This window comes from Ciconia boyciana, chromosome 1 (genome assembly GCF_034638445.1).
Source record: "Ciconia boyciana chromosome 1, ASM3463844v1, whole genome shotgun sequence".
NCBI lineage: Eukaryota > Metazoa > Chordata > Aves > Ciconiiformes > Ciconiidae > Ciconia > Ciconia boyciana.
Window position 1 is genome coordinate 203,139,412 of NC_132934.1, and position 288,358 is coordinate 203,427,769.

At 39.6% G+C, this 288,358-nt stretch overlaps 1 protein-coding gene and 1 long non-coding RNA gene across 4 annotated transcripts; one reads left to right on the forward strand and one right to left on the reverse strand.

Moving 5' to 3' along the window:
* Positions 1-4,303: 4,303 nt before the first annotated feature.
* On the reverse strand, positions 4,304-241,624 carry GRIA4 (glutamate ionotropic receptor AMPA type subunit 4). Of its 3 annotated transcripts, none has more exons than XM_072850628.1 (16): positions 241,432-241,624; positions 240,134-240,292; positions 165,264-165,503; positions 104,796-104,980; positions 84,741-84,794; positions 82,881-83,039; positions 80,918-81,085; positions 79,177-79,281; positions 69,828-69,938; positions 61,077-61,283; positions 53,857-54,227; positions 52,310-52,508; positions 46,359-46,606; positions 14,005-14,119; positions 11,672-11,806; positions 4,304-4,976 (listed from the first exon to the last, which is right to left on the reverse strand). In XM_072850628.1, the coding sequence occupies exons 1-16, from the start codon at positions 241,517-241,519 to the stop codon at positions 4,812-4,814; spliced, it is 2,709 nt and encodes a 902-aa protein (XP_072706729.1). In that variant the 5' UTR covers positions 241,520-241,624; the 3' UTR covers positions 4,304-4,811. The 3 variants fall into 3 exon arrangements, with proteins under 3 accessions (XP_072706729.1, XP_072706731.1, XP_072706730.1); XM_072850630.1 differs by lacking the exon at positions 14,005-14,119 and adding an exon at positions 21,290-21,404; XM_072850629.1 differs by lacking the exons at positions 4,304-4,976; positions 11,672-11,806; positions 14,005-14,119; ... (2 more) ...; positions 53,857-54,227; positions 61,077-61,283 and adding an exon at positions 68,107-68,507.
* LOC140646537 (uncharacterized) lies at positions 4,357-8,804 on the forward strand. The gene is made up of 5 exons (XR_012040482.1): positions 4,357-4,399; positions 4,865-4,971; positions 7,385-7,496; positions 7,582-7,640; positions 8,110-8,804. It is a non-coding gene; the product is annotated as an uncharacterized lncRNA (long non-coding RNA).
* Positions 241,625-288,358: the final 46,734 nt, after the last annotated feature.

Consider the following 288,358-nt stretch of genomic DNA (forward strand, 5'->3'; position numbering starts at 1 on the left):
ATATTTGCTCTTCATTCTGACATCCTATCAGGGCAGAAGGCAGTACAGAATTACTAAGGAACAGAGGTGAACAGGTACCACTCCCTTCCTTCACCACACACAATGATTACAACCAGTCGTATAAAGCTGTACTCCTTTCCCTGGGCTCTGTTCTCGGTTGCACTGAGGTAAATTCAAATCAGAACATGTACATTCAGCTCCCAGGATAGTCTTAGGTGAAATTCAGCAATAACAAGCAGTTGTGTAAGACTAATTTTGCATGTGAGGGCCTCAGACAACCCAGCAAGCCTGTACTGATTTTGAATTTAATAGGTGTTTAATAGAATACACCACCAGTGTGGGAGGGTTGAATGTGTAGAACAAAAACCAACTAATATAATAGTGAAGGTCAAAGCAGGCTTGTCCTACAGTATGATTCACACCAGCTCAGAGGACACTTATTTTTCAGACAAGTGTAAAATTGTTGTAAGCATTAATGTTAATAGTTGCACCTGATTACATCAAAACTTAAATTATTTTAGAGGCAGATAAATATGTATATCATTCAGTTCATCATTAAGATAACTAAATGCAGATGTCTATAGGAAAATTACATGTCTAAGGTCTTTTCATACTCCATGGAGATCTAGTTAATGGAGGCTTGAAAACAACTCAGCTGAACAGACTATAGGACACAATTCGGTTACTCTCCCACAGGTACCTCGTACATTTGAGATGCGTTAGGCCATCTGAGACATCTGCACGGGGCTCTTAGATCTGACCCAGGATCTACAGGAGACTCATGCTTTTCTGGACTTGTTGTAGAAGGCCAGGTGGGATATTCAAAGGCATCCCAAGTGACCCTAAATGCCTAGGCTTATGCAGAAGAAATGAGTCTTTAGTTGATCAGAATCACTCTTTTGATCACCATCAATTCATTTGCCCACATATGGCTATCCTGTGCTCTTTCTGATTATCTGTGGTGATTGAGATACCTTTGGGACTTGCAGATATGACTCAAGGTTGATGGGACACTTTCTGGACCGTTAGCTGGAGGCCAGGGAGCATGGCTTGGGGCATCCCATGTGAAGGAAAATGGGTCAGGTTCTGTTGTCTGTATTCTTTTTGAGGGCAAAAAGAAATGGAAAAATGTGGATGATATCCAAGTAAATGCCTCAATATTAATAGATTCCTTTAATTAATAGCCTCCTTTGCTTATTTTTTCTCCCTTTGAGCCAGTCATTGCCACGAAGCTGCTAGATGGAGGTGACCGAAGAAAGAGCAAGGGGGAGGATGGAGGAGAGCCGTGACTGCTGTGCTGGGAGGGCGGGATGCAGCCCAGCAGCTGCCAGGAGCTGCTCCGCTGCATCTCACAGCCTCAGACCCTCATACCCATAGGCATGGAGACCATGGCATTCCTGAACCTGACCTGAGGAAGGGATCTCCTCCTTTGGGTCATATTTCCTACACATGGGAGGAAGGTGAGTTCTGGCACTGATCCTCAAAAGGATGGGGGGAAGACACAAGAGAGGAGTGAGAAATGAGTGTTTCAACAGAAGGGAGAAAGGCAAAAGAAAAACCGTCTGAGGGGCAGCTAAGATATACATGTGAAGATGGTCATAGCAGTCATGGAACGGTTACCCCCTTGGAGTAAGACAACAGAGTAAGCTACTGTGAAGAGAGCAGCCGATACCCTAAGATTGCTTTCTCAACCACCTGAATTGTAGCCAACTGTCTCTACTGTAGCATTTCGCCATCTAGGTCTTTTTTTTTGGTTTTTTTTTTTTTTTTTTTTTTTTAATTTTATAGCTGTGATATTTTATGATAGGCAGCAGCAAAGCCACAGTCTCCTCTTCACCTCATCTGACCAAGTTTTCTCTGAGCAAAGCATTCCTTTGCCAAGGACAAGGCTTGGAAGTGGTGAGAGGATGCGGCGATTCCCCCCCGCCATGGCTGCTGGCCGCATGCCCTTGCTGGGTCATGCCACTCCATGGCCATGCTGCTCGGCAGCTTCATTGCTCATGCTGCTCGATTGTGAATCCTCTTGGTGGGGATTCTTGGTAGTTACTGACACGGGACAAGACATCTCAAAGGACTTGGGGGTCTCTTTGCCAAGCGGAAACCTGACTTAGGCAATTAAGAATGGTCTCCATGGAGTGACATTCCTAACTGCAGCGATGGGCTGCTTACTGAAGGCAAAAAATAAATGTAATGCATTAAAGAGACAGGGGAGCATGTAAGAGGAGTAACACTGGAAGACAGTAAAATATCCCAGGACAGCACTGGCACTGCTCACAGTCCTGAACGAGGAAAGGATGAAGACAAGCTCCTGGAAAAACAGACATACACAGTAGAACAAAATAGACAGCATCCTTCATACTCAGTCTCCCAATGTGTTCAGCCTCTAATATGTTACTTTATGAAAAATCAAGACAAACACTTTTTTTTTTTCGTTTTTAAAGAAAACAAACAACTGACCCAGAAGTTGCTTTTTAAATTCAGCTGTAAAAAGAAGTCTGAGAGGGAGCTCCCAGCTTTACTCAAACAGGAGAAAAACCAGACCACTCACCATCCGGCCACAGAAACACAAACATTTCACGGTAACTCATGAATGAGCTAAACATGGCAGTAAAACAAGGATATAAAGCAAGTTTAGTCACAGTGATTCATTGTACTGTTATGTGTCTTTTTCTCCAAGACCCCTGCACACTTTGTAGTCATTGTGACTTAGGGGTAAGCATCATCTTATTTTCACCTTTGCCTGCACTGTCAAGCTCTGTATAAGAACTGGTCGCCCTCAGTCTAGATTATAGTCAGTGGAAAGATACAGGCTCTTGCTGCTGTGATTCAGCAGTTTGATGTTTTAATGGCTACTTTAAGATGAAGTCATTCACTCTTATTTGTTACTTCCCTCCAGTAACTATAAAGGGTGTCTAGAGTATTTGAGGTAAGAAATTTGTATCTATATTGTCAATACCTCGACTGAAGCTAACACCTGCTTTGCTACTTCATAGATGTATCACATAGGATGGGTATCACCTCAGTAGTGCTTTTGTTTGGTTGTCCTTTGCTGCAGTTGTTGAGGGTTGGTCACTGCTTGGCAGCCTACCCTACCCTGCGCCCACACTCCTCTTCGTGAGGGCCTGGAGCCCTGGGGCTGAGGAGCACTAGCCACAGAGGCTTTGGTGAAATGTAAGCCGTCTGAAGATGACCCCTCATGGGCCTGGCAAAATCATGAGGGCATTAGAAGCTATGATTAATCCAAGTTCTATCTATCTGATTTGCGGTCTGGGCTCTGGCATGGAGCTGCTACACTGGTGGCAATACTCTGGATTTGGAGACCACTGCAGTGTCTAGTGTGGCCAAGGAAAACGACCATCGCAGAAGAGACTTGCTACAGCTTTGCACCTACAGACATGCCTGCTCCTGTCGACATCTGGCTTTTATTCAAACCTGCTAGCCTTTCCCTGGCATGCCACTGAAAGGCTGGCTGATGAAAGCGGAGCTTGCTGGGTACCAAGCATGCTGTATCTATCGCATCAGTCTGAAAGACTGTCATTTGTATTTTCCTGCTCCCTGGTATCTCATCCCTTGACCTACCCAAAGAACAAACCCTATCACTAAATGGTTCCCTAACCTCTCAGAAAGGGTTTTAGTGACTAGTACTAAAATAGCTAGTGAATAATCATGACAATACTTTGACAGCTTCGAGTCCCTCCTCTCTAAGGACTTAAAAGCACAAATGTGCAGGGACTCAGACTGTCTCCAATAAGGTTCTGCATCCTGCGGTAACAAACGAACCACCTTATTCTATTTTCCAGGTGACATCCCTAATGATCAGAAAACAACTCAAGATCTGTCAATATTATAAGAACGTTTGTTGTTTTATTCTTTTTGGTGGGTACAAAAACCACAGTTTCTTACACAGAACAAGATTATAAATAATATCTGTAACATGAGTGACCCGTAGTCTCTTTTGATTCTACACTGCAGACTGATGACGTACTCTAAACATTTTATCATTTTGTTTCTTGTATTAGACAGATGCAAATCTGTGGAACACGGAATGATGGAACAGAATGAAGGTAACAGGAAACAAGAGGATGACCAACAACTTTTATAAAAAAAAAGTCTCTGAATTTTATTACAGTGATGGCATTTTATATCAATTATTGCAATGACTTGTTCCCTATAGATGGTTAGAAAAAAGAATTGTGTTGTCCTCTACCGAATTTACATCAGTTAAAAAGCAAGCATGTTTCAATATTCCTCTTTTTTTCAAAGAAAATGTAAATAATTTCTTTATTTTTTCACAGGATTTACATATTTATTATTTTCTTATCACAGTTTAGTGATTAATTTCTACAGCTGAACAGCTGAGTATTCTTCCATTGTATATATTGATGTTCTGGAGACACAGGTTAGCATGTTCATTGACTTCTATAGCTATTTCTCTCTCTTTGTCAAGACAAAGACCAAAATGTTGTCCTTTCTGAGCATGTTCTTCACAGTTTAATGCGCTAAATTGGCAAGTCTTATTAGTTTTAAATCCACTCAAGTGAAATTTGTTGCTGTTAATACACCCTTCCCAGCCCCCTCCCCCCAACAAAACTAAATTATGACTTTTCCTGATATAAAATCTGAGTTTGGGTTTCCGAGCTGAGCTCATGCACACATTGTTGCTGATGATGTCTGGCGCATTTGGACGTACTTCCCTTTCTCAGCCAAATTATTAGTTCATCAATGACAGTCCCATGTCGTTACAGTCTGTGCTGTGTTCCCATCAGTCACCAACACAGTTTGATTAAGGCACTCAATTATTTTTTTGGTTTTTATGGTAGGTCCGATGCAATTACAGCCAATCCTGAACTTTGTCTAATTGCAGTTCCAGTATGCACGGCCTTCGGGCAGTCGGGAGTCAATACACGTCCGTTTTCTCCCACACTCCCTGTGATGGATAATCTGGCTTTGTTTCTTATGGCTTCAGAAAAGGTAAGCTAGGTTTGAAAAAAAAGGAGAAAAGAGGAAAGTGTTACAATGTTTCTGTCCTTCAACAAACAAGGACACAGCAAACACCAAAATACTAAATTTTAGACATCTGCATTTTTTCATGTTAACATTAAATATAATAATAGTAATCATCATAAATATAATACATAGCATTTAAGTCTACTAGGGGAAAAAAGACTAGCAATTCTGAGGGTAAATTTCATTACAATAAATCATTATTGATTTAAATATAAAATCCAAATTTGATCAAGAAATTAACAGAAGAGGCAATAACTTCATCTAAACTGCTTCAAACTATATTTATGTACAGTGAAATGAGAATCAAGACCTTTTATGAACCTGAAAGCATTAGCATCTGTGAATAAAGTCATGCACAGGTGTTTATAGGCTTAGACTTTCAACTAGGAATGTCAAGATAAAATATAATTACTGAAAAATGTTTATAAATTGCAATAGCTATATCAGCTGTCTTTGTGGTAATTCCATGGATGAAATCTAAAGAAACTATTACTTCTTTTCACAATGCACATATTTAGTATCAGTAAATCTGAGAGCTGTCCTCAAATCTCTTTTCATATCTATATTGTCCTACAATTACAGAAGGTGGGAACTTTCAAAGGAAATGTAGTTTATTGAGAGAAAATACAATTTTCTGTAGTTTTCTACATTAGGTCTAAATTTTCCACAAGAAGGTTTAAATTTTTGTTACCTTGAAATCTTTACTTTCAGGCAAATCAGAACAAAGTATCTTGTTTAGGGACTGACTCAAGCAAAAAATTTGGACTTGTTAAAAAACCGCCCTGTAGTTATGCCACCTAACTTTAGTCATCCAAAAATCAGTAACCTAATCTAAAAGAGCTCTCTCATGTGATGACAGAAAAAGCCAAGATGACTAATTTTAGACTAAATGATTTCCAGATGACTAAAATTAGGGGAGGTGTCTAAGGTCAACCAATGCAGCAAGGAGACCCGAACAACAGGCATCCAAACTATGCTACATTGAAACAGATTTCAAAGATACCATGTTAAGATATTAATTAGTGGGGAAATCTGATTTCTAGTCAGCAGAAGCTATAGTCTATGCAACTAACTCATGTAATTGGTGTGCAGGGATGCAATCTGAAATACCAATTGGAAAAAGAGACACAGGAAGGTGCATTCACATAGGAGCAAAGGGATGACAAACATCATAAGATCATCTTATTTGCCTTATTACTGATCTCTGCATTTAGAACTTTGTCCCTCTGAGCCCGGTTTCTCCTTCCCAGGTAGCAGTGAAATCCTGAGCTGGTGTTTGATATGCTGAAGTTAATTTTATATATGAGTGTGTGTGTATAGGGATGAGGGAGATTCCTTAACTCCCAAATGTTTCCACTGCTTCTGGGTGCACTTCTATGAAAATGCACCCGTCTAATATTGCATTGCTATCAGCAGTTCCTTCAAAAAAGGGTTCTCAAAAGTACAGCTGCTGTTGTGGCAGTTGGAGCTTGGATATAAAACCAACATTCCAAATAAATTACCCTAAAAACCTCAGCCCTCACAAGCAGCTGAATTCAGGAAACGGCCTCAGCTTACAGAGAGCGTTACGCCATTCCCCGTATGCCGAAAAACCTTGGCTTTGATAATAATCAATTGCAATATCCCAAGTCACCCTTTGAAAAGTTTCCCTGCTGCCACAGTACTCTGTGACAGGGACTGTTATCAGACATATCTTGACCTAATTCAACAGCTAGATATAAAAAGAGAGAGAGTGGTAATGAGGGAGTGGGGACCTGGGCCCATACAGTACCAAAAACCTCAACTACTCCCCAGCAGCAAATAAAAATCTATGCATTTGCAAAGCACAGACACAATGCAATGTGGTGTAGCTCCACATAGCGCATGTCCAGAGTCCCATTGCAAATGGATGTCGAGGACTGGTAACTGTCTGCAGAAATACACAGAACGTGTTTTGGTCAATGGCAAGAAAAAACAAAGGTGCTTTAGTTTTGGGGAGGGATGAGAGTCCAAACCAGATCAGAATGCAGACTTGGGTGGAAAAGGGACAGCTTACTCCAGATATGCTAAATTTCTCAGAAAGTCATCATTATGTACCAGCATCTCTCCATCACTTTGATCAGCTATCTGTTCATGGCCATTCGGGGTTTGCCACTGGGAAATCTGAGAGAGAACTCAGATTTATGTGGGATATACGAGTTATGTGTAACTGTGGTTTTGTAGCTCAGTCTATATAGCTTTCTGGCCATTGACAACACACTCAGGACAGAAAGACAGTAAAAAGGGATCCACAGGAAAAAAAAAAAAATAAAATGAGAATAACAAACAATTTGTCAGCAGCCTTCCACAGAATAACAGAAAAAGCTGCAGTAAAACAACTCCTCTCTTCTCACAGCAGAGATTAACAACAACTCAGCAACACACCACAGAAACAACCCAGACAGTTAACAAAGCCAGGAGGAGCAGGTCAAATTTTTACTCGGGAAGGTGCCATAAAGCCAAGTAACCAGGTAAGCTTCTGTGTTATATTTTAAACTACGCTACAGGTAATAAGCCAGGCTAGTAGTCTGCTTAACTGTGCTGTTACAATTTCAGATTTATGGCCTGGCTGCAGAAAGTTTCAGGAGAGGCTGGGATGAGAGGGAAAAGTCCTGGTATGTACTGTGAATATTACCCAAATTGTGAATGTCTCTGTGCAGTAAGTGTATGCAGTTAATAGCAATAATGTATTTTCAAATTTGTCATTAGTTTTGATTAAATTAGTTGTGGAATTAATCACGTGAAAACACTGACTGCCCTGTTCTTATTGGGAAATGGGAATTTAGGAAACTGATATCCTCAGTCTACATAATACAAATATCCTAGCCTGTGTGGGTTCTTCTGTTGTTCAGGCTCCTCTAGTACTTGGGTCACAGGAAGGGGTCTTTGGCACAAATATTTAAGATGAACTTTTAATGAATTTTTCTATCTTGAATATGAAATTGGAAGTATACAAGTCAAAATAAGTGCATTACACATTTACTGAGCCATCCTGTAGCACTTCATGTTTTTTGTAATTAATTTCATAATTTTTTCATTGCTTTTTGTAGTTTTGTAATTAATTTCATTAATTATAAACAACAGCATGGGATGGGAGAGCAAGAGAAGGCAGCTGAACTGGAAGCCGGTTCATGAGCTTCATGGCCCACTGAGAAGGCCACAGAGACACAGTGGTGGTGGCTGGCTGGACACTGGGACAATCCCTTCGAAAGCCTGTGGGTTTGGGGTGAGGAACTCAGCAGGGGTTTTCCCTGGAGCAGCTGGAGAGAAGGCTGCTAGGCTTCGCACTGTTCTCACGGCATCAGCTCAACTGGTGTACCAAGGGCTTACCACTGATAGACAAAAATAGAAAACTGCTGCCCAGGGGAAGAGGAAGGGATTGTTCCCTCCTTAAAGCAAACTTCCTTCCCTGCCTTTGGCAGATGCAATAGCCTGTCATCCCTTCTGAGTGTCTTTATCCCACATATATAGACTAGTCCTTTATCATACAGACTAGTCCTTTATCATATAGACTAGTCCACACATACAGACTAGTCCTACATTTTCATTTTCTGCTGCCTCACAGGCAGGTGAATTTCCCTGAGACAACTCACTTTTGACTGGATTAAACTAAAATAAAAAACATGGTAATGAATATTAATTGTCAAGCAGGTTATTTAATCTATTTTATATTAGTTTAAAACATGTACTATTAAAACTATTGGTGTTAGCTTAAGAAGTCAGTGTGTTTATTACTCATGCAGGTTAGAACTGCCAAGCACCTTTCCATATTAGCAAGTTCTAGTCCCAGTACGATCCCTTTACTCCTTGGATAAATAAACATATCAAAGGTTTTGAAATGCCTAAGACAGACATATGTCTGCAGAAATATGTGTAACCAGAGTCATGGGCTCTGTACTGCTGCCAGCTAACAGGGATTTATGACTAGCACGTGTACAAACAGATGACATAGTCACCCTGTATAGAGCTCGGCACACAGGTAACCCCTCGCTGCCTGCGTGGCTAGGGATGGCCAAGTATTGCCAGGAGAGGACGACTGGACCTTGGCAGTCTTCCACATATAAGCATAAGTTTGTAAGAAATTCACATGCTGAAATTTCTCAGGTAAATATTATGGCAAATAAGTAGAATGAAGTATTTCAGAAGTCTATAAATATTTGCTCAAAATCCTAGTTATTTCTATTTTTTGGTGAATTTTTAAATGTCTGAATCCTAAAATGTTTTTAAGAGATTATCAGAAGTTTTGACTGACCCAAACATGAGTTCTCAATAAAATAAAATGCAAGATGGGCATTTTTAATATATTTTTTCCTATAAAAATTCATCTCTGTGTTGCAACAAGTCCCACAAAAATCCGAACTTTAGAGAAAGGTACTTATAATCTTTCCTTAAAAAATAAAACTCAGTTAGCCCTAATTTTTATTTCAAGAAAACAGGAAGGCTAAAATAAATTTTACAAATATAATCATACTGTTTGTTGCACTGGAATCACAGAGCTGGGTGGGAACTCAGGGGATTGTCAAGTCATGCCATGTTTAGCATGCTAAGCCAGTTTGGGTCAGGTCAGTATTTGAATGAAAGCTTTGGTTTTTTGTTTGCTGTCTTTAAGACTATGTTTTGGATGCATTGCACCCTGTAAACTTAATAAGGGATGTTTTCTGGGACTCTTACTTTTATACCAGCCTGGGGACGCTCTCAGTTGTGGGCACATCACCGAAGAATTTAAAGGAAAAAGATCTCTTAATTTGCATTTTGCACAATTACTTGCACGAGATTATTTCTTTTTAAGACCCTTATTACTGACAGTAGGCGGTGAACTTGGGAGATTAATATTAGCATCTGGAAGTCCTGATTCCCAGTTCACAGTAATAAACATTGGCCTATACTCTTGGAGTCCCCCTGACACCTACTATGCCTCACATTTTCACTAGTGAACAAAGTGCACAGCTAAGACTGGGTTTTTTTTACATGGGGAAATTAGGCAGCTCTGTTACAATTAAAATATACCCAGGTCAGGACTTCTTGTACAACAGGGAACAAAAGAAAACTACACAGTGACAGTATGTTTGGGATAGTTTCCCAGCCAGCGTACACCAAGCCCCCTCCCTCCCCCGCCCGAGAACCCACCTATTCCTTGCAGCGCTCCAGCTATCATGCTCAAACACCATTCTCTGCTCACTCTGTGTTTGCTCTGTACTGTATGGTTCGGTATTGTACCGGCTGTGCCTTTAGACTGTAAGCTCCTCGGGACAGGGACCTGTTATGTGTTTGGCACACTTCACCTATTGTACAGCGCCGTGTACTCCAGCGCTATATAAATAATAAATAAAAAATAATAATTGTATCTCCAGTTGTTTCCTCCAAAAGTTTTTCTAGGTGGCAACATAAAAATTACATTCTTCATCTCCTTTCCCTAAATTTTTGTTTCTTACTTCCACTATAGGGATGGCTCAGTGATTTCAGGAAAATGTAGCTCAAGCTTTTTGTTAACAGAGGAGACATGTGGCTTGCTATTTGCAAGGGCAAGGGAGCTCTAGGTAGCATGGAAGGGCAGGGTCCTAGCTGCACCTTCACTTATAAAGCAGCCAGTATAGCTTGGGAGCTATGTAAAAGTTATATTTAGAAGCCCAATTTGCTGTTACGTGCCATTTCCAAAGGTCAGAGAGTTGATTTGACTAATGATTCGTTGGCAAGATACTCACTGCACAGATGAGAACAAGTACATTAGTAAACCATCCCTGCATGCCTACTCAGGGGAGCTACGCAGGATGCAGCTCAGCAACATCAGCAGTTCAGTCTCCGAAATCACTGTGTGAACATCTAAAATACACTAGACCTGAGCTAGGTAAGGGGGTACGTTACTGAAAGCTGAGGACGATAATCAAGGTCTATTCACTGGTTAGTGACTTTTTGTGGTTATTATAGTGGGCAAAGGTAGACCTGAAGCAGGATATTGTGAAAAAAATGCCACACAATTAGCATAAAACATGTATCAACGGGAAGGTGAAGGAATCGGGTAGGGAGGAGGGAGAAAAGGTAAAACATTTAGACTTCTTGTAACAGTGCCTTGTCTTCCGTTAGGTTAACTATGGTTCAGTGACATTGCCTATCCTAAATCTTGATTATAACGAACTCCCAGTTAGGGCCAACATTGAATAATAAAGGCTTACAGCAATTTGTCGCTAGTAGCGTGCAAACCTTTAGGAAAATAGACCGGCCAATCAAGTAATTATCACTGGCCCTCTGAATATGTATTTTATGATTTCAAATAGTTGTCATCTCCCAACTGATTCAACAACATTGAGTTGTTACAAATATATTTTTTATGTTAAAAATTCCTTGCAATGCAGATGTCTATTAGCAACATAGAATAGTATACTGTACATCTGCAGCCAAAAAAACTGAACCACTTTGCACTGAAGTTTTCCAAAATATAAAGCTCTGTTCAGAAGCAAGCACCACTAGACAGACATGTCACAACACTGCGTTACAAGATGCATCACCCACTCACTGTAGTAGGCCCTAAGTCCTACCCCTAAATTTTAATACTTTCGGTTCCATATACGTTGTAACCTTCTCTATAAGTTGCTAAATTCTGGGTATTCTGCGAGGAAGTTGGGTTAAAAGTCTGTGCACTCTTTGCCACCTTCATTCGTTTCGCCTCTGCCCTGGACTTGTAACAGAACTCTATCAAAGCCACCAGCATTGCCAAGCCCAAGCCTCCAACCAGAATGTAGAAGACTCCAGCAACGTTGCTGAGACTCAAGGCACTCGTCTTGTCCTGGGGAAACAGAAGCGACACAGTTAACCCCGGAAACCAGACTCCCGGCAGCACAAGCTACACGTTAAAACATTGGAAATAAATAACAATGCTTAGCTGAAATTAAATGACAGTTGTTTACATACTTCTCACAAAATTTGACCTATCTGGATCTATAAAATATATTTTAAGTGCCTAATTTTCCTGGTCGGCATAAAAAATATTGTAAGTATATTGCCAACATATCAGGATGTCATTGCTTGCTTACTGCAAAGCACTACTTCCGCTAAGCGGAGAATTAAACAATGACACGTCTAGCTCTCTTTAGGGGACATTTTAGTACTGATACAAAACTGCATTTACGTAAAGCTCTTTAAAAGCTTTGAAATCCAGAAATCCATTTACAGCAGACAAGACTCTGCTTGATCTTTACGAAAACAGTAATTATACTTGTGGTAGGCATTGCTGTTAATTTAAAAGATCCAGACTGAGTTTCTGATACTTAAATAACAGATGAAAATAACATGTGAGGCTTAAGTTTTTTCTTTGAACAAACACTTCCTTTGAAAGTGCACACTGTACCATACACATCATGATATATTTGCCTCTTACCGATTATTGTATTTTGGGTTTGTTTTATTATAGATACAGTTCTGGAACATGCCCATGGACTACTAAGGCTCAGTAATAGTACAATTTTAAATAGCAATTTCTGAAATCTTACACATTATTCATAATTTAGACAACAATGAGAACTTTAGCAAATTATTAAATATGCATCATTTTATAAATTATCACCTTCTTGGATGTACTGTAGTAAATAACTGTTCTACATTTCTCTATACTTCACTGCTTAGTTATGAATCATATTTTTTTATTTGCAATCCATGTGCATTTTTAGCACAGTTCTCAAGGAACTCTCAGGATTAACTTCCATATACTACATCGTGCGCCTTAAGATACTTATAAAGCTTTATTCTTACGCAGACTATATAATCTTTACCTAAAGTAAGGACAGTACTTAACTTCCGATTGCAATCTCTATGAATTTTAACTTATGAAGAATACAAAACATTTTGATCTTTAATTTAAAGAGGCACTATTTATTGTGTAATCAGTAGATTAGCACAGTAATGATTCCCATGGATGTATAGAGGTGTTTGGGGCTTATAGCCGGGTTCTGCTTTGTATGTCTCTTTTTAGCTGGCTAAGAGGGCTCTGAATATCTCGGAGCTGACTGTGTCACTCTGGTGGCAATTGCAAACAAGGAGGAGGCAGGACTGAGAAAGACTTGACCCAGTGTACGTGGTGGGTTGAGGCTTTCTCAGCTGTCATTTACAGGTACTCTGCCATTCTCTTAACTGCTTTTCACTCCTTTCTCCAAAGCACTTGCCAGAAAAAGCAAAATGTGTGGCAAGTTTGTTTCCCAGATTAATTTTACCCGCTATCCAGCAGGGTAACTCTCAGGGCACGCAGGCAGCAAGCAGTCACTGCCCGTCAAGCTTTCCTTTTAGCTCTGGACAGCACAGGCTGGCACGGAGACGAGCACTGTGAAGACATTTCAGACTCCCCAAATACAGGGCTGGCACTCACTGTGGTGCTTCCCAGCCATCAGAAAATACCCGGTGTTTACCCTAGTCCACCCCCCAACTGGGAATGGACTAGGGCAAACACCGGAAGCTGTAGAAAGCTATTAATTATTGAAGCCTTTTACTTCAAAGCCCGAGTTAAGTCTTCCTTGGCTCCTCAATGAGCTAGGGACCTTCCCAAAGTGAGCCAGGCACAGCCACCCTGGGCAGCGCTGAAAGGCAATCCTTCCCACTAGCGTTTCTCCTTTTCAGAAAACCGCTGAGGGAGGCCAGCTCCGAAAGGAGAAGGCGTGAAGGGACATTTCCTAAGTAGTCAATGGGGAAAGTCCATCCCCCCTAGGCAGGAAGGAAACAACTAATCCTACCTGCCTCCCGCAAAACCAAAAAACTGCCTTGTAACTCTTCAACAGATGCCCTGAATACGTAGGACGATGTTTGGTTATTTATATCACTGAAGACTTTAAAAAGCAATAGTGCTTCTTTAAATTAAAGTGTGACTCCCATCAAGATGGGGCAAAGCTGATTCGTTCTGTGTCTACAGCTGCTTATTTTATTTCTAAGTCATTTTGTTTATTACTTCCTTTACTGCTTTGTGAACACGATAGTAGGTCCCGAACTGCAGCGACTGACCTTACTTCCAGAGTCCTTGGGTCCACATTCACCTTTATCGTACCACCATTTGTTTTTCAGCTTGTCTAAGACGCCTGCCTCACTGAGTTTCAAAACGGCAAGGTTTACAGGAGTTCTTCACGTGGAAAATAACATAAATAACATTATATATGTTATTTTATGTTATTCAAGTAAAACTACATAGAATCGCATTGCAAAGTGACAGAGCAGAGGCCACAGTGGGTGCTATGTCATGTACTGTTGGCCCAGGTTTAGAGACAGACATACGACCGGGACCTGCTCCATCGCTTTAGGTAACAGGCACATACTGCTGGGGAAGATTTGTAAATAAATAGTATGCAATTACTGTGAACCCAAAACTATTGGCTTAGACATATTAACAACATACCCTTCAGAGACATATATAATACAACTGGATATATAACTTAAGAAATGTATTGATTTGCGTTCCTTGCTTTCAATCTTTTTTTAGTTTGTCTGCATACAAACTAATAATATGACTTGGCTATAGCTATTTCATTTACTGCCCTCAAAATTATCCTGGCAAGGGAAAGGAGATGCTTTGTGCAGTTTGCTGCCCATAACCACTTGGCACAGACCTGTAATCAGGAGGTCTGCATGCAGAGAACTTAGGGGGAGAGCTGCGATGCCCTTATCCTCAGCTAAGAACATGACAGTCAATCTTTCATTTTAATTTCCTGTTTCAACATTATTTTCAAATTCAAAGTTTTTCCTTAAATCTCATTTATTCACATAAGTCTTTCAAGGGTCCCAGGCTGATGATAAATTACTACTTGGAATATCTTCTCTTACTAGTGGTATTTGCTGTGGGTGATGTAACAGAATTTAATACTGAGATGAAACCTAGCCTGGTGCCTCAAAGTCATGAACCGCTATGGGTTTACATTGAAGTTACTTAAACTCAGTGAATAATCTCAGAGTATTATAGTAATGCCCCACTTCATGCAGTTGTACCAGTTTATTTTCTAAAAACCTTTGAAATGATTAATAGACTTATTTTATGTACTTTCCACTTTGAACCACTGACTGTCCAATTCTTAATGTGGTAGGCATATGGATATTTATTTATGTGCAGGTGTGCATGAAAATACAATATATATCAGAGAAGGAGGTAGATAAACAGAAATGGCATGTGATAGATAGCCTTCTGGTGATGTTATATGACATAGGACCTAATCCTGTGTGTGCCAGCAGATTCCTATGGGAAACTTAATCTCTCATAATACACCATAATCCATGCATTGCTAAAATGTTAACTCATGAATTCAAGGCTTAATAAATAAATAACCAGTGCAAGCATTAATTAGTATAGTGTAACTGAACCTACTAAAATAGTTACTATGAAAGAGAAAAGGAGCTTGTTACACTCTGTAACTGGTTTAACCGGAAATCCCCAAATGCTTATGTATTAATATATTTATTTGTGCATGTTTGTATATATATATTTAATACACAAATGACAGCTCCTTAACCTCGTATGCTAATCTTAGCTTTAGGGATCCTGTCTTTTCATACATTCTGATTACTCTTTGTATATATACATAAAGGGGGAGATTCACCTCACCTCACCTCAGTTTTTTCACCCGTAAGTTATGCCCCAAGCTTTGGCTGCCTGTCTAGGCCTCCCTGCAGTTAAGGGAAAAAGACTGGTACCTCCAAAAGGTGGGCTTAGACACTAGTTTTAACAAAGGATGAACCATGCTGTTGAGATGCCTGTCTCTTTTCATTTAGTATGGAGGAAGGCTTGGTGCCTCAGAGAAATGACAATTTTTGACAGCTACAGTTGGGTGTACTCTCAAGTGATTCTTTTAAGTAAAGGAAATGCTTCATCCACTTTCCAAATCCCACACATTTAATTCATATGGAATACTCTGCTTCTAGAACAGAAAATTCCTATTTCTTGATCTTTTCCAGTATTCAAACTTACAGTTTGTCTTCAGGCTTCCTGGCAGCAGGTTGTGCAGGTCGATAGTGGAATATGAGAGTCCCACAGCTGTGCAATGAGTGAGTAGCGGTTTGGGATGCTGGCAAGTTGCCTGTCAATATGATCCTCTGTTTGCTTCTAGTACAAGTGTGAAATAATTAATATTATTTGGATAGCTGTCATCTGTAACATGTCATGCATTGGCACCGAGCCACATTTCAGTGCTCCTAACTCCCAGCAGTGTAACAGGGCTGGTTATGACAAAGAGAAGGGACATCCAGGTATTGTTCTCACATGGAAAATCAGAAGCCCGTGGGGTTGTTGCAGATTAAACTGATTAAAGTGATAATTAGGACTTGATATGAACTATCAAGACCAGCAGCAAGCTGGTACAAGTCAGAAAACAGATGTCTCCCAGTCCTTTGCTTGTTTTTTCAGGACTAACAGTTTAGGTATATAAAGCCTGAATACAGGCAGGGATTTTTTCTTCTTTGCAGCTGTAGCTCCTTTAATGTCATCCTTTCTGCATTGTCTCTGCGAGGAAACTCTCAGGTTTTCCTTTGGGAAAAGCAATCAATTTCATGCTTAAAATTGCCATGCTATCCTCGATATATAACTGAACGCAATGGCAATGGCCAGCATAGATGAGGCAATTCCCACTTTTCACTGAAATACAGCCAGTGATGTGCCCGAGGCCAGGCCCTTGTTTCTCCTCTCCACTATTTTTGCTGAAGCACTTTCTGAATCAAGGTGCTGCACAAGCTTGGGGAAACTTGTCCTCTGCCCCTCACTTCCTCGCCTGCCCTAGCGAGGCTGTATGCATGAGACATGACGTGTCCTTTACATCTCACCTCAGACAGTCCTAGCTGTGACAAGGCAGAAGCACTCCAAGCTAAATTTATAATTAAATTTAAAAATATTTTAAATATAATTAAATTGAAATTTAAAAATATTTTACACTTTCAGAACAGGATTTTTGCCCCACTTCAAATCAGTCAGCTGTGATGGGAAATGTACATGGTCCAATACGAGAAGCCCAGACTGAGGGGCTGCAGAGTGGAAAAGGAAGATTTTTTGCTTACGTTTTTCAGAGTAGCAACATATATACCTGTTTGCAATCACAGTAAGTGATTGCAGGTGTAGTGAATTTTCATGTATTTTAGGCTTTGTTTTGTTTTGTTTTTTTAATTTTAGTAGCAGATTTTCAACAACTCCCATGGGAGATGAATGCCCAGACCACCTTGGCTTTCAGGGCAAGTTGCTTATCTAGGCGTCTTTCCTTTCTTTGAAAATATCCTCTCCAAATAAGCATCATTTTGACCGTGTCAGTCACAAACTCAAGAGACTACAACTTGTTACTACACTGCCTACACAATGGTGAATAGTCCCACTGATATTAAAGGGGGCAGAAACTAAAAATCAGTACGGTCTGCTGTACATGAGCACGAGCAATGTACCTAAGTCATATACAGAGGATAAATCCAGCATTTAGAATTAAATTTCCCATCAAGTTCAGTCATGTATACTTAATATTACAACAGAAAATGGCTATAGCTTTGGGGTTTTTTTCAAGTCATTTAGTGATTCCTGAATTACTAATGTTGGGCTAAATCTTCAACTAGAGTAAACTGGCAGAGTTTGTGAAAATCAGTGTAGTTTTTCCAATGTACAGCTGCCAAGAATCTTCCCTGTTATATATAAACAGGATCCATCTGCCTTGAATTCATGTAAGGATAATATATGAGAAATAATAACTAAAATTACCCTTTATATATGGAGAAGAATTTGTCCCATGTAGCCACAGTGCAAAACTGTTGTGTGACAGCACAGGAGACCCTGTTCTTCCCCCACGTGCTGAAGTCGGTGGTGGCGCAGCCCGACCTGGGTGCAGGGACACTGGTCTTCTACCTTTTCATCATGTTCTCAGCCCTTCTACCTCCTCTCTCAGCTTCTTACTCATTTCCTCCTATCCTGTCATCAATCACTTGCTGTTGGAAGGGTTGGTTTTTAAGAGCCTTGGGCTGGATCTTGTGCCAGCAACATCAGCGAAATCACAGTGCTTTAAAACAGCATTAATGAAGTTCTGAGTTAGTTGTGTTCAGGACAACGAATGGGCAATTATAGCAGTTAAATTATAATACTGAGTGATTCTGAAACCAACACAGAATTTTAGCAGACAGAGATTTTAAAAATGCAATCACGAGTATGCTTTAGGAGCATTTTCATTACCCACTTAGGCTGAGCCATTAATTAAGTGTAAGGTCAGTCTCAGCCGCTGAATGAAAAACAAGGCCGCTGTGTTCTCCTGAGGGCTGCCAGCAGAGACTCCATCAGCACAGCTTCCTTCCACTCACACTTTTATAAAAACAACGGAGCAGAGTGGCAGAAACTGTGTTTAAAAACCTTCCCATGCATCACATGAAATGATGATGGCATACAGTTAAGATCTGAGGTAATACTTTCAAAAGCACTCAAACGACTTGGGGACCTCAGTTTTATCTTCAAACATGACTTAATTACTGAGGTCACTAAACCACAGGTGGTTCATACAGGGCAGCTCTCTGAACTCTTTCTGAATTTTGGAATATTGTTCCTTAAAGGGAACAATAAATGGGGAGGCTAGAGATGACCTTTTAAGAGCACAGAATGGAGGTAGGAGAAATCTTGTTTTACAGAGCAACACAAACCTTTGGAGAACTGCTGAGCTCTCATGAGAGCTCTCTCGATTTCTATAGTCCTTTGTACTATCATGAAGGGTTATTCTGGGTCTGTCATATTCTGACTAGTGAATCTCAAACAGTAACAGCACAGTTATCAGTCAAGTCTCAGGTGCTGTATTATTTTCAGGAGAAGAGGATGTTCTTATTCTCGTTCATGGCAGTAGGAAGCCCTGTAATTTGGACTGGAGCTGCTAACAAAGCTCAGGGTTTGTTCTTTTTAAATTCATACAATGAAAAGAAGTATTAGCTAGAGATGCTTAAGAGCTTAGTTCAGGACTTGGTAGCTGTCAGGTTTACAACAGCGCATGGTGTCCTGGTTATTCCACTAATGATCATTTGCTAGCATATAAAATTAAAATATTTAGAGCTCCATTAATTCAGTAGAAAGGGTCTTATTGACTTCAATTGATCAGATCCTGCAAGACTGTTTCTGAACAAGGAAATGGATTTTGTAGATGATAAATGGCTAACTAACACTTTGGGGAGTCAGAGTAGCTGTAGTTTAAAAAACAAGACCAGATGCTGCTGCAATGCAGAATTTGAGAAGCATGGTAATAAGCCCACCATCTCCATGGTGTGCCGGGTCCTACTGAACGTGAGCAGGGCAGGTGCACGATAGACCTGGGGCTTCCCAGGAGCACTGGTACTGCCTACTCACTCAGCTGTGCCTGGGAAAAAGGGTGGCAAGAAATGGGCCTGAGGTCAGATGAATGCTCCTGGCAGGCTGTATGTAGTCCTAGGACCACAGGTTGAGCTCCATCATGTTCTCCATCCTTTGCTAATGCTGCCTTGCCCACCATATTTTCTATTGCATCCTGAACTGCTCATGTCACCTATTGTTCATTTCCATTGGCAATGTGTTCCTTCCTCCATCCTGCATTCACAGATCCTCCCTGTTTCTCTATGGAGTGCACTCCTTGCCTTTCTTTTCTGTTTTTTCCCCCCACTCCTTCTTCCGTCACTTGCCACCACACCAAACTTGCTCCTTCAGCATTTCCAGACATTTCCTGGTGAAGCCCTGCCACTTCCATGTCCCTCTACTATAAGCTGCTCCCCTTTTCCTGCTTCGTGACTCAAAGCACCAGTGGCTGGTAATCAGGGAAAGTAAGTTAAAAGCATCCTTAGTTTGCTACCTAGCTTTTATCTCACCTTTCAACCACAGCATGTTTGTGAGGAGTGTATTCTAAGAATGGAGGTATTTTAATGATGTGGCTCCCTGCCTGTGACATTTAAAAAGATTAAATAAACTCCCCTCCCCCAATAATGCAAAAGTTCAGGCTTGGGTGGAGCATATAACAGTAGCAATGTGGGAGATTTATGGTTCACTTGTCAACTTTCTTACACGAAGTTGGTGTCTGCTCCACTTGCAGGTACGTGCTATCAGGTCTAATACACCTAAGCACTTTGGAAGAGAAAATAGAGACCATTTTTGAAACTGCGACTGTTGGCGAGCAGAGCGGGGAGGGGGGGGAAATAGGTAGAGCGGCAGGATCGAAGGCAAAGTGAAGAAGATTAGGAGACCAGTTCTGGGTGAGTGCAGAACAGACAAGGGATGGTCCCTGAGGCCAGGACACAGCATGAAAGCAGAAGGACTAAAGAAGGAGAGAAAATAGTAAGAAAAAAAATATATGTAGGCAACTGTAAAGAAAGCTGCATAAACTGTGTATGACAAATCAGTCAAATTTAATCATCTATATCTTACTAGCTCTGTGCCTGCACAGTTACCTTTGCAGCATTCTCTTATATATTGTTCACACACAAGCACATAAATAAATATTATTACATGCTGCCTGGCACAGAAGGGATATTTTTAATATCTTCATCCTCCCCCACTTCACCGTCTTCCACTTCCACATCATTGCTTCTTTTCAGCACAAGGCAGTTTCCCAAAAGGAAGCTGTGAGGAGGCAAGGAAGTAGTGGCACTGGCCGTATGGAACATATGGAAATGCAGGAAGAATAAGAAGCTGCCATCACCTCAGCCTAAAATTCAGCCTAAAATTCCTGTCTGATAAAGTCTGATAAATTCTGCCTAGGGAACCACCATGGATTTCCGTTTGCTGGTAAGATATCAGGAAATGTCAGCATGAAGATATTTTAGCTGAAATTTTTCCTCCTATTTTGGACACTCGTGAAAATCGTAATTTGTACCAGTATTGTTTGTGTCAACAGTGCATCCCTGAGCCTGGACCATGCATTAGATTACTGCTAGGAGGCAGTCATACTGATTTTCACCCTTTTCCTCTACTATCACTGAAAAATATTTTGGGTAGTACCATATAGTAGAAAAAAAGTCTGAGCTGGTATTTGCTGCTGAAGGTTTCAAACTGCTTGTTCACAACAGCAAGCCTGGAAAAGGCTTATCATGATTTCAGAAGATGCAGGTTTCTGAAAATTGGTGATAGATCTCACAGCAGAGACTGTTTACGAGTTCCTCTTGGGGCGCCTAAACAAATGCGAATATTTTTGCTTTGACAGTAATTGCATACACCTAGATTTCAACTGCAGGTACCAGCAGTGCTGTGCTACTGGTGAAGCTGTTTCGTCGCAGGTAAAACCCCAGCAGATGCACCAATTACTTTACATACTGTTTACCCGCTTTTGGTGACATTGAGGCTAACCTTGGAGTCACCTCCCCCGCTGCCACATTCTCCTTTGTCGTACCACCATTTGTTTTTCAATTTGTCCAAGAGGCCTTGTTCATTCAGTTTTAAAACTGCGAGGTTAACAGCATTTCTTGAAACGATAAAACATATTTTGTAAGAAACTGCACAGCTGTTAAGATGTTAGAAGGAATGAGGACTTAAGCTGTTTATAAGCTTGATCCACACACTAAATAAACCTCTCATTTCCATATTTCAAAGTCCTTGGCAGCACAAATAATTGTGGTTACTTTCAAATGTGAAAAATGTGTTTCCAATGTAGAAATGATTTTCTGAATGGCTTGGATTTTAACAAGAAAATTCTATCAACCAACCAAAACTATTTTTGCAAAATGATGATAAAACTCTGCCTGGAATTATAAACGATTTACACAGATTTATTTGAATCTATATTTAGAATATGTTTAGTGTGGGCCCAGGATTTTTCAAGCAGATGGGAAAATGTATTCCCATATACTAAAGAGGCAAGATCCAGACGGCCTATGCTAGACGCTGCCAGTCACTGTGTCACATACAGTTTTGACATATAGCACTTCAGAGTCATCCCGCACAAGCTATGGGCTAAGGCTCCAGAAACAGGCAGTGTGAGGTGGAGCTGAAGAGGAGCGCTAACAGCTTGCACGCTGACTACGATGCTGTCTAGAGCCAGTCAATAGAAAACAATGCACAAAGAGGTGCTGGGAGACCTGCTCGTCTGAAGCTTCATCACCTGCTGTAGGCACACCCGTACATTTGGGATGCAGGCTCTAGAGTCCTGCTCCCTTCGCACAGTAGAGGCTTAGCTGAAATGCAAGACCTGGGGTCTAGCTTAGTGCCGTGACTCCAGGGACTGCCCTGCTATCCTGGGACAGCACCCTGTCTCCAGCCCAAAGGGCACCCGCGGTGTGGGGGAGCAAGGTGGAGGTGCAGGGCATCCTCTCTGGGGAAACCTGGGGACAGTGCAGCCAAGCAGAAGCTCAAGCGCTGGGAAGACCAAACCCAGCCCGTTTGCTGGGTGCTGAGATACCAGCAGGTAGTCGGGACGTCCTGAGGACTTTTCCCTGGAGGGTTTATACATGTTATGCTACCACTGGATGAAAGACGAATCCTGCATTACTAGCACCATGATGGCATAGGCACAACAGACTGAAACGGGCTCCATGAGACTCAGTGTCCTCTGTCTCATGTTTAATGCTTTTTTTTCAGATGAGAGAAGTACCTGAGAGAGACTTTGGATCTGTGCAGGCAGAGGTGGGTTGCTGACATGAAGGCTAAAGCAGAGAATTGCTGCTTCTGTATGAACTCAAGGCTGCTGGGACTGCACTGAAACTCAGGAAAGAAAGGGACACAGCTGGTCCTAGGACAGGGTTGCTTCTGCGTGTGCTCAGAGGTTTTCCTTTAGGTGCCCAGAGAGCATTAAGAATGGATGGCAGAGGATAGACAGTATAGATTACCATACAACCCCAAATGTAAGGCACCTGGATTTATGATAGGAACTACAGTCACTATATGACATTTTAAAATCAGTTGATAACTAATCTGCCAAGGCATTTATGAAGCCTTCATCACCTCCTGAGGAACCTTTGCACTTGTTTAAGTGTATAACTTCCTATCTTTATTACTAAGAGCCTCAAAAGTCACATATCCTAATGGTACACAACTACATCAATATTTATTCATAATTCATAATAATAAACTTTTCTCTTCCTCTTTTCATGTTCAGAGGTCCCTAGTGCATCCATGCCTATCAGACATGTACACTGTTTCTGGTGGGTGTCTGTCCAGGCTTGCTTGCAGATGTGCAGAGACATGTGGAGCAGTGGCATCATATCCTTGAAGCACCATTCATCTCCAAAGAGAGAGAAGTATCTGTGAGGTGCCAGTAGCTTAAATACTGCTCTTCAGGGACAATATGCGGTTGAGAAAGATGGAGGCTCTCTCTCTCTGAATTTGTTTAATGCTGTCAAGATCCGTCTGTCAGGCTGAGTGGGATTTGGCAAGAGCTATGTCTGTCAACGGCATCTTCCTCTCCTCAATTATGAGAAGATGCAACACCTTCAAAGCACTTACAGAAGGGCTGGGGAAGAGAGATCCTCTGGTGGCAGGGCTCCATCAGATCTTATGGCACCAGAAGCCACTGGGGCTTGTGATTCACCCTCTCTGGAGACAGCTGGTCTCTGATCCCTGGGAGTCCCTTCTAGTCTGAGAATGGAAATTTTTCTCTCACTCATTAGGAGAGATATGTTCCCGGCAAACAGGTACAGACAACGGTATTTCACAGCTTATGGAGCATTCCTTACAACATTGACCCTATTCGTAGGACAAATGCCAGCTTCAGGACATACCTTCACTGACTGGTAACAGCTTTCATATAGCTCCTGCTGGAACCAAGACAGGTCTTTGCTGGCTCATCATGAAGTTTGGAAACTGTTTGTGTGTAGACCTGACTTTATCTAGCTTCACTGCAGTTACATTTATATGAGATTTTCCATACAGATAAAGGAATTGCTTGTCTGTCCCTGAAAGTGAAAATGAGAACTGTAGGCTGTAGTGGGAGTGATAACAGACTGCTCTTTGTGGATAAAGCTTTAAGGGGAGTTTAGCAGCCAGGCTGACAAATGTGATTTTGCATAAGTACTCTAATTATGGTTCCCACTCCAGAGGGAGAGGAGAAATCACAGAATTGGAATGAAATTGTTCATTTGTCCCTTTTGTTCTTGGAGGCAATTGCTTTTGAACCAGTCATATTTACTACAGATTTTTCCTACTCAGCTTTTAGTTTACAAAGCCTGTGCTTTTGGCCTGTTTGCCCCATTCAGAAAGGTAACTGTGTGGCCAGCCTTGTCACGTTACAGCCAAATTTCCAGTACACTAAATGTAAATTTTACCTTTGTAAGGACATTAGGACTGAGCCATAGATGAAAGATGATCCTAGAAACACTATTTCTTCGACGCTCAGCAACATTACTTATTCTGAAAAGGGCTTAGACATATAGCTTCAGCCTGCTGTCTACAAAGTCAATGTCAAAACTCCTTCTCCCTTCAACAGGAACCAAACCAAGGTCTAATTTAATGCTGCTGTGTCTAGTTGTCATACTGGGTAGCAATAACATAAACAGCTGCTTTGACAGTGCTACAGATGCGGGCAGGAGTGATCACTCCCATGAAAAATGAAATGTATCTCAAAGAATATCACTAACTCTCAATTCAACGAGCCACTTAAGCACAATCTTATTTTAAAGCAGATGGGAAGCCCTATCAATCAGTCCATCTGTAAAAGCATCTTCATACTGTTTCCTCTAAGCTGTAGTCTCTCAAGTATGAACACTAAATCTCATTGAATTAGACAAAGTCCTTATGCTAAAATCCTTAGAAAGCTTTTTTTCAATCTTTATCTTATCTTGTGTGAAGATGTTACCTGATAACTTACAACTTTTTTTTCAAGCTTTTCAAGTTAATGTCTACTTAGACCTTTCATCTGGATATTCTAAGATGAATAAAAAACAACTAGGCGATTTCTTTTGACAACTAATATAAGTTTTCATGTTTAATTTCCGTGTTGAAGGGAAAGAGCTTTCTCACTTGCTAAATGTTTGAATTTATCTTTCAAAGCATTAAAGATTATCAAGGAAAATTTTCCCACAGTCATTTAGAGAAGCTGCAGCTGGTTGATAGTAATCCTAGGGTAATAAATAAATAAATGAAACCCATTCATGAGAGGGTTATTTAGCTGGGTTATTAGCCATATCCATAGACAGTTTCACAGCACAATAGAGAAATGGAAATTAAAAGGATGAAGAATTAAATGCGGATTTAAGCTGCAATCATTGCTCTGAAATTAAACTGTATTGTTTATAAATGTAACACATTATTGTCCTCTCATGTCTAGTAGGCCATGTAAAACCAGGTTAGTTTCACACTGCTTCCTTTGTTGCTTTGTTATCCAGGTCCACCTCAACATGTGGAAATAATTTCCTTCTGGTCAGCAAACACAGAGAACCTTTGCTCAACACTGCTGTATCTCCCACAGAAATGTTATAACTGAGATCCTGATAGGTGCAATGGTGACTACATTGAAAATTATATACCTGAGACCTCAGAGCCAGGCGAGATCACTCATACTCATCTTAGACAGTGCTTCATTCTGCCTCAGAGGAAGGCATTTTGAAACTTGAGTATCTGTGGCAGAAACTGTTCTTCCATCATTAAAAAATAGGACTGTATCCTCAATACCACACTTAGTCAAAAATCCCACTGAAGAACAATGTGTTCCTTAATAAAGGAACTGAAATCTTTGCAAGAGTAAGGGTTTAGTAGTAGAAAGCAGGCAACTGCTTTAATATTTGACTTTTAATCCTTCCTGTCACTGCACAATCCTGCCTTTTCTATTACTCAGAAGAAAACAGAGTCCTTGTATGCGATAGTCAAGCCAGTTCAGCCAAGACTGCAGCCCTTGTGTAACAGTGATACCTCACTTCACAATTACTCGAGTGCACAGACAGTGATTTCAATGTATGGATGACAGCTTTTTTTAAGCTGCCTATAGAATTACCGTATGAAAAACTTGGTAAGAATTAAATCATTCTCACTCATTTAAAATAACTTTCCATCTCCCCATAAATAAATAGTAATAAGCAGTTTAAAATGTTAATCAGTGTTGCTTCTTCTTTTTAAAGAGCCTACTTGTGCCACTGCGAATATGCCAGTTAGCAAAAGATAAAACCGCACAGACAGATGACAGTGCAACTACCCAGTCCTTTGCAAAACAACATCTATGACTCCAGACAGGGATAACGCATCTGCCACCCAAAAGAATGGCAGTAGGGTGCTAGCCCAAAGCCCAGGAAAGCTGGCAGAGAGGTCTGCTTTGACTTCCAGTGAGTTTGGGTCACAGCAATGGTTAACAGACAACCTATCTGTTGGACTTCAGTTGGTACGAAGCAGTGAGGCAGGCATTCAACAAACAACCTGAACGTTATGGCATACAACACCATGGTACCTAGCAAATTACATGTTGAACTGCAGGAGGGGCATTTCCATGGCTGACGGAGACACACAAAGGTCCCTGCACCATGAGGGAATGAGACAGAGGCTCAGGCTAGGAACCACAGCAGCCAACATCACAAGCACTGCTGGAAGTCTGAGACAGCCATAGTAGAACAGCACGGGAGGGGGCACCAAATTCTGCCTAATGCACCCCTTTAGGCACCTATTTCAGCACAGCAATACAGTATCTCTAAGAAACCAGAAACTAAAACATGAAATGCATCCTGCATGGTAAAATCAAGCCTGTTTTCAACAGCCTAATGCCCAAAGCATGAATACATGCAGTAGGTAGACAAGGCTCTCTCCAGCCTGATTAGACTTGAACAGGTATCCACAGTCTCAGCCACAGCTGCTTTTTGTCTAAGTCTTTCAGCTGCCCAAATCCCTGGATACACAGTGGTTCACAGGGTGGATGGAAACCACCACCCATCAGCGCCACTCAGCACCATCTGTGAATGCAGCTCAGAGGAGTCAGCCTTGGCCTGAGCACACGCGGCAAAGGAGACGCCCTCCATGAAGTCAGGTGCCAAAATACGTGGTTTTGAATACTAAATGGCCTAAAGGCACAGACAGGTCCTTAAGTACTCATTACAACAAAGGAAGGATCTCTGCTGGGAGCATTTAATAACAATCTTTTAGGCAACTGGTAGAGTTTTGCCAGGAAAACTTAAACGTCTTAGCTATTTAAACAGGTTTGACATTTTCCTGAATCCCTTTCCTGAACTTAGGCTCATAAATTCTGTGTAACTGGCAGGTTAGATAGATAGCAATCCTGGGCAGATTCTTGGTGAAATTCTGCCATTATCTTTACAGACAAAGGCACTGTTGTTTCACTGCTTAGCGTTGGGGATGTTGTTCACTTGAAATAATGAACAAGCAGGATGTGCAAAAATACCATGACTCACTAATGAGACTACATACACAGAGACAGCTTTGTTTAAACTGCAGTCGCATTGCACAGTGTATCATCTGGGAACTGCTGGTGCCACCACTGCAGTTACTGAGGCAAAAGCAGAGACCCTGACCCTCTAAAAGGCCTTTCACAAATCCTTCTCACAGGGCTTTGAAAGCCTCAGAAATTGCTCAGTCACTTAGAAGTCACATTGTGTGGAGGGATGCTACCTCTGTTTAACTTTAGGTTCTCTGAACGTACAGCAAACTTCAAACAAAGAGTACCTAAATATTACAGAATCAAAGCACCATGGGTGGGCCATACGTGAGGTATGGACCAACTGGCAAAATACAGGGATTTGCGTTTCATTCCAGTGAAATCCATGACTACTTAGTCATACAAGTTTGTTGTACACAAACTACTATATAAGTAGTGCCTGGAACGAAGTGGGGATCAGTAAACTACTGCACAATGAGAAGCGAAGCCATGGATGTGGTGGTGTACCCAGAGGAGGAGCGCACTGAAGGAACAAGCTTTTCCAAGATCACGATGTCACAGCCAGCGATGTGTCGGCAATTGATGACGTGTCTCAAGCAACTCAAAGCTCATTTTCTTCCTTGCACTTTGGACGCCTCTCCCTGCAGCTACCTGCTGATGCAGCCGTCTCCCAGACAAGCCCCTCGGCACTCCTGGTGCAGGCTGGAGGGTATCCTCCCTCAGGACAAGGCAGAGAGAGAGCCCGGTGAAGCTGAGTTCAGTGACCTTATTTCAGTGATGTGAACCGCAGTTATTCTCTCATGATCTAATCTGAATCCAGCCCAGGTGGCTTTGGAAGAGGAGGCCACAGCTGCCCGAGAGCCTGCCCTCGCCACGCAACCTAGTGCTCCCTGGATGCAGCTGAGGATCTGTCTCAGACATATTTAGTGAAACACAAGTGGGTGCATTTTTACAGCTTGTTCATATCATCCGTTCGAGTGATTTTAAATAGGAAAAACTGAAATGCAACCTTACCCAGCAAAAAATTAAACCCTGCCCAGCTTCTGAGCTGTTTATTTTAACCATGTTTTGAAAAGTGCTGATGGCAGATTGTAACATGACACAAATGCAGCACAGTTTAAGGGTGTTTGACAATTCATCATGAGAAATTAAGTGTAAAGCTGCATGGCACTGGCTGAATATGTTTAATAAATTAGGAATGAAACAAGCACTCCGTTAACGAGGAAGATGTAGCCAAAGCTTATATCATTCTGTACTCAGAAGGCTTGAAGGATCAATAATGCAAATATTAAAAAAAGACAGCTAGTGCAAGAGCATTTTTATGAGAAAAACAACCTAAATTTTAATGACAAAGGGCCAACTTTGAAATCATGTTTTTTTAAACACATTCAAAAATTTATAGGAATAATTTTTGTACTGGTATTTATGAAGGTTTGCATGCTGTAATGCTATTTGTATGAAAAAATTGTATTCAAATACTGAAGCACAGCACATATCAAGACACGTTCATGTGTAGCTGATTGATAGTTCAAACAAAATAGAGTCCTTGGGACTTGCTCTCATAGCTTGCCTAACATTTGTATTAAATAAAGAACTACCAGTATTCAAGTTGTGAGTCTTCACAACAATATTAGCTCTTCTGCAGTGGGTTTCTCAGGCTTCCCTGCTAAACTCTTCCACTGCTATATACATGCTTATCACAGAAAGGACATGACCGGCCATCTCAGTTGAGTGCCCAGGTCCAGCTGAGGATCCACCAGGACAGTGGATGCCTCTTGAATTCCACCTTGCAAAACCCATGTACCCCTGAGGAACTGACTGGTCTGCAGAAAGCCAAAAGTCTTGCAAAAAAGCTATGGGCAGGTTGTGTGCTGCATTAGAAGCTAGTACCATTTATAAATATTACTTAAAAATCCCCTGTCCAATTGCATTTAAAACACTTCTTCCAGAACAGTAGCTCAAAATATTCTAGAAACACTAAGAATAAAGTATCTTTACAAGAGTGTGTATGTATTGTTATTCTTTGTTTAGAGATGGGAAATTGGAAGTGGCACTCAAATACTTTTCAGTTGTGGCTAATTAAAATTAGTATAATGCTCTTCATTTAGCCATCCAAATAAGATGGTAATTTCCAGGGGCAATGAGTATTTACACCTTCTATGTATATCCTAAGTATGCAGCTTAGTTACTTGAACTGAGCTTTGTAAACAAATATGAGCCAAACTGACACCTTGAGGATCAGCAGGAGTTCCAATTAATGGGAGACCCACTGCTGCTAAAAATTGCCATAGTTACTTTGAATTCAAAGAAGTTCTGACAATTTACAGCAGCTAGAGGTCTGATGACTGTAGTTTAAAATATTTATAGAAATTGAAAGCTGTTTTGCAGCAAGATATTCCAATTACAGTATGCAAACACTTCTTGGCACAAGCAATTAAATATATATTTTGCTTGTGTAAAAACAACAGCAGTTGACCTGGGAAGGCAACTCTGCTTGTTTCTCTGCTTTATACAAAGCTTTGCTGTAAATAAAAAAAACATAAAATTGTCCCTAGAGTGACTGTTCATATTGGTTCAGTATACAGTCTTTAGTAGAAGCAGAAACACCAGTTTCTCTCAACTCTGAGCTATTTTAATTTTCGCTAATGACTACCTAATCCTGTTCTCATTGAGCAGTACCACTTTTCAAAGTACAGTTTTTCTTGCTGGTTGCAGCATAAGCAGGATTATGCACATAGGCTGCTGCAGTCCAACATCTGCAATCCAAAATACATGTTTTAAAGACTTGAGTGGGATTTTTCAAGTGTCTGAGCACCGGTGTAACACTGCTCCACACTGCAGGAATTGCTCTGAGGATAAGCTTAGCCCACTGCCAACTGCCTCGAAACTCTCTCTTACCTCAGAAACATTAGGAATCCTGAGCCCTTTACAGTTTTTATATAGTTGATATCACTGAAAGCACTTACAATAATATTTTAAAATTTGAAATTTGTAAAATGAGCATTTTTAAATACATGTCCCCAAAATACTTAATGCTTTCAGACGGGGTAACATTCACCTCTGATGTGGCTGGCAGAAAGCCTTTTGCACCTTAGGTGAAGCAGTTCTCAACTCACGGTTTTGTCACAGCAGGGTGTTTGGATGCTGTTTCACCTGCCTTTCCAGTAACTCCTAAATTTAGGGGCCCCCAGCTGAGAGAAAATGGTAGTATTGGCACAGACAGGCAGGGGTTTCATGGTGGGGCACAGGACATGGTTCAGTGCCAGGCAGAGGTTCCATCAGTGTTGGATTAGTGCTGCTGAAAGACAGGGAGTAATGGCTTGTAGTGGAGGCCACAGCAGTGAAGCTCTACCAGGTCTCATCCTGTCCGTCTCCTCGCCTACCTAGACTGCATTAGTGCAGGTCTCTCTAAGTGACATTATGTTATGTTACCCAGGCACATGTTGTTGAGACTCCTTATGCCACTCCTTCTGCAAGAAAAAGCCAAACACTGCAGTTTACTGTCTGCACAAATGACCTATTTGTGTTTCGAACGGATGACTTGATTTTAACAGGATTGAAAACATTATTCATCATTACTGATGTTGGCCAGTAGATTTAAACTTTCTTTTACATAATATCTTAGCCATATTTGTAAGGCATTTTAAGGTTATGCTTCTGAATGCCATGGAGTGACTATTTTCATCCAGAATGACGCTAGGGAAAACGTATCTCTTTTGGAGGGAATTCAGTGCTTATTGAATAGAAATAGGGTGTGGTCCCTTATAACTTAGAAAGTTGTTCCTTCTTTTTATCCATCTCAATCCATTTGATATGACTGATGGATTACTAGACAGCCTATTAAGATCACAGACTCTGGCCACCCTACACAGAGGAAGATTTTACTACATCAAAATCTTCCAGCACAAAGCAGGTGGCAGCTGTTTCAGCAGCTTCTAATTTTTCACTCCATTCAACATGTCACAGCAGTGGCAGAAATCTCGTGCCTTGGACTGAGCATTTCACTGCTTTCATCCACAGGAAGACCCAGCCCTAGGCTGAATCACCTATCTCCAGAAGAAATGTTACTGTGACCTCCAAAACCAGTCAGGACTCTCGCTGACAAATCATGGAAAGTAAAATATCCTGTTGGACTCACTGCAAAATTTAGGTTTTCTGGTTCCTAACCAGCCCCATGTCTCACTGTGCTATAGAAATGTATGTTCTACTCTGTGGGCAGCAGGGCAGCTGATATAATAAACCCAAGATCTTTCTTAATGCAGTATTGAACATACCTGGCATTTTTGGAGACTGGTTCAAATTTGGCAATGTTTGAAAAGATTGCACTATCAATCAGACGTCTCCAATTTTTCATTTATGCCAGGCTGAATCTCACCCTTTATGAACATAGAATGGTAAGATGGATAAAAGGAACTAAATTTGACATGGTCTTCTCCTGTTATTCTACTCCTTATGATATCTTGCTGCATTTTCTTCCTTGCAAGCAGGAAGACCTCATAACAGCAACTGATTAGTTTAAGATGTCAGTTTAAAATTAAGAAATGGCAAAAAACCAGCAGGAGTCACAATGGAGTAACTTCTACAAGTAAAAGTGCTCAGCTGGGCATCTGTGCTCACCTTTTTCACAAACTACCTCACTGTCAGCTTAAGATGCTCCATAAAGGGTGACAGAAGTCCTCTGTCCTAGCTAATGTTTCTGAGATGTCCTCAGAGAAGAGTCATACAAAATGAGTTGCATTTAACCACTCTCAGGATGACAGAGACATAGGTATCTGTGGCAAGTACCACAGTGAGAGTACAAATCTCCTGCCATCTTCTCAGCAGCTGCAACTGGAAAAAAAAAATGAACTTATTACTCTTCTCAGGAATTGGAGGAGTAGCCAGATTCAACTGAATTTCTGTATTTTTATTTTAGAAACCAAACCAACTATTTAGGTGCTGTTTCCAATGAGCACCAATCTTTTGCCTGTCTGGTTAGACTTTTCAGCGACCAAGTCCCAGTCTCACCTTAATGAGAACAAAGCATGAAATGGCTGCAAAGCCAAATACCATCAGCATACTATATGGTACTGAATGTCCTGTAATACAAGCAGTCTGCTCATCCATTAATTTTTTCCTAGTGATGAAAGCAACTCCACATGGGAAGACTATAGGGCAAAACTGCAGTTTGCTTCTGAGGGAATGCATTCACTGACATCAGTGTCCACAAAGGTATTAAAGTAACGTGGCCACTATGTCAAAAGCCATTTATAACACTGAGAAATCAGCATGGATGCTTGATTTTTACTGTTGCCAGAAACAGACCACTAAGTCCTAAGATCTGCACAGCTGATTGATACACTGTTAGCAGATCTAAACTTAAGACTGAGAAGAGGTATGAGAGATTTCTGAAACTATACATCCTTCTTTGTGACTCCATACTGTTGTTTTTCAGAAAGAAGTATTAGAAGGAAGGCAGTAAATGGAAAGATCCCTGCTAAGAGATGGTTTCTTAAGCTTTGGTCTAATTATAATGCAAGCACTTTGAAGTTCATTATTTTAATTAGAAGCAGAGACGGAGAGAAAAAACAAGGGGTCCATTCCCCAGGTGGGTTGCTCTAGCTGCAACTGCAATGCAAACAATAATACCGCATAACTTAAGCCTTAGTGAAATGCTGGCTTGTGATTTGCCTAATGTCAGATCAATACCATACAAATGAAGCAATTACAGTTGTGTCATATAAAGCCTTATTTGGTCAGCAGCCAAAATGGGGATTAGCTGGAAGAGTTCCTAGGACTTTCTGTCTGAATATTATCGCAGAAGTTAATGAGGAAGATCTGATAGGCTGAGACAAACATAAATGGTGCCAGCAACCAGACAAGATGGCCGGTCCAATAGCCAGTGTGCTGATAATTAAAATGCCCTGAAGCCAGCTGAACATCAGTCCAAGATCAGGTGAAATTATCAGACAAGGGCAATCCAATCCCCCGGGCAACCAGCTATATAATGTTGCCACCATTGGTAGGGCCATGTACACAGCAGCAAATGCAAATACACCAGCAGTCATACCGGTCAGACCAAGCACAGTTACTTCAATACAGTAATACTCATGCTTGTAATGTTTCAAACACAAGCAGCCAGGCTATAGAGAAAACAAGGTGTGGAAATTACTAATAGATCTCCGCAGTAGATATGGAGATCCAGATAATGTAATTGCTGTTGTCCTGAACACATGCCCACACGCCACTTTTAATAAAAAAAGCTGGAGGAAGTAGGGTCCACTGGTGATGGGGATTTCTGCTATTGCTTTCTAAAGGGAAGACAGAACAACATGTGGTCATAGGCCATAGACCGTTTAAGAAACTATTAGCTGAAGTTACATTTTCCCTATTGTTTTGTCTCCAAAACAGTTTCTTTGATCAAAGACACTGAGAAATCTACGGTGGGGTTCATTCTGAGGCACACCTCTATGGATTTGAAATAATTATACAAACATCTGAAGTACGAATGGACTTTAAATATTCACGGCACGATAAACACTATGCTATTAATCTTTACTATCCCTCTGAGGTTGATGGGCAATTGTCATTACCCTCAATTTGCAAAGGTGAAACTGAAGCCAGAAGGTGAACTAACCTCCTCCAAGACTCCCAGGAAATCAGGGCAGGATCATAATTAAGCTCATCAGTACATGACTTCCAGCCTTGCGATCAGTCAACCACACTTCATTGCTGCTCAGAAATCTTTGGGCCTTTTCAGACAAGTGTTCATGGACAATTTATGCTTCTGGCCTCCCAATGGAAATAACTTCCTAAAGACAGATTAAGCTTAAACTTCTGTGCCCATTCCCTCAACTCAGTCTTTAACCATGAGATACTCCTAAATTTTCTGCATACCCTGCCAAAAGTGAGAGGCAGCCAACCTGAGTGGTCTGACTCCTGTAACAAAAAACTCTTCCACCTTTTGACCCCGCTCTTAGGGGTTCCACAAAGGTCCATGCTGTCAGTCACTCAGCAGCCTATATAAGGCTGCTTGGGAAGTTAAGGGCTCCCTTTGCCCTGGCAAAGCAGAGATACAAAGCACTGCCACTTATTTCACTGAATTCAGATACTCTCACTCTCTTTTGCTTTTCCAGGATGAGAATGGGATTTAGATGAGAACAATCTGATTGACTTTTGATCCACTGAAATCATAACTAAAGCCTAGTGGTCAAGCGCAGCTTTTGTACAAGTTGGGGAGAAGACCTTCTACTACACGGAAAACTTAAACATCCCTCTCCGTAAGCTCCTACAACTTTCCAAATACTCCTGTACTTCCAGGAGACTGAATGTGATGGCTGAAGATGTCCTTTTCACATCCATAACTGTCAAAAAAGGATCATAGCATAGCGCAGTCTGGAAGGCACCTCAGGAGGTGTCTGGTGCAGCCTCCTGCTCACAGAAGGATCAGCTCTGAGGTCAGACCAAGCTGCTCAGGGCTTCATCCAGTCACGGTTTGAAAACCTCCAAGGATGGAGACTGCACAACCTCTCTGGGCAACCAGTGTCGCTGTCAGACTGTCCTCAGGCAGTCAGGGGAAAGTTCCTCCTTACATCCAGTCTGAACTTCTCCTGTTTCAGTTTATGCCCATTGTCTCTTACCTTCCCGTCCTGCACTGCTGTGAAGAGCCTGGCTCCATCTCCACGAAGACCTTCCCATAGGCACTGGGGGCTGCTGTTAGGTCCCCCCCAAAGCCATCTCTGCTCCAGGCTGGACAAGCCCAGCTCCCTCAGCCTCTCCTCAAAGGGCAAGTGCTCCAGATCCAGCTCCAGCTTGATCACCTTCTACTGAAACTGCTTCAATTTATTGATGCTTTTCTTGAATTAGGAGGCCAAAAAGGATGCGGTATTCTAGATGCGGTCTGAATGCCTGCAATTATTTTATTTGATGCCACAATATCTTCTCTTGTGGCTTACAAATTGGATGAACTAAAAGCACTCTAATTGGAACTGCCTTGGATAATTGCCCACTATCTAAAAGAGATGCCAAAAGTAGCAGCCTGCTTATTTAACTGTGATAGGAACAATTCCTAAATCCTCAAGAAACTGCGATGACTTTCTGTTCACTTTCAACTACACTTTCATAGCCTGAGTTTCCATTATTTAAACTGCACAACCAGAACTAATTGTCAAGTGTTCATGTGGATTTAAAGGAAAAAAAAATCATTAGCAGGTAAAGTTAGAATATAATTAAAATAGTAACACATACTGATTAAAACCTGAGGCAATGGATCTTAGAAAGCACAGAGCATCTGAACGTAGGCTGGTCCCACAGCTTTGCATACAGGACATAATCTTTTTAATTAAAACCAATAAAGAAATAAGCATCAGCCTATGTCCTGGCTCTTACTGTTTTGTGTTGCAACTAGTAAAAAGCTTTTGTGGAAACCTTCAAATTAAAAATTTTTGTTGAACATGTAAAAATCTGAAAAATTGCCTACTAATGTTTGCATTTAGGCAGCTGAAATTTGGGTGATTTGACCTATCTAGAAAAAGTCAAGATATTCTGTAGGAAATAACTCACAGATTTCCAACCAGGTTCAATGAGTTTTTCTGTCGACTCGGAATTTTAAGATCCAAAATAGATCTGAACCACACAAATGACACAGCATAAAATGCTATAGAAAGAATTTCCATACTGCTGTGTGAAAAATCAGGTGCCTACATCCATACCAAGGAAGCCAAAGGTCTCATTCTAAATCTAAAAGCCTCTCTTATGACAAACACAGTTGCAAACTTTGGCTGCACTAGATGGAACCACATAAGCAATAGATGGGAATGAGCCTAATGCGTAATTATGTACACAGAAAGCCTATTCTGGAGGTAACAGATGGGCTGCCAGATGTTGGGGCTGCTCTCACCTGCAGGCCTCGGTTGCCCCTGCTGCTAGTAACGGAAGGTGCAAGGGATCTGGATCTTCCTGCGCACAGATGCTATTCCTGCCCACGGGGGGGGGGGGAAGCTCTGTCTTCTCTGGAGGCAGATTATTCTTTTCATGTGTTCTTTTAGAGTAGAAAGAAATAACCAAAGTGTAACAATAAAATAGGTCTCTGTTCCAGGTTAGGCTTGGACCACTTTCATCCAGTTCACTTTTGGCTTTAAAAAAGTGCAGCAAATATTGTAGTTAAACTTTGACTACAGAAAACTGCCAGTCCTGCCAAATGCTGTTAAGAGAGTCTTACTCAGCAAAAGAGCACACAGCATTGTTCAGCATCATGTGATTTGCTAAAAGATATGGTTAAATAGGAGCTAAATCCTTCTTCAGCTTTGATTTAAGCTCTTACTCAGTGACTTAATTGGAATGGGAAGCAGAGGAAGGAAGGCAGAAAATGGGAGTAAGGCTTCTAGCTATAAAAATACAGAAAGACTTGAGCAAAGTGTATCTAGAGGTAGCTGAGAAAAAGAGCAGTAGCTTTGACCCTACTTCTTATCACACACACGGTAGACCAGTTCAGAGAAATAACTACTGATCAACCCCAAGTCACCGTTTTAGCACACAATGTTTTAAACTTGTGTTGTTCAGCGAGATGCCATATGGCCATTTTTATCTGGAACCTGAGCACCTTGGGAACATCTTGCTGATGAGGGGTAATAGCCGCATTTTAGAGATGTCATGCCAAGATACACAGTAGCTTAAAAGATATATTAAAACTGCCCAGGGAGCTGGAGCTGGGTGTCAGTCCCAGGCCCCCTGAATCGTATTTTGTGCTTTTTTTCATTGGCAACATTTTCACCTTTCATACTAGGACATTCATTCCCTCCATAATGCCTACTCTGTCGCACAGTGTGCTGGTCTAAGATACTGTTCTCAGCTCAAAGAAACTCCATGAGAAAGAACATAAACTTTTTTTCCTACTTTTCGTTTGGGATTTCTCACAAGAGCCAAGGCTGCATGAAGACTAAATGGCCATTTTGTGTCTCTCGGGAGTCCATCTAGTACTTACTGTCAACTGGAAGTGGGCAGTTTTGCAACTACCACACAGATTAATCACAAACTGTTTTTTCAGGTGCTATTTGTTCCCCAAATGTCAGTTCCACAGAGAGGTATTGTTACGAGCTGCTGAGATGCCTTTCAGTGGCCTATTCCCTTGCTTTAGTCTACCTACAATTTACCTGGACAATTATTATCTTAGTGGGATAGGCCTTTTACTTGGCGGGAACTGTACCATCAACTTCAAAAGGTAGCTGGATTGTGCCCTTAATGAATAGATATTCTGAAGCCTGGCAGTTTCCTGGGAATTGACACCTAAACAGTTGTAAAGAAAAGAAAAGAGAGAAATAATAACGAGCTGCATTGTTAAAATATAATGGGCTGCATCTTGCCCTCTGCTGAGCTGCTTTACAAGGAACTGGGGAAATGGCAGGGAAAAGGGCAGGAGAAATTTATTTCTGAAGTGCCAAGAAGCAGAGTTTGTTCCTCGGAGGATCTATAGATTGGAAACAATGATAAACCTTTTGTATCCCACTGGCATACTCTGGAGATTAATGCTTATCAAACCATGGCAAACTTCCAGAAAGCCAGTAAGACGTGTGGACAGCAATAGCATCAGTATTTTTGAGAGATTCTGGTCTTCACTGATCGTTTTAAGGAAGTTCATTGGTTATACTTAAAAATATGTCCCTTTTTACCTGACAGAGAAGTGAATAGCCTGACAAATTTCATTTGGACAGATTTGATATCGTGAAACTCCTACTCTGTTTGCATTCAAATATTTCTGAAGCAGAAAAACAAAAACAGAACTGTGATTTTTTTGGTGCTTTGATTTCTTTCTGACTGTAGAAAACGAGCCTGTTATAAAACTTGTCCTGGTGCTGACTACCACGGACTGGCCCAAACAATGCTTCTATATGACAGTACAGAAATTTCACCCTTAGTAATCACTAAATATCAGAAGGACTTGTATAAATATCTTGTATAAATATCTTGTATAAATATCTTGTAAAAAAGGAAAATAAAGAAAAAAAAGCGCCTCATCATGCTGTTAAGCCAATGCTAAAGCTGAAGAGACAGAATGGTAGTTTCACCTTTTATACTGATTATACTGCTAATTTAAAAATATCTATTGCCATGCCAATGTTTGGTTAAAAAATTACCTATCTAGGCAATAGTTTTATTGCTGTTTCCATGCTCTGTCCTTTCACTCCTGCTTAGAAGCAAGTCGTTTCACAACTGTCCTCACTAAAATCCTGGGACCTTCCTTGGAGTAAGGAGCAGGATGATATTAGCAGAGAGGTACCAGGATGTGACTGTGAGACCCAAATGGGAGCTGGGCTTCTTGGAAGAGCTTTGCCTTCCATCAGCGGCTTCTAATGTCATTTGTAGTGTAGGAAAACAAGCGGCAAGAGAACAAATTCCTGTGACTTTTGCTGTCTCCTCCAGACTATGGAGAACTTTGTTCAATTATGAATCCCCCCTGAAGTCCGAGGGTGAAAACTTCCTCCAAGTGGCAATGAAGAAATAGGCTCTGTGGAACAAGGTAGATCAGAAATGGTTCTTTGAAGTACTTGAAACATATACTGATGGGTTTTTTTTGCCAGGACACAGAAAATTCAGTGAGTGCAGGATCATGGACACTAATGAGTTGTTTTCTTCTAAAGATACAAATATCAGAAACTCTCTCAATAACAATGCTGTTCACTGCAATTTGGTGATTTAAGTCAGGATTAGTACAATTTCCTGCCTCTATATGTAAAAATTGCAAGAAATAGCAAAACTCCTCCAAGTAGAAGATTTTCCTTAAATACACTTGCTTGTACATCTTGCAATGGAGCTCATTAGCCATCATCAAATTTTCCTCCTTTTTTACTGCACTCTTTTCATATCGGGAAGACCCTTATCTTGATTAAAAATTAGAAAATTAATCCAATAGGCACCACTGGGGAACAGAGCAAGCTGGAATTCTGATGTCTGTTCTCAAGGCTTTATTTTTACTTTTAAAACAGATATTCTGTTTTTAGACAGAAATAATCCAGGTAACCAAAACTAAGTATGCCTCCCAGGCTCAGCTGAAAGAACAACTTGCTAACATTCATTGCCAAGCTCTCTCTTCACTGATCTTCTTTTGACCCGTGACTTTTACATTCCTTGCTAAGCAGTGGCCCACTCTCTGCCTTTTTACCTAGTAAATGTTATTTTTAGTTGACAGAAAACCCAATGAGCTCTGAAGGATCTGACCTGCTTGAGAAATATCGGGGCTATAAGCTCTGACACTGAATGGGTAATGGGGTGGTAATTCAAGCCTTGTTATGCCTAAAGTAAAGGGAAGAATATTATGCAAAGTCATACAGTATGATCTACACTATCAGTCAAACAGGATAATATTTACAATATGCATAAAATGTTATAGATAACACTCTAGTTTTCAAATCATTTTGTATCACAGAAAGAAATGACCTTGTAAAATCTTCTTAAGTGAAACTCCTGACTAAAATCCTGTTCTTGTAAACATCAACAGACCACCCCACAACTATGCAGGGATTTTTGTTTTTTTTTCACTGCCCCTTGCTTTAAAAGAATAGAGGTCAAACTCAGTAATTTCACATCACTCATTTTTATCCTCAAACCTCCATTATTCACCAGTTGTCTCTATATCTTCTCTACATCAAACATAAATACTACCAGTTTCTAGCTCCTTCAGTACTTTGCTGAAATGATTGCCTCTACGTGTAACACACTGATTATGGACAAGACCGGCCATTCTGGCAGGAAAAGAGAAATGTGAAAAAAAATCAAACCTGCTTCCTCTGCATCTCTCCTCACTGTGAAGGTCACTTGTCTTCAGAATGATCTGGGGAGGTCTTTAGATGCCAGTGTTGCCAGCTGGAGGACAGCTACTCAGCAGAGGGAATACCCTTTCTTCTCTCTGAATTGCCAGAACAATGCTCAAAAGCACGTAGGGCACAAACCTCACCATGCTGACCCAAGCGTACGTTACCTTTGCCTATTTCTATACCTTTCTAGAAACAGGAAAACACCATTGAGTAAACAATGCAGCCCAGATGCATAGAAGGACCACATTTCTAGAACAGCTACATCAACGATATCAGTTAAAAAATAAAGAAATCTGTGAAGTCCTTTGAAAACTGAACAATATAGGGTACACCGAAGAGTGGTTCAGGGAAACGCTTACTTTATGATACAACACAACTTGCACAAGGAAGCTTCACTCATGGGAAAATTCTATTTTTGTGAATATTCATGGATTTCTACAGTACAAAACCTTTGAAAAACACTAGTGAAAGAACTCCTCTACAGTAAATAAATTTTGACTCTGTAATTTGGGTGGTCAGCTCAAACATTCTTTCCTAGTTTTCCTCTTACTCAGAGGGAATCTGTGAATAGCATAGCCCTTTTTTGTACACACAAATCCAATTTTATAGAAATCATAAGAAATCAGAGAATGCAAGAAGTTTTGGTGGAAAAATTTTTATCTATCCTTATAGGTGACTACTGTGTAATAACTATGATTCTTTTCCCACAGAGCTTGGTGTTAATAGTCAATTCACTGATCTACAAAACCAGGGTAAAAAAGAGAACTGGGGTATATCTCAGCATAATGTATTAAGTTCACAATAAACAGCTTTGACAGTGAATGATGATCTGGGAATTCCTTCCACAATAAGATCCTTATACTTTGGTCTCCAAAAACATCAAAGACAGAACTTGATAAAAAGTTTAATGGTCCCATCAGAAGAAATTATACTATCAGATTTACCCTTATTTTCCTAAGCTTGTTTTAGGTCAATGAAAAACACATTTAAAAAAAAAAAAAAGGGAATATTTTGTATTAATGTGCATGAATTACCAAAATAAGTTTTTCTTCAACACTACATTTCTAACTAAGGAACCATACTGGATATATCCTTGAAAAGCAAAGGTAACATTGTCAACTGTAGTACCACATTGAAATGGCAATTTTACAGATTTACCTCGGGAAAACAAGGTCTAGCTGAAGTCACTGAGATCAAGATGGTAGTTTATAAAGCCCATGCACAGAAAGACTCCTTTCATAACAGATCTTTACCTTATTCACATAAACTCACAGGTTTTGTCAAGACGAAGTTCCCTCCACCACAGGTCCCTCACTTCTAGGGTAAATCTCTTTCAGGTATTGCACAATTATATAAAACAGAAGAATCCATAAGATGGTTGACAGGGCACCTTTGGGATGCCTTTTGCACTTCAAGCACTCTCCAGGGCACTCCTCCTTTGCAAGGGATGGAAACTAAAATCCATAGCTTCAACTCACGTACTTTGCACTTCACACAACTTGCTAGAATGATCAGAAAATTACATCCACATCACCTGCTTCACTGATGCACTTCCCACATTTCCCACCTCTTGTTAATACAAGCACAGTAAAGAATGGATAAAGAACTGGCCCTTAACTGGTGTAAAGAGTCAGTTCATGTCACCAGCTGTCACACTGCAAAGAACCAGCAGATATCACCATGTGGACCTTTTCTCCTTCCTTCCCAGACCATAAACAATTCCTCCTAAAGTCAAACTGGAGTTTCTTCTGTACTACATAAAAAGAATAGAGGCTTGAATAATGAAATATAGAATCCTAGATTCATATCTATAAACATTAGCCGTAATTGCAATAGTGAGAACTTAATATAGCTCTGGATTTCATCAGGTTGATGAACACCCATCACCAGTCTCTAGAATATATCAACACATCTATTCACAACAGTTTTTTATTATTTGGCTAGATTTAATCCTGCCACTTTCCTCTGTCTGGACTCAAAGTGTCTCACCAGACACTCATGAAGTGACCAGGTTTCACTCATCCACGCGGCATATTGTCAGCTGCAGGACAGGACAAGCAAATGTCCTCAGTTAAAACAGTCACAGAAACAATGACAACAACTCCTCATTTTTTAGCTCAACCTGTCATTCACCTTTGCATCAAACAGCTTCAAGGTACAAAAAGTAGAAAAAGCTTTTAGTGTACCTTTATGACAATATTGCCCCTACTTCCTTTTTCATTACCTCTTAAGAGTGGAGAGCTCTTTCATGTTCATCACTATTCAAACTTGTTTATGATGCCTACATATCTAAAACAGAAAAGCAGAGGTATGCAAGGCACAGGATTTGCATGGTACAAGATCTCCAGGTGTTGCCCTCTAGAAACACAGATTACTGCAATTGACAAGGCAGACGAGCCAGGGGTGATCCACAATGGCCAGAAGTCTGGCCACAAGAACGTCTTCTAACAACAACACATTTACAAAGGCAGGTCTTGCTAAGCAGACAAGCAGCACTCTCTTAACCACCTTTGAAAACACCACCTTTGAAGAAAAAACTCATTAAATCACACTGATAACTACACAGTAGTTTTGGAAGGATACCTACCGTGGTAGGAGGAGGAAACAGTAAGGACAGCTGGGTAGTGCCATGAGAGAAACTCATTCTTTGCTGTGATGAGAGCCTTTGCCCTCAATCCCACATTCCTTCTCAAATATGTCAGTCTTTTACAACATTATATAGAAATGAATATCACTGAAAAGGAAGGAAGGAAAGAGACACACATGATGTGTAATGTGGTACTGCCCGGTGGGCATAAAAGAAACACACATCAGGCATTTCCCATTCTCTTCCATTCAGTGATATGCATGAATCCTAATACTGCACCACCACTGAGAACAAATCCTTCCAAATAGCCAATAGGTACTGGTTGAACACTGCAGGAGTGTAGCATGGAACCCAATAAGGAAGAGTTTCAAATTAAAATCCACTACACCGCTCATGTGTAAGGTCATGAGCAACAGAGAGACCAGTCCCCGGATCACTCTGACAGGTGGATTTCATCCGCATGAGTGAAGTGATGGGTATGTGCTCTGTAATGAACATGAGTCCAGTGATGTGATGGTAGGGAACCATCGCTAGTCCTATGCTACAGGAAGAAGTCTGATTTAGATTACCCCACTTTCTGTCAGTGTTAGATGTGTGAAAATATATGGTCTGGCTGTCCATACACTCACATCAATTGTATGCAGCAGATTTTATGCAGTTACTACATTTTCAGTGAAAAAACTCCTGATTTATAATCATTTTAAGTAGGAGGAGGATTAAGACTAAAATATCTCTAGTGAAATAGGTGTTCAAAAAGTTTAGTGAATAATTTGCTATGAATAATTCATTTGAAAAAAATGATATTTTTCCCTAGTCCTGAACAGACCAAGAATAGAGTGTGAATGTTTAACATTTATATGCTACTTGTAATTATTTGTGAACTACATCAAGTCATTTGTGGTCTACACATAACTCAAAAAGGAAATTATGATTGTTAAATAAAATACAGAATTTACAACTCCCATAGCAAATTATGTCTTTTGACTAATTTATGTAATGAGCTTAGCTAGTCTGCCCTTCATGGATTTCAAACTGCATGTTCAATATCTGCAATTATCTGTGCAGGCAGCAGTTATGTAAGTAATCTGATCAGTAACAGAAACACTACCATGTGAGATGCAGTCAAAATAGCAAAACCAGCACATTCTACAATTTCAAACAATTCAGAAAATACCGAAGCATGCAGTTAAAATTTACAGCTGAGTCTTTTTCGTTCAAAAGCACAGGGGTAGGCAGCTTTTCCCCTCTTCAGTAAGCACCACTGTCTACAGACATAAATGGAAGAGGTGGTACAAATGTGAGGTGTTGCTTGTTCTTTATTTTTGTCCAGAACATTAAGTGTGTTGCTTAATGTTTTTAATAGGTAAGCAGCACTGATGTGTTGCCTGAGGTTTGTCACTAGGGCTGGAGAGGAATGGGGTGCAGCAGGAGAACAAGCAGCTTAGCACATGTGAAAGAAAGGCTCGGGAAAGGTATGGACATTGACAGCCAGTCGAGACAGCTTGAAAGAAGATTTGGTCTGATTTTCAGGTTGGGTAGGATTCCCTGTATTCCCTTTTTTGAAAAATGTTTGAAGGTAGGATGTGAAAAACTAAATGCTGTTGATCAAATCACCCTAATGATAGTTGCTGACCCCTAGTTAGACCAAACTGTGGCCTCACTGAAACATATGGGAGCTTGGTCTTTAGCTGGGATGGAACCAGAATTTCACACCTGATCCTTACAATCAAGGTTCCGCTCTTCCTCTCTGTTCCTATTAAATTGTCTTACTAGGCCCTCTTCCTTCTAAGTCTAACTGCTTTATGTCTTGGCCCCTTTACTCCTAGACATTTTTATCTAGCCAACTGAACAAACCTGAAATAAGCCCAAATTTGACACAAACCAACTTCCACTGGCTACTACTGCTCATTATAACAGGCTGTCTCTTGTTGTTGGTGTTGGATACTCTGCAGAAAAGAGTGAGAGAGACTAAAGAGCACCATAAAGCATGCTTAGAGCAAACAGCCCACTGCTAGGATATATATGACATCAGCTAAAGTGATTCCTAAAAAGTTTGCCCTAGGTTTGGCACAGTAAAGCATGACTGTCAGCAATGGGCATTTCCTTACTACGGGAAAGCAGCTCCACTAAACTGCAGTGCTGCCTACCACTTCTAGGTTGCCTGAAACACTGAGAAGGAGATAGCAAACTATTAGAAATATAAAATAAAAAATAAGTGCTTTGAAAATATACCCAGATAATAGATCAGCCTCTCCTATTATCTGCTGCCTTCTACCTTTAACAATGCCATGAGTTCTGGACATGTTTTTTCTTTACAATTAATATTTTTATTGTTGTCATTTTCCCTCTCTCACCTCCTTATGTTCTCTTACCACTTTATTCAGTGGTGAAGGTGACAGTTTTTAAATCTGAGAGGTACTGAGAGGACCAAAAATTCATATTCAATCACTGAAATAACTGGCCTGATTTTCCTCTGCACATACAAATCTTGTTTTGCTGCAGATGGAAATGATTCTGATGATACTCCTATTCCCATCCATGTAATACAGTTAAGGCTATTGAAGCTTGTGGTATTATGTCCCGGTTAAACTGGTGAGTTAAGAGTGAGTCTAGTTATCTGCATAGTGGTAATGATGTCTCCTCTGTGGTCATGGATGGAGACATCAGGTACCTCCTTAGTTCTTTCCTGCACAGAACTATGGCTCCATCTGCACTTGCAACTCCTCCCTTCAACCCACTTCGTCTTCTTGGTGAATCTATCTCATCAGAGCCTGTTGTAACCCTTTATCATGAGCACATGGGTGAAATTTGACAAGTGGGGTGCTGGTTGCTCGGCAGGCCGTTCCCTCTCCCCCACTCACATGCACCCTGTCACTGTAAGACAGGCCACACTCCCTCAAGCCACACTCCCTCAATCCACTAGTTGCTCTTCTGCTTTGAAAAAAATTGGCAAGTCTACCAGAGGAAAAAGGCAAGTTTTGTTTGCCTTAAACATTAAATAAAACACAATGGTAAATACTGCCAATTTTAACACAGAACTAGTACCTTCAGTTCTGTTTGCCTGACAATTTGAATGAAAAGCAAATGATGTTCTGCCTGTGAATCAAACACTCTCCTACTTGACTGAATGTGTCTGATACCATGATAAAGAAAATACTGGTGAGTTTGAAGGCAGTACTGAAATGCATAATGCTAGAAACACAAACTTATTTTTTTCTAAATAAGAAGGTGCTTTAATAAAAGTACTTTAATGAAGTTGCTTTAATGAAGGACTAATTGCCTCTAAGTGATGACACTTGAAAAAAGATGTTACAAGCAGCTTCTTATTCAGAAATAAGCAGCCAAGATCAATAAACAAAACGTAAAATGTAGGCATATTATTGATGCAGATACTGATGCAGATAATGTAGGCATAATACTGCTATAAAGGGCTGAATTTGGTGAAAAAAGCTGATGACATAGAACAGCTGATGTTAATTCTATAGAGGCTGACTTCAAGTAGCTAGTGTTCAACCAGTTTGGTTTTTATATGGCCTTGAAAGATATGCCAACTATAGCTGCTAAATCCATATTGCAATTAGAAATGATTACCTTTGTTGATCAAAAAAAAATGAAATGGAAGAAAAGAAAAATAACATACCATGTTCACACACAAAACAAAAAGAGCTATATCAGGGACATCAGGGAAGGTGGAATACTATAACAACACATTTTATATTGTTATACTATTCCACCCACCTTAATGGAGAACCCTTCGGTGTGGCTACGCCATAGCCTTTCGAATCCAGATTTCCTCCCACTTTCATGGTGTCACATGGCTTTCGTTGCTCAATGTATTCATTCATGGTGGACTCCAGCAGGAAGGCAAACTTGCCCTTGGATTTGCGGACACGAGCTACTCCCTCTGCAGTAGTCCTAGTGAACACTGATGGCTCTGCTGATTTCATGTAGGTCCACATCTTTTCATACACTGCTATTTTTGATCTCTGGAGAAAATTAAAAAGAAGTTAGAACAAAAGAATGTTGCAACATTTCAGAATGGCACTGTTCAAAATAAAATCAATCGTACTTAATTTTTCAAACAAATGCGGTTGGGAAAATCATACTTGGATAAGGATTTTCTTTGAATTCCATGATTATTTTAAAAGAAACAAGAAATAACAATATCAATACTATTGATTGAATACTAATCTGAACAATCATATATTAATTTTAGGCAAAGTTAGCCTCTAACAGTCACAATAAAATAACTGCAAAGCTAAGACCTGAATTTACTGTTAAATAAATGCAGTTCACACAGTCAAAGTGTTGTAAAGTGAGTTTTAGGAAATTATATATGAAATAGATAACCACAATAAAGCTGTATGGGAAAGAGAAACAACAAAATAATCTCCCCATAAATACTGAGTTGAATCTTGAAGCATTTTTCAGCTCTAACACTGACTTCTTACACCATCAAAACCACAACAGCTTAAGTAAGATTTCTGGTTTCAACATTCAGAGTCCAGAATTCATTCAATTCGCATTCAGAAAGGCTGCACAATGTTTCAAGACATGGTTCACAATAAAAGCAAATTTGACCAAATATGCTATTAAAGGAAACAAAATGCCCTTAGCTTTGTCTTAAAGAAGTATTAGGTATGTTTTTAGAACTGCAGTATCAGTGGATTTATTTTGAAGACTCTGATCCTGCAAGTAACTGAGTAAGAAATGTGCTTGCTCAAAGACTGTGCAAGAATTTGTGAATTAGAGTGCATTAGTTAGAAATTCCCTGTCTGGGAATGCATGGTGTAACCACAAGTAAAGACTTAAGCAAAAACAAAACTTAAAAAAAATAAAACCAGATAAAATTTTCATTGGAAGGAAGGAAGGAAATGCTGTCAGGCTGAGAAGCTTCCCATGGTCGTTAGATTCATTCAACAACTCCTTTGCTTCCTCCAGCAACAGGGATACATACATGCAAACCAGCAGTGCATTAGCTGAACACTATACAGTCTTTTTATTTAATAACAGATGGCACTTGTCTTCTCTTATGCATGCTGCAAAAAGGACTTTTTAACCCAATGCTCAAGTCAGCTTTCATTTGAGTCAACAGGAGTTTCTAGCTAAGCAAGATTTGGTCTATGAGCCCATTCCTACGCTGTGCTGAGCACTCCAGGAAAATACTCATTATTATAAAGGCCCAAAACAAATGGCCTTAGAATATTTAAACAAATATCCTATAATCTAGGTATTATTTAAATTGACAATAGCTTTAAAAAGCCTGCAACTGAGCCTTTGTATAGGTAAGAGTTATTTCCCTGAAGCACTTCTTTTTACCAATTACTGAATGATTGGTCTAACTTGAAAGTAAGTGGCATTTAACCAGAAATGTTCAATAAAAATTCCATATAACAGAACATGATAAATTATCCTTGCTTTTTTAGCTTGTCAGTATGCATCATTTTATCCTTCTGTCAAATATAATAAAATTTAAATTAACAACAGCTGTGCATGTCCATAATCACACTCTGTCTTGTCACCCTCTCTTTCCACTGTAGTCACAGCTACTTTTCATTTACATAATAGTGGCTGAGAGCAGAGCGTAAACTAAGCCACCCATGTATTCTTTTTGCTTTACACTGGTGTAATTTCATGGATTTAAATTTACAGAAAGAAAAAAAAATGGAACAGAGCAGTAGTGAATCACGCATCATTTCAAGAATATTTACTTGCCTTTGTCTGCCTTCACTTCATTTCATTTTTTACATCTTAACATCCGTATCATATTCTTTACAAAGTAAACATCTAACAGGTCACTTTCCTTCAAAACTAAAAGCACGCAGCACATAAAATAACTCTATTAGTAAGACGAAACAATGCCCTATATCAATTGAAAAAGGTTGCATTTAAATCTGGTTTTTTAGGATCTAGTTTCCTTTGCCCATCAAGAGACAAAAAATATGGCAAGTCTAACAAGGCATCTTGTTCTGTAAGAACATTTTATTCTCCCAAGCTTTCATTTGTTAACATTCAATTTCTACATGTCAACCCAGAGTGAAAATTGAAGAGTGAACCAACAGATATTCCTTATTATCATATGAGGAAACATTGCCGCTTTCTCCTGCAGTCAGCCAGGCTAGGATAATTTTCATTTAGGGCTTTTCTGAGTAGGATTGCTAAAACTAAGTTCTTTTCCTCTTGAGCAAGTTGCTCAGAAAATGCAACTCTCACTGTGTCCAAAACAGGAAATAGGTAAATAGCTAATAGTATCAAAGTCTTCTTTTGCTCTATGTTGGCTATAAAATGACTCTTCCCTTTTCTGTTTTCAATCTGGAATCAAAGCAGACTGAATAGCTGTTCAGAGTTTCTGACATTTTGATCAGAAATGATCAAATGATGGGAAAATGTCCTGAAGGCTCATATCTTCAGCCAGATAGTAATCACTGGCAGAAAAGTTACACATCACTTTAATCCCCAAACTGATGATGTTTGCTTCCAACCACAAAAAAGTTAGACTTGAGAAACAAGTCTTCCCTACTATTGTTTCAGGCTAGGTTTTAATTTATGTATTATGCAAACAGTGTTTGTGCAAATATTGTCTGTCAATGATATTTTATCTTTGTCCCTGTTTTGTGAAAAATATTTTTAGAAATAGCACATACAATATCATTAACAATCACTATACTGTTGCAGAGATTAGAAATAATTTGATAACAGGGCCTCAACTACAGCATTTTTTAAAAAGTGATCAACACAGTCTAAATCTTGATAAAGCTTCAAATTTTGCATATGCAACTATATTTAGTATCTTTAGCTACTTTTAATGTTTCCCTTTGTATTTTGAAATAAAGGAAAAAAATAATGAGAACATTGATTTTCCTTCTTTTTTCTTTTAACCCTTTAAAATTAAAGTGAAAGAATGGCTGTCATTATAGATGGAGAATCTTCTCTTTAAGGAGAGATCTTGCATGAAATATTCATTCAAACAAAAAATTATCTGTGTTTACAGGATGATTTAAAAGAATCATTAAATTTTTGTGACCAATACTGTTTTTATGTCAAAAGACCTGACCTCATTACTTCAAAACAATAGCTTGTAAAAGTGTTTTGAAACTCTTAAGAAAACAACTCCATTCCTTTGTTCTGTACTATTTCCTTGGGAAATAATTTTTGCATCATCACCTAAAAAAACCTGCAACCACTGGATACTCCTGAAAATGCAACAAGTTAATAAATCCAAAGTTAAAGAAACCTGCCTGGTCCTCAGCATCATTTTAACTATCATCACAGCTTCATTCTAGTTGAAAGAACTATTCATACATATATATTGTGGTTACCAGTTCAGCTTGTGATGGACTGAAACTGGAATTCCCAGAATTTAATACCTAACTTTCCACAAATTGAGCTAAAGAAGAATCTATGGGTTAAGCATAGATGAATATAAATAACGAGTACTGAGTGATCATACTCTTTTCAAGAAAATAGGAAATCTGGCCATCTCAGGATCAAAATATTTCAATTCTCAGATAAGCCTCCTATATCATAATGGCACCATTTTTATAGACATCTGATGTGAAATCAGGGCTTCTAGGGACCACAAGCTGAGTTTCTACCACTTGGGGTAAAAAATAAGGCTCCCAGAGAGCATCTGTAGTGTCATAGTTAGGTGTACACCAACAGCCTGGCTATAGAAGACAACAGGTGTAGTTAGAAACCTATCCCTGAACTGTATCTGTTAAAAAATGAGGTACCAAGCACCCTAGCCATTTCAGTGGGATCCCTCTAGAGTTGACGCAAAGAGGAAAACACTTTAAAGGGTGATATAGTTCAACATAACACACTTGTCCCATACAGGATGCAGAGGGGTGGATTTCTTTCTCCAGTGTTTACAGGAGAAATCCAGAAAATTAGGTTAGACTAAACTCCTTGGACAGCTTCATTATGTGAAGGCTCAACCACTGTGTGTTGGTTAAGTGTCATTTATATCTTATAAGGCATCACCTTTTTACAGCTAATAGAAAATATTTGCAAGTTCTTCTATGGGGATATCTCTTGCAATAAGAAGGTTATTTCACTACAGACCTTTTGGGGGACACTCAGCAGCTGCCCTTGAATTGATACTGCCTATAGTTCACAAAACCCATCCATAATTTTGTTAATGATTCACTGAGTTCAGTGTGGCCAAACTGAAAACAGTTAAGGTGCATGGGAGTACCTACCACAGAACAGACCCCTTTCAATTACACAACAAGAAGAAATTATCACTCCATCTTCCTTTCTTCTAAAAATACCTTAAACTGCACCTTTCAGATAAATAATTGTGCTGGTTTGGGCTGGGATAGAGTTAATTTTCTTCATAGAAGCTAGTATGGGGCTATGGTTTGGATTTGTACTGGAAACAGTGTTGATGATAACACAGGGATGTTTTAGTTACTGCTGAGCAGTGCTTACACAGAGTCAAGGCCTTTTCTGCTCCTCACCCCATCCCACCAGCGAGTAGCTGGGGGTGCACAAGAAGCTGGGAGGGGACACAGCTGGGACAGCTGACCCCAGCTGACCAAAGGGATATCCCATACCATATGGCGTCATGCTCAGCATATAAAGCTGGGGGAAGAAGGAGGAAGGGGGGTCTATTTGGAGTGATGGCGTTTGTCTTCCCAAGTCACCGTTACGCCTGATGGAGCCCTGCTTTCCTGGTGATGGCTGAACACCTGCCTGCCCATGGGAAGGAGTGAATGAATTCCTTGTTTTGCTTTGCTTGCATGTGCGGCTTTTGCTTTACCTATTAAACTGTCTTTATCTATCTCAACCAACGAGTTTTCTCACTTTTACTTTTCCAGTTCTCTCCCTCATCCCACAGGGGAGGGTAAGCAAGCGTCTGTGTGGGGCTTAGTTGCCGGCTGGGGTTAAACCACGACAACAATTCTGTGTAGTTTTCAAGGAAGGATTACTGGCTCACAGCATTTATTCAGAGCCATGTTCAAACACTAAACTCACACCCGTTCAGTCAGCTAGGCTTAACTTTCATCTGCTAGAAACATGAAATAAAGCAGGAGGGACTGTTTATTACATACTCCTTGTGATGTCCTGGCTCCCTGTTTTCCAGCTGGCAAACGATGAGGATTACATACCAACCACACTAACACAGGAAAGCAAATGAAAATGAAGTAATCAATACAGACAGCACAGACATATGAGTGGCTATTTAGGCTGTTTCCTAATACTCCAACCACATCAACCTGAGATATATTTTCTATTTATTATTAATCTGAAAGTCAGCAAATTAAAATATGCATTTCCTGCCCACCACCCAAGACCTAAAGCAAAATGCACGCAGCCAAATCCATATGTAGAAACAAAACCTGAAAGACTCCATGTTATCATCATAGGCTTTCAATGCTGCACATCATTTCAGTACTGTAGCTTCAGATGAATCAATAGTGCAATGCTGCTTTAATTATCACTGGCTTCAGTATCCCTCGGGGCACTTCTTTTGCCCACTGTGACAGGATCAATAAGTTTTCCACAAATTAAAATAACTGAAAACTCCAACAAATGGTGTTGTGGGGGTAAAAATGTAGCTAAAGTATTGCAGGAGTTACAAACTATGTTAGACATAATTGCAAAGTAACATTATTTCACCCCTTGCAAGCATCTTACAAGAGCAGTCAGTAGGGAGAGCTGCTCTAATGGACATGCCAACTTACTCTGAAGAACTCTTTGGTTGACCCTGAGTCCAGTGTCCCATAAGCAATTTCGGTTTGTTTGGCAAGGTCTTCTGCACTTTCTATGGGTGAGACCATTCGCTCAACAGTCAAGAAAGCAGCGAGGTTAGCAGTGTAGGATGAAATAATGATGAGCGTGAAGAACCACCAGACACCTCCAACAATGCGACCTGAGAGGGATCTAAACATGAATAAGATAATGCACATTTTCCTGTCTCTTAAACCATGAAGAGAGAGAGAGAGAAAGAGACAAGGCACCATTATTGCTGAACATGTATCGCTAAGTAACAGTCAATTGGAGGGAGATCATTTGCATTTTAAATACTAATAAATACTTTTTCTCTTGAATCTTAATGCCTACATTAAAGAGTCCACTGTATTAACAGGTATCACACACATACAGAAGTTTGAATCCTCTTGAACAGTAATCCCAGTGTTGTTATTATTTCAGAAAATGCCTAACATAGCAAAAATTTTGTCAAAAACACTGGATAGGTAATCTCTTTTTGGAGAAAAAAGTAAAGCACAGTAGCTGCAAATCAGTAGCTTTTTCTGCTTCTTCTTCTTAAAAAAAAAGACACAAAAGGCTTTGCACATGGATTATGTTGGCTCTAGGATTAAAATGTTCCTGTCACCCAAATTTATCAAACACTCTACAAGCTACTGCAATCATTTGAACTTTCACATTTTTCTTATTTAAGAAGCAAGCATTTTGTGATAACAGATATTTATGTTAAGTAAAAAAATATATTTTCCATTTTAATACCTGTAATTTGATGAGAAGGCTGTTGAGGAGTAATGTACATCCAGTCTTAATCAGTAGCAGTTTTACTGCTAACTTCAATAATAGCAGAGTTAGGCCAATGCTGAACACTTTCAAAATCTCACTGTTAATGGCTAAAATTAAGTATTCAGGTTTGAAAGAAAGGGTCATAATGTTTAATTAAGAAGTTTTAGTTACTGCACACTAACGTTCCAGAACATCTTAAAAGGTTGAGAAATTCAGGACTGGGATCATATATTACATCTGAGGCACCCATTCTGTAAGGCATAGCTTAGCCATACAGCGTGGCTTCTCAGAAACAGATGGTCAGATATTCTCCCTCTCATAGACAATGATATTCTGGAAGCAGTGCTGTAGAACTTGATAGGGAACAGAAACGGGACAGTCATTCATGCAAGGCAAATATTCAGTACAATAGTGTGCATTTCATAATTGTAATACAATGGAACTAATTTAGCAACAACATAGTTCCTCTGAAGTCAGCTCAGTGGAATTGCCCCTGTGTATACCTGCTGTTTCTGAGAGCTGTTTGTGGTTTATGCACATTGACATATGTAAAATAATAGTAATGACTGAAATTCAAAGCAGATTCTCTGTTGTCCTTATCATAGCTATTAAAAAAGAAAAAAATAAAAAGGCTTCCTAAAGAATGAACTTCAAAACACTGCCAGGAAAATAAACGAAGGAAGATTTTATGCTTCAGTGTTGAAGATAAAATGCAAATGTAAAAAGATTTGACACAAACCTTGGGGAAATATCACATCCTTGTTGCATAAAGGCACCCAGGGAAAACCAGAGGCTGTTGAATATGCCAAACTCATTGGGAGGCTGGTCACTGGGTCCTTCTTTCCCATCCTCTGGTTCTTCTGTGTGCCACTCATATGGGCTAAACCTGCTAACTAGGAACAGGACCACACTGACACCAATGTAGGCAAAGACTATGCACATCCAGATCTCATACGCCAAAGGGTCCAAGAAGGAAAACACTCCTGGTTTAGATTTCTGGGGCTTTTTGATCATAATGGATATCCCCAGACTCATAAAAGGCTTAGAAAAATCAATGACCTCTTCTCGTACCAAAGTGATGGTCAGAGGCGCAACAGCAATCTCTGCTTTCTATAAAGAAAAAAGAAATATAGATGTATAGATTAATTGGAGTTGGCTTATACAGTCAGCTAAGCAGCTAATTCCAAAGGTATGTCATTAACATCAGGACACTGTGGCTTAAATGTTCTTTATACCATCTTTCTGTTGCTTTCTATCACAGTCTATATTTACACAATATGCTTTTAGTAAAACATACATATTACAGGTTTTTATTTTACAGCATTACAGAAATACTTCATTTTCCTGCTAAGGAGAAGACTCTTAAATCTTATAGAGGTAGGCAGCAGTGTAGGTAGATAATTTTAGATATTAATTTAGATTTAAAATAAAGGATTTCAAGGAAGAATGAAAAATGAGAATGATGCTATTGTCACTGAATGTATAGAGATTTTTTTATAAGATCCCAGAAACAGTCATTTATTATCATACTTTCATAAGATACAATCATTCTTTGAGGGCAGCCAGTTTACAGACTCAAGGAAGTTCCAAACAGCATGAAGCAGCAAAGGTGATTAACTATTGCCGTGATGCCACAAAACTGCATGCAGTTGTCTTGGGGAAAGATAGCTCAATAGGAATGAATCAGACTTTAAACAGTGCAAAAAGGCAAGTATACAGAAAACAGCTGTGCAAAATCATGCAATAAAAGGATAAAAAGTGTGCTGAATCCATTCCCATTAGAGACAGGAATAATTTTTAATATGTTTCTCTAATATGTTTAATAATACGTTTAATAATGTGTTTAATAATATTTTTCTCTAATGTGCTTAATATGTTTTCTCTAATTTTAATATGTTTCTCTTTTCAGAATGAAGATGCCAGTCTTGAATGAATCGTTATTGATGATGATGGTGATTACGGCTGCTAACAATGATGTCTGCATGAACTATAAGGTATTGTAGCTGTGCTAATGGGTCATTTCTGTCATTAGGGACTCAACATTACATTAAGGTTTGCTCCTTGCCTTGCCTTGCGTTGCCTTGTTCGACTTGCCTTGTATGCCAAAGCCGTCATTACAGCAGTACTTAAGATGTGAATTTTAAGAGGAACTGGGATAAAAGATGCCCCGGTGGGAGGGGAACAGATGCAGAAGCTGCTGAAACCTTTCTCCTGTTCATCATCATGGTGCTGTATCTAGGTGGCTTCACAAAGCAGAGCCTGTGCTCTGTGAGCAGCCTGGGCTTCTATACAGCTTATGGGCTAAGGAGGGTAACCGAGCATATTTTGAGAACATTTGGTGTTGGCTGCAAATAAGGTAGACTCATAACCTGCCTCTGCAGTGGCATTACTCTGCTTCAGGCCTCAATACATGAGATAATCTGCCTGTATTTACCCCACCTCAGGCCCAGACATCTTCACAGGCACAATTAAGAGCTGTTCATAAGCCTCCACAATAGAACTGTTGTAGTTTTATTTTCTAAATACTTAGTTGGCCCAAATTCATCTTATGGGGCAGCATCTTCAGATATAGTCCATAGCCCATAGTTTAGCAAAGCATTTAAGCATATTTGCCTTTCAGGATGTTCTTAAGGACATTCATACTCAGTAAAATATACAGGATATATTTAAATCCCATCAATTTCAATGAGATTAAAACATACTGAAAATTAAGGATGTGCTTAAATAGTTTAATCCAAGTGTTACATAAATAGCTTGTGTGATAAAGAAAAAAAATTGAAATGTAGGCTTTTTTGTCATGTCACAACTTTGAAACAGATAAATGCATTTAAAATAATGGTTTTTTTATTTTATATACTGTTATACTGAGCCATATATATATTTTATGGAATTTAATTTGAAACTAATTTCATGTAGTTAAAATTTAAACCTATTTCTGTAGCTGTATAATTTAAAGAACTGACTCGTTTCAGTGTAATGGCCTCAAAATGCAAATTTTTATTAAAATTGCTATATATTAATCATCAGATTATATCTGTCATTCTGAAATAATCGTGATGCAAACACTTATCATTGTAATTTTATGTAAAGATATTATAGTTTAAGCAACACAAAATCATAATTTTGCAAGTGTATCTCTGGTGCTAATGTCTTGGGTAAACATTATGATAATAGTGCTAATTCTCTGAATTTTAACATAAATTTAGTAATACAAGGCATTTTTAAAAATTTGGTTTCTTGAAGTTTTGTGATTACATAAGTCCGACTGAAATAGATATTTTATGAAGATAGGTGCTATATGAAGAAAAATAACATCTAAAATGTATTTTGAAATATCCTGAAAATTGTAAAGTAAATTTGGCTTCTGTAGTCTAAGGATTGTAGGCTGGTTTGGGCTACTGGCATTGCTGCATAGTTTTGTATTTCATCTCACTCATGAATTCCTTTTTTCTAGAAGGATGGTTTCCTTCCCTAGAGTCAATGTCTCTTATACTCCTAAATTTCACCTACTGTGAACGCCTGAATTCGAGTCCTTGAAACGAATTAACTGAAAGACTCAGGGAAACTCTGATCTGTTACTGCTAATCTTCCCTGTATTTGTCACATAGCGGATCTTCCTTAATACGGAGTAAATGATAGACCTGGTCATTGGTCTTCAAAAGCGTTGGCTAACACTTCACTTTTGTGTCTGCAGACTGCTACTGGGATTAAAACAAGGATCCTTGAGGGTTGTTAGTTTTTACGATGTGAGGTGGAAAAGCGACAGCACCATTTTAGTGTGAATTGTGGAGATTTTAAAGACCTAATTAGCACACTGCATATTGTATGTGAAACACTGGATAAGATTAATCTTACCAAATTTAAATGTTCACAGAGTACATGCAGAACTTGAACTACATCAGAAATAGCTGCCTACACTACTTTAAGGAGTTAAAGAGGAGAAATAGGAACTTATCCCATTTCATTATGATAGTGATCTAATGTCACATGATTCATAATGTAGATAAACCCATTTCATGCCAATGAATGTAAAGGGACAGTACATAGATAGGTCACAATTAGATGCCAAATAATCGGAAAAAGTGCAGCCTCCCCAGTCTGATCATATTATTTATTATTTTTGTAAGACTACTGTGTGCCACATTAAGGCCTACATAAACTCTTCATTGTTGAAAGCTAAATAATGACAATAGCTGTGCATTATAATCATCAGCATTTGTGCTTTGCCCAGTTAATGTACACCATATAATTATGGATTTAAATGATTAACAATATAGTAATGGTGCAAACAATTCATGATTTTGTTGCCAGTGAAATCTGTTTTGACAAAGGCTAATGATACTTCACACTTGAAGCAACTGCATCTGTAACAGCATTTCAATCAAGGCTGCACCACTGCCAAGTACAGATGGATTTTGGATCCTTCCGATATTATACAATGGGACAAGATTAAGTCTGATGGTAAGAGACTTTTAATTTTCCAGAATATATTATTAAAACCTTGTGAATAAAATCTATGCTTGGTACAAATTGTATGAAAGCGGTAAAGCTATCTGAGAAAAATAATGCAGGAAGTTATTTCAATTTCAGAAGCTCATGGCTTCTCAGATTTTAAACAGAAATGAGTTGTGACTTTTTGTATTAAGCAGTGAAAGAACAGCATTCTGTGTCAGGAGAATGAATATTTACTTGGGGCTGACTGTTAGTGCATTTGGAAACACCTGTTACATGTGCTTAATGGTATTTCATCCCCAGACAGCCTTTCTTCTGTGAGGTTGACATAAGAGCCCCACATGGACTACTGCAGGCATTCGGATAGATCAGGGACAAATTACAAAGATTACCTGTTAGTTTTTAATAGAGTATTAAAAACAAAACAGGAAAATACCTCCCCCCCCGACCTTCTGTACAGTCATAGCAAAACTGTACAACACAGCAGTTCATACACTGTTTCCCTGGGACATGATGGAAAAATCAACTACAGAGTTTAGGTGACAACCAAGCTGCTCTGTGCAGTATCTGAAGGTGTTCAGCTACCGGAACGACCAACGGTGCATATGGGTCTCAAGGGAACATGGGATAAAATTGGCACATGTGTCCACTCTCAGTAACAGGGACAGAGCTAAGCGGCATTGGGGTATGGTGTAAAGAGCAGGCGAGGAGGGGAGCCTTTCGTGTGGCACAGAAAAAGATCAATCTCATTGGCCGACACAAAACTGTCTGCTAATCCTTTAATGTGGTTGGGAATTAGAAGCTGTAAAATGTTTCCCAAATAGATTGTTTCGTTAACTTGCTAATTCAGTTGCAAATTCTGTCCCAATCCTGGCTGCATTCAAAAAGCCTTGCTTGAAGCATAGCCAACTACTCAGAGTACTTGTGTTTATGATTTGGGGATCTACCAGAGAAGATGAACGTCCTCTTATAGCACAGCTTTGCAGGACTGATTTTTCTGCTCTCTCTATACGGAAAAGGCCAGGGAACATGATGTTCTGTAAATCATCTGGCAAGGACTCAAGGAAGTTGCAGGGAGGATGCTCTTCTTGGATTCCCTATGGAAATCTTAAGCAGCAAACTTTTATAGGTTAACCGGAAGAACGATTTCCTTTAAAGCTACACCTGTAAAAGTAAATTAAACATGCTTGGAGTAGCTCTTGGCCTTAAGACCAGCTGGCACAGGACAGTCTGTGTCGCTACCATGAAAATTATTTAACCCCTAAACCAGGATGGCTGCATTCAAGCTGCTTATAGGGAACGGTCTCTCCCCCATGCTAGTGTCCAGCTAGGCTCCGAAATTGTTTTGGAGAGTAATTATGGGCCAAAAATAGAGCAGGGACCATTGCTGCAATTTAACAGTTAGGCAAGCAAGTTTCAGTGCCCAGGGACATTCCCTGGTACCACTGATATCCTGGAATAGATACAGCCTGAGGGAGCCTTCGGACAGTACAGCAAATATACTGGGCAACAGCTGACTTCTGTTAGTTCTTTCAATAAAAAAAAGCTCCAAAAGCTTTGCTGTGGCTCATACCCAGAGCTCAATTCCAGAATCACAATCAGACTGCAGCCTTCCTAAATGGATAGTTGTGCAGGAGCTTTTAAACTTGGCCATCAAACCTTTGAAGAGCCTTCACCTCATTCTTTTCCATTACAAAAAATGAAGTGTTGACTATGTATTGTGGGATGTCCTCTTCATGCAGGTGATTTGCAACAGGTTCCTTATGCCTGTGAGTTTTGTTGCTTTCAGCTATGTTAACAGCAGCAGGTCACATTCCAGTACTGGCATGAACCTCTATGCGAGCTTCATAACAGCACTTTTATTTCAGTCTAGCACTAGGGCAGTTTGGGTTTGATGAGGTAAATTTTTCAAGATAAATAAAAGGAAAAAAAAAAACCCAAACTGAAAACTAAAGTGTAATTTCAAGTTTCTTCTATAATTTTCAACTAGATGATAGGCCACTGAAACTCTGCTATTAAAACTGTATCTGGGCAAGGGAATTTTCTCACAATTTTACATATTGTGAGACATTGGAAACATTTATAGACATTTCAAAAAACCTACTGGTGTAAAACAGTGCATAGCCATTGACATCCATGTGACGGCTATTGTGATTAAAAGCCAGACAAGGAGTCGCCTCCATTTTGATAAAGTAAGTCTGAAATAACTTTGACTTTTAAAATCCTGAGAGTTGAGCTGCTTCCAAGCCACTAAAGTAGATATACATCCTTGGTGATCATTCAGCTTTCCCACTCTTTAAAGACACAAGTGAGGTTGGATCCTCCAAGAATTTCCAAGAACATACAGGGTTTTGTGAGGCTGGTATAACCTTCCCATTCCCATGTGGAGGGGAAATCAACAAAACTCCGGGTCACCATTTCCCACACTCCTACAGCACACAGTCTATTTAATGTTGAGGAGTCCCTTGAACTGATGTTAGTGGAGAAGACTTTGACAAAATTTATCAGCTATACTTAGCTGACAGAAGGGAACAGAAATGGAGCTGTGAGAAAAGCCACTAGGCTTTTGCCACACATGGCCCTAACCACCACAGGAACTGTGGAAACTGCAACTGTGGATGGACCAACCCATATGCAGTAGGTTTTTATAGGGAGGTTGAGGCATGTTATGAGCTCATTGGCGGAAATGTTCTCACCTGAATAGTTTTAGGATTTTTTTTTATTCCATCACTGAAATGAAAAGTTTCTCTAAGAATTCTGATCTGTTCTCAGTGCAGATATTAGCAACTGCAGTCATCAGCAAGCGCAGCTCTGAGTTTTGCTACTTTTGGTAACACCAGATACTGCAAATATTTCTTTGGGCTTGTTGGAACTATTTTCATAAAGTATTACAACTTTATGTGTCAACAGAATTGTTAACTGTCATGCTATTCTGAAGAATCCTTCTCTAGATCACTGTATAACAAAATGCTCTTAGTTGCTGAACTTACCATGTTTGCTCTTAAATTTTATTATTGATGTCCATCTTAAAAGTCTGTCTTAATTCTGAATTGCCTAATTGTGTACTTGTCTGTAGTGGTTTATTATATATGCTTAATATATGATGGTGAATTCTCCATTCCTCAAACTAGACCAAGAGTCCTACCTTTTTTAAAAGATCTGTCCCAAATTCCATGAAAATGAATAAACGAGTGATACTCTTCCCAACTAAGTTTTACAGTGTATCAGGAATAGATGCTCTCTAACATTAATTCTAACATTAATGAATTTTTAAGATATGTGCAAACTATGGATGTTCTAATGTAAGAAGGTACTAGTTGAATAAGTAGTAGAATTTGCATGAAAGTATTAGATTTTCTCTTGAAAATATATGAAAGCACAGAGATATGAAACAGAATTCTGTTTCTTTTCTGTGTCCCCAAGGTTAAATAAAATGCACATATACTTCCTATTTTATGACTAATACTATGATAAATTAAATCCTGCTTCAAAAATTGGTATGCTTACCCCATAAACAAGTTCTCCCACCATCCCATTCCAGATTTTTGTCTCTGGATCCCTTGCTCCATATTTTCCATCAGGAACAATGGCAATTTTGTACTTGATACCAATATGTTTTGCAATTTCTGACGCCAGATCTACACAGTATCCTTCAAACTTGTCATTCCCTTCAAACGTATCATGGTTTTTCTTGAACATAACATATGGGGCTTCCTATAATGAAAGAAGTAGAACTGTAAAGGAGAAGTACACAGAATATACTCTGAAAAGTAACATGTCGTCTACTGACTGAACAACACACATTTTATCAAAAGTTCATGGATAGTATTAACACATTTAAATTAAAATGTATGAACAGAAATCTTTCTGGAAAGGTATACTATTTACACTGCAATTTGGCTTATGCATTTCACAAGATTATCAACCTTACAAATTATAAACACAAAAAACTTTTTAAAAAATAAATTTTACTTTGTTTTAAATGAAAGACCTTAGTGCAGCATATGCTAAATGTAAAGCGTGAATAGAGGTTGAACCTATACAATGCAAATGACTGTGGGATAACACAAGGTATAATTTATGCTTTTGACTTAAGTAAGTAAGCATATCCTCTAACATAGTGTGGTTATTGTCTATGTAATTTCAGATGCACAGCCTGAATGATTTGCTTTCTTGGGGTTTAGAATACATAGTTACTAAGAGGCTACATACATTTTAGTGAGAACATAGAAATACATTCCTGAGGAGACACATATCTTCCCCTTTGAATAAACAGTGCAGATTCTGCAAGATCTCTTAGGATGAATCTAAGCAATATGCATGGACAAGAATGGTATTAAGCTGACACTGACTTTACATGCTGCATGAAAAAGAAGTACCAAAATATTTTTGGTTGGTGAGTGCTATTGAAAACAAGTAAAACCCGTCTTGAAAAGTGGATCTTACATTCCCTGTGTAAACCATACTATCACAATAGTAAACATTATGTGACTGGGAAATCAAGGTCACATTGGGAAAACAAGGTCACATTTTTCTTTTTTGCTCTGTGTGGATTCAGACTTTAGCAATCATTACGTAAAACTATACTTTCTGGTAGCATTTTAAATTACTCACATAATTCATATTCATAGCCAGTTCCAGATAAAATACTTGTCAGTGTCACCCATTGTTTGAATTTATATCACAAAATACTGGCAACTTAATTTCTCTCTGGCCCTGGTGAATGTTGGTTTTTGGACACTAACCTTGGTAGTACTCTGCCCTATTTGCATCTTTCCTACATACATAATTAGTACAAAAATAAAATAAGGGTAAATGTGTAGTCTGAGAATGTCTGCTTCATTGAAACTACATCAACATCATCTGTAAGCAACAACAATTTTGTAACCTCTATTAGGTGTTTAACAATGGAGGATACGTGGCATTACATGCAACAGAGGGACTGAATAAACCAATTCCAAATTTTTTCAGTGTGTCAGGTAAATTTTTTCTTTTGGATACCAACATGTAGCTCCTATTAGCAGGGTGTGGATCCACCCAAGAGAAGAACTTGATAGGCAAGCCTGAACAGTATCTTTAATTTACTGTTATAAGGTGAAAAGGCAGAGAAATAGAAAAGAGAGAGATTATACGTGGGAGGCACTATTCCCTTTACTTATGTAAGTTTACTCCTGTGGTAACTCTGCCCAGGACCCACCTCCACATAAGGATGGCAGAACGGAGCTTTGTGTAATGTGAGTGGAGAAAGTTGTGTAGATCGTTTACTTCAATGTGAGAGAAAGGTCCCAGATTAAATTCAACACAGTTTAGGAATTAGGAAGTGCCAGTGTTTCCTTAAAGAGAGAGTCAGGTTCCTAAGTATTGCACAAATGCCTCACTCTCAGGTGTATTCCCAGAACACCTCTCCTCCCATCATCTCCTTCTTATGTTATTCTCTGCTATGGACATGCCCCCTTGGGCCACAATCCCTTAGCAGTATTTCAGTGATGGAGGCCATTGATGCATTGTGGCCGTTACTTTAGCTAAGGAATCACACAGCATAGAAAAGTGTCCACAATGATCACTTCCAAAGTCAAACTCTGTCTGACTACCTGGTTTCTTGACCTATATATAAGTATAAATGCCCAGAGAAAAATTTGAGGTTGACAACAGCAGATTGTTGCATTTCTTGAGCACATAGTTATGACCACTGCATGGCTCAGGATCGCCAAGGACTTCTAAAACTGTGGCAATCACAAAACAAGCTGTTATCATCCTGATGTGTGTGGCCTGGGCACTGAGAAGACCGCTAAGCTACAGCATTAACTACACACTGTAATCACTACAGTGATGCAGTGCAACGCCTTTGCCCATACACAGTTTGTATCTTCAGAGGAAAACTGCTGAGTATTACCAGCAGCCTGCACCATTTCTTGTATTCCTATCCCCAGTTAAATCAGCTTAATCTCAACCACCTGTCTTGCAGAGGGAGGAGAGAAGAGCAAGGAGACGGGGTCCTGCCCTCTCTTTGAAGTATATCTTGATTTTAGGAAGTATTTTGGGCACATGAATCAAATGTTCCTCCCTTATGTAGGCTTTTTGTTCCCATGGGAGGAAAAGCCAAAATCTGGGTCTTTCTACATATGTGATATCACAAAAATGGTTAAAAATAAACAAAGGCAAAAAATACTATGTCTCCTGACTGTGATTTAGCCAACTGCTAGCTAGAAATACAACCAAGTCTTGTCTGGTATCCTGCATTTGTGGACTCTCTTTACAAGCTTCAGTTACATTTGCTTCCTGCACCTCAAAAGCAATTTTGTTTTTCAAAGACCAGAGTTAGTGACTGCTAGCTCTTCTGATTCAGCCTTTCTTATAAATCCCAAGCCAAAGGCATACAATTAAAGTCACACCAGGAAATAATAATTCTGGAGAGGGACACAAAGCAGACAGGCACAGAGGAGGCCAGGTCAGCCTGCTCCTCCTCCCAAAACCCAGACACTGTGCTTCTGCCTGCACCTCATCACTGACAGGGCTGCTACAAAAAAGCCTTTCAACCGTCTCTGCACAGCAAAGCAAAGTGACAGATGCCTTATTTTTCCTGTTAAAGGCTAAACAAACTTTAGCCCTCCTCCCCATGAGTTCTGTGAGGGAACGCTGAGAAGGGAAGCAGTGGGGTCCAATACCGGCCTTGGTAGGTGCAAGCAGCGGCAATCCCATTCAGTGGAGGGACCAGCAAGTGAGGACTCGGAAGACCTGGGTTCTGGCGGGGATCTGTTGGGTGACTTGGAGGAACCACACTGGTTCTCTCCCCCTCCACTTCTCTTTCTACACAGTCTGATCTTACCAATTTAGAGCAAAATACAGCAAGGAACATCTCTTATAATGCAATTCTTTTATACAGTAAGGCAGCACCTCTTGCTGTGACTGCTTTAAAAGAAGCAGCAATTGAGTGAGATCTGCCAGTGTGAAACAATACAATTAAAAATAATGGGAACACTTACTACACTTTTGCTGACTATGTTGTCCTTTCCCTCCTACCTATTTTACACAGAATAAATAACAGTTTCTTTAATTGTTGTGACTACTTTACCTGCCAAATAATGAGAGATGTATTTTCGAGGTAGGATTTGATGGGGGCATGTGGGTGGGACTGAATGTGGCTTTCTTATAAAGACTGTTTGCAAAAAGAATCACATAGTATCACTAGTTTTAAATTCTGTCCATTTCAGACTTTGGGGGTGTTTCAAACTACTAAGGTGTGCAGATGTTATTATAATAACATCAGGGCACTGAACGGCAAGTTTTACTGGTTTGCCAACAAGCAACTTACACAGATGAACTTGCAAGGTCACACTGCAAAGTCATGAGTATCTGAATTGATCAATCGCATGTACTTAGCCATATCTTGATGCTCTTTTCTATCTGTGGCACTGAAAAAGATTATTTTTTCTGTATAATCTATTACAATAGCATTTTCTAAATTAGTAGTAATGTTAGTGTAACCATGCTAGTCTAAAGATATGAGAGATGCAAGATATCTATGGAGAGGTAATATCTTCTATTAGATCAGCTGAAATAGCTGAAAACAGTAGGCACGTTTTTTCACCGTTTCCAGTTATAGCATCTTGTCTAATAAAAATATTACTTCTCCCCACCACCTTTGTATTTACTACATTTTTGAACTACAAACTCTTAACCTACTGATGTAAAACACAGGTTTGACTTACTGCTGAATGAGGTTTAACACCACAATTATTTGCAAGATTTCAGCTGCTTAATAGTATTCTATGGGGTAGTGAATCAAGGAAAAGTCCACATTGAAATGATCAATTACTAGTACGGAACAGATATTTGAAATGGTGCAAGCTTTACTTATATAATTCACAATTTTATAACAATACTTAACATTTGTAAATACAAGTTGATGTCTGCAACAATTACCTTTATAGATGTAAACAAATTATTCCACCACATTGCCACAAATTCATGTGTACAGTAAAATGCTCACAACTGATGATTCATACTATAAGGGAAGCTGGAGAAAGTAACTAACCCAAATACCAAACGGATCTATGTTTGGCTTTCCTATTCTAAAGTTCATTTCAAAATCTTTAAACATTGTAAAAATAATTTGTAAAAGTGACAAATATTTGTGCAAGGAAATGTCTCATTTTTAGAACAGGAGTGGCACACATTATCACACTTTATTCTGAAAGAAACTTCTGTAGATGTCAATGGAAGGTTTTTTGGTTTTTGTGGTTTTGGTTTTTTTTTCTGAATAAAGTGTCCAGGATTCGGTTTGAAGTCTTTATTATCATCATGCAACAAACTTCTGTTTTTTCTCCAGTCTACTAAAGAATTTAATTAATAAAATTTTTAATGAAAAAATAGTTTTCTATTATGAGAAAGGAGGTTATAGTTAGAATTTTTGAGGTAAGACTCCATCAAGAGTATATCAGTCAAAACAATAAGGGTGGTTCTCAGTCACCTAATGAAGGTATCTGTCATCTGAGACTCCCTAAGGTAACCTGCTTGACCTCCAAGTGCTGTTCTGCAGGTCTTTTGTGCTGCCCCTTTACAGATAGGTCTGATATCCTCAGTGCTAGGAGTGCACCTATGGGCCACTGAATCAATTTCTAAATCTTTGTGGACTTCAATGAAAACTTACATACTTGGGGCACAACTCATCCCACATGCCTGAAACAACATACAGTAGCTGAGACATCCAAATGGAGTGGTCATATATGGCGTAAAACAGGCAAGTGTTATCCTGCCAGTGTAAGAAATGGGAGGTAGGCAGTATATCCTAGAGCATCTTAAATTTCACTGCGTACTTGCAAGTGGGCAACTGAATCAATACCCTTTGTAAAGTCATCGACATTTAGGTGACTCAGTCTTGAATTGGATCCTGCCCTTGAAGCTTAATCTGCCAACACCAAGACTATCTCATTAAAATACTGAGCTGGAAGCCACAATGCAGATGCAGCTCATTGTACATCGAGCTTTGGTTCTAAAGGATTTTTATGATTCTTTAGGTTTTGCAGTCTTAGATTAGGTACAGAGTTGGCTGTATCATTAAATGGATTAGAGAGTTTGGAGTAGTCTTCCCAGCCTTCTCTCCTATATTCTACCTCAACATCTTGTCACTGTATTTCTCAACTTGCTAAATTAGAGATGATCGTTCTTCCTAGCTGGATAAGTCACTCACCTTACCTTAGTATTAGAGAAGGGCTGCACATGGCATCCCTTCTCCAGTCATACAATGAGCCTACTGTGCACTTGGAGGTCCCAAGCCACCCCTGGAGGGAATGCTTCTGCAGACAGGTAGAAAATCTGTCCTTTCCAGAGGGCCAGATGTGCAGGAGGCTGTGCATCACATGAGGTGCAGGACACAGGGCTCTCCCAGGAACTATAAAAAGCAGGGCTGCATGGCAGCTGGGAAAGTGCATCAGCTGCCCTTGCTGCCATCTCTCTCTGGGCTGCTCCTTCACCACATGACTAATCGGAGATAGGTGAAGTACCTATGCGCTAAACCAAAACTGTAAAATAAATTCTACGTGCTCTCACTACATTACAAATGAACATAATATTTTGCCAGGTAGCAAACACTGTAGTAAGTTCTGTGATTGCAGAGCTAATTCGTTATAATGCACTTTCTATGCAATAGCCATGCAGCCACATTACAGCAAAGTAAGCTTAGACACATAAAAACTGAAGAAACAGCAGGCAAATCAACTTGTGCTATTTGGCTTCAGGCAAAAATTAAAGCGAGCCATGCAGAAAACTTGTAAACTTTTCTTATGCTGCCACGACACCTGACTTTGAAGACTGAAAAGCCTGACAGCACTGGTTGCAGAAGCTTTTCAGTTTAATATTGGGAAATATGCATGCAACCAAAATTATATGTGTCATCTACAATGGTTCAACTTCCCTTCAATGTGAAGAGGGCAATGAGGAGGTCAAAAAGTCTCTGTCTGGCATTTGCAACACGACTATAATACAGAGAAGAGCAAAATAACAGGATTCTGAAAGTTATTCTAGTTAAATATGTTTTCTTCGTGTGTGTGATCATATGCTTATGGATGCTAAATACATTGCCCTGGCAGGCCAATATTAAGAATCATGGTTCTAATCCACCTTCAGCATCATGTGTGCAGCTCCCAGTGGAGTCAATGGGAGATGGGCACAATAAGGCAGAATTCACCATATATTCTTATTCAAACCAAATTCTGATATATTTCTCTTGCACTGTGATTTTGAAACACTGAAAGGGGACACTTTTGGTCAAGAAGCAGTGCTGCTTTCAAATAATTGCATTTATCCCAAAATGACATGCTGCGTAAACACAGGGCATGCTTTGGAATATTAATTCAGCTTTTTGGTTTTGAAAATGATCCCACCAGTCCTTTCAATACAGGGACTGGAAAAGTTCTTTTGAAGATAACATTTATTATGCACATCAAAATGCTTCAATGCAAACAGGACAGGCAAGATAACACATTTTAAAAGCTTTCTTGATTTCCTTTTTTCCCTTTCTGGCAAACAGGAACCTTTTATATTACTTTTCATCATTATTCTTTACTTGCTTCTCCTAAGCTTGGAGCTATTTATGGAAATTACAGTATTCATGTATGGTAGCTTCAGTCAAAGATATCAGGATTGGTATGAGAGGAAAACTTCGACTGAAAGCTTGTTATTCACATCGTTCTCTTCTCAGCTTGGCAAAGTTGAAGGTTAACGTCATCTGTTCTAGACATTTCAGATTAGTCACAGAACTTTTCTTGGTGGTTCAGTGCCTGGTCATCCAGTCAGAGGAACAGTAATCCATATGGAAAAATTAGCTCAATGCTACTAGACTGGTGGTTAATACTTGAGCCTTAGTTAGGAATGTTCGCAGCATCTTGGGACTCTTTTCTTCCTTGATCAATTTCTTAAAATAGGATTCTTCATCAGAGGCTGAAAAGAGGAGGACTGTACTGAAGTATATTTTTTTTTCCATCACCAAGTCTTTTTTTTTTTTTTTAGGAAAAAGATACATATATTTTAAATGTCCCATGCAAAAAAATAAAATAAAATAAAAAGTTACACAATTTGGTTAGGAGTTACATTCTGAATTCTTGTATAGTAGTTTGGTTGTTTTGCAACCTGGAATGATAATCTTTAACAGGTGATTTGATAAGACATACTTAATGTATAAATGCTGATACACACTGCTGCAAATCTAGTAACTAACTGCATTTTTGCATAAGAAAATGTCTTGACACTTTCCTTTGGATTATTTTCAACTCTGTATTAAATTAGAAAAATTATTGCTTAACAACACATACAGAATATTCCTTCCCATTTGAGACACAGCTTATTGTAAAGGGTTAAAATATCTTGTCTAAATGAAGCAGGTGAAAAGGGCAGTGAACTGAGATGTAAAATCTTAAAAGCGGTCAGGTAAAGGTCACCCTTTGCTAGTTGGCTTTGACAAACATCAGCTTAAAAGGGCATGTCTGACTTCGGAGGGAAAATTGTTAAATATTTTGCTTAAAATACAGATTTGTAAGAAACAATGGTTTTGAAAAACTATGTATTAAAAATGTAAATGAATGAAGCAACCGCATTCTCCTTTGCAACCACTCTTTAAAAACACCAATAACACCGTAAAACCAAATCCTAAATCTATTTAGATTTTATTAAAATGGAAGTTTTATTGAAATGCTGAATAAACATATTAAGAAATATGTTCAAATGCATCTACTAAATTCATGTTTTCATTCACAATTGAAAATAGATAATCCAGTTCTGATTGGCTGACTGAACTATACTGCTTAGAATTTTAGCTCTTGCTAATGGCAATTTTGAATTTATAATGTATCAACAAAAAAGGACACTGGCATTACAGACACCTCATTTTATACCCTCTGTTCAGTTCTGTCATTTAGAGGTTTTGGGTTTTTCTTTTCTTCCAGTTTCTTGTGAGTCAAGATTTATCAATTAGAGATTGAAAGAATTCACTTATATTTCTGAGACTTTCTTTAGTAAAAAATGGAAAAGACTGAATAAAGGAAAAAAATTACCACAACTCAATTTTAAAAACGTGTTTTCAAGTGAATTATTATATTAAATGTGTACCAAAAAAACTCTGTACAGACATGACAGTCAAGATAATTAAGATATATGGCTCTCACCCTCCCACTAACCTAGGAACTGGCAGACTAAATTAGACCATAACTAGAAATGAGATTGTGTCACACACCAGTATAAGCATTAAAAAAAGAAACATCTTACCAAAATTGTAGTGACAACTACTGTTCTATTCTCAATAGCTGAAGTGTCATTTCCAAGTGTAGGTTCATGCTGAATCAAAACTAATTTATCCATGTCATTCCAGTAACCAACCTGAAAAACAAAATTTATATAATTTACAGTAGAAAAGTCTACATTCTGTATAATTATAAATATAAATTATTATAAGAACAACAGAGTGATCCAAAGATAATTTTGTACCAAAGGAATTGCTGTCATGCTCACAGACAGGTGCATGGTGGTATGTATCTAACACTTTGGGTATACCACCTTGCACCACTGCTGCACAGAGTCAGTCCTGGTATCACTGCCACTCAGCTGTTCCTGAATGATCTGAGAGGCACAAGTTAGATCCCATTTTCAACAGTTTGAAGCCTTCCTGGGGCATAAAGAAGATACAAGAATTTTTGTTCTCCACAAGAAAATTTTCATTCACTAATCTTCCAGATCTTCCAGTCTTAGATGGAGGAGTGAAAGACATCTGGATGACAGCTTTGCAATTCAATGGCTGATCTCAATTGCCTGCTCCATCATGGGCCTCTCGGGAGACTCCCAACCCAGGGACTTACACCAGGCTCGTTCCACTTAATTGCTGGCACTGACCTACATTAGAAGCCCTGTTATTAAGGCTTTCTTTACATTCAAAGGACAGACAGGCACCACCAGACAGTGACTCAGCTCATGCAGGATAAGCACCGCTCCTAGAAAAGTGCTTGCTTTCCCCACTGACTCTAAAGCATGGTAAGAGTGACTTCACTCTAGAAGTCGCTCTGGTAAGTGCCTACAAGGAGGTGGAACAAACCAGATTTTCATCTCCCTGGGTGCATTCAGGCTGCCACAACTCTTCCCAGAGCAGTGTTAAGGTGAAACAGCTGCCTTTGTTCATTGCTGGTGGTGAACTACTCTAGAAACAGGTTTGAATCACTATCACTTGTTCTTGTATTCCCATGGAGGCAAAAAAAAATTAAAAGTGGCATGCCTGCAATCAGAAGCCTGCCCTTAAATACAGACATCACCCTTTGCAGTGCACACCGCTGCAGCCTGCATTGGTAGCGATGCTGCTGGGCACAAGACATGAGTCAACATCCTTTCCTGTGAAGGCCCAGGGATGCAGTGCTTGCTGTAAGACCACATGGCATGAAGGCAGCCTGAGAAAAGGAGATTCCCCTTCAAACTTTGATTGATGCTTTTGGGAGCTGCTCAGTGAACACATAAAACTCTCCAAATGCCCCCCCCAAATCCCCACAGGCTATGTACTATGTTTTCGGATGGCCAAAAGAAGATACGAGACCTAAAATACTTCACTGTTTTTGTAAATCCTGGCCAGTCAGAATCTTATAGCACACTAATCTCCTCACTCCGTGTAGTGACACTGTTAGTATCTGTATCAGCAAGTGGTATTCTGGATTTAGAGTTCATCCCAATCATTTAATGTTGACCCGGGTGAAGTTAGGTATGAAAGGTCATTTGCAAGGCTTCCTGGGAATGCTGTGTGCATGATGTTCCCAGTACAAGGCAAATGTCTATGAAATATGAGCCAGCAGTGTGCCCAGGTGGCCAAGAAAGCCAATGGCATCCTGGCTTGTATCAAAAATAGCGTGGCCAGCAGGATGAGGGAAGTGATTGTACCCCTGTACTCGGCACTGGTGAGGCCGCACCTCGAATCCTGTGTTCAGTTTTGGGCCCCTCACTACAAGAGAGACCTTGAGGTGCTGGAGCGTGTCCAGAGAAGGGCAATGAAGCTGGTGAAGGGTCAAGAGCACAAGTCTGATGAGGAGTGGCTGAGGGATCTGGGGTTGTTAAGTCTGGAGAAGCAGAGGCTGAGGGGAGACCTTATTTCTCTCTACAACTACTCGAAAGAAGGTTGTACTGAGGTGGGTGTCAGTCTCTTCTCCCAAGGAACAAGTGTCAGGACAAGAGGAAACGGCCTCAAGTTGCGCCAGGGGAGGTTTAAATTGGATACTGGGAAACATTTCTTCACTGAAAGGGTTGTCAAGCATTGGAAGAGGCTGCCCAGGGAAGTGGTGGTATCACCATCCCTGGAGGTATTTGAAAGATATTTGGATGAGGTGCTTATGGACATGGTGTAGTGGTGGTCTTGGTAGTGGTAGGTTAACGGTTGGACTCAATGATCTTAAAGGTCTTTTCCAACCTAAATGATTCTATGGTTCTATGATTCTATGAAATCGCAAGTGGTTCATGACATTGGTCCCTTGTCTCACTCTTACTTGGAGATGTCTAATTCCACCTTCCCAGCCATCCTTTCAGCACGCCAGACATAGGTCCCTTAGCTGAAGCTGCTCTCACATCTAACCTGTGACTTACTAGCAAACACCCTCCCTTTTCCCCTTCTTGCCATTCTCTTTTCTGCAACTAGATCATGGTTGTCTATCGACCCTCTGACAAGGTTGCTCGGGAATGGCTCAGTGCCTGTTCCTCTAACGCAGTGCTGACAGCACTCAGCTCCATGTCAAACGGACAACATGAACACAAATATGTCAGTAGGAGAACACTGCTCTAATCCCGTCTAAAGGGGCTCCTCAGGTTACTGAGAACCTAATGAATTAAGAGACTGATCTTTTTTTCCCAGGAAAGGTGCAGACAGTGGCAGTGATTTTAAAAAGTTCCTATCAAAGAGATGCAATTCAGGCTGGCACAGCTCACTTTTCAGAAGCACCTTGGGACTGATCAGCAGCAACTCTCCCTTCCCTCCTTCCTCGATTAATTAGGAGTTCATGAGAGAAAGAGCTGGGAGAGGGGAACACATTGTCCATCTTACCAGGAGAGGAAAGGGAACTCTAGTGGAAAGCAGGCTCCAGACAGAGCTCCAGTGTAACTGTCAGTGCCAAAGGACAGTCTGTGCCTTGGATGAAAAGACTTCAGTATGATGGAAACTGACTAAATCATCAGATCAGTTATGCAGCCAATATTATTTCTAACATTATTGTAGAACGCAGACTAAAATTCACCATCACACAGGATTCTGCCACCATGATGTGGAGAAATATCTTCTTCAGATCAATGCAGTGATGTGATATGAGAGTATAGAAGTGCAGGGGAGTGCTTTTGGTTGCTGGTCTCATATGCATTAAAGAATTCTATATATTCTTAAAACAACCAACCCTCCTCTTGATTTTTACATTTACTATGTCACTAATTTCCTTTTTGAAAAAAATTTATGGAGAGGCAAGTCATTTTAGCAGTCCCTAGAGCAGTGTGCAGACACACTCACCACAGAGAATTACAAATACATGAAGTAATTCAATATGAGTGAGTGAGCATGAGTGAATATGAGTGAATTTTTTTTTCTATTAGTGAAGCAAACAAGCACAAACTCTTCCCATACACAACTTCTGGTATATTTAGTTGAAATGTTCCTTTCCTCTTTGCAATTGCTATTACAGCACAGGAGCCTTGATTTAGGTGTCTGCAGCAAACAGGAAGCTTCAGCATTGCTGATACAGTGGAGAGGGAGGTTTTATTCCTAGTAGGATGCACTGCTAACAAATACTCTTTTTCATCCAGACAACCACAGAGTCACAGATACAATTGATAACTGAAGATGTCGAGTTCCTGTCAAAAACTGTGACCAGCTATAGGCAGAATATGTACACCAAAACCTGGAAGTTTGGGAAGCTCATTATAATAGTGAATGATTGTTTTTCATTGTGCAATTCCTCACTGCTGGAAAGTTCAGAAGGAAAGCAGAAAATGAATGATGTACTGTGTTATAAAAGTAAGTACCATATGAAAATGCAGACAGAGATAAAGGAGGTTTTTAAGGAATGGCAGGCATTTTTTCAAGGAATTTTAGCTTGTGTGCACGGGTGTGAGCTTGCATGTGTGCATCTCAAACCTGCACTAAAGTAACTCTGGAACTGGATTACTGAATAAATACGTAAGATATATCATGACACTTGTATAAGTATATAGATTCACAGTCACTGTGAGAGCACTAAATAACAATATGTTTTCCTATAAATACCTCAAATCCCAAAGGAAAAAAACTCCTCAAAGGATAGGATTGAATTCAGCTACATCCAATTCTATTTGGATTGCAACTGGACTTTATAGCAGTTGCATCCACTTATACAGATGCTGAATTTGTCTTTCAGGAAACAATATTGCAAAAATATCTGCCTCAAAGTAAATTTGTCACAACAGTTTGGCATTTGAATGGTGTTATTTCTGAAGGCCTGTGTGCCTTGTAGCCATCACTGAAGTGCTCCTGCTGAAGCCACTAAGCTGAAGTCACTAACTGCAACAGAATACTCAAAATTTTTGATAATCAATTTTCATGTCAGTTGCCCAAGTTGGAATTTAGGAGCCAAATCTTAGACTCTCTTGTGCATGTACATGTATACATATATGCTTTGTTTACTTTTTTCCTCCTTTTTTTTTTTTTTTTTTTTAATATCTTGGTGACATGATGAATGGTGAATGACAGAATCACAGAATGATTGAGGTGGGAAGGGACCTCTGGAGGTCATTTGGTCCAACCCCTCTGCTCAACCGAGAGCCAGTTGCCCAGGACCGCGTCCAGATGGGTTTTGAGTATCTATCTCCAAGGAAGGAGACTCCACAACCTCCCTGGGCAACCTGAGCCAGTGCTTGGTCACCCTCAGTGTTTCCTGATATTCAGAGGGAACCTCCTGTGTGTCAGTTTGTGCCCATTGCCTCTGGTCCTGGGCACCACTGAAAAGAGCCTGGCTGAATCTTCTTTGCACCCTGCCTTCAGGTATTTGTACACATTGATAAGATCCCCCTTAAGCCTTTTCTTCTCCAGGCTAAACAGTCCCGGCTCTCTCAGCTTTTCCTCATAGAAGAGGCGCTCCAGTCCCTAATCATATTTCTGGCCCTTTGCTGGACTCTCCAGTATGTCCATCTCTCTCTTGTACTGAGGAGCCCAGAACTGGACACAGTTCTCCAGTTCTCCAGCCTCACCAGTGCTGAGTAAAGGAGAAGGATCACCTCCCTCAACCTGCTGCCGATACTTTGTCTAAAGCAGCCCAGGATACCATTTGCCTTCTTTGCTGCCAGGGCACATTGCTGGCTCATGTTCTACTTGGTGTCCACCAGGACCTCCAGTGCCTTTTCTGCCAAGCTGTTTTCCAGCTGGGTGGCCCTCAAGCATACATTGGTTCCTGGCATTGTTCCTTCCCAGGTGCAGGACTTTGCACTGCTCCTTGTTGAACTTCATGAGGTTCTTGTTGGCCAATTTCTCCAGCCTGTCAAGTTCCCTCTGGATTGCAGCACTACACCCTGGCGTATCAGACACTCCTCCCATCTTGGTGTCATAAGCAGACTTGCTGGTGGCACGCTCTGCCCCAGATCCAGATCATTAATGAAGATGTTCAATGGGACCGGACCCAGTTTTGACCTCTAGGATACACCGCTAGTTACTGGCCTCCAATTAGACTTCAGACCACTGACCACCACCCCCTGGGCCTGGCCCTTCAGCCAGGTTTCAATCCACCTCACTGTCTGCTTATCCAGCCCATACACCAACAGCTTCTCTAGGAGGATCTTACGAGACACAGGGTCAAAGGCCTTAGTGAAGTCCAGGTAGACAATTCCCACTGCTCTCCCCTCATCTACCAGGCCAGTCGTTTCATTGTAGAAGTTTATCAAGTTGCTCAAGCATGACTTCCCCTTGGTGAAGTCAGCCATGCTGACTACTCATGATACTTTTCTTGTCCTTAATGTGCCTGGAAATGGTTTCCAAGAATAGCTGCTCCATCACCTTTCCCATGGATCAAGGTTTAGTTCCCTAGGTTCTCCTTCTTGCCCTTCTTGAAGAGACGAGTGACATTTACTTTCCTCCAGTCATTGGACACTTCTCCCAGTTGCCGTGATCAACCAAAGATTATTGAGAGTGTCCTCACAATGACACCTGCCAGCTCCCTGAGCACTTGTGGGTGCATCCCATAAGGGCCCATGGACTTATGTACGTCCAGTTTGCTTAAGTATTCCCTGACCTGATCCTCTTCTACTAAGGGTACATCTTCCTTGCTCCAGCCTTTCTCCCTTGTCTCTGTTACCTGGGATTCCTGAAGGGCAGTTTTTCTAGTAAAGACTGAGGCAAAGAAGGCATTCAGTACCTCAGCCTTTTCCATGCCCGCTGTACTCAGGTTCCCTGTCTCATCGAGTAAAGGCCCCACATTTTCCCTAGTCGTCCTTTAGTCACCTTTGTACATACAGAAGCCCTTCTTGTTGCCTTGGACATCCCTGGCCAGATTAAATTCCATTTGGGCTTTAGCTTTTCTAACTTCGTCCCTGGATGCTCAGACAATGTTTCTGTATTCCTCCCAGGCTACCCATCCTTGCTTCCACCCTCTTGCTTCCTTTTTGTGTTTGAGTTTGGCTAGGAGCTCTTTGTTCATCCATGCAGGTCTCCTGGTATTTTTGCCTGACTTCTTATTCATTGCGATGGAACTCTCTTGAGCTTGGAGAAGATGATCCTTGATTATTAACCAGCCCTCTTAGGCCTCTTTTTCCTCCAGGGCCTTACCTCTTATCTTCCAAGCAGATCTTTAAGGAGGCCAAGCTCTGTTTTCCTCAAGTCCAGGGTGTGAGCTTGCTTTTCACCCTTCTCCCTGCCCTTAGGCTCCTGAACGCCACCATTTCATGATCACTGCAGCCAAGGCTGCCTTTGACCTTCACATTCCCAACAAGCCCCTCCTTGGTGGTGAGTATGAGGTCTAGCAGAGCACCTTTCCTCATTGGCTCCTCTATCACTTGGAGGAGTAAGTTGTTGCCAATGGACTCCAGGAACCTGCTCGGATTGCTTATGTCCTGCTGTGTTGTCCCACCAGCAGATATTGGGGTGCTTGAAGTTCGCCACAATGACCAGGGTCTGTGAATATGAGGCTGCTTCTCTGTGTCTATAGAGGGCCTCGTCTACTTATTCTTCCTGGTCAGGTAGCCTAGAGCAGACAGCCACTATAAAGTCACCTTGACCTGTCCTTTTTTAATCCTAACCCATAAGCTTTCAGCTGGCTCCTTATCCATCCTCAGGCAGAGCTCCATGCACTCCAGCTGCTCTCACACATAAAGGACAACTCCCCCTCTCATCTTCCCTGCCTGTCCTTCCTGAAGAACGTGTATCCCTCCGCTGCAACCCTCCAGTCACAGGACCCATCCCACCACTTCTCTGTGATCTTCCTGCTCACATCCTTTCTCCTCACTGGCACGTTTTGTTATTGTTCTGCAGACAAGAACCAAATAAGAAATGCTGCATAAAGGAAACTAATATGAGCATTGCCTATTGTTTCCTATTTTATTAACTATATGGAAGTCTGCCTCTGACTAGCTGTGCCGTTTTGTCATGCTCTGTTCACATCCTCAAAGCTGTGGGGAACAAAAATCACTTTTCTAAAGATTAGAAGCATGCATTACTCTGACTGGAAAGGCTAGTCCTGAAAAGATATTGCTGGGTGACTCATAAGTCATGTTATGTAGGACATGAAAAGAAGACATTAAAAGTGAAGGCCTCTTAGTTCAATTAAGTATAGCCATTTCTCACTTATTATATAGGATTTGTCAGGCTGGAGCACAGAATTGGTCCAATGATCACATATAAAATACTATGTAATACATGAGAAATAAATTATAGTGAGTAGCCAGATCTGTCAAAGCTGTTATGACTTGTAATATCAAAGACAGGTAATGGCTTAAGAGTGGCAGAGAGGCATGCCTGAAAGGTAAGAAAAGCACCTTGGGACTGTAGGACAGCAGAGACATAGCTTCTCTTTTTGCAGCCACCCTCCCCCTCAAATTACAGGCAAGAAGAGAGGGTGGGGACATTACTACAGTGGTGCCAGCCAGACACCTCTCCCAAAACAAGTGACAAATGTTGAAACAGGAACAACAGGCCACTTTTGATAGTTTGCTGCCAAGCAAATTCCCTAATGAGTTACTGAAGTTGTGACCTAATTAACCACATCTTTTCCACCTTGCCTTTCCTCCTGTACAATTGGGAATTGGGGGTGGAAAGGTCATATTTCACCACTTGCTTTCGATGCACCCCAGCCACCCGTACATCCTCCTGGCTCCTGACAGTGCACCGCACAGCCAGGAAGGGAGCCGGAGTGGCAGCAAGGTCAGACACATTGCCTAGCAGGAGACACTGAGCTTCCCAAGGAGCAGGAAGACAGACTAACATATCCCAATTTATTCTTCAGCCACCTGTCATACTTTCAAAAGGCAACTGCAACAATACTGCTCATACACAGGCACATGCCTTGCTTTGGTCTACAGCTCTATACTGCGATATACTGGCAGTTTGTTCACCCCAACGTGTAATTCTGCTCTGGGTCTGTAGTTTAAGACTCTGCCTCCTCATCACTGTGCCATGTAACTGTCTTTGGGGACACACAGTTCACCTGGGGTACTATTTACTGGGCTTGTCACCTCTGGCCTGACAGCAGAGGACTATTTAATTAAATTCTGATGGCCTTGGCCCTATTCAAGCAGCCATGATTCTCCCATTCATCATCAGCTTCTCACTTTTTCTTGTTCTGAAGACCTCACAGACAAAATAGGCTACAGTGTCTCCAAAGGAATTAAAATCCTTGAGCCTGAGTGTATTTTCTGATATTTATTTGTTTTATACTATGAAAAATGGACAAATTTCAGCACAGAAGAGAAAGTGTTAACAAAGTACCCAGGCTTATCTTTTCAAAGGGATCGGGCTGAGTGATAAGCTATATGCATTCATTCAGACACAGAGGATCTGCTTAGAAATATATTAATGTGCATTTGCCTAAGTTGCTTACAAGCAACCAATCAAGCACACAGGATCAGATACAGCAATTAGTTTCAGAACATATAAGTATTCAGGGCATTCTTTCTTCCTCCTCTCTCCTCTCCTTTCCCCCTTAAAAGCCCTATGTTACTTACAGCTTATGATTCATGTTTACACAGAACATACAAATGACCCTGCCTAAAAATGCCAGTAATTTGCAAGATAGAAATCTTTGGATAAGATACAAGAAATATCTACTATTCAGAGTTCTGACCATTTTCCATCACCCAGCAGCCTAGCAACATGCCATCCAGCTGATTTTCATTAGTATGCTTGACTGCCTGACATCCCGCTTCTCCAAGATGCGCACTTGTTTTTGTGTTCCCCAATTTGTTGCACTGAATAACAGTATCTAGTAGAAAATTCAGTTTAAATCTGCTTCCACCAGAAATATCATCCATGTATGCAATGTATTATCTTTTTTTAAACCACACGGAGTCCAGTTTAATGTAAGTTTGCATAATCATTTCATCATACATAACTCATTTGTATGATATCAGGATAGTAAACATTGTCAGCATGTACCTTCCGAGGGCCCGTGTTCTTCAGCTCAAAGACATCCATGGTGTAGTTGACTCTGCGACCATAGTGGTCAAACTGAACATTTCCTGTCAGTCCTTGTATTCGAACCTACAAATGGAAGAAAAAGCATCATGAAGATCTAGCCTTATATTCTTTATTCTAAATGTCACAAAGCAGTGGAAGTTATCCTGGCTATGTCCTTAGATTACCATAACAACACTATTCTAGAATAGACAGGCATTATAAAGCAAAAAAGTTGGCTACATTTCCTTTGTATTCCTTTTTCCTGTCAAACTATGCTCAAAATAGGCTTAGATATGCCAGTATCTAACTGCTAACAAAGACACACAATGGACCTTCTCTTCTTTCATGCTGTGCAGCTCAACACTTTCCAGCAGCAGGTCCTAAAGAGGAGTACATTTTTTACCATTCTTATCACGGCTGCAGAATATTTTGGATCACATGAAATAAACCTAAAAGATGTTCAGCCTGAGTTCATATATCTTTTTAGCTCACACTCTGGTGGATTAAATGTATAAATTGAGTATATATTGCTCATCAAGGTAAACTTGACAACAACCTTGGCCCCAGCAAAGCAATTTAATATCACAGAAGATGGGTGGCATGCATAGGGCCTGAAGAGAGTGTTTTCAAAGCCTCAGAGTGCAGAAGGACAGATGTAAAGCCATAAGATTGGCTGTGGCATTTTTCTACCACCTGTGTCTCAGCTGAAACCAGAACTCTTCTTTTTTTCTTTCAGCTCTTTACTGCCTCACCAAAGGATACCCAGACTGTGGTACTCATCCCAAAGAAGTCATGGCCATATTGCTGCTAGCTTTGATTGTATCAGGATCCAGCCATGCAAACCTTTTTGGCCAGATTTGAAGGCTCATGCTGTCCGTCCTAACACAGAGGCCTGACTTTGTGCTTCTCACAATTGTTACAGATCTGTGCATCTGCATGGAGTATGTGAAGCATACAAAATGCTTTAATTCTATCCCTAAGAATCAGGATGTGGATTTAAAACACTTACTCCTTCCCTCTGTCCATTTCTATCTCTGCCAATTTTCTCCAGGACTGAAACCTTGGCTTCCAGGCACAGAGCTGCCAGCTCTGTCAGCAGTCACTTCTCCTCAGCAGTTTCTCCTGAGTGGAGCCTGTTCATTTGCAATGACTTAAATTCTACTGCAGGATTTTTATTTTCTTACTGTCCCATTCAAAGGAAAGGCTAAATCATTTTGACGGAGATCTAGAACTTTCTAGGCATCCATATTCATCAGGAATTCAAAATCCTGACATCAGAGAACAATAGCTCTGGGTTATTTCTTTTTAAAGAAAAAAATACTACCTATGTGATTTCCCTGGGAGAAATCTACTTTTATTCAAGATGACAGAAACATATTTGGAAGGTTATATTATGTAGCTATACCTTTTTCCTTAAATGACAATACCTGTACACCCAGGTTATACGCAAAAGCAACAGATGAGCTCACCAGTTCAGCGGAGGAAGTCCCAACTATCCTAACAGAACTAAGAGTAGTTTCAAATAGTAGCAGTTCCCCTCTACCTTCATTCCAAGTTATAAACCAGAACAACCAGAACAGCCCCAGCTGTTTCCAAATGGCAACTGAAAAATAAATTTCTCCTCTCCCATTACTACCATTGTGTATAACATCTTCCAAATCATAGTGTACAACTAGTATCCAATATTCACAAAGATCACTAAAATAAAGCCTTGCCCTACCTGTTTTAATGTCCTCTCCATATCAATTCCTTGACCCCATGGGGCTGCAGGGTTAGCAAGACAATCACCAGCATTTCCTCTCCTTGAAATATCAATTTTCTGTCTTCTAAGATTACGGAAAGTTTCAGCCATCACAAGCACTCCATCGTATGTTAATGCAGACGTATACTAAATAGATGGACAAACATACCGCTTTAGAGTTGGCATGTCTTTACAAAAATCAGCTGTCTCAGATATTTCTAGTTTGATTCATTATGCAGTAGTTTCTATACCGTCATTTAGAAAAAAACTCTCCTCAAAATCAAAAGCAATTTTGTCTAAGGAACAAACGCAGGATTGAGAAGAGTACATTACAGTAGCTCCAGCTTTAAAACTATTTCTTAAGGGTAGAGAAATCTGCCTCTGAAGAATTATTAAAAGAAACAAATTAAACTGGAGATGTTCAAGTCTTAAATATTTTTCCAGTTGTCTTATATGTTAGAGAATAACCCCACCCACCCAACTTCTTCAAAAGAAAAGAAAGAAACAGTAACTCACTGAGAAAATATAACTGAAAAAATGCACAGCTAATGAGCAGACATCCAGGCTATTGGAATTGCTAAGAATGATCAATTCTTCCTATCGGAAAACCTGTGCTGGCTCTCTGAATGACATAGGGCACTGAATGGTCTGTGTTTCTACACTAACTACAGTAACTGCTTTAGGTTGAGAACATGCCAAATGAAATGTGTAGAGCAAGTCTTCAACAGATGTTAGCCTGGAGCCACACAAACAAAGGGGCATTTTCTCAGTATGGTCCTCTGATGGACATACTGCACCAAGAGAAGTTGTTCACGTGCCCAGGGCTGCTAATGATATGCCCTGTAACTTCCAAAATTTAAATTCACTTATTCAAGTCTAATTTACTTCCTTTCCTTTGTCTTGCATATTATAAACTCTTCGGGACACGGTTTATCTTTATAATCTCAAATTTTGGTTATCCATAGGTGAATTATGTGCAATTCCAGTTAATCATGCTGACTTCTCAGAAGGAGGCAGCACAATCCTGTTCATGCGGCAAGGAGTCCTATAAGCTAAATTGTTCCTGTCACCTGTACTTGGGGATGTCTGCACGCCATAGCCCACAGCATCCTTGGTTTTTTTTCCTCCAGAATATACATTTCTTGAATATTCACTGAATTATGTAGCTATGCTTTGTATTATCCATGTTGATGCTTTCTCTAGACTTTGCCAACCTACCACTTTCCCAGCCAAGGGAGGGCTGATTGCTTATCTCTGCACAGTGCCCAGCACAAAGGGGCCCAGTCTCAACTAGGTCTGATATGCTTTAGTACATATAATAACAGAACTATTTTGATGAAGTCATATTTATAGCTATGCTGTGATTTGCCTGCCAAGAAAATTACAGGTGAGAGAAATATTTTGTTATCCATCTGTGAGGGATTAGCATAGAGGAACACTGGGATGTAATTTCACTGTAAGATGGTGCTTGAAAGTGATTACTATAGCAGGTTTTGAGGTGGACAGAATTTCCAGAGGAAACTCCAAATGAAAATTTAAGGGTAGTAAATTTATAATTGTGATTATATCTCATACACAGAAGAATTCAGCTGTTGAGAAAGCTCTGCACTCTAAGTGAATCTAGATAATTAGACTAATTCATGTAAAAGCGGTTGAAATTAAATTGTCAGTTAAGTCTTTGACCTTTAATTCCTGTCAGTAAAGGGGTGAGGTTGGAGAATAAGTGACAAAGGACATTAAAGTACATCAGTGAAATGTGTTGCAGTTTGTGTTTCTATCATACAATAATAAGGCTAGGCATAATTAGTTGCCAGTAATAGTAAGATAAACTGCCTTCTCCTCTGCCTAAATATTAAGGTCTTCATTCATGTGTTCAACAATGTTAATCAGAAATTAGAACACTTGAGTGATTTCTTTGGTAGTGCTTCAGATCAGCCAGTACCTTTGGTGGGGTCTCGGATCCTGGGTATTCTCTCTGGTCCAGCTTCTTCCAGCGCTGCATCAGCTTAGTTACCATTGGGGTACTGAAATCTACTAGCTGAAATCCAGTCACATTAGCTCCTCCATGCATAAATCTCTCCAGAGAAATATCTTTGAATCCCTAGAAAATCAATTTAAGATTTTGTTTGTCCTCGTACACCAGTGTGGGTTCAATCTGTTCTAGGTCAGCAAGGCAGCATAAAGAATGTACAGCAGCAGGCTTCCATTAGAAGCCAAGACTTAAACCCAGAGAATAGTGTTGAACTTTTGTTCATAATTTCCATTTGTGTAATAAAGAATGAAACAAAATCAAGAAATAAATTCCCACATTATTGCTAGGATGATCTTGACAGCTAAGCAACACATTGCTGCGAAGGCAGACAGTTTTTGAAGAAATGCCTTTGGCAAATCAACTGAAAAGTGCCTGCAGAATATTAAAGCCTTAATCCAATTTCCAACAAAGCTGGCAGATTTGAATGAGCACTGTACTAGTGCTTTAACTGATATATCCCTGTTTCTTTGCTTGTTTGCAAACTGAACAACAGTACTGTGTAAATACATTTATTCCAGGATTCATTGTTTAGGCTGAAGGTGTCTGAGATAATGAGATAATATAATAGACATTAGAAGGCAGAGACAGCGCATGAGGATCTCACTGTTTGTGCAAGGAAAATATAACATCAGAATCACACTTCTGTGAAATATGATGGTGGTACCTCTCAGGTCTGCTATATATTTAAAGCCTAGTGTGACCCCCAACATTGAAAGAAAAAATAAAGATTTAGGAAAAAAAAAAAGTGGGGTATTGAGCCAGTACCCCAGCAGAAAAACCTGTTAAGGACAGAGATTTGATTCATGTCCTAAAGGATACTGACAGTAAATATAAAAGGTGATGCATCAGGAAGTCATATTACCCACATTACTGAACAGCCAGTAGATAGTAATGTGTGCCTCTGCTGAAGTAGATGAGTAGATGTCCCTGTCCCCACTGTATATCCCACTAGCAGTTCACTGCAACATCCGGTTCCTTGTTTACAGCAACTATTTTGCATAGGAAAAGTTACTTGGGGAACTATAAATGTGTAATGTTGAAAATTTAATTTGTAAGACCTAAGAGAATAGACATGTCTCATTTAAAATCCCTGAGGTCTTAAAAATAATCTGAAGTGATCTGAAGTTAAAGTACATCAAAGCACAATAAAATATTTCACATCAACTAAAATTCCTTGAGGGAGAGTAAAAATAAAACAATTTAAAGCATACATTAGACTCTGTGCTACATTCACTGTGCGCGGCCAGGCAGGTATGTCGGCTTAAAGAATGGGTTATTTTAATAATAAAATATTGCATTTACTCTTTCTTTGCCCTCTTCTGAACATTATCTGTGTGAAGGTGCAGTTTAGACTTAGAGTGAATATACTGAACTAGTAATTTGACTGGAAATAGCAGATCTTACAGCAAAATGAATGTTCCCTGGAGAATGTAGAAAAGTTACCTCGAGAATTGTTAAGTTAGTAATATTAAAAAGATGAGTCAAAAATCATAGTGTAGTTCAGTAAATTCTAATTCAGCCACAAGATACACTTAGCAGTCCTTTACGCTACATTGATTTTGATAAAATTTAAGAGGGTAACATTGTGCCCTTCTTGTCTGCATGGCTGTAACAACAAAACCAAGTTCTTTTATGAACCATAAAGAATGTATTATGCGCAACCACATATTAGTGACAAATGGCAAATGTTGTGTGAAGTGCTATAACTTCAAAGCAAAACTGAGTATTTCACTTACCGAGCAGGGATATAATTCTAGAAAAGTATCTTACCAGGTTGGCAACTATATAATGGTATCCTTTAACATGCTTTCCCACGCTCACAATCTGTGGGAGAGAAATAAGAAAGAAAAAAGAAAAAACAATGTCATATCGTTTTCTCTAGAAAGGTGTTTTCATAGCCAGATAGATATAAATTCTGAAATCTATAACATCAGCAATATGATGTGGAGAGTCTCTCCAATAAGGTAGCTATAACTTTCCAGGTGCTTAATCATGGGAAGGAGTTAAAATAAAAGTGAGTAAAGTAATGAACTGGTAATGTGAGTGTCTTCCCTATGATTGAAAATGTTACTGTAGTATATACCATTTTATCAAATAGAGCAATTACCTATGGGATACAAATTCAGAAGGAGAAGGTCGCACATTAGCTAGAAAGCCTACCTGCTGATGTACCTTTCCATTTTAAATACGTGCAGAAATTATGAATCGAACTGGGTTTTCACCTCTTGGGATCAAAGCTGTTTGCCCTTGAGGTGGTCAAATACTACGAGTATTATTCATCTCTTAGACTGAAGACTTTGGGACCCTAAAGACTTTGGGAATGGGCATGAGCAAGGACAGAGCAAGAACAGACAGCGAGGATGCCCTTGAGTGTTTAAGCCAAATATAACATCAAGTGATGCAAAAAGAGAACAACCATGATATGCAGCTGCTACAGTCCTGACATGGCAAAATCAACAACAGGGTTTAGACAAAAACTATGTCAATCCATGCCTTTTATCAGTATTATTGCCATTCCTATGATGGAATGCTTCTTATTTAATGTGCTGAAAATCAAAAATGAGGAGAGAATATTCTGTCAGTAGAAAATGGTGTTAATAGTTTCATTACAGATTAAAGCTGTTTTTACTAAAGAAACTAACAGTAATACCTGCAACATGCAGCTTGTGTTTAGTACCAGTAAAGAGTTCTTTTAACTCTTATTTTTTATAGTTTGCCACTCATTTAGAAAAAGTCTGCTTGCAGCCCAAATATGACTTTTTTTCTCCTCATGTACTCATCTCCACGAATCATTTTAGCTTCTTTCCAAATGAATAAATAAGATACAGGCAAAAGTTTTCCATGTGGTGCAGGTTACTCAATAAGTAATGGGAAACTTATATATATGTCTCCTTTCCTGCTTTCAAATCTTAGCTCTAGGCCCTGTCCTGAAGAGCTGGCAACTTCTTGCCTTCATGGATCGCACCTCATGTTCAAAAGAAAGAACAAACATTCACTAAGCCTTGCAGCCCCTTTTCCCAGTGCAGCAAAAAACAATTATTATCACATTTTGGAGATGAGAGACAAGTTGCTGAAGGACTAAATAATTTGGCCAAAGACACCCAAGATCCAGGATCTAAGTCTGGATTAAGACTTGGAAATGCTTGATTCCTGGCTCTGTTGTTCCAGTAAGCCAATTTGCTTCTACAGCAGAGTGGAAAGGAAAATCGAAGGGATGTGGCATAGGCATCTTGTCAGAACTGTTTCAATTTCATTATTTTAAAGTAATAAAGTGAATAAGCAATGTGCCTGTTATCCTTTTGTTCTTGTTTCCCAACCTCTATTTCATATTTATAGTCCGTAGCTAAAATGATAGTATTTAAAAAGCAAAACACAAGCTAAAAAAACCCCAAAAGACACTTCCCCCCCACCCCAAGCCATGACCAGACTGTCACCCTTCATATAAATGAATTGCTTATTTTGGACTCAATGAAACTCCCATTAAGATCAGTGATTAAATACCATTGCTACCATTTTACTGGGGGGCAGCAGAGGGAGAAATCACACCTTCCCTTATCACCAACTCAACACATGTGAGGAGGGTGCTGTCACGCCATTTTTTTGCACTGGATACAAAAGGTTCAAACCCCTGCTGGTTCAATGGCTTCAAAAAGGATGTGATCCCTGATACCAGTAATGCTTTTATATCTGTACTCCTTCAGCAATACATGGTAACGAAAATATGTTTGCCTCTCCATGACAGGGAAACTGATATACATTAAAAACTCACATTTTTAAATAACTACAGTACCATAGTTTGAATGTAAGTGGACTGACATGATTTAAGATGTACGTGATACGATAACCAGATCCTCAGCTTGGGCAAATCACTGCAGCTCCCTTCAAGCTCTTGCAAGCTGATGTAGCTTTGGCAATTAACACCCTTAGTGATCTGTTCCCTCGTTTGGTTTCGTAATACAAATTGTGACGATCATTGCAACATATCAGTCAAATAAAACAAGCACATGATTAAAGTGCAACTGCTGAGGTATGTTAGATACATGTCCATAGTTGTCACAGTCAAAATGAGTAAATACTGCAAACGATTAACCAGATTTGCTTCTGTGCTTGCTCCTAGCAAATGTATGTAGAAATGACTGCAGAATTCCGGGTTTTAATGTGAACAATACAGAATATTTTTGAAAAAAAATTTGAATTTTTCAGTGTATTCTCTCAAAACTTGTGTCTTAGGGTGAGTGATAAAGGTACGCATTTATGTATCAACTAGTTGTCTTAACTTCCTTTATCATCAGTGGAAAGAGCAGGCACTTTGAGGAAATGATTCATCTTATCCTAAAGCACATGTCTAAAATTAATTAGACAGCTTGTGGCCTGAAAGTGCATATTTTTCTGCACTGACTAGAAAAAGAGTTGATGATGATTAGCTCTGATGTAGACACCTACATTTTATATCCCTAATGTTAACTGAGACGAATTTCACCCTAAGAATGTTGATCATGCAGACAGAGAAGAGAAATGATGCTATATGGCTTGTATTTCCAACCAAGATTGGATAAAATTCTGATTTTGAATTGGAAAATGTTTATGGTTATTGATCACACACAGTTCGCAAACCAGGAATTGCTTATGATTTAGGAAAAAAGTGCCTGTTCAGTGAAACAGCTTTCTGTGAGCATCTCATACTTTCGAATATCCAAAATATACATACAGTTACCTTTCTGTCTCAAATAGTCAAAGCTGCAGATTATGATCTATAAAATAAGATATGAATTCTCACTACCTGAAGAACCACCTTTCTCTATACTGTACTTCTGCAGTGGAGATAAATTGAGGCAACGAACTTAAGACTTTCATAACAAGAGAAGGAGTTTCTGACAGCTACTCAGTCTGGAATACAAACTATCACCCTTTTTTTCTCTATTCTTTAAACTGGTTAGCAGTGACTAGAGCTTTAACAGAGATGAGACCTCAACCATTCCATACACATAACAGTAGATATTGCCCTGAACCACAAACTAAACAGATGAATGCTGGTGAGTGAGGGAATATTTTTCTTCTATGGCAGAGCAGAGAGGGGGGGTAAAATATCCAGCAAATCTATTCTGAAAGGGAAAAACAAGACTGAGATTTTGAAAGATGAGAGAGTGTTCCAGAAAGCCGTTGCTATAGAAGTTCATTACGTCTGGGGGCACCTTAAAAACCCAGGTACTTCCTCATGCACCCCTAAATTCAGACTGAAGGGTCAAGCTTAGTCACAATCCAGAGAGAGGGCAGAGTTGCATCACCTAACATCTACATTAGCAAGTAGCAAAGTCCATAGGATAGGATATGTACAGAAAAAGTGTTGGTGCTAAGAAGCTGGCATCCATAGCATGCACATTTCAGGGTTTTACTCTGGACTATCTCTAACCTGGTCACTAGACTGAACTCACACTGGGCGCCAGTGCACTTCAGGGGTCCTTCTGGGCACATCTTCTTGTTTAGCATCATCCAAAAGAAAATGAATCCATGTATTTTGAGTCCGCCCTTAATGAGAAATGCAGCACAGCAAATGGCTGCAATGAGGACATTCACTTCAAAAGAGCATGCTCCTGATACCATCTAAGATGCTCTGTGTGCCTGTGGGCCCCACTCTCTTAGACAGGCCCTGAGCATATGTGGGGCAGGTGGCAGATTCATGTATAGCAAGAGGTTGAGCAGTGAGAACTGTCTTCATTTCAAAAGGCAGGCCCTGAAGAGAGGGCAACGCTGCCACAGGCACCCATGGTGGCTCTGCCCAGGGAGCAAGAGGTCTGGCTTGGCTCTCACCCCGGACAGTTCCAAAACCTGAGACAGGGCTAGGCATCAAAGATGAGCTTTGCCAGACACATAAGCAGTGATACACCATGAAACTGGTGATATGGTAGGTCAGGGTCATAGTAGGTCAGGAAGGACCCTCTGTAACCGTCCTTTCCATTGCTTCGGGATGCTTTGATTCAAAACTGTCTTAGTGACAGCAACCTCAGTGAGTGGAATCATATCCATTCCTCCCCCTCACGTAGTACTTCTTCACTTACACCTTCTAAACATTTATTTTTCCTCTGTACTCCCACTCTTGACTTCTCCTTAAACACCACACACAGATATTGCACCTGGATTTTGTCACAGTCAGAGTTTAAGGTGACCTCAGCTTGCTCAGGGAGATTTTGGGAAGAAAGTGTTGGGAAGGGTGAACTGATTCGTGACTTCTTTGAAGAAGGACGAGAGCAGGGGAAAGCATGACGCTGCACTGGCTTATGTATATTGATTTGCATGTTGTAATTCAATGACCAAGGTGGCCAGCACCTAGAATTGGAGCTCTTTTATACTCTTATTTGTAAAACTGAAGAAATTATTAAATAATCAACACAGCCCTGGAGAAGAATGAATAAGAAAATACAACCTGCTTCCCAAATTACCATTAACAGGAAAGACAACAAGACCCATTCCATGTATTATCCCATAGTCACACTATTAGTGAATACTTCATTTCAGTAAATGCAACAGGATAGAATCAAAGGCCATTAGGCTATCAAGGTTGTTTCAGAATCTAATGCAACTTTTTTTTTTCCAAATATCATTGTGTATGTGAGTGTCTGCTGAAAGGTGAACTTTGAAAAAAAAAATCAGCCTTAGGCTCTGTTCACATTACCAAATGCATTTATGTATAACACACTAAACAGGACAGTACGTTGTGAGAATTTTTAGTTGCTGATCTACCATACTGCAATTGAGAAAACGCCTTATTCTGATTTCAGTGATTCCAGTGGCAATCAAAAGTAACTAGAATTATACCACTGACTTTAAAGTGTGGTAAAAGCAAGGCCAGTGAGATCTGAATTGAACTTAGGCTTTAGACAAAACTCTGAACTTTCTGACTTTATCATACAATACTGTTCTTTCCATTTAGCTGAACAATAGCCTGGCCTAGGAAATTCAGAAACTATTCCACTATCGAAAAGAAGAGCTACCAGTGTCTGCTTTGATTCTTTTCTTTTTTTTTCCCGGTAGCGGCAAGTTCACTGACTTTGATAAAACCATTTCCAGACTTACATCAGCATCTGAACAGAGAATCAGGCCCCAAGTCATCCTCTGTTCTCTACTACTATGAAATGGATATTGCATATAACTCATTTTAAAAGAACGCTTAACTTCTGTAGCATGAAATGTCCCTCATTATGATTTCCAGAAGATGGAGGTCAGTACAGCTGGAGTGAAAAGGACTTATTTTCAGTTAAATCTCTTCAAAGGGTGATAGCTGTGCATTACCAATGGGACTTTAACAAAGGTTTTCCTCTTTGCTATTGTGTCACAATCCGTTGCCTTAAGAAAAAGGACACCAGCAATAAAATGAAGTCTGTCTAACACAATATAAAAAGTGTGGAGACTTGTTAAAGATGGAAGATTGAGACCTGACCTGAAATATTGTGGCAGAAATGGTGATGATAGAAACCACAACTGAAATGGGATTTTATACGATATCTGAAGCAAGGATAAATCTTTTACAAAGCCATAAAAAAGCAATTGAGAAACAAGCTTAATTTTAACAGCTAGTACTCGCAAAAGGGCACTGTTGTTGGGGAAAGGGTGGACTGTTAACAGCCTACAGCCACCAGAGAAGATGTTAAGAAGGCAACAAACAAAGCAGAAGTGGCTCCTTACAAATCGGCATTTCTTTCTCTGTTGTGAAGGCAGGCACTGAGCCGGCACAGCATTGCACACACCTGCCCCACGCACGGCTGAGTAGAGGGGAAGGATGCTTTCCACGCAGCCCCCATGCCCACGACCAGCTGGCAGGGCAGAGCCCTGCGCGGCATGGGCAGCTGCCGGGGAAGAAAACCTGGGAAGGTGACTCAAAGGCCATTAACCAGTGCCCTGAGCATGGTTGGTTGCTTTCTTCTGCTGCTAAAGTTGATTGCATTCAAAGCCTACTCCTGTGAAAGGCTCACTCAGAGTTAAACGGGATATGCAGACTTGTAGGGAAAAAGGAGGCAAGGAAAGAGAAGAAGAGTGTAAGGTCACTTTACAAATCCCCCGAACCATTTGTATTCATCCTTTGTCTTCTACCACCTATTTGTTCTTTCAGTAACTGAAATAACCTATTTCTTGGGTCCAAACCTCACCAGTTGTGTGGTGCAGTGACAAAAGTGTTTTTATTAGTGTGCGGTGAGGGACTACTGTTGTGTGCAAAATCCCAGCTGCTTCACAGAAAATGAGCCTATGCAGAGAGTCCCTCCTGGCTCTGCGGGGTGAGGAAGACGCTGGTGGCAGTGCTGGCAGCTGGTTCCCTCAAGGAGAAGAGCTATCAGTGTTGCTTAGAAGCAACTCCATAGACCTCCAGGGGGAAAAAAGCACAGAGAGAAAGGAATGATGAGGAAAAGGCACTTTATGAATCTCCCACCCCCCTGGGACTAAGAAGAGATACACAGACAGCTGCTACTATGTCCCTGAAGTACTGTAGGTCCAACAATGGTGCTACTGGCCCAAACTACTGTGTGCCGTGCACATACCAAATTCTTTGGCTAATGATTTGCTCCTGTGGTTCTGTGTGAGCAGAACTAAACTTGCACTTTGTTCATGCAAATCAAAAAGATATAGAGGAAAACTGCAGACAATGGGAGATGAGGGAAGTCCATGCCATTTCTGACTCAAGGGATAAAGAAATTGTTGTTGCACAACCAAACTACATGTAAAAGCAACGCGATCTCTTGATAAATACTTATCTGTGTTGTACTAGTGGTCATTTGTGCCAATGCACTGCTGCGTTCATGAAAAACAGGAAAGCAGAGAAAGTGTGGAGGAATGATTGAGCTAATACTCTACTTCATGTGTCTGGTTAATTTCTGCCTTCCTGTAAGTATTACGTTGTAATTTATTAAAATATTATGTTTTAATTTATTATTATCATTATCTTAAATTAATTATGCCAGTGATCTAAATGTCATTTGCAAAAATGCCAGTTGCTAGATTCAGTTAGTAGACACACTGCAAAGTAAGATGAGAAAAAACATGTTTTTAAAAACAGCAAAATTTACAGCTTGATCAATTTCGAGAAATTCATCAGTCAAACATTACCTTTTCAGGTTTAGCACTCTGGTGGCAAAATATTAAGAGCAGACCTAGGAGTGGAATATGTCAGATTCTGTACTTTTCTCCACTTGCACATTCATTTACTTTCATTTTGACGGTAATAAAAATAATCAATATTGCTGTGACAGCCTGCTCCCTTTTACCCATCAGAAAGATTTGGTTTTCAGTGCTAACAGCTACATATCTCAAGGCTCTTTAAGGCTGGGGAAGCTGAGGATCAGCGATGTCAAACAACACATTGAAAAACTGAGTTAATTAGACAGCTATGAAGAGCGTCCAAGACACTGTGCAGCTATTTCCCTATCGTGGTTGTTTAATAAGTATTGTTAGCTATTATTAATTAGAGTTTATTGGCTTGTAATTTTTAGAAGATAAGATTAATGATACTAATACTTTGCCATGTGACAACTTTACATCCATGTTTAATTTTTAATATTACGAAATACAAGTACATTCTTTTTATTACTATGTATCAATTCAGCTGTGTACATCGAAGCATTAAATACGTGCCAGATGCTGCACAGCAGTTTTCACCTCTGTGTTTAAAGGCAAACAGAGCCCTGGATGAGCAGTGAGGCTTGCTCTTGCTGATACAGAGCCCTGACAGAGCTGAGAAAAGTAGCGTCTGTCTACTGGGAAACATCCCATTTAGTTCTTACGGGCAAGGGAGGGCAGGGAGCAGGAAAAAAAGACTGGAATCAGCCTGTCGGGTAGACCAGGAGCCAGACTGATGATCTCTGACAGCAAAACTGATTCACTATGCAAAATTCAGAAGAAAATGCTGCTTACAGCAGACACCTTGGAAGACGTCTAAACAGAGTGCTGAGGTTTGAACTTTGTCGGATGGAGATGGGTGGGAGAGGATGGAGCTGCTACAGATGGAAAAAGAAAGGAAATCCATTGCCATTCTTGCAGAAAGGAGAAGCATATTTTTGCTGAATAGAGTCCTGTGTATGTCCATGTGCATGTATTTATGTACATCTCTGTGTGTACAAATATAGAAACAAACACTGCAAATGTTACTGCATATGAAAAAGCCTGAGAAAACAGAAATTAGGAGTAGCAATATGCTCTTTCAGAAAGAAGTAAACATAAAGGTCCTAGGCAAATGCAATTACAGTTAGCTTGTGTTTTTCAGTTTGCTTTGCCGAGCTTTGCATGGTCATTATGGAAACACAGTTAAATTCAATTCCTAGTAAAAATCTGCCCAAGAGGACTGCCTAAAATTAGGAAGAAGTAGCAGAGTATTTAGTAGCAGAGAATGAGGAACCAAAATGCTGGAGAAGCATGTTGCCTGGCTTAGTGAAGGATTCTTTTAGATGTGGTCACTTGAAGTAGCACAGAGGTTGGTCTGATCACCCTGGTATGCCTTCTAGCTGTTTCTGATGCAAGCACATTATGGGTTGGCAAGAATCAATACAAGATGATACACAGTTCACCCACTCATAAGGTATTTTTATCTCAAGAGCTGCCTATAGGTGTGCAAACAGAGTAATGAGAAACAAATGAGCTCATCTGTGTAGATCTGCGCCTTATTTTTTGGCCTCTCAGCCTGACTCAACAAACACAGCAGGACAGGCTGGGTACACACTGGATAGGAACAAGCTTTGCAGGAAAGCTCCTGGGAGTTCTGGTAGACATGTTTACCATGAGCCAGTCATGCACCGTCATGGCAAAGAAAGCCAACAGTCTCTTGGGCTGCATTGCCAGCAGGTCGAGGGAGGTGATTCCTCCCCTCTGCTCAGCTCTTGTGAGGCACATCTGGAGTGCTGTGTCCAGTGCTGGGCTGCCCCAGCACTGGAGAGACATGGACATACTGGAGTGGGTCCAGAGAAGAGCCAGAAAGGTGATTGAGGGCTTGAAGCACCTGTCTTATGAGGAGAAGCTGAGAGAGCTGGGGCTGTTCAGCCTGGGGAAGAAAAAGCTTAGGGAAATCTTAGTAATACGTGTAAATACTCGATGGGATGGCATAGGGAAGAGGCTATCTGACTCTTCCTGGAGGTGCACAACAATGGGACAAAAGGCAAAGGACACAGGTTGCAATGCAAGAAATTCCAGCTAGATATGAGGAATTTGTTTTTACCATGAGGTAGTCAAGTACTGAAACAGGGCATAAAGGGGTTGTGGGATCTCCATCCTTGGAAGTGTTCAAACTTTGACTGGATGAGTAACCTGATGTAAGCTTGCCCCCTTGATCAGTGGGAGCATCCAGATGACCTTCAGAGGTCACTTCCAACCCCAATTATTCTTTTATTCTGTTTGTAGAATAGAGCTGTTCATGTCAGTACTTCACAGTATGAATTTCCAAACTGGGTCCAAAATCCACCTAAAACCAAATCTCAGAGCTCTAAGACTCCAGTCTTTTTTCTGGTACCTTATTTGCTCTGCAGTGTTTAAGTGCTGACAATGAGAATTCTGTCAGAAAAAGAAATGGGGGACCTTAACTGTTAACTTCCAACTTCAGCATTTCATGCTTTTGAAAGCTTCCTTACATAATTTTAAGTGTCCTTTCGATATAGATTAACAGCAAAAAAACCCCCAACAACGAAAGGCCAAAAGAAAAGGGCTAAAGTATTTACAGTTAGCAAAACTATCCATCACGATCTAAATGATTCTCATATTACACTTTTCAGCTTAATTGTAAAATCTATTTGGAGCATTGACTTCATCATATATCTGAACACATTTCTGAGCACTAAACAAACTATAAGTAATAGCTGTGAGATCAGCTATGACTGAGCAAACAACAGTCTGCTTCTCTAGTAATAAGTGTTATTAGTGTCTGAAGAAGTAAAAAGAACAAATGTGATGGTTGAACAAGTAACTTATGTTTTCACTGAAATCTTCAAAATTATTTTCTGTGTTATTCTTCAAATCTGACCACAACTTCATCATTTTATTACACTTCACTCTTGCTTGAAAGTTAGCAAATGAAGAAATAACAAATCTATGACATGTATTTACTGAAGGTAAATTATTCCAACTAACTAAATGCAAGTAAAACTTAGAAGAGAGTGATACGACATTTTCTCAAACGTGTGTGTTTTCCCATATATTTTTAGTCCTCTTTCCTAAGGAAATCATATTTGTGCTACTGAGCTGTCTGTGGGTCTGTCTGTCAATTTTCCAGTAAAATATTTTTTAACACATTCAGCAATTTCAGCTATATTGAAAGGAAGACAATGCCTCTAAGACATCGCCTAAGACATATAGGACACATAAGACATCTAAGACATTAAGTCTGCACAGTCCTTATTAATACTGGCCACTGGGTGAAGAGCAGAGACCCTTATGTTTTTGCCACCAAAGGGGTAAGAAGCACCCAGACACTAGGCCTGTCTGACAGCTACTAGTCAGCACATGGGTGCTACCTGGTCAGTCAACTTGCACATATTTCTTGATTAGCCATAGTAAATGCTATTTCTTGCTTGCTCAGTACATTTTTGGGAAGGAGATTTTTATGGTGCTGGTGGTAGTGGTGGTCTAAGAGAAAAACAAAGCCCACAAAAACCAAGAGGGTATCAGTCCTGACTTCTTACTGTTTTAGTAATTCTAAACACTGCTTTGTTCTATATGTAATCTAGCTTCTGGATTGCTTCAGATTGTACTGATACAAATTAAGCAATGAATAAATACTAATGAGAATAAAATAATATGAGAAGAAAAATAACAATTAAAAATAATAATTTTGTTAAACTAGGAAGCCTGACTTGGGGTTTCATAAGTTCAGCTTATATAGGTATCTGGTATTAACTTTGTTTGGGCTTTCTCAGTAATAAATAAAAACACATTTCTTTTGTAGCCATATTTACTTTGAAACATGAGTTCTGTATTTCAAATAGAAATTCAGTAAATACATAATAAGATTAAAGTAATGATTTTCTAATTTTGGTAGATACACCCTTTATCCTTAGGCAGACTTGACTTCTGATTTTCGGTGAATAAGCCAGAAACGCAAATAGATATACTATTTTAGAATGCAGGAAGAAAAATGAAATTAAAAGAAGGAGTAAGAAAAGAAGGAAAATTCCTAGTGAAAAGTGAGAGAAACATATGGGCCTGATTCTTGCTGTGCCATATGCAGTAAATGACTACTTTGTCCTGGACCGTTCAGATGCTGTACTGCTTGCTGCCAGTATTGGTGGATTAGTTGGTAGGAAATGGAAATCACAACATTACAATGTGTTTCAAGTATTCATTGCATCTTAAGCAGAAAGTTCTTTGTATTAAATTCAGGGGAGCACTTTAGAAACACAACCTGGAAAGAAGAAACACAAGCAGAGAATCTTCCATCTCTCTCACCAAATTTCATCCTTTGATTCAAACAGAATATTTTTGTGCTTTTAAAAGACCACCTGCTGAAAGTGTCGTGGTTCACAGAAAAAAGGGTTGTTGATAAACAAGGACATAACGGTCCTTGACAGAAAAATATGAATCACTAGAAATGCATTCTGCTATATAAGCTATATCTGTTATATAAAACTGTGGAGATGTCATTTTAGCTTTCTGTGTCTTTGTTTTAGCTTCTTTTTCCTATCTTGTCCTGGTAAGCTGGAAAGGTAATGGTAAAAACAATCTCTAATTTCATGCATGTAGGAAAATGGGGCTTTGTCTCTGTTTCTAGTCACTTATGCAATTCAAATAAAGACTATCACAGTCTATATTTTAATTAAAAACACATGGCATATTTTTATTATGCCTGTGTATGAACAGATGAAACAAAGGGGCAGGTAAGTAAACGGAGCAGACACTTCATCAGATTTAGTGAGATCACTCATGAGGTTCTAGAAAACATTCTGTTAAGCATAAAGAGTCCTCCATAACTTTTAAGAGTAGATGCGCTTTCTCCAAAATGGAAACACACTTTCTGGAAGTTCTGGGGAAAGCTGACATGAAATAGATCTTCATAGAATCATAGAATCATGGAATGGTTTGAGTTGGAAGACACCTTGGAACAGATCATCTAGTTCTACCCCCTGTCACAGGCAGGGATACCTTCCATCTTCATTTTACCACTTTTGCTGCTCCTGTGCACCACTGAAACATACTGTTTCGGGGTTATTTCTGGGGGTGGGCAGCAGTGGTCATGCCAAGCATTGCATCCCCTTGTGTCAAAGACTGCGGAGCTACCCAAAGCACCAGCACTGCCAAGGCTGTCCTGAGAGGCCACAATGAAGGAGCAGTCTACGCTAAGAGCCACCCCCCCCCCCCCCCCGCCATACACCAGGTCTATATTGGTAAATTAAAAAGGGTCAGGACCTGCTTGCCCTCCCTAAAGGCAAATCATGAGCACCACTTAAAGTGGGCAAGTAAAGAAAACACTTATGGCAAAAGTCTTGAGGTTTGTGGTCTGTCTTTCAGAGCCTGGGATTGCAGGATGATAAGGTCTGCCAGAGGAGTGTAAAGGAGGAGTTTCACTCACAGGTAAAAAAAAGGTTTTCCTGGTTATGGCTGTTGTAAGATAATAAGGAGGTAGGGTGTTCTTTCACAATCCTGAGAATAAAGTCTAAAAAAGAGATAAAATTACCTTGGTATGCTTAAATTACAGCAGATTATTGAGAGTAGGTGGAGATCTACTGACACAGATAGGCTGAAGACACTGTCTGTCTTACTGATTAATCAAAGTAACAGTTCTGTGACCCTGCAGAAACTGATGTCTTGCTCCAGTGTTGTGCTTAAACAGGGCTTTGAATCATAGAATCATACAATCATTTAGGTTGGAAAAGACCTTTAAGATCATCAAGTCCAACTGTTAACCTACCACTGACAAGTCCACCACTAAACCATGTCCCTAAGCACCACATCTCCACGTCTTTTAAATACCTCCAGGGATGGTGACTCAACCACTTCCCTGGGCAGCCTCTTCCAATGCTTGATAACCCTTTCGGTGAAGATATTTTTCCTAATATCCAGTCTAAACCTCTCCTAGTGCAACTCAAGGCCATTTCCTCTTGTTCTATCACTTGTTACTTGGGAGAAGAGACCGACACCCACCTCACTACAACTTCCCTTCAGGTAGTTGTAGAGAGCGATAAGGTCTCCCCTCAGCCTCCTTTTCTGCAGGCTAAACAACCCCAGTTCCCTCAGCTGCTCCTCATAAGTAAGACTTGTTCTCCAGACCCTTCACCAGCTTCGTTGCCCTTCTTTGGACATGCTCCAGCACCTCAAGGTCTCTCTTGTAGTGAGGGGCCCAAAACTGAACACAGTATTCAAGGTGCGGCTTCACCAGTGCCGAGTACAGGGGGACGATCACTTCCCTAGTCCTGCTGGCCACACTATTTCTCATACAAGCCAGGATGCTATTGGCCTTCTTGGCCACCTGGGCACACTGCTGGCTCATATTCAGCTTTCTATTGTCCAACACCCCCAGGTCCTTCTCTGCTGGGCAGCTTTCCAGCCACTCTTCCCCAAGCCTGTAGCGTTGCATGGGGTTGCTGTGGCCCAAGTGCAGGACCCAGCACTTGGCCTTGTTGAACCTCAGACAATTGGCCTTGGCCCATCGATCCAGCCTGTCCATGTCCCTCTGCAGAGCCTTCCTCCCCTCAAGCAGATCAACACTCCTGCCCAACTTGGTGTCATCTGCAAACTTACTGAGGGCGCACTCGATCCCCTCGTCCAGATCATTGATAAAGATATTAAACAGAACTGGCCCCAATACTGAGCCCTGGGGAACGCCACTTGTGACCGGCCGCCAACTGGATTTAACTCCATTCACCACAACTCTTTGGGCTTGGCCATCCAGCCAGTTTTTAACCCGGTGAAGTGTACGTCTGTCCAAGCCATGAGCAGCCAGTTTCTTGAGAAGAATGATGTGGGAAACCATGTCAAAGGCTTTACTAAAGTCTAGGTAGACAACATCCACAGCCTTTCGCTCATTCACTAGGCGGGTCACCTTGTTGTAGAAAGAGATCAGGTTAGTCAAGCAGGACCCTGCCTTTCATAAACCTGACTGGGCCTGATCACCTGGTTGTCCTGTACATGCTGTGTGATGGCACTCAGGATGATCTGCTCCATCAGCTTCCCCGGCACTGAGGTCAGGCTGCCAGGCCTGTAGTTCCACAGATCCTCCTTCCGGCCCTTCTTGTAGATGGGCGTCACATTTGCTGACCTCCAGTCAACTGGGACCTCCCCAGTCAGCCAGGATTGCTGACAGATGATGGAAAGTGGCTTGGTGAGCACGTCCGCCAGCTCCCTCAGTACCCTTGGGTGGATTCCATCTGGCCCCATACACTTGTGTGTGTGTCTAAGTGGTGTAGCAGGTCGCTAACCATTTCCCCTTGGATTCTGGGGGCTTCCTTCTTGCTCACTGTCCCCGTCTTCCAGCTCAGGGGGCTGAGTACCCAGAAAACAACTGGTCTTACTGTTAAAGACTGAGACAAAGAAGGCATTAAGTACCTCAGCCTTTCCCTCATCCTTTATCACTATGTTTCCCCCTGCATCCAATAAACAATGGAGATTCTCCTTAGCCCTCCGTTTGTTGCTAATGTTTTTACAGAAACATTTTTAATTGTCTTTCACGGCAGCAGCCAGATTGTTGTGCTTTGGCCCTTCTCATTTTCTCCCTGCATAACTCATGACATCCTTGTAGTCCTCCTGAGTTGCTTGCCCCTTCTTCCAAAGGTCATAAACTCTCCTTTTTCCCTGAGTTCCAGCCAAAGCTCTCTGTTCAGCCAGGCCGGTCTTCTTCCCCGCTGGCTCGTCTTTCAGCACATGGGGACGGCCTGCTTCTGTGCTTTTAAGGTTTGCTTCTTGAAGGATGCCCAGCCTTCTTGAACTCCTTTGCCCTTCAGGACTGCTTCCCAAGGGACTCTGTCGACCAGGCTCCTAAACAGGCCAAAGTTTGCCCTCCAGAAGTCCAAGGTGGCAGTTCTGTTGACTCCCCTCCTTACTTCTCCAAGAATCAAAAATTCTGTCATTTTGTGATCATTCTGCCCAAGATGGCCTCCAACCATCACATGGCTCACAAGTCCTTCTCTGTTCGTGAACAAGAGGTCCAGCGGGGCACCTTCCCTAGTTGGCTCACTGACCAGCTGTGTCTGGAAGTTATCTGCCACACACTCCAGGAACCTCCTAGACTGTTTCCTCTCTGCTGTATTGTATTTCCAGCAGACATCTGGTAAGTTGAAGTTCCCCATGAGAACAAGGGCTAGCAATTGTGAGACTTCTCCCAGCTGCTTCTAGAATAGTTCGTCTGCCTCTTCATCCTGGTTGCGTGGTCTATACCAGACTCCCACCATGATAGCTGCCTTGTTGGCCTTTCCCCTGATTCTTACCCATAAACACTCAACCCTATCATCACCATCATCAATCTCTAGACAATCAAAACACTCCCTAACATACAGGGCTACCCCACCACCTCTCCTTCCTTGCCTATCCCTTCTGAAGCGTTTATAGCCATCCATTGCAGCACTCCAGTTGTGCGAGTCATCCCACCATGTTTCTGTGATGGCAACTATATCACAGTTTCCCCGCTGCACAATGGCTTCCAACTCCTCCTGTTTGTTGCCCGTGCTGCGTGCATTGCTGTAGATGCACTTCAGTTGGGCTGACACCTTTTTGGGGGGAGAAACCCTAATTCCTATGTGACCATTCTTAGGTGCTTCCATGGTGTTCATAACACATCAATAACCCCTGTGTCTTTGCTGTCTCATGGCTTTCCATCCCCTACCTGCACTGAGACGGCAGAGTGAAGGACTTTGCTAGCACACCATCTCTCAAACATTGGCATGCTGCCCCCAGGCTTATCTCTAGCAAGCCTGGTTTTATCCCCTTTACCCTTCAAATCTAGTTTGAACCATGCCACTAATACAGAAACCAAGCAAAACATTTCCAATCACCCCCAAATATCTCCAGTTGCTACTGGAGACCATAAGGTCTTGTGTGGGTGAGCACGACCAAAGAAGAGGAGCATAGCTTTATTAGGAAAACCATCACATTCTTGTAAATCTTGGCATAGCCTTGAGAGGTGAGATCTGAAAACCTTTCTGAGGCTAAGACAGTAGCAGGCAATCCAAGCAAATCAGACAGAAACACTTGTGTGCAGGCTGAATGCATCTCCTGAATTTAATGGTGGCCCTACTCTCCCTTTCTAGAATGGAAATCTGAAAATGAAATTCCATCTCTCTATACTTCACCCTTAAAAGGTGTACAGGCTTGGCCCTTGCCCAAAACATCAACCTCACCACAGCAATATAAAAACCTGAAAGGAAGATTATATGATGAAAAATGCACATACTGGATTGTGCACAGGGAAGTCTGGATTTGAGATATGTCATTGGGTTCCAGGAGAGAAATTTTCCCTGAAGGCAAGCCTCAGGTACGGAGTGTGGAGGCAGCTTCTAAGCACACCAAGGCACATGGAGAGGGGAAAATAAATGAGAAAAACTAGTGAACTAAGAAATATACAGGAGACAAAAGGAAATAGAAAATGGTAAATTAAAGTTGCACAAGAAGTGAGGAAACAGCAAGGTGCTGATTTTCGCAACTGGGCAGCTGGGAGAGGACAGTGAGCAGAAGACACCAGGTCAGATAAGTGGGCACCAGGTATGGGCAGAGGAGCAGCGCATGACCTCACTTTTTGAACATAGCTAGCGAAAAAGTTTCCAGTCTTCACTGCTTGAGGTCCACAGTCATGAGAAGTGTGAATGTGTACATATATGGGCAGCCACCTGAGAAGAAACCCACAAGCCAACAAGCCAGTTTCTCTCCCTTCATTAGCACAGATTTAAGGGCAAAGCACTCTGAGTTACCGTCTCATTACTGAGATTTAATTACTTTTCCTAAATGTTCTGCAGAACATTTACTTGTACATTGCAAAGTATTACAGTATAGTCACAACTTAGGCTCTCAATTACAGGAGAACTAGGCAGGAAAGAAGTTGAGTTAATTAGAGTCACTGAAGCTTAATCAATTCCTCTGTGTATGCAGGGAAGAGCACGCCAACTTTTAGTCCATTTGTGAAGCTACCTTACCTGTCTGCTACAGGTTATTAAAGCCATCATGCAAAGGGAAAAAGTCAACAGCTGATATTTTAAAATGGCTGTTATTTTGCATTTTCTACATTGGGCTAGACTCTTTTTGCTTCAGTCCCACTTTTGGCAGACTAAATGTTTTTGTGTCCAAGGCTGTTTCTGACTGTGCATCCTTAAGCAGCACTTGATCTCTGAAGGCAAAGTGCTTTCATTTTGGAACTTCAAACCAGCACCCCAGGCCTACTTGCAGGTCAGCCTGTCTAGGAAGACCAGGACCTTCACAATGGAGAGTAAAGCTGCAGCTCTTCTGCATACTTTGTCTAGCCTGGCTATAATGACATTCCTGTTTGTACAGTGACCTTCCTTTGGAAGGATGGAGAGGATCTCCAGGCATGTTGGGGAAGAAGAGAATTCACATGATCTGGAAAAATTACAAAAACATTCTGAAATATATGAATTCAATTTAATTAGGTCAAGTGGAAATATATATATTTATATATATGGGCAGTCACTACTGAGAAAAGAAAAAACCCACATGCCCAAATAACAATTCATCTCCCTTCATTAGCATAGGTTTAAGGGCAAAGGCTTTACATGTAGGTGTGAATAAACAACAGTACAAGTACAGAAGAGCTCATTTCCTGGTAAAAATTAATCCCACCCAAAATTAGACAGTAGCCATTTGAATTACTTCCTAAAAGTGCTTGTATAACTGGCTAAGATACAAGTATGTTGCAAGTTAGATGTTAACTCCTGTTACCTGCCACTCTCCTGGTGCAGTTAATGGAAAGAGGACTCAATTAGCTTTCGAGCTTGCCCTGCAGAGGTGTCAGCCAGACTCACCATGTCTGATTCAGTCTGTTGAGGCCAGGCACTGCATTTTTATGACTTAACATACCTGCATTAAGTACCTATTTTAGGCATGCAAAATCCAAACTTGTATGAAGTCAGAGGAGGTCAAAACCTAATCACATTAAAATCAGTATTGAATTCAATTCTGCATGATCTGAACAAAGAGCACAAGTTGTGTTCCTAAAAAGAACCTGACTATGTCAATCTAGAAGGAAAATGAGTTGCAGCTCCTGGAAGCAAATAAAACGTACACGTGAGATCAGTAGATCAGAGATCCAAATGCATACGGGATGACTACATTTTGCTTTGAAACTGAGTGGATACTCAGTAGATACACCTACGCAGGATGGTGGGTGTACTTCAAGACTTATGGTAATATAGCATACTTTTTCTAAGTAAGTCACATTTGCATGCCATGTAAAAGAAATCAGGTACATACACATGCACACATATACCGAGCTGAGAGAGAGAGATTATTTTTCTAAATGTATTTTAAAAGATCCTCAAATGGGTGTTCTGTTTTACTACAACATAGGCTGGACTGGGGGAGGATTTCATTATAAGCTATAGAAAGCCTGTGTTAAAACATAATGGCATTCAGAATCAAAAAAATGGCCAAATGAATATCTATAGCAATATGGCATCATCTGTTCTTCTCTTGGCAACAGTCATAGGAAAAAGTCCTTGTTAAATCAGCCATACTATTAATTCTCAGTTTCCCTCTTTATCTCCTGCCAGTGAAAGCAAAATTGACGCATGTATATTTCTACAAGTACTATTTTACGCATTTCTGTGTCACAAACGACATTTCATATTTCTGTGACTTCAGTAATAGATGCATCATGAACGTTTTTGCAAGAAAATCCTCAAAATTCTCTAAGGCAATAGCAAAGAGAAGCAGCGTGGCGGCAGAGGACCTACCACCAGCAGATGGCATTCATTCCCTGCAATTCCTGCAGCCGCAGCAGCAGCAGCAGGTATTGAACGGTGCGCTTGCACCACATCAGCATAATATGTGGGATCATGCAAGAAGCAGGTAGTTAACCCTAAGTTATTTTCCCGTCATTTGACAAAATCCTCCTTTCAAAGCATTATTTTATTTTTTCCATCATTTAGGAAAGAGCTCATACATAAGCACTATACAGCAATAGATTTGCCACATCAGAGCAGCAGGATTTTATATTCACTTTATACATTTGTATGGGTACTACTCAGTGCAAGCCAGTCTGTCTGGCCCAGTATTTTCTTTATGTAATAGCAGCTTTCGATGAATAACTGATGGAAGAAACTGACCTTCCTTCCCCGTTCAATAGCACCTTTATTCTACTCTTCTTCATGTTCATAAATACTCTGCCAAGGTAATAAAATTATCAGTTTAAATATGTGTAATAATAATTTTAAAGCATTTATGGCTAGAAATACATATGGTGAATAGAAAGTTAATACTGGACTCAAATAACCTTTTTTTTCCTCAAACAAAACTGAGCTTTACTGCCATGAAGGTACAGACTTAGGGCATCTTGGTAATCAAGCTACACCATGTTGTTCCACCAGCCCTAAGACCCTGATGCAAGGTGTATCAGGCATGGAGATGCTGGGATGCAGGAGCAAATGTGCAGCTGCTCTGACTGCTGGCACCCTTGGCCCACAGACCTGCTGAGTGGGAAAGGGGGAGCTCACTGCGCTGACGTGCTGGCTGTTATGACAAGAATTTTATAGGAAAAGAAAACAGAGCAGGCAAGTGGACATACAAGTATAGGCCCATGAAGAAAAACAAAAAGAAAGAGCAAGCAATCTCTTTTCCATCGAGAAAATAAACAAAATGCAATGCACAATGGTATCTCATCTGGAGTTTCAGTAAAGTGCTTACAGTCACATTAAAAGCAGGTATTACCTGTTCTAAGAGATTCTGAAGCCTCTCTATTTCACAGTCTATTACAAATTTCTTTTCTTGCCTTCGATCCAGGTCTTCTAAAAGCCGCCTGTAGCTGGCATCATTAAAATTCTCCACGCAGATGGCACTGACTTGCCAGCTATTTTGTCCCGCTTTTTCCATAATAGCTTGAAGTATTGAATAACCTGAAAGAAAAGGATACAATACACTAGTAATACAATCATTGCATTTTTTTAACAGGCATTGTCCTTAATCACTATTATGTTGCTTAATATTTGCTCCTGCAGGGAAGGGAATAAGAAACTGTTTGTATCCCTACCTATGCTGCTAGCCATGATCAGCACACAGTATGCAATTAACGAAAATCACAATTGCTGTGATCAGAATCCTTGGAATGATTCTCAGCGTTATGGTTAATCTTCATATGATTTATACACACAAACTCTTCCAGTCAAGTATTCAGCTTCTCAGACTGGTTTTGTACAGGTTTCTATATCCGGGCATTTCATGACACAGCAAAGAAAAAATCTGAGCCTACTCATTCACCAGAAGTATTTGTATACTACAGAAGCAGTATGTTAGACATTCAAATGCCTTTTTTTTTTTTTTTTTTTGTCAGCATTTACAGAATCACAGAATTGTATAGGTTGGAAAAGACCTTTAAGATCATCAAGTCCAACCATAAACCTAACACTACCAAGACCACCACTATACCATGTCCCTAAGCACCTCATCCAAACGTCTTTTAAATACCTCCAGGGACGGTGACTCAACCACTTCCCTGGGCAGCCTCTTCCAATGCTTAATCCCAGCAGGTTTAATTTAATCCAATGCTTAATCTAAGCAGGTTTAATTTAATTAAATGCAGAATTTAATCCAAGCAGGTTTTAATGCTTCTTAATGAGAATTCATTTTTTCATTTATTTATACATATATATATATGCCAGTACAGATGTGTGAAAAGAAATTAAATTGACCTATTTCAGAGATGTTATATAGCTTTAATCAATGTATGCAAAGTGATTAGAGGTCAATGAATGAAGGGCACCACAGAAGCATTAGTTATTACTACTGGCAGGATTATTGCTCTTCATCATTATTGGTATTGATACCCTCTTTGTCATCTTTGAGACCATTCACAGAAGGGAAAGGCAGCATCCTCTCTGAGGTCTCCACCTGAATGCACAGGGCAGGCTCCCTGCCCATGGTCTCAGTGTGCCCTGGCCCACCAGCACTTCGCCTTCTTCCCTCTCCTAATTTTTTCTCAGTGGGGATGTGCAGTACAGAGGCAGGAGAGGAGCCTGTGACGTATCTTAGGACAGCTTGCAAGTCTAGCCTTGACTTGTCCAACCAATTCCTGAAGTAGGAAGTGTGTATTATTCCCTCTTTTATCTAGAGTAAATGGTGAATTTGTTTAAAGCAATGAAGATTGTGTACCTCAGATCCAGAGTTAATGTTTAAGAAAGACAAAAAGGACAGATACGTTTGTCAATAACATACTTATACAAATGATACACTTCAGAGAAAGTCCCCTGTCTAGAATCACAACACAAAATATCGTGGCTTTTTACTTGTTATCTGGCTGAATTTTCCCCACTAGCTTTAAATGAAAGATTTCACCTCTTGGAAACTATCCTTAGAGATGTGGCTACACAGTGGTGGCTCCTTTCTCTTTTCAACAAGAAGGTCCCATGCCTGAGTGCAGTGACCTCCAGCTGTCATTTTAATGCACTTGAAGATGCCACTGCATGAGAGATTCCCCATAAAAACCACTCAGACATTCCTACAGATTGCAAGAGGAATCTTTGTAAGCTACATTTCAGAAAGAGTACTTTTGAGTGTGCTATTGCTAACTAATTATCAGAAGACCTACAAAACCACCAAAACCTGAGTTTGCCTCTAGTAAAATAAAAGTAGACAATAGTTTTATCAGAATATGAAGATTTTAGCACACATGAGAAACTAATTCTCTTGCAAATCTAGGAGCAGCTATTTTTCTACTGGCTCCTATGACATTTGCAGTCCTTGAAACATTAACTTAAAATCTGTTTCTTCTCATCATTATGACACTATGTACCCACACTCTGAAATGAACATTTATTAGCTTTTTTCACTCAAATTCAGATGACATATTTAAGATAAAAATACAAACATTTATAATGAATACATAAAATGCATAATATATTTTATCGTATGAGACATTTATTTTATGAAACAGTGTTTTATCTTAGGAAATGAATCCAAATACTTGATGTATTGAGTATTAAAACATTTCTATACTCAGTATATATTTTTAACCCAATGACTGTTAATTTTTTTCAAAGAACCATACAGCTTTCCTGTTAATTGCTGCATAATTATTCTGCTTTTCCTGTTGCTATATTCAATCTCCTTTTTGCCTGTAATTATCTCTGCAAATCATGACAAGATTCTTTCCCAAACATTGTATTTCTTGCTTCATTTCCTATTCATTTCCATATATAGACATACATTAAAACTACTCCAGTGTTACTGGGGTTCCTGTTTCATTTACACTGTAACTTTGATTTGATCTTTGCTACAAAGGCAGTCAACATTTACTTAATTCAGCTTCCTGACACAAATTAACATTTTCTTTGATTCAGAATGAATGGTGTTTGAAACAGCAATTGACATCCCCTCATTCCTTTCCTATTTCGCTTGGACAACTTTACTAAGATGTGTTTTGATCAAACTGGGAATTTATCCCAGCATAAAGCATGACAAATATCAGACAAACACATAAAAAAGCTTTTCTTCTACCTTGGATCAAGGTTTGACTTGTCACATTTCATTAGCAACTGCCTTCATTTAGGCATTTGAAGCTTCTGTAGCTTCTTGTCAGTAGCTGGCACTCAGACGTGGGTTTTCATGTTAGCATGTCCTTCACATACAGCATAATACAGCTAAATGGTAGTAACTGAATATGGTGCAACATCTCCATCAGAAGAGTTCAGAATCCCTGTGCAAGTAATCAGTGGCACAGTCATCTATTCAGTGTGCAGGAACAATTTTTAATATAACAGACTGACAAGGGTGGAGTTTATGCATAATGAATAAAAGGCATTCACAGGCTCAGTTGGCATAAAAATTAGACACGCTGAGGAGAATGCTTATTTGTCCAAAATAATTGGCTACAGCTAACAGGGAAAAAAAATAATAGTTGTATGTAGTGCTGCAAACATTTTATAAGGCAAAAAACCTGAAAATAACCTGGGGTAATTCTCAGAAACTGAGTGCAGCATCTCTATTTAGACAAAATTCTTAAGCTTCAGAAAGGTGTTTGCGCAAGTAAAGACATGAATCTTACAGCTGTCATCTAAAAGGTATTTATTTTCTAGTTATCTGCTGTTTATCCTCAGTTATGCTACAGACAGATGAATGATTCATTTTCTGGAATACACTCCATCCCATGTATTGTGGAACATTATTTGTTGCATGAAAGCAAACTAAAAAAAAACCCAGGCTAACTCTTATCAGCTGAGCTACACAATCAATGTTTTTCAAAAAACCAAAACTGTTTAGGACTATGACAATAAATAAAAGTAAGGTAAGTTCTCACAAGTGTATATAGCAACCTTTCCTCACCAACTAATTCAACCTTCCCGGAGTTTGTTTTTTGTTTTTGTTTTTGTTTTTCATTTTTTTTTTTTAAATTAGCAAATTTATGAACAAGATAAATCACCAATACAACCGCCTGGAAACACAGATGAAGTCCTTCCCAAACACAAGGACGCTATATGCAAGAATGGCTTCTTTTTCCTCTTTATGGGACTATGATTCTGGGGAATTTTCCTCAAATGACCTGGGATGAGAAGTCTGCCAACTTTTTTTTGTAGGTCACTGCTCAATGTAGATACTATTGACAACTGCTTGTATCAAAAATAGTGTGGCCAGCAGGACAAGGGAAGTGATCGTGCCCCTGTACTCGGCACTGGTGAGGCCGCACCTCGAATCCTGTGTTCAGTTTTGGGCCCCTCGCTACAAGAGAGACCTTGAGGTGCTGGAGCGTGTCCAGAGAAGGGCAGCGAAGCTGGTGAAGGGTCTAGAGCAGAAGTCTTATGAGGAGCAGCTGAGGGAACTGGGGTTGTTTAGCCTGGAGAAAAGGAGGCTCAGGGGAGACCTTATCGCTCTCTACAACTACCTGACAGGAGGCTGTAGCGGGGTGGGTGTGTCGGTCTCTTCTCCTAAGTGACTAGCAATAGGACGAGAGGAAATGGCCTCAGGTTGCATCAGGAGAGGTTTAGACTGGGTATTAGGAAGTTTTACTTCACTGAAAGGGTTATCAAGCATTGGAACAGGCTGCCCAGGGAAGTGGTTGAGTCGCCATCCCTGGAGGTATTTAAAAGACGTTTGGATGAGGTGCTTATGGACATGGCGTAGTGGTGGTCTTGGTAGTGTTAGGTTTACGGTTGGACTCAATGATCTTAAAGGTCTTTTCCAACCTGTGCGATTCTGTGATTCTGTGATTCTCCGTGATTCTGCTTAAGGACCAGTAATACCAATTCCACCTCAATATACTGGAACCAAACCAGACATAAGGAAAGTCTGCAAAGATTTTATTTTCTTGATCCCTTCTCTCCTTGCTTTTCTGTTCTCTAGTCAGGTGGGATTGTGATGATCTAACATACTGCTATTTTTTTTCCAAAATTATACCACACAGTCATCATGTTGGGAAAAAAAAACAAAACACAAACATGAAAATGAAGAGTTACTCTATTCTTTTCCTGTAAAATCAGAGCTGGAGATGCCTACTGCAGAAAATCTATGTATTGGGGTTGATACTACAGCTAAGTACCTTACAAACAAAATCTCAGATTTTTTTAATCCCTGCTTCCCTCATTCCACACTCCATAGACATTTTTCCATTGCAAAATGCATCAGCCACTGAAAAACAATGCCAGATGTGCACCTGGTCTTATGTCTATTTCGAGAGAGACTACTACTTCTTCAGAGAGACTCAGATATCTTCTGGAGGCCAAAGGGTGTAAAACACTTGAGCAATTTTGGTATTTAAGAATACATTGTAAGTGCAGGAGCTTGGGAGTCCAGGATTGCTCCTAGTCACTGCAACATTGCTGTAACTGGAGCCTACAGACAACCACACTCCACCCAAGTAGCTGAAATCATGACTGATCTTTTTGATTTTAAAAGTTCAGTGGGCTTTCAGGGTTTTTTTTTATTTGTCTTCTGCTGTACCAGCTAGGCTTTCCCCTATCCAATTTCATTTCAGCAGTCAATGACTTAATTTCATTTTTTTCCATTTAAATGAAAGGTAAAATCTGGTATCTAAATCTCTTCAGTGTGTTCAGAATAAACTAAAGAGATCAGAGCAGCATTTTCTTGACTTATTTTTCGCTGGAATGCACATGGTTGGCTCGTTTCATTTTCTTTCTTTCCTTTTTTTTTCTTGCTTGTTTGCTTGCTTTCACCAGAAATATTTCAGTGATCGATTACAGTGTTATAATTAAATTTCAATAACTTTCATCTTCCAGCAGTCTTTCCATTCTGGGAAACCGTTTCCCCCGCCCCTCTAAGTGCATGCAATCATTCCTGATGGTCTTGCCAGGAGACAGATAGCAAAGTGGCTGCTCACTCCAAACAGTAACACCCCCAGTAATAATTCTTATTTTGGAACTATTGTGCAGGAAATAACTTATTATTAATTTTCTACGATGAAGAGGATGCAATGTTTACATATTTTTACTGTATTTTACTCTGGCTAGCAGACTGACAATACTGAATGACACAAATTAACAGGTTAATATACTTGGAAACAGCATATGCAATATATTTCTGTTACAGCCCCAGGAGTAGAAAACATCTCTGACGAACATGGATCTTTTCCAAAGATGGGCATCATATACTGCACGTCACTGAAATGCAAATTCATTTTCTTCTCTTTCTGTCCAATTAACTTTCAAACACGAATTGATCCCATTCCCAAGATTAGCTATGATCCCAACAGCCACAGACACTGAAATGCTGGAGCTATTTTATGAAAGCTACTTCCAGCTATTGGAATTTGTATTAGGATCAGTAGAAGAAATAAATTCCCTATAAATCCAACACACAGCAGAAGTGAAGAATAAACGATCAAATCATTTGGTATGGATAAGCCAATATATTTGACATTTGGGATTGGATTCATGTCACTTAACTCTAGCTGTCTGTAAACTAGTTGTCTAAGTTAATCATCCAAGCTTTCAAAGGAGAGACATATAACCCATAAAAAAACATTTTTTTTGTCTTAGATATCTATCTCAGAGGTGCTTTTCTCATTCCCCAATGAATACTGAAGGAGTCTAGACATGAGGCTTAGTGAAAATACCTACCATTTATCTAGCCAAATCTTGTCGAGATGAATCCAGACACTACAGTGACGAAAGCCATACAAGAAGTTTACAGTGTGAGTGATGCATGAATGTACATTCAACTAATAACTACAAACACTCAAACTCAAGAGTATTTTAGTTTTCCTCATTATGATTAATACCTTTTTATTAACATATGGTTTTGTTTTAAATTTTTTGGTCAGTATACAGCTTCCAGAACTTGAACACAACCAGTAAGATTTATAAGCTCTATCTTATAACCTTTGACATATGATAACTCATTCACATGCCCGATTTTCTCCGCATTTGGAGTTGGAGCCAGAACATTCAATAAAAAGTATATACAAACTGGTCAATTTAGATGACAGAGTGAAAGCTAGAACTACAGGTGTGTTCTGAGTCCTTCTTGGGTCTAATTCACAGGAATGACACATAGACTGGAAAATAAGACAGGGAGCTCAAGAAATAATCCCATCTATTCCTCTCTATCCCTCCATCCCCCAAGACAGATAAATTATATTCAAATATCTTTCTTTGTCCTTAAAAATCTCTAAAGAGATTCTGTAACTTCCTAGGTAATATATTCATTACTTAATTATCCTTATCATTACATGTTTCCTAAAGTCTAACCTAAGTTTCCCCTGGCACAATTTAAAGCCACTCATTCTTGTCCTATCTCTAGTAGACCTGGAGAAGAGTTTGTTCCCTTCTTCTTTAAAGCAATCCTTTACATAACTGAAGACTGCTGTTTCATTTCTTTTCTGTCTGCACTTCTCTTGCTGAAACATCAGTCTTTCAGGTTTTCCTTGTGGCACATGTTTTAGTCTAGATTCTGACAATTTTCCTTGCTTTCCTCTGGATATATTGCAATTGATCCGTCTTTCCTGAAGTGCATTGGTGAAAATGTGTTTTAAAAATGTATTCCAAAGTACACACAGTCCTTTCAATTTTTTATCGTCCACAAGTTTAACAAATATATTCTCTATTTCTTCATTCAAGTCATTAACAAAGATACTGGGAAAAACTGCAGCTAGAATGGATCACTACTTAATACCTCCTTATTTGATAGTGAACCTCATATACTTCTTTCTGAGTTCAAGTGTGTGACCAGTGTTCTACATATCTCGTAGAAATTTCATCAAGACAAAAGTTCTTTAGCTCATTTAGCAAGATTTCATGCAAACTGTGTAAGAAATCCTACTAGAATGAGACTCCTATTTTTTTCCCAATGTCTACAAGACCCATTACTTTATAATAGAAGGAAATTTGCTCTATCTCACATGATTAGTTCCTAAATCCATGTTTGGGTTTACTTAACTTTCAAAATTCTATGTACTTTCAAATATATCTATTATGATGTAGGTTGTGAATTAAGTCACCTATACTATCAATGACCAGGATAATTTTCATAGAGTCACAGAATAGTTTGGGTTGGAAGGGACCTTTAAAGGTCATCTAGTCCAACCCCCCTGCAATGAGCAGGGACATCTTCAACTAGATCACGTTGCTCAGAGCCCCATCCAACCTGACCTTGAATGTTTCCAGGGATGGGGCATCTACCACCTCTCTGGGCAACCTGTTCCAGCGTTCCACCTCCCTCATTATAAAAAATTTCCTCCTTATATCTAGTCTAAATCTACCCTCCTTTAGTTTAAAACCATTACCCCTCGTCCTATCGCAACAGGCCCTGCTAAGAAGTCTAGAGGTTTGGCTTATTCCACAATGGGAATTCAGGATCAAAGATTCAGGCTATATCAGGTCTCATTTATGCTACACCTACTCTGCAGCAAGATTTTTCCCCTTTGCATTTCAGAGTCTGCAACCTTCATATGAAATACACTGTAAAGGTGTCTCATCAAAATGCCAAGTGATAAAGATGAGGGGAAACTTGAGAGGGACTGAAAAGCCCTGGTTTTGATGGCAGTCTGATAGTTTTGCTCATGCTTTCACAGTTCTCAGATACCATTAGCCTTCCCACTTCACTAAATGCCTTCAAACTAACGTCAAAGTCCAGTAACCTTTCTTATGACAAGCATGCACAGAAATGAATACATCCAAGCATACTTACAGATATATGCCAAAAGTTCATTTATGTACCTTGTTAGCATTTTATATTTTCTTTGTTTTCATTTGTCTATTATTTAGCTATGCCAAAGGGTTCAGCTAGAACTGGCTCAGGTGAGAAGCATGTGGCTCCTCTGAAGTTTACAAGCAGCACTGAAGCCACATTATTAGCATATGTTAGCAAATTCTTACTACAGAACTTTTAATGTTAAATCCAAAACTGTATGTAATTACACTCTTATCAGAACCTTACAAACTATTGCCTTAAAAAAAGAGCAATTAAGCCACTGAGTGGAAAAAAAAAAAGAGAGAAAAAAAAGCAGGTGCTAGGATTACTCTCTGTCAGACCAGCATTTTAAAGTAACTGTAGAGGCTATGTAGTCTCTCTGAATATCCAGTTATCTGATATGTCATCTTAAGTCTATCATTAGGGCTAATGTGTATCAGTATTTTAAAAAAAGGAGAGAAAACAGGAAAACGAACTTATTTTGGAAGAAAATACAGTATTTTCAAATATTTAACTTATTACCAATTTTCTTTGTTCTTCTATTATTACTATTAATTTGACAAATATCCAGCTTAGTTGTAAATATTCCTTGCTTTTATACATTATAACTTAAACTTTTCTTTTTTAGTGCAATGCCTTAAAGCCAAAATTCTTCATTTCACTAAAACCTAGTCTGTAACTTTGATACTAATATATTATCTTTCTTACACAATATCTTAATTGATGCAAAGCTATTTTCCAGAAGTTGCTAGCTTCCCAACAACTTACCTCTCTAGTCTCAATTTAATAGGATTTTGTTTGCCCTGTGATGGTATACAATTGTACATAGACCTTTGTGTAAACAACATCCAAAAGAACCATGTCAAACAGTATTAAGACTGCAAGCTAAAGCACTCAAGAGCTTCTATATCTTAAAATCAGCAGTACCCTAATGTGTTCTAATTAATGTATTATGGTGCTGTCTTTAATTATATTGTCACATACCATTTTTCCCCACAAGGCATCTGCCTCAGTCCACGCATAAGATACCTGTGCCCTAGGATAGAACTTACTGCGGGTACTAAATGAGGATCTTGATGTAAGAACTTCTGCCTCCTTTCAGAGGGATTTGTTAGAAAACTAGTCTTTTACCATAAAATATCTGACAATCTCTGCCTATACGCATTAGTGCAGTGTCGTTTCTAATATATACTTGAGAAAAATGCAAGAACAGTTTTCAGACTGAAACAACAGGCATTCACACTAAGGATTCATTTTAAGAGAGTAGCAACCTTAATTCTAACTCTATGCACATGTGGCCATGTCCATATTTATTGGTGGCTACACAGCAGACAATTTATAGGATCTTACTCCTTCTATAAGTTCTACTTGTAGACCCCAGGCACATCACTTCTGATTTTAAATTTGTGTTAAGATCTTTTTGAAATCTATATTCTCAAGTATTTAACTTTTTCAGAAAAATGTAACATGTCCTGGGAAGAGAGGCTTTAAAATTTGGATGCTATAATATGGTTACCGTTTGATTGAAAAAAGTCTGAAATAAGTCTTATTATTTTTTTTAAACTGACACACAGACCACAAATTTATTAAAAGTTGATTGCCTCCCCCGCAACAAACAACTAACAATTTCGAGATGAGCTTAAAGATCTATGATTTTCTTCCAGTTCCTAAAACTAACTCATTGCTCTTCTGATGTAGACCAGAATTAAGCTGTGGTTCTTTCTTTCTGGGCTGGAGCAACAAGTTGGGAAACATCCGAAGATTTCATATAGTGGCTTTTATTGAAATGTAATGACATTGAATAATCTTGCACCTCCCAGGCACTTCAGCTGAGGGACTGCAAGTATCACTCTCAACTAAATCCTGAAAATGGCTTAGAATTTGAGTTTCTTAAAAAGAAAAAAATCCTACAAGAAAAAAATAGGTGAGAAAACATTTTAATAAGTTCTTCTAAATGCTCCAAGGTATTACAAGCATACATATATATGTACATACAGGTAAATACATATGTATGTATGTATATATGTAAATACTTTATATGAATCTGTGCAAAACAGCATGCAAAGAAGTGACAGAATTTTTAAAGAAGGCAAATGAACAAATGGAGATTGTTTCAGCTCCTTCTCCCTCTTCTCACCCCTCCTCTGAAAAGAACTGATGGGGCAAAAGACACTTAATAACCTTGCCTCATTTGAGTGTCTTCACAAACATTGCTGTCACAGTCATAGATATGCAGAACTGATCTTTTCCAGTGATGCTCTAAGTCAGCTAATGTAACATCTAGACACTTGTATAGAGAAACAGGGAAGAGGAAGGCTAGAATGATACGATCTTCGTACAGGGCACTGGACTACTCCTACATGACTAAATCTCTTTTTGGTGTCCACATCAAAAAAATTAATGCTAAAATATTTGACAGAGTTCAAAGAAGCAAATCAGAATGATTTGAGGCCAATATATAAAACATGCCTTGGAGTAAGAGACTTAGAGGAGAATTTATCTCAACTGAAATTTCCATGGTCAAGTCTGAGCTAGTTACTTCAGTCTCCTTCTGCAGGCAGTGGAGGGAAACAGGCACCCTCTGAAGGCAATTCATAAAACCTCTTATCATCTATCTCATGTATTTTCAGGGGAGAAGAAATTCCCCCATGTTTAAAATGAAAAATCCCAATATTATTATTTCTCAGGTTCAATGCCATGAACACTATTAACATAATATTGTGCATATGTAAAAAAGCAGGACTGAAAGCAGCTTGCAATATTAGCAAAGTATCTGTTTGCTACTCACATGCGTTTTAATTTAAGTTCTCCTATTTTGTATCTGGATTTTACATATGAAGATACAACTTTTCCTTTAAGTAGAATTAAAAGTTAGGTTACTTTTATGCTTCTCTTGTGGAGGATGGGTAGCTACACATAGGTTTCCTTTGATTATTCTGGTGAAGGGATTTGCATACAATTACAGAGACAATTTCAGTTCCTAGCAGGAACAAACACAGGATGAAGTAAGTACTCACCATGTGATTAGACTAATTTATTACATCCCACTGAGGCAAGCTATATTCCAAGAAGTAATCATAAACTCATGTTCAAAGCTCTGGTAGAATGAATATATTTAACAATTCAAATTAAATTTCAGCTGTAGGAACTGACATTTAGTGGGAAACATGGAACTGGGCACAGTATAATGAAAAGATAACAGGTAAAAGAATACAGACATTAAAAGCTGTGATTGGCCTGTCTGAAAACAGGCCGGGACAGAAAATTGTGATAAAATCCTGGCAAGTTTCTCATATTAAACACATGTTGATCTGGACTTTGGTTAGTTTTAACTGACCTTCACATTAGTGTCTGAAAATGAACACAGTGACCAGTCAATAACTGCTCCATAAAAGTTAAGTGTCTGTGACGTTTCATTACACAATGGCACTTGTGTCGACCATTTTGAAAGCAAATGGTCTTAAGAACTTTGTTCATTTTAGAGCTGAGTATTTTTCTTCCCCTGAACAGCTGTTTATTCACAGAAAAGTGCACTCTGGTGACATCCCTAGTCTTAATGAACATGAGTGAGTTTTTCTGCATAGGACTGGCCAGAAGGAAAAATGACAAAGGTTTCAAAAGAGTGGAAACAGCATCTAATAAAAATTGACATTTCTTAAATATTTCCATTTAGGGCATCTCCATGAATAGAAACAAAAGGCACGATTTGGTATCTGCATAACTGTTACCCAGGACAGCAGTGGTAGCAAGATACCCTCTCCCCCCCTTCAGAAAGCACGGGACTCTGCATGTGTCACTGGATGCCCCTGAGTCCACTGTGTCATGATCATTAGGACTGAGTGTCCTGGGTGGCTTAGCCTTCATCTCTCCATCTGGAGCAGCTCCACAGCATAAAAGCAATGCTAAAATATTCACTAAGGCAGAGAAATACAGAGAAAATTACTTTGCGGCGTAGTACAAAGAATATTTATCAGAGGGGTGGGAAACTTTTATTGCAATCTTTGCTTCGGTGGCTAAGTAGTTTATAAAAGAATATCCAAAGAAGCTGCCGAAGATGTGGGAATTGACTGCAAAAACTTAAGGAGGTGAAAAATAAAAATACAACAGAGGGACTTTCTGTATCTGAGAGGAATGAGAAGTGAGAATCCAGTAACTGCTCAATAGATATAAAATACTTTATAAGTCCTAGAACATATGGTTGGCATTTTAGACTGTAACTTAAGTTAAAAATAAAATAGTAAATAGGGTCTGATTTCAGTTGTGCTAGTGTAAAACCAGAAAAATCCCACTTTCACCATTTTTTTTGAGGTTCCCACTACTGTACTTGGAAATTAAAATCTACTTCTGCAAAAGCTATAGGAGATCATAATCCATCTAAGTATACAATATTGTTTAATTTATCTTGATTTTTGTTACAAACGGCTGCTTGGAACAATTCTCTCTATGCTTATTGCTCAAAAACTACTGTGAAAATACTGCTGCCCACTAATACTTTTTTGTATGTTTTGGCTTCTGCTTCCACTGCCCTTTTCAATGTGACTGACGAGATATTATTTCATAACAGAGCATCTTAAACACTATAAATTACCTCAACTGCCTTTTTTCCTCGAGAGATACAATGTAGATTTGAATTTTCCAGTCTGCTTAATGCAGCGATGTCCAGCCTTTTCAGCTTGAGGGCTGAAACAATATTCCAAAAAGGTCAGTGGGCCACAGTTAATACCTGAGGGCATTTTCTCTGCAAGCTGAGTGGAAAGGAGCAGACACCACACCCAGCTCCTTTGCTGGGGATCCTTAAGCGTCTCCGGGAGACCAGGCTACAACTGTAAAATTGCACATAATTCTTTAAGCACATCGTGTTTTGCTTATGTTATTGAAGTTATGCCAGCTGGCACCCTGAAGGAACGCTCACACGGCAGCTTTGGGCTGTGACCTCGGGCTGGGATGTATGCAGTACAATCTCCCAAGGTACGAGAGACAGGGTGACTTCATTCCTCTTCCTAAAGTTACCTGCTAAATCAGGTTCAAAATCATTGAGCCAGATCTCAGGCTAATTAATTACAAATAAACAAAGATCACCATTACAGAAACAGGACATTTGCCTATGTTTCTTATGAGATGGTTTTATGAGAGACAATTTGCACAGATATAAGAAGCAGCAGGAGTTTCCCTGCTGAGTTGTTAACACTGGAGATGATACGAGGACAACAATCTCAATATTTACATGCTGCAGGACGTTTACACCAAACAACCTTGTGAGAAGTTGTATGTAGACCTTGCTGCAGTTGGAAGGAGGGTGTGAATTTGCAAAGCGCTCGTGTGGTGTTTCACCCCACAGAGACCTCTGTCCCCGAGGCCAGGCTGCCTCTGTGGGCTGGAGCTACTCTGAAGCACCATGTTCTAAGTGTCTCCAGGGGTTGTTCATGACAGACACAAAGAAGAGATTTTTCCTTAATATAGCAAAGCAGACATAAAACATCTATTCATGGAAGAATACAAGATACCAGTTTTACTTACATTTAGCATTCTACTGATGATGACATGTCGACTTGTGTATCACTGAATGAATACTTAAAAAAACCTTAATGGCTTAATTTAGGAATGTATTTGTGCAAGAAAAAGAGTTTTAGTTACTTGATAGATATTTCTTTAAGGTTTTATCTCTGTCTGTAAATGTTAATATTCACTATTTAGCTTTCATCTCCATGGTAGTTTAAATGAACAAGTTCTTTTTCAGCAAAAGAGTCTGGTGTTAATTAATTTTCATGATTAAAAAGGTTATTCTGATCCTGAGACAACTATCATGAAATATGAGATAGGACTGTACAATACACCCTGTGATAGATAATGTGGATAAAATTTTAGGCACCCTGCTAGGAATAATTGTTTGTATTTACATAAATAATGTGCTCCAAGGCCTCATTGTCCTAGGTACTGTACAAAGTATGTATGCAGAAAAAGTCTCAAAAAAGAAGACTTTGAAAACCAAATAGACTTGGAGGTAGGGCAAGTTGTTTATTCCTACTTTTGTTTTTAATCAGGTCAACAAGACATTTCAAAAGCATTTTTCATACCTATCAGTCTGAAAATAAAACAACTTGCTTTCACATGGATATTCAGTAATTCATTTAAAAATATGATGATCAAAAATATCCAATAGAGTAAAAATTAGACATATATTTGGATATGTATATATTTTTGTATTTTTATTTATATTAATATTTGTTTATTTTAAAATATACTTAGGAGTAAATGATTTAGCTCATTTACTTGGCATTTTCCTTTCTGTCATTCTTTTGCAACATCACAGATGAGTCAGTACATGGTCCATATTCTAAGCTGCATTTTCACAGAATAAGAACTAGAGAAATACTATAAATACTGGTTTTTTTAGGGTTACTTAGACAAGATAGGACAAATTCTATTGCATAACTCATAAAATATTTGTATTGACTTTAGTTGGAACTACTCACGGGAGAAGAAATTGGTCGAATATTTGAAATCTGATGTAATTAAAATTTGAGAACATTTAATTCCAAAACCTGTTTAATACTTTCACTGGGTTTTAAGTGTACAACAGCTAATTCTGTGCCAGGTGAAAATGTAATTGACAAAAAGAAGTTAAAGCTAACAAAGAACCAGACAGGAAAATGAGACCCCACTATGTAGGCAAAAACTTTACACCTGGACGGCAGGCAGGCAGGGGACCCTTCTTCATAGGACTAGTACTATACACTAAAACTGCAGTCCTGTCACAAAGCATATTAAATGTTATACGTGAATTTGGGTAATAAACATCACAAATCAAAGTCTGGACTGGAACTGATGTTTTGTCCTCATGTTAAATCTTGTCTTGATACACTTTTTTCCTAAATAGATTTTTTAACTTTTTAGACTGAATGTTCATCTCTTCTGTGCAACTTTCTCTTGTCTGTCTTTCATATACACTCAGTTTCACAACTTCAGGATGGTCATAACATGTGTGGCACAGTTTTGGCACATCAAAAATATGGTTTAAAAAGCTACTGCATATGTTTTATGATCATTTCCAAAAGATATGAAGCAACAGATTTTGATTTTTACATGACATGCCTTATTTGCAAACTGAACACTTAAAACATGACCAAACATGTCTACCATAGATTAAGCATAGGACTTCCTCCTTAGAATTCATGACATTTTTGACAGTTCGTTGTCAGCATACCAGTATGTCAATATTAGCTATTTCCTGGCAGAGGAGAACTATGTGGGTGAAATGTATGACATATTCAATAGACTGCAATAGCAAAAGCCCTTTTCCACCCTGGAACGATCTCAGTCACTTAATATCCAAGATAGTCAATATTTGGGTAGGAAAGAAACTTTTAAAAAACCCTACCACACTGACAAAAACTACGAAACATTTACCAGGGAGATGTTAGAATTTATTAAGGATAACTTGCAGCAAACTGACATTTCAACATTCAGTTTGAGTAGCAACTTTCTTTGTTGGTACAGCAACTTGCTCCAGGCACACTCCAGGCTTGCATGTCTACTGAAACCCACAAGGAATTGAACTTGTGGTCTCATGCCACTCAAAACCGGTACCAGAAAAGGTCTTTATGCTGCAAGACAGTAATACTCAAATCTGAAAGCTACACTGTTCTTTAAATAACTCTTCATATCTTATTGCACATTCTTACCTAAAAGCCACACTTCTCCATTACACTGTGTCTTTGGCACTCCAAAGTTTTTCTGTCCTGCAGATTTATTACAACTAAAATTTTACAGAGCCAGCTACAGATATCCTGCCCTGATGCATTTTAAGATGTATAACTAAAATGTGGTAAAACACCTGACATTCCTATGTTAAGAAGGTCTGTCCCAATGCCTATGTCGCCCTTGGGAACTTCCATCTACATTCTGGAAAGGCTCCTGAGAATCTGCTTTTGTATGGTAACCCTAATAATAGCAGACATGTCCAAATGCTAGTTCCCATAAATGTCACAGGCCAAATTCCACAACAATATAACATGCAGTACAAGCTACATGGATGGGATAAACTTATAAAGTATGACTTATAAAGAATGAACTTACAAGGTACTGTCAGTCACCTGGGATACCCGAATACACTTAAAAATTAAATTTTATACTAGATTGGCACTCTGTGGGTTTGCAAAATGTCTGGATTTGCCAACAAAGTGAAAAAGAAAATTTAGTAGGAAATAAGGCATTTGAAAGAGCAGGCAATAAAGTGAGCACATCCTATAAATAAGCATCATGGGATCTTCTTTTCCTGATATCGCTCCTTTTCAGGATTTGCGAGCTATCTTCATGTTGGACTCTCCCTGAATACCAAATCCATGCAGCATTAGAGTACTTCATTGTATTTACAGGGATTTATAGGCATGTCAGTGAAATTACAGGAATCCAGATCCATACACTTATCATTACATCTGATTATCTGTTTTATGTTGCTATATTTTTAATTTAAATGCTTCTTGTCAACAAAACCGAAGATTTAAGGCACAAATGTAATGTATCCACATCAAAAGGTAAAAATCCTGTGGAAAGTGCCCAATAAATTGGGAAATAACCTTGCTTTCTATTTCTGGGTTAAAGAAAAGGTTTAAAGACACTCAAAATCACACTCAGTAATTTCTTCCTCATTTTTCAGAAAACAGAGTGCCAAGCTACTCCAAGTGTCTAGCCACTCTAAGGCTCCAAGGCTGAGATTAAGAATTAGCTATAGACTGAAGTAATCATGGTCAAAGATACTGATGATAATCATATAAAAACTGCGACTGTTCCTCATTATGTGGCACAAGTATATTACCTTGAGTTAAAACCTCCTCCAATTATCTAGGGAGTTATTATTGTTGTTCTTGCCCACACTTAAATATGCTGAATTATGAAAAGGGAATTAAACCTTTTTATGCTATTTAGTCCCACCTCATCTCTAACAATTCAATAGAGAATTTCATCTGGTGCTTTTGCTTGCAATCTGATAAACACAGAGGGCTTGTTTCTGGCATCAGTAAGCAGCCGGACCCAATCCTGTGACTCAAACCTTCCTGGATGCCTGCTGCATCCTCTATGTAATTTCCCTGCAAGGAGGCCTTTGTGCCACACTCACCGTCCCACTAGGATATGTGGATCCTGTGCACACTATGGATGAAGAAATAGGAACCTAAAAGCAGATTTATTTTTTTTTGTATGCATAGTCCCAATGAAACCCAAAGTACTCACAGTAATCTACCGGGGGAATTCAGCCAATTATATGGCAATCCAGGTAAAATACACAGTCAGCAAGGTAGAAAATGCTTTTCAAAGGGGCTTTTGCCAATTAACAGTTTATTTTTTTATTCAAGAGGCTGGTGCATTTTGCTGGTCAAAACCTCAGGTTTTTTTAATCTGATGAGTAAAACATAACACCCCAGAGTAACAGCAAGAGAAGAAAAGGTCTTCCTGAAAATATTGGTTAGGTATTGGGGATGGGACGAAATCCAAAGGGAAATGAATTCGTTTCCTAAAAGCCCTGTCAAAGACTGGTATATCTAATAAAGGAGTGGAGTTACTTGATCCCAGCAGGCAGAAGAACTCCCCTCCAGACAGTGAGATATAATAAGAAACAGAGGAGCAAACTGTATGAAAGGGTCAGGCAACTCATTTTCAGAAACTTACTTTCTCTTGACAAATACATAAAATCCTGACAGTTCTTGGTTTTTATTTTCTCAGCAGCCTGATCTTTCTTTTACCTTAGTGGTCTTTCTAGAAAGACAATATTACTGACCCTCAGTTTACAAAATTAAATCCTGGATGTTCATGGAGAATTTGAACAGGATCACTTTGTATTTACCTTGGACTCTTCTTGGACTATTCAGATAATGTTGGTTTTTCCTTAATGGTATTGACATTTGCAAAAGTAAGACAATACAAAGCCTAGGACTGGGAAAAAAGTTTGGTAATTGTAGAACAGCAAAAGTTCCTATTTTGTACTATCAATACTATGAAGTTTATTGATTGGTTATTGATAATTGATGATTTATACTCTATAGTCTTTTCAAAGCATTCTATAGTATTTATCGTTACTATAGGTTTGAAGCTAAAAAGCGGGTTTGATCCCCCCAAAATTACCATTATTAATTTACAAATTATCAAACATCTCTGTTCCCTACCTATATACTGCTGGATACGATATCTTCCCCAAAAGGGTATAAATGCCATTTTAAAAAGTTGATACAGAAACACTATACTAGGAAGCACACGGTATTAGAACAACACATTTCCTTTTTCAAACACTAAAAGTAAAATTCATTCCCTGACAAAACACTTGCACAAAATCTAACCATAAGACAAGAATCATCTATGTCCCTTTTAAAAGTACTTCAGTCTTTTCTCCATAAAGCTCACTCGGTGGCTGTTCCACAACCTTCTTCTGCTTGTGCTTAATAATCTTCTGATTTCCAATATAAATTCACTAACTTTTTTTTTCCATTTCTATGCTTTGCGTTTGAGTCAACACTATCCTTTATCTAAGAAGTTTCACTTCCTCCATTACTTTTACTCTCCTAATATATTTATGAAAAACAATCACTTTTCATTTACAGAAGAGCCTTTTTACTCTCCTCTCATGACACAGGCTGTGCATAGTGATGATCATCCTAGCAGATCTTCTCAGAATCCCTCTTTCTTGAAGAGAAGCCACAAGAATTGCCATGGTTAGACTTGTACACCCCTATGTAGCTTTAAGTTTTTCATATAAGCCATGCTCCAAATCAAAAAAGCTTTATTTATCATAATTAGCATTATTTACATGAACACCAACAATCTTCTTTTTAAAGCATGAACTATTTATTTGTTGTAAGTTTACGAGGAAATACAAAACCGTTAAAAAGTGTTAGAAAATGCATAAGCTATTTAACATAACTGAGCATGAAATCTCATGAGATAATTGTATCCTACAGCACCTTGAATAAAGAGTGGTAGCCAAGTAAATTCAGCTCTCCAGAGGTACGATTATCTCATGAGGACTACATTCCCCTGAGACTTGTCTCAGTGCTGTTTGAAAAATCTCTACTTTGTAAAAAACCCTGGATACTTAAGAAGAAGAAAGATGAAATATGGAGCTCAGAAAGCAGAACAGTAGTTTCCAATGAATCAATGAACATCATAAGCTATGCACAGTAATCTGCCACTCTTTAAAATGTTTAGTAATAATGACAAATGGATAAAAAAAATCCATTTAGACAGCATTTTTGGTGGGGGTAGGGAAAGGCATGACTCATGCATGAGAAATACTTCTGCATGCCTGTCAGGTCTTCAATACTGCTTTTTAAGAAACCATTACGATACCTACTGTAAAGGTGAGGAAATCCCATTTTTCCCCCCCTTATTAACGTATACAGACTTGAATATTTCTGCCCCTTATCCACACCGTAGAACTCCATCTTATTTAGGGACTGAAACTTTAGGGCAGAGAAATTAAAGGTAAGATTTCATACAGGCTCAAAATAAACCTACTATTGACAAATAGTTTACTCCTCCATTCATGTTTTGAGAACAAACAACAAAAGCCATGGAAAGGAGAGTTAAATGTAAAAACAATTATTTAAAAGAGACTTAAAAAGGAAAATGTGCACATTTGTAAATTAAGAGGTTAATTAAAACACAGGAAAATATTTTAATGGGAAATATTTTAATACAAACTACTCCAGTCTTTCTTAGACAGTTCTCTGGGGAAGAAGAGGAATGAAAACAGTAATGCTTGTAATATACAATCTCATTATCAGTACTTAATGTGTCCCTTTCTCTGTCTCCCAAATTCTAAATGCTTAAAAATGTAAACATTACATGGACTTCTGTAAGGCCTTTGATACAGTCCCCCACAACACCCTTATCTCTAAACTGGATGTTATGATATCGACCTGTTAGACGGATAAGGAATTGGCGGGATAGCTGCATCCGAAGATTTACAGTCAATAGCTCAATGCCCAAATGGAAACCAGTAATGAGCGGTGTCCCTCAAAGGTCATACTGGGATCAATGCTATTTAATATCTTCACTGATGACATAGGCAGTGGGATCAAGTGCATCCGCAGCAAGTTTGCAGATGACACCAAGCTGAGTGGTGCAGTTGATTTGCTAGAGGAACAGGATGCCATCCAGAAGGACCTTGACAGGCTTGAGAAGTGAGCCCATGTAAACCTCATGAAGTTCAACAAGGCCAAGTGCAAGGTCCTGCACCTGGGTCAGGGCAATCCCAGTATCAATACAGACTGAGGGATCAATGGATTGAGAGCAGCCCTGCGGAGAAGGACTTGGGGGTACTGGCGGAGGAAAAATTAGACATGAGCTGGCAGTGCATATTTGCAGCCCAGAAAGCCAATCGTATCCCAGGCTGCATAAAAAGAAGTGTGGTCAGTAGGTCAAGGTTGGTGATTCTCCCCCTCTACTCTCTGCTCTCCTGAGACCTCACCTGGAGTACTGTGTCCAGCTCTGGGGTCCCCAGTACAAGAAAGACACGGACCTGTTAGAGTAGGTCCAGAGGAGGGCCACAAAAATGGTCAGAGGGCTGGAACAGAGTCAGAGGCTGAGAAAGTTGGGGTTGTTAAGCCTGGACAAGAGAAGACTCCGGGGAGACCTTATTGCAGCCTTTCAATATATAAAGGGGGTTTATTAGAAAGATAGAGAAAGACTTTTTACCAGGGCCTGTAGTGGCAGGACAAAGGGCAATGGTTTTAAACTGAAAGAGGCTAGATTTAGATTGGATACAAGGAAGAAATTCTTTACGATGAGGGTGATGAGACACTGGAACAGGTTGCCTAAGACAAGTTGTGGATGCCCCATCACTGGAAGTGTTCAAGGCCAGGTTGGATGGGGCTTTGAGCAAGCTGATCTAGTGAAAGATGTCCCTGCCCATGGCAGGGGACTAGGTGATCTTTAAAGGTCCTTTCCAACCCAAACCATTCTATGACTCTATGATTCTATGAAAATATAAATGTTTAAATTATAGGCAACAAGACCTATAAGAAAAACAATGGGAATTACGCGTTTAAGTGCTTTTGCAGACCTGGTCTTTCATGCTGACCAAAATCAGCCATACATTTTTCATAGTAGCCATACATTTTTCCCAGCTGTTTTTGTGGAAAGACCCTCTGAGGGAATTACATAAAAAATGTCTTCAACCTCCATCTCCTAGGGCATCTCAGACTCCATTCATCAACATTCAGAAGTACTGATGAAGTTAAAGCTAGGTATTTGCTTATGAATAGAGCGCACATGGGACCTTGGCCTTTAGCTCATCTCTGGTACTGTTATGAAGAATTTTGTGCATCCTTGTTACAGTCACAGAATCATAGAATAATTTTCACTGGAAGGGACCTCTGGAGGCCATCTGATTTCACTTCCTGCTCAAAGCCAACTGGCATTACAGCATGTTGCTCAAGTCATGTCCATTTGAACTCTGACCATCTGAATTTTGATGGAGATTCTAGAAATTCTCCAGGCAACCAATTTTACTGCTTCATCACTTTCACCGTGAAGAATTTTTCCTAATATTGAACCATAAATTCCATTGCTACAACTTTTGAACACTGCCTCCTCTCCTTTTGCTGAGCACTATGAGGAGTCTGGCTCCTTCTACACCTTCCCATCAGGCAGTTGAAGACTGCAGTAATCCAGATCCAGATCCCCCTGGAGCCTTCTCTTCTTAAGGCTGAACAAACCCAGTGCATTGCTGACTCATGTTCAACTCATCAGGACCTCAGGTCCTTTTCTGCAAAGCTGCTTTCTATCTGTGTACTGGTTTTGGCTGGGATAGAGTTAATTTTCTTCATAGAAGCTTGTATGGGTCTATGTTTTGGATTTGTGATGAAAACAGTGTTGATAACACAGGGATGTTTCAGTTACTGCTGAGCAGTTCTTACACAGAGTCAAGGCCTCTTCTGCTCCTCACCCCACCCCACCAGCGAGGAGGCTGGGGGTGCACAAGAAGTTGGGAGGGGACACAGCTGGGACAGCTGACCCCAACTGACCAAAGGGCTATTCCATACCATATGATGTCATGCTCAGTATATAAAGCTGGGTGAAGAAGGAAGAAGGGGGGGACAGTCAGAGTGATGGTGTTTGTCTTCCCAAGTCACCGTTACGCATGATGAAGCCCTGCTTTCCTGGAGATGGGCTGAACATCTGCTTGCCCATGGGAAGGAGTGAATGAATTCCTTGTTTTGCTTTGCTTGCATGAGTGACTTTTGCTTTCCCTATTAAACTGTCTTTATCTCAACCCATGAGTTTTCTCACTTTTACTCTTCCGATTCTCTTCCCCATCCCACCAGGGGCGAGTGAGTGAGCAGCTGTGTGGTGCTTTGTTGCTGTCTGAGGTTAAACCATGACAGTATCCCATCAGCCTCCAGGGCTTACTGTTGAGGTTATTCTGTCCCAGGTGCTATGCCTGCATTTGTGTTTGTTGAACTATATTTCTGTCCAGCATATCAGTCATTTCCCCCAGTTTGGTATCATCTGCAAACCTGCCGGGGCATACACTTTGTCACAGTGTTCAAGTCATTAATAGAGTTGATAGAGATTATTAATTCCCTTATTGACCCCTGAGGCACACCACCAATACTTGGCTCCAAACTGGGTTTTGTACAGCTAATCACAACACTTTCAGCCTGATGATGCAGCCAATATCACACTCACCTTATCACTCACACACCCAAACTGTATCTCAGCTGTCAATAGCATAGGAGATAATGTCAAAAGCCTCACTAAAGTCAAACTAAGCAACATCTACTGTTTTTTCCCTTGTCCACGTAGTCAGTATTTTGACTGTAGAAAGCCATCAAATTAGTTAGGCAGTCCTACCCTGGTAAATCTATGCTGGCTATTCCAAATCACCTCCTTGTCTTTCATATATGTAGAAATGGATTTGCTGCATAATCCTCTCATAGACTGAGCTGAAGCTGACCAGCCTGTACTTCCCAAAATCCTCTTTCTTCCCCTGCTTGAAGATGGGCATAAAGTTTTCCTTTTCGCAGTCATCATGAACCTCCTCTTGAACAACAAGATCTTTCAAAGACCATAAAAACCAGCCTTAAATGATGTCAGCTGGTTCCCTCAGCACCCTCAGATCCCATCTGGTCCCATGGGTCTGTATAAATCCAATTGGCTTAAAAGGTCTCTGACTCAGTCCTTCTTCACTCCAATTCTGCCGCTAAGCTCAGTGATTTGAAGGCCTGAGGGGAGATCTTGCCAGTAAAAATCAAGATAAAAAGGCATTGAGATTTTTGCACTTTTGAGCAGTGGACTCAGAGGGTTTTACTCCTCCTTTTGCTGACAATATGCTTTTAGAAGCCCTTCACACCCCTAGTTGGTTTTCATTCCACTCCATAGTTGCATGCTTGATCCATGTTTCTATAATCCTCCAGGCAGCCTGTCCCTGCTTCCATTTTCAGTGGACCTCCTTTTTGCATTTGAGGTCAGTCAGGAGTTCCCCATTCAACCATGCTGACTTTTTGCCATGCTTGCTTGACTAGCTGCACATCAGAATGGACCATCTTGGTGCTTTGAGGAAACTGTCCTGGAAGATAACTGGCTTCCTGGACCCCTTCCTCTCCAGGGTAGAAGTCTGTTGGATCATGCCAAGAAGATCTCTAAATGAGCTCCAATCTGCTCTCCTTAAGACCAGAGCCATAAGTCTGCTATTTGTTTTGCTTACTTCTCTAACTTCAGAATCACATGGTTGCTGCTGACAAGGCTGCCATCGCCCTGCACATCTCCAGCCTTGCTCTTCTTTGCTTGTAAATGCAGGTCCAACAGGTCTACCCTAGTTATCTCCTTCATCGCCTGTTTCAAGAAATCATCTGGATGCTCTACAGAAATCTCCTGCATTGCTTGCATTCTGCCCTATTGCCTTTTGTCCAGTTATCAGGGCACCTGATGTCCCGTATGAGTACCAGAGCCTGCAGTTTTGAGGCTTCCTCCACCTTTCTAAAGTTTTCCTCTGCTTCCACTTCTTGACCAGCCAGCATGTAGCAGACGTACCACCACACCACCCCTGCTCATCTGTCCTCTGCTCCTGACCCCCATGCTCTGGGCCAGCTTGCCCCATAGGCAACTTCTTGCACACTGAAGCTGTCCCTCTGCACAGAGCGCAGCTCCTGCTCCTCACTTTCCCAGCCCACCCCTCCTGAAGAGCCTGTGTCCTTCTCCTCCATCCCCTGCAGCACTCCCATCCTGTGAGTATGCATCCCACTCCTCTCTGTAATCCCACACAAGGTCCCGGTTTGGTGGCTCTGCAGGGACATCTAATCCCACTTGTTTGTTCCCTATGTTGCCTGCATTCATGCATGGACACTTGGGATGGGGCTACAGTCACAAAGTTTTCACCAGGTGAGAGCATGAGAGCCTCTCCCATCACTTTGTTCTCCAGGCGCTTCCTCATGGTCTCCCATTTCCCACTGGGTCAAGTCCTCTGATATCATCCTAAATAAACAGATATCCAGACAACTTTGATTTTTAGGCCTAAATGCAACAGTTTAGACTAGGAATCAAAGTTTTTTGTTATTGGAACATGAATGTGCCTGAAATTATTACCATTGCTCTTTACAATCTTTCTCCTCCTTCCTTTACTTAAAATAAGCTGAGATGATTTAGCTTACATTTTAGAAGTCAATTCTCACACTAAAGCAAGGCCTCATAAGCAAATTTTAGACTTCTAACAATAGTATTATGAAAGAAATGCTGACAAAATATTGACTATTGTAGTACAAACAACAAATAATAATGGTATTATGAAGTACCATAGCTAGGGAAACCATATTTGTGTTAGTTCCCATTCATGGTTCACTTTAGATCGTTATCAAAAATATATTATTTTGCAACACTTCTTTGAGTATCCTCTATAATCCCTGTATATGGGATAAAGCAGAAAATCTGAATACTTGTCTGATTTGATTGGATTTTTTCCCCATATAAAAAGACTAATAATAGGGTAAGATTCAAAACGTCAAAAAATACATTATTTATATTCCATTTTCTCTTTTTATTTCCCCATTAATTTTTCTCTTTTCATTTCAAGGCATTAAAAGTGGTATAAAATGATCAGCAGTCAATGCAGTATGTCTCTAGTCTTGTATTAGCTCATATAGTGGGTCTGATAAATTGGCTATGATTTCAGGACTTTATATAGCTCTCATTATCTTTTTCTGCAACAAAGGAGGTTTAGAAAAGCAACATCCATCCTCTTGCATATTATACTCTAAATGTAATATAAACCAGTTATATTAGCACTTACCTATATAATTAGTGGAACAAAGCTCTTAATAGAACAATTTAATACAGACCCTTCATAAATTAAGCCAGTGTTATGCCCTTTTTACTCTCAAGGAATTGCTAAATTCTAAAAACAACTTACATACCTCCTATAAAAATAAACTGGCAATGTGGCTACAGTGTAAAAAAAAAGTAATAGTGCTTCCTTTCAGAGTATAGCCTTTGTTTTCTAAGCTTATAAATATGCATATGCAGGCACATACTCTAACACACACATTAGTTATCATCCTCTCGTCCCAATCAGAGCTTGAATTTGTACCAGTCCTAGTTCCATTTGCCTTTCCAACTACTACTCAACTCTCCTTTCTTCCTAAGCTCTCTGAAACGATTGCTTATAACCCCTTTAAGGGGTTCTTCTCTGTCAGGTCCCCCTCAGATCTTCTCATCTGCTTTCCCACCTACCTGTCTGTAACAGCTAAAGTTTCTAGTCAGACCTTTAAAACTGTATTCTGTCTCTACTTTCCTAGAGAATTTGCCATCTTTATTGATACGTATAACCTATACACTTGCTCTTCCAGTCTGTCTCTTTTACAGACTGAAACTTGTCCTCTGCCTTTCTACAGTTTACTCATGAGCTCAGGATCAACATGAATAATTTTCTTTCTTTAACTGCCTATTTACTTTCTTAAATACTGTAATAACATAAACACCACATCTTATTTATAAGGCAGGCTCTTAACCTACACATCAGAACCCTCTTAATATGTTATCACATTGAACATGCTAATGTACAATCTTATCTTTGAAGTTTAAATTCCTTAATGTTTAGCATATTGTATCCAACTTGCACTGTAAACTCACCATAGCTTCCATCCTTTTTATCAGCTATTTCAACATTATTTTATTAATTTCTGACAGACGTAATTTTTCCTCACTCATATCCATCCATACTGTTACTCAATGAATGTCTCAGCCCACTGTTCCGGTGATAATGTCCCTTTACTCTGCTCTTCTTTCGTCATCGCATCAAATTTAAATATTTCTACCCCCTTTCAAGGCCCTTTCTGACCTACCTCCACCATACTACCACTTATTTTAGAGATGCTGATGATCAGTGATGCTGATCTCATGCCCACTTACTAGATATTCCAGCATTCAAGTCTGCTTTCTCCTTTGTGGTTCTGCAGGCTGAGCAGAGGCTCCCTGTGAGCATTTGCTTAGTCACCTCATTATCCTCCCTCAAATACTGCTTTTCCATAACACCTGCAAGAAGGCTTGACAAAGATTAGACTGCTACGATGCTAAGAATACTTTCCATGCCTCCCTATATGACTGAATTCTCCCATCTTTTGCTGTCTTTTTGCTGTCCTGCTTAATACATAGATGCAATTGCTTTAGGTAATGAAGGTCTCTTCCTTTCGTACTTCTATGTGTAAGTAATTTTCTCTTACTACAGTTCTCAAGTGCTACGATGATACCAACAAATAATACTCAAATGAACATACCTCTTCCATTTTGGTGGTACAGTTTGCCCTTGTGTAGTTCTGCTGTTAATTCTGTTCTAAAATTGTCATGCTATTAAGCCGTTAAGGTTATTGAGGAAGACCCATTTTTGGAATGTTTCTTGAACAGTCAGGAAACCCACAAGCAATATGCCAAAAATGGTAATTTGGTCCTTGAAATAGTGGTTCAAGAAGCACAAAAAGCAAAGCTCCTGATCAAAGCATAACATGAAGTGCAGGCATATCCCACATTGTCTTGACTCATTTCTAATTATGTTTAATGAATCACTTTTCAACTAGCTATGCGAACCAAGAATTCTATATCTGAAAAGCTGGAAGCTTAAAACGAAAGGTTTTGAATAATACTAGCTGAAATGATCACCTGGATATTTTGTCAGTAGCTCTTCCATCCTACTGGAGGCAAAAAATAATCATGACTATGTCACACTCCCACATGAATTCCTTTCAGCAATTCTGCCATTTGTAAGTGAATTCCATTTTGGGGATTGAATGCTTTTCTACAAAGCAGAAAAATCAGAGCACTGTACAATGGTCCTCTGTCATTTTGTATTGGGCCTTGTTGTTGCCACCTTCTCAAAATTTTGCCAGGACACCCTTGGACATCTCTGCAGTCACATGAAGCTAAAAGAGATCGAGCTCTATGCTAGAGTACAGTGAGAATCAGAAGGAAGGGTTGGAAAAAGAAAGGAAGTGAGAAATAAACCGATTGCTGTGCATTTGCTAATGCACAGCGCTAGTGAAAGGGTTTACCATGTAAGAATGACATTTTAGTATTATCAGTAGTTGTACTTTTTGTAAGTGCAAGCCCGAAAGCCGAATACTGACTGCAAGGAAAACCAAAGTAGGATGCCCCTGTATTCTCCTCTCTCTATAGTTTTGTATGTAATTTATGAAATATATTTCCAAAGTAGAGAGTTTGGAAGAGTAGAAGTAGACAGTTATTGAGCAAGTTGCCTTTTCCATGCTTTGGAAAATTATACTTGACAGATGTTGAAGTGGAATCGTCACCAGTTTGTGTTTTTGACCTTTTACATGTAGCTACCTTATTTTTTGTTTTTTTTAAATAAAAATGTGAACGCATATAGCATATTGAATAGCTCAAAAAGCAAAAAAGAGGTGTCAGTTTATGAGATAAACTGGCTGCTGTCTGCTCCACTGGCTGCTGCCTGCTCCACAGATGTGACTGATTTTATTCTCTCCATAAACAAAAAGCCCTTGGTCATGTGATTAGACAAATCACAAAAAAGAGGAAATGAGAAAAAAAATTATATTTTCTATTAATTATCACTTCTTTTATAACCTTCAGATTCCTTTTTCTTAGCATTCAAGTACCTTCTAGTATTACTGTATCTCAGCATCGGAAAAATGTACTTTATTGTGCCTGTTTTTGCAACAGAGACCAGATATTATCCCTATTCTACAGACTAAGAACTTGGCCAGCCCTTACTCACGTCACGTAATATGAATCTTCTGAATATGCAGCTAGATGCCAAGGCCTGGTCCATGATAGGCACCTAGAGATGATGTGTTTCAGTGATCCAAGGACAGGTAGAATGTAGTATCATTCTGTTTTTTTGAAACAGTAGAAAATTATTAATAAATAGAATTAATGAGTAGAAAATAATAAATAAACTGCTGTGTCATTACTGAGCCCTACTGGACAGATTATGTTACTCTGATTCTGTGAAGACTATGAAGGCTTCCAAAGACTGCTCACAAATATATCTCTCTCTATGGGATAGTGATAATTTGACCACTGCTAAAAAATACTGAACCAAAGTTTTGTATAAACCGCACTAATAACATAATTGTTTTTTATGTTTATACTTTGTTTCTTTTTTTCCAAACCCATGCAAACCTTCTTGCTTTCTGATATTTTTTCATTTTCTTCATTAAGATCTTCATTATTTTTGTTGGTTTTAATAATTTAATAAAGTTTATCCCATTCTGATTCTGCAGCACCATTGTTTGAATTTCCACAGTATGTGGGAGTCACTGTGATACACCAGACTGACATACTTCAGTATGCACTTTAGTTAGCCTATTTCCAAAAAGGAGTCAGGAGGATACTATTACTTCTCAATCTCCCTCACTTTCGGTTTTTAACTCTGCCCTGGCAGAATTACTCTAAATCAGATCTAGAACAAATATATCCATTTTAAAATTGTATCCTGGCTGCTGTTGACAATGTATTATTGAATAAATGTAGTTGTTCTTCTTTTCCCTCTAGTGCTTTCATCTTGAGTTCACAGAATTGTCAGTCTTTACATACAACAGCTGCACACAAGCAGTGGCAATGGGAGACTTCAGTGGCTACAAGTGCTTCTGCTTCTCATTACTCTATCACATCATAATGTGCATTTTTGCAAAGTCACAATACAAATACATCCAAACCAGATTTGACTCAGTTACAGTGCAAGACCTGAAAGAAGCATCAATTCCGGGATAGACTTCTGACACAATTACATAGTACCTTTCAGGAATGTATGCTGCTATCTATCTAATTATCTTCCCTCCTTTCCTTTCTTTGCTCTGATTCTGCCTTGCCCCACAAATAAGGACCCACAACACCTTTCCATATACAACACATTGGAAATATTTACAGTGTGAACTTATAAAACCTGGAAAATCTGAATTAACAACTCTTGCAGTAATCATAAATCATGCGTAAGGTGGCTATGAAATAAAAATTAAGTACAGTAAAGCATTACTGAGAAATACTAAGTGCTGCATATACCCAGCAAAAAGAAATCACAATCTGTGTGGGAACAGTAACTTCAAATTTTCTGACATTTGTACATTTATAATCCTCTGATGTTGGATGTTTTGCATTAATATATTTATGGTTTGGAGGAGCTATACTAAGATCAAAAATGTTCATCCTTCATAATAATTCCATCAGGAACAAAGACAATAAAAGGTACTTCTGTTGGAGTTTATAAAAACATTAAATTCAGTTATGAAGCCTTATGCTGTATAAGAGATGCTCAACTTTTCAAAGAAAAGAAGTAAAGAGCTGTCTCTGTTGGAGGAAAGATAAAATGATACAAGCAACCTGTCAGGAAAAATTATGCTGATTCATATTGTAAACATTATTACAATGTATGCCCACCAGAAAATGTAGAAGTATGACATTTAATGCATCAAATTTAGCTTTGTCATTGCCTTATCTATGGGGCAGAGAGCTTTGCACACATCTCCCAGGAGAGAAAAATATCCAGTTAGAACCTTTTCAAAAATACCCCTCATTTATAACTTGAAAACCAAATTTCAGTTGAAGAAAGTATTATTTCAGAATTTTCTTTTCAGCATTTCACTAAACCCTACATACACAGAGTGCACTGCAGTTGTATAAAAACAGCCATTGTGCCACCTTATCTAATCACAGTTACATGAACAGAAGCTTTGAAATTTATTTAGATCACATAGTCAGCATGAGCCCTGAATAAGGAAAATGTGTAATTGCATAGCTCAGGGGCAGATTTGGGTGTGCACTGTGACCCAGAAAGTCACATTTCAGTCTCCTGCTTCCTCCTTGCAGTGGGAGCAGACGGAGCCAGGCATGCACCAGGTGTACTTACATGCCCTCCTGACAGCCCAGCTGCTGTGAGGAGAGTGTTGGGGGTCAGAGCCACGGTGGCCTTTTATTTCTGTCTCCTCTAGCCTTCCTCCATTAGGTCACATAGGTGCAGCAGACTGGGGAAATAGCGCCTGAAAGGTGGCTGCTCCTTTTTTCCCGTGGCTAGCAGACCAACAACACAATCAGCTTTACGTTATGCCCCCATCTTCAGAGGCACTGAAGCAAAAAATTCAGCCCTTGGCATTGTGTATTTGCATATCTAAGAAGAAGGGGGATATTTCCATGCAATTAGATTATCCCTACTCCTTGTGTGACCAATTCTTCATGTGCTACCCACTGAAGTCAGGAACAATTTAAATCGTGACACTCATTGGTTTTCAATAATTGTTTCTGCATCGAGTATCCCAGAAAAGGATGGGCTGAGGTGGAGGGGAGACGATAATCTACAGAATACGTAATGGAGCAATGTCACAGCTTGTTTTTCCCCCTGCTAAGAGGGCATATAACCAGCAGAGTCTAACCTACAATGAGCATTTTCTGTCTCTGTAGTTAGTTTTACCTTAAGGCATAGGAAAGAAATCTTATTATAATATTATACTAGTGACACCATAACTAAGATTGAAAAAGGCTATTACTGGCGTAAATGACTCCAAATAAGGTTCCTTACTCTTTTCGAATTGCTACTCAAAATGCAGTATCAGAAGGATATTAACTCTTTGAGGAATAATTGCTTTGCCTACCTGAGGCTAAATATATTGGACCAAAGCCTTACCTGGTTCACAAAGTTCAACTTAAATTGAGAGAACTACATCCTTCACAGTCCTCACACAAGACAGAAGATACAACAGAAGGGAAGGATAAGGGGGATGTTATTGCTCTCTTCAACTACATAATGGGAGGGTATAAAGAAGATGGATCCAGATTCTTCTGGTGGTGCACAGTAAAAGGAAGAGGCCCAATATACGCAAGTTCCAAAACCAGAATTTCCAATACTCACAATGAAGGTGGCCAATGGAAGAGATTTCCCAGAGAAGTTCTGGGATCCCCATCCTTGGAGATACTCAAAATATGACTAGATCGGGGTTTGAGCAACCTGCTTAAGGCTGAAGCTGGCCCACATTTCAGTGAGGTTTTGGTCAGATGACATCCAGAGGTCCCTTTCAACACAAATTCTTCTGTGATTCTGTGATTTTAGCAGGGCTATTGGTATGTTTTGCTATTGACTCAGATGTGTGTTTCAGCCTTGCCCTGCCCTTGGTTGAAACCTACTCCCCAGACTTACCCCTCAGATAATGCCAGCTAAGCCTCTGACTCCAGACTACAACATCCCTATGGGGTTTGGGTAAGCTGTCTCACAAAAGCCATTTAAGCATGGACAGACATTTACTTATTACTGATAGAATCACAGAATTATAGAATCGTTTAGGTTGAAAAAGACCTTTAAGATCATCAAGCCCAACAGTTAACCTAGCACTGCTAAGTCCACCACTAAACCATATCACTAAGCATCACGTCTACACATCTTTTAAAAACCTCCAGGGATGGTGAATCCACCACTTCACTGGGCAGTCTCCCAATCCTTGACAACCCTTTTGGTGAAGAATTTTTTCCTAGTATCCAATCTAAACGTCCCCTAGCGCAACTCGAGGCCATTTCCTCTTGTCCTATCACTTGTTACTCGGAAGAAGAGACCGACCCCCACCTCGCTACAACTTCCCTTCAGGTAGTTGTAGAGAACGATAAGGTCTCCCCTCAGCCTCCGCTTCTCCAGGCTAAACAACCCCATTTCCCTCATCAGACTTGTTCTCCAGACCCTTCACCAGCTTCGTTGCCCTTCTTTGGACACGCTCCAGCACCTCAAGGTCTCTCTTGTAGTGAGGGGCCCAAAACTGAACACAGTATTCAAGGTGCGGCCTCACCAGTGCCAAGTACAGGGGCACAATCACTTCCCTAGTCCTGCTGGACACACTATTTTTGATACAAGCCAGGATGCTATTGGCCTTCTTGGCCACCTGGGCACACTGCTGGCTCATATTCAGGTGGCTGTCAACCAATACCCTCAGGTCCTTTTCCGCTGGGCAGCTTTCCAGCCACTCTTCCCCAAGCCTGTAGCATTGCATGGGGTTGTTGTGACCCAAGTGCAGGACCTTGCACTTGGCCTTGTTGAACCTCATACAACTGGCCTCAGCCCATTGATCCAGCCTGTCCAGAGCTGTCTGTAGAGCCTTCCTACCCTCAAGCAGATCAACACTCCCACTCAACTTGGTGTCATCTGCAAACTTATTGAGGGTGCACTCGATCCCCTCATCCAGATCATTGATAAAGATATTGTTGAGATAATATCCTGTATATGCAGACTAAAATCCGTCTTCAGCAAAAGTTTTCTATCATCAAACAGAAATCTGTTGGAGAAAATTTCTGCTGCACTTACTTCTGAGTGTGTTTTTAATTCTGCACTAAATTTGTGTTCTGTGCCTCGTAAGCCATGCATTTCTTCAATATGCATGACTGACAAGAGATGCTTAACTAAAAGTACTTTTGGTTACTTGCAAAAATCAGAAAATCTACACCCCATGTATGGCAGAATGCCCAAGCAGATGAACAGAGTCAACCCATCTGGCCTTATAACCCCTGAGTTCTCAGTGAGTCAGACTGACAGGAATGGTAGGAGGTGCTGCATTTCTTCACCATTTATGTGCTATCAGTCAGAAACATGCTGCTTTATAATACAATGCTAATCCAAAGAAAAGGGAAGAGGGAACTAGAGAGAGAAATAATGTAATGTCAGACATTCTGTCCATGTCTAATACAGTTTCTCCCTCTCTTTTCATCTGTGGTCCTGTTTTTAAAACTACATCAAGTCTGACGAAGTAAAGCAGCTCATATAAATAAAGACAGAATACGTAAACTTAATCCAAGATGAACAAACAATCCAAGACTCGGCAGAGGTGTTGATCAAAACTACAGGAGCTCTGGTATTTTCTCAATGAAGAAGATAGAAGTTTCTCTTGTGTACTAACTGAAGGCTTAAAAGGAATTTACCTCTATTAGCAACTAAACAGGGCTTTTTGTTCATTCTTTTTTTTTTTTTTTTTTTTAGTTTAGCAGGCAGATTTATCCTTTAAAGGGGATATCCCAGTTTCTCATTTTAAAACTACAACTGGGGCAGACATCTCTCAAGTTAAAAATCAGCCAAAAGGAGAATTATACTTCCTTTAACTTAGATACAGGTTCTTTGATTAACTCTCACAATGTAATTTGTACATGAGCATGTTCTCAAACAAATGTCTGTTTCTAGCAGAGGACGTAAAAAGCAAGCAGGAACATATCCTAGCATCAGCTTTCTAGTTAATATTCTTCCACTCACTAAAAATAAATAGCAAATTTTTGCAGGCTCTTGATGTGAACTACTGCTTTGGCTGTTCTGATTATTTATAATTGCATTATTCATTACTAGGTTGTTGCTACAAAACAGTTTGTTGTGATATTGAAAGTCTGCAAATACATACATATTACATGAAATTTGTGTGTGGGTTGTTCTAGTGTTATTGTAAAGACCCATCATCTCCTAACAAAAGCACGTGCCAGAGTGTCCTAAATCATAGCCTGGATTTTCTTGTGAAATCACTTGTTTTCCTAATGCACTGGTTGTCAGCATCTCTCCAGAGAAGGCAGCATCCACCATCTCATTTGTCACTCTATTTCACTGTTTCTCCATCCTCTGTGTAGTTCTGTCGGCACTGGTCCCATGGTCTCCTGCTCTGTGCAAGCCAACCCACTCACTCCCAACACAATGGCGACAAACTTGGAAGGCAACCCAGCAGAAGTGTCCTTCTGCTGAGAATGGCTCAACACCTTTTTCAGCCAGCAATGAACTTGATCCATGAAACAAATACCCATATCCAAAAATAGGTGTAGGTAACTTGAAGTATCCAGTTTATACACTAATGAAAATGATTGTTCCATTACTAAGGAAAGACCAAAGGCTTTTCATTGACCTAACAGTGTAGGCCTCTGGACTTGCCTGGACTTGTCTTGGCCTGAGCTGATTTTAGCTTGTTTTAGCAAACATTTAGCAGTCAGCTGACTATTGCCTAAATACATATTAGCTTCAGCTCAGCTGTGTGCAGCTGCATGGTACAGCACCTATTCCTAATTAATAGGTAGTGATAACATAGTTGTTCTGCATAGGGTGAACAGTCCATGAGTTAGAATAAAAGTGTAATGTAGACAAGTACAGGTAGAGGTGAGGGGCAGAGGCCTGGCACTGTAATCACAAATCACAGTGGTCAGTGGCTGGCCACTCAGTCAGGTGAAATAGTCTTCAAGGATAACAAATGGAACAGAAAAACTGGATAAGGTGGAATTGAGTACTGTGTCCAGCTCTGGAGCCCTCAGCACAGGAAAGACATGGATCTGTTGGAGCAGGTCCAGAGGGGGGCCACAAAAATGGTCAGAGGGATGGAACATCTCTCCTATGAGGAAAGGCTGAGAGAGTTGGGGTTGTTCAGCCTGGAGAACAGAAGGCTCCAGGGAGACCTTATTGTGGTCTTTCAGTACTTAAAGGAGGCTTATAAGAAAGATGGGGACAAACTTTTTAGCAGGGACTGTTGTGATAGGACAAGGGGTAATGGTTTTAAACTAAAGATATAAAGAAGAAATGACTTACGATGAGGGTGGTGAAACACTGGAACAGGTTGCCCATAGTCATAGATGCCCCATCCCCGGAAACATTCAAGGTCAGGTTGGATGGGGCTCTGAGCCACCTGATCTAGTTGAAGATGTCCCTGCTCATTGCAGGGGGGTTGGACTAGATGACCTTTAAAGGTCCCTTCTGACCCAAACTATTCTATGATTCTATGCTTCTATGAATTGGGAACCAATGAAGAAAGACCAAGTAAGGAGACTGCATTAGAAAATATAAAAAGGCCTCAAGAGGACCATGGAGGAAGAAACTCTCATCAACATGATACTCGTCCTAGCAAACCCCTCACATTTCTGATGGTCCATCTCCCCTTGCCCCTACCTGATGCAGAAGGAAGATGAGTACTGCAAGTCCTAGCATTAGAATGACTCTAGTACGACTAGTCATAACTTGTATTTTGATTAGAATGTTAGGACTTAAATTACACTAACATTAAAGTCTTGTCTCCACATATCAGCTATGTTTGCTTTTTGCTGTTACAAGATTTTTAGTGTAACTACTTAATGGAAATTATGTATCAAAATCCAAGATGGCACCATCTCTTCCAGACATATTTTAAGGGAAAAAATACACCTGTCTTGGCAGGGTTGTCAAAAGGAAAAACTTAGATGACTAATTCCAAAGGGAAATTTGTGAACTTTGAACAGATGCCTCCCTACCATCTAATTATGTAAAGCTAAGTATTCAGGGGTTGCAAAACATTGTTCCCATTTGTATTTCCTAGCATCCAGCTTTGATGATTCCTGTCTCAGGATGCCCACTCACGGGAATCTCCTATTTCCGCACGTATTGGTTATGTAGGTACCTAAAGCTGGGGCTTGGACACACACTGGTGCAATGCCAGATATCTCTGTGAAATAGCCTGAAGTCAAACATCTACAGCAAAGCCTTCCCTGTCCTCTATTAGACAGGGCCATATTAGAAATGTTTCCGGAGTTTGAAAGTGGAAAAAAGCAATACCATAAACGAGATTCTAACAAAAATGGTATTAAAACCTCAGAATAAGTCAGATCAGTATCTCAAGATTAAAAGGAGGAAAAAAACCCCTTCACTTTTCTTATTAAATATTACTCATAAAGTGTATCATCTGTGCTTGAATATACCAGTATTAGAAGTCCAAGACTGCTGCATAAGCAATTTTGCTCTGTAAAGTTAACAGTGCTCATAACAAATTTGGAAGCTTTGCATGCTGGTCATATCAAATGAAATCAAGAAGGTAAACACTGAACTTTGTTAAATTCGCTAACATTTTGAGGTTTAAACACTGCTACCTATAGTAGATCAGATTTTGCCTGCTTCTTTCATTTTAGTTTACTAAGGCCTCCACTGATGTCCAAAAAATATATTTCCATTATCCTAATTGGGTATAGATTCCTAAATCTTTTTGCCAGTCAAGATTATTGAATTTAACTGGCTAGTTGATGATGTGCTATATTATCAGACTTTGAAAAATATTTATGAAGTGAATAAAGTAATGGGTCGCCACCAGGCAAAGAAGTGCAAGCTCTTGGCTTGCAGCCTGTGTCAGATCACTTAGTCAACTTTCCTCATAGTCAGGTAGTTACTGTGGAATAATGAATCTGCTATAAATCCACACACTAGTTAATCCTGCAGTAATTTATTTCTCTAGCCATGTCTGTAGGAAACATTTTGTTTCCTGAGGTTGTAATCTCTTTCTGATAGACAAGTTTTTTTGTTCATTTGCTATGATGTCTTTATTGTATACACCATTATTCCTAAAGCTATCAGCAACTTACTATTATTGTGAATAACCTACTGGCAACAGACAAGTCAGAAAAATTTTTTTTTTTTTCCAGGGGAACTCCTTTTTATCTGCCCAACTGTCTTAAAATATGTTGTAAACAATCAATATGCTTTGAACACTACATATTTTATAGCTTCTTATGTTATTAAAAAAAAAACCACACCCAGATCAGGACATGTTTAGATTGTCTAAATATTGTAAAGCATAACATAGTTTTCAGTGCCCACTCTGAAAAACATGACTGGATTCTTCTTTGCATAAAGGCTACATTAAGCTCCACATAAATTAAGGTCCCTAGGTAACAAATGTGTAGTCAAATTTGCATTAAAAATAGAAGGATACCAAAACACAAGTACATTTTCAAAACTGTGGCTGATAACTTTACATTCCACCAGATGTGCACTGGGAATATGTGTGAACACAGCAGATAAAGGGTTAATACATGTTTTGAAGACTTCTAAAATGAAAATTATTTACTTCTCATCTTAGTAGAAGATGAGAAAATGTCCAGTCTACCATGTGCGAATCTATCACATGGCAATAGTTCTAGAAATCCTTAAAAAATTTTAATTCAAATACCTTTAAGTAGGTTTCTTCCAAATCAGACAATCTGGCTCAAAGCAGTTTGGTAATTAGCTAATTGCCAGTTTATCACAAATATTAGCCATTTAGATAAATGCTTAGAATATAGCACAAATACTCTTTGCTAGGCAATGCAGAATCGGAAGACCTGATAAAGACATCAGAGATCTATGAAAAATTTTGTTTTAAAACTTCACTAAAAGTGATTTTAGATTTTTAGGTTCATTTCCCTCTTTATATATATCTATGTCTTGTTATATTTGACATATGGCATTTTTGACCTACCAGAAAGCAGAGGAATTTGTCTGCCTGTTTTGTTTTTTCATTAGACACTTCAACTATTTGCTACAGTATTCACAGAATTTTTATTGCTGCAGTTCAGAAAATAAGATCCTATTTCTTCGTGGGTTTGATGGGTGGTGGCTATCCTAAGACTGATAATGGAGGAAACCCCAACAATGTTTTCTACTATATGGGTACTATTTTTTTTTCCTACATATTTGAATAAGTTTTTCACTCTATGGTAAAAGAGCTTGCAGTAACTTAGGCTGTCACAGCACCAGATATACAAGTCTCTTTCACCGTTACTGCTTAGGCAACATAATAACATACAATACAGAAATGCCCGCATCTTTCTTTCTACCATTCCATCATTTATATTTATAATTTTATTGCTCCCAAACCCAATAATTTTAGCTGTTCAAAAACTAGCTTAACATTTAGCTTGAAGCATTTGATTTTTCCAATATGGCACACAAACATTAGCCAGCTGTACTAGCTCAATGGCATCACCTGAAGGTGAGTTTTACAAGCTAACGGGAGGAAACACAGGAGCTACTCCCTGCAAGGAAACTTTATGTGATTCAACTCGAGAATCAGAATGAAATGTTGCTTCCCCTCAAAAACTAGATTTTCACTTTATGTTGTCATTAATTTTAAAAACAATTTATTAGCTTTATGGTAGTTTTTCATTCAGGAGTTAAAGACTGATTACTTCTAAGTGTTTGTTTTGCTGAAATCTCTTCTTTTTTATAGCTTATCTTAAAGCTCTAAGGCCTACTGTCACCTGGGATAAATTACCACAGTCCTACCGCACTGAATACAATCGGATAAATTATCCAAGAGAAATTTTGGCCAGAGAATTTCGAAAGACAGGCTTTGTATAATTTTATTTGAGAGTCATTTCCATGATTTTTACTTTACAGCATATAATTTTTGACACGGAACAAAACAAAGTCCAATCCATCCAGTATCCTACCTCTTACCATATGCAACATCAGCTGCTTCACAAAAAGGCCAAAAAGTAGTTGCTATGTATTACACTCTCTGTCAGTTTTATCGTACTTGCTAGCATTCATATACTGGCTTAAAATCAGACATGAGTTGTTGTCTTCCTTGTAATAGTTCTTCTTTGGCTTTACTAGTATAACTCAAGATATTGTTACACACAGCAATCTCCAATTGATAATTGAAGTATGCTATATTTTTGCCTTCAGCAATATCCTGTAAGTGTCATTTTCATGGTATAATTTCAAAACTGTATACAAAATTCTTCATGAGTTTTGAAATGGCCACCTCTCCATGGCCATTTTAGTCCATAATATCTATAGATCTACTATATCTTTGTTCCTATGCACTCACATGGAGAAAGAGAACACCTGGCCTCTTGTAACAATAGCTTTATTTATTCTCTTTCTTAGATAGCTTCTGTATTTCCTCTGAATCATTTCAAAGGCATTGAATAAAATCTAAAGCTGTCTATCCCTGGGGATTCCCTTGGTAGCTTCCTTTCCTTCCAGTGAAACCTTGATAGTCCCATAGTTATAATGTTTTACATTTGCTAACATCTGGATTCACCACACTAGGCATTTTCTGAGCCTAGGACGCTGCTCCCTGCTTCTTTGGATACTTTAAAATAGTGTTCTAAGTAATTTTCTTTAGGATTTTTAGATTCTCAAATTCCCCATCTTGTTAGTAGCGCTTTTTTAATCTTCTGACCAAAGAAAAGTAATAGTTTGACATCCTTATTTCGCTTTCCTTTCACTAAATTTATTGAAGTCCTGTTGGCTATTAAAATTCTATCCTTGAGTGAAACTTCTGCCTTCTGCATTTTAAGCTGTTAGAATTAAGTGTCAGTTTGTACTCTGAATTATCTGATCCTTTAGAAGACAAATATAGTGGCATCTTTTTTGCTAAGGATCAAAACCAAATGTTAGATAATTTGCAGAGGACAAGGAACAGCAAGGAAAAGATAAATTAAATGGATTATTAAATGTTACTAGCACCAGATAGTAACTTGCAAGGTTCACTCTGAATCAAATACAACCACTGTACTAACCTGTATGAACATAAAGCTGAAGGGAGTTAACAGCAGTTTGAAAGAAACATCAGAAATTAAAGTCTAGATTAATCTGTTTAACCCAAAGTCACCCATCATTTACTAACTAAAAAATGAAATATGTTACTAGTCATTGAAAGATGCAATAGTTCAACCTGACATACAACCAAGTATCTTAATCTGAATGAGTCTGAATTTACTCAAATATTACTAGCTGCAAATAAAGAATATTTCAGGAAGTCTGGCATACATTTCTCCAATTTGTCTTCTATCAGGCAGACTTTGTCAGCAGTTTTAGAGACATATACTTTCCTTTATAAAAAGGCAAATTACTGTGTTCCAGTCATTAAACTGAAAATATCTGTGTAAAAGATCTTCACATCCAGTACAATTTCTTTGTACTTTTCCAGTTGTTTCTCTGCATAAGAGCAGTGGCAAACAATGGCTCTACCTGCATTCAGCATTGAAAAAAAAATCAATTGCTTATAGGCCACTACTGTTTCTTCTTTGTTCAAGCTGTGTCATAGTCCATAAAGAAATAATCCATCACTGCTATATATTCGCTCCACAGCTCTGACAATAAATTCCTCATTTTGTTCTCATCTTACCCCAGGTAGCTCCACTGACTTTGCTGGAGTTACTCCTGATTTTCATCACTGTCAGTGAAAGCAGAATCAGGCTGAAGGAAGAGCCACTGCCGTGTGCACTCTATGAAGTATATCTATGAATCACAAACTGTTTTAAAAGCTTTGTTCCCCTTATTTTATTAATTGAAAAACAATTCAGCTAGGATTTAATTTTCAGCCTCAAATGGTCCTTCTAATTCAGAAGGACAAGACATGCACATACATTAGTCATGCATTAAAAAATTTTCATATTTGTAGTGCTGATATTAACTCATTGCATACTGTATCTTATGTTGATTGATATGAGCTGCTCTAATTTTCCTGTCATATAAACCAGAGGCAGACGAAGCCTAATCCTATGACAGAAAGATTATGCTACATAAAATATAAACAGGGATAAGAAAATTCACCATAAATATTTATGTGTTTGTACTTGCAGTTTTCTATTTTTATAAATCCATCAGGTCTCACCAGAGATCTTTAATATATTATTTTCATTTCAAATACCCTATTCGAAAATTCGAGTATACATATGATTGAAAGTAAAGCCAAGCTAAATTAGTATATTGTCATTTATAATATAATAATCCATGTAGAAAAAGGAGAGGTAATAAGAAGATATCCAATTTGGTTTAGATGGGACTAAGATTTTAGTGTTTTAAGAGATAACATTGACCAACACCATATGAAGGTCAATATCCACTTGTCAAATGTACTGTAAACCTCAATGGGCTGAAGAATGAGGAATCAATATATAAGGCCTTGTATCTTCATGATCATTTATGAAAACTAAATGCAAAACTGGTGTGAAGTGTTTTAATTCAGACCAATAATATTTCACCTTCCATTTGCACTTGTTCTAATAGATAAAATTACTGCTCGTCTATGGAGACTAAAACATACAGAAAGTATCATATGAAAAAGAGGTGTGTGCTCAGCTTGAGTTAGCCAAGTCAAACTAAGCTGCGGTGAAATCCTAAGCGGTATTTCTGTTTGTGGATACAGGGCAAAATAAAGTCTAAAGCACACGCACGCATGTGCACACACATGTATGCACATACTTTTTTAATGGTAAGTTGAAGAGTCCCTGGGCTGTATTCTAAGTCTGTGAAACCAGCCTTCCCTCAATGGGGAGTCCCTAGCTTGAGGTTAGCAAAAGCTGCAAGCTCCTGGCACAGTGGTCATGTCAGAAGGGAGCCTTGGGAGCCAGCCTTCAGAGGATAAATGCATAAATGCCCCTTTTGTTGCTTTTGATGACAGCAGGGAATCTAGTCCTCTTATGGAGTTATTTACAACCATTTTTAAAAGCTAAAGGATGGAGAAAGTTTATTGCTATGGCCAGTACATATTTATTACTATAGATTTTTAAAATATATATATCTTCTCTGTCAAAGACTCCCCATAAGCTCTCATATAAAGAACACAGGAAATGACAATGCTGAGTTGAAATCCTTACTTTATTACCTAGAAAGTAAGCTATTCTGCTTTGCAATATGCACTGTACCAATATTGCTCATAACCCATAAGAGCTCTATATGCCCAAGACAGTAATGTCCTCTCCTTGTGCTTAGATTATAGGATGCTGGAGAAAAAGGTGTTTGCTCAGGGCCCAGAAATACCATCGCCGACACTTTATGGAGAAAACATCTTGCCAAGTTTTGCCACGGGTGACCCTCTGAGTACCTCCTGCTGGGAGTGCAGCAAGCAAATTCACTAGTTATGCCAGTTTAGCATGGGCATTTGCTTCTCCTGCCCAGGTTATGGAAATTGTGACAGCTATGTAAAGGAGGTACCAAGATTCTGGAAAACATATCTCCCATTTACAGGAACATTATTATCTAAAAGATAAGAAGTCGAAGAGAACAAGGGAGCAGGGGATGATCCCGATGAATCAAAATGTTGAGCAATTGTGGATTTCATAAGATCTTTTTCAGGATTTTGTTTTTTGGGGTTGGTTTGGTTTTGGTTTTTTTTTTTGGTAGGACCTTGTTAACCAAAGTTTGGCTAAGCAAACAAACTTTCAAAATCATTGCTTGAAACTAAAAAAAATTACAAGACTAATACAAAAAAAGGATTTAAAGATAATAATATATACTTGGATTTTTGTTTTGTCCCCTAGTTTCTGAGCCACTGCATTGTTTGGGGTCACAAACTCTTTTCTACAACCAAGGGGGACAGAAATTTCATTTTTTGTGTTTTCTTTTTGGACAGAAAGGAGTGCTGAGAGCTTCACAAAACCACCTGACTCTTCAAGCAAGAGACTCAAGAAAAAAAACACTCAATACTGTTAGCTTTGCAATAAATGTGGCATTGCAGCATGGGGTGAGATGAAGCAGAATGAAGTCAAGAAAAAACAGTTTGACTACAGTAAGCTAAAATGAGAACTGACTACTTCAGAGCTCAGAATAGCCTCTGAGGAGGCCCATCTTGCTATGCCATGTAACTAGTTGTGGCAAAAAAAGATTAGAGGTTTTTTTTCTTGTTTACAGCAATGCTGTTTATCAAATTGTAATGTAACAGATTTAGTGGTTGGGCATGATTATATTCCAAACTGTAAGTTCTGTATGGATCAGACTATATTTTGCATTGTTTTTAGCACCAGAATCTGAAAGAAGCAAGAAAAAGTAACCTGGAAAAAATACCAGACAGCATTAAATAGCTTTAAGGCTTCAGGTCCCATTAAAAGGCTTCAGGTCCTATTCTTCATACTGGAGAGTCTGATCTCAGGGAGCCATGTGTAAATCCATCTAATAGGATTTTTTGTTAAGTAGGTCAAATTTTATAACTCCAGTCTCTGACAGAGATTGGATTTTTCTTTACAAGCCAGATAACTTTTAGGCCTTCAGAAACTGCCTCTTTACTACAAACGGAGAAGAGAACCAAAAGGAATTCAGTGGCTTGTACCAGGTAGCTCTTTCAGACACATTAATTTGTCATATTAAGGTATTAACAGTGAAACAGACAGAAGATGGTCCTGGAAAAATATAAGAAGATTCTTTTGATGGTTGTATCAAGCCAGGTGACCCTTTTTGGCCAGGACAAAGAAGGCATGCAGTACTTCATCTAAAAGGATGTCTTCTTTCTCTCACACCTCCCATCAGGGCTTTACACAGCACTTGAGGTGAGCTCATTACCACCGAACACTCCGTTATCACAGCCGCTGTGGAATAAGCCCTTATTAATAAAAGCAGTGGGTATATGATGTGGTAAAAGAGAATGTGATGTGGTATGTATATGCAACTCACATGCTCAGGGCAGGACAAGACCAATGCATGGCCACTGAGAGGCGGATGGCAAAGTATTAGAGCATGTTTACCTTTCTATAAAGAGGTTTGCCTTTTACCACACTAACAATACAAGCTGTCTCAGAATCTCCACACTGGTATTTAGGGATGCCCTTGCAGGCAGTTAGTGTTGTCCTTCTTTCCAAACAGTAGACAGAAGATGTAGGCTGCAGAATTAGAAACAAAGAGCTGCAGAACTGCTGCCTTAAAGGCTTCACGCCCAGGGGAAAACCAAATGCACTGCAGAGAGCTGGAGATAAGCAAGGATGCCATCTGAATATGAAGTAAAGTTTATGATTGACATGTGTGGTAGAAGAGAGACAGGAGAGAAGGGAGGGGAGAAGCTCAGAGTGTACCAGGTTATGCTTGTGGCTGCGCAGATGATCCCCAGAGCACTGGGAAGGAAAGCATGACACCCAGCCAAAGCAAGGCACCAGTAGCTGCAACAGGAATGAAAGGTGCTAGGAGCAGAAATGGGCACCACAGCTGACTGGAGCAAGATCCAGTCCTTTGCCCCTGCTCTGCACACCATCATGCAGCTTGCAGAGGTCTCTGGAGACTAAAGGAGAAGTTTTCCTATTGAAACAAAAGCGGTTTTTTTTAAACCTAAGAGGAATGCTTGGCAGCACTTCTTGAAGGTACAGCACTAACTGAGCACAGCCATCCCAAAGGCTCTTCCACTGTTCACTTTTGACAGTTCATCTTGATGCTTTAAGATCTTTGATTGTGCTTGCAAATGGAGCAAAAATGATGAAACAAAATGAAAGAAAGAGAATCAAGTTAAGCCCACATACAGTGGGAAGCTGCTGCTGAAGTTATAGTAGGCATGTATATTGCAGGCATTATCAGCTATCATTCAGGTTTAGTAGTTTCTTCCTATTGGTTTAACCTCCACTCAAACCCTTCAATTGTTTTAACTCTTCTGCTTTTCAGACTAAAAATCAAAAGCTCCACTCTAAACGTATAGATGTCCTCAGAGGAGGCAATGTCAGCAATGTCCCCACGTGCCGCCCCGCACACGCAGACGCAGGGCTTAGCCCAGCCTGGGGCTCCTCTCCAAGGGTGGTGGGGGCCTGGGGCTGGGCTGCCTCACGCGACACGGTGGAGGGGCTGCGAGGACGTGAACCGCGCTGCCCTTTCCCGGCTGCCTTCACAGGCACGAGGGGAAGGCTGTGGCCACTAGCCAGCTTTGGCTGGAGTCCATCACTTTGCACCAGCTGAGCAGCACGACATGGACTGTAAAATCTGGCCTAAAGGTTTTTAAATGTTTAGAGCCACAAAGACAAAAGGGTAGCCTGAATAAATGGTGTGGCCCGCCCTGACACACTTCTCAGCTGTGGGTGTATAAGAGATCCTTTTTATTATCCCGGACAGGAGCTGAAAAATGACATAATACTGGAGGAACAGGACACAGGGGCATTGGGGTTACTTTAGAGATGATTCAGATCTTGTTATTAATTCTCTCTACTTGGCAGAATGTTTAAAAACTGGCAAGGGAGCATTAGCATTGCTGGCAGAGCATCACTACAGCTGCACAGGTGGAGAGAAATCAGCAAGTAGCTCTTTCCAGCCCGGTGAGGAGGGATAAGGAGGAGAGAGTACCAGCCCCACATCCCAATGACAAAACTACGCAACAGAACTCAAAAGCAGATCGGTTAAAAAACAAACAAGCGTTCTGTCCTAGCAGGTTGGCACAGGGTAACCGAAGCATGTCATATGTTGATATTTGGCCTCTCTACATAAGCAGATGTCTTTTTCACAGGTCAGGCAGAGAGGGTGAACAACTGATTCAATGGCTAGAAAAATGCTGAGAGACAGAGAAAAAAACTGGAGATGGTCCAATGTGTAGTACGTATTTCATAAGTGTATGTGTAAGAAAGAGAGATAATCCTCTCCACATTTCTTTTAGCAGGTGTTTATCCTTTTTGGCATTGACAGCAATATTTTGTAGCTACACAGCAGACATGCAGAATAAAATTCCTTTCCACACTTGCAAAAAATAATTACCCCTTATGTGACTTACAGCTGCTCTAGTCATTCATCAATGCTGTTGTCCTCTTTCTCCAAACCAACACTATGAAAATATTGCTTCTTCTGGAATTTACTGAGAAAACTACATAATCTCCAAGTTGACTCTTTAAGAGAGTGACCAGGGTGCTACACTGGCTTCCTTTAAAAGCACTAATTGCTAAGGAAGATGCTTTCCTATGAACATAAACAGAAAAGCCTCAGAGGAAATACTATGTGGTGTTTTGATCCTAAGGTGATAGACACCGTTAAAAAAGCCTGAAAAAAGACAAGAATCAGTGGGCAAGTAAAATTAAAACACTCCATTCACTCCCCAACAAATTTTACTCCTGCAAAAGAAGATTTTGTTTCCTTTCTGATAAGCAGAGAGAAGCGCGAGGATGTCTGCAAGGACAAGGTCACAGCCGCGGTAAGCCAACATTTCCTCACTGTAGCTGAGGTGAACCTGTCCCTAAAATAACTGAAATAGCTCAGGTAACTCAGTATCCACCTTTGAGCTAAGCACTTCTTTCTGTAATAGCTTGAATGTAGCTCTACAAAAATGCCAACCGCTGAAAAAAAGGGTAAGTATCTGAGCTCTTACTCTGGTCAAAGCTGAAATTAGACCTGCCCTGGTAATAAGACTTCTCACAAGGACACGTGGATTCATAAATCCTGAATGAGGACAGACTATGGGATCTGTCCTGTGGATCAGAAAAACTATAAAATGTTAGATGCTTAAACACAGTGGCCCGATTCCCTGCCAGCGCAGAACACAGTCAGTAGTTTATGCTCAGCTGCTCTGTCTGAGGATCTGAGCCTGAATTTCCTTATACATGAAAATGTTCCTCACTCCCCTGCTGAATCCACTTACATTAACTGCACTTTCTCTTATCCTGGTTTTCACATTTGCTAGCATTATTTTACCTTCAAAAGAAACTAAAATATTGATTAAAATATTGTAACTTTTTTGGCCAGCTTGGATTTGATGCGAACTGTGGATTTAATAAAACTACATCACTTCATGCTAAAATAAATAACAAAATTGCAGAGTCTGTGAATATGATACATTGTATTTCACATATTTTGGAAGATTAGGCCAGTAATCTGGAAAGTGAAATGAACACTTCATACCAGCAATATTTTCCAGTGATCTCTAACCTCATTAGGCATTCTCAGTACATCCAGAAGACTAGGGTAAATAAAATACACTGTTTTCTGATGAGCTTTGATGAGCAGATGTTCGGGGGTTTTGTTGATTCATGTCTGGGATGTTTTTAAAACTTTTCTGCTTGTGTTCCATTTCCTGTTGAGGGAATTCAGAACGACCCAGATGAAAAGCGACAACTGTGACTGTGTCTGCCTGGATGCCGCCCAGGCCAGCAGCCGTGCGGTGGCCACCACAACGTGCCTGACTTGCGGGAGGAGAAATTATGTAATTTGGCGTTTAGGCTGTTTGTGAATTCAGCTCTTGGTGCAGACAAAATACTGCACTTCTCTGCATTTCCTATTATCGCTCTTGTCTGGTAGCCTGGAAGTGCATTTGAGGATACAAGATAATGCACTTGGTGAACCTCTCTTTTTGCTGTTTGGTGATACGTGCATGTGAAGTCCATACACATTATTAGCAGCAATAAAGACAATAAAAAAGTAAATCAAAACTGGAATTCTTTTCCTTTCTAAACGGATTTAGAATAAAAATAAACCAATATCTGTTTTTTTTCTTTTTTATGTCTTTCCTTTCATTCAAACTGGAGTGTTGATGCATTAAAATATGTTGGTAATTATTTGTTCACCCTGGAAATAAAACTGCACTTTTTCCTCTGTGGCAGCCACAGACATAAACTAATTTTAAGTCATATTACATGTCTGTGATTTTTTTCAAGCTAAAAACCTTATTCTGTGACAATTGTGAATGGCAGAGATAAAAATAGAAGGCAACAGGATACTCCCAGGTTCTCAAATAATGTGCAAGGGCTGAAAATGAATCAGGCTTACTGGAATGTACTGATACAACAGGAAAGTGTGGGAAAAGGAGTAGAAGAAGGTGTAGAAAAAAAGACAATGCTAACTGATTAACGAGGAAAAGGAATGCAGAATCAAGCAAATAAATCTGGGCAAATATGTGAAAGCAGGAATGTAGAAGTAGATCCTGAGGTGATTCATGAGATAATGCAGTTGGAGATAATTAAACCTCCCTGCAGCAGTGGAAATGTGAGCAACAAAATAGATAAGCTGAGTTTTGAGAGGCCCTATCAAACAGTTTCTGAAGCAACAGAAGATAAAGTTGTTGCAGTTCTGTATACAGCCCATGATGCAGACATGGAGTTAGGAACCCATAACTGGATATTCTCATACAGAGGAGTAACAAAGTTCCTCTTCTCACAAGGGGAAAAGAACAGTTTTAAAATGAGAAGGGTGCATCAAATGGGGCTGTTTTGGAGGTACTACACACAATAATAGAAGTCCTGTGCAGAAAGGCACAGTGTGAACATCACCCTCGGCTTCCCACAGAACCCGGACAGGGATTTTCTTTCTGCCTCAACACCAAGAGCATGTAGTTGTATTAGGAAATACCTGGCAGAATGCTCTGCTTATTTAAGGAGAAATTTGATGTGAAATCAATCTACGCGACTTAAAAGATATATACAATGACATACTGATCTTTTAAAACTTTTTTTAAAGAAACACTTCAGAGGAAGGATATTCTTTTCTCAGTAAAACAATTATTTGATAGAACTAGCTGGGAAACTTTTCCCCAAACTCTATTTCTTTGAAAAATAAACATCAAAATCGTTTTCATGGGAGAAGGCTAGTTTAGATGAATTTCCTGTTTTGAATAGTTTTGAAACAAAATATTGAAGATGTTGAGACATGCTAGCTGAACATTGTAAAAGAAGTTTTGTTTTAAAATAATGCTTAATGAGAATTAAAATACAAATGAAACAGAAGAAAACATAATCTAAAATTACTGCTAGAAGATTTTTCAGTGGTATGCTCTGAACTTCTAAGACAGGAAGATTTTTGATATTTAAATGATTTCAACTCTTCTTCATCCAGACAAAGCTAGGAGATATTATTATTATTAGGCATATATATACACACACGTGTATATACATATACAAAATGATATATGTCACACCATCAACACAAACAAAAGGAGATCCCACCCAAAAATAATTGATAGGTCTGTGCTTGGGATAGTCACTTGTGTTTAAGGGTCAGGTTCATGACCTGCTTTGTACTACTACTGTATGTAAACTCCGTTTACAATGCAAGTTTGGCAAAGCAGCCTTACTTCACTACCAATACTTAAATCTTCTCAAGAGCATTTTGAATAATTTAGACCTATTTGAAACTACCCTTATCCCATTAAATAAAAGACAGTACTTTGTTTTTTACAGGAAGGATATATTTGAATACAGATATATCTGAATGCCTTGCTTTTACCAAGTTTACTAACAAAGTAAACTGCTTCCTTTCCACTCAATTTCATTCATACAGATAAAACCATTTCGTAACAAGCATCTGCAAACAGATTTCTCTGTTATCAGGAACTTCTTTGAATAGCTCACTTCTTAAAAAATGTTGCTTATTATCTTTATGTGTTCAAGACTTGTTCACTACTGTCCCTTGTTTGTAATGTGTACCTACACTTGCCATTGGTTACTTAGTTTTCTTACTCTGAACTCTCTACAGAGGAAAATTAGCTCCAATAGCTTTTATGAAATCAGTGTCTATATGGTACCTCCCAGAGTAACAACTGTCCTGTGCTGATTGGGCTCTCTGTTAGGAGAGAGAAGATCTAGGATACAAGTCCTTACTCCCAGGACAGTTTCTTTCTTTTTTCCCAGTCATGTGTTAACATAAAATGCATATTTGTTCCAGGGATCTAGACTAGCAATCACAGTTTTGCATTCACAACTCCTCTCTTTGGTGACACTTTAGTCACTTATTATGCCTGGATCTTCAAAACTACATTAAATGTTCTGTTTGCCATTTGCAGTCCAAGTCAAACTGGAACAAAATGTATGTCCCTCGCCCACAGGAAAACTTCCTGCAGCATCCAGGTGTGCATTAATATTAAAGCCCACCAAGGTAGTAGTACAAAAGAGGGATTTTGAGTCCTTAGGATTGAAGGATCCTTTAGTAACTCTCTTTCCAATTGCAAAATGCTAAATACCTCAAACATTCACTGCAATTTTGGTAACAGAAGCAGCTGTTAATGCTATTATCTGTAAATACTAGTGCAGGAAATTCCCTGTACAGAGGCAGAAATAGCATCTGTAGTACTGTGATAAGTAGTCAATCATTTTAAAAGGATCTCTACACTTCCACCTCTTCTTTTGGAATCAACCAAAGACAAATTATTTGTATAAATATGTATGCAAATAGGATTCAGCTGTAATTAATGAGGGAAATGCCTAAAATATACTCCATTTACAGGCAAAATGCATCTCAAAATAGTGAAAATCTGAATACATTGGAATACGCATTCTTCACAGAAGCAGAAAATGTAGTCCTAAAATTATAGATTGCATAGATGATACAGTGACAGTTCAATCAGCTGAATTAAGAATGTGCAACTCCAGAAATGCCCTTGAATACAAACACAGATTTACTTCACAACATACTCTAATGCTGAATTACCTTTACTTGCTGCTGCAGCTCCAGAGAAGTAATTTGTCCCACATAAGGGATAAATGTCTCGCAAAATATGCCAAGGAGTGATCATGAAGAAATAGTCTAATACAGTTTGATTCTTTTTTAAACAATAAGGGCATAAACAATAGAATAGTAGGTTTTGATATTTGTAGGTCTATATTTTGTTTATTTATTTTGATTTTTAAAAAGCCTGCTTTATACTGTATTAAAACTTGGAACATTCATCCACACATAGATAACGCTCTCAAAAGACAAGCTAATTTTTCTAACTAAAAATGCATTTAGAAACAAATTGGCACAAGTATTTGTTTTACATTCAGTATTAAATTGGCACTATGTCTGGCCTCTGGCAGCATTGACTATACTCCCCTTTGTTTGCTACCGCTCTGTGCTCCAGCACTGAAGCCAACACCTGTGGCCATATAAAAGGCTATGTACAGCAGCTGCAGGACTCAGATGTCCACACTGAAATAAATTTCTAAAGCATAAGCATTTGGATGTGTGGCTGGCTTCCTTGTCTGACTCTTTTCAAGGCCTTCTTTGGAGGTCCACGCCGCTGGATGTTGTATCTATCAACTGTCTGCGGTGTTACTACTGACCAATCTGTACTGGTAACATAGGACAGCCTCATACTTAGAAAAGATGCTCTTGGTTATGCTGATGTAAGGCTGCCACAGTCCCTTCACTGAAGATGATAGTTTTTTGCAGGTTTTGTCAATTGTGATACCACTGATACAGACATATGTAAGGAAGGGCAGAGTCTATGCTAAAGATTAATATGAAAGCTAAATATCAGTAAACCACAACACAAATTTCTGCTTAAAAATTTGATCTCTGGAAGTAATTTATTTAATCCATGGAAAAGATTAATGTAAGTCCCATTAGTAGGTATATAAATCACCTGCTTTTATTTGGGATCAAATAATCATAAAATCAATTTTTACAGCATACAGTTCCCAACATACAGTATGCAGACATTTTATTATGGCTTATCTGTATGGGGCAAGTGACTAAAATTGCTACTCAGAGCAATATGTATTCACATAGTCAGGTACGGCACGTACTCAGAAACGTGCTCAGAGTTGCTACTCATAACTCCTAAGAGCAACTGAACTTAACTTTGCTATGCAGACAATCTAGAGTAAAAATGCCAATACAGGAGGTTTTTTTCAGAAAAACTGCTATACTATAAAGTCACTTCCTTTCTTAACTGCAGTATAACTTCCTTGTGTGGAAAAGCTCTTAAATAAATGGAAACAGATATTCAGAATTACAGACCACGCTGTCCTGTTCTCAAGTAAATACAGAATGTGTTCAACAAACAGCTAAAAATGGCATGTATCTACTTAAAGGAATGTGTTACATACGCAGGTAACAACAAATTAACTGTTTGAGCCAGGTTCTGTAAATGCAATTGCTCTGATATTATTAGAACAAGCCATTGGAAGTTGCAATGTTATTTACATTAGGATGTTGGCATATAGAAGCATGTAGAAGCTACAGGCATACTCTTGAGTTACACGTGTAAACCTGAGATAAATGCTAGTGAGAAAAGAACTTAGCTCTAAGGATTCTGCAACACTGTCACAAACCAATCATTAAAAAGGGAAAAGCCGATTCACTGGCATGGCAACTTGACAAGCAATATATAAAATTATCATGAGTCTCTTGTCTTCTCCGTGGCATCCACTAACCCAGAATAAAGGAAAGCAAATTCTTCAGATCAGGAATATAATGAGCAGCAGTTTATTTAATGTTTTCTGATTTATATATTTCTATGGCATTTGCATATTAGGCTGTGCTGCATATTTTGAGTGTTTAGCTAGATGACCAAAACACCCAGAAAAGTTCTGATGCAGCTTAGTTTGATCCACATCTTACACAGAATAGCAAAGTCAGGGGACTCATCTGTACACTTGATGATCAGCTTCTGATTTCCATACCTGTATTTTCTGTTAATTTCAACCTTGATCTAATGTTCAGTCATTTCAATCAACAAGAGGAGTACTTTTATTTAATGAAGGAGTCTGAAAGCTCTTGGAAGATTTTCATATGTAGTGAATTCTGAGCTCATTACACAATGACCATGCTTGTTTACCATTATTGCTTCTCTTTGGTGGTAAGACAAGGGAAAGATGGAAAGTCACAGTATCATTACTGATGTTGATGTTAGGATCCAGCTGCATCTTAGTTTCACGTGTGCATTTACTACCTATACTGTCAAGCTGTTATCACCCGCTGAGAAAATGAGGACAAGCAGGCATGTTGCTGGTATAATTATTAATGAGCTAACACGGGCAAAACAAAATTTGCTGCAAACCAGTTATTGATGGATAAAGCACACTGGTTTATTCCATTAAAAACATGGAAGTTACTCTTACTGTGTATAGACAGCAGCAGATCATATGAAGGAGGCTGACAAACTTACTACAGTTTTCTACACTCACTGGTATTTGATAAAACAACTTTTTCTCTCTGTTTTGTGTATCAGTTCAGATTGGCATGCATGAAATTACAATATGAATTTGGTAAACAACAAACACAGTGGTACTTGGATCCCAATATGTATGACATGATTCACTGCCCATGTAGAGTGTTTGCTGAAGACAAACAGCTTTTTTATCAAATCTAGTGAGGATTTTTTTCTGTTCACCTACATACAGCATAAGTGCCATCCTATTCCTGGGATGTATTTGGGCTACTGAAACTCCAAACCAGTTTGACCATTGGACTTGATGGAACTACTCCCTAATAGGTAACAACTGACATGGTGAAAACAGTGATGATTTTAATCTCAGCAACTGTAAAGACACAAAATATGGAAAAGTTCAAACTTACAGACCAGCTGTTAGAGTAGTCTAATTAACACTACGAGACCAGGTATTGGATGCTGTTTGTTTTCTGGAATACATCATATCAATATTTCTGCAATGTCATAACAGCACTGATCTTTGTTTCACAAAAGTTTGGTACATAACTGCACGATGCAGGTAAGAACCTTTCATTTTTAGCGGACACAGTCATGAACTTCTGTTTCTCTTTTATTCTTGGACATTTTGCCAAAGGTCAGTAGGATGAAAAATGCTTGTTGTGGGAATCCTTCTGAATTCTTCCTGGTGATCATAATGAAAAAAGAGCCCAAGACCAAGTGGATCACTGCAATTGAACCAAGTCAGATTCCCAACATAATCTTCTCTACAATCCAGCACATAACTGTTGTTTCTCAGGCTTACCTGAAACACCCTGTGACATTCTAGCAGTTTAAGGTAAGAGCGATGTAGGTCTGGGCTTAACAGTGTTATGCAGAAAACAATTAATAACTAATAGCACTTGGTGGCAAAATCTTTTTTTTTGTCAGTACTGTGTTGTAAGTTCATATTCAATTTGCTGTTTGTTAGCAACACTTGGTCTTTTTGGTCTTTTTAACTTATTTCATTAGTAAGAGCCTTGACTCAGTATTTTTATGCAGATAAACAAGTAGGCTATATTTCTATATTACTACTGGCTTTAGTATGTCTAGCTCTTTCAATTGAGCTAACTACTGAAATAACTTTCCAACTTGCTATTATATTATTACTCTTTTCATTATTAAGACATTGACAAATTTGTTCAGAAGTGCAGTAAAAATATTAAGTAAAGCTCAATGTAGGGCCAATTCTTGCAGTTCCTAAATGCCCAGCTAACGATAACTTAACTTGTTGAGTGCCATATTATAATTATAGTCCTTCAACCTGATTTTACAGTGTTTTTATCTAAGTCACTTAGAATGTTTTTGATCTGATTCTTGAATAATAGAACATACTAAATGTTTTACAAAGGCTATATATATAATTGAATAGCAATAATATATTATTGAAAGTTGCTCTATAGTAGAAAATTATCTTTTCAGTGTCCCACGTACTGTGAAGAAGCCATTCCCAGTTTCCTAAAGAAATCGTGAAAATTACATAAATATAAATCCTGAGGGGACATAAGAGATCATCTGAGGTGGGATGTAGCAAAGCAGATCACCACTGCAGATATTTTCTAACCTCTTCTTTAAAACCTCTAGTGGTAAGAATCCCCACAATCTCCTCAGATTATTCTAACCTTATTGAAACATTTTTCCTAGCAACACCTTCAATCTGCCTTCCTGCAAAATAATTCTAATTCTTGCCTTGATCTCAGTGAGTACAAAGAAGAACTGGTCTTTGCTCCTTAACAGACCTCGAATAAAAAAATCTCAATTCCTGAAGCTTTTTCTTACAGGTCATGATTTTTTTTTTTTTTTTTATTTTATTCTTCCTCGCCTCTGAACCCTTGAAACTTACATATGTGATATCTGTATGTGGTGGTCAGGGACCACAGTGCCATTCCAGCAGCAGAGGCCTGATCCTTGTGCCATACAGAAGGCCCTTGATATAGCTGTGAAGAGTACCCAGCACTTCCAAAGGGCAAGGAAAAAGTGGTGGGACACAGTGCTGCCACCATCATGTCCTCTATGTGCCTTATCCACTTGATCTCATTCCACTTCCTCAGCTTACTGGAAATTTTTGTTTTCTGTTTCAGTGGAAATCCCAACATGTGTCACAGCAGCATAGCCAGCCGGGAGAGAGCAATATTCAGCTTTCGTTTCTCACATGCAATATTCTTTTTCCTAAATTTCAAAATAACATTTACTTTATTGGAAACAGTATGGTTTTCTGGACTTATATTATTCTTATGGCTCACCACAACTCCTGAAACATTTCCCATGATACTAGTGCTGAGCCAGTTACTCTGCACTTTGTGTTTGTACCTTTGATTCTTCCTACTAAGTTTACCCTTTGTACTACCTTTATCATATTTCACCTTCTTGATCTATCTATTTAGCAAGATCACTTTGAATCTGAACCTGTCTTGTATCACTCGGCCAGGCTGGGTACCCACAAAAGCCGTTCTCTGTGCTATCATCATGCAAATTCATACTGGATGTTCACCAGACCAGAGGAAAGACAAATCCCTTGTACCTCAACTGAGACCTCCTCTTACTTTTAAAATGTGTCATTAGTAACAAATTTGGGGCTGTGGTTTCTAATTTTCAAGATGCCATGCTATAGTTGAATTTCTATTTTCTATTTTTTCTGGGAGAATGTCAGGCATGAGGCAGTATCACCGGAGTTACTAATCATGGATACACCAAACCTATTGCTTACTGCTAGGCCAGCTACTCTGCCAAAAGAGAAAATTAGATTAGCCTGATAAACTGATTGTAAATAACCAACTCCATAATCTCCCTCAAAATAAGAGGGAGACCTATAAATTTCCTGCACCTTTCTTTGCCTTTTCCAGACATCTGGGACTCACCTATCCTCAACGGATAGGTTGGTGAGGACTCACCTCAAGTCCTCAATGACAAAAGCTTGGAGACTGCCACTCTATGTACTGTAGGATTAATTCGAACAGGCCATCAGGACTTGTGTAACCGTTCTGCCAGGTTTAGATTGTCATAAAACAGAACGGTTTCAACTTTAAAGGGGTTGCTATAAAAACACTCTCCAGAAATGTGGGAAAATTAAATTTACCTTGTGCACAGCAAGCTGATTTTCCTCAACTGCAACCATGACTGAGTTGGTTTAATGAACAATATGTAATTATAAGGAACACAGGAAAAAAAAGCATCAACAAGGTACATAAACAGGCTCACACACGATGCCTAATTTCTAGAGAACTATATCTATTTTACAGTCCTCGCCTCTGGTGAGCCAACTGCTAGGCCAGCTGGTAGCTCTACCCCTCCTGCTACCACTCTTTAGTCACAGTCAGGGATCGAAAACTCTTGCTGGGAAACACGGTTGAATTCAAATGGCTGCTGAACTTTTGTGAAAGCAGTTTCCAGATTGCTGGCTGCCATCCTCTCTGGTGTCCCACGCTGCTCTACAGCCCCTCTGCTGCTCTCCACCCTGGGACCCCTTAGCTCTGGGTCATCCCTGCAGTTTTACTAGCAACTTCAGCCATTCCAGTTCTCACTAAGGCTGCACACAATGTAGAAAACTAACACTGACCTCTTGGATGCTCAATTCTAGCACCTCTATATATTGGATATTCGGAAAAATTTCTTCACCAAAAGGGTTGTCAAGCATGGGAATAGGCTGCCCAGGGAAGTGGCTGAGTCACTGTCACTGGAGGTATTTAAAAGACGTGTAGATGTGGTGCTTAGGGACATGGTTTAGTGGTGGACTTGACAGTGCTAGGTTAATGGTTGGACTTGATGATCTTAAGGGCCTTTTCCAACCCAAATAATCCTATGATTCTATTCTTAAACAGCTTCTCACACCTCACACAAACTTCTCCAGCCTCTTCTGTGGTTTCAGGGTCCAACTTTTGCTTTCTGGTGATAGAAAATATTGTCGCCAACTAGCAAAATCATACTGTAAGTGTACCTGTGCTAGGTCAAAAATCCCATGGATTTGCAGATGCACAGCTCCATTTGGTTGTATGCCTCTTTTAAAAAGAAATACCTCTCAATTACAATAAAACAACATATATAAACTAAATGTTCTTCTGGTCTACTCATTTGATTCTTTCACTTAAGTCCCTTTAGAGGTGACATAAAATATTAACTGAGCACTTCACCCCTGCTGGACTTCCCTTTCCTCCGGCTGTCTCAAGGGGGCATGGTTTTCATTTCAGCCCTCTCCCACTATGCTTTGCGTAACTCCATTAAGTGTTCTTCAGCCTGCTTTTTCCCTGTCCTGTCTGTGTTCCTGGCACTTTGCTGTTAATATTAATTGTATTAAGCACCAGGTCATAATTAAACCTTTTTATGGAAGGAGGGTAAGAGAAAGAAGAATGTATTGAAACAAAATGACCCTTGAGGCTTTAGCCTTCTGTGTCACTCTTTACTTGCTCACTTTCCCTGTTAAATAATGAGCTGAATTTTCCTTCATCTTTCTCTTAGGTCTAATGTCTTTTGCAAAACCTGTTCTCCTTTCTTGTAATGTCCCCTGCTAGATCCAATTCATTTTGTATCTTTGCCATTCTTCCTAGTATCTTCATCCTGGCAGAGGACAGTGATTTTGCAGACTGTGAGTCTGGCAGAACATCAGAAAGGGAGATTTAACGTAATAGCTGAAGCCACCACCTCATCAGAGTTTGTGAGCTCCAAGACTACTCCATGGTGTAAACCCAAGTGTGGTACGTGGGAATGACTTGGAGAGATGTGACAAAAGACCATTTCAGTTCAGGTCAGGAATGCAAACATAGATTGCCGCAGTAGCAAAGAGACTGGCGTTCTGCAGGGAGCTGAGGGGCTGACAAAGAGATAAATGGAGTGATACGGCAGAGAAACCTACCTTAATAACAGGATTTAATTGTTCACCCCCTATGAGCGAGCAGCAACCGAGCCACACGCAACAGAACCAAGAAGCAAGCAGGATGGAAAGGCTGAGAAAGCAGGTGTGAAAACAACATGCATCTGCCCACCACAGCACATCACCACTGCTGCTGAAGGTTTGCCTAAGTTTATTCTATCATACTGCCTTCTGCCAAGGACTTCTGCCTTTTACAATACTGATAGCTGCTAAATGCTGCCTTCTTCACAAGCAGCTACTGTGTCTGGCTGGAATTTATGCTTATTGCTTACCTTCCCCCATGAGTTTATTTATACCTTCCCGGTTAAGCTGCAAAGATCAACTCGCAGGCCCAGTATCAAAACGAAAAGGCTAACGGGGGTTCTCCTTCCTTCGGTTTGGTTGGATAGGGCTGCTCAGAAAGACAGGGAAACATGTGCCGTGTAAAGGAAGGATCTGTAGCAAAAATCTGGACAACGTTAAGTTCTGGCCTCACTGACAGAGACCCTATGACTCAACGTCAATTTTTTTTTTTTTTCTTTTTCCAGTTACACTGATAGCTAAGAGATTATATTTACTTTTTTCTTATCATATCTCAGGTCCCCCTTAAAAATTTCTATTATGGAATGGCAGTGAAAATTATTCAGCAATGATGTATCTTTACAGTCATCTTAATACCTAAAGATGCATTGAATCTTATTTTCTCCTGTATTAAACCGAGTCACAAGACCTATTCAGAATTTGAGAGACTATCCAACGTAGCACCCCCTGCATCCAAGCTGGCAAATGTCATCTCTTTATCAAAGACACACTGATGAGTTCAGAGTTGCTGAGTTCAGTGCCACAAGAATCGTTTATTAACCACACTGTTATAGACAATGTTCTGAAACTGCCCTTGGTGTGATATTGCATGCTTAAAAATGATGTCTCAATCTAATTAAGTGTGTGAATTTAGATGAGAAAGGTGACTGCAGGCTGTGCACTTCTTCTCTTAACAATGTGTTGAACTTGTAGGATCACATCTGTAATTATGTGCTTGTTTTCTTGTTACCCATAACTATGTCTTGAGTAGGAATACTTTTAAATTCGCAAATTTTTTCTCTTTCCAGTTATGTAATACATTCTATAATGCTTCCCAGAACTTCCTTTGTAGGTCCAGCAAACATTAAAAAAATCTTTATTTAAAAAAAACCCAAACAATTATGGAACAATACAAACTCTTTCATTTTGTTCCATTACTCATTTTGATTTAAATTCAGGTATTTAGGCAGTATATCAAGCTAAAAACTCACTAAAATTTAATGCTTGTATATGAGAAAATTGACTTCTATAGCCATAATCAAATAATTAAACAAATTTAGTTAGGTCAGTATAATTCCCTATTTCTACTGCAGAGTAATTATACTGGAAAAAAGCCACTTTAATTCCGGAATAGACTGTCCACATGGGGAGCTATATTGAAACAGCTGTAGTAAAATAATTATTTGACTACAGCTATGCAGCTCGCTTCCCCCCTGAAAGCAAGCCATCAACATAAAAATCTTGCCTCTTCCACAGAAGCTCAGCCATGTTGGCTCAATCCTATTCCATAAACAAAGGCAAAGGGTTTTGCCAGCAGAGTGAACACACAATGTGGAGAACAGGACACTTCTCAATTCTGCATTGAGTGGTGAGGCGCAGTGATGTACTTGCAGTTTTATACCACTTAAAAGGTTCTGAGATGCTCTGGGATATGGAATGGAGAATGTGGACAGAAAGTGTAGCCTTTTGTGTAATGCGCTACATATTTTATAAAAGTGTAGTCCATCACAGAGATAACTCCAGATGAAGGGAGTAGAAGATGGGCTACTGCAGCACTCCTTCCTTCCGCTGCCCCATGGATACCTCTTGCCTGGCAGGTATTGCCTCTTACCTCCACTTCTCTGCTGCAGCCTGAGGGCCTCACACTGCACAAGCCTCGCTCTGCCTTGACCTTCCAAAGCATGGGAGCCCCTAGGGGCTCACTCACATCTCAGCTTACACCAATGCAGGTGCAGAGAAGTGGCTGGTCCTCTCTACTCCTTTGTAGTGCTGTCACTTATGAAGTCAGTTGAAGAGTGAACAGAGTTGTAAAATTCTGCTTACTGAATTGTGTCTTTGCTTCACTAACATTAGTTAAAATGTTTTAGTATTCTAGACTTGAAACACAGACTTCGGCTGGTCGATTACATACTATGTGCGTCCAATATCCAATATTTGCAGATGAAGGAATTCTTCCTTCAGCCACACAGGTACTCAGTCAGAGGTATTTCACCTCAAAGGCCCTTTAAAATTTGACTCCCCGAGCTCTCCATATGATACAAAAATGCACAGTCCTCGCAAAAGTCATTTGAACTAAAAAGATAAGAAAGCTGGGTCACAACTCACCTCGATCTGTGTCATACAGGAAGACAAAGCGGTTCCATTCATAATGATCCAGCAAGCTCAAGAGGGCTCCCCGCAGAGATGGTCGGAGCTGCAGCACAAACTGACTCTCACCCTCTGTGGGGAAACTCGGTGTGATGAGGGAGATGTGCAAGGCGCTGCAGAATGAGGTCAAGGTATGTACTGATCTCTTATCATATAGTCCAAAAATGGCAAAAACTCCTCTAGAATACTGGGAGCAAACTGGAAGAAAAAAAAACAGAGGTCAGGTAGTGACAAAATCTGTAAATATGTACTTATACATTCCAACATCCCCAAATTTTTAATTTGAAGATTTCCATTTCTGCCTGTATTTAACTATGCACAATTTTCACATGCATTTCATTCTGGAAACCAATAAATAAATAGCTAAATAACATTTTGTCACTTTTGGATCTCATTCATAGAACATTACATTATCTATAGTGTTTTTATTCTAAAATAAAATATTAAATAAATAACATGGATTTTTGCACACCAGTGAAAAGTCAACATATGCTGTTTTAACCATAGCTCTGCATATTATCAGGCATTGATCATTTCCAGTACCTTAAACAGAAAACTGTTCACATTTTAAAATGTGAAAATTATCACAAAAATGTTACTTACTGACCTTGTCAGTGAAATTTGGACATTTTGAACTGTAACAATGTAGAGCCTTCACTCCCTTTTAAGCAGGGAGCCCTTGTGCTACTTAAAACTCTACTACAGACACTGAGTAAAAACCTACTTCATGAATAATCTCCTTGACTGTAAGAGAACAGTTGAAGAAAAACGTAGTAAGTCAATGTGACCAGACTTTTGCTCCAAACCTTTTATTTCTACTCTGTGTCAACCTCAAAACCAGAAAAAAAATGACCTGAATATATATTCTGAGTTTTGATTTGCTCTTGGACTCATTTAAGACATAGAGGAAGACTTTTATTGATTTCAGCAGACTGGATAAGGGCTTTACTGATCTATGCACATAAAAGCAGGCATAAGGGTATTTTCTTGAGAAAATACTGCCTTTCTAGCAACACATGAAGGGCCCAATGAAAAACATCCCACTTTTTTTAAAATACAAACCAACTTATTAGAATTTGTGTGATCGTTAATAGTGTTACCTATCCCAGAATCACAGAAAATTGAGAAAGGAACAGTCAGTTAGGAGATCATCGTATCCATTTTCTCCTAAGTATGTATTTCCTATGGTATCGTGTTCCACACCTTCCCCCCTGACAACCCATTCTTACATGTAGCCTAAACATGGGAAAACCTAAGTCGCACCCTTTTAACTAGATGATGGCCTCCTCTCTTCTAGCCTGGAGGTCACAGTCATCCTGTGAGAGCGGCACAGTCAGGGTACAGCATACACACTTAGCAAACAGGCTGATTCAAACCAGTTCAGCTTTAATTCTTTCATATTACATTTACTGTCTAAAGAGCAAAGTATACAAATTGTGCATTCTTCTCCTTAGACTTGGGTGATTTATCCAGTTCTGATGCAAGAACTGGAGTAAGTGGCTTGAGGGCAGTTCTGTGATTTTATGTGCTGCTCCACTGTTACACCCCCAACCTAAGGATTTTCATAGCCAGATTATATATAAATAAAGCTTTTTAAAAAGCTTTATTCCTTCTCCTAAGTTCCCCTTCAACATGTTGCTACACAGATCATACAAACCCTCTTAGTGTTTTCTTTGCTGGACCACACAACATGCATTCTCCTAGACCCACTGAATGACTGGCTTGCCATTCCACTAATCATCCTAAAAAGTGTTGTTCTGTGCTTTCCCACTTTCATCTCATTTTTCTTGAACACGGATGACCATGTTTAGAATTTCGGTTGAAGGCTTTCTACTTCTTTTTACATTACTTCCTCATCTCTACTGTAAAATACTTCTGCTGATATATCCTAAGATCACATTGTGTTTTTCTAAATCTGCACCTGAGTGATGGCTGACGATCACCTTGGGATCAAAATTCTGCTCCTTCTTCCTTCTGGGCTACTTCCAAATGATGAGTTTCTAGCATAATAGCATATGCTATATAGCATATGCAATAGCATTATAGCATAATATTTTTATTAGTCACCTTTATTCATTTTCCATTATGTCACATCTATTACTGTATTCCTCAAAATTATTTACTTCCACAGTTACATTCTTAGCCTGCTCTGAACTTTTATCGATGTCTGTATCTGCCTCACCAGCAAATTCCATCAGGGTACTCCGACTTTTTATCTCTCTGTCTACTGTAAAATCAGTCTCTTAGTATCTTCCTCCTGTAGCCATGTTTCTCCAGCCTGGTACCTCCTCTTCTACCAGCATTTGTTGCCATCTTCCCTAGTTTCATGCCTACCTTTTAACTCTCCTGTCTGTCTCTATTTTCATAAATCAAATCTACTAGGAGCATGTCTATTTTACTTCATTCTCTTGGCAATTGGAAGATATGGATTAATCCCACACTTTCTACCTTAATAATTTCTGGTTGCATTTTATGCCATTTTCTCTCTATAGCCATATTTGAAAGCTTTCTTTTCATCAAAATCTGTTCTATAACTTTACAGTCTATTGATGTTAAGCTGCTAGGTCCATGGCTGCCAGATTCTATGTCCTCCTTTAAAAATAGGTATTATATTTCCTATTCAATGATCATATGTATCACAACTCATTTAACAGCTCTACTAAGAAGCACTCGTTATTGCATTTGCCCTCCAGTAAACCAGTTCTTTAAGAACCACGGAAGAAAGAGGTGATTTCCCTATTCCCATTAGCCATCATGCCTTTTTTAAGGTCAACGTCCTCCTTGAGTGAAAATCAATGTGAAGTATCTATTAGTTTTACGTCTCTAACCAGATTTTCTTCTTCTTCTGTCCCATCATCAATATATAACAGCTTCAATTATTTGCCTATTTATTTCCTATCTTTGTATTTAAAGATGTAAATGACCTTCTACTGTTGTTTTAATGTCCTTTGCAAGTCTCAGTTTTCACTGGCAGCCCTAAAGTAGGCTCTCATTTCTGCAACAAATGTCCTCTATACCTCCTGATTTCTTCAACACAACCTTTCTTACTAATAACCCTTTTTAAACACTTGTTTCTTATATCTTTCTTGTATAATCATTCATTCAGTTCTGGAGTCACATCCTGCATGTTACTTTCCCCTGCAAAGGGATTTCTCAGTGTTTTACAAGTGTTTCTGTGAGGAAATGGCAGGCCTCCTCTATTTTCAAACAGTCCAGTTAACTTTGACAACTAAAATAGTTGAATGTAAACCTTGTGTAACTAAGTCATAGTTACTTAATTTATTTTCTGTTTAGAGTAAACCTTTGTTAAGGCCCTGCATTGCCTTACTTCTTTGCAGTTTTACAGGGGCAAAGGGTACTTTTCATAACACACGGTCCATACAGTAGGATTCTACAAGATGAAAAATTCAAGAAATCAATGTCAAGCTGTATACTTAGTGGAGTTAAAGCTCAAATCCATTCTCAAGATGGAGGAAAAAAAAAAGAGAGGGAAAAAGTCAAACTTGAAATTTCATTAAATAACATGATATGACCCTAAAATACTTTTAACTAAAAATAACAGAGTAATAATTCTTCACATTTTCAAAGCAAACTATCCTTGCCACAGCCTAGATCCAAATGCAATAAAACATTATCTGACTATCATTAAAGTCCTGAAATAACCAATCCAAGAAAACTTGTGCTGCTATACTCAAGATCAAGAGTAGGAAGTTACTGAATAGTGTCCTTCTTTGCTCCTTGATATGAAAAAATGCTAAGATGAAGGTTATGAGATTTTTTTCTTACTCAGTACAATACCCACAGAGAGGAAAAATGCCTGTGACACTATGGAGATTAGGCTTAAACATATGCAGAGATGCTGCAACGCTCCTGAATCAATTTTACAGTAATCAGCAGCGACCACAAAAATCAGCAAAACCATGAGGATTTGCATTCTGACTCACTACTGTTCTCAGAAAATGCCTCCAGGCAAACATGACTACCTGGATGTCCCAATTCTTTATCTATTTCTCTTACACTTCTAAAGGCATTTTACTTATTATAAATGGACTAAATTACGCTTGGTAAAACACAGTCTCATATTAGCATTCTAAGAAAACTTTGTTCTTATAAAAACTTTGATTTTCTCCTGCAAATTTTGCAATGCCATTGACCTTACCAAAGATAAGGTGAATGTGGAGCTCAGACTCCAGAGAAGATGTTGCAATGCACCTTAAATAGCCAAGATAATGTTATTGCAGTAGCTGTAATATGAATTAGATATGTTCTATTCCAGCAGATTGAACTATGTGATAGCACTAGCACTTTAAAATAATAGGTGACTCACGGGACCTTCAGTTAAAAAAAGAAATCATAATGCCTAAATGGCAAAAATTGTACACTGCAGGGTTTACTGAGACACACAGTCAAGCCACATGCAGTCATCTTTCTCTGTGAGAGAAAGACTTCCCAAAGTCCATGTTATTGTTCTAAAGACAAGTCCCACACTTTAAACACAAATCATTTCTTGAAAAACAAAAAGCAAAAAATCCCAACTTCTTCTTATTCACTGACTTCCAGAAGTTATACCCATATACTTTAAATCCTCTAAACAGGCACAGGGGAAGTCAGAGTCCAAATACAGCTGTAACCATAACCATGAAAATGACACAGAAGTGGTCAAGTGAAAGTTTGTGAGAAATATGTTGTACAAATACACATACATATACATACCTGCACAAACATTTACATGATATTGATCTTGTTTTATTATTTGGTCACACCCAAAAGCTTTATTTCTTCAAGAGATGACTAAAACACTACTCTAACAATATATTTAGAAAATGAAGTCTGATAAGCAGAGCACAGCTGGTCTGCCAACGGCATTACTTTTGCTTGGCAGCCTATATGGTGCCTATACCATGTAGGTAGGAATCTGGAATACCTACAGTCTAACACAGAAGTAACATGGTAGATCTTGCTTCAGAGCCATGACTCACAGACCCTGAGTCTTCCAGGACACAAGCTCTGTGACGAGCATTTTAAAATGCTTTTGCCTACGTTGTAGGCTCCTGTGTGGGAAGCCCTGGCACAGCTGGCTGTTACAGATATACTGACAGGCCCACTGATCTGCCATAAACTCACAAACTGTGGAAGCACCAAAACTGAAAGACTCAGAGCGTTTTGCATTATGGAAGTTTTCCAGATATGAAGACAGTCTTTCACTGCCGTCTCTTCATTTCCTCCTGTGCTTTAGAGATCCAAACAGGGAGTGGGGATTGTGTTCAGTCCGTAACAACTTGTCTCTGCCGCTCCCTCCTCCTCACGCTGTTCCCCTACCCCAGTGTCGGGTCCCCCCATGGAATGCAGTCCTTCAGAACTGCTCCAACATGGGTCCTTCCCATGGGCTGCAGTTCTTCAAGAACTGTTACACTGTAGGTACTCTCCATGGGGTACAGTCTTTCAGGAAAAGACTGCTCCAGCGAGGGTCGCCCATGGGCCACAGCTCCTGCCAGAAGCTTGCTCTGGTGTGGGCTCTCCATAGGCTTCCTTAGGGCACATCTACCTGCTGCAGCATGGGGTCCTCCATGGGCTGCTGAGTAGGTATCTGCTCCACTATGGTCCTCTATGGGCTGCAGGGGGACAACCTATGTCACCATGGTCTTCTCCACGGGCTGCAGGGGAATCTCTGCTCCGGCACCCGGAGCACCTCCTCCCCCTCCTTCTTCACTGACCTTGGTGCCTGCAGGGTTTTTTCTCTCACATTTTCTCACTCCTCTCTCTCACTGCTCCTATGCAGTGTTTTTTACCCTTTCTTAAATATGTTATCACAGAGGCACCACAGCATTGCTGATGGGCTCAGCAGCTGATGGGCTCTTTGGCCAGCAGTTGGTTCGTTTTGGAGCCAGTTAAAAACTGGCTCTGTCCGACACGGGGTGGCCCCTGGTGTCTTCTCACAGAGGCCACCCCTGCAGCCCCCCCCCAACCAAAACCTGTCCACAGAAAGCCAATACACCTGGTAAACTCCACACAGCAATAAATTTCAAATATATATATAAGGAGTTACATTTCCTTGCCACCACAATAGTATATGGCAGCTTTCATTTGAGGTTGTCATGCAGCGCTGTCAATGATCCATGTCCTCATGGACCACAGTCATACACTCTCTATTTTGTTCAGCTGCTGTGCACCTGCATTTGCCAGCACTGATGTAAAAGTACTGGGCAAATTTTCTCAACCTCAACCTAAAGAATTCCTTCCAAGAGGAATAGCCTAGCCATATGGAGATGCAAGCTCTACAAGTGAGATGAAGCACAGAAGGGGGAATCATTTAATCTAAATAAGGACCTGCCTCCCAAGGTCAAATGATTTATCAATTTATATGCATGAAAGCTTCAACATTTCAGACTAGATTAAGTAATATTTCTAAAACGGCTTTGAGATTAGTTTCCTGTTAAAATGTCAAAACACGATTCTGTTCATTTTGCACAGAACATCCCAACACTCTTTCTCCTCTACTCCCTGATCCACCTCCTCATCACTCCACTGACCTCCACCTCCTGGAAGAGGATGCAAGGCCAGTCAGGGGTCTAGAATTACAAGACAAGTGACCTACATTCATTCCCATGTAGTTTTCAACTATCTTGCACCGAAATCCAGTACAAATTTGATACAGATATGCTCTTCCTCTGGGTTGTGTTTGAGACTGCTGATTTTATACTAAATTATGCTGTTGTGTTAAGAAAAATTCCCAGCACTGAAACCAACTTAATGAGGTACCTTCATGAATTAAATCATTGATATAAGATGACAGATAGGATTATAAAAGATAAAACAGTGTTACATAAAGTGGGTAGATGAAAAACATTATAGATGTATTAGGACCAGTTTACTACTACCTTAAGAACTGTCTTGAATAGAAACAGTATCTCTAAATATTACTATCCAAAAAAGGGAAAAAGGGAAACAAAGAGTTTCTTACAAATTATATGGTTAGATTTTTTGGTGTCTAATGAAACAAGCGCCCATCACAACCCTGTTCATTTTCTATTTATAGACCCTGCACCCTCTAAATCATCATCTACCTTTGTCATTTGATCACAAACTTCTTCAAGCAAAAAAATTATCTTCCCCTGCATTCAGGAGGCATGCATCACACTTTGGGTAGCATTATGCCTAAAGTGTTACAACTGGAAATAATATCACATCATTACTTTAACTAAAATCAGTTTATTCCTCTAAAATTTAATACAGTATTAATGATGGAGGTGGAAAAAAAGAGACTAAATTAAGATCTTTCCAGTTTAAAAAAAAAACCTGAATCACAAACATCACCCTCTCAAATATTTATTCCTCTCAAATGTTTATCCTCCTGTGATGTAACTGCACAATGAGAAGTCTGGCATGTTGGGCACTGAACCTCTGAAATTAAATTCATACTCTGGAGCAAATCACATTCCCATGTCTCAGTTCTCAACGTTTCAACTGTCTGCTCTATTTTGGACTATAAGTACTTCACAGGAAGGCCAGTCTCCTATTAGATGTCTGTAAAAAGTTTAGCACAGTGGTCCAACTGTCTCACCTGTGGCTTCCAAGTGCTACCCCAATGTGTATAAACATTACACCGAACGGACCGTTATCTTGCAATTCTATAGTAAATTCTGGAACCCAAAAAACAGGTAAGGACTTGTCCTAAAGGTCAGTGTGTTTAGTTGTATGCATAAAATTAAGCACGTACTAAAGAGCGTGCAGGAATATTTATCTGAAGATCAACAGATGGATCCATCAAACTTGAGGGACAGAAAATTCACGAGTGTCTTTTACATTTAACCCACAGCAATGGGTTACTTCTAGTACTCTATAAGAAGTGACTTGCCAGCTCATTTAAAAATACTCTCCTAGGAGCAATGAAAACCTTGGTTTAATGTGCTAGATCAAATGGTAATTTGGGAAATGCGGTTTTGTTTGTGCAACTGCAGATGTGAGAACATATTGCAAAGCAAGATACAAACTTGTTACATTTTTTAATTAATAATTAAGTTTCCAGAAACAATTTTTGTGAATTGTCTCTAAAAGACTATTTCTGCTCTAAGTCAATTCCTGAAACAATAGCAGAAAGTGATAGTGCATTTCTTGCCTATTGAATGGAAAATGGAATTGAATTAGCTTAATTAACATGCACGGTATTTTCTTTTTTTAAAATCAATTTGAGCATCGTAATGTAGTATTTCGTGCACGATGTCTTATACCAGATCACTAAGTTACAGAACATTAACTTTAGAAGGTTACCCTGAGAGATGCCCAAAATAACAGAAAAGAGAGGGCCACAGAGACTGGACGAGACTGACTTCTAGATCCAACTGCTGAACTCTTCTCCATGCTTCATATGGAGCAACTTTTGCTCTTCACAAATTAATACATTAATTAAAGTTTCCTCCAAGCCAATCCCAAAAAAATTTGTGAAAGGAGTGTGTGTCTGTATGTGTATGTGCACACAGGGAGAGTGGAGGGGACTGTCTTTCTTACCTGATTCTTACCACCTGAAAGTTAGGTTTCTAATTTTTTTTTGGGGGGGCCTGTCTCTAAAACAGAAGGTATATTCAGAAGACAGATCATCCCAGCTTAAGATGGGTCATAAATTAAGTGTACTGATTCATCCACTTGAGGTACCTATCTCTTTTGGCTGTAAAAGGAGACAATGCAACTATGAAAGACTTGGCATCTACATTTAGATAGCTACATTTAAAAATTGTTAAAAGAAGGCTCACTTTAGGAAACATCTCTCTGTTTTTCTCCCCTGTCCATCCCTAGATTCAATGTGATTTGGAGCTGCCCTTCTCTGAGGCCCTCCTCATACAACAAGCACAGATCCCTCCCAGCCAGGCATTGCAGGTGTTTCTCAGATACAGACCATGTATCTCTATTTTCCTGAAAAGTGCTGACAACTCTCATTTCTTGATGGAGAACACAAAGTAGCTTGGCCTTTCATAAATTTATATGGAAAAACTGCTTTAATTTTTAAGTACTTTCCATGTGAAAACGTCTGCACCACTGAAGTATTTTACTTTCATTAATATATAATTCCAAATAATTTAAATCCAATGGAACACTTTTACACAACAAGAAAACATTTTCCACTGGGTTTATTTTAAAAATTTCTCTTTCCGTTGTGCCTTGGCTAATCTCTTTGATAGAACTCCCCTCATGAATTTCACATTTGCTGAATGCTAACAAATATTTTCTCATTTTTAGAAGTACTATACAGTTCTCTCTGCAATAAATTATCCAGTCTTTGTGCCTTTGTCCTCCAGTCCTGTGCACTCCATGGATCTGGTATTTATAGCTGTCTGGCAATGCACATACACGTGCATTTCCCTAACTCTGCCAAAACCGTCTCTTTGAACGCTCTCCCATAGAGAATCCACATGCAGCATTTACCTTTCATAGTCATATGAATGAGAATCCACATTGGTACAGAATTTCTTTTTTGGCTGTTTTTAAGAACTGATAAAAATATCAGTACCACATGAGACTGCCAGGCTTTTCAAAACCATAGAAGTTTTTTAAAAAGTTAAACATGAAGGTTTTGGTAGAAAGTTCCCATGAAGCTGGCAGGTTTTCTCAAGGACAAAATGTCTACGGTTATCTTTTTTTTTTAATTCCCCCCTCCTTCACCATAGAAGCTTAGAGAGCCATAACCAATTGCATGGGAATTAGACTGGACTACAGTAAAAAAATGGTTTATGGAATCAATGATAAAACTCCCAGTTGCTTAATTGAGGTTAACCTTTCAACTCAGATACCCATGTGGTGGTTAGAGATCTTGCAAAATCATATCACCTCTTCAGTTTGCTAGCTGAGGGAAAGCTCATCTCATTAGATGAGTATCTAGAGAAATCATGATCTATAACTTATCTAGATCGCCTGTGTGATTAACATTTTTTTTGCTTCTGTGATTAAACATTTTTTGCTGTTCTTTGATTGATTCATTTCCTTATGAGATGTATTATTTCTTTCAGTTCAAATTTGAACTTCATCCAAACACTGCTTTTTAGAGAAAACAAATTTCTTTGCAGCTTGTTTTTCCCCCCAAAATGTAAGATTTTATAAAACCTGCCCCCATATCCCATTTTAAGGAAACAGAACAAAGACTGAATTTTGTTTTAAGAAGTAATCCTTTGATGGCCTGATTCTCTACATTAGCTTTCTTTTTTCTTTTTACCTAGGAAAGGGAGAAAATAGGCACATTTAAACAGACATTTTTCTTTCCAGAAGAAAACGAACTGAAAAAAAAAAAGTATGATTTTAAATAGGAGGGTATCTTATCAAATGTGCAGTTGATTACATAAAAATAGCTTTTTATACATAGCTATGTAATCACAGATTTTTCTTATGCAAAAGAAGAACTATTTGTAGTTTTCAGAAAAAAATAGCAACAATATTTTTTTTCTTCATTTTGGAGAAATACATGTTAATTTTGCAGTACTCCTGCCACCAAAACTGTCATTGACGGGAATTAACTGAATTTCACAGGAGATGTGAGAGGTGGAACCATACAGTATGGCTCCTGACCTGAATTGTTTTGATGGATGCGTTATCATCATTTATACCTCACACTTTGAACCAGTGGTGCTTCTTTATGTCAAACCTTGTGTTCTAATTTAACTGAACTGAAACAAAACATGAACTCCACTGTAATTTGAGGAAGCTCAATTAAAGCATTTTTTAAAGTATCGGGGAAGTTTGGTACTAAACTTCCATGTGACTTTAAAAGGGGATTAGTTATCTAACTGCTCCCTCTGACTTAGGAAATGTCTCCCCAGATCTCTGAAACATCTGGGGAAAGGAAGGCAGGAACTCATGAAAGATGTGACTAACTTGGTCCTGCATGAAGATGAAGGTCCTTAGGTGGTTGTCATGTAAAGCTGAATGGAGATGGGGTTTTTTTGTCTGATTTGTAGTTTTATTTTTAGAATTAAAGCCTGTCCCGAGGGGAGTGATGCCATTTGATCCATCACTGGAACTCCATTTTTCTTTCACTGGTGAGTCTGTCTCCCAACTTCTTATTCTTCCTACCTTAATCTTCCAGCCAACGTGAGTTGCCCACTGAAGTGCAATGCTCTCCATCCAGTCCAGGCTTTTGAACGCTGGCAGGGGCAAGGCTGGGATTTTTGCTACTTTCTTCCCTCAGTAACAGATTTCGCACCATCAAGAGTCCCCTCACTAGCAACTTAAATCATTGCTTACTTTGATTCATGCTATTGCGCAAGCATATAATCTTAAATAATTCTTCTTACTTTGCTGTTTACCATTTAGAACAAATGAAGCCATGTATTCCTTTTGGCCTCAGTAAGATCAACAGACATTCACCACACCATGTTGATTAACTAACATTAAACACAACATTGCTTCCTTGGCCACTCTTACATCTAAGTATCTTTTAAAGAGCCAGAAAACATGGTTTGTAATTTTTTAAAACAATGTTAATGTTTTAAAATATATAACCCATGGGAAATATTTTTCCCCATTTCCCATGGGTTAATAAAAGCTATTATCTAATTACACACACCCTAACTTGAAAAAAACACTTTTCAGTTATTTTTTGGTCACAATTGGGACCCATAAGAAGAGTTTCTGAATACTTTTGATAAAAACTGTTGTTTGTCCTTTCCTTCCTTCCTTCCCTTTGATGGTACGAAGCAGAATTTGTAACTAGTATTACTGTCAGACAAATGGAACACAGTATCACGAGATTATATACAACTTGGTCAGAGAGAAAAAACTCCTCACAAGATCTAGAAACAAAATTCTGCTGCTGCCTTCTGCAGTCTGTGACTATATTGACAGAACAGCAGTTGCTGACAAAGTGCATAGGGCTCTGCTGAAGCTGTTCCCAAATCAGGGGGTATCTTCTGAGCTATCATTTCAGGGATCAAGATATATGAAGTGCCAATTGTTCTATTAGTTTTCTTACATTTGAGGACCTTGGTTTTATTTATAGTGGATAAGAGATTTCCATGCTTCCATGATTTTTCTTCTATGTCATAGTGAAAGTGTGTTCTGATGAGTAAATAAATTCTAAAAATAATACAAAATTTACATTGTCATGAACATCCAAAATGTACTTTTTGGTTGTTTGGGTTGTTTCTTCTTACACATCACCGTGATGGCTTTCCCAGAACACTTAGGTGCTTCTGACAGCCTAGAATTACCCCATAAATTGTGTGATCGTATTGTTTTTACTGTTTTTCCTAGCCTTGATCTAATGAACTGGCAAATGCTACCTGGAGAGACAGACACAGTCTAAGTGAAAGGGAAGGAGTTGGTAAATTTTCACTCTAACTCCCATTTTAATTTCCACTAGCTAAAGAAATGTCACTTACTTAGCTTTTCTGAGTTTTCCAATCTGAAAACCAAAGATTCTAACACTTAAGTTCTTCACATAGTTGGAGTAATGAATACAATATTTTCAAAGAATCACTAAGATGAATGTAGATACCCTTATTATCCATCACTGGCCGGTTCAGCAAGAATTCTCTGAGATTTATTTCATCATTCTGTACTTCATACTTCAGCCCTCCCCCAAACATCCTAGGCATTATTACTCTTAACTTCACAAAAACAAAACCATACCAAAACCATACCATACCAAGATTTTCTCTCCTGCTCTTCCCAGAAATCTGGGTCTCAGCCTGTTGGGGTGACTATATACATCTGGGAATTATGGTTACTTAAGACATCTCACACCGACATCTCAAACAGATTGTGTTTTCATTCTTGTACTTGCTCCTTTATGTTGCCTTGTTGTTTTGATCATCTCACTGCACTGAAGTTTTTTCAGCATCTTGTAGCTTGCCTGTTTTCCCCAGATAATGCTGTGATCATAGCTAAGGGATTTTTCAGATGTAGATTCTGCTTACTATGGACATGTCATGTCAAAATGACATTAGGGAATTACTGTCTGTGGAGGGCCAAAAGTTCAAAGCTTAAGAAACCCTGAGCTATCTCTTTTCTTCCCCCCCTCCTTTTTTCCCCTGTGTGCCTTGTAGTTTCTTCTCTATTCATTTTAAGAGAGAGCTGCTTCTTAGCCTCCCACAATTATGCTGGTGAGAACTGACCACAATACAGTTGGGTGGTTTAAAAATCAAATGCTTGGCATGGATTACTGCAAATGTATCTTCCACTGTCTTCCCTTTTTTGTCACCAAGTTGTTTCTTCTTTCTCTGAAAAACTAATCTTTCCACTTTTTTTATTTATAAAAGGCATTTTTAAACAGCTGTAGGTCTCACATAATAATTAAAATAATGAGAAGGAGGAATTACCTTTCAAAAAATAAAATATAAATGACCCAATTGACTAAGGTTATTTAAAGTGAAAGCCATTCACCTTCTAAATGGAAGACCAACCTCATCAGATCTGAGTGCAAGATGGATTCAGGCCATGCCCCTGTGTTTAATGACTTCAAGCTCTAACTGCTTGATATGAAAAGCAGGTTTCAGTGTCAAACACCATGAATGAAGTATGTTTTCTAAAGAATTCTTTTCAGCTAAAACAAGACTTAAGAAAAGATTTAATACATGCATAAATACATCTATGTCTTATACATCATAAGAATATGTATGCATCTTTTCTATTTCTGTGGATCACAAATCTTTTTATTCTAATGCAAACTGTACAGCTGTTTATTTTAAACACATATAAATCTTTACTATAAAATGGGATAGATGTTAGCTTAGATGTCTTTACAAGAAATAGGCTGATAAGTGAAATAAAAGTACATAACTTTGTAACTGTGGCTAACATATTTGTCTTACTTATATACTTCTCCATGTTTAGTTTAACAAGGAGAGTTAATTTCATTTCAGTTCTGGGGCAGGAGATACTTATGGAAATGAATGTGCTATTGTCTGAGAGCCTAACAGCTGATGAGAAGAGGTAGTTTATGTTGTCTCATAAAGCATAGTTACCACCCACAAAACATTGCTTCACATGAAATAATTACGTTGCAAGTTCTGTTATGCATGAGCATCTCTTCTGTAACTCTGTATTTGTAAAACATCTAACAATATGGTATCTTTATCCAAAACTGGAGCTCCTAATGGCTACCAGACTAAAACCAGCCTGTCGAATGTAGGTAAAGGTTTTGAATGCTTGTCATGACCTATCACCCCTTGACTTAAGTAGCCATTCTGAAACACAACACAACCCTTCAATAGGCAGAAATTGCTTAGCATATCTCATACTCTCCTCTAAGAGCAAAACTGCTAACTTGCATTAAAATCAATTGATGTCACTAAGTTGCATTATTACTTTGTTGACTACAGTAATGCCAGAATCTTTCCTGCAATCATGGTTCTCTCTCACGGTATTTCCGAATACACAAAAAGACAGCAGTACAACCTACTGGTTTAAAAACCATAAACCCAAAGAAATCAAACTGCATCTCAAAAACTATCTGCCCATTGTTCTCTTCAGGCGCACTGCGATGCAGATATTTGGGTTCCCTTCCTGCTCTTGGAACAACAATCAAAAATGCTGTTTCCATCTCTCTTCCTATGACATTGTCAGATAGTGAGCTTATAAATGAGAACAATAATCTGTAAAGCATAATAAAAAGATGGCAAAATATATTCAGAACCACTTAAGAGAGAGGGCATTGCTGGCCAAAGCCTAAAACAGCTGTTAATATTCAGTTTTATGCACCACTTCACACCTTTCTACATGTGATGAGTTTTCTTAATTTCTCAAAAAATTTACTGTCTGAAAGTAGAGATCATGATTTCTGTACTTGGAAACTGCCTAACAAAAAGAAAGTAGTAACAGAAGTATGTTTTTCAGTTTTCTTCATTTCTTCCTGAGTTTTCAGCTAATCCTGTTTCCTCTATGCCAGGTTTTCAGGCACCATCTTAAGTATTTCCATAGCTTCACTAATTTAAAACAGGAGCACAAGCCCTCTCATATCTTTGGCAGGAATGGGGCTTCATCCACAAGGCACTTTGAAATGGACTATCTATAATTGGGATTTCTACAGAGCTGGGAAATGTGCTGGTGATGGTTTTAGAAAAGAAGACAGATAAGAAGGGAGCTGAGATTGGTTGGCTGGCACCCTGTTATCTCTATGAATGGACCAAAGGCAGGTGTACTGTGGGGTCTGGGGGAAAAGGAGGCAGATTGTCAAACAGAATTTGCCATTACAAAATATGTCTCTATCATGGTTATCACAGGAGATTTAAAATAGCTGTCACCGTATGTAAACTTCTTTTGCTGTTCAAATAGTAGCCTTCTCAAATGAAACCCTTGTTTTTCATTTTATTTTTGGACTGTAGGGCTGGCCAAAGCAGAGTCCTTCACTTCATTGAACTGTTTGATCAACAAAGTGAGCAATATACTCCAATCTTCTTTTATATATCAATCTTAGTCTGCAAAAAAGACCACTGAAAACTAATAAAACACTTAACAGCTTGATGTAAATAATGCAAGAACATGTCTTTGTTGATGTACTTAAATTAATTTGCTGTAAAGATTGCTTTACAAATAATAAAATAGTGTATATATCACCCCAGGCATTATGTAAGGCTAGTAGCTTCCATGCTGGCATTTGCAGGAATAAGCAAAATTAGTTCAGCACAGTTCACAGCTGCGATCACTGGAGTAAAGCTCAGGGTCTAGGGGCCGCTAGCTCTGATATTGTACTAAAAAGGCAGCTGTACTTTACTACTGGTCCACTGGGCCTGATGCTAATAATTTTTAAATGGCCTGTTAGCTACAGCAGTGGCCTCAAGCTACCTCTTATTTCAAATCCTATTAACATTTGCGTATCTTTAAACTACTTTATTGTCTTAATTAGCATATATTCATTCATAATTTCCAGATATTCTGTTGCTATATACAAAAAAGAAAAACGACAAAAAATCATTAATAGTGGCTGAACAGTTGGTGGGTGAAATGTGACTGTGGTAATGCGCACCCAAACCAAATCAATCACGTGAAACACCGAAGTGCAGAAATGCTTCTGTACGTGTTGCTTTGCTCCGCAGTGCTCTGCAGGATCAAACTGACTGTCTTAAGATAATGGATGGGTATTGCTTATAGGCATATTGCAGAAAGGCAGACCTCTGTAGGTAGAGTTTTTAAAAAAACTATGTTCAACCTTTTCTTTTTAGTTATAAACTTAGATAAAAAAATATTTAAAACAGTTTTCCACAGTTTTAATGATTTCAGCAAGACCTACTCAAAATAGTTGTTATAAAGCAAGTTCTTCCTTTCTCTCTGAGACTATCTTGCTCACTCTATGTTCTGTTTCAGGAAAAATTTCATTAACAGAAATGGAAATTCTTCCTGAACAAGGATTGCAACACATTTTTTTAATGCATATATACTAGCATATTTATTAAAAGTACCTCTGCCATTAAAACTCATTTATTTCTGGTAGCCCAAAGCTACCACAATGTATTTTTTTTCAAAAGTCACCTCATATTTGTCTTGAAAATGTTTTATAATCTTTTCATTTCTAACATACAGAAAACTCATTAGTAATTAGGTACCACAATGATTTTATTATACAAATATGCAATTACCCGCCAAAATCAACTTCTGTAAATAATCATTCTTCAACTTCAGAAAACACTGATCATGCTATGTAAAGGCCTTTTCAACCAACCAAAGGTTTAAATGAAATGTAGACATCATATACCTAAACTCAATCAGTTTAAATTGAGTTTTTTAAACAGAATAAAGCATTTTTCTTTCCTACACGGCTATGCAGAATCAAACTGACTGCCCTTACCCTGATGAATTTGTTTTGTTTATGGGTACACAAAGGAACACAGATGGTACTAAAGCTACAGAATCAAATATTTTTTACAGCTTGATTTGAAGTGGAAGAGTTGCTGTGAAAAAGAAATAATACATAGGAGCACAGAAAACGTGTCTTTTTCAAACCTGACTTTCTCTCGTCTCTTTCTTAGCCTATTTTTGTGGCGTTTCTACAACAGGTCTGCTTCTATACCTACACAACTCAAAAAGAGATGCACCAACTACTCTTTTGCCAGGGATCAAATACAGATAACAATCACAGAATCGTTTAGGTTGGGAAAGACCTTTAAGACCGTCAAGTCCAACACTAAACCTAACACTGCCAAGTCCACCACTAAACCATGACCCTAAGCACCACATCTACACGTCTTTTAAACACCTCCAGGGATGGTGACTCAACCACTTCCCTGGGTGGTGTCTTACAATGCTTCACAACCCTTTCGGGGAAAACATTTTTCCTAATATCCAATCTAAACTTCCCCTGGCGGAACTTGAGGCCATTTCCTCTTGTCCTGTCACTTGTTACTTGGGAAAAGAGACCAACACCCACCTCGCTACAACCTCCTTTCAGGTAGTTGTAGAGAGCAATAAGGTCTTCCCTCAGCCTGTTTCCAGGGTGAACAACCCCAGTTCCCTCAGCCACTCCTCATAAGACTTGTGGCTCCAGACCCTTCACCAGCTTCGTTGCCCTTCTCTGGTCACGCTCCAGCACCTCAAGGTCTCTCTTGTAGTGAGGGGCCCAAAACTGAACACAGGATTCGAGGTGTGGCCTCACCAGTGCCGAGTACAGGGGCACGATCACTTCCCCAGTCCTGCTGGCCACAGCATTTCTCATACAAGCCAGGATGCTATTGGCTTTCTTGGCCACCTGGGCACACTGCTGGCTCATATTCAGGCAGCTGCCAACCAATACCCTCAGGTCCTTTTCTGCCTGGCAGCTTTCCAGCCACTCTTCCCCAAGCCTGTAGCGTTCCATGGGGTTGTTGTGACCCAAGTGCAGGACCCAGCACTTAGCCTTGTTGAACCCCATACAATTGGCCTCAGCCCATCGATCCAGCCTGTCCAGATCCCTCTGCAGAGCCTTCCTCCCCTCAAGCAGATCAACACTCCCGCACAACTTGGTGTTGTCTGCAAACTTACTGAGGGTGCACTTGATCCCCTCGTCCAGATCATTGATAAAGATATTAAAGAAGACTGGCCCCAATACTGAGCCCTGGGGAACACCACTTGTGACCGGCCGCCAACTGGAGTAAACTCCATTCACCACCACTCTTTGGGCCCAGCCATCCAGCCAGTTCTTTATCCAGTGAAGAGTACACCCGTCCAAGCCATGAGCAGCCAGTTTCTCCAGGAGAATGCTGTGGGAAACCATGTCAAAGGCTTTACTGAAGTCTAGATAGACAACATCCACAGCCTTTCCCTCATCCATTAGGCAGGTCACCTTGTCATAGAAGGAGATCAGGTTGGTCAAGCAGGACCTGCTTTTCATAAACCCATGCTGGCTGGGCTTCGTCCCTTGGTTGTCCTGTATGTGCCGTGTGATGGCACTCAGGATGATCTGCTCCATCAGCTTCCCTGGCACCGAGGTCAGGCTGCCAGGCCTGTAGTTCCACAGATCCTCCTTCCAGCCCTTCTTGTAGCTGGGTGTCACATTTGCTAAACTCCAGTCAACTGGGACCTCCCCAGTCAGCCAGGACTGCTGGTAAATGATGGAAAGACAGAACTGAATAGGGATAGGGAATCCTCCATAGAGGATTACAATAGAGGAATCCTCCATATCATGCGTCCTGTCTGCCTGTTGGGCCTCTCTCAGGGAAGGCCGGGTGCGATTCCAACAGTCTCTCTCTCTCTCACACTCCCTGATACTCCTCAACCTACTCACCTCCTCCCAGAGCTCTGTCACTAAGCGGAGGAGTTCCTCTACCTGGGCGCACCTCCCACAGGTGTGCTCACTGCTACATCCGATACTGTCTTAAGAGTCGGGCACACCCTGCGGCCTGGCACCTGGCTGGCAGCTTGTTCCCACTGGGCCTCTGCCTGGGAAGCTGCGTCAGTTGTGGTGGGTGCAGAGCTTAGAGAGGCCATGGCTTTCTGCCGGGTGGATACCATTGCTCCCTGTCGAGCTGGCAGAGCTTCAGCGCCCTTCCTGCACGCCCTTCTGCACCAGCTTCTGTGCCACGCCCTTGCTGACACACCATGCCCTGTTTGCCTGCCCTGTTGGCAACACTCCTGGTCGCTAGTGCTCCCTACGGGCTTATTTTATATGTGGGGGGGGGCTTGGCCACTGTTGCTCCTGGCCCCACCCAGGTCTCATCAGCTGCTGTTGCATGAGCTGCAGGCTCCTGGAGGCTCTCTCAGCTCCCTTGGAGGTTCCCCCAGTTCAGGAAACTCCCCTGTGCACCACGCTAGAGGCTCCGCTGCGGATCGTGCCGGCACCGGAGCTGCTCACCTCAGCGACCTCATTTTACTTCCTTCCAGGTTTTACTAGGTTTAATGTGCATCTCACCGAAATCACACTGAGGAGCTACAAAAAACCCAGTCGTATTAATGTACTTCTTGTATTTCCTTGATTTTCAATGTTCGGATCATCTACTTCACATCCATGCTTTGCTGGATAATTCTTCCTCTATGTAGAAGTACAATACTACTAAGAGATAGTTTAAACAAACTAGCTGCTTAATTTGCTTGTTTCATTTCCTCTGTACTGAGGAAAAGAGGGATGGCCTGCCAGCTGGTGACCTGTGAGAATAGGGAGGACTGCACTGGAGGCTTAAAGGAATCTCCTCCAGCATCACATTTCTTGTCATAATGCTCTGATCTCAGTGCTGACAAACTCAGCACAACCCCACAGGATTTCCTTACCTTGCTACTTTTTATCCCTGCGTTTAATTGAGATCAAAATTCAGAAAAAGCAAACAGAGATTTCAAGTGACCTGGCTGGAGGGTAGGAACAGGATCACAGGATGATTCAGGCTGTGAGGGACCTCAGAAGATCTCTGGTCCAACCTCCTGCTCACAGCTGGGTTAGCTCTGAGGCCAGACCAGGCTGCTCAGGGCTTCACCTGGTCAAGGCTGAAAACGTCCGAGGACAGAGACTGCACAACATTATCTGGGCATCCTGTGCCGCTTCCTGACTGTCCTCATGGGGGATATTTTTTTTATATCCAGTCTGAACCTCTCTTGTTTCAGTTTATTTTCTTTGTCTCTCATTTTCCCACCCTGCCCCACTTCAGTAAGCCCAGCTTCATCTCCTAGATGAGCTCCCTATAGGCACTGGGGGCTGCTGTTAGGTCCCTGTGAAGCTGTATCTGCTCCAGGCTGAACAAGCCCAGCTCGCCCAGCTTCTCCTCACAGGGCCAGTGCTTAAGGTAGGTAATAACTTCCCATGATCTACTGGCTCAGCTCCTGTTCATACAGCTCAGGATACTGTTGGCAAATAATCAAATATTGCTTCATAAGCCGTCCTCTATATATTACCTGTAAGACATCACAACTTCCACTGGCCATTGCAAGCAGTAATTAACTACTGTGCATAAAGTCAGCATAGCTATTAGAAAAAAAAACCCCAAAACCTTAAAAACCTAGACTATCAATGGTAATATCAATGAACACAAATGTACATATACTTCTGAAAATGTGGGCTTAAAAGTACATCATATTTGCACTTGATAATCATATTCTATATCGTGACAAATTTGGATCAGCAGTAACGCAACTGTAGAAACAAAATGAAAGTCATGCCTGCTTATGCATGGATGAGCCTATGACATAATGTTATTAACATAATGAGGAACATGTTTTATTCCCAATTACTTACTAAAAACAGAAATACTGACTGATCATTTATTATTGATTGGGTGCACTATGAGGTGTCACAAAAACACAACTCCAATTGATTAAATAATTGCATTGCCATAAAGGCTGAGGGACAATATCCCGCTCCTGTGTGGAGTCACCTTGCTTCAAAGTCAGTGGGAATTGCTTGTGCACATCCAAGGGCAAAATCTAGCCTGAAGTCATCCCTCAGCATCAGAAAATAAAACAACATATATCAATGAGTATTTTAAACAACACAATTTGATTATTTGACACTGTATACAGCCTAAGGCGTAAGTCTAGACATGTCAGAATAGGGCTAAGGGCTTGCTCTAGAGGCTATATGTCATCCTGTTGTACTATTGTCTATTTACTGTCACACCTTCATATTACCTCAAGAAAGTAAATGGTGAAACAGAGTTGTAACAGAATACTTGTGGAAATCAGTTCCTGCACAGGCATAGCAGATCACTTTATTAACAAAATTAGGAGGCTATGTAGACATAGGACTTAGGTCTATAAGCAGTCTATGCACTGAAGTTAATGGGAAGATTGTGAAAAAATAGATGCAGGTCTTTGAAATATACTTCAATTTAGCATTTAAGGAAGATCACACAGATGTATGTCAGATTTAAGAGAAGTTTAGATTCATCAACAGAAGAAATGGAGTGGTGAATTCTTCTTAACTCTGACACGAATACTTCTGTGAAGGATAAGACTCCACCAGCACAGAGCACTTCACCATGAGGTGTGTGATGGATACGAATGCTTTTCCATAGAAATAACTGACTGACTGTTACTGAGGAAAACACCAGCACTTTAAACTCCTCCTGAAGTTTTGTTTGACACTGGGTGTTTAGCACTGAGCACAGTGTTTCAATTTACACTCACCTGGTTGAGTGAAGAAAGGTTATCGCTGCCTTTGATTATAAAAGCTCCTCTGTGAAAAACTAGAAAAGTGCAAGTTGTTTTTTGCAATAGCCCTGCAGCAAAAAAACAGTGAATAATTTGTACAAAACACGCAAGTTTGCTTTTAGTGTAATTCCAATCTTCTACAAAATGCTGAGCAATCAGGAAATCAAGCAGCTAGTGAGATGTGCCTTAAGCGGTCTCTGATACTGAGGGCCCTCTCTTATCCAGAATGCTGCCAATTTTTCTCCTTGTGCTATTGTATGTACCGCATCACATAGAAAAAGACAACATATCTTCTCTCTTTTTCTGAGACTACTGTCTTTAAATTACATTTACTACATTATGTACATTTTTTAGACATATAATAGGGACAAAACAGAAAATGATACAGCACATAAATAACGTGGTAAAAAGGTAGTTAAATGTGTATATATATACACATTCAAATTATTATCTGCTATAATTATTTTTGTTCCGTATATTTAACATGAGAAAAAAGTTATTAGAAATTATGACTTTCGTCTGGGTTGGATTTTGTAAACAACATGAAGTTTTTTTGATTGCACAGATGATTACTTACTGACCTTATTTTCTGTAATTTTGGTCTGCTCATCTGTCCTGGTTTCGGCTGGGATAGAGTTAATTTTCTTCCTAGTAGATGATACAGTGCTGTGTTTTGGATTTAGTATGAGAATAACATTGGTAACACACTGATGTTTTAGTTGTCACTAAGTAATGCTTACACTAGTCAAGGACTTTTCAGCTTCCCATGCTCTGCCAGGTGCACAAGAAGCTGGGAGGGGGCACAGCCAGGACAGCTGATCCAAACTGGCCAAAGGGCTATTCCATACCACATGATGTCATGCTGAGTATATAAACTGGGGGGAGCTGGCTGAGGAACAGTGATCACTGCTCGGGGACTGGCTGGGCATCAGTTGGCGGGTGGTGATTAGTTGCATCACTTGGGTTTTTTTGTTTTTCCCTGCGTTTTGTTCCTCTCTCTCTCTCTCTCGTTATTTTCCTTTTCATTACTACTACTACTACTACTACTACTACTATTATTATTATTATTATTATATTTCAATTATTAAACTGTTCTTATCTCAGCCTACAAGTTTTCTTACTTGTGCTCTTCAGATTCTCTCCCCCATCCCACTGGGGCGGAGGGTGAGTGAGCAGCTGTGTGGTGCTTAGTTGCTGACTGAAGTAAACCACGACATCATCTCATGAGCTTCCACATGTCAAAAAACAAGGACTACTAAATAATGTCAAGACAATAAAAATATCTAATGAGCACTAATGGTTCTAATTTCAATAAAAGAGGCACAAGGGTAATGTCACAGTGTACAGTGTGATCAAAAAAGCTATCTGACATCTCCAAAATAGGAATATTATCAGGAAAACATAATTTCTATAAAATTAGAAGTCTCTTCCCACTGCTTCAACTACTAGAAAATGTCCATCTTTTCATCCGTAAAATGAAAAAAAATTTTTACATTTCAAACAAAATTAAAATATTTCATTATTTTAAACTGACTAGAAAATTTTGTTTCAGAACTGTCCGTCCTTAGTCATTTCCTTTTTCAGTCAATTTTTCATTCTCACTTGGGATAGAGCTCTCTGGGCAGACTACATTTCCCATGATGGAAAACAACGTTTTCCCTGGCCTCTTGACCAGGGTCATTACAAGAGCTGCAGTCAGGGTAGAGGGGAGGAGGAACAGTGGAATCAGTCTTTTTCATTTTCCAGCTCAAGTTATTCATAAGAGATTTAAGCATATACCATCTAATGCAACTATTTGATCTTCATCATATCTGCAATGATTAGTGTATTCACAGAATGCTGCATAGATATAAACAATATCTATGAACAAAGCAGAAGTAGGATTTTTGAACATGTGGCTTGGCCAAAACTTACACTAGTGCTACCCAAAAAAGCTGACATGAATTGAGCAGCCTATCTTTGAGAGCTATGCAACTGAAAATACACCTGACATTCAGTGATCATAAATAATACATATACCTTCATCATCATCAAGAGTTGAAATAAGCACATCAAAATATACAGTAGTTTTAAAAGGACAACAATATGAAGTCATAATTTTTCAAGACAAGAACAGTTGACTTGGATTTCACAAAATACCAGTTGTTCTGCAATTAAGCTTCAGTGACTCAGGTTTTGAACAACTTGTTAAATAGAGCCCTGAAGTGATCATATTATTAAACTTTGGAAGATAATATTTAATTAAGCTGAAATCAGGTATTCACAGCCCAGTGTATGCTTGGCTCACAAGCTGTCCAGAGATGGACTCGACAAAAGATACAGTAGCGTCATTTATGTTGTTAAGCTTTCCTCAGATCAGGAAAGTCTGACTAGCTCCCCCCCAAATTCAGCTTGAGTCTAAATATTCCCATTTTCAATCACCTCAGTTGTCCTATTGACAGAAGACTCCAATAATTAAATTGATAAATTGATAAATAATTAAATTAGATGATCTGTGGCTGTGAAAGAGGAAAAGGTTGAAATCATCAGAATATAGAATAGCTGATGTAGTAAGGAGAAACATTTATAATTTTCAATCAAGAGTACAGTGCCAGAGTCAGGGAAAGACATTTTATGCTGTTAAACCATTTATAATGGTGGTTAAAGTATAAGGAGAGGAAATGTTAATATATTATCTGTAATAATATATAAAATATAATAATATATAAAATAATACATATAATAATTTTTTTATATATACATATATATTTGGCAAAAACTGTAGATATAAATATTAATCTAAAAGAAGTGCAAAATGTGAAGTAGGTAGTATAGTTACGCCAGCGTACAACCAAATGTCTGAGGCTGAAGAAAGCAACCTTGCCCACAGAAAACAAAAAAAAAGAAGCCCAAGAAGAAAAGCAAGTTTACTCCCGAAGGCAACGGACAAGCGTAGCAAGAAGAAAGCTGGAATTGATAATGCTGTCCAAAAGAGTAAAAGACTCTCCAACAGGTTTTGGGCAAGGACTTGGGCATCAACCAGGTTCAGTAGCATGTGAGAAGAGGAAGAAGTGAAACGGCCTAGTGACAGGACTAGCCCTGTTATACTTAACAACAGCTATGGGGAAGCTCTAACAGTCTACCAAAAGGCAGAGTAATTCCGATAAATACCGAGCAGTAAACCTTATTTAAGAGTTGATTGTGGGGGAAAAACCAGGAGGGAAAGAGAAACTTATGCAAGAAGCAGCAGCAGCTTAGGAATCAAATAACACAATTTGAAAAATATCAACTTTATTTATATAAAGAGAGAGTGAGCTTTCGTACACACACCCACACATGAAAAAGCTTTAGCCCAAAACTGCTGGAAAACAGAACGGAGAAAATGTACCTGGGGTTGGGAAGACAAATATTCCTTTGGATGTTTTCACTAAGTTGCGTCTCCTATTATGGGTGCCGGTGCCCAGGTGCTGCCAGGGGCAGCTGCAGGGGCCTCTGTGAGGAGAGGCCGGGGCTGCCCCCTGCCGGACACAGCCGGTTCCAGCCGGCTCCAGTGGCCCCACCGCAGGGCACGGCTGAGCGCCGCAGCCAAGATGGCGGCGGCACCGCTCAGGGCGGGGGGAAAGGACTCAGGAGGGAAGAAGTGCAGCTGAGCCTGGGAAAAAGTGCTTAATTTTCCCCAAGTCAAGTCTGGTTTGCCCATGACAGTAATTGGTAAGGGATCTCCCTCTCCTTATCCTGACACAAAACTTTTAAATTCTGTTTTCTCCTGCTGTCCTGTTGAGGGGGGGAGTGAAAGAGCAGCTGGTGGACGTTTGGCCCTTAGCCAAGGTCAACCCACCACACTGTTGATGAGATTCTTTTTTATGCATTTTTAAGAAAAAAAGCAATACAAATATACAAAGGGGAGAAGGAAAGGGAGGGGTGAAAGAAAACTCCAAAGAAAAATTAATTTTAAATTTTCTTCCTCAAAGCGTGTGCAATCAGAAAAACATTTGTAAAGGATAGAAAAGTAGTAGCTGTTAGTCTGCATATACGTAAATAATAGAAGGGTAAAAAAAGATAATTAGGTTTGTACAAATTGTACAATCAACTGGGACAGAATGAAAGTAAGGCATGATTTAAGATGAATATGAAGGACCTATACTGCCATTGCAATGCGTAGACAAACTGCCCCAGAAGCAGAGGCAGAAGCTCTGCTGCCTCAGACACACTGAACTGCAAACTAAACACTGGGAAAATTCTGTGAGGTGTGGGAAAAACAACACCAACATGAAAATACACTGGAAGATCTGATCTGTGTGAATCCATCCCACAACACCGAGGTCGAAAAGCTCCTAAAATACCACGAGAGTTATTCTCTGCACTGTAAAAAACTCCGATTTGTAAGGGCAGTTAAACTGAGTTATTTCAGTAGATGCAGAATTCATGAAGACAAAAAAATGTTTCTTGTTTGAGAGAAAAAAGGCACACCTTTAAGTCACTTGTACAAGAAACACAATTCTGAGAGAAAATCCAGCTAATCCCCAATATACACCATTTTCTGCATTAGCAAAGCTTACAGTAAGAGCGATTAATGCTCTGCCACTCTCAAGAAGGCCAAATACTGTCTATAGCTGAATAGTGCCATCTTCCACCAGTAGAAATTTGCATCAGCCCATCTAAGAGATGAGCTACTGCTAATCCAGCCAATGCCACGTATATTTAAAAGTAAATAAAAGCCCTTGCTATCAACCAACTTACCATGATGCCCTGGACAAACAGATTTTTAGGTCAGAAGAAACCACACTAGAATCTTGTCTAAGCACTCCCATGATGTGGGTTACAGTATTTTATTTGCCCTGTCTAAATTGATTTATTCAAAATTTGATGAACTTCTTAAAGATTTTTTTTAAATAAAATTTTTTGGCTTTTTTTGTTTGTTTTTAATTGTAATAAAAGCTCAGCCTAATCAAATCTGAGAAAGGTAAACAGGTATATTTGCAACAAAAGGGTTGTGCTTTCAGAGAAAGAATGGACTATAAAACTATGAAGGTCTTTCTTGTTTCCAGAACTGCATTTGAAGTAACACATGCTAGAATCATAGCTTCTGGTAGCAGACACTGTTATTGATCCAGAGCACAGTCTGCAGCACTCAGCCCATAGGCTTTGGGGAACCTGTACATAAATGAACCAGTGCAGAATCCTGCAAATCCTGACTGTGACTGTAAACCCTTTTCCTGTGAGGAATTACACAACTGCAACAGCTTCCATTTGCTGTTGCTCTTTGGTGTGAATGTGGTACCTTATATAAAGAATTGCTTGACCTATAATAAGTTTCCTAGATGGTCCAATCTCAGTTAACACCCTTGCATAAACCATAACTTCAGGTTCATCTGCCTTATAGTTGTTTCTTTTTTTAATCTTACATACAAAGTCTTAAACACAAACCACATTTAAATTAATCTGTAATAGAGGTCTTCATTTTTTTTTTAATTTTATTTTGCCACCAGTTCCATAGAGGCACCGTTATTTTTTCCATTGATTTATTTAAAATCTTCTTGGGTATCACTACAAAGCTGGTTCACGTTAATAAGGCAACCAAACACACCATATTCTACTAACTGGGGTAAATCCTCTGATTAACCTAGCTTTCTTCCTTGCTAGGCTGAATCAATGCTTTTATGAGTAGCTCCTGCAGGCTGGTTATTGAAAATGGAAGGTGCTTAGCACTTTGCATGCATAGCCCTTTATAAATAATATATAAAGGTCAAATAAGTTATTTATTGGGTCATTCTGTCCATTTTACATATGCCACCCTGTTTCAGTATTGAAGGTCTGATTTTCAGCTGTTGTAAATTCAAACCAATTGACATATGTTAATTTACCATCAGCTGAGAAACTGGAAAACAGTGAGAAGGGTCGTTCTATTTTTTTGGCTCAGTCAAATGCATACCCATTTGACTTGTCTATCCATATTCACTGATTCCCTCTCTTCCGCCACAATTTTTTCTAAAATTCCTCCTCTTGAAGCCACCTTTTTTCTCATCGTTTTGCAATTTTGCTTGTTCAAACACTGTTAGGTAATAGTCTTGTATAGGTGACTCAAAACAAAGCTTCTTCTTCAGTGATGGCCCGTCTCAATTTATTCAATTCCATAAATCAACCTAACTCATAACTTCACAGTATCTGCTCAAACTCACCATGGCAAAACAGAGTTCTTCTGTTTCTTCCAGGATCGCTTATGCTTCTCTGTGCAGTTCTGACATAGCCCAACATAATTTTGACCCCTTTTCCTCACCTACCTCACCGACACAAGTCATGTCTGATACTTACTACTTTTTTTTCTCACATTGCATCTAGGATGTTTTCTTTTCTTTGTCCTCCTATTGCACCTTCACCAACCCGATTCACAGACATGCCTGCACGCTGGCCTGACAGAGATGACACTCATTCCTTTCTGGTCCATAAAAGAGTCATCTCTGACAGGGTCTCCCTTGCTTCTTCTCATCACAGCCTCACCTCTGAGCTGTCACCAGCTTCCTTCTGAGATCTCCAGCTGCAGCAAATTAAAAGCAAATAGTCATGAAGGCATTATTCATGCCTCATTTGTTATATTTCTCACAGACACGCCCTCACTTCCCTCCATGCTTCAACTCCAATGGGATCACCGGCTCCGAAATGTTTGGAAAAGCTCCCCGCTCCCTGCCAGCTCTCTCCTGGAGGCACTCTTCTTCCCTATAGCAGCTCTCAGATACGCATGGTAGGGGGCACAGGTACGAAGCCCACATTCATCTAGCCAGAACTGTTGGAGGAAAAAGGCTAGAAGCAGACCAACATCCTGATGCCACATGCAACGTATCCGGAGCTTCATGAGGGTGAAAGTAGAAGACAGCACATCCCCGCATGGGGCTAAGAGGCAGTAGAGCAGGGAAGCAGGTGTAAAGCTCTCAAGCAGTTCATACCCAAAGGACGAGCATTTCCCGTCCCAGACCAGCCGGGGCTGGGTGTGAGCATGGCCCTGGGATGCCTGGCTGGCCTCGGCAGCATCCACTAGCTCCCACAGCTGTGGGATTTATTTATCCAGTGATGCCTGTGATGGGCAGCCTCACCATGGTCCTGCATACAACCCTGGCAGGGGGCTGCGTGTAGGCTACTCAAGAGCCACAGCTTGGTCACTCCCGACTTAGATGGATTAGTGCAGACAGCAACGGCTTAAATACCACAAATGTGTTAAATTTAGACTCAGACAGGAGCAAACCTGTAAATAATGAGACATTTGCCTAGCATCAATCTGACTCTCTGCATATTACATCTGTTTTCGCTGCTTTATGCATTTTTTAAGATGCAGGCTGTGCTGTCCTCCACATTTCTAAAGGGCTCAGTAAATTTTGGATAATACTGGAATACTAATAGTAACAATAATTATTGCCCTACTCTTATCTAAAATACTTACTGCATTAATAATTTTCCACAGTATCAACACTCTGTAATAATGAAATTAATAACTTTTGTATAAATCATTAGCAATTAAAATTTATTTGTACACTATAATTTGAAAATCTGAGAAATAACATAGTACTAATTAGTGTATGCAGAACCTCTGAATAATGAGTAAAGAATATTCATTTGTCTTTTCTTAATAAAGCCACATTTCTCTGAAACCACACAAACAGTCCAATAAGAAATTAAATTCTATAGAAACAGTAATTTTCAGCACTATCCCTTTTTTCTACAGGGCACCCAAACTCTAAAAGCAAGACACTACCCTCTGCTTTATGAATACTAAACCAGCATTGTTCATCCAGAGGTTAGACCAGAAAAATCAGTCTGTGTGCCTGTATTTTTATGAGAATTGCAGAATATTTTATGTGTGTTTTTCTTTTTAAGTGTAGCCCAAACTTGTATTGAACATCCGCAAACTTTAATTTAGCATACTGTTTTTCCATAAAAACATAAAGTTATAAATAACATTGAAAACACAATTGCAAATTTTCAAACTGTTAAAACAGATAATTCAAAAATACCTCTCCCCTACTTTATCTCATTCAGAGAATCCACAAATGCATTACATGTCTTCAAAGAGACTGCCTATATATAAACATTTTGGGAGTCTTACACGTTTTTAAAAGGGCCCCTTTCACAAAAGTGATAGCAGCCATAAAGCCTGAATATGGCCACTGAGTTTAATTTACTCTGATCAGAGTTCAAATGCCACAAATAGACAATTATGAAGCTGAAATACATTTCCTAACAACTGGAGTCCATAGGTTGCATTACACAACACCTAAATTAGGGAAGAGCAAAGCCTGGCTAGAGTACAAAGTGGCCAGCTCTAAGCTACAGTACCAGCTCTGATTTTCTGGCAAATACATTTTAGGGTTTCAACCAAAAGCAGTACACACATGAACCTATTTACACCAGGGTTTTCCTGTCATATACTCTATTCTCAGAGCTGAACACAAGAAGGTTCCCTATGCCTTTTACTCAATCTGGGCAAACCACTGTAAACCAGCTGATTGTTCCTGCTTTCAAATATGACCAGCCTTCACGACCGACATGGTAAACCAACACGGTGACAGATATTAGCACATTACCAAATGTCTTGATGAAAATATGTGTCTGGGGAGAGGATGATGACAGAGTTTTGCCAACACATGCAAGACAAGGAAACATAACACTTTCCGTATGTCCTGGTTTCAGCTGAGATAATTTTCTTTATAGTGGCTGGTGTGGGGCTATGTTTTGGATTTGTGCTGAAAACAGTGTTGATAATACAGGGATGTTTCAGTTATTGCTGCACTACTCAAGGACTTTTCAGCTTCCCGTGCTCTGCCAGGTGCAGAAGAAGCTGGGAGGGGACACAGCCAGGATAGTTGATCCAAACTGACCAAAGGGCTATTCCATACCACATGACGTCATGCTCAGTATATAAAGCTGGGGAAGAAGAAGGAAGGAGGGGACATTCAGAGTGATGGTGTTTGTCTTCCCAAGTCACCGTTATGCGTGATGGAGCCCTGCCTTCCTGGAGATGGCTGAACACCTGCCTGCCCATGGGAAGTGGTGAATGAATTCCTTGTTTTGCTTTGCTTGCGTGCACGGCTTTTGCTTTCCCTATTAAACTGTCTTTATCTCAACCCACGAGTTTTCTCACTTTTGCTCTTCCAATTCTCTCCCCCATCCCACCGGGGGGGAGTGAGCGAGCGGCTGCGTGGTGCTTAGTTCCCATCTGGGGCTAAACCACGACACCATATTGTAATTCAGTGTGCTCCAAACACATAACCCAGCAGTAAGAATCGATGCATCGCCAGCCATACTGCAATACTCTTTCTAGCACTGCAGCACAGGCCGTAGTGCTATGGGGAGTATCTATAGCGTGGTACAACCATACCAAACTTCTTTTAAGCAAAGAAAGATGTGAATTCATCGCAGTCACATGCCTAGAGTTATCCTTGCAGAATGCACGTGAAGAAAGATAACCAAAAATATTTTTCATTTACTGGGGGTAAACTATAAATTCTGAGTGATGATTAATTCATTGATTCATGAGAATAAAGTTCTCTGGGGAGCATCATCCAGTCCAGACTGACTTTCCAGGTATGCTGAATTTTATATCTGGATCTCTGCATTATTAAAAATAGATAGAAAAAATACAAAGCAAAAGTACAAGTGATCAGGTCTGTTTGTGGCAGAGTATATTTGAAGGTTCAAAACCATATTTATTCCAGTAAATACAATTTATTCATGTGTTAGCTATACAATAATATATAGAGAGAGCATCAGGATAAATGACTCAAATCCTGCAGACTGGCTCCACTTCCTGCCATTATCTCATTCTAAACAAAATACAAATACATCTAACACATTTTAGGAGACAGGACGAGAGCAGAGTAACTATTTTGGACAGAGACTGCTATTAGCATCTCTGATACAGTTTATTCCAGATTTGGTGCTATGCCTCTGCAGATCTCAGATCAGAATCAAGCCTTTAGGCATTAACTGAGATAGATAAACAAAGTATGATACGTCAAATCTAATTATGCTATAAATATCCAAATAAGATCTAGATCTCTAAGGTAATTCTAAAAAGCCTCAGTGACGGAGAGGCAAATATGATTAAGTTTAAACTGCAAACAGCTTGTGAAATATGGGAAATAGCATTACATGTGAAAATATCTGTAGGGAACTATTTTCCTTTAACTAATAAGGCAGGAAATTTTGTGACATAATAAATAATTTTTCCAGTAGCTTAAGGCATCTTAAAGAAAAAGTAAGAGATGCTAAATAAACTACTATACATTCCTTTTTTAAAGCCATCATCAATAATACTTGTTTTGTAATTACCAAGTTACAAAAAATAGTGGAAAACAAACTTCTTATACGTTTGCATTAGTTATAATTACGAAATAAGTGGTTAACTTGGTTAATGCTTCAATTTTGTTTGGGAAAATTAAAAATGTAGCTTCCCCCTCCTCCCCCTTCACAATTTTCTTACTGGGGGAAAGCAAGAATAAAATGGCAGCAGATTATTCAAATACAATCCTTTGCCCAGGAAGGCTCTGCAGAAAAAAAATATTTTGTTAAATGCCAGATCTCTGCCATCCCATTTATTTCTCACGGAGGCACTGATGTATGGTTAAGTGCACCTAGCTACAACTTTATTTTAAGATTAGACTGAAACTGAGCTTGTAAATGCATACTGAACAACTGTCTGACTCTGCCCTCTAGTCCTCCTGTGTGAGATCAAGTCATATTAGTCCATAATGCTGTTATGGCTTTCTACATCAAATGAGAGAAATTCCAAAACTCTGCTCCGTGCTGTTTTCAGGAACAAATTTAGATGCTTGTAAGGCACTCAGAGCTATATGCCATAATTAAATCTATTTCTTTTTGCATTATCCTAAAGCACTTCCATTAACTTGTTACCTCTTTGAGCTATGTATACCAACACTGGCTTATAGGAAATCTGGCCAGCTCCACACTCACATGCGCTATGGGAAACCTTTCAGAAGAACCTCAGGAACATCACCTGCGGCGAAATCCCACACATTGCACTTGCCAAACCTCCACCTTTCCCATGCAAAAACTATGCGTGCTGAGGGCCTCTGTCTTACGTTCAAATCCAGTGACAGCAGATACGTTGTATCCCCCCACATAACTTCTTCTTTCATTGATTTAAGTTGGCTCAGTTCATCTATCAAGTGATAAAGTATCAGATCACTTACATATATGCATGAGTATAGCTAATACCTACTTAATCTTGATTGTACACTAAGTTCTGTACATAAATCTTCTACTCAGTGATCACTAACTAGAACTTCTTTCAGATTTGCTGACTGTGTGAGCACTATAGATAGGAACCACACCTACCCATGCAGGCTAAGACTTGGATACAGCTTGTCTATGATGAAAGCCTAGTCCAGAATTCTCCTAAGCTTTCAGGTCCAAAGTACAAAACTGTGATCACAGACTCATATAACTCTAAGATTCATCTTCCAAGTTTGGCGATGTGAATAGAGAAATGTATAGAGAAATGAAACATCAGCTTTGACAGATACAGATTTAACTGCTGGGACAGTTCTGCAGCAACCAGCCTGCCGCCTTCCCACAGTCTGAATTGGGGCCAGTGACAGATGCAGTTGCAGGTCTTCTTCCAGTGCTGGAGGAATATATTTCATAGTTTAAGAAGAGTGAAGTCATGTAAGAAGGGCTAGATAAAGACAGAAACATCACCTAAAGGAACAATTATTCTGAGCTCCAAGAGGAGAATTTTCTGAGCTGCAGAGAGATAAGGCAGTGCCATGTACAGTGACAGCTATGACCCCAGATCCCAATGGACATTGCCTCAAGTCATCTTGTGGCTATGCCTGTTCTCAGGTCATTTCACATGCCTAAGTAGCAACATAAGTGGGCACAAAGCAAATCTGCGGTCTGCTGGAAGAGTCCCCTATTATCTTGGTACCCGGGTACCAACATAACATTCTTCACAGAGCCTTTGAGCATGGCTCTCAAACAGAAGAGATCTTGGGAAATGGTCCATTTTCTTCACGCTCCTTTAAGGCATTGCAAAAGAAACTGGAGGCCTTGGACACACTATGTGATTCCTTTATCCTTCAGTTTCCTCACATGGCAGCTCAGAAAATGCAAAGACTGAAAAAAGCTCTCCAGCCCCTCCAGTAATGCACTTTTTTCTCCCCATTCCATTCACCTTGTAATCAGACAGCCTCACAAAACCTTATTGGACAAAAAACATCTGGTAAGTTATGATTTAGGTTAATAATATGACATCTTTAAATAGCATCACAGATGTAAACGGACATGGAAATTACAGCCCTGATCTGAAGACTTAAACTATATTAGACCCATTGAATAGTGAAACATTATATTTGCAAGAGTAAGTCCTGAACAGAGTGATAGGAGGCTAATTGCATAGATTTATTTTTCAGGGACAGTTTTATGGAGAAAACGCTTATGTTTACAAGACTGTCTCTACTCCTGGACCTGGGAGGATTACAGGCTCTTAGAGTCTGCCCAGGGAAAGTTAAGAATTGAGATATACATTATCAAAGCATAAACATGCAGTTACATTCAAGACTATTAACTACACTGGAATTAAAATATGGTCCCATAGACTTAAATAAATATACATTTCAAAGAGTTCATTTTTAAAATTTACATTTATTTTAGGGACTGAAATTCACCACTTATTAAAAAACTACATCCTAGAATCTAAGGTCACAGACACGTATTTACTTTGCAAGCAGCTGGAAGAGCTGCAAACGTTATTACCTCAGGCCATTTTTTACCACCTCCATGTTGGACATCACCATGACAACAGCAAAGCAAACTAAATGGAGCCCATGAGTGCTTTCTAAACTCAACACCCCAATGCAAAATCTTCTTTTTTTATCTTAAATCAACAGTGAAGGCATTTCAATCTAACATGGTTGACTCCATGCTCAAACAACGAAAAGGTCAGGGGAATAAGGAAGACAGCAGTCACCCACACACCGAGATGTACGACAGCAGTCTTAGGCTGTCACATGGAGTTGGGTTACCAGCATTAAAAACATCGGCAGCTAGCTCCAGAAACAGACAGCTGCCATTGCTGGGGAATTCAGTTAACACCAATCTGAGGCCAAAACTTCCCAATGCTACACATGAGCAAGGTTCTAGTGGAGTCTCCCGACCCATGCCAGGACCTGCTTTGCAATTTCTAGTCCTTGAAGGACATCAACTGTTAAGTCAAGACACAAAAAGTTTACAGACAATTCTTTAAGAAAAGACAGTAAATTACCATATTTTTCTACTGTTTCATTCACTTCTAACTACATACCTGTATGTAAATTATAATGAATAGCAGCTGATTCAGGGTTCAGCTTTTGTTTCACTTCTGAGATGAAATACAGATCTCTAGACTTTGAAGTCATGAACATAAACTTCAGATTTACGTTTCTTCATTTTGTGTAATGTCATCTTCTTTGTAATTTAACTGCAGATATCATGAGTTCTTACAAAAGCATTTTCTCTCTATAGAACGGTAATCAAAACATGTCCCAGGTTCATAAAGATTTTTAAAGACTTTTTTTTCCCCTGTACTTATCTGGATTTATGCATCCACTTAATTGTTCTGATATTTTGCCTCATGTTATCAGACTTCAGAATAAATCCATGAAGCTTTTTGTTGTAAAAGCTGTTATTCAGATCATGGATATGTTAAACTTCAGGAAGTTGAGAGAAATTGAGTTTGATTTCTTTCATCAGAAACACCAGGTGCATCTTGCTACTTTTCCATATTATGAATGAAAAGAGACTTTTAATGATCCAGGAAATTTCTCCATAAATATCTGCAAGCACAGATTTTTTGTATTCACATTTTTTTTCATTGCATTTGCAATTTCAAAATGCCTCCATATCTACAACTACAGGCAATATTTATTTTATGGAATTCTGTTCATAGTACTTGTCTCCCGCATTCTACATGGTGAAGTAGGCATTTAGTAGGTAGATGTACATTTTATTCAAAAGTAATGTGTAATGGGTTATGAGAATAAAACCCAGAAATACTGGAAGCTCTTCATCCTTAAAATATAACATTCAATGTTATTTATAATTGTAAAACTAAAAAGTTGGCTGCAATATGGTCATAAAAAATTGAATGTACTAGTTTCTTCCAGGAAGTAACACTTGTTAATGGTACCTGAAAAAAACCTTGCCTGACAACTAAGTAAGAACAAGCTTCTGGTTCTTAAAGCACCCTGAGCAATGTCTAACACCCAGAATGGTTTTAGACAACTAGAAAGAAAAAAATGTTAAGTGACGCAACTATAAAGCCATTATTTCCTAGAAATAATTAATCAAGCACCAGATATTAGAAATTAATTGATAGCAGAATATCAGAACCCCCATTGAACGTTTTCGGCTTTTCAAGACACCATTGCCCTTTTTTATTAACTGTATGAAAGAATATTTATTTTCTATACATCAGCCCTCTTATTCCACTTTACTTTTTCCTATTACTCGTCATATCACCAGTACCTAAGGAAATAAATGTAACTGTCTGAACATATGTTGATTTTAAATTATCAGCAGGAACAGCATCTCTGGCTTTGGTGTTTATTGCTAAGCTGTATGTTAGGATTCATTTTTCAACATATTTACAAAGATTAAGCAGACATTTGAGCCATTTGGACGATTGGAAGGGTAACATAATTATTTGTGGGTTGAAGTGATCTTTCATTTAATTAAGGTTGGCCCTCATATGTGGATTCAAAATGTGCTCATCGCAGCACCATACAACAAACTTGTATTTCTATTATCTATCATCTGACAACAGCATATTACATAAATCTGATGTTACACAATGATACTGTTATTCAACATGTATTGGCAGTGAGCTATTCAGATAGTTGTTATTCAAATTAGGATGACTATCGAACCTTACTTGTCTCAAGTAATCAAAATACAAAAGTGATCAAGTGCAGATGCTCCTACCACTTTTTGATAGCAAAGGAAATCTTAGCTGAACCGTCTCCACGTTAGTTAGCTATACTGAATTTACCCGAACAGTTTTGCTAGCTTTCAGATGAAAAGTAAACCTTAATATTTTGAGTTTCTCCGTGTCAGCTGTGGGAGGATACCCTGAGGAGCTACCCTTTAAAGCATCTCCAAACACTAGTGATCTCCTGTTATTTAGACACCCATATCTCCAATTCTTTACATTACACCACTCTCCAGGATTAGTAGGAAAAAGGGTAATACTTTCAATCAGCTGATAGATGAGGAGGGGCTAGCACTGCCGAATTTTCAGTTTTACTCCCAAGCCTCTGTCTAGGCTGAGTCAGCAGTTGCTTTATTTTAAAGACTCCTTATTCACCTGCTCTGCTGCAAATTGATAAGACTTATAAATTCCAGTTACCTCTTAGAGGGCTGCTTTAAAGATTAAAAGTATATACATACTTTGATACCACAGTGTAACTCCCAAAAGGATTAAGAGGAGTTAAGTGCGTGGATCCTAAACAGGAGATACTCTACATCCCCCTCCTTATAGAAGGCAAGAGAGGAAACGGACCCCGCACACTCTGGCAGGGAAATGTAAAGGTCATGCGGGTGAACTGCTGACTAGACCAGCCTTCACTCCCTCAAGCAAGTATGTAGCACACCTACTATTTTGTTCAGGTTAAGAGTCCAATTCAGAACAAGAAACAGCACCATTAATTAGATACTAAAATGCTCTCGTGAGAAAGGGCTTCACTGCACATTTACTCCAAACTGGTAATACAATTCCAGGTTTTCTGGTGTACACAAAAATGACTTTTTTTTCTTTTAAACTGTAAATGCGTCTGATTTCATTACTGTATTGCATGTGTTCATAAATCAGCACAGGGTATTGAACCATTCTACTGTTTACTTAGTGCTGTTTACTTCACACCGGATAATGTAAAGTAGAAATAAGACAGATGACTGGTGCTATATAAATGTGGTGATCCATCTGGTGACAACGGGGAGAAAAAGTAACATCAGATCAATTCATACGCTCACTAATACCACGTAGGATATAATGCAACTCAACAGTATTTCTGTCTGTTGCAGAACTATTGCTCCCCGATTCTATATCGTGTTCAGCTTATGAGTGCAGGATGTCATTTTTTCTTTTAGATTGCACACACATTACAGTAACACTAAAAATAAGCAAAAAAAGCTGTCTAGAAGAGAAAGTACCTTCATGGAAGGCTATGGAATTGAGCTCACGAAGTGGGGCCCATGTTCAGGATTTAGAGTTTATAATTAATGCAGTCCAAAATGGACACTGTATTTTTTTAGCATCCTAACAATAACTGTTACTCGTTCTCTTCTATGTCAGAAACTTGTGTAGGCAGCATTATGACAAAGCTTTTGCTTTAGCAGCTGCACAAAGAATAAGTAATGAAAAACTGAACTAACATTTTTAGTAACCTGTATATATGACAGAAGGGATATTGTAACTGTTCAAGCAAATAATATGCACTTATGCTTCAAATGAGCATAGGTTTCATGGCAAGCATCTTCTAAATTAACAATGGATAAAACAGTAACAGTGCCTCAACAAACGCAAACAGCAGATTCTTTTATTCTCTAAGGGCACTTTCCTAAATAAGATGTGAACTATCTGAGTACGGGGCACACTCTTGCAGCTGCCTTCACAGAAATATCTTCTCCAGACATAAAAGTGACAGGATGCCAAACCTGCAAGGCTGAGGATTTGCCAGAATCTCTTTATGCCACAAGTGCTGTATAACACCACTCATGAAGGTGAAGATCTAGTGATGCAGGTGAAGAGGACAGGAGAGGTCAGAGGAGGACATGAAGACATAGTGGAGATATAAAATGAAGGACCTGTGCAAACAACTCAAAATTTTCAAACTGCAAGGCAATACAGAAGGAAGGACTGTCCTGGGGGGAGAACGACTCAAGGAAGCACATAATCCAGATGACAAGGCAGGAGGTTGAGATGACTTCAGGGCATTGGCATGGGAAAAAGTATGGTGCACAGAAGGCACTCTGGAAGAGTGTCCATTCCTATTCTCTACTGAATTCCAAGTCTTCAAAGTCTTGTTCCATTGAGCTATAAACCTGATTTTAGCTCATATAGCTGATTTACCTTGCAATATGCTGTTGTTAGCAAAGACTTGCTAAGGAATATGCAAAATTCTCAGCATGTTGACACTATTCAGTATCTCACTATTCATCTAGAGTGAGTTTTATCTAACTATTTGCCTTGTATCCTATCTGCAATTATAGTAAGAAATTAAATAAATTCAGGAACACACAAGTAAGCATACAATTTTACAAATAAGTTCCTGTTGGAGTATGGATTTGAGGCACAGGTGCGATATACAGCCAGACCTTAGAAGCAGGAAACACCTCTAGGTCCAACAACCCAGACACAGTCATTGCAGCTGGCACAAACCACAGCCACAGCAAAAGAAACCATCTAAGGAGCTTCCAGAACAACGCTATCACGCAGTGAGCATTAACACTTGTAAGCCATAAAGCTCCTTTGTAAATGAGGTGTTTCTAGCTGGTTTTTTGCAAGTTCCAGTGAAGACAACTTGCCAAAACCTTCTTTTCAGGAGGCTGGTCACAAAAACTAAGGTAAAACAACTACTGCGAATTGAAGCCCTTTGCCACTTTTTCCCTTTCACAAATTCAGCACGGCCGTACAGCACCCTTCTCATTCCCTGCAAGCACACAGGAGGTGCATAAGGTGACTAGATTAGATGTCCAAACATATACTTGACCTTGAAACATTATTCATATAATTTTATTGTTTTCATTTATGTTTCGATTACTGAGATATTTTACACTCTCCAAAGGTGAATTACTAAGTAAGAAGGCAGAAAGAACAAGTGCTTCCATTTTGTTATGACTCTATTGTTTATTATTGCATTTGTGCAAAAATGTCAATTTTCTAGAGGTTTTACGACGAGACAAATTCAGTACAGACTTATATGGCAGAAGTGAATATAGCTACACTACATCTGTACTAGTGTTTTAATGTATTTCCTTACTGATTTTGCAAAGCTCAAAGCATAAAATCACAGGAATGTTTCCTGTAATTTAATAGAGTACATTACCATCTAATTAATATTTAATAAATGCATGGAAGAAAGCTGTGTGGAGAGATAGAAAGGGACACAGAGAAAATGAGAAGAAGGGTGCAGCTTTGCTAACAATATTAAAAGCAATTTATATCCAAGAATACTTATGTCTGTCTTGATTTTTCTTCTCCACAGGTGCTACAGGGCAATTCCCAGTGCATCCTTCAGAAAAATGGACAGCCTCCAAGTTTTCATTCTCGTAAGCATCTAGTCCTGAACACTACTACATCAGAAATACCAGAAAGCTGCTCTTGAGCTCAGTTCCTAGAAGCCAGGGTTTTGCCCTTAAATAGGAAGAGAATTACAGAGTGTGTTGCAGATCTTTGCGTAGGGTTTACGTATTCATGCTCCTGGCAAAACTGAGCTGTTTAACTTCTATTTGTGGATAGATATAGGTCTCTCCTCCATGATTTCATTCATCTTGCTCTGCCTTCCTACTATACTCTTAGAAACATGAGAAATTGCTAGAATTATAATTATGTAGTAAATAAAGAACCTTTGCAAGAAACTGCTGGATGCAAACTACTAAGAAACACACTTACATATGAGGAGGATATAAAGGCCAACACCTCCAAATGTGAATTCATAAAGTCAGACCTGATTGTGAGAGCTGCCCTCAGGCCTCTACACCAGTTAATTTCAGTGGAAATGATAAGAGATTCTCACATCTCCCAAGCTATTCATTTAAATACTTGATATTAGACACGTGCAGTTGAAAATTTAGGCTAAAATATCTATTTTCTTCCTTTCTCATATCAGTATGACTGTTGCATCCATAAATCCTGTACAGTTTGGTACCACTACTACCTTACCAATACCTGCCCATATGAGCACTGCTAATTTATTCTTTCCTTTTTGGACTCCTAATCTCTCCATCAATCATCTTGTGTTTTAGCTTACAACTCTCCTTGGGCAGGGACTGGCTTCCTTATGCTGCTATAGTGCCTAGCATAGTGTGTCTTAGAGGTTACCACCTTTAAATTATAAACACAGACAATAATAACATACAGTACACATGGTGACCACAACCTGTGACTTGTTGAAATGAAATGCTTCCATCAGACTGACTTTTTGGTAGTGAACAACTGAACTAGAAAATCAGAGTGTGACACATTCATGATATGACACCTCGCAGTCTAAATCTTCTTTGATGACTCACATAAGCAGCTCTCAGCTATCTACTTTTCTGTATACTTCATATTCTAAGTTCAATATTTTATACACTCAATATTCAATTTTATACTAAATCAAGACTTAATATTAACATTACACTTCTGTTTGACTGGGAAGTTGAATGCATGATAAATGTTATACTTTTGAAACAGAATTTATGCATGAATAATATTCAGGGATTTATACACTGACTCAGGTATAAAAAGTTCTACCAAGTCCAGTTAAAATAGATGGCAAATGGGCACATAAAAAAACTTGTTGAGCTGCTCTAAGTCCTCCAAGTAAGTCATAAATGTATGTGATGGTTTCAATACCTTAGTGTCCAAAGAGAAAAATACACAAGGCAGCCAGATTATGCAGAAGTAAAACCTCCTTACATACGTTACTGGTTTTTTAGCATAATGATTTACACAGTGTATTCATGCTACCAAAACTCCAAAGCCCATACAAACCAAGAGCTACCAGGTATAATCTCAGCCATACTCACAAACATGGTATAAACAAAACAGAAATCTCAGTATAAAAAGGATAGTCCTTCTAGCTCAATACCACACAGGTTTTATTTCTAAGGATTAATCCTTTAGCTCCCAAGAATCTACTGGGATCTAGCAAAAAAATTAAAGCATCTGTTCCCCCACCCCTCAAAAAAAACCCACAATGCAATCTCGCTTGCTGCATGGAGAGTAAGTGTTGATGGCATGTAGTACATGATGGCATGTACTGTTGCAATAAAGATAACTAATAGTCCTATAAATTATTATCTAACAATTTGAATCACATGAGCTTACTCAGATACCTCTACCAGGACAAGCTCAGGCTTTCCCTGTCAAAACAGTAAGAACCCAAGCTCCCATTGTACAGTCTCCAAACCAGAAACTCAAGCTGACACTCCCCTGCCTCGCACTTCCTACAGGCACTTACATTTGGCCAAAAAAACCCCAAAACAATATAAGAAAGAGTTGCATACCACTGATGTGGCTCTGACAGCACTTTATACCCACCTTGTACACAGTAGTGCAGAAGCTCGTCTTTCATGTCTATGTATGGCAATGACAAGCAGTACGGCCTGATGAGGATCTGAGGTGACACGCCAAGACGGCACATCAGGATATTTTAGGACTTCAACCAGGAAAGTACATTTCTGGCTCGCACCACAGCCAGACAGCCCGCCCCGGCAAGGCTCGGGGCTGGTGCCTGCAACCACATTTTAAGTGGCTCCTACCAGGAAACCGGGGAGCATGTCAGGTATTAGAAAGATTTCATAATGCTCCTAACTGCTAAGCGAGCCATTGCTGATGAAGAACTATGAAGCCAAAATATTGAGTTCTTGCTCATCTGCATTTCATCAGAGACAATTTCCTTTGGCTTTTAATTAGATTAAATCAAATCAATAGTGGACACAAAGGTCATCTGGTTCGTATCATTCCTCCAAGACTACGGCCTAGTGTTACTTTTATAATATATTCTTCCGAGGAGATAATATTCCATTTTTAATATTATCACTAGAGTTTCTGTAATTAAATAATGATGGTTTCCTAACAACAAATAATACAACATCATATCTATTCAAAATACGGAGGAGGACAAAAGACATTGAAAAGCCTAGGCGTATTGTTGAATAGTGTGCCCAGGTATGCGAGACCGTCTCTCTACAGAGCATATATAATAGAAATTTCAAAAGGCAAAGTAACTTTAATAGTATCTTGGTTTTACCCAACTCATAAAGGCATTTTGTCTGATAATGCATTTCTTTCTCCAGACTGAACATGGATTTTTTTTTTTTAATTGCAAATATGATTACCTTGCCTTGCCACAAGAAAATATTCATCTTTATGATACTGATACTGAGAAAGTTGTCAGTTAAGGAGTCTAGCTGCGCTATCTTAATGTGCTTCTCCCACTAGGAAACATACAGCATAAAGCAGGTTAGAAATGGCAGGTATTTTTGCAAAATTTTTTGGAAGAAACTTTTGCTTCGTTCAGTGGAGAAACATCCATCTCCTTTCCTTTCTTTCTTTAAACCAGTATTTTAAAACAGGTTACAGTACGAATTTCAATTTTTCAGCTCCAAAAGATGAAAATACAAACATTAAAATTTATTAATCCAAAGTAAAAATCACCAATTTTAGTTGAAGATCTTAATTTAGCTCATTTTTCAGAACAATCCACAGAAATCCTTTGAAAAAAATACGCATTTTGTTCCAAAAGTCTCGTCAAAAATAAAGTATCTGGAAAAATATCTCCCTTTTCTAGAAAACCCCAGCACAAAAAAAATTACTATGATTGGCACATATGAAGTATATACAAATTATGCTACTTTAAACACCCTATCTCAAAGCCAATTATATCAAATGTAAATTTGTTCATTTTGAAACACATATACACTTCTTACTCCAATTCAGCAGCAACACTAGAACCCTCACTGTAACCCTGAATTCACAGATCACGTTCTGACTTCCATCTGGTTTAAACAGTACTTGTATTAATTAAAATAATCTTCACGCAAGACACAGCACACATTTCTTCATTCATGAATATACTATGCATGTTAAATATCAGGACTGAAAATCAAGCTCTCTTTTAGCTATATGTGTAAAAAGAAGTTTCTATCCATTACGCTAAGTGAAAAAAGCCCACTGTTTCCACACTTGGAAACCTCAAGGTTGTTGAGAGTTTATTCTAGCTTCACAAAGAAGTCACTTCCAGTTAAGGCAAATGCTAGGACATTTGAAATCATAAAACATTTTATATTAATTGTAATATTAATTGTAATGAATCTGTCTGTTAATTACTTTGAACATTGCCTGAATAAAAACATGACTGGCATTTCAGCATTATTACTTTGCTATAACAATATTTTATGAGTCTGAGTCTGGCAGTGCAACCTTAAGTACATGATTATCACTCCAATACTATAATGAATTTACGTTTAGACAGTGATTTAGTTCGATTATCCTTTGTCAAGTCCACTATGTGTTTTACTGAACTGAGGAAACAAGCTGTCAAGGAGTTCCACCTTGGAACTGAATAAAAAAAAAATTGTTACACTTTATGTTAGTGAGATTTTGTCCCTGTTTCAGTATATTGATAGGAACACGTGATTATTTTTTTTTAAATACTGTCACTTAAGTTACTATTTTATTCACTTCAGCTGATTTTATCCTTTTAAAATCCATCACCAATTTTAATTTTGAGGTACGACTTTTCTTCAGCAGTGAATTCCTGGCATTATTCAGTGGCAATACCACACTTACTGCCACCTACACATGTTAACATTGCCACATATGATCTTTACCTCATATTGCAAATCTAACCCAGCATCTTGAAGTAACAGATTCCTTTCAAAAGTCCACAAGGTCTGAGCCCTTGCAATTATATCACTACAGGCAAGAAACAATTGTATACATATTCAGCTCTTTATTCTTAAGTATTACACTGACCTCCCTGACGCTGCCTAGGCTTAGCTGCCTCCAACCGGGGCCTTCATCTACAATTAACACTATAAAAAGCAAGATGCTTCCACCTGAGGTAGCAGCACTGAGATAACCCATAACCTGAATTTCCACATCCAGCATCCCGTCCCAAGCTGCTCTCACTATTCCTGGTACTAGAGAGCTATTGTTAGTCACAGGCCTCTTGTAAAACTGACACGATCGGACAGTCTGAATTATTGCCCAGAGCTACTTATGCTGCCCTCATTTAAGAACTGTACGTAAGCTCTTCTAATTTCTGTGGCAAGCACAAGTACTAATAGTGTTTGGCAGTATATTTATTTGATAGCTGTTTGCAGCTACAGCAGTCATCACTGTAGAGAAATGACATGTACCATGGCCCTGTATTTGACTTTTTAAAAAAAGAAAATACTGCGTAAATGCAGTGTGGTAAATATTGACTTCCTATTAATATCACTTTACGTAAATGGTATTTTCTGTCTGTGAGCTTCCTCACTGACTGTTCTATCTCTTCATTAATTTGTGGTACAAAGAAGACTGAGTAATGTTTAATTGCCACTTGAATTCCAGGGAAATCTGGTGGAGCCCCACTGTCATTTTTTATTTAAATATATATTATCTTGTCAGTCAACATGGCATAGTACAAGCTTGTTAATCTTATAGTCTACAGACACTGTGATGTATATTTTAAAGGTTTAAATTATAATTTTTAGTCAATAGAGCACAAAGAGATGCAATCTTTAGTAGTGCATGACAACCGCCTTCTAGAAAGGCCCCATATGAGTTACAGAATAATTCTCTGAATTTCTAGCAGTGCTTAGCACTGACCCTAGTGCAGTGTTAGGAGCCCACAGCAGCCCCAGTCACTGCACCTGCAGGGTCCATCAGCACGGAGCTGGGCCATGCTGGCAGGGACACAGGCAGACACGCGGCTCCACTGCATGTCCTCCCCTGCCTCTTCCGCGAGCACGGGGATCGGAGCCTGGCAGAGGCATTTACCAGGTATGATGTCTGCAGTTCAGCACTGCACTTCTTCAGTTTGTTTTTTCCTGTGAGGTTTACTCAATTTTAATTTCTTCCTCTACATCTCTAACTATACTCATCTAATCAATATGATTAAGTATACCCCTCGTGGCTTAATTTGGAGTGTACTGGTGGGCACTGGTCCCAGTACATGAGAAAACGATTATTTGATTTGTAAGGCATGACAAATCCTCAGTGTACAACCACTGTGACTAACAAAACATAAGGTAAAGCTTTAATGCCCATTCTACAAAAATCATGATGTATAATGGTAAATTACACGAAACTCAACATGTGGGATAGTAGAGCACTCCGATGGTTTAAACTGCTTGTGGACAGCCAGCAAACACACACATCAGCTCATAATGGTCTAAAAAACATTGTTGATGTTTATCAGTCAGTAAAATTAAAATATGATATTACAGTTTTAATTAATATCTTACTTGCTCTTTTAAAGCAATGCTTACTAATTAAAGACATCACTTGTTCAGATTATTGTCAAAATATTTATATAGTTAAATCACATATCATAATCACACAACAAAAACTATACAAATTGCTTGTTATACTGAATACAAGGAATTGTTTAGAAAACAAAATATATTTGCATTATTTTTCTACTGTGAAAACATAGGTTTTAAATACATATTTCATGACCCTGAATTACTTTAAGATCATTAATAGTTCAATTAAAGACAGTAGGACTGCCAACTCGCTCAGCTGCTACAGGTGGGAGTGGGTACTTGAGCAGGGTCACAGTAACGACATGCTCCATTTCCCATCACTGAAGCCTTAAGGTTATGCCATCAGTTTTCCTTGGTCAAAAGCTGACTTTTCCAGACAGAAACTTCCAGTGCTCTTAGTAGCTATGTTATGGGGTCCTAGCAGAGACCATCCAGAAGCCCTGAGGGACTTTCAAAGCAGCAGAAAACCTGTGTGTCCTGGAGTACGTCAGATGTATGTGTGTTAAACACAATGAATCGAAAGTAAGGAAAAGTATCTATGTATGTATGAAACAGGCAGTGGGATTGCCCCACTCTGGCCCCATTTTGCTGTGAGGGAGAAGTTTCTTGAATGATATTCAGGATTAAAGGTCCAGAAAGTACAAGGGGAGCGTGGTTTAATCCTGTGATGCCACAGGCAGATCCTGAGTGTTGCACATCTCAAAGCCGGTCCAGGAGTGCCAACCATTGGCAATAACGTGACCCTTCCAACCATGCAAATTTCTTACCACAAACCGCACTATACCAGCTACTAGGAAGAAAATTAACTCTGTCCCAGCCGAAACCAGGACAAACAGCTAAGGGCTTTCACTTCCCACAGGCTCCTTAGCCCTGGCTCTGCTATGAGATGAGGAGATCAGGGATAATCCTTTAATCTCCATCCACAGTTCTGGTGTGGAGAATACATTTACGTGGGGTGAAGTTGTGTACCTGAAAGGGAGCCACCATCCAGACCAATGGGGCTACTTCTTTCTTTCTTCTGTTCTATCTTTGCGGTCTGGATCAGACCGTGGATGATTTCCTCCAGTGCCCAGAACTGGTGAGGGCTCTGGACCTACAGTCCGACAGCTCATCTGCCAGGCAGCCAGTAAATGGTCTAATGCCAGAGAAAATTCATGCCTGGCTAGTTTGGTCTGTGTAAGCGTTCCCATAAACATGTTGATCTTTATAAGCATAAACAAAAGGAGCACACCTTGCACACAGCCTTTATTAACCTTAGGGGTCCTTATTTTCCCAAAGGATTTACAGTGACTTCACTAAAAGCATCAAACTTGCATAAGACCTGACAACTGGGGAACTTAAGCAAACTTGCACGCACATGCATGCCCGCATCAGTAAACATACATACGTATATGCACATGTTGCTGTAAGTTATAAGGAAATTTTTTCTAGAGAAACCTGCAAAATAGAAAAACAGAGACAAAAGACTCATATTCTAAAGTATCTAGTGTAAAAATAGAAAAAGAAACAAAAGTAAGTCTCTTGCATGTCCCTGCTCTAAAATTTACATATTCACTTTGCAAAATCCTGCAACACAGAAGTACTAAAATGACATTACTTTCACAGATAAAGGTGCACCACTCAGGACACTAATTCAGCTGATCTCCAACACACGGAGAGGGACATCACCCAGAAGAGTCACTGCAGAACTGGTGAAAAAAGGTATCCAGTTTGTCTGGGCTTTTCCACATACTGTTCATTCTCTTCACCGCAGTGGTTTAAATCATAAATTCCTCTAAAAATCTGGGGAAAACACTGAAATATCTGTCTGGAAGTTAGCTCTTAAACCATCAAATCAAACCCCGTAAAAATACAGGCAAACACATGAGATAAGCCCTTCCATAAATTGGAAGAGACCTCAACACACCCAGAATTTATCCTTTCCTTAGCACTAGTCTCACTGGAATATAACAGCAAATACTCAAGCAAATTCTCATTTAAACCCAACTATGCAAATTCAACAGAACAGCAAGAAAAAGAACTACTTACCTCCTCCATTATTTCCACAACTTCACAGGATTCAGAATACAGATTAGGGGCTAACTTTTATTCTTAATGAAAGCAATGACATTTTGGTAGACTACTTCTGATGGGAGGATTAGAATCACATCTGCTTTGCTTCTACATACGAGTAGCCTTGAGCTTCCTCAAATACCTGTGTAACCTGAACATAAGCACTTCTGAGGCAATGTGATAGACCAAGCTGTTACCATTTTCAGTGGAACAAAACAAATCACTTTGGACTGTATTGGACTTGGAAGAATGCTTGTCTTCCAAGCACTTTTTCTTGGCTTCCTCAGTCATCTGAGGGACATGCAGACCAAACACCAGATGTTTCCACAAATTAGCTGGTCAACTGAAACTGATTCATGATTTCACGCTCTGTTAATAACTAGGTGTTCCTTATCCTAAACATATATCATTCAATAACAATGAAAAAACATTTCATTTTATGAAGTTATTTTTAATATTGTTTGAAGAGACTTAATGAAACACTGTAACTTATGTGGAAAATGATAAAACTCTAAACCAATACAGTAATAACATGGAAAGCCTTATGTTGGTGAGTAAATGAATTACGAAGACAGCATTTACAGAAAGCAATTTGTGTTTGCTCTTAGAAAAAATCTTTGGGAAGTGAAACAATAAACACTGGAAATTTAAGCCAGAAAGGTTAACTGAACTGCCTCAAAGCTTCCAGTTGTTCTGGGGCAAAGAAAGGTTTAGAATAAAGATTAAAGTTCAAAAGAGCAGTGAGCACCATCCTTTAAACTATCATGCTCATCTATCTTTAATTTAAAAGTTGAGAGGGATAAACTCTTGTCCACAGTAGCATGGCTTATGGAATATTTTGCAATCTCTTTAGATGTCTTTGGAGCTCTGTCTTTGAACATCTTTGCTCCAAGGGCCAAAGACTCCTTGAGCAAACACAGTACCAACTTTTCACCCTGCCACACACCACTTCCAACAAGTGGCTCGTCACACCTCTCCTTTCTCCATCTATTCTCCTGGTGACCATCTAGTGAAAACTTGTGCACACACAGCTGGAAGTCTGCAGGGGCGGAAAATTCATCTCACCAGCCGCTATACCGCAGGAAACGATTGTGTCTGCGTTGGGTGGTAAGTGTCTGCCTCTACCGCAGTGCATGGCTGTGTTGTGGATGTTAGCAATGCAGACTTCAACATCCATGTCAGTACTGCCAAACTGGAGCGATGTGCCATTATGATTTGAATCCATGGACCTGTGACAACTTCCTATGACTATCGTCTTACTGGAACGACCACCTATGGATCGCAGTGTCCCTGAGCTGAAATTTTATCCCATAGTATCTTTTTTTTCCTCTCTTTCTATGGAACTGATTGCAATTTCAAAACACAAGGAGGGTTAGTTTGCAGTCTAAGTATGCAAAAATGAATTTCATCATATAAGCATTGTGGACCATTATCACCAAATCGCAAAAAAGGAAGCAAAATATAAGGTCTGCTAGCATATGTTAGAGAAGAAGACAGAAAACAGTTTATTTATTTGACTATTAATTCTGAGGTAGCAGTGGATGACAAAACCTAAAACAAAATGTATTTGCATTTCTAGGTAAAATGCTTATTACCTTTAACTGAACATGACGATTCATTTTTTAAGCATTTATCTTCATCCATACTGTAATTTAAATGGAAATATTTTTACAGGTCATATAGTCTGCTTTTTGACAGGAACAATAATTTCTTGAGGCTTTCTACATTTTTCTTGAAAAAGCATTAATTTCTTAAAAAACAAGGAAAACATTAGCACTTCTGTCCACACAGAAGTCCCATTTCTTTATTGTTCCCTAAAGTAAAGTAGCTAGAACACTATATATGTAAGCAGCACCTTAAATTGCATTTATTTGTTCTAATTCTGGTATGTACTACCAACTAATAATGCACATCCGTGTTCATTAGTGCTCTGCAGTAGGGTCACATTGGAAAGACCTCTTCATTACTCATGCACTGCTTGTCAGCACACAGACTGGAGCAAGATTACTAATACATCTGTCTAATTTTACTGAGAATATTGATGTAAAATCAGTCTCATCCACTGTCTGCACAATCAGAAGCCTGTCTGATTGGGGAAAAAAAAATCTTGTTTTTCTTTTGAAACATCCTAGGTGGTAATGAGGAAAGGATGCGAGTGGTCTATTGTGCTGTATTTGTAGACTGCAATAGTTATCCAATACCTTTATTTCACAGATTACCATATGTAATTCTGAAAATTAAATTCCACTAAGGGACACGTGCTAGCTTGTAGAGGAAAAAAGAAGGGAAAAAAGGAGAAAAAAATGCACATCCTAATAGATTTTCTTATATGACTTATATCACTTTTAAAACTTAAGAGAGAGCCCCAGCTTTGTACCAATTTACATTAGCAGAAGTTCTCTCCCCATCTTATGATTTGGTATGGCATAAAAAAGTTGGTTTTTTTTAAATGTCTTTTACAAAATAAATGACTGTTAAACATTAATTAGGTTGATATTTAGCACTGAATATGAACATTCGTGGTCATTCTAGCTGTTTTCTGCTGCTTCAAAATAAACCAACAAATAGCCCCCAGTATCCAAGCAATTTTCTCACCTATCGTGGGTATCTTCCTAATTAGGAAGATGGTGATAAAATACAGAGCGGAATAAAATACAGGAAAAATAAAACCTAAATGATCAAATTACACTGTCATGAGGATTATTTCTTGTTCTCTATTAGGTAGTGTATAAGGTTGAGATTAAAGCAAGCAAAGGGATTTCTACTCTTTCTCAAGGAAAGTAGAGTTCTAATAACTAGTAGAGAACAGCTACCTGTAACATTACAGGGTTACACTTCTACATCTCAGCACTATCCCTGCTCACTGCGCTGTCTTGCTTCACTGACATAACATAAAATACTATGCTCACTTATTAAATAATTTGCATATTTTGATCGTTCATACAGACTGCAATATCCTCTAAGTTATGGGCTTACTTATCATAAAAGTACAGTTTCCAAAAGGAAGTCTTCAAACACTTCCTATGTTTCAAAATATTAGTGCAGTGGTTTCAGGAAAAGAAGTCACAGATATTACAGACAATTTTACTCTGTCATTTTGATCTTATTTTTAATCAAATCCCACCTCTTCAAAGGACTCTGACAAATCCAGAGTGTCTTCAAGAGCTAGTTGTTCGTCTGGATTTTGATTGACCGAGCAGTCACAAAAATCATAAGGAGACAGAGAGTATTGTAGCAACTTCATAGCTGGGTAAAGAGTAGAATTTTTAACAGTTAACTGTATATTTTTGGGAATTTAGTATGACCCAGTAGTGCTACTGCTTGGATTATTCCATGCCATGTACCAATGGCATACATATTTTGATTATTTGCAAGACTGGAGTACACCAATGAGCACTACAATACAAATGTTGCCATCTGAGACTTCTGAAATAAAATTAAACTTTATGTGACTTTTCTGAAGATGCAGGAGGAAAACTGTCTGAATAACTTTTTTTTCAGTTTGCTTGCAATTCTGAAAAGAAAATCAACATCTGCTGTGGATGGAGATAAAATCCTTTTTTTCTTTGGACAATGAAACAGAAATATATCTGAAGGTAAAAAAACCTTCTGGGTTTGAGTCATTTTGGAATTTCAGAGTTTTACACTGAATTTAAAGCAGATTTCAAAACAAAAATATCAAATACTAAAACTGGAAATTGGTATTTAAGCATATCTAAGAGAGACAGGGAGAGAGCAAGCTGCCAAACATACTCGCACAATGTAAATGAATTAATGAAATGTCTCAATATCAACAAATCTGTATGTTTGGCTAAATGATATTTTGGATAAAACATTTTGTCTAGTTTAATCAGTCGGCTTGATGCAGCTTTCTGCATAAATTCTGAAAAGAAACTGCTGGTAGCTGAAGATTTGTCTCCTTCCCATTCATTTCATAACTCAAAGAAGGAAAGACACTGGAGGTCATGAATATGATGTCCCCCTGGCCCCCTTCCCACCCCACGATGCTGTGGACTTCAGGAGGATACATGAATTCAGAAAGGGATTAGGCAAAGTCATGAAGGACAGACAAACTGATGGAATAAGTTACCATGGCATGGATGTATACATTGGCTCCAGAAATCTCTACACTCTGCCAGAAATTGCACAGGTCACAGAGCAATGATCACCCTGTACAGGCCTTTTTTTCTATAAATATTCTCCAGTAGCAATTGTTAGAGGCAGGATGGCGCTTAGATGGACTTTGGTCCAGCTTGCACAACTATTCTCACATTGCAGTCCTCTGGAATTGCTTTTCTTACTTTCCTATTTGACTCACGGCAGTAAATCTTTTCCATCTGCTTTTTGCTCTCTTTTGTTATCTTGATTGAAAGAGACTACATTATCAACAGGTTTTTCACCCTCTCCCACATCTGCCAGCCCTTTCTTTTTAACTATTTTTCATCTCCCCATTTCACTCACCCCTCCTCAAAATAAATTAACTAACTTTTTCTTTTTTTTTCTTTTTTTTTTTTTTTTAACCAGAGTAAAACAAACGGCTTCCTGTTTGAGAAGCCTGCTTTCATTTTGGTTTTGACATATTTTTCTCTAAATGAAACTAAAATTTTACTTGATTCTAGGTCCTGCTTCACAAGTCTCCAATTTGTGAAGACTTCAGTGTGGAGACTACTTTTCAAACTGAAACCCAAACTACTGAAAATGAAAACTTGCTAAAAGAAAAGAGACAAGAGCCAATGTAAATTCAGATGAATGCCAATGAACTCAGTCTAATTACATCCATGTAAAGACATTTTCATTAAAAAAAAAAAAATTAGTCTAAGAAAGAGGAAACTAACATCAAAGGTCAGCAGTGTTGTGTCTTGCTTTTTTTGTTGTTGTTGTGGCTTTTTAAAAAAAGAATTTAAAAAATAGCTACTGCCTCCACCCTGCAATGCAGGCAGACTTTTAATGTTCCAGGTGGCAAATAATTTGAATTATGTTTCGAGGGTTGCAAGGCACCAAACACTCCTAAGAATTCTGTGGTACTGAAAAGTAATAAAATAGAGGGGAAATTGGGCTGACACAATTCCGGAAACACAGAAATGCAGATTCTTTCAATAAGGGCAGCTGACAGACCTACACTCTTATCAGTCTTTGACAGGTGCTTTTAGGTTTACTTGGGTTATTGCGCTCAGCCCTATTAACCTCTACTGAGCCTAGATTTTACCTTTTACAGTCAAGATCACGCAGGGATGCTTAGGGCAAGTAAATAAATAGAAACCTCCAGAAAGTACATAATTTCTCACATCCCTAATCTTCCTGCCACCCCCAAAAATCTCCTCACTGAATAAAATAAAAAATGTTGTGTTATCTCCTAAGCATAAGGAAGCAGACCATGCATGCCAGGACAGCAAAAAACCTGTAGTATAATGTATTTCCCCTATTAGTTGTTTCCTCTGCAGACTGCTTCTTTTTCAGGGCTCCCAGACAGCCATGGTAGGTAACTGTGGACTGGGAAAGATCTGCATTAAGGGCAATTTTACTGCAAAAAGTATCAACAGATAGCACCATGGGTTTTATTATTTTCTGACCTCCTATCTTCCTGACCTCAAAAAGTGCAGTTTCAACTGCCAGCTGTGCAAATATCTTTTCCTGCATCATCACTATTATCAAAAATCTCAGAAGATGAAAAATAACTCTTTGTCATATCTACGCACCACTGGACTTTGGATGACATTCTTGAGTTGTACCTTGCCATTGCCCATTGCCTTCAATGGGACCATTAGAGTAATGTATGGGAAGGTGGCAAAGAACTCCACAGATGCTGCACTAGCATTCAGAAATGAGACGCCAAGGCTTTCTCTCTCCAAAGTTCTGAATATATAGGATGACAGGGCTTTGGCCAAGATTCAAAGCAGGGAAGTTTGTAAAAGAATTGAAAAGAACTTCTGGTATGCAGCCAAAGTCTTTAGTTACTACGAGTTTTAAGGCTGGATTCCTCATTTTAATACTTAATGCACATTTTTCATTTCTTGCATGGTACCCCAGAGTACAACGCAGTTGCTTTGGCCTCTAGGGAGAAAAGTACCTTGCCCAAAAGAAACTGAGGAAAACTATATTCAGGTTATTATCTCATTGCCACTTTAGGAGGGTCACAGCGCATGTCCCAGTGTGTCAGTTCTTTTCACTAGGTCCTTGAATAGAGGGAATATTATCACTGCACCATCCTGCCATGTGGTATTCTCACAGCAGTCCACCGATGTTAATAGACAATGCAAAACCATGGTCTCACTTCACGACAGCAATCTGTGGGACTCAGTATTATCAGCCCAAGTTGACAGTGAAAACAAGACCCCACAACACGGCAAAATTAGACTGTACCCTGAGATCTACAGTGGACTTATTGGAGTACCCTGTCCTACCCTGCCTGCTATGGCGTCTTGCATATGTACTTTATTACCTATTGAGGGTAATGGGCTGTTAGCTAAGTAGAACAGTGCTATTAATGGGTTCTGTTACAATATAATGCTTCGTTAACAGAGCTCTCAAAGAAATCAACAACTTCAAAACTCCCATAATCAATCCACTTTAATCTGATATATGCTCTCGCAAATTGCATTTCAAAAGGCTTTTACAATACCAAAATTCAGTTATCTAGTAACAGCATTAGCAATGTTAATTTTCTAATCAGAACGCAAAATCATTAATTACCCATGCCTTCCTTAAGTAAAAAATGCGGCAGTTCCTAATCAGTAACCCTACAGATCCTTTGATGTTTATGAGTAGAAAGGGTACATTCTCCTCTGGAAATACCTGTGAGGCTTTCGTTAGTGCTAGCGTGTGCATTGAACACATAATTGCTTCACTGGGTCTGAGCCTCTCTGGTCTTTGCATCTTGTGCCATCACCTACAACTGCACGAGGCTGATGCTCAACAGCATGGTCCCCGCTTCCAGGAAACCACACTCGGGGGTAAGTCTCACCAGTCCAAAGATGTTGGTCTGCCATCATGTCCAGGCTGTTCTTATGTTAGCACAGTATTACATAAAGAGTCTACAATCATAAGGGGATTGGAAATATCCCCCAAAATAAGAATGGTAATTTTGCCTCAGGCAAAGGGTCCACCTATCTCCAGTAGTGGCTAGAAGTGAGTATTTCCCCTGAATGTTCTCCCAGCACTCAACTATTCACAGCTCCTGGGTGTTTCCAAGTGGTTTGGCCTCATGGATCTCCTCCCCCAGTGCACAGCTAATCTGGCCTTGAATCCATGCAAACTTTTTGCATCACCAGTTTTCTTCAGAAAAGAGTCCCATAGGTCTACCACTTGTCATGCAAAAACCACATCTGCTTGTTTGTTTTGAATCTGTTGCATACAAACATTGGGGAAATGCAGTAAAAATATATGAAATAAATTAATTTACACCATTATCTCTAAAACTTTGAAAGTTCATCCCACTCTCTGGGAGCAATTGTTTCCATACGTCAATTGTTATTAAAAAGTCAGCATGTATATACATTTTCCTTAAACAACAGCCCAACAACAAACAGAGGACTTATTTTCAGAATTTTTTTTCAGGCAAAGATTAATGTGTGAGAAGCTTACACTACATATTTAATAAATTACTAAAACAAAAATTAAAAACAGAATGGTAAAACAATAGCTTAGCAACTGTTCTTGTCCTTTACAACCAGGGAATTAATTTTACTGGGAAAAAAGTGTACTCCATGCTCCAGGAATATACCGTCTTAAACTCGATAGTAAGCCAACAAGCAATTGTACACCACACACTAAAATTAAATGACAGCTTTAATGGTACTAGGGAAAATGAAACATATTGCTAAGGCTATAAACTTGTTCATGACAACACTATAAGACAAAACCAAGAAAATATGCATAAATTTCTATTTATTTTTATACTAGTAATAGATTGTCATGTAATAGTTTATTTGCTCTTTAAAAAAATCCCCATTTTTCAGACAGAGCATTTCCAGAGAATAAAGACAACCATAAAACACAACCATCATGAAGTTTCTTACACCTGTATCTAAATATGTAAATGGTTCTCAAATTGTGCTCTGGCTGTCAAGAAGCTAGTCAGGGAATTTAGTTCCTTCCAATCCTGCTGGTAGCTGGTTCCTTGGCCTCAAGCAAACATTTCACTTTTCTTTCCCCATCTGTAAAATATTTGTGCTTTGGCCTGAAGAACACTGAAATGCTTTGAATGCCTTGTGCAGCTAAGCATTTAGAAGTATGCTTAACTTTACGCGTACACGTAATTGCAATGACTCTGACTTAAATAGCTTTTTGTGAAAAAGCAAGAAAACAAATTTTCTCTGAGATGGGCCTTGAAGAACAATACTATCTGTACCCTGTTTTTAAAGCAGAATCGCTAAATGCACATCAGATGGATCATATAGCGATGATTATTTTCACTTGTAGCTTGGCTGTCCAGTGCATTTACTTTTCATTGATAGTGGATAATTTATTTCTGAAGTATAAAAGTGCCTCCTAAAACTCTCAGAAATGGGGAGCAGGAACATGCCCTGAAATAATTATTGGCACTGAATAGTTTATACCATTGATTTCCTTTTCTTCAACTTCTTGTGTATTTTCAGTTATTAAAATAAAAGATTGTTGCTGGTGAGAACATCTAGATAAAATGAAATTTCTGTCTTTGGCACATAGATGATCAAACTGTCAGAAACTGGACCTAGAGTCATTTTGCCACACGTATGTACCTAGGAGATGCTATTGCACATACAGCATATATAGCTGGGCATTTAATCTTTCTGAAATTTCCAGCTGTCCTAGAAACTACAAAAGAAGGGGGTTTTGGTTGATTCTATTCATTTTACAAACTAAAATTGAAACAGAAGTTGATGGTTAAAATCACTTCACATAATTACTGATTCTGTAATTGGGTGAACCCACATATGTGCTCCAGCAGAAACCCTTCTGACTTTTTTATCCAGACAAAATAAACTGCTTTTGACATACGGGGACTCAATCAGGAGAAAAATCTAGTCCTATTTTTTAGAAAAGTGAGCAACAGTATCTCCCATTAGCTTACCCGCTGCTGGAGCAGTGGGTGTCCTCAGCACACCACTGCTGGAAATCAGGCCCCAAATGCCTGATCGGTAGAAAACAGCCCAGATCGCTTCTGTTGTCACGGCAGCAGCGATGGGGAGCTCTCCTCATGGCCTCCAACTGCTGAACTTTGCCTGGTGTTAAGAATTAGAGATCTTCCCTTTCAGCCCACCTGCACAGACCACCCGCGGTGGGCGACACCAGCCTTCCTCCAGTCTCTGCTCCGCTCAGCTCTCCTGACCCGTTACCGCACATAGAAAGCAAATGCGTCTGAGCAGCAAGTGAAACAATCTCTTCATATTCAACATAAATCGTGAAACATTCAGAAACTTAGTTAATGGATAATACAAACACCTCTGAAATCCCCAGGTGAAAGACACTAAGGAAGCCAAAAGCTCCCCCCCATTTGGGGAAAAATATCAGCTGTGAAGAAAAGACTCAGCAATGCTTCTGAACGTCATTTTATAAGCAGCTGCTTTCACAGTAGGCAATGGGGTGTCCAGCTTCCAACTGGGAATGAGGTATCTCATACCCTTGACGTTTTGGACTTTTTAAAATGACAAGAACCTTTTCCATTCAAAAATGCCCCCTTCCCACCCATGAATTATGTTCCCAACTACAGTGCATAACACAGAGTGACTACAATAAGTCAGTGGACCTGGGGGCTTTTTAAGCTCCCCCACAGAGGTTTGTGCTCCCCCAGGCCCTCCCAGCACCCAGGAGTGGGAGCTGGTGTGGGCCAAGGAGGCTCCTGGCCAAGCCCTGGTCCAGACAGTCAAAGAACCACCGCATTTAGGAGCACATAACACATATCTGCCACTAAGCCTACACACAACTAGTATTAAATGCCATTTTCATCACAAGTGTTGGAAGACACCTCCATAAGAAAAAAGGATGTTATGAACAAACTGAGAATTTCCATTTTCTATCCCCCATTACATCTTTCATTTAAATTATTTCAAACTATGGACATATATATTGCACAGGTGCCATTTATTCACCTTCAGGTTAAAAGCATTCCCAGTTATAATAATTATCTCTAATGATATAAAATTAGGTACTCATCATTTTCTTATAGCTAATTACTCCTCTGGAGCCAGCCTGATGGTTAAGCAATAGTGTACTCTGCTATCTAGGCTCAAGTTACAGCTGAGTACGTGATACATTGCATATACATTATGTTTCTCGCATGCTACTTTTAATTTAGCCTTAAAAATAACTGTTGAAGTAGATGACTATAGGTCTACAAGAGAAAGGCTGTGAAAAGTTCATTACTTAAATATGGTTTTATGTCATTAAATCCATGATATATCATCTATCACACCACCCAAACTGATAAGCAGTTCCTGGAATATTTATCATCAAGTCCATTAAACTTATATATTCAAGAACAACTGGAAAGGACATGGTTAAGAAATATCTTATTCAATATATCCAAAGCTAAATGGGTTCTGTTCAATAGCTAAATATTTGGCACAGAATATAACAAAACAGTACGGCTGCTCCTCTAGGTTTTGTGTTCAGCAGTTCACGTTGTACTGAAAGCTCAGTTTCGGAATTCTGAACACTTGTGATGGATGTACATTTGCCCTATTTCTAGCCCCTCTTCCTGGAACAACTTTGAGAGTTCAAGCAAAATAGCTGCAGCAAGGCAAAATGGAGGAAAGAAAAATCCCACACGTTCTACCCCAGCATCTATTATCTACGCACCATCTTCCATTTATCTTTCTTGCACTGCAAAGCCAGACCAGTCTATTTGTCTACCTCCCACTAATGAATTATAAATATACTTGATAATTAAAATTTGGTATTTACAGTCCTGGCTATGCAGTGGCACAATGTGTGATGCAAAGCTGTCGCTCTGTGTTAAAAGCAAGGTATGCAGCTCTCCAGGTCTTCTGGCAGCATTTCAAGAAGTCTTGCTAGAAACACTTAGCAGACATGCTCTTACAACACAATCACAGTGTATTAACCCTAAAGAGCAAGAAAAAAACCCACATAATTTCAAGGCATACGAACAAGCACTAGCTATTTTGCTTATTAAAAGGTCTAAAAGTTTCCCTCTGCAATCAACTATTTTTGGAGTCACTTACATTCACCTTAAGGGTTGCAATTGAGCTTTTAATGACAGTACTCGCTGCAGTAAGCCTGAGGCTGCTAATCAGTGTTTATAGGCTCCTACCTCTATGGAAGAACAGCTGATGCCCTCTCCAGCCCCGCTGCCCGTCCCCCTCCCCTGCGAGGACACGGGTGGGCAGGCACCTGGCAGCTCCTTGTCCGGACCCCAGCCCCCTGCAGTCAGTCACGGAGGTGGGCACTGCTCAGCACGGGCAGCAACGGCACGTGCTGGAGCTTAATGCAGGTTTGCTCCAATATTCTGGAATAGCTGCAGGCCCCCATGGCTTCTTCAGTACAAGCCTACAGCTTAACCCCATCCCCATCCTAAAACGCGCCCTGTCTGTTAGCCAGGTGCATGCAAGCCCCTTCCGGAGGCCAGGCTGGGCTGGGACAGCGGCAGCAGGGACACTGGCACCCCACAGCAAGGGGTGCCACAAGCCCTGCGTGGGAGCACTGCCACGTCTCAGGGTGGCGGCGAGGCAGCAGCAGCTCCGCAGGTCGTTAATGACCTGTGAAACAGCATTAATCCAACACAACACCCACCCTGGTGTGCCTCCCTGAAACGGAAAGTACCAGCTTTGCCCACGTTCACCCACTTTGGAGTTTTAATATTTTTTAAAGATTTGTAAGATTTACACGGGAGATTCTTGGTTCTTGGTTTTGAATGTGAGAGAAAACAAAACAAACAAAAAAAAAACCCCAACAACAAGGCAAGGCGATCATCCCAGGCATATCTGAAAACCGTTCATCTTGCTCACACCCAATCACATCACTAACGCTCTTCTTACAGAGACATGAATGTAAGAAGGACAATAATCCCCCACTACAGAAGGGCTTTCCTTCAAGTCACAGTTTGTCTATCGGAACAAAGATTGCCTTTGTCACAAATTAAACCATTTACTATGGCAGCCTTTCCCCTTATGAGAAAGCCCTTTGGTGTCATAGGTTTATACCAAACTTAGTTTCTTAGTCCTTAAGATAGAAAAGCTTAACTTTCACATTGTTTCAGTGAAAACATGACCTCAGCCTGAGGAAAGGCTCTTCTTTCTGTTCTCCCTAAGGATGAGTGCAGAAGAGACCTGGTTTTCATCTCCCACTTCTTCTCAGGAAATACTGTATCTCCTTGCCCACCTGCATTCCCCATCTCCTCCCCCTTGCTGGGTACCGGAAGATATCATACTTCCAATAGATAATCATAGGAACATGGAAAACACAGATCGCAGGTATGACCGAAAAAAATATAAAAGTAAATCATCCCTGATATCAATTCTGATTAAACAGTGCTGTTGGCAGATTCCCTTCATAAAGCTTGGTGGATGTGGTGACCGGAGAGGGAAGGGAGAAGGCAAGGGCAACACCACATTGGGCATTTCACTGAGACTTGACTCCATTCATCTCCTGCTGCCCGTTCTTGTTCTTCCAGGATGCCCTCATTACTGCCTAGACCCCTGAGATCTGCTGTAACCTCTCGAGATCCAGAGCGCACTCTGGGCAGTAACGTGGACGACGACAGAGCAGCAAGAGGGGCAGAACAAACCGCTGAAGATCACCACCGTCCTGTGAGGATGCGGAGTGGGACAGAGATGACCTGCTAAACGCTTCTACAGTGCACGTGCACATCCCTGAACAGTGGAAAACAATAATTAAGTGGAAAGAGAGAAGCAGAGCATCTAAAATACATTTAAATATAGTAGTTGCTGCTCCGGGCCAAATTGCACTTTGGTTTTACATCTCTGCAAACTCTGAAAATTTTCTAAAGTCTTCAAAATGTTTCTGGCTTCTAAAGTCTCTGTGAGGTACAGCAGAACACGGAGCCAAAGCTTTGCCCTGGGAATTTCCAGCTGCTCTTTTTTTATTTTCACACTTGGTGCTCTAAATAAGCAATAGGATGAATATTACCACAGAGTTATTATTTCTGTCATAAATTTAAAAAACTACCTATATGAATAACTGTAAGTCAAAGTCCTTCAGGGACTGTCATAAATCCAAAAGCTGTCAGAGTGCTAGCTTTAGTATTTCGATCATTGAATTAGCTGAAAGAAGTATAGAAATGCTTGTTCAGAGGGACAGCTCTCAGTTAGCTATACACATTTATGCAGACTTCTGGGCAACAATTTCAACCAAAAATGAACAACTTGATTCAAGTAAATTAACTCCCATGCATGCTTCCAATATAGTATTGGGATTTGCCATCCCTGGATGTGCAATCCATCACTCCTAAAATCTCTTCCTGGCAAGTGTCTCCTAAATGTTTACAATTGTCTAACATAAAGCCAAAAGAAGAGTTTTAAGGGTATTTAAGTGTTTTGTAAAAGTTTCTCTACATACACGTAGAAGAAACCAAATAAGATGTTTTTACATGTGTCTGCCTCTTCAACTCAACCTGATACCATTCCAAAATGCTGCAGTGTAGCCTCAATGACTGTCCCTATCATCCCAAACCTCAAACACAAGGCGAACACTGTCTATCAAGTGCATAATTTGAGAGGCAAGTAACAATCCTAGGAAAACAAACAGTTTGAGCTTCAGAGAAAATCTGTTGCTCAAATTCCCTTGCAGAGATGTGCGACAAAGCCACAACGCAGACATAAGCCATAAATATGTACAGAAGGCCCCGGAGGAGAAGAACGCAAGTCTCACCCTTGTTTTGCTCCCTGTGTAGTTCTGCTCACTTGGCAAAAGGGAGCAGCGATCAGTGCCCTCCCTGGGTAGAGGCTCTGCTGGGTGGGGTGTAGGTGCAGGAGAAAAAGGCCCCAGGAAGTCCAGGGTTGCCAGCCATCATCTCTTCTCTCCTCATGTCCTCAGCACAGCCAAACAGAGTTGGAATTACCAAGGTAGATGGTGGAGTGGCTGAAACATAAGATATTCCAGCAAACCTCTGTGCAACCCTTTGGGAGCACTGGCAGGTGTTACCACTTCCGGGGGACTGGACTCAAACAGACATCAGGGACCAAAGCGTCTTCTGCTTGGTCAAGATGACCACAGAAGAGAGTGAGAAGTATTACAGTATAACCTCTGACGTCTGCCTTCTCGTACAATGAGGAATGGCTGGCTGACAATAAAAGGCATTTCAGCCAGTGTGAGACTGGGAATGGCCACATCCAGGCTGCTCTCCACGGAGGTCTACTTTGGGTTACAACTGGCTGTAGAGGGACAAAGAATTATGGCACATCCTGGATTTTAGGAAGTCTGAGCTACATGTCTTGAAGTCAAGCATCAGGATGGCCACATCACTTAATTTAGGTGACAAACACAGCTTTTTCAGTCACTCATGCCACAGATGCAGAGAGATAGTCTGCTGTGTTCCTGTCTTCTGACAGATTTTGGATGCTTCCATCTCTGTTTGGACCTACTGAGAGAGGTGAGAAAAAGGGGCAGGCTCCCACTAAAAGCTGGAGCTGTTCTGTATTCTTAACATGGAAAGTTACAGGCTGCACCACTAAAAAAAAAAATCTAGGATTTTAAATCACTTTTCTATTTTTGTCTTGGTGAAAAAACTATGGCACCAGCTTATTATGGTCACACACATCCTTAAGGAACTTATCATCATCACAGCACTAACAATAGGTACAATGTTTTGAAAGATTGACGTTGAACTTCATAATTTTAATTAAGTGTGGAGCCCTTTTTTTGGGCCAGGAAAAGGCCCCAAAGGATTTTATTTCAGTAGATAGAAACTGCTAACTTGCTGTAACCAATAATCCAAGTTTGCAGAAAATATTTTCACAGGCAGGACCAGATAGGAAGGTAGTGCATTATCTTAATGCACATCTTAAGAAACCAACAGGCTTAAAGCTACACCCGTGTGTTACATTTTTGGTTGTACACATTTAACTCTCACTAATGCTCCTAATATCTACATGATGTGCAGCCAAGAAAGGAAAGTGCCTTATGTAAGCATGCTCCCTCTGAACTGGGGAGACTTTACCCTTTAACGTTCTCCTGTCTTTTATAGGCACACACAGGAAAAAACCTTCATGCTGCTGACTCCCCTCATTCATATTCTCTTTAATGACTTTGTGCAGTCAATTGCTCACAGACATGAATAGGAAGGTGGCAGTGCAGCCCTGCTTGACCACACCAAAGTTAAGGGAGCAAGAAGCTGAGGCCATGGAGAACAGTTTCTCAAGGTGATGCTGCTGGCAGGGGATATCCACACCTTTTCAAAAGGGTAACGTTATGCTGGATCTCATTTTAATCTCACAGACACTATGTAAGTGCAGGGAACTGCAATAATTATTATTATCCTATTATTGTAATTGCTCAAAGGATTTTCTGCTAGTCTCCCATTTAGCATAGTATGTGAAAGGCTGACAAAGAAAATGTGATTAAGGTGTGAAGCTCTGGTGCCTGCCAGCTGTACTGAAGTGCAAAACGATTCCCATCATAAACAGTAACTGAAAGAATGATGGGCTTTCTGGGGCTTTCATCAGGAAATAAAAATACAGGAGTCCTTCAACATCTGTCAGAGACCCAGAGAAGAATGGAGGAAAGCAATCCAATTCATCTGTATAAACTGTCTTTTGTGGTACACCACCACCACTCCCTCTTTCCATTCACTCCCTTAAAATATTAAAGTATTGACCATGGTGGAGTCTAAGGCAGGCTGGGGGGAGTAAGACAGAGATGGAAACAGGCATGGTTTTTCTGAGGTTGTGTAAGGACGTAATTTCTTTTCTGTTCATAACCAAGAAACACGTTTTATGCTCTGTCCCTTTCCTTCCTTTCGCTGCAGTAGTTAAGCTGATGGCTACCTGCAATCAATGCATTACAGGAGCTAATAACACGTGCCAAACCCAGAAGCCACAGCGGCTCGTCCCTAGGAGTGGGGCAGTTAGAAGAGGGGTGACTCAGTCCCCGGGACACCAGCTGCTGCCTCCAGTGCAGGGGCACTTCTCCAGCACCACAGAGCTCGGGAAGCACCGTGTCCATGGCTTCCACTGGTGGTGCTTCTTGTAGACTGTTCCCATTTCGTCACTAAAAGCTGGGGCACTTTACAGTAAACAGCAGGGAGGAAGAGGAGGATGGCAGATTGAAGAGAACAGAATTTTCCCTGTCTCTTTGAACAGTATTTTTTAGTCTTATGTTCTTTCATGTCTATTAACTCGTACTGTACTCCATTGGACATGTGGGCTAGTCATTACTTCCCCCTCTGTACTAAGCTTTCAGCTTATACAACCACATATCCACCTTAAAGTTTTTCAAAGTCACGTCAGCACACACCAGCTATAATCCCTAATTCACAAGCACCAGTCACACATTCCTGCTCTGTCTTCAGAAGCAGAAAATTCCCCATGCAGCGAGCAGTGCTGCACATCAGTCCTTCCTCCACTCTCAGAAACCTCCTTCCTCAACTTTGAATAATGCTGTTTCCTAAATACACAGCTCCTGCTCTATCTCAAACCCCTTCTCCCACCCAACTGAGGGTGAACAGAGGGTGAACACAAACTTCAGGCACGAGGTCTCAAACTCGTTTGACTCCTTACTCCAGGCAGCCTGTCGCTTCTGAGTCTGCGAGGGTCCCCGAAGAACCGGGGCAGACCCACCTCCTGCCTGGGCTCCAAATCATCGCACACAACACCTGGCCGAACCTCGCCAGTTATACACTGCACACATGCATTTGTATTAACTGTGCTTGTTCTTTTTCTGAGTTAGTTATCTAAAAACACCTTGTCATTTTCCAGCTGATTTTAATAATAACTGTATAATAAATCATTTAAGCAAACCATTTAATGGATGGAGCAGTAGTAAACAGGAGGCTGCAAGTACAGCTATTAGTATAACATAATTAATTGCTGAGGTCTTGTGTTATTATTTCTCCCCATTTTAATGACTTACGGTATAAGAAAATAAAAAGTTTGTCTTTTTTTTCCTCTTTCCATATATGTTAGCTATTCAGAATAGTGCAACGGATCATCAAAGACAGCTATGGGAGCACTTCTTGTATTCCTTTTTTCAGGCTTTTGCTTTCTGCAAATATTCCTGTGCATTAAACCTCATTCATCATCATATTTGTGTTCAGGCTGCCATCTCCTCTGACACACAAAGCAGATGAAACCAGGGACTTCCAAAGCTAAATTCATAACTCTTGGTATCTTCAGCTAACAGCCCAAACCCTCCAGGTGAAAGCAGTAATAGATTCACATCCTCTGTGGCTCATAGAAAGTGAAATATGTGTAACATACATGACCATTAAGTTGTATTTGTAAGTAGATGAGTCTGTGAATACAAATAACGGGGATTAGCGTACATTTGTTAGCAAAAACATACTTAATGGTCTTTGAACATGTTTCCCAAGCTTATATTACTATTGCTTCAAGCCATACTCCCTGCTGTGGGTTAGGAGATGTTCTTTCTTAGGAAAGGAAAAAAACCCACCATTTGTGTCCACTGGAAGTATTTTTCAAGGGAACTTGAAAAAGGCCCCAGTAAGTCCTTACATGTCGTGCCATAGCATAAGCCTTGCTACTAAGGATGTCCCACACTGCCCCTCTGCGCAGGCAAGACACAGTACCAACCAGCCAGAACAAACCCCGGGGACTCTGGGAGCTGCACAACTGTGACGACTGGATGCAAATCATGCTGATTGTGGTATCTCTCTAAATTAAAGACCAACAACAAACGCAGTAGGCAAATTTTTTTCTGCTTGCCTACTCTGTATGACTCCTACACTCAACACAGATAAACACAGTGGGTGGTATGTCGAAATGATGTGTTGATGACATGACAATTGACCTGTGATTCTTTCAGTCTTTAATTCAACACTGGATTTATTTGGAAAAAAATTATGGCTTGCATAAAGAAATTAATTGAGGTTGGCTGACTAGCATCCCATTGGTCAGACTGGGTGATCAAAATGATCGCATCTAGCCTTAGAACACAATAACCTGTGAACACTACTACATGCTATCCACTCCCCCATTTATTTTGGTGACCTTTACTTTTTCTTCTTTGAAGCACTGATGTTCATAGCCATCAGACAACATTTCATCCCCCAGACTGCTTTCACATCTTTTCTATATCATCTGAAATGACTTGTAACTTGGATCACTTCCATATGGCACTACTCCTGACCTGCCAGCCACACACTTTCATGGGGCATATGGAATCCTGCAACAGATGCAGACGTATGTCCTCCCAATACACCAGTGTCCTCTTACACTCTTTTCCTTGGACATTTGCTTATGCTCCAGACAGCAACTCCAATTCTTATCTATATAATAATGTATCACTTGAATATTACCCCATTGCTTTTACCACCCAAGAGAAGCACTGAACAAGGATACTGATTTAAAAAAAAAGGACCTGAGAAAAAAAAAACCCTGACCAGCTCTCAACTGAAGGCTGCACAAACAGCTAGATACAGACACAGTGTTAACAGGGTGTGCAAACAGCCCCAAGAGCCAGCTTCTTACCTGGCTTGTGCTTTCTACTTGGAGTAGAACTGAGAAAAACTCCTGAGTCAGCCAAGAGCACGTGAATATTGATTTTTCAAAGGAAATAATCCTCCCAGCTGCAGTGTTCTTGAAAAGTCCATTCTTAAACACTCTTCTTAGTTTAAACAGATGGAAATGACCAAGCCTGGAGGCCTTTATTAGCAAGCCTCTCCAGGACAGATCCATGCAGAAAACCTGGGGGAAATCACTAATACAAGGTCCTACATGACTCTGCTGAGACTGTGGGTCTGTAAAGCCTTGTTCCTTTTTCCCCTATCAGCTTAGGGGAGGAAACAAAGGGCTAAGTGTACTGATGTGCATGCGCTTTTTTTTTTAATATCATAGCTTTTTACTTTTGAATTTTACAAGAATGTATCTGTGCTTGATAAAATGTTCTTCACCTATACTCAATGTTTTCCAGACCTGAACACAGCACCATCCAGACCCATATCTCACATTAACTAGTAGCGTGAAATACTACTACTGTACATCAGGAATATTAAAGCAGAACAGGAAGCTTTTGCAGACAAATAATACGCTACATTTTGTACTCTCTTTGCTCTACAAGAATTTCCTCTCTTTCCCCTGCCTCTACCTTGAATATGTATTACATGAATCATTTTATCCACTGAGGAAAGAGATCTGACCCTGACACTGAAAAAAACCTGCCATGTGGTATCAGTGAAATCTTTAACAAAAGGAAATGAAGCATAACACATAACTGTGAAAGAAATTAACAAAACCAGAATATTTTGTACAATAATTCCTAATTATTTTGTATAATAATTTCTAATACTAACATATACATCACCTTTTGCACCACAATGTGAAAATGTAAATTCCATATCCATTTAGAAATGGATTTGAAAACTGAGGCAAACAAAGCATAAAAGCCTCAATTCTTTTCACCAATTAACTCTCACTACCTGTGAACTTTCCTAAAACACCTATTTGATGGATATTCATTGGGCATACCTGAATTGTATGAAAAGGTGATGTGCAAATAAAAATGAAGTTCAAATTTTATGGGTTTAAGACAGTACAATGCAAATACACCATAAAAGCAACTGCAAGAGCGTGCATGCAGAAATGGCACAGAATCTACCTCACAGTGGGTCTGCAAGTGCCAAACAGAGGAACTATTATGAATAGTTAAAAGCTGATATATTTTAGTATCAGCCTTCAAAATGTGTTTAAAGCCTTTCCCCTCAAAGAATCTAATAAGCTGGTGAAAAGTTTAAGTGCTTTTTGTTTCTCTTGTGCTCTATTTGTATTTACAGAAAAAAAAACCTGCAGTCACGCTCATGTTGTCCATGACTTTAGAATATAGAAAGGTACTGCACAAGACTGCATTTTTCAGGAGCAATGGCTGCATATAAATATACCACCTAAATAGCCTGTGGAACACAAGAAAACAATAGCCTAAATGACATTCTTTTAAAATAGGCAATTATGTACCAGGGTCCAATTTCTAAACATATGGCTTTTTAAAAAATAACAGGAGTTAAGCAATTTAATACTTTTAAAAATTCAAGCTATCAGATGAAAGAACGAGAACCCGTTCACCCTGAAAAAAAGCTGATTCCTACTATTCCTTCATTATAATGGGCTCCAGTCTGCAATCCCTGCTCAGGTAGTGCCCCTATTTAAATCACAGACAGCTCTGCCTGGGGAAAGCACTGCAGGACAAGGGCCAGTATTTGAACTGGAATTTGTTAATGTTAGCATAACTGGCCAAAACCCAGCAAGAACAAGTAGCTTGTTAATAAGTATCCAGTTATTCCCCCTTGAGTCCAACATAAAGCTTATCTATAATCAGCTTCTGAGGAAACTGGTGAAGAGGAAGGATGGGCTGGGTCTTTACAGTGCATTGCCAAGACAAAGGTGATGGGTATGTAACACTCTGGTTCCATCTTCTTACCATAAAGAACAAGAAACCCAACAAACAGCTGCAATTATTTGAACAAGTCAGGCAGATGCTTCATCAGACTACGGGAAAAATAACAGGGAAGAAACAGAGTTCTCACAAGGAGGTAACACTACTGAGGCAAGACGGCTGACCCATGTGTTACCACACAGGTAAGGACACATCTTCCAAAGTGCTCAGCAATGAGCAGTTCCCACTGGGAAGACAGGTGCTGCTGAGTACTCTGGAAAATACTAGAACATCTCTGAGTGCCAAAATGTAAGATAACCTTTCTATTTGAACTTGGGTGCCTGAAAACAGACATCGCTGATACAGAATTTTTAAGAGTACTCAACCCATAATTGAATGGGTTTCAACCCATTATTTGTTTTCAAACAATTGTTTGTTTGTTTTCAACAAACAATTGAATCCATACCACCATTGCTAAAAGCCAGTAAGATCTTTAAAATAAATTAAAAAAAAAATTGTAAAAAGTTAGGTAAGAACCCAAACTAGATGGAGGAAGATAATAAAACTTCTGAGAAAATGGTTAAAAGTAAAGCAACACAAAAATTTCCAAATAAGACGCTGTGGTCAGGTACTCTTGAGTAAATTTATTTTCACAAATTCAGAAGAGCAATTCTTGATTTTCACAGGAATAAATTGTTTAATTTGCCTTTGTGTCCCAACACATAACTTCGGTATAGGTATGCCTACCTAAGTAGCCGGAGCAGACTTTGTGCCGTACTAGTCCAAAATCTTTGCCTCAAGCCAACTGCCCAGAGGAATGGAAATCCAGAGAGGAGGCCAATTTTTCCTTTTAATTACACTGGTGCAATCATACGACATTCTTCACTTTTGCAGTAGCACAAATTTCATCCCCTTTAACAGTCATATACTAAGGATTAAGACCATTGAGAAAAGACTATTTGTTCCAACACGTTTAAACCCAAAGAACTTCACCTGTTCACAACGTGAACTTGCACAATTCATAGCAAGATCTAAAACGGTTAAGAAATCAAAGCAGACGGCTTCCTCTCTCATGAACAAGCAAATCTCAAAACAATCAAGACCTAAAAATGAAATGCATGAGCTATTTTGACTAGCATACAAACTTAGATTACAATGATAAAGCTGAAGTTAATCAATTTAATTTACTTGTTAAAGTGCTTTGTCCTACACAAAGTACTGCACTGCGTTGGCTTCTGCAGGAGGAATGAAGGAACACAATCTTTGTTATTAATCCTCTGAATGAAGATTAAATTATTTCTGTAGCCTCTAATAAAGCTTTTGAGTTTACAGTTTTAGCCAGTCCAGCAACATGCTAGGACAAAAGTCTTATTTCATGCCAGGGAAAAGCACATTCTGAATTTTCACTGAAGAAATCTGAATATATTTCAGCAAAGGCCCATCATTTATTTTCCCAACAATAACCTTGAAAATTAAATCCAGACTCTGGTGGATTGGAGCTATTGATGGTTGATTTTCTCTCTGCTGTACAGCTATTTTACAAAGATCACATTTACAGCTATGAAACTCTTTGAATATGGATCTTCTTATATCTTAAAAATATACAGAATCCTTCTTACGGCAAATGACACCCAAGTACAGACATATTCTTTGATTCCATCAGCAAGTGCTAATAATAGAAATTTTAAGAGAAATTGTTTTCAATAATTGGGGTCTAGCTTAAGATAAACTCCATGTATTAAAGCAAAACACTCACTTCAAATGCATTTTTGTAATTGAACCTATTTTAGAAGGGTACGATTTAATCCAGCTCCATTTTTCTAGCCAACTGGCACACTACTTGCTTTTGCAGTTCAAACCTGACCGTATGGTATGACTTTATGGTAACTCTCAATATACTCCAAACTGCATCTTTGGGAGTACTGATAGCAAAATACCATTCAGCTGTATGAAACCTCACTTTCTAAATAAAGAACACCATGGTTTTAAATGACACTGATTATTAAACTAAGGTTACACTGCCATTGCTAAATTGAGTTGTAATTATAAAGAAGAATTAATAACCAAATTTAATGAAAATCCCATTATGATACAGCTTAGCAAATCAAAGCTGAAACTGCTGTAAGTAAAATGACAAATAGTCACAATATAAAGGCAGTACTACATTTGAGTCGATTTCCTCAGCTTTCAGGATGTCTCAGCAGAAAAGTTAACTCCAAAATGACATTGCCTCTCCCCTCACTAGCAAGCACAAACCCAGAGACAGACTCACAGAGAGGGCAGGGTGATGAGGGAGGTTCCTGTCTGTCCTCAGGGCTGCCTCCGACCTCGGTGGATCTCACCCAGAAACTGCACTCATGCTGGTCAGGCAGAATCAGGCCCTCCAATTTCAGGTCATCAACCCCACATGAGTCCGGAGGGCATAAAAGTCAAAGAGATTAACTCTTGGAAAAAGAGGAAAGTTATTCCAACATACAAAATTTTTAATTCCAGTGGGGTTTTCTTCTTCTGATCCATGTGGCACGTAACAAACAAAGTTACATTTTTGGGGTTTTGTATCTACTGGGATTAAAATCTGGTAAGAACTGAATTGTGCACAAGATGAAACAAGAGGAGTGTCTGATTTACCCCAAATTACATTTATTAGGAATATATTAATCTCAGAATACACATGAAGTCAAACAGACTCAAAGGGAAAAGCTTCACTTTTAGTATGAAACACTGATGAAAGACTTGGATCCATCCCTTTTCTTCCCCATTTAGACTAATCCTGTACAAGAACTGCAGAACTGGTTATACATTAAGGATTTTTGAAACTTCAACAGAAGAATTCTTAACCACAAGACAAGAGCTGAAAGGCAAATAGTTCTTTGTAAAATCATAGAGCTACCTCTCAAAAGTATGCAAGCAGGTTTAATGTTGACTGCGTTGCTGAGGTATACTAATGTAATATAGACAGTGTGCGGAGTGGAGAAAATTATTTTGCATTCAGCTAGAGAATAAATATATATAATCCTCTCCAAAAATCAATGCATTGCTCCAATATCTGAAATCAAGCTGAAGGTAGATTTCCAATCATGAGCAAAATTTCCTGCTTATAATGTGCAAACCAATGTATGCCAATAGTCCAATGTTTCAGCTCTGGTGTATTCTGTTCTGATGAGTAAGAATCTTGTACTATTCATGTTTTGCAATAATTTCAGCTCTCTCTGTCAGTAAGAGAGATTCTCTGAATAATGTATGTAGTGCAAAAGAAATGAACAGAGTTTAAATAAAACACGTAAATGGGAAGGGGAAAGAAAGAGGACTATCTCCAAACTGATATAGATCAGATCAATTTTGCAAACTTACAAAGGAGTCTACCTGCTTAAGCAACCTGTTTCATATGCATTCACGATTTAGAACAAAAATACTGATGTTCTGGGCCTGTTTAAAGAAAACAAAAATGTGTAAGATAACTATTAGAAGACAGATATTAAACTGAATATACAAAATTATTCCAGTTCCAAAAGTACTCCTGAGTGAACATTTGGCCATATGTTTTTATCTAGTGAAAAGAAAAAAATATTCAAGTTTTTCCAATGTTGTGGTGAGTTACCTGCTAATATGCCAACCATAATCCTTTGAAATAGTCTGTTTACTGTCCCTAACACATGAAAGGGGTCAGGCCCTGAATCTTCACAAGTAACCTCTGCAGCAAATGGAAACAGAAATAGAGGTAACTGGTCATGTCTCAGAGCTTTATGCCTGAACTCACATGAATATTCAATTCAGTCCAGCAGCTCTAAGGCTTTTGTACTGTATATGTGGGGACGTGTGTGCTGAGTAATTTCTACACAAATAGCAAGATCCAAAGTCGCTCTTTCACAGCGGTTCAGCAAAGAGTTATCATTTCATATTGCCATGAAATCACTTAATTCAGAGCTGATGGTGGGGGTTCTTTAATTAGGTTAGAAAATCTCACACATCTGCGCTTTAGAAGCCTCTGTCAAGCCAGCAAATTCAATCACATGGAAACCGGTGTCCTCCAGCTATCAGACAATTGATTTTTGCAGGATTCTGCTCATATTTAGCTTAAGGGACATGCGATATGTTCATTCAGTTGTCAGTCAGTTTGCCTACATTTAATTAGGAGAAGATTTGTTGTTTAAAAAATACTCTTCGTATTAAAATGTTTAAAAAAGAAGCAGACAGATTATTGGCACAAGACTGCAAAATGTGAAATAAATACAAAGTTGGACTAATGCAAAAATACATGTTGGTTTAAGTGGGAAGTATAGACCTAAATAAGGCCTGTAGGATTATGCCTATTTAATACAGACATGTACAGAATTATATGAGCATACACACACATAAACATATACATTTACTTTCCCCCTCTTTCTCTGCCTCCCCCCATACTATAAAGATTCATCATCTCTGAGTCATTAAACTCTCTGGAACTGAAACTGGGTTTAGTTAAAAAAAAAAAGGATCAGGTTATGAATCACTATTTCTCTAAATGACAGTAAATATAAGGAGACAGGTTTTCCTCAGTTAAAACAATGCAAGGTACACATAACCTAAGGTGGCTGGAATGAGAGAAGAATCTGCTGCAATTAGTCTAAATGAGAAAAGTTTTGGGCAAACCCTTTTTGAATCTATGGTGTTAGTCTTACACAGAGAAGTGGTTCAATTTTTGACAATTTTAAATTTATGCAAATCAGAATTAATTCACTAGCGCTCAAACAGAAATACTGTGCAATACCCTTAATCCAAACAGTAACAATAGCCTCGGAAATTATTTGGTAGAACTGGATGCATAGGCAGAATCTAAAATAATTGACTTCACCTAAAATTACCGATTTCAATATACAAAAATTTTAGTCCCCTCCTCTTTCACTAAAAATGAAAGTTTAAAAAAGCTACTATGTCATTTGTCTTCATGGAATATATAATCAGTGCCTGCAAAAGTTGACATGCATTGTAATATTTTCTCAATGAACTACACCTGCATAGATCTGATTCCTTACAGTTTCAAAGCACCTTTTGAAATGTTTTCTCTTTATGGAATTTGATACTGATTTTCACGCTAAACACAACTAATACATTGCTTAATATAGAATTCACACTTAATGGGACATCAATCTTTCCTGCATAAAATGAATGGAGCCATTTTGGCAGCTCAGAACCTTTTCCTGTTAAATAAGGTGGCAAGGTCATCTGAAACTTGGAGTACCAAAGACTCGTATAAATAAATTTAGTAATCATTCAATGAATTATACATGAGAACTGCACAGTACATTGTATGTTTACATATTAAAAAGTGTCACAGAGATGGCTGTGAGAAAGTGGAGAGAAACATAGTATGTATTTTAAAGGCATGATGAACAGTAAGACCTTCTCCAGTATGTTTCTATTTTAAACTCGCTCAGCAATGTTGCTTAGGGCATCTACTTCCAGAGGCAATTCACTCTTGAATGAAGAGGAGGGATTCGAAAACTTAAAGGCCACAGAGGAAAACCTACAGAATCCTGAAATACGGACATCAAAGTAGTAATGCTACTACAGTCTTCAGCTTTGCCAACGTTATATTCCACTGTCTTACATAATAACATGAATTCCTTTTTATAAGCCTGACATACATGAAGATAAATAGAAATCATGCTTTGCTACTTTCAGAGATTAAGCAGTATCCAGCATGTGTTTTAACCAAGGCTAAAGACCCTGAGGTGATCTAAATGTAGGATGTTCAGCTAATTATACTCTGTTTAAAAAAGAAAAAAAAAATAAAAGAGCAAATGTTACCTGATTTGGTAAGGGCATTTCTTTTTCTGTTTTCCTCTCATGGTGTATGTGCATCTGTGTGTGTGAGGGTGTGTGTGTGTATAAAATATATAGTAGGAAGAGGATATTTGTTCCAGTTGAGGTGGTCTGTGAAATCAAGTAGATCAGATACTAACGTGATTTGGCACCAATGTATGGATGCATAGAGACATATCCACAGGATGTATGCATTACGAGATGATAAGAGACATTTACAACCTAGAATATAAGAGCAGGGCTGCCTCAAGTGACATCACCAGATCAACTGCAGCGTCAACCAACTCAGATATATTATCCTGTACACCACTGCTTCCCCATCTCCTTTCCAGCCATTAGAAAAGCATTTGTGAGCACAAATATTATCGTATATTTTCAAATACACGCAAGGCACGCCATACCCAACAGCGAACAAGAGTAACTGTGGGGTTTACGGACTGATCGAGACATTCATAATTTTTCTTTACAACAACAAAATTCATCTCCATAGAAACCAGGAAGCAAGAAACTACAGTAATAACACTAAAGTAAATGTCACATCAGGTTAGTCAGCAGAAGGCAGGAGAGGGGATTTTGCTCCAGTTAGAAACTAACAAGGATTGCTGCCCCTTTTGCTCTTCTGCAAAGGGTATCTATACGGAAGACACTTACTGATGTATTTCCAATGCAAGACAATAACGTGGTTTCCTGTTATTTCCAGGGCAATTTACTCGTAAGGTGGTCAGATCAATGGCATGTTTACTTACAGGCATTTGTTACAGCGAAGCTGTTAGCTGTTTCAATGTTGTCTACATGAGGAACCAAATTAAAAGGTGCTTCCGATGCATTGGGGCTGGTGTTATGAAGAAAAATTGCTAATCGAAAAGCAGTATATTCCTGATCTGTGTTCCTGATGAAGAGACCACCTACAAAAAACAGAAAAAAAGCAAAAAGCAAAGGAAGCAGGGTGAATTATTTGCAAGCTACTTACTATCTTGTAACATCAAGCAACTGTCTCTCCCAAAGCTGCACAGTAAGGCAAGTCCTAAGACTTTAATGGATAAGGAACTAATCATATTCATAATCACAACCGCTGCCTTTAAATCACTGTCCTCAATCGATTTTAACCTCCCTGATGCATTCATGCTTCTTTTCTGACTTCTCGGTTTCCAGCCTTTCATACATAAATACCCAGATTTGTCATGATTACAGTGACCTTTGAAAGTGTTTAGCCTCCATCTCCCTCATACCGAACACACGGGTAAATCAGCTACTCAACAGCCTCTTACATTAAGTGGCGGGCTGATTAAGGAGAACGATGCTTTCTGGATTAAAAAAAAAAAAGGAAAACACCAACTCAGTGTAGGATAATCTGCACTGAACAGGAATATAATGAACTTTGCTCCTCTGCAGCCATGTGCAGGCAGGGAGCAGCTCAGCCTTATTAGCAGCATCTTTACAAGTCCACGAGAGATGATGCAGTGATGGAGCTGAGCTGGAAAGAATTCAGATAGCTGCGTCCCATCCGAAACACGTCCGAAAGGAGGGGAGCAGGAGGCGATGGGAAAGGGGTGAGGAAGGGGCACAGGACTACACGGAGAGACCTACAAAATCCTAAACTTTCCAACTATGAGAAGGGAAAGAAGGGCAGCGCTGCCTTTTACCCGCCACCCCTGCCAGCTACCGCAACCTCCCGTGCACATAACTCGCCACCCCTCCGGGAGCCAGGCGAAAGCGGGGGGTGCCGGAGCGGGCTGAAGCAGCCCGGGGGGATCGGCCCCGAGCCGCTTCCTCCTGCACCGATCCTACACACCCCGGCGCTGGGATGAGTTCCGCAAAAGACAAGCATCCTCCCTACCGCACGGGAACGCACGCACATATGTACGTACACACACACACGCAGAGGCATGCACACACAGATACACGCGGATTTTTCGTGAAGGCAGGGAAATGGGATGAGTGGTGGAGGAGAAATCTGCAAACTGCCTTCCGAGCCTCCTTTCCAACTCACTTTGCCAAGGACTGAACCCCTGGACACGCGCACCCAGCCCAATGCAGCGCTTACCTATTTGCACACTGCTAGGAAAAGCTCCCATTGCTAGTCCCCAAAAGCCAGAAAACAACAAGACAAGCTGTCTGCAAATTATCCTCATCTTCTCTTTTGCCTCTCTGTCTCGCCTTCTCCCGCTCGCTCGCTAGGCGCTGCTCAGAGAGGCATTGAGGACGAGGTGGCTACAAACAAAATCAAGAATTTAAAAAAAAAAAAAAAAGAGGAAGGGGGAGAAAAAGAGAGGTTCCTTCCTTTCTTTTTCTTTTTTTCTTTTTTTTTTTTGTTTTGCTTTAGTATTTGTTTGCTATTCTCTCCCGCTCTGCCTCTCTCCCGGTTGCCGCTGCCGTTTCAGCAAGCCATCCCGCCGCGCCGGATTTTTCCCGCAGTCTCCATCGCCGGGGAACGGTTTCTGTCCGGCTGCAAATGTTGCACATGCAGAAGATGGTGGTGAGTTTGGCGGCGGGGGGGAGCGTCTAGTGGCGGCGCGGCGCGGCGCGGGCGGACATGCGCCGTGCGCCCCCCCCCGCCGCCGCCGCTGCCGCTGCCGCCGCCGCCGCCGCCCGCACCGCCGCGGGCGGGGAGCGGCCGCGCGCGTCCCGTTCCGCGCCGCCCCGCGGAGCCGCCCGCGGCTTCGGGCGCGCACTGCAGCGCCGGCGGCCGCAGCCATCGCGAAAGCGACGGGTTTTTTGTTGGTTTTTGGGTTTTGGTTGTTTTTTTTTTTTTTTTCCCCTTTCTGCCCCTCGCACATCGGCGGGCGCGTAGCGGCGCGGAAGTTTGTACCGCGGGCGTAGGGCGAGAGGGCCAGGCAAGGTCGCTGCCCCGGGCGTTGCGCGGGGCGGGGGAGGCACGGCCGCTGCAGCCCATCATTCGCGCGGCTGGGGCTGGCGTTATTAAGTACCAGTTACTATTAATGACGGTGGCAGGGCGTATCTGCATGTGCTGAGCAGCTGCGGAGCGGGGGGACGCGGCCGGGCCGGCCTGCCCACCCCCCGGGGGCGCTCCGGCCGACGGGCAGCGCGGGGGCTCCGCGCCCTGCGCGCTCCGCTCCGCTCCGCGCGGGGGGAGCGGGACCCCTCCTCGCGGTCGGGGTTTGCGGCAGAGGATGGAGCGGAGGGACGGGAGCAGGGCAGCGCTCAGCGCTTGTGGGCACTCATGCCAAACGGAGAGCGAGCAAATGAAAACTTCCCTGCTCCTATGCCGCCGCCTTTTCTCTTTTTTGTCTTTTTTTCTTGAATAATTTTTTTTTTTAGGTGGGAAAAATAATGGAGCTTTTTTCGTGTCTAGACCCTTCTTTTTGGTGCCTTTGGATTTTTCTTTCCAAGCCTTGGAAGTTCTCCAGAGCAGCTACCAGAGGTCTGGGGATATTGCAGTTAATAATTAAAAGATATATATAATAAATGATAGGTAATGAAATCATCCAACAATAGCTGTATGTCAGAGAAGGGAGCTTCTAGTTTTACATGTGGCTTTGCAGAGAGATTGCTGTCAGTCACAAGGAATGACTGGAGCTCAATTAAATTAATTTTAAAATGTTAATTGGTAATATGAAAGAATATTGATTTTTAAGGTGAACTCTGTGGCTCTGTGTGCAAACACACACATTTGCTCCAAGACCAGAGTTTTGCCTGCTTTCACTCAGGTTTACTTTCTTAGTTTATGACTGCATCCCGTGTCCCCAAGCTCTCCTGTTTTGGGGTGAAAGACCCCCCCTTTAATTGCTGCAGAGGGTGACAGTGATTTCTGAAACATGATTCTGAGCTCCTTAGCATCAACCACATACCCAGAAGAGCAAGCGAACAACATTGAAAACAGATATATATAAACTTATCTGCATGGGCATGTGCAACTGTGTGCGTGACTGTGTCTGCGTGTGTGTGTGTTTGGGAGAGTGTGGAGTTCCTGTACATAAAGTAAAGTACTCTTTGAGAGATTTCTTTGCAGATCAATGGCAAACAGACTTCACCTGCATTTCAGAATACTCATTCCTTTATTTCTCAGTAAGTCTTCTACTTCCCTTTGCTTTCCCTCCACGTATTCCCATCCTTCCTCTGAATCTGCAGGTTTGTGCTTCACATTATTTACCCATGGCTTTTTGTGACCTCAGCTTTTGCTCTTGCTTGTCTTTCTTTTCTTCTTCCTTGCCTTGCCTCCTTCGTCTCCCTAGATTCTCCACAAAATTTGGTTCCTCCTTTCTTCCATCCTTTAGCATTTAACATTTTGACTTTGTAAATCCAAGTTAAAAAGTAACGAAAATGGAATAATATTTCCATTCTATAATGGCTGGCTGGTTCTTCACCACTAGGAACAAGTGAACTTGGAAACAAGTAAAACATTTAGTTAATTTGATGACACAAACTCATGTGAATTCATGCCAAATATGTATAAAAGATTAGAATTTTAGACATATGTCCATTATAGTGGCACGGCAAGTTACTGCCTACCAACTGAGCTAAGGAATATGCTTTGGTCTTTTTCGAACATAATGGTAGAATGTTGACTTAAATTTAATTTGAGTGTCCACAGGGAACCATTTCATACAGTGGTCTAATCTGATTTGACCAAGAGTCTCACCCAGCCGTTCCTACATCAAGTCTGTAATTTCTGTTGGAGTTGGAACATATATTTTTGTGAAACATCCAATCTTGATTTAAAGACTTCAAGACACAGGAAATCCATCACTTTCCTTGGTAAGTTGTTCCAGTTCTTACCTACTCTCATTTGTTAAAACTTAGATTTGTCTAGCTTTGGTTTCTAATGTTAACTATCAGAGATGAACCCAGTATTCTTCTAATGGTATCACTCAGTGCTATTCCTGGAAATAATCCCATCCTCTACTTGACACTCCCCTGCTTAGACATCTCAGGATCATTTTTACAGCTATGGAAAGCAGAGGAAAGAAAGGGGAAGAGGCCACCATAGGAATTTTGTTTAAAAGACACAAGGGAAAAAAAAAAAGAGTTGCAGTGTCAAAGGGGAAAAATCCCATTTCAGTAAGTTTTGAGAAGTGAATGGCAGATGATCAAGTAATTGATCACAACTTTTATCTTACAGAAAAACTGGAACAGGAAAGGTAACAGGGATGTAATCAAGATTAAGGCTGGAAGGGAAGAAAGGTGAGATAAGTTTTTAAACTCACTGCTGCTCTGGTGGGTTAACCTTGGCTGACCGCCAAGTGCCCACCAAGCTGCTCTCTCACTCCCAACAGGACAGGGAGAGAAAATATGATTAAAAAGCTCATGGGTCATGATAAAGTTAGGGAGATCACTCACCAATTACTATCACAGGCAAAACAGACTCAACTTGGGGAAAATTATTTTAATTTATTGCCAATTAAGAATAGGATAGTGAGAAACAAAGACAAAACTATAAAACACCCCCACATGCACACCTCTTCCCAGGCTCAACTTCACTCCTTCTTTCATGACTCTTCTTCCTCCTCCCCCTGAGCAGCACAGGGGGATGAGGAATGGGGGTTCTGGTCAGTCCATAAAATTTCGTCTCTGCTGCGCCTTTCTTCTCATGCTTTTCCCCTGCTCCAGTGTGGGTCCTTCCTACAGGGTACAGTCCTTCAGGAACAGACGTCTCCAGTGTAGGCTCTCCTTGGGCTGCAGTTCCTGACAGAAAACTTGCTCCTGCATGGGCTTCTCTCCACAGGCCACAGCTCCTGCCAGGAGCCTGCTCCAGCATGGGCTCTCCACAGGCTGCAGCTTCCTTCAGGCATCTCCACCTGCTGCAGCGTGGGGTCATCCACAGGCTGCAGTGTTGATATCAGCTCCACCATGGTCTTCTCCATGGGCTGCAGGGGAATCTCTGCTCCAGCACCTGGAGCACCTCCTCCCCACCTTCTTCACTGACCTTGGTGTCTGCAGGGCTGTTTTTTTCCCATTTTTCTCACTCCTCTCTCATGCAGTTGCTGTGTGGCAGTTTTTTGCTCTTTCTTAAATATGTTATCACAGAGGTGCCACCAGCATCACTGATGGGCTCAGCTTTGGGCAGCAATGGGTCTTTTTTGGAGCTGAATGAAACTGGCTGTGTTCAACATGGTGAGAGCTTCTGTTGTCTTCTCACAGAGACCACCCCTGCAGCGCCTCCCCGCCAACCTTGCCATGTAAACCCAATACAGCTGTACACTGCCAAGCAAGGGGAGACCAGAAGGGAGAGTTTGTGTGTTTTCCTGGTGTCTGCTGGAGAGCTGCTGCATGAAGCCACTTCTGAACTGGGGTCCCTGGCTCCCCCTAGATCCCCTCAGGCAGACTGTGAAGGTTGTGGTAGGTGAATAAGGGAAAGAGGGACAGATCTCTGAGTTCCACCATGAAATATCAGAGGAATTAAGAAATTATTGAAAAATTTTTTGTTGAACGTATGAAGTGTATGGAGGGGATAGACTACAGGGGGTCTGGAGAGGGACTGCTGGTTGTTGGTGGTGAATGCTTACTTTGCCTTGAGGCACATAACAGCTCATGTTGGCCTTGCCTGGAGGCCACCACTAGAGAAGACTAGATCTTTAGCGCATCAGGCTGAGAGGCTGACTATGTGCTGCAGCACCTGAATGAATCCCTCTGCAGAAGATGCATGAATATATTTTTTCCCTCTGGCAAGGACTGGAAACCTTTGGCTATTTTCTTGATCAGATAGTCTTGTGCTTGGACTAAGTACATTCATGAAAAGACCCTGCAGGAACCGGAAGAATATGAGAAAATCTGTGCTAGAGAAGAAATGAAGGCTGTATGTTAGCCAGGAGGAATAAAACTGCAGGGAAGATAGCAGAGGCATTCACCTTTTGGGAGTCCCAGAGGAAAAGCAGGATATGAAGGAGACAGACACTTTGCAGTATGGACAGAGTTTGTGATGTATATGTACTGATAAATACCCACATGCTGAAGTAGCAGCTTTGATTCATATTTATATGTTCTTGCATCCAAAATGCAAATCTCAGCTACATAATCTATTAAAAAGGCATGTTGTTACGTGTCTGGAGACGTAACTTTGCGAGGGAGAAGAGGACTTGACTGAGAAAGGGGGAAAGTGAAGCTGTGCTAATCAAGGGTAGGTTGAGACAATTAGCAGTACAGAGAGGAAGAAAGGAGAAGAGAAGAGCGATTTCAGTAGCAACAGACACAGAGATAAAGGTCCACCACCACCCCTCGCCACCAGATTCTAGGTGCACTGATGCAGTGACAGCATGAAAAGAGACAACGCCCTGACCCTGGCCTGTGTGCCAGTGCTGCTAAATGAGCTCCTTCAGAGTAGGGAAATGTCTGTGCCACAAAGGCTCCCCGTGGCACAACCATCTGGGCACAGAGTTCCATCCCAAAACTGGATTCAGTCATTTACATTAGTCTTGCTTCAAATGTAATTCTCATTGCAGCTTTCACTGTGTGGTCACTGGAAATGCTTCAGCAATAAATGAATGATGGAGAAAACAATCGACTCAACACGCTGTCCTTCCTTAGTCCTTTCTTGCCTTATGAAATGTTGTAGCTCACATATCTGTCAAATAGATCCATTAGACTGTAAACTCTGGGACAAGGCTATGTCTTTTGTGAAGTGCTTAGCACTTCTGGGCAATAAAAAGTAAACAAAATACAAATCATCTATGTAGAATTTTTTACACTCCACCCTTTGGCATGGTCTCACATCACCTTTTTAAATGATACCAGCAGTACTGAATAGATTATCAGGGCACCAGGACAAGATACAGTTTCCTTGCAGTAGCAGAACTCATTTTCAGGAAATTGCTTTGCAGTGTTTTCTCACATTTTCGTTCTTATTGACTTATTTTTCATTCATCTAAATTCTAGGGTAGACACAACAGGTAATTATTTTTAATAGTGCTTCTCATTAAGAGTGTTATGTTGATACTGAAACAAGTGTAGTACGATGCATTTGGCTTTAAATGCGTTCATCCACTGGTCCCATTCCTTTCCACCACGCTGTATGCTAACATCATTCTTTGCAAACTTACCGACCTTCAGAAATTAAAGTGATATGGTAAGAGAGCTTGACCATGAAAGGAGAGGTTATTGTGGTCATCCTGCGGAAAGCAGAAAATCCTGATTATGCTTTAAATCACGCTGATATCAGTCAGGATTGTTTCAGTTTGAGAAAAATGTGGTAACACTGACATAATTAAGAACTGCCATATTAAGTTAGGCTTAATGTCCATTTAGAACAGTATCCTATGTCTAATATTAACTGATAGTGGTTTATTAGGGAAGAGTATGAGAAGCTGAGCTGTCCTTCATTTAAACTTGAAGGGACTTTGGAGAGATTATTCCTTGCTGAGTGCTCTCACATCCTGACAGCCAGGGCTTTAAGGTTTCTAAACTGAAGATTTCGTAGAGATCCTTGTGTTGAAGAGTTGCCTACAATCGTAATTTCCATATACTTACTTCCACGTCCACAGCATCCTACGCAAATGAGTTCTATAATCCCATTCTAAGAAAGCAGTTTATTTAGTTAGTTTTAAACCTTATTTTATATTGACCATTCCCTGGCACTTCTCTAAGAAAAAAGAGATAAAAATCATTTACCATGCCATATCATCCATAGTTTTGTACACCTTGATAATATCACCCCTCAGTCACCTCTTCAAAAGTGAAAAATCCTAGTCCATCTATTCTGTCCTCCTATGTCCTATAGTCTATACTATATATCAGTCCTCCTTGCCACTATTGTCTCTGCTGCTTCTTATGGATTTCTGAAAAATGGGACACACAGAATAGGACACATTTTTTCAGGTGTAAAACTGGTTTCTGTGTTACTCATTTCCTTTCCTAATCATTCCTAAAATGCCATTTCCCTCTGAGCATGCAGACAATGTTTTCAGGAGACTATCCACAAAGCCTTCAAGATCTCTTTCCTGAGTGGTAATAGCTAATTTAGAGCATATCATTGTGTATGTATAGTTAAGGTTATTTTTCCCATGTGCACTGCTTTGCAATTTTGATAAGAAATTTCATCTGCCATTTTATTACTCAATCAATTAGTATTGTGAGATTCTTCTGCAATACTTCCCAGACAGCTTAAGTCCCTGAGAATTTGATACAAGAGCAAAATTGGAATCTATGCCCTTTAAATTCGATCTCATCTTCGTTACATTTTTAATGGTGTAATAGGTTTCTTCTGGCCCAGATTTATAACCTGGGCTGCATCATGGGATGTACCTGAGAAAGTATGAAAGTTTGAAGCAATGTTTCTTTCCTAAGTACAGCTTATAGCAATAGAAAATGCCAGGCAGTTCTGAAGGATGGGGCAATTTCCTCATCAATTAGAGGTGTGCATGTGGGGAAAATGCACCAACTTAAATGCATTCCACCTGAGCCCATCTGGCCTTGTTTATACAGTGAAAAAAATAAACTTCTGCTAATGCTGGTTTCTGCCCATCACTTATAACAATTCCTAAATTCAAAGTGAGTTATTGCTAGTCTTCTAGGTACTGTATGAGTTAGACCAACTGTCAGTAAGTTTACATGAAATAGTGTTTAAAATAAGTGTATTTCATTCCTGTTTTTATACTTATTCATTTGAGTACTTTTCTAAAGTAGCAAAGGAAGGGTTCCCCTGGGTATATTTGAGGTGTCTGGCTAGTAATACCCGCACTGCAAAGTCTGGCCAACCTGGTCATTCCCTGAAAGGGAGGGTACAGGTTAAGAAAGGCTATTCACCTGTATGTCCCTCTGCTATGGGCTTGAGGCATGCATATGGCCCTTCCAAATCATGCAGTACTTAAATATTGCCTTTTTTAACTGGGAGTAGGATGTTAATTCTACATCTTCTAAGCAAACAACAGCCACAGTAACGAGTCACCCCTGCAGCTGAAAACTTTGCAATGAAACTGGATTCAATGTGGAGTAAGATGTGAAGAAACCAGAAGAAAATCATCAGGAGACAGAAACTTGACTTAGGTAATTACAGATATTTGGAATGTGAATTATTATGAATAAAAATTGTTTTTCCCTAAATGAAAAAGACAGTTTCTTTGGGTTCTAGTGAGGAAAAAACCAAAACATGTCAAAACATCACACTATTTCAATGAAAAAAAATTAAGATTTCACCCCCAAAACTTTTTTTCCCCCCTTTTTTTTCCCAACAGTTAATGGAAAATGTTTTTCATTTTCTTACTAGTTCTCATTAAAATGTTTTGCCATAACCTCTGTGACATAATCTAAGCAGCAAAGTGAGGAAGATGTCAGAACAGTATAAAGAATGGTGTCTGTTCACTACCCAGAGTAGCTTGCTGTATTGACCTAATTGTCATTTCCTGTAAAAAAAACCCCAAAGTTCACCTTTGTTTGAAGGCGGTAGTGTTTTAGCTCATCTCTCTTGTTCACCTTCCTAGTGCTGCCACACGTGTGGAAGGGTGAGCTGGTTTCCCTGTGGCTTGTGCACCACTATGATGGAATCACCACATCATCTCCAGCTGCAGAAGGCTCAGTATCGATGATGCTGGATGAGCAAAAAGGACAAGTCTGAATTCCAGATCACAGAATCACAGAATCACAGAATCGTATAGGTTGGAAAAGACCTTTAAGATCATTGAGTCCAACTGTAAACCTAACACTACCAAGACCACCACTAAACCATGTCCCTAAGCACCTCATCCAAATGTCTTTTAAATACCTCCAGGGATGGCGACTCAACCACTTCCCTGGGCAGCCTGTTCCAACGCTTGACAACCCTTTCAGTGAAGTAAAATTTCCTAATATCCAGTCTAAACCTCCCCTGGCGCAACTTGAGGCCATTTCCTCTTGTCCTATCACTTGTTACTTGGGAGAAGAGACAGACACCCACCTCACTACAACCTCCTGTCAGGGAGTTGTAGAGAGCAATAAGGTCTCCCCTCAGCCTCCTTTTCTCCAGGCTAAACACCACCAGTTCCCTCAGCTGCTCCTCATCAGACTTGTGCTCTAGACCCTTCACCAGCTTCGTTGCCCTTCTCTGGACACGCTCCAGCACCTCAAGGTCTCTCTTGTAGTGAGGGGCCCAAAACTGAACACAGGATTCAAGGTGTGGCCTCACCAGTGCCGAGTACAGGGGCACGATCACTTCCCTAGTCCTGCTGGCCACGCTATTCCTGATACAAGCCAGGATGCTATTGGCTTTCTTGGCCACCTGGGCACACTGCTGGATCATATTCAGCCGGCTGTCAACCAACACCCCCAGGTCCTTCTCTGCTGGGCAGCTTTCCAGCCACTCTTCCCCAAGCCTGTAGCGTCGCATGGGGTTGTTGTGGCCCAAGTGCAGGACCTTGCACTTGGCCTTGTTAAACCTCATACAATTGGCCCCAGCCCATCGATCCAGCCTGTCCAGATCCCTCTGCAGAGCCTTCCTCCCCTCAAGCAGATCAACACTCCCGCACAACTTGGTGTCATCTGCAAACTTACTGAGGGTGCAGTAAGTGCTTAGGTGCAAACTTACGAGGGTACCGATCCCCTCGTCGAGATCATTGATAAAGATATTAAACAGAACTGTCCCCAACACAGAGCCCTGGGGAACACCACTTGTGACCGGCCACCAACTGGAGTAAACTCCCTTTACCACCACTCTTTGGGCCCGGCCATCCAGCCAGTTCTTTACCCAGTGAAGAATACACCCGTCCAAGCCATGAGCAGCCAGTTTCTCCAGGAGAATGCTGTGGGAAACCATGTCAAAGGCTTTACTGAAGTCTAGATAGACAACATCCACAGCCTTTCCCTCATCCACTAGGCGGGTCACCTTGTCATAGAAGGAGATCAGGTTGGTCAATCAGGACCTGCCTTTCCTAAACCCATGCTGGCTGGGCTTGATCCCTTGGTTATCCTCTACATGCCGTGTGATGGCACTCAGGATGATCTGCTCCATCAGCTTCCCCGGCACCGAGGTCAGGCTGACAGGCCTATAGTTCCCTGGATCCTCCTTCCCGCCCTTCTTGTAGCTGGGTGTCACATTTGCTAATCTCCAGTCAACTGGGACCTCCCCAGTTAGCCAGGACTGCTGGTAAATGATGGAAAGGGGCTTGGTGAGCACATCTGCCAGTTCCTTCAGTACTCTCGGGGGGATCTCATCAGGCCCCATAGACTTGTGAATGTCTAAGTGGTGCAGCAGGTCACTAACCATTTCCCCCTGGATTATGGGGGCTCCATTCTGGTCCTTGTCCCTATCTTCTGACTTGGGGGTGGGTACCCAGAGAACAATTGGCCTTGCTATTAAAGACTGAGGCAAAGAAGGCATTAAGTACCTCAGCCTTTTCCTCATCCTTTGTCACTCTGATCCCTCCCCCGTCTACTAGAGGCTGGAGATTCTCCTTAGCTCTCCTTTTGCTGCTAATGTATTTGAAGAAGTATTTTTTGTTGTCTTTTATGGCAGTAGCCAGATTGAGCTCTAGCTCGGCTTTGGCCCTTCTAATTTTCTCCCTGCACAACCTCGCTACACCTTTGTAGTCCTCCTGAGTTGCCTGCCCCTTCTTCCAGAGGTCATAGACTCTCCTCTTTTTCCTGAGTTCTAGCCAAAGCTCTCTATTCAGCCAGGCCGGTCTTCTTCCCTGCTGGCTCATCTTTTGGCACCTGGGGACAGCCTGCTCTTGTGCCTTTAGGACTTCCTCCTTAAAGAATGTCCAGCCTTCCTGGACTCCTTTGCCCTTCAGGACTGCCTCCCAGGGGACTCTGTCGACCAGTCTCCTAAACAGGCCAAAGTCTGCCCTCTGGAAGTCTAAGGTGGCAGTTCTGCTGACCCCCCTCCTTGCTTCTCCAAGTATCAAAAACTCTATCATTTCATGATCACTCTGCCCAAGATGGCCTCCAACCATCACATGGCTCACAAGTCCTTCTCTGTTCGTGAACAAGAGGTCCAGCGGGGCACCTTCCCTAGTTGGCTCACTGACCAGCTGTGTCAGGAAGTTATCTGCCACACACTCCAGGAACCTCCTAGACTGTTTCCTCTCTGCTGTATTGTATTTCCAGCAGACATCTGGTAAGTTGAAGTTCCCCACAAGAACAAGGGCTAGTGATCGTGAGGCTTCTCCCAGCTGCTTCTAGAATAGTTCGTCTGCCTCATCATCCTGGTTGGGGCGTCTGTAACAGATTCCCACCACAATATCTGCCTTTTTGGCCTTCCCCCTGATTCTTACCCATAGACACTCCACCCTTTCGTCACCATTGTTAAGCTCTAAACTATCCAGACACTCCCTAACATACAGGGCTACCCCACCACCTCTCCTGCCTCGCCTATCCCTCCTGAAGAGTTTATAGCCATCCATTGCTGCACTCCAGTTGTGCAAGTCATCCCACCATGTTTCCGTGCTGGCAACCATATCATAGTTTTCCTGATGTACAATGGCTTCCAACTCCTCCTGCTTGTTGCCCATGCTGCGTGCATTGGTGTAGAGGCACTTCAGCTGGGCTGTCGTCTGTGTCTCCTTCATAGCAGAACACTCCTTATGTGCCTTGAGGTGTTTCACTGGCGTTTCCCTCTTGGCTCCTACTGCCTCAGTATCCCCTAGCTCAACTCTGTTCGACTGAGACTGTGCCCGAGTGTACCCCGCACATCTCAGAGACACAGGCTGAGTGCCCTCGCTGGCACCCGCTCCCTCTAACCGTGGCACGTCGTCCCTCAGCTTCCCTCGGGCAAGCGTGATATTATCCCCCTCCCTGAGCAAAGATTCTCTTTCCCCTTTGAGAAAGATGAATCCCATCAGATGCCAGCAAACCTGGTGCTGCGTAGGCCATCCCGTTATCAAAAAAAACAAAACCATGGCGATGACACCAGCCACGGAGCCATGAGTTAATAGATTGGGTACCTCTGTTCCTTCTAGTGTCACTGCCCACAACTGGAAGGAGAGAGGAGAAAATGACCTGTGCTCCGGAGTCCCTTACAGCTGTCCCAAGGCCCTGAAGTCTCTTTTGATTGCCCTAGGACTTCGTGTTGCAGCTTCATCGCCCCCCACATGGAAGAGCAGTAGGGGGTAATAGATCTAGGGGGAGAAAGGGAATGGTAAAATTGCTGAGAAGAAGCCTCCACCCTGTCCTTTTAACTCATGAAGTGAAGCAAATTTGATAAAAAATCTTTCAAGCATAATAACCAGGAAAACTTCAATGCTATTTCTACAAAATCATACTTATAGAATGTAACTACAGTTTGATACACTAAATTGCTCATAAAAATTAGTTTTAGTGAGGTTTATTGCCAATAACAATGATGCTTTTCACCTATGTCCTGTGATCTAGTCTTACCTTTCCCAGTTCCTAACCGACCCGTATCTGCATGTTTGAGAGAGAAATATGCTGCCATCCTACCATCTATACTTTTATATCAAAGCATTAGTTACTCATATGAAACTGTTTCTCAGCTCTGGGGAAAAAAAGATCAAGCAATCTAATGCTTTTCTTAACGCACACACACAGACTCTATTTTCTGCTTAATTTTCACATTCATTAGAGCTCATACAATTTTGCCTGCATTAGAAGATGCATTTTCAGCCCACAGTTTTGGCCTTTCTGTATTCAAACTTGTATTATTCTCTCTATGGTGGGGTTAAAGTTTATCTCAAATAAATCTGTCTGTCTGTCTCAGCTCTAGCTGGCTTCCAGCACCCATCCCCCACACTGCAAAAGCTGCAGATTGGATAATTGCTGCCATTCGGCTATAGCCACATGCTATGTGTTTGTAGAACTAGAATCTGTTTTCCTAGAAAATTAGAACAATCTTTGATGCCTAAAGTGCTGTAAGCATACCTGGTATTTATTCAAAAGTGTATGTTCCTACAAGTATTCTGGTAGTCAAGACATGTCTGGTTTTATCCCGTTACTTCTTCTTTAAAATGTATAATGAAGATGTGTTATCCTAACCAACATCAAGGTGAGTATGTCTGTTACATTACTAGGTGAAGTTAGATGAGGAAAATCAGTGCTGTAATGATCTCATCTAGCCCTAAAATCCCTTAAAAGCAATTAATTTTAAAGCTGTTGATTTATTTAATATTTAATACACAGTGTTTCATACTCTGTGAAACTAGGGATTATTCATAGAAAGTTTATTCGTGGAGCATCTTTTAAAACAGGTCAGATTTTGTCCTAATCATTCATATAGACATATTTATAAAAATTATCCAAAACACATTTTATGGTAACTTCCTCTGTCTTTAGCTGTGCTGAATAGCACTGTAATCTGTAAGTGCAAGGGAAGCAGGGGTGCCTTTTGGGGAAGAAGATGCTACTCTGCGAAAGGGTGAAATTATCTAACCTTATGTCACTTAGAGCACTCTTTTAAAAAAATCCATTAAATGGTCCTTGCTAATTCACATCATGTGGTCATTGAATTAGAAATGCAGGGATGGAATAGATTTCCAAAGGTTACATAGTCCAGTCCCCTGGCGCTGAGGAAGGATCAAATATGCCAGAACTTCCTGCAGAGATTTTTATCTGGTACTTTTTAAAAGAATTTCTGCCAAAAGACTTTCCGAGAGTGTCCTTTTCAAGCTTTTTTCCCTCTCAATTTTTTTCTTAATATATGACCTATATAGTCTTTACTGCAGGTTAAACTGGGTTCTTTTTGTCTTTCTTTCTTGAGAACAATTGGTAACAATCAATCATTGTGTTTCCCATTAACAATCTTCCATATCCAGGAAGATTTATCAAGTCTTTACCTGCCTAGACTAAAAGAAACCCTTTTTCTGCAGTCTTCCCTCATGGAGAATGTGTTCTAAGCCCTCTTCTCCTTCTTGCTGTTTTCTGCTGTATTCTTTCCAGAGTGACTACGTGTGTTTTGGAGTATGGCACTGAAGACTGCTCATACTGCTTCAGCTGCATTCTCCCTGGAAACAAGTAGAAGAAAATGATCCTCACTCATATCTTACTTGCAAAATTCTTGACAACATGAGATTTTCACTTTCCTTCCTTTGCAGTAATACTGCACTGTTGACTCGCAGGTCATTTCTAATACACTTAAACTCACAGGCGCTTTTTCCTCATTTGTCATTTTAAGTGTTCATTTCTCCTTACTAGTTATTCTGCTCTGAACTTTCTTTATTTTTTTTTAAATTGTGGATTATGTCCTTATTATGACAGTTTTGAATTCTGAAGTTGTTCTCCAGACTTCTGTAACCCTAACACATCCTGGTTTCATCTACGAATTTTATCCATTTACTTTGTAATGCATATTTTAAATGAAAATATTGAACAGAGTTGGGCCTGGAATCTCTGAGGGAACCAGACTGAAAGAAAATTTCCATTTGGTACTGATACCTATTCTTTGAGAAGAGCTTTTCAAGCAGTCACACACTGTCTTCATGTTTTTTTTCATGTAGACGACATTTCTCTCATTTTCCTGTGAGAATTTAATATGGAAAAATATTAAAAGTCTTACTGTACTCAAGATACAGCAAATTTATTCTTCTTCTTAATGAGTATTCCAGTTATCCCGTCCAAGAAGATTAGCTTGGCTTGACATAGTTTGTTCTTGAAAAATCCATATTGGCTGTTTTTATTATTCTTCAGGTGCTTGTAAGTTCACCGTTTACACATCTATTCCATTTTTCTGTAGTTTGTAGTTAGGTGATGTGTTCTGTTTCATTTGGGTTCCTCCCCATTATCCCTCTTTTAAAGATACATAGTTTCTTGTTTTCTGACACATCTAATATGACTTCTCATACGTGATCACTGATGCTTCAAATACAGTGCTATATATTTCTTTATGCATTTGGAGGTAAATTTAATCAGGTTGTGGACACTTTAATATATAAAACTCATTTAGCAATATTAGATATTGTGTCTCAACTACTAATATTTAGATGTTGTCCTTCAAATAGTTTAGAAGGTTTAAAAGAAGGCAAAAGAATCACCATCATAAAACTATGCTTCAAACTATGCTAGTGGTGTTTGGAATAACAAAAGCCTGTTCCACACAGGTAGGCAAGACACTTTTAGAGCTAGTTTATTGCAGTTCTTTGGAAGTATTTAACTTTTTGTTCCTTGAAATGTTTTCTTATTGCATTGTCTTGTAAGGCAAGGAGCTAAAGCAATAGTTCAATAATGCAGTATTTCAGAAAGAATCTTGAGTGGCGAGAAGAAGACGGTGTAATGCCCCAGGTGAACAGATTATTTCTTTAGAGTTATTTCAAACATATTCATGTCATACATGCACCTGACGCATTTAGCATGTGTAAACTTTGCTAAGAGTTTTTACATTCAGATCAGGCAAACTTCCAGCCAAATACACTCATGAATACAGAAGTAATTACTGAGCTCTAAGGACATGTTGCAATGACATTATCATTTGTCAGCAGGATACCAGTGACTGCTGTCATGGAAAATTTACATTAGCGTCATTGTTAAATAGTCTGTTTACTAGTTTCTTAATGACCTGCAGCAAACAATGATTTGAACTACTTTATGAAGTTCAGCGTGGCAGGCTGCAGTTATGTTGAATGCATTTTCATAGGTTGATGATATTAAGATAGAATCAACAGCAGCTGTCATGTCGTATGCAACCAAATCATCTGTGAGTAGGTCTAGGTGGCAGTTATTTCTGTGACACTGGTGTAGGTTAGAGACACCAAGTTAGTTCTAAAATATATGCTTGAAATGCAAGTAGCCGGATACCTGTACTAGCATGAAGTGCAGGGAGGGCTCTGAAAATCCATCTTATGGGTTAGGAAAAGCAAGACTTACTAAGTCAAAGCTGCCACGAATTGTTCACTGTAGCATCCAGCCCAAATCAGAAGTTTCTAGGATAGCAGCGCAGACAAATCCAGACATATGTGGTTTTCTTTGTAATTACATCTTAAGAGATACTCAAGAAACACTGAAAAGTGCTAAGAAGTTTAAAAAACAATTATTTCCTTAGATTTCACTGGCAATTATCTGCTACTCGACAGTTGAGAATTTGGAACTTTCTTTTTAACTTTCACAAATTATGATTTTATCTGTAATCAGATGTTTCTGGAAAGATTTATTTAAAACCTATTAATTGAAAAAAATTACACGACTTCTGATAATGCATGACAAATACTACATGTATTAAATATTTGTGATAATTCTTTACCTGAGATGTCTAACAGGTTTCACAGAGGAAAAATTAGACTTAAGACTGTTATTACGTACACCTGATAAAAAGGAAATGTTCTTGGAAAGGTCAGCGTGAAGCATATTAATGTGTTTTTCTTTATCAAAGATAATAAAAAATATTGGTTTACTCTCAATTAACTTGAGAGTTAATTGGTTACTCTCAATTACTTGGCTACTCTCAATTAACTTGAGAGTAAACAAAATTCATAAATAGAGACTTCTTAAAATGTTACTTTTGTAGAAAATGGGGGATGGGGTTGTGGTCAGTCCATAACAGCTCCTCCCTGCTGCTCCTTCCTCCTCACACTTTTCCCCTGCTCCAGCGTGGGCTCTCCATGGCAGCAGCTTTCTTCCGAAGATATCCACCTCCTCTGCCGTGGGGTCCTCCATGGCTGCAGTGTGGGTATCTATCTCCTCCACTGCGGTCTCTTCCACAGGCTGCAGGAGAATCTCTGCTCAGGCGCCTGGAGCACCTTCTCCCCTCCTTCTTCACTGACCTTGGTGTTCACAGGGCTGTTTCTCTCACTTCTTTTCCTCACCTCTCACACTGCCATGAGGCATTTTACCCTTTCTTAAATACTTTTTCTCAGAGGTGCTACCATCTTGTCTGAGGGGTCCGCTGTGCCCTGCGATGGGGCCATTGGAGCTGGCTGGAACTGTCTGGAACCAGCTGGAACTGGCTGGAACCAGCCTCTCCTCACAGCAGCCCCTGCAGCCCCCCAGTGCCTGGGCACCGCCAGCCAGTATGTACAGTGAAGACCAAGAGACAGTCAGTGACAGAAACCACAGCGGCAGGGACGCTCTCGGAAACAGGAGTCGGTAATTCCTCCATGTGTGTCTGCGTATGCTTGTGTGTTTGTCTTGTGACAGCCTACTAGTTTTCAGCTAATCACTTAATGATATGCAGAGAATGTTAAAAAGAAAACCCGTAAGAAAACTTGTGAAGTGATGTGTGCTTTTGCACAAGTTTGAATGTTAACAGGGACACATTTAATAGTTTTATGAAACAATATAGGAATAATGGTATTAATGTAAGAATCTGTCTTTTATGTTACTTACTAGAAAGGCTTTTGGGGAATTTTGCTGACTGTTCTTCACCCCTTTTTTAATTTTTAAATTAAGCGTTTGTGTGTATATGTATGTATGTATGTTGTAGCAACTCTCCAGCCAGTAAACTGTCTGAATTCCTCTTCATATCTTCATCGTTACATTCAGTAGGCTTTCTACCCTTTTTAAATTCTTTTGTACATTTTATCAGGTTATACAGAACAAATGGTTTTTGAAGGAAACTGATCCTAAAGGAAAATGTCTTTGCATTTATTATGAACAATTGCTGCTATTCCATGTGCACAAGATGAAATGTCTCCTTCATTTCCATCCGTTACAGACTGCCTCGCAGTACTGAGGGCTACCAGGAGCACTGAGCAGTGCGGATTTTCACGTTCAACGCTTTTTGACATTTTTGTGATTTAGGCTACAATATAGTCCCAGAAGGAGAAACAGCAGCCCTAGAGAAAGGATGCTTGATTGGTCATATAAATAAATGTAGTGTATATTCAGGAGCATTTAATGCAGGAGAATATTTAAAATTCAGTGTGTCCTAATGTTATTAGCCAATGCATGCTTGTAGTATATTCATTTCCATAAAGGTTCTTGTACGTAAAGATGGGTTGCAATTTGCCACTAAATATTTACTCACTTGAGTAATGACTACACGCTGAGTCAGAATTATGTGGAAAATGTTCAAAGTAATTGTGTAATGACAGTTTGTGATAAATAATGTATGTCTAAAAAGGAACAAATTTAAAATCAAAAATGCAGTTCCAATTCCTTGATTTTCACAGTTCTAAGTCCTTGATTTTACTATTTTAGCTGCATATATCATAGGGCTTTTCTTCTTGTGTAGCATAACACTTAGAAGCAAGTTAAAAAGCTGTTCCAACAGAGTAACTACTGACTGTCAAACTGAGAAAAATATATTTCTCAAGCCTCATTATTGCTTACTTCAAAATTATATTAGAAACTGTACTTGTCTCTTCTTAATTTTCCTCATAATGGTCCGTGCCTTTTGAACATATTTATAGCTACCTATATGGAAAAATTGATCTTTCGCTGTTATCCAAAACCAGTAACATGATTAAAGTTTAACTAAAAAATTAAAAAAGAACAAAATCTTTTTCGAGCCCTAAAGGAGCCAGGAAACTTCTGAACTTAAATTATAAGCAGGTTTGTCTTTAAGAATGAGAGCTGACGTAAGAAATATGTGTGTTTCTTTTTTTGGCATGAACAAGCAGGTTTCTACAGAAAGTTGCTTGAAAACTCACAGTGTCTAGTAAGAACAAACTCACATATTAATAGGTTCTCACACAAAAAAATTTGGAAGCTTTTTACTAAAGATGAAATTTACTCTGCTAACGGGAACTTATGCAAAGGCTCAGAAACCCTGTTTTTATAGGACAGGGTGAGTCCTGGCTAAACTAAAGAATGAGATTTTCCAAGATTAAATCTGAGTAAGGGAACAGTGTCGCTTACTGGAAGAAATATGGGATTTGCTATACAGCAGAGGAGGAAATAATCAGAACACCTGAAAATTTATAATACCTAGTTAGTTTATCCAGATTAAAAAAAAAAATATTCTGACAAAATACAGAATATTTTAATAAAGAGCACTTTATTAAATACAGTTAAGATTTAGGAAACAGGGAAACATTAAGTATATTTAGCTTTTTTAAGTAAAATATTTGGTATCTGTAGTTCAAGACCTACCATTGGCACTAGCTGAAGACGTCATTGACATGGGAATTGAGAGCTGGGGATCTTGATGTCAGGGAACAAATATGTCCTTAATTTTAAAGAGCTTAAAACAAGATCAGATTGATCACTAGATATTGTATAATAAGGGACAATTCATTTTAGCAGGCAGACTGATGCATTATTTTAATCCTTTCTCTTCCTAATCTTATATTTCATCCATATTGTCTGGCCTACCACTTTGAGGTAGTAATTCTAATTATGCAATTTATTTTCAAGCTTCAGTTCTTAATATGACTTGTCACCCCATAGCTGGATACCTACATACCTGGCTTGAGTGTCCAGTTTAAAATATGTGATTTCAAAGTTGAAGAGAATCTAGCTCTTCCAGAAACCCTGCACCAAGCAACTTTCTCCTTAATTATTGCCCCCTCTAACAGATAGCCAACACATTCCTTTGGAAAGTTGATTTAATGGCTTATTGATAAAAGTGCCATTAAGTTTGAAAAAAAAACCACAACAACTTGCAAAATAAAAACAACCTAGTATGTTTCCTCTGCTGAGGTAAACAAACATGGAAATACCTTTCGATTAACTTCTTTCTAATAGTCCTCTGGAAATAGCACACTGTTGTGATAGTTTACAACATCTGGATGTACATACCTGCCATTGTTTCTTGCTTTGCCAGCTTGCTTCTGCTTGGAAATCAGCAAAAACCAGAACCACCTATTCTATTCATGATAAATTAGAAACTCCTAGGTTTGTTGTATCCCAAATAGAGAAAAATAAAAGAAAGTGAATACTGGTTTTGGTGTTTTCACTGGGCTTGATACATCTTGCTCTGGAAGAGATCAAACCCGCATCAGCAAAGCTAACCTCACAGTCTGAGAGCACGTGATCCATGCAAGTGAAAATACTGATATATATTGTGGCTACAATGAGGGAACAAATATATTGAGCTAATTCTGAACTTAAAGACACGGTCAAATTGCAAAATACAAAGTCTTGCAATGTGCCAAACTTACCAGACAAACAATAGAAAATGGTCTGGAAGGGTATCAATCTTTAGCTGTTTTGCATGAAACCAAAATTCCCATATTTCTCCATTGGTACCTCTAGAAATGTTCAGTAATGACAGAGAGGGAGGAAATGTTAATATATAGCCATCTTCATATATACAAAACGACTGAAAACTATAGCAGTTGAAAAACAGACTGCTATTCAGATAAAATGTCAAATAAATCAGTGGTAACTTTTTCTCTTAAATAGTGTCAGTTTTCATAGTTATTCTTTGGCTCTCAAACTTATACAGAGTAGGTTGAACTTTTTAGCAAAAAATGCTTCTCAAGAGTTTAGACCTATTTCCTCAGGCAGAAGAAAGAAATCTTGTAGAAATTCAGTGGTCTGAATTCCAAGATATTTGAAGTTGCTCTTGTTACTAATGTTAAGGAGTTATGAAATTCCTTCAGGTACTGTACACATGAAGGAAACAAAGTTTACTGCTTTGAATGGTCCACCAAAAAAGTTTATAACAGAAAACAAAACCCAGCCATATAGAGAAGTGGGAGCTGGCTAAGAAGGATGACAGATAATAGTAAAAACAGTGATAGCCGAAATAGATTTAGACATGCTTGAATGCTTCCCATATGGTCAGGGCTTACTGCAATTGCTTTAGGATTTCCTTCTTGACACAAGATGAATCCCCAAGTGTCAGCACATCAAAGCAACCTATCAATTAGTGTTAGGAGGAGTTTAAGAAATTATATGTAAACTTGAAAAGTTTGACTATTTGTGTATTATGTTCTCAAACCTAGGACCAAGTTCAACCATACAATTTAAACATACCTTACACATAGTGCATGTCCCAAATACTTACACAATAAGGTCTTGATCCTGTAAGGTTATTCACATATATAACTCCACATACAAATAATTCTGCTATCTCTGAAGAACTACTCAAAGTTAATATAATGAAGAATGGTTCATTGTGTTTCAAGAATGAGATACTAAGATGACATGTGAAGTACAAAGCTAAGTATGGGAAAGGACCATTGTGATGCTCCATAACTTACAGCAGCAAATGGTTTAAATCCTACATCTGTGCGTCCAAAGAGCAATCTTTGAAAATCAATGGAAACAGTTGCTTGACTGATTGACTGACTGGTATTATATACTTTGACCTTTACTCAAGTCTCAGTGAACATTTACACACATTCATCATGTGATTCATGGTTCATGCTTTTTGAGCACAGCTGTAGAACTACGCTTTAAAAGAGGACTACATTTGTATTTATTGTGTATTATTTAAAGGCCTCTTCTCATGGAGCCCAGCAACGTCTCTCATCTCTTAACTTCTGCCTTGTGGACTGGGCTTTCGTCTTGGTTCAGGATCATAACTTACGTTTGTAGCGACGGAATACCAGCTTCCTGCTCAAAAGCTGTTTTCAGGAAGTTAATGAGTTTGAAATGAAAAGAAATTCTCCGCTGAACATTTGCTGCCATGTCACCAGTTTTTCAGAAGCTTCAGCATTCAGATTCTTTGGCAGTAGGGAAGATCCTCAAAAAGTAAACAGACTTTTTAAGAGACATATTTGCAAAATCACTGTCTTTTTTTCTTCTTCTACTGCTATGTAAAATATCTAGGAGTAATTTGAGGTGTTTCAGCTATAAATGTTCTACCTATAAAAGTATTTTTAAAATTACTATTAAGCTTATCAGATGTATAGACAAAAGATGCCATATAGTGGAGATACAGATACAAATTTTAACATTCAAAGATTACATAAGATTTATGATTTGCACATAGATATTCCCAGGAAAATATGGATATGTTACAATAATTTATAAATGTAGGCTTGTCACGTGTGGTAGATTTAGTGTTGATGGTATCATTCCTCTGAAATGGTGTTACGCTTGATAACACAACAAAATTGAAATTGGAGCAGAAGGAGGCCAATATTTGGGTCTCCAAATGAAACAAAAGTGTCATGTAATCTGGCACGTCCTTTTCATTGCTCTTTTCTTTTTTTTCATGTGCTACTGGAGTTTTCTTCTAGCTTAAGAGCAAACTAATCTACTCATATAAATAGTTTCAAAGTCAAAGGATTTTAGGCAGCAACCATGGTATTTAGTAGGGTTACTAAAATTTCAGAAATGTTGTTGGTTAGGGGTTTTTTTTAGTCATTAACGTGTATTTTGTTGTTGGGTCAGAAGAAGACTGTGAGGCACAGAGCTACTGTTATTTCGAAAATCTCTAAGGAAATGAGGCATATGAAATTAAGTAATGGAAAGTCACCTTTACCGTGAGAAAAAAGATAATCTGGTTTCTAGAGTAGTACTGGAAAATGACTGCTGAATGGTACTTCTTAAAAAGTTAATTGTTGCCCATATGTTAGTCTGTCTTTAGGCCTGAAAATAATGCTGTCTGATTGTTTATTTATATGTGAAAAGACTTAGAGGTGTTGTTGATTCAAGAACATAGTGAAGACAAGCAGTAATTCTGGGTAGAAGTTTAGGTTAGTAGAATTTTTTTTAAACAACACATATCAATTATGGAAGTTTTTCTGTATAGTTCCTGTTGCCTTAACACCAGAGAAGCTTTTTTTCCCCTCTTGTGAACACTGCCCAGGAATGATGAAGCAACTATATGAAGTTAATGTCAAATGCTACTATAAATTAGCTGTTAGGATACAAAGTTAGTGTATTGATTTTTTCCATCTAGTACATATTCTTTTTATAAACAAACTTGATCATGTGCCTATTGATATATTGCAGATGTAAATTTTATTAGAAAATATAGGAAGAAAGTAATAAAAACTATGAACAGGCAATCACTATCAGCAAATTCCATTAGTAAACAGATAAAATTTCAAGCAAACTTATTGTTTTTTAAAGAGGTTTTAATTATTCCATGAGACCAAAATCGACTGACGTAAGATGGTCCCCAGTCATTTGAAAAAAGAAAGAAAAACCTTTTCACTGACTGGTAGAGAATGGAAAGTTTTCCATACATGTTGATTTTATATGCATCCTGATTCACAAGCAAAACACCCAGCACAAGACATGATAAGCTATAAGTAACCCAGGCAGATCTTGGTGGCAAGTGTCAGTCTTCTTCTGGAGCTGGATCATGCATTCACCCTCAACAACACTGTTTTAAAATGTCACACCGCGATGATGCCTTCAAATGCTGATAGAATGCCAGGACTTCTTAGTCTTTTTAGGAAAATGAATTTATTGAGCACTACTGTAGGAAAATGAGATAACTGGGTACTGAAAGCACACAAAACCAGTGAGACAAGCAGGAAAGGAGGTAGATGCTGATGTAACTTCCTAGTACAGACTGGGTGGGTGAGAGTTATAAATCAGAGACAATGTCACTGTCTCACCTGCGCTACCACTGCAGCTAGCAGTAGTTAATGAGGTAATTTCATGTATTCTGGAAATGCAAAACAGGATAGAAGCATTACTGTTGAATTTTCCTTAAGGCTCAGGCACCTGCTCCTGCTTTATGTTTTCTGCATGGTGCTACCAACAGCTCACATTATAGAAACACCATTGTTTTGATGAATTACTTATTGTCCTAATAAGGGCGCATACAACCTCTATTTTGTGAGAGTACTAGAAAATGAGCAGTTTTTTAAAACCAACACATTTCTATTTTAAAAGCTTTTGTAAATCAATTTAGCTATGTCACAGAGTTTCACTGGGAAATACAAAAACAACTCTTTTACAGTGAGCTAAGCTTGCAAAGGGCAACATGCTGTTATTTTACAGGCCAGTACTTTCCATTTTGCATTTCTGAGATTTGCACTTTGGTTTGAATGACAAATGTTTTTGCACATGATTTTTAGGTGCAGAAGAGTTCACCTTACATACAGATATAGGGGTCCTGAGGGCACAAATAGTCCTTGATGGCCCTGACCAGCCTCACCTGGGACCTCCCCCCACCTCCTGACCGAGGGCTCTATTTCAACATAGAATCATAGAATTGTTTAGGTTGGAAAAGACCTTGAAGATCATCGAGTCCAATTGTTAACCTAACACTGCCAAGTCCACCACTAAACCATGTCCCTAAGCACCACATCTACATGTCTTTTAAAGACCTCCAGGGATGGCGACTCCACCACTTCCCTGGGCAGCCTGTTCCAATGCTGGACAACCCTTTCAGTGAAGAAATAGTTCCTAATATCCAATCTAAACCTCCCCTGGCACAACTTGAGGCAATTTCCTCTTGTCCTGTCACTTGTTCCTTGGGGGAAGAGACTGACATCCACCTCTCTACAACCTCCTGTCAGGTAGTTGTAGAGAGCAATAAGGTCTCCCCTCAGCCTCCTTTTCTCCAGGCTAAACAACCCCAGTTCTCTCAGCTGCTCCTCATCAGACTTGGGCTCTAGACCCTTCACCAGCTTTGTTGCCCTTCTCTGGACACACTCCAGCACCTCAAGGTCTCTCTTGTAGTGGGGGGCCCAAAACTGAACACAGTATTCAAGGTGCAGACTCACCAGTGCCAAGTACAGGAGGACGATCACTTCCCTAGTCCTGCTGGCCACACTATTTCTGATACAAGCCAGGATGCTATTGGCTTTCTTAAGCCTAGTCCTGGACTACCGGTCCCTGTCTGAGTCCTGTTGTAGGGGTGTCTGCCTGTACTCTTGTTCCTGGATTATTGCTTGGATTTCCTGTCTGGACCTTGGTGATGACTTGCTGCATTGCCATTGCCTGATAATCACTGTTGACAGGACCCTGTGCTGCCACCACTCTGCCCTACTTGCCTGCCCCTGGGACAGTGGCACTGCATCCTGTAGGTGTAGGCACTACCCGGCAGGGACAGTGGCCCCTGGCTCATCTTAGCCGGGGCATATGCCTGCTCTCGCTGCACCCTTGCAAGAAGCTGTGTTCACACCATCCCATTAAATAAATGTATGGTGTTGCCAGAGTACCACCGAATCTTAGTGTTTGGAGCAGCTCTGTTTCTGTACTGAAAGGCTATGCAGAGCTTTTTGGTGACTGGGAGGATGTAGCTCCAATCTGCCTGCTTCCAATAGACAGTGCTATTGCTCAAACCCTTTCCACTAGGCATTAGCAATGTGTGGCTTATGACAAGCAGCCAAGAAGTTCTCACTCTCTGCAGTATTTTGAAAACCTGTCTAAGAGAGCTTCCTGCATAAGATTCTCTGCAAGCACATGGATTTTGCATGTTTTTAAATCCTACAGCTTATAGTAGCACAGAAAATGTACTGATAGCCAGGCATTTGTGGTTATCCTAGCCTCACTTTAATGGACACCTGCTAATCTGCAGTAGTCATGTTGCTAAATCACAGAGAGATTAGGGGGCAGAGGAGAGGACCTGAAGCTTCAGAAGCATTATCGACCTCACTGAATAGTTTATTTTTGGAAGAAAAGAGCGGAGTACTTGAGATGCTTAAAGCCTGTGTTGATGATTACAAAATCCTGCCCCGTCCTGCACAGTGTGGGCAATGGGCAGAATTCCCTTCTGCAGGCTGATGGGATTTGTTTCTGTAATTTCACAAAATAGAAGAATGCCCTAATACATGCTGGGTACTTTGGTATGGGAGACTCTGATGTCTCTTGATGGCAGTGCTCCATTGTATAAATAACTGGTTATTTAGTAGGTCAAAGACAGGAATCCAGTTGAGTTATTTCCTAGTACGACAATTCAAATAATAATCTGGAAGATGGAATCATGCTAATCAAGAGCTGTTTTGGGCCTGTTAGCAAAAAACCCCCAGAACTAACTATAAAAAAGCACTGTCCTTTGTGCTCCACACTTCCATCCTGTTCTCCATTCCCTTTATGTTCATCTAGAGAAAAGAGGACCTAAGAGAGAAGGGGAACTTGCTAGGTCATTTTTATTTTCATGTCCTGAGGAAATGGCCCTTGTTACTTTCTGTAGCCCCCATGGAAGGCCAGCTATATTCCATCATATTCCCTATACAATGCACGTTTTATTACTTATGAGTGGTAGTATCAAGCCAGCCTGTGAAAGACCTCTCCAGTTAGTTTTATCGCTGGTACTGTAGAGAGTGTCCTTCTATTTCAGAGCAGCCTGGGACTAGACTAGCTGTTTTGCCTGTTTTTATTCTATTTTGAGCCTTATATCTCATTTCTTATGCTCTAAATTCCAGAATATATTCCTTCTTTTTATATGTCAGTCAATGACAATTCATATTATGGCTTTCTTGATGTATTAACTACCGTTTTCACCAACGTGATTCTCGTTTTGTTTTCCTTCCATGCTTCTGCTTATGTCTGTGTTACTGGTTAGGAGTTTGCAGGTGTTGACAGAACCATCACATCACTGAGTGGCCGAGGTTGGAAGGGACCTCTGGTGGTCATCTGGTCCAACCTCCCTGCCCAGGCAGGGCCACCTAGAGCCCAGGACAGGGCTATGTCCAGACAGCTTTTGAATATCTCCAAGGATGGTGACTCCACAACCTATCTGACCAGCCTGTTCCAGTTTGATGTCCTTGCCCAGTTTAGAGGCAAATTAAAACTGCACAAACATTCACATTTCTTCCTGTACAACGCTAGTGAAGATAAGACATGGCCAGGTACTAGTTCTCTCAGTGGCTCAGATTTGTCCCGTTGGTCCTTGTGAGATAGTCTTTCAGTCCATTTTCAGGCTGTATCAGGCTGTTCTGACCAGTACATTAAACTATCATTGCAGGTACTCTAAGAAAAAGAATTGTATTTGTTCCTACTGGACAGACTACTTTGACATTTGTTATTTATATTTTCTCTTTACTACATTGATACTTTTGGCAAACACGTTTTTTGTTGGGGTTTTTTTTTACGTATTATACCTAAACAAATTCATTTGTCTTCTAGATTGGACAAGTTGCTGGAGCAGCACTCTGGGGAATGGTAAACATGCATTTTTCTTTCAAGCAGGTACTGTTACAAACACTCACCCTTGAAAACTTTTGCCTGTGTGAACTAGCCAGTCTTATTGTTACATCTGCAATGGATAAGGTTACTGCTGAGTGTGCAGTATTTCCTAATTTCCAGGCTTTTAAAAGAGGACTGGATTGTTACAGCTTTGATACGTGTATCTGTCAAGATCTCCTTAACATCCTTCTCATTTCTCTTTGTGTAATTAATCAGATACCCAGAAAAGTTCTAATACATCTGGAATTCTTAAATAAAAATGCAGGATACTAGCATTTCTGAGGTAAAAAGATAGTTGAAATCTTTAAGAGAACCCTGCTTTGGAAGCACAAGAACAGCCCACTTTTTTTTTTTTTTTTTTTTTTTTTTGTGGCTTTCTGGTATATTAGAAGCTACCATGGAATTCTAAGTTACTTGGCAGTGTTTGTTGAAGTTTGAAATTACTACTGCCCTCAGGATTAAATTATTCTGTTCTTAGGAATGCTATTCACTTTGCTGTTTCCCAAGTAGCCTGTAAGAGCAGGAGGATTCCCTTCAGCTGGGGGCGAGCAACTAATCAATCTGATGGCCTACTAATAGCTGTGTCATAATTAGTACTATAAAGTTTAGCTGAAGACATGCACTATAAATTTATTTTGCAAAATACCCATTAAAGAGAAAACCAAACCATGTAATTGTACTGTTTCTCATGGTACGTGGACATAAGATTACATCATGGCGATAATAACATTGAAAACAACCCATTCTGCTGACTCCCTTTCAACCTCAGCCATTCTGTGATTCTGTGAATAAATACTTCCTAATTTTAAGTGATCAGTCTTATTTTTTTAAAGAAAATTAAGTATTTGAACAAGTCTTTTTCTCTCACACAGGTATGTAGCCTCCAGCAGAAGCAGAAGACTGACATATTTGTGTCAAGTTATGTTTATATAGGTACGGAAATGCACGTGTTTTGGTCAGTGTACCATAATGGCTTAAAAATGACATATTCTATGGGCATATCCTATCTATATATTTCTGATATGTTAGAAAGTACACAGAGAGCAACACTATGGCAAAAGACTCAAAATGTCTTACAAAGCAGGAAGACTGACAAATTCTGCTGGAAGAAAGGAAGAGTCAGCCAATCCAGTGAGAGACTTGCTGTTGATCTGATGGACGTAATCACATCTGAATGTGTTTCCTGCATGTTCAGGGCATTGCAGTTGTAACAGTGCATTTGAAATTAACCTCCCGATGGGCCTTCTTTGCTTCAAGGGCACATTGCTGGCTCCTGGTCAACTTGGTGTCCACCAGGAACCCCAGGTCCTTTTCTGCAAAGCTGCTTTCCAGACACTTGGCTTTCACTATGTCCTGGTGGCTGGGGTTATTCCTTAGCAGGTGCAGGACTTTGCACTTCTCATTGTTGAACTTTGTGAGGTTCCTGTCAGCCCATTTCTCCAGCGTGTCCGGGTCCCTCTGGGTGGCAGCACAACCCTCTGGCCTATCAGCAACTCCTCCCATCTTTGTGTCACCAGAAAACTTGCTGAGGGCACACTCTGCCCCACCATCCAGATTATTAATGAAGATGTTAAGCAGGATTGGACCCATCATTGACCCCTGGGGTACATCGCTAGTTACTGGCCTCCACCTAGACTCTGTGCTACGGATCAGCACCTGCTAGGCCTGGGCATTCAGTCAGTTTTCAATCCACCTCACTGCTCATCCAGCTCACTCATCCAGCTCATGGTTCATGAGCTTTTTTTCGTGAGGATGTTATGGGCTACAGTGTCAAAAGCCGTACTGAAGTCAAGGTAGACAGTATCCACAGCTCTCTTCTCATCTACCAAGTTTAAGTTCACCCTAAGTGGCTACTCTTATTAACTAGAGGCTAGCCGTTACTCTTGTAGTTCACTAAGTTGGGATATGAGATTAGGATTGGAAGACCATGAGATTCATGCTGATGAAATGCCTGTCTGTCTGTTGGAAGAACTGCTGAATGTGTTTTGTACAGCATAAGGTCTCCGGCTTACATTGATAACCAGCCATATGTAGTACCTTAGCAACAGAAATACACCCCATGAGTACGTCTAACCTATCTGGAGCCCTCCCTGTATTTTAAGCTTTCATGGCATCCTGCAGTCATGAATTCCACAGTTACATTTAATTTTATTTCATTTCAGTTTCATTTCAAGTTTGACCTACACTTACTGCCTGATAATTTCCTAGTATGTTCTCTCATAATAAGGTAACTATCTTATTATGACATATAAAGAGTAATCTTTCTCTTTCCTCCTTTTCTATGTCAATAGTGATTTTACAGATCTTTTCCTGTAAAAACATCATATTCCTTTTCCCCACTGAAGTCTATGTAGTTTCCTGTCATGTAAAATATTCTATAATGCTGTTCATCTTCTAGTATACTTTTTTTGCAATGGTTTGACCAGACCTTTATGAAATATTCCAATATGGAAACTGTGTGGCTTCAAAAGGTGACATAATGATTTCTTGTAGGTTGCTCTCAATTCTTTCTGGAATGACCCCCAACATCCACTTACTACCTGAACTGCTGGTTGAGTATTTTCTTGACATTTTCAGAGGACTATCCACAATAGTTCTCATAGGATTTCTTAGTGATAATGGCTGACTTGGAGCCCTCAGCATCCATCAATAATGATATTTTTTCCTGCCTGTATTACTTCTCACTTTGCTATTGAATTTCAACTGCCCTTTTATCACTTGGTCACCGAGTTCTGCTAAACAGAAGCTAACAACAAAAAAATTATTTATTGTAGCTGGAAAAAAATAACCGACAAACGTTGACTTTTCAAATAATTCCTGCCTTGCAGTGACACTTTTGTGCTTAAGTCATTGTCAGTAGCTGTTACTAGGTCAGCAGCTGTCACAGGACAGAGCAAGTTTTGGAAAAGAAGTGTTTTGAGGTGTCCTTGTCAGGAGTAATTACACTGGTACAAAAATATCCACAGACCTCCACAAGATACCTGACTTGGAAAAGAAGAGACTAAGAGTTTTTCACAGCAGTTTTCACAGGCAGATCCTTAAATTCCCATGTAATGTTGTCTCTTTGCACAAATCTATGAGCCCTGACTTGTCAGTGCTGTAAGGGGCCATTACAAAGTCTGATTGTTTGCTTTAAACAGCAAGAAAACAGGACTTGTATTTGAATCTGACCACTGCATTTGTCTGCAGACAGATTAACTAACTGAAGCAATAAGGAAGGAATAAAGGAGAAGGTTTAATTCATGCTCTTGTTCTGTCAGATTTTCTTCCCTTCATTATTAACTCCCCCCCAAAAAAACTTGTAAAAATGTTTTCACAAAGGATTAACCTTGATAGGTTCTGTACTGAAAGCTGTTCCCATTTAAATTTTTCTGGCCATTTTAAGCATTCAGGATGAGGTACAACTGCATGAGCTCCCCAGTTTAAAAAAGTAGGTCTGTAGCAAGAGGTTACAAAGAGCTGACATTTTCAGAGTATCCAGTGAGGAATATTAAAATATCTAAATTACTTGTTTAAAACTTAAAAAAAAAAATCATGTCAAATAGAATGTTCCATAATAAAATAGACACTTTTTTTTGAGTAATAGCCAAACCAGCAGGACAAGAAGGTATTTTCTCTTTTGCACAATAACTTAATGGCTAGAAGAAACTCCTAAGAAGCCTAGAAGAGTGGACTTTGGGAATAGAAAATACTATTGAATAAAATAATTGGTGCTTTTCCTGGAGATCTCTCTGGCTCTGTGTACTGGTTTTGTCTGGGATAGAGTTAATTTTCTTCATTGTAGCTTGTATGGGTCTATGTTTTGGATTTGTGATGAAAACAGTGTTGATAACACAGGGATGTTTTAGTTTCTGCTGAGCAGTGCTTACACAGAGTCAAGGCCTCTTCTGCTTCTCACCCCACCCCACCAGCGAGTAGGCTGCGGGTGCACAAGAAGTTGGGAGGGGACACAGCTGGGACAGCTGACCCCAGCTGACCAAAGGGATATCCCATACCATATGGCATCATGCTCAGTGTATAAAGCTGGGGGAGGAAGAAGGAAGGGGGGGACGTTCAGAGTGATGGCGTTTGTCTTCCCAAGTAACCTTTACATGTGATGGAGCCCTGCTTTCCTGGAGATGGCTGAACACCTGCCTGCCCATGGGAAGGAGTGAATGAATTCCTGATTTTGCTTTGCTTGTGCACAGCTTTTTCTTTACCTATTAAACTGTCTTTATCTCAACCCACGAGTTTTCTCACTTTTACCCTTCCAGTTCTTTTCCCTATCCCACTGTGGGGGAGTGAGCGAGTAGCTGTGTGGGGCTTAGCTGCCTACCAGGGTTAAACCATGACAGACCTTTTCTCTGGGTGAGTCAGGAACCAAGGATATTTATACTATATGATCAAGGCGACCCTCCAGTTGTTTTAAAGACAATTTCTCCTATTTGCCCAGTACTAAGTCTCTTCTGTCAATGCAAATAGTTGAGTAGCAAGCTTATCTATTCTTTGAGGGAAAATACAAGATTAATTTTACAGCGCTCCGAACAGGTTGCTTGCATGATAAGAGGCAGATCTTTGCTTATATTTCATCTTCCTGCCTGGAACAAAGGTCTCTTGCTATTTACTTGGTCAGGACCTTATGCGTGAAGTTGGAAAGATGCTTCATCCACTTTTGTCTATATTTAGTATGCTGTCTACAGGATGGCTTAAAATGTCTTTTGGGTTTTTTTTTAATATTTCTTGAAGAATATGTCTTCTGATCAGATCAGCAAAGTGCCCACACTTCATTTTGCTTGTAGCATTTCTGTAACTAGTGTGCTGCTTTCCCTGATTAGACTCATCTTGTCTTTGCATACTGAAAAGCTTGGAAAAAGGTTAAGGAAATATACACCATTCTCTTGGGTTAGGGGGACTTTTCATATACTGCTTTTAATTTTGTCTCCCCTTTTCATCTCTCACTGATGCTCTGTAGCACACTGTTGAGATTTATTTTATGAAGAATTACAAGATTACATTATAAATTGCATCTCTGAAAATTCTGACATATCTGTACATAGCCAATTGCACTGTTTCCTTTTCTCTAAAGATGTTTACTGTACTTATCAGTGAAGTGCTGAAGTAGAAGTTTTGAACAGATTCTTCTGTTGTTACAGCAATTAAAGATTTTTTCCCTCTCAATTCCTAAATTTCCTTTTGTAACCATTTTACTCTTTTTAAACTTGTATAACTTTTTGTCAGCCATCAATGCAGCAGTCATCTTCCCAATGTTTCAGTTATGCCTTTATATAATACCCAGAACTCCTTAACTTCTGTAATCTTAGGTTGCTATTACTTTGGGAGTAGAAGAGGGAAACTTGGTAAATGAGTAATACAAGTAATACTTAATAATTTTTCCAGTTTTAGCCAGCACATTAGGCCAGACTTTGCAACTCCTATGCAAACCATGCAGTAGTCTCTGGATTACTTTATTCAATAAAAATGTACGTCTTGGAGACGAAACATTGTTTGCCTTCACAAAAAATGCAGATGGCATGCAGACATAGGCTATTTATGGAATAAAGTACTACTCTGCTGGAGCAAGGATGGAAGAAAGTGATCTAAGAATATGGCTTATACTTGTGCAGAAGCATCATGTTGTATGAAATAGAGGTTTTCATAACACTCCTGCAGCTGACCTTTCAATAAAATATTTGTTGAATTAGGCCAGGCATTTACTGAAACAAAGACTTGCATGAATAGCTCTGTTTGCCGCAGAGATGCTAATTAATCCCTTTCCTGGGGAAATGTGTAAAAAATAATGAAGAGACTGGCAGGTTTTTATTCTGAATTTTTTTCCTGACCTAAACTTGTGGAGATTCCTTACAAACTTCCAAGAAACTAACACTTGGCCTATGTCTTGTAAAGAAAGATTGTCCCATTTAGGAAAGTCTGTACATCTGAATAATATGATATGGCCTTTTGAGGGGTCATGGTATATATTTCAAATTATTTCTGCCTGCTCCTCACTGTCTGCAAAGCTTTGGTATCATCAAGACCTCCAATGGAAGGAAATAAATAATTTTGCAAGATCAACCAATTTTCTCTTAGCACAGAAGGCAGTGCATGCTCAGGTGATTACTGGTCCTTGGTCTTACATTCAGACATTTTGCTCCAGTGTTACCTGATGTCTGTTCATGTCTGCAGTGCCATTAGATGTTGCAGCACTCAAGAAGAGGTTGCACCATACATATTTGTATTGTGCAGTGCAAGTCTCTCCCTATGAACAGATCTATACACGTAGCTCTCAGACCTACTACACATGCTGCTTTAGCTTTTTTCTGGTTTATTCTGAGTCATCCTGAAGCTATTAACAGAACAAAATCTAGCTGATGACCTTTTCGTCAAGATTAAGGAGCACAACTAGCATATTTAGCATAGCTGATGAGATTATTTTCTTCAGTTTAGATTTATCTTCCACAGCTTTTGCTTGTATTGGGAACAATTTTTGACCTTAGACTATTTTCATTCAGCCATAGCAAGAAGAAAAAAGCAAGTGGAAGCTGCTGACTGTATTTTATTCTGAGCTTGTATTTAACATTTTGGTAGATGTTCTGGAATATATGGTTGAAGGTCTTGTCTGGCTCAATTCTTTTAATTCCAGCAACAGAGAGAGTGTGGAAAATATGTGTCACTTGAATGTTACCAACTATATTATTGTAATATTTTTTTTTTCCTAGCTGAAAATTTGTGTATCCATTTTTACACAGTAAAAATCAGCATAAAGTATTGACACTCTTCTGGAAATCCATTATAAGAGTGTTTCTGATCAAGCCAAGTGTTGAAGTGTCCCAATATAGAAAGTGTTGGGATACTATGATGCTTGTCTCTATAAAAATCTATACCCTGTCAAATTTAAGGGATTAAGAGCAAACACACTCTGCAATATATTTTATGAAAATCAATTAGTAGAAAAAAAGACTACAGCACCGGTACTGTGATTTTCTTCATGTGACTGAACTCACTCTACCATGTCAGCTGTTTTGAATGTCAATGGAATTTGAATGTAGAGATCAAGAGCTGAACAGAAACTCCAACAAGCCTATACTAATTTCTGAAAGGTTTATAATGTAGTGCTGGGGATTAAGGACATCTTTTTTCTGTGTGTCTGATCTGTCCTTTCATCAGGGTTCATTGATACGAAACTCAATGAAGTCGTTGAATCAATATGAAGTGTGACAGCTGAAAGAAAGCCCTGGGCTTTAACTCAAGCTCCCTGCTATCAGGGTGCCATCCTGATCAGGGCCATCTGAAAATTAGATATGGGTTCCTCTGTCTCCACCACACCAGCTAGAATCTTGTTCCAGAACCTCACTACTCCCATATCAAAATCCTTCCTCTAATTTTCAACCCAAATTTATTTCTGTCTGATTTATATCTTTTCTTGTGTTAGTCTATCTTGCAGTTCATGTAGTTCTTCTACCTCCCCACTGATTCTCTTTTCTTCTGACACCATCCTACCTCATCTTCCTACACCATCCCTTCATTATGTAAAAAAATCAGTCATAATTCCTTTCCACATCCCAGTCTTCATTTTGGTAAAATGAGCAAGTCATGCTCTTTCAGTACAGTCTATAAAGTCAACCTTTCTCTTTTCCCTGTTCATGCTATGAAACTTTCTCTTCTGCTTTTGCAATTTTAACTCCTCTTTTTTGAGTGAGGATAGCTAGAAGTTTGTGGAGTTTCCAGATGAAATCTCATGAGTACATTATACAATGGCATTAATATTTCCTGAGCCTCTGCAAATACTTTTTCTGATACACTCTACTGCTGTACAAATTTTTTTTATTTAATGTTATATCTCTTGGGTGAGAGAGATTGTAACATCTGTCTTTTACCTCCATTTGTGTTATGTCCAGTTCAGTAGGTGCTAGGAACTTAGGCCCTATTGTAAAGTTTAATAATAAGTTTTATTAGTAGTATTGATGAAATGCATCTCACATTATTTGAGTATGTTGGAGATATGTTTTATTAATCCTTGGTTACCTTATTTCTCCCTGTATTTTCAGTTCATTTGCTTCTCATTCATACTGAGTTTGCATGTGTTCATTTTAGCAGTTGTACTTCTGTGCTGTGGCTACCCTTTAGGAAATGCAAAACAGTTTACAAATCTTACTGTTGCATATTCAGATCTTGGTGCAATACAATTGTAAGGTTCAGTCTGCACATAATAAAGTGTACAGATTTTTTACTGGAACTAAATAAACAGTAGTCAGCATTACAGTAAATTCTAAATAATAAAAGTAATGTTTATAATGAACTCTAATGAAGCTGCTATTTAGATGACAACATATTTATTAGACCCAATGTAATTTAATTTACTCAGTGACTCAAAATGAAAAATGTGTGTGTGTATATATATTGTTACAGACTATATAGACTGCAGCATTATACAAACAGGAAAACAGCAAGAGAGAGGGAAGCAGGTCAAAATCTTACTAGACTTTCTGATACAATACAATAGACTTTTACTGTATATAAAATGTGGTCTTAGAACTTTAAATTCAAGATGTTGCAAGACTGAGACATATAACTACATACATTTCATTTTATACAGCCATAGCAGTATCATTTAACATTTGTAGGATGTAAACTGTATTTCTTAGTTTACTTAATGTGTGTTATGTACAAAGATTACATTTACCTAACTTGAAAAGAAATAAGTCTGAAAATCTAATGCTAAATTTAACATTTGAATCACCATTGTTTCTACAGCTCTGCAACCCTAATCCTAGCAGACCAGGGACCTCATTTTAAGGGAACTGGATGCAAGAAAGATCAAGACTGGATGGTCCATCTGATTTTAATGCTCTTCTTGCCATTGCAAGGCTGTAGAACTGAGCATTGCAGGCTGCACAGTGTTCCTCAAAGAAGATCACTGCACCTGCTTTTGTGATGCCTTCTGTTAATGAAACCCTTATGCAGTAACCCTGAACTCTGAGGGAAGTAATTTAAAATTATCAACTTTTTAAAAAATTGGCTAGTGAGGCTTTTATGTGGACCAGTACAAATATTGGTCAGTTAAATTTTCCACATATGTTTCTTCTTGGAACAATTTTGACTCTGTTTATTGACATTATTAAAACAATTAAGAATGAAAAAAGAAATCTTATGGCCACAGATAAATGGTTACTGTAGTAACAATTTTGAATAAAACTGCTGATTCATTTATTATTCATGTGTTGCTTTTTCATCTTAGAAGTAGATTAAAAGCAGTCTCGGGGGAAGTACCTTTTTGTTTGGTTTTGTATAATGCATAGCACAGAAGGATCTCTAAAGAACTACATAAATAGCCTAGAATGTTGCCTGGACTAGGGATAAGTTGGCAGAAAAGAATATTTTCTATTCATCTTTTGCCCTTTGTCAACCAGCGTAGTGTTGCCTTTAAAAACATATGTCTTTCTTTGAAGAATATGTCATATGTCTTTAAGAAATTGTTGGAGGGGAAAGAGGAAGAAAAATTAACAATTTAATTACTGAATAACTGAAAAAGAAGACCCACATTTAACACAGAGGTATGTAAATCAGTACATTGGCCAAAATATGATAGTTGCATTCATTGCTGCAATGATCTGGGGTCGTCATCCTGATGTTTTATTCAGGTGTCCACTTATGAAATTTAGAGCTGTAATTAAATAAAATTCCACTGCATGTCAGACTGACCTTGAAAGAGAAATATACACAAATAAATAATTCCACAGATTAGCTGAACAAGAACTATCAAATCACAAACCAAATCAAAATCTTATTCTGGAATACATTGCTTGAATGCATCCTGTTATTTAGAGAACTAGTGGCCTTGGCTGCTATATATCCAGAGTAGAGTCTGACTGGAAAAATCTGGCAGCATATTTGGTCAGATTTTTTTTGAATTTTCAGAATGTAAAGAGATTTCTCCAGATCATTCCAATTCAGGGAAATTCTGCTCGATTCTGCCTGGGTTCATGCCAGGCTCCACTGTACTGTGTGATAGCTCCTGAACTTGATAGCAGAACCCACCTCAGAGTAAGTGAACATGGGGGGCACACTGCTCTGGATCTGTGGTATTATTGCATTTCATCTAACACAGGTATTCTTGAATTTGTACCTAGCAAGAACAAAATCAAACCAAAAATATCTCAGTATGCACTGAAGTGGGATTCTTTCCCTGTTCTGATCTTTGCAAAATCTCTGGTAAAACAATGTGTATTCATATAGGGAGAGTGAAGGCAAAGTTTTCTAGCACTCTGAAAAAGATACGAATTGAGTTGGCTGTCAGGTCAATTGGATTTGGGATGAAATAACAAAGTGATCAACCCATCATATGTGAAGGAAGCTTCAATTTCTTCTCAAACACAATACTGTCATGACACATATGGCCTTGCATGAGCTCAGTGGCTTTACTTATTCTAGGTCTAACTATAATATTGCATATATAGTTAGATGTTAAATACGTGTTCATTTTTTACATGCCCTGTTAGAAGAGGAACAAAAAGATTCTGTGGCAGGAGATGTTATTCCATTTGCTGGCACTACAGCAAATTTCTCTGCAAGCTGTTTCTTCATCATTGTGCCTCAGTTCATTTATAGAAAATAGGTGTAACATTTTCCAATGTTGCTAAATTACTCTGATAAGTCTTTCATTTATGACAATAGCAAATTCATAAGCATCTCAACAAGTTGTTTTACAAGCAAAATGTTTTTAAGACTTCTGAATGCTAGCGTTCAGCATATAATTTTAGCATGTGAACTACCTCAAATGTCTTCAAAAGCTGACTACCATAATATACATTCCTGAAGTCAATCACAGACTACTGGTATCTCTGAGTATGCATTAAATCAGGCAATGTTTCAGAGAACGACAATTACATGACCTGCTGCCAAGAAAACCTCTAACATATGTGCTGACACGCTGCTAACTGATGTAATATTTTGTAATAAGAATTTTGACTGAAAATATTAAAAATGGGGAAAATATTTCTGAGAGGAGGAGAAATACTTAACTTTTCAAGTCAAGTGAGTGATACAGGAAAACTAATGCTAATAGCAGAAGAGAACCTTTTTTTCACAGTGCAGATTAACTGAATCTAACAGAATTCAGCTCAGCCAGCCAAAAAAAGAACTGGACAGAAACAAAGGTTAGATAAGATAGCTGGCCAAAATGTTTGGATGTAGCAAACACAAGCCTTTGTACAAGGCAGGCTTTGTAAAAAGCCCTGTACAGTGTGAACACACTGGAAAGATGAAAAGCGATGAGGAAGTTGAATGTGTAATGTCTATGAATACAGCTTTCAAAACTCTGAAGATTGCAAAAGGGAGGAAGAGTACACTTGGCTAATGCAATTTATGCAATGTGTTAAGGGAAAATTTAGCTAGCAAAGAAGGTTAAAACTGATTGATAACATTTGCATTGTATTTGAGCACTTCCATACGTAAGAATTAATGGCCAGAGAGGTACTAAACTATGCAGCCAGCGATATAGTTTTGAAAACACAACTGTCTTCAGTTCTTCATTACATTGACACTGGAACTTTGGTGCTATTGAAATGACAGAAAATTATCTGGCTGGAAAAATCCACAAGAATTTTTCTGTAATAGTTGTCAACAGTTTTTCTATATTATTAAATGTCTTTGTTATAATATATTCTGACCTCGATACATCTTGCACATATGTGAAGCTTCATCCAAGCAAGCACTACGTAAAGAACTGTTTTTATCTTCAATGCGATGTTATTTGGCTTTTTGAATAAAAAATTGAATGGAAGGAATAATCATTTAATGGGTATATCACCAGAGAATGAAAGAAATATCAAAAACCCAAGTCTACAATACTGGCATCTGAAGTAACAATTATTATGCACAGTAGCTGGTCAACTGAGCAGTCAACTCAGTAAATAATCACAGGACAGGCTGTCTGTCAGTAAAAGAATCGTGTACTGGCTGCTTCCTTCAGTGGGATTAATACAGAGCCAAGTGTAGGTTATCAATCACCATAAAATATGTGATTCAGAAGATTTTCAAATGGATAGCAATGAGACGAAAGCATAACACTTTAAACAACTAAGTTGGAAACTAAAATTATTTCATATATTAAGGATAATGTTAAAGATATGATGTTAAAGTCAAGGATCAATGTTTCTTAACAGTGGTCAATCATCTTAGTTTCATTTCATGACCACTTCAATATCAGTCAGGAATCCACCACACAGGATCTCAGGTTTTGTCATGTGATCATCAAAGACTGGGATAATGAAACTGAAGGAAGAAATAGCATACAAAAAAGCAGATGGGCTAAGGCACAGCAATAGCTGAAAAGGAATGGAGCAACAAAAATCTACTCTTTTAGTGAAAAATATAAGTACATTACAGGAAAAACCATCATCATTGTCTGTAATTAGACATATATTTAGCTAGGTTACCAGACACTTCCCATTATCTTTTGTCATTTGTGTTGAAACTTTAATCATTTGGGCTGGAATTTTCTACATCATGACAGTAGCTTTAGGCCATATAGATTTGTATCTTCTTTAACTCTCAGGTAACACCACTAGTAGTTTCTTTAAATAAAAACAAGTGGGAGAAGTTTTTTTATTATGTTTAAAGAATCATAGCTACTGTTTTTAAGAATTGCTGGGGTTTTGGAGCCAAGACTTGAAATCTGTTACATTACATGGGGTCTTTTTTGGTTTATCGTAATTCTTGGTAGTTTACCAGCATAAGAAAGATTTAAGCCTAAAAAAAGCTGAAGTTCTCTCAGAAGTTCCTTCGAAGATGGATGGGAACAGAGGTTTCTCTAACTATTGCAAGAGCTCCCTAAACACTAGTTTATGCTCAGTAAGAATTTCTTCCTTCTACTGTGAATTGTATACCTGCAGGGATTTCTGCAGAAGTTAAAAACCCTTGGAGCCATGGAGAGTGAAGCATGAAAGAGAACATGACCCTGTTTCATATGGTATTCACAACTGTGCCATGAAATGTAAAACAAAACATACCAACTCTCTCAGTTCTTTGGTAAAGGTGTTTTAGCATCAGGAGGGGATAGATGTTCCATTTTTCAGGATTTTCCTAGGCAGTTACGTTCTGGGGAACATCAGGCTCTCAGACAAACACCAGCATTTGACAGATCAGCTAGAAGAAGGTGACTCCCTGTGGGTTTATTAAGTTGTTCTTGGAGGTGCTTCTCTCATCCTACTGACTGCCTAGAGATGGAGGCACTCTGCTCAGTATTCTGGGTCCAGCTCCGGGAAGGAAGGAAATCCCTGAGATCTCAAAATGAGCATTCACAATAAGCAAGTAGTTGGAAATTTTAGCCTAAATCTTTCTGGAGCTTTGCTCTCCAGTTGTCAATTGAAGTTAGCCCTGCAGTCTCAGCACCCAGATATGAAGTCTGTGAATCTGAGCATGTGCAACCACAACTCCTTCTCATTTAGTGTGCCCAAAAATGCATGTCTGAAGAAGTGAGGGGAAGGGAACAGACAGGAGGAAGTCTTCAGAGGTTTGTCTGGATAAAGTTTTATTTCTATGTCTGAAACTGTTTTTGATAAGAAACAGACAATATATTGGAGGTTTCAGATTTAAATGAGCTGATGTACAAATATTTCCATGTACTTTTCATGATGTATGACACCTTAAAAGATTTTAAGGTTGTGTATTGATCATAACAGAGAAGAGGAAACTGAAAGTGAAATAGCAATATTTCCTTTCTGAAGAGGGACAGTAGGTGAAACTTGGAAAGGATTCTGAATAGCAGAGAGATTAATCTCACAGAAAACTCATCCAAGTTGCCTTTACATTGAATTAAAGCAGGACCTCCACCTGTACCTGGGTTGGGAGGAAGCAGAATAAAGGAAGAATTCCAGCACTGTTGTGGTGTCCACGGTGAGGATGCCATGTGAGTACGTGGTCAGAAGCCTGGCTGAACAGTACCCTAAGAAGTACATTTTGCATAATATGTCCTCGAATATATTGGAATTACATGTTTCATGTTTTGCTTGTAACCTCTTTATTTCCAAAACTCATAATCATTCCTCTCCAAATCTTTGTCTAAAACCTTCATAAATACACCAAGACTTTGTTGTGCTGATGTCATGGTTTAACCCCAGCTGGCAGCTAAGCACCACACAGCCTCTTGCTCACTCTCCCCCCACCCCAGTCGGATGGGGGAGAGAATTGGAAGGGCAAAAGTAAGAAAACTCATGGGTTGAGATAAGAACAGTTTAATAACTGAAATAAAATAAAATAACATACTACTACTACTACAATAATAATAGTAGTGAAAAGGAAAACAACAAAAAAGAGAGAGAGGAACAAAACCCAGGAAAAAACAAAAAAGCAACTGCTCACCACCTGCTAACTCACCCCCAGCCAGTTCCCAAGCAGCAATTCCTGCCCCCCGGCCAACTGCCTCCAGTTTATATGATGAGCATGGCGTCATATGGTATGGAATAGCCCTTTGGCCAGCTTGGGTCACCTGTCCTGGCTGTGCCCCCTCCCAGCTTCTTGTGAGCTGGCAGAGTACGTGAAGCTGAAAAGTCCTTGATTTAGTATAAGCACTTCTTAGCAACAACTAAAACATCAGTGTGTTATCAATGTTATTCCCATACTAAATCCAAAACACAGCGCTATACCAGCTACTAGGAAGAAAATTAACTCTATCCCAGCCGAAACCAGGACAGCTGAATAGCCTAATACCATAGGACAAGATTGATGAGGATGAAACCAGAGAACTGAAGATCAAGTGCTGCAAGGAAACAGCAGATGAATATATAGAAAGAAATATCGTCATTCTGGAGATAGCACTGCTTCAAAGATGTGCTTGTAGAGCTCAGAGTCTGGGAAGTAGATGTTGACTGCAATACACTAAGCCATAGTCTGCAGAGCTGGGTATGGAGGCTTGTGTCACTAGCAGATGGAGTTCAGGAAGGAAAAGACTACACATTGTGTGATCTCTTTTGAAGCTGCTTAGAGACATCTTGGTCTGAATTCCATGGGTGCAGTACACTTGTTCTTCTATTAAACTAAGTGAATTGTTCAAGTAGCTGAAAAAGAGAATCCCCGAGATGTGCTTTCAAAAGCAAAGCATTCACAATGTGTGAAAACACAGTCATTTTAGCATAGGCTTTCAGCAGTTTTGTTCCAGCTATAAATGAAGTTGACCCTACAATCTAAGCTCACAGGTATTCTGTGAAGCTAAATTTGTTAATGCCTTTGAAATACTTACATGGTGAAAGGAACAGGAAGAAAATAATTGTTTGTAATAAAAATTCTGAAAAGTACTTGGTTAAACAGGCATATGAACTCACATTGGGTTGGAATATCAAAGCAGCTATTGAGAAGATATTAATGAAGAAGGAACTGTGAGAAAAACGAAAACATCTATGTCAGGACTGTAGCACAAGTAAGCAAAAGAAAGTGAATTAAGAATATATATGTTGTATATATAGTTATAGTTACATTCTGCATTCTGTAGAATATAAAGTACATATAAATACACACATGCTTTTTAAAAAAAATATATATTATTTGTGAAGTCAAATGCTTATATGGTAGCAAATGCCAGAATTGCAGGTATTCATGAAAATTGAAAGAGAGAGAATCTGCTCCCCAAAATACAGTGTGGAAAAATAGAAAAGATTTAAATTCAGCCTGAATATAAATCATATACAGACGTTTCCTGTAAGATTTCTCACAATATTAAGCAACAGATGTTGAGAGAAACACATCCTTATTGATATGCTGGCAATGGCTGCAGTCTAGAAGTTGGAAGTTGGATGGTGCTCAAGGGCATTCCTGTAGCTTCCTTACCAGCTGAAGATAATTTTGCAAGCCTGCCCAGTCTAGCGGTTAAGGGGCTCTAGCCCCTTCAGTACAGAGTTAGCTGCACTGATTGAATATGCTTCTAACCCTTCTTATTTCTCCTGTCATCGTCTGTGGGGTTTTGTTGTTGTTGTTGTTGTTTTTCTCATGTGAATATTCTATATTTTTCTATATTTTAGTATTTGATCTGTTTCACAAAAAGAGGCAGAAAGCAGACAAATTGATGACGTGAATTTATGAAAAGGAGGGCTGGCTCAAGAAACCTGATTAACTTCTTGGAGTAAATGACAGTAAGAGATGACAAGAATCGGGGAAGAGACAGAATATATGTGGACATCAGGAAGTCCTTTCATACTGTGCTCTGTGAAAGGATCATATAGAGGGTTACTAAATACATTACCAATGGTGAAATTTTTCATAAATATTTAACTTAGCTACCAAGGTTATAGCAATAAGTGAATACAGACTGAGAAAGAGGAGAGGTAGATTGTACAGTTCTGATGGACAATGGTTTTTTTTATTGTAAATTGTTAATTTATTTTTTTTCTTAAGCTTTCAGTTACTCATTATTTGCCACAGACCTTAGTTATTTGGCAGGAGAAACCCCCCTTGGACTTCAGAAGCAGCTTTTGTTTGTCTCGTGACTTTCTGTTCTGATTTAGATAGTGAAATTTTAGTAGTCTATCCAAATTAATGGAGATTGTGAAAATAAACTCATACCATATATAAATCACTGCCATATAGCAAAGAATAGCTGAAGTGAAAGACAACAGGATATAGGGAAAGGGTGTGAGCTTTCCCCAAGAGCACAAGGATTGACCAAATGGTGCATTTCTCTCTCCTCCAGAAGGGATTAACAAAATCCTTCCTAGGAAAGGATATAACCAGCAGGTACATTACTGCTTAGCTGTAATTTTCCCAGGCTCAGAACTTTTCACAAACAGCTAACAATCTCTCTAAAAGTGAACACAGAAATTGAGGTTGGATAGAAAGAGCTATAGTGGAAAGCAGGACTTCTCTTACCACTCCTTCAACTGGTAGCATTACATCTTTGGGTCATATGCCTGGTATTTCCTCATTCTCCAGTGTTACCTAAGTTCACAACTTAATGCTCCTTTAATGAAAGTCATGTGAGCATTTGTGATACATACAAGCATGTTTCAAAATGAAAGCAGAGGAAAGATGTACACAGTGCTGGTCACCATACTGCAGGAAATAATGAAGAATCAGGAGTGACACAGATGTCAGGTAGAATAATAGAGAGTTTATGGGCTATACTGCTATGGGAAGCTATTAAAACCTAGTATTAATTTCAAAAGAAGCCATTAAGAAAGGATATGTTGTAGACATGTATAATTCTAAGAGGGTTAGAGAAAGTAGATACATAAAGTGCTTTGAAAGGTGAAAACTTGAGGAAGAAGAAAGTGTGAATTATGGTAAAAGAGGACCAGATGTTTCATTACAAGTAATTATTATGTAAAAGAGGTAAAAACTGAGTCCGTTTGATTTGTTCTTGATTTACAATACTTCACTTAGAAATCTGGATCCAGCTCAGAGAGCTGTATTTGGTTTACCTGGCAAGGTTTTGGTGATGGAGGGCTGCAGGAGTAGTCTATGTGAGAAGACACCAGGAGCTGCCCCCATGTCAGACACAGCCAGTTCCACCTGGCTCCAACAGACCCACCGCTGGCCAAAACTGAGCCCATCAGCAGTGCTGGTGGTGCCTCTGTTATAACATATTTAAGAAAGGGCAAAAAATGCTGTGCACCAGCTGTCAGAAAGAGGAGTGAGAAAAATAGGAAAGAAACAGCCCTGCAGACGTGAAGTCAGTGAAGAAGGGGGAGGAGGTGCTCCAGGGCGCTGGAGCAGAAATTCCCCTGCAGCCCATGGAGAAGACCACGGTGAAGCAGTTTGTCACCCTGCAGCCCATGGAGGACCATGTCAGAGCAGATATCAACACTGAAGCCCGGGAGGATTCCACACTGGAGCGGGTGGAGATGCCTGAAGGAAGCTGCAGCCTGTGGAGAGCCCATGCTGGAGCAGGATCTTGGCAGTAGCTGTGGCCCATGGAAAGGAGCCCACACAGGAGCAGGTTTTCTGTCAGGAACCACAGCCCATGGAGAGCCTATGCTGGAGCAGTCTATTCCTGAAGGACTGTACTGTGTGGAAAGGACCCATGCTGGAGCAGTTCATGAAGGACTATCCCATGGGAGGGAGCCTATGCTGGATCAGGGGAACAGTGTGAGGAGGAACAAGTGGCAGAGATGAAGTGTTATTGTGGTTTAAACCTGGCCAGCAACTAAGCCCCACACAGCCACTTGCTCACTCCCCCCTGGTGGGATGGAGGAGAGAATTGGAAAGGTAAAAGTGGCAAAACTTGTGAGTTGAGATAAAGACAGTTTAATAGGAAAATCAAAAGCCAGCCACGTAACAGTCCTGGTTTCAGCTGGGATAGAGTTAATTTTCTTCCTAGTAGCTGGTATAGTGCTGTGTTTTGGATTTAGTATGAAAATAAAGTTGATAGTACACTGATGTTTTAGTTGTTGCTAAGCAGTGCTTACACTAGTCAAGGACTTTTCCGCTTCTCATGCTCTGCCAGCAAGAAGTTGGGAGGGGCCACAGCCAGGACAGCTGACCTCAACTGCCCAAAGGGCTATTCCATACCATATGATGTCATGCTCAGTATAGAAACTGGGAGCAGTTGGCTGGGGGGCCGGAACCACTGCTCAGGGATGGGATGGGCATCGGTCGGTGGGTGGTGAGCAATTGCATTGTGCATCACTTCTTTTTTATATTCTCTTGTCATCATCATTATTATTATTATTTTCCCTTCTTTTTCTGTCCTGTTAAACTGTCTTTATCTCAACCCATGAATTTTAGGGGTTTTTTCGCGATTCTCTCCCCCATCCCCCATGAGGGGGGAGTGAGCAAACGGCTGTGTGGTGCTTAACTGCCTGCTGGGTTAAACCAGAAGAGCAACAAAGCAAAATCAGGAATTCATTCACTCCTTCCCATGGGCAGGCAGATGTTCAGCCATCTCCAGGAAAGCAGGGCTCCATCACACGTAACAGTTACTTGGGAAGCCAAACGCCATCACTCCGAATGTCCCCCCTTCCTCCTTCTTCCCCCAGCTTTATAGGCTGAGCATGACATCATATGGTATGGGATATCCCTTTGGTCAGTTGGGGTCAGCTGTCCCAGCTATGTCCCCTCCCAACTCCTTGTGCACCCCCAGCTACTCGCTGGTGGGGTGGGGTGAGGAGCAGAAGAGGCCTTGACTCTGTGTAAGCACTGCTCAGCAGAAACTAAAACATCCCTGTGTTATCAACACTGTTTCCAGCACATATCCAAACCACAGCCCCATACTAGCTACTATGAAGAAAATTAACTCTATCCCAGCCAAAAGTAACACAGTTATGAACTGACCACAAACCACATTCCCCATCCCCCTGCACTGCCAGGGTGGGGAGGAAGTAGAAGTGTCAGAAATGAAGGAGTGAAGTTGAGCCTGGGAAGAAGAGGGGGTGGGGGGAATGTGGTTTTAGTTTTCTTTTTTTGTTTCTCATGATCATACTCTATTTTTATTTGGCAATAAATTAAATTAATCTTCCCTACGTTGAGTCTGTTTTGCCTGTGATGGTAATTGGTGAGTGATCTCCCTGTCCTTATCTCAGCCCATGAGCTTTTTTCATCTTATTTTCTCCCCCTGTCCTGTTGAGGAGGGGGAGGAAGAGAATGGCTTGGCGGCCACCTGGCAGCCAGCCAAGGTTAATCCACAAAGGCTCTGAGCCTCTGGAAGAAGAAGGGAATGATTTTGCCTAATACAACTTTGGAAAAATATGGTGTGCATTACAGAAAGAAAATATTTTCACTTGAAATGTCAAAAATGCTGAAACATCTGCTGTGTAATTATATCTATTTAGATCAGAAATGTGGGTCTATAGTGTATCTGGAATACATTAGAAAGTAAATGTATACAGATATTCTGTCTCTTGAAAGCAGGCAAGTTCCAAATGAATGCATATAGTACTATTAAGTAAATAATTGAAAATAACCATGGCTTAAGGAAGAGAGAGGTTAGGAGAAGACATATTAGCTTTCCACATTATTCCACAATAGATGGAATGTCTTTTTCTGTTGTTTGCCAGAGAATGGTCAGTAGCTCTGCTCATTTGCCTGAGAATGAAAAATCCTTGGTGAATATTTAGAACGAAGAGTGAGAAATGTTTACAATAAATGGAATAATTTGGCTGTCACATTTATGAAAGGATACCAGGGTATGTGGATGCATCATCACAAAGACTGCTTTAGCATTTTATTCAGACATACCAGATTTTCAAAGTTTGGAGAAACAGGAATAGAGCAAAGCACTGTCAAAAGTTTCCTATAACCTCTAGAGGGATGGACTGGTGTTATTAGCATATTAGGGA

Coding starts and splice junctions, on each gene's coding strand:
- GRIA4 (XM_072850628.1), bottom strand. CDS start 241,519: ATGAGGATAATTTGCAGACAGCTTGTCTTGTTGTTTTCTGGCTTTTGG. Junction 84,795..104,795: donor TTCAGAATCTCTTAGAACAG/GTAATACCTGCT, acceptor TCTCTCCCACAG/ATTGTGAGCGTGGGAAAGCA. Junction 14,120..46,358: donor CCGAAGGGTTCTCCATTAAG/GTGGGTGGAATA, acceptor TTCCACGTGAAG/AACTCCTGTAAACCTTGCCG.